The sequence below is a fragment of the Malaclemys terrapin genome, chromosome 2 (assembly GCF_027887155.1).
Source record: "Malaclemys terrapin pileata isolate rMalTer1 chromosome 2, rMalTer1.hap1, whole genome shotgun sequence".
NCBI classification, from domain to species: Eukaryota; Metazoa; Chordata; order Testudines; family Emydidae; genus Malaclemys; species Malaclemys terrapin.
In genome coordinates, this window is record NC_071506.1 from 170,517,172 (window position 1) to 170,764,154 (window position 246,983).

Genomic DNA, 246,983 nt, shown 5'->3' on the forward strand with positions numbered 1-246,983 from the left:
CTTGATTACAACGGAGGCTTGCACAGATGCTCCTGAAGCAGGAGAAGAAATTGGGAGAGAGGGCTGTTCTCTGAATCTATGAGTGTAGGTAAGAAAGTGTGATTGGTGGGGGAACAGTTGTTAGATTTTGATAACTGGCTTTCTGTTATTAAAATATGAAGTTCTCCTGGAGGAAAAAGATCTTATAGTAAATTGGTGGCAGTCAGCCACAAGTGTAATTTTAGGGGGATGTGGGGAGATTCCCCCAGCTTTCACGTGAGGGAGATCATCAGTGTGCTTCTCCTTCCTGCCCTTCACTCCTCCAACCAATCATCTATCCTCATCTGGAAGAAAGAGAGGTAGCAGAGAGAGAGTGCAGTCTGAGGTTGCTTAGTGCAGTAGCATTCAGCACTCCCTTTGCTTTCCACACTGATCAGCTGGGCAGGGAGGAGGCAGTTGCTGCCTCCTGGCATAAGGGGCCACTCTGTTCCTCTGTTGGGCAGACAAGAGGGCACTCTGTGGTGCCATCTTAGCTCCTTCCCTGTCTGGCCCCACAACAGGCTCTGAGTGCAGAGCAGGGAGGCGAGGCATGCAGATGGGGTGCTTAACCAGCTCTAGAGAAGAGCTGGCTGAGCCCTGTGCTTAGCAGCAGCTTCTTCACTTCAGAAGTTGGTTCTCTCTCGTATGAGAGAACTGGGGCGAGAGTAGAGTCCCAGATGAGGACAGCTGCAGGTGTCTCGCCACAGGGGTAGATTTTGTGTAGGAAGACTAGTCTTGTGGAACATCTGAGGATGGGGAACTGGGAGGTTGCACACTAATGAGGGACTCTTGGGGGGAGGGATCATGCTCACAGTCTCATGGTACTTTGAAGATCTGTATCCCTCCTCTCCTCCTCCCCTCCCCTGCCCAAAAAAACTGCTATCTAAATTCCTCCACTGAGGTCAAGAAAAGAATCCATGAGTCCTGATTCTTGTCACCCTAACTCCTAAATCTCTATATACATCCGAAGAAGTTGGCTGTAGCCCAAGAAAGCTTATGCTCTAATAAATTTGTTAGTCTCTAAGGTGCCACAAGTACTCCTGTTCTTTTTGCGGATACAGACTAACACGGCTGCTACTCTGAATCCTAAATCTCAATACCTCTCAACGAGGCGCTGCTGCTAATTAAGTGCTAGTGAGGCTAAACTTCACCAGTTACCTAGAAACTGTCCTGGCAATTGGGCAGCCTCCTTGCTTGGTGGATTGATAAGAGTGAGCAGCATTCAACATGGGCTGATGGGCTATCCCTCTCTGGAGTCCTTCACATGGGCAGCCAGAATGCTTTAGATCTCTATGTTGCTCATTTTAGATTAGTCCCTCCAGGGGTATGTCTTGACAGCAAAAGATGTGAGGGTCTTCATTTGTCTTAGTTCAACTGAGTTGGTTTAACATAATTGAAAGACGAACACATTTGTAAATCTTTTCAAGACAACTTCAAATATGTTAGCTTGGAGCTTAATTTTCAATTGTGTTAAGGTAACACAATGTACCACAATGTAAAAAATGTACTCTTCTCACCCAAGGTATGGCCCAGATATGGAGCCTGGAGCTTCCCTGGTTGGTATGTACCTAGATTAGGGAGGGATTCAGGAGAGCGACAGAGTATCTGCCTTAGCCAGACTTGCTGCTGGTGCTGTTCCAGGAAGGGGAAAATGAAAGCATTAAGAAAGAGTAGCTGTCTGTAATGTGGGTTTCTCTGTGCAAATAGAGGTTGAGAAGAACTTTCCTGCAACAACTCAGTAGGTAGTACGCTTCCCAACCCTGGTCTAAAATGACTTTAAAAAGTGCTCTTTCTACTAAATTCTTTTACACCAACAATTTAACTTGTTTTCCTTTTTCATCTCCAAAACTGAGCACAACACAAATAGGAAGGACCAAAATCCACTAACATCAGCTCTCTCTTGCAATTACAGGGACAGATCCTGAGGGATATGGCCACCTAATCCTAACAAATTATTCCTGTTTAATACTCCACAGGAAAGTGAATTTGTATATCCCTTATCTCACAGTCCTTCCCAATATGCTTTTGGGGAGAATGTCATCCTGTCTAATCTCAACATTTATCAATTCAAACCTGTGTATGTGAGTGTGACACTCTGTACCTCAAAGTAGCAGCCTGGAACTCCCATATTCACCACTGTCATGTAATTATGATATGGTTTGTACAAAGTATGCGTTGTGAGGTATCATTTTAAAAGTCTTTAGCTGTTGAACATTAATATCCTGTTGAATTGTATGTGAAGTTATGAATCATTGCTATGTTTTATTTAAATATGTTATGGGGTTGGGAATGCTCACAAGCCAGCCTTTCAGTTACAATAAAGGAAGGCCAGACAGCGTTGATGGCCCATCAAGGAAAGAATCCACTATCCCCGAGACTTCTTATAGAAGGCACATACGCAACGGAAACTGCTTGACCAATGGGACTGTCTGATCGCCATGTCACATCAAGGATCTTTCTAGCAGCTGGAAGAAAGTATAAAAAGGGAGAGTGACATCATCACAGGGCCTCTCCTTCTCCCCATCTAGAAGTACATCTGTAAGATAAAGACTTTGAACTGTGGAAGTTTGGTACCAGCCTGGAAGGTAGTCCCAGCCTGTGTAGTGAGGAACTGTAACCTGCTTGTACCATCTATCAGGGTGAGATACTGCTTGATTCAAATCCTGCTTAGATTGGTTATATGTTAATAGATGTTTGGCTGCGTGTGTGTTCCCTCTGTGTGCCGCCCCAGCCCTGTGCAGACAACTGGGACAGCTGACCTTGAGCAAACTGCCCAATGACCACAAGATCCATTAAGGGACGAAAGCACCCAGCCAGGTTTATTGCCGACAAAGCACGGTACTAGTATTCCATAGACTCTACCGGACCACTAATACATGTTTGCCTGTAACAATGGACCAGCTCAGTGAATGGTGGGACTTTCCATTCCTCCCTAGGCTAGACAAAAATACTCCCTCTGAGATAGTGTCATAGTGTCATAGATTCTAGGACTGGAAGGGACCTCGAGAGGTCATCGAGTCCAGTCCCCTGCCCGCATGGCAGGACCAAATACTGCCTAGACCATCCCTAGTAGACATTTATCTAACCTACCCTTAAATATCTCCAGAGACGGAGATTCCACAACCTCCCTAGGCAATTTGTTCCAGTGTTTAACCACCCTGACAGTTAGGAACTTTTTCCTAATGTCCAATCTAGACCTCCCTTGCTGCAGTTTAAACCCATTGTTTCTGGTTCTATCCTTAGAGGCTAAGGTGAACAAGTTCTCTCCCTCCTCCTTATGACACCCTTTTATATACCTGAAAACTGCTATCATGTCCCCTCTCAGTCTTCTCTTTTCCAAACTAAACAAACCCAATTCTTTCAGCCTTCCTTCATAGGTCATGTTCTCAAGACCTTTAATCATTCTTGTTGCTCTTCTTTGGACCCTTTCCAGTTTCTCCACATCTTTTTTAAAATGCGGCGCCCAGAACTGGACACAATACTCCAGCTGAGGCCTAACCAGAGCAGAGTAGAGCGGAAGAATGACTTCTCGTGTCTTGCTCACAACACACCTGTTAATGCATCCCAGAATCATGTTTGCTTTGTTTGCAACAGCATCACACTGTTGACTCATATTTAGCTTGTGGTCCACTATAACCCCTAGATCCCTTTCTGCCGTACTCCTTCCTAGACAGTCTTTTCCCATTCTGTATGTGTGAAATTGATTTTTCCTTCCTAAGTGGAGCACTTTGCATTTGTCTTTGTTAAACTTCATCCTGTTTAACTCAGACCATTTCTCCAATTTGTCCAGATCATTTTGAATTATGACCCTGTCCTCCAAAGTAGTTGCAATCCCTCCCAGTTTGGTATCATCCGCAAACTTAATAAGCGTACTTTCTATGCCAATATCTAAGTCGTTGATGAAGATATTGAACAGAGCCGGTCCCAAAACAGACCCCTGCGGTACCCCACTCGTTACGCCTTTCCAGCAGGATTGGGAACCATTAATAACAACTCTCTGAGTACGATTATCCAGCCAGTTATGCACCCACCTTATAGTAGCCCCATCTAATTTGTATTTGCCTAGTTTATCGATAAGAATATCATGCGAGACCGTATCAAATGCCTTACTAAAGTCTAGGTATACCACATCCACCGCTTCACCCTTATCCACAAGGCTCGTTATCCTATCAAAGAAAGCTATCAGATTGGTTTGACATGATTTGTTCTTCACAAATCCATGCTGGCTATTCCCTATCACCTTACCACCTTCCAAGTGTTGGCAGATGATTTCCTTAATTACTTGCTCCATTATCTTCCCTGGCACAGAAGTTAAACTAACTGGTCTGTAGTTACCTGGGTTGTTTTTAGTTCCCTTTTTATAGATGGGCACTATATTTGCCCTTTTCCAGTCTTCTGGAATCTCTCCCGTCTCCCATGACTTTCCAAAGATAATAGCTAGAGGCTCAGATACCTCCTCTATTAGCTCCTTGAGTATTCTAGGATGCATTTCATCAGGCCCGGGTGACTTGCAGGCATCTAACTTTTCTAAGTGATTTTTAACTTGTTCTTTTTTTATTTTATCCGCTAAACCTACCCCCTTCCCATTAGCATTCACTATGTTAGGCATTCCTTCAGACTTCTCGGTGAAGACCGAAACAAAGAAGTCATTAAGCATCTCTGCCATTTCCAAGTTTCCTGTTACTGTTTCTCCCTCTTCACTAAGCAGTGGGCCTACCCTGTCTTTGGTCTTCCTCTTGCTTCTAATGTATTGATAAAAAGTCTTCTTGTTTCCTTTTATTCCCGTAGCTAGTTTGAGCTCATTTTGTGCCTTTGCCTTTCTAATCTTGCCCCTGCATTCCTGTGTTGTTTGCCTATATTCATCCTTTGTAATCTGTCCTAGTTTCCATTTTTTATATGACTCCTTTTTATTTTTTAGATCGTGCAAGATCTCGTGGTTAAGCCAAGGTGGTCTTTTGCCACATTTTCTATCTTTCCTAACCAGCGGAATAGCTTGCTTTTGGGCCCTTAATAGTGTCCCTTTGAAAAACTGCCAACTCTCCTCAGTTGTTTTTCCCCTCAGTCTTGATTCCCATGGGACCTTACCTATCAGCTCTCTGAGCTTCCCAAAATCTGCCTTCCTGAAATCCATTGTCTCTATTTTGCTGTTCTCCCTTCTACCCTTCCTTAGAATTGCAAAGTCTATGATTTCATGATCACTTTCACCCAGGCTGCCTTCTACTTTCACATTCTCAACGAGTTCCTCCCTATTTGTTAAAATCAAGTCTAGAACAGCTTCCCCCCTAGTAGCTTTTTCAACCTTCTGAAATAAAAAGTTGTCTCCAATGCAGTCCAAGAATTTGTTGGATAGTCTGTTCCCCGCTGTGTTATTTTCCCAACATATATCCGGATAGTTGAAGTCCCCCATCACCACCAAGTCTTGGGCTTTGGATGATTTTGTTAGTTGCTTGAAAAAAGCCTCATCCACCTCTTCCACCTGGTTAGGTGGCCTGTAGTAGACGCCTAGCATGACATCTCCCTTGTTTTTTGCCCCTTTAAGCCTAACCCAGAGACTCTCAACACTTCCGTCTCCTATGTCCATCTCTACCTCTGTCCAAGTGTGTACATTTTTAATATATAAGGCAACACCTCCTCCCTTTTTCCCCTGTCTATCCTTCCTGAGCAAGCTGTACCCATCCACACCAACATTCCAATCATGTGTATTATCCCACCAAGTTTCAGTGATGCCAACAATGTCATAGTTGTATTTATTTATTAGCACTTCCAGTTCTTCCTGCTTATTCCCCATACTTCTCGCATTTGTATATAGGCATCTAAAATACTGGTTTGATCTTTCCTCCCAGTTTTTTCCTGACTCTCCTTTCTCTCTGCCAATATAGCCCACACTCCCTCTTGTTTCCGACTCATTTCCCCGGTCTCCATGTTCCCCACTTACCTGTGGGCTTTGCTCACCTGTCCCCGTCGAACCTAGTTTAAAGCCCTCCTCACTAGGTTAGCCAGTCTGTGTCCGAATAGGGTCTTCCCTCTCCTCGAAAGGTGAACGCCATCTCTGCCTAGCAGTCCTTCCTCGAATAGCATCCCGTGGTCTAGGAAGCCAAAGCCCTCCTGGCGACACCATCTTCGCAGCCAGGCATTCACCTCCATGATGCATCTGTCTCTGCCCGGGCCCCTACCTTTAACAGGAAGAATTGAAGAGAATACCACCTGTGCTCCAAACTCCTTCACCCGTGCTCCCAGAGCCCTGTAGTCACTCTTGATCCGCTCAGTGTCACACCGCGCAGTATCATTTGTGCCCACATGGATGAGTAGCATGGGGTAGTAGTCAGAGGGCCGGATAATCCTCGACAATGCCTCCGTAACGTCTCGGATACGGGCCCCCGGCAGGCAGCATACCTCTCGAGATGAAATGTCAGGGCGACAGATGGGCGCCTCCGTCCCCCTCAGCAGAGAGTCTCCGACCACCACTACCCTACGTTTCCTATTCGCAGTGGTGGCAGCAGACTCTCCAGCCTTAGGGGTACGAGGCTTCTCCTCCTTTACTGTAGGGAGTGATTCCTTCTTTCCTGTATCAAGAAGAGCATAACGGTTACCTATAACCACGGCAGGAGGGTTCGGAGCAAGGGTGGAGCACTGCCTGCTGCCAGAAGTAACCAGCTGCCAGCGTCCACCCTGAGCCATCTCCTCCTCCACCAGTGGTGTATCAGCAGTCCTGTGTACTGGGACAGCTACCTCAGCTGTCTCCACATGGACACTGTCGAGGAATTGCTCGTGGATACGGATGCTCCTCAACCTAGCCACCTCCTCCTGTAGCTCTCTCACCTGCTGCCTGAGAGATTCCACCAGCAGGCACCTTTCACATTGGATGGTCCCCCCAGCCTGGATATCCGTAAGTGGAAATTGCAAGTTACAGTCTTTGCAAAACCACACCAGGATCTGGGTAGAGGCATCCATGCTTAGGCACTCTGTCTGGCTACAGGCACAGGTGGAGGAGACAGTAGCAGTGCTGGCACAGGTGTTGCGGGTCTTCCTAACCATCGTAAGCCTCCCTCTGTCAAACTCCCGTCTGCAGCCCCCTGTCAGCTGAAAGGGTTGTTTAAGCAAACAGTTAGAATGTAGTTGCTTTATAGGTATTAAGGGGAATCAAGAGAAAACAGATGGAACCGGCAAGGGACCCTCGCCCCCTTCCTGCTCCCCTTCCAAACTCCCTTGCGAAACTCCCTGTTAGCAGCCCCTGGTCGCAAAGCTCCCTGGTCGCTTGTGCGCTGCTTTATAAAGCCCTGGCCTGTATGAATGCCCCGCCCACTGATTAAGGCTCAGCCACTTACCAGAGGCTTCTAGCTTTCAAACCTTCCTTTGAAGCTCACAGCTTCCAACTGCCAGCCACAGAGATACATATTTATACTGTGATACAAACAAGTTAATACTGCCCCTCTGATACAGTTACTGGGGTTACTGCCCTCTGACATGGCTAGTTATCACCCATCACCTTGTACATGTTGGTTTGATCAAAACATTGTTATTACGTATGTTATCCTGACCTTATCTTTAAGGAGGGGTCAGTGTGTTCCTGTTAACCTTGGGGAATGTTTTTGTACCATCCTTGATATTGGGATGTTCTGGTACCACTTGATATCGGGATATGTTTGTGTGAGTACTTTGTAACTAGCATTTCTTAGGAATGTGTATTTCTGCAATATCAGCCCTGTTCTTGCCAAATTCTGTGAGCAGGTCCTGTCTCATACCAGGCCTCTGATGTAAGGGCTTATGTTTCAGCCTTTCTTCCTACTACACTTAGGGTATGTCTACACTACAGGATGACTCCGAATTTACAGAATTTGATTTTTGGCAACCGATTGTATAAAGTCAAGTGCATGTGGCCACACTAAGCACATTAATTCAGCGGTGTGCGTCCATGTACTGAGGCTAGCGTCGACTTCCGGAGCGTTGTACTCAGGGTAGCTATCCCATAGCTATCCCATAGTTCCCGCAAACTCCCCCGCCCATTGGAATTCTGGGTTGAGATCCCAATGCCTGATGGGACAAAAAACATTGTCGCTGGTGGTTCTGGGTACAGCCTCACCCCTCCCTCCATGAAAGCAACAGCAGACAACCATTTCACACCTTTTTTCCTGGGTGAACACTGCAGACGCCATACCACGGCAAGCATGGAGCCTGCTCAGCTCAAGACAACAGTCATGAACATTGTAAACACCTCGCGCATTATTGTGCAGTTTATGCTGAACCAGAACCTGAAAAACCAGGCGAGGAGGAGGCTGCAACTGCAGCGCGGCGACGAGAGTGATGAGGACATGGACATGGCCCCGGCGCTATGGAGATTATGCTGTTAATGGGGCAGTTTATAGCCGTGGAGTGCCGATTCTGGGCCCGGGAAACAAGCACAGACTGGTGGGACCACATAGTGTTGCAGGTGTGGGACGATTCCCAGTGGCTGAGAAACTTTCACATGCGTAAGGGCACTTTCATGGAACTTTGTGACTTGCTTTCCCCTGCCCTGAAGTGCCAGAATACCAAGATGAGAGCAGCCCTCACAGTTGAGAAGCGAGTGGCGATAGCTCTGTGGAAGCTTGCAACGCCAGACAGCTACTGGTCAGTCGGGAATCAATTTGGAGTGGGCAAATCTACTGTGGGCTGCTGTGATGCAAGTACATCACAGCAGGGGGAGGGATAGCTCAGTGGTTTGAGCATTGGCCCGCTAAACCCAGGGTTGTGAATTCAATCCTTGAGGGGGCCATTTAGAAAACTGGGGTAAAAATCTGTCTGGGGATTGGTCCTGCTTTGAGCAGGAGGTTGGACTAGATGACCTCCTGAGGTCTCTTCCAACCCTGATATTCTATGATTCTAAGTAGCCAAAGCAATCACTGAGCTGCTGCTGCTACTGAAGGTAGTGACTCTGGGAAATGTGCAGGTCATAGTGGATGGCTTTGCTGCAATGGGATTCCCTAACTGTGGTGGGGCGATAGATGGAACCCATATCCCTATCTTGGCACCGGAGCACCAGGGCAGCCAGTACATAAACCGCAAGGGGTACTTTTAAATGGTGCTGCAAGCACTTGTGGATCACAAGGGACGTTTCTCCAACATCAACATGGGATGGCCGGAAGGGTTCATGATGGTCGCGACTTCAGGAACACTAATCTGTTTAAATGGCTGCATCAAGGGATTTACTTCCCAGACCAGAAAATAACCGTTGGGGATGTTGAAATGCCTATGGTTATCCTTGGGGACCCAGCCTACCCCTTAATGCCATGGCTCATGAAGCCATACACAGGCAGCTTGGACAGTAGTCAGGACCTGTTCAACTACAGGCTGAGCAAGTGCAGAATGGTGGTAGAATGTGCATTTGGACATTTAAAGGGTCGCTGGCGCACTTTACTGACTCTCTCAGACCTCAGCCAAACCAATATTCCCATTGTTATTGCTGCTTGCTGTGTGCTCCACAATCTCTGTGAGAGTAAGGGGAAGACCTTTATGGCAGGGTGGGAGAGTGAGGCAAATCGCCTGGCCGCTGATTACGCGCAGCCAGACACCAGGGTGATTAGAAGAGTACACCAGGAAGTGCTGCGCATCAGAGAAGCTTTGAAAACCAGTTTCATGACTGGCCAGGCTATGGTGTGAAAGTTCTGTTTGTTTCTCCTTGATGAAAACCCGCCACCTTGATTGACTCATTCTCTGTAAGCAACCTACCCTCCCCCTTCAATCACAGCTTGCTTTCAAAGGAAATAAAGTCACTATCGTTTAAAAATCATGTATTCTTTATTAATTGATTATAAAAAGAGGGAGAGAACTGACAAGGTAGCCCGGGTGGGGTTTGGGAGGAGGATAGGAGGGAAGGAGAAGGCCACTTCAAAAGTTCAAAATAATGACAGCCTTTTGCTTGGGCTGTCCACTGGGGTGGAGTGGGAGGGTGCACGGAGCCTCCCCCCTCCTCCCCCCGCGTTCTTACACGTCTGGGTGAGGAGACTATGGAACATGGTGAGGGGTGAGGGCGGTTATACAGGGGCTGCAGCGGCACTCTGTGATTCTGCTGCCATTCCTGAAGCTCCACCAGACGCCAGAGCATGTCCGTTTGCTCATGCAGCAGCCCCAGCGTTGAATCCCGCTACCTCTCATCTCAAGTGTCCCTCCTCTCTTCACGTTCGTCCCTTCTGTCCTCTCGTTCATCCCTCATGGTCTCACGTTCACTGGCAGCTTTCCTGTACTGGGATAGGGTGTCCTGCCACTCATTCAGATGAGCTCTTTCATCGCGGGTCGATTGCATGATTTCCGAGAACATTTCGTCTCGCATGCATTTTTTTGGCCGCCTTATCTGAGATAGCCTTCGGGACGGAGGAGGGAGGCTTGAAAAATTTGCAGCTGCGAGAGGGAAAAAAGGGAGAGAAGTATTTAAAAAGATACATTTTACAGAACAATGCTTATACTCTTTCACGGTGAACAACACTATTCACATTACATAGCACATGTGATTTCGGTACAAGGTTGCATTTTGCATCTTAATATTGAGTGCCTGTGGCTTTGGTGTTAGAGATCACAGATGCAGGTCCAGGCAACAGAATTCGGCTTGCATGCGGCCATGGTAAGCCATTGTCTTTCGGCTTCTGCAACCTTCCTAAAAGCAGCGCCCTCCTTTCCCACATACCAAGCAAAGCCCGTTGAGTGCTGCGGTTTTCCTGTTAACGTGCAGCAGCAGAAACCAAACTAACCCCCCTGATCCAATTCTCTGGGATGATCGCTTTATCCCTCCCCCCATCACATGGCTGGTATCAGGGAAGATCCCTGCTAGCCAAACGCAAAGAGCTCAGCGCCAATGGGCCCTCTTCCCTCCCCCCCCCACCCCCACCCTCCCGCTTGGCTAACTGCAGGGAAGAATTTCTTTTCAGCCACAGGCAAACAGCCCAGTAGGAATGGCCACCTCTGTCCCCTTAATTAAATTCCTGTATTTCAACCAAGTTACCATGAACGATATCACTCTCCTGAGGATAACACAGCGAGATAAAGAACGGATATTGCTTGAATGCCAGCAAACACCAGGACCATACGCTGCCAGGCTTTGTCATGCAATGATACCAGATTACTTGCTACTAGCATGGCGTAGTCAAGTGTCCTACCATGAGGACGGAATAAGGCTGCACTGCCCAGAAACCTTCTGCAACGGCTTTTGGAATACCTCCAGGAGAGCTTCATGGAGATTCCCTGGAGGATTTCTGCTCCATCCCCAGACACGTTAATAGACTTTTCCAGTAGCTGTACTGACCGCGAATGCATCCCAAGTCCTCAGGGCAAATTAATCATTAAAAACACTTGCTTTTAAACTATGTTTTATATTTACAAAGGTACACTCACCAGAGGCCCCTTCCATGGCTTCATGGTCTGGGGTACTGCCTTGAGAGAGTTGGGAGGGTACTTCAGTCAGGCTGAAAAAAAGATCCTGGCTGTTGGGGAGAACGGAGTGCTGTGTGCTCTCTGCAAGCTTGTCTTCATCCTCCTCCTCCTTATCTTCCCTGTCCGCAGAATCCTCAGGCATGGCTGAGATTACCCCCTACTTGGAATCATCGGTCAGGGGTGGGGTAGTGGTGGTGGCTCCCCCTAGAATTGCATGCAGCTCAGCATAGAAGTGGCATGTCTGCGGCTCTGCCCCGGACCTTCCATTTGCTTCTTTGGTTTTCTGGTAGGCTTGTCTGAGCTCCTTAACTTTCACGCGGCACTGATATGAGTCCCTATTGTGGCCTCTCTCCATCATGCCCTTGGAGATTTTTTTCAAATGTTTTGGCATTTCGTCTTTTGGAACGTAGTTCTGCTAGCAGAGAATCCTGTCCCCATATAGCAATCAGATCTAGTACCTCCTGTACGGTCCATGCTGGTGGTCTTTTTCGATTCTCGGACTGCATGGTTACCTGTGTTGATGAGCTCTGCGTGGTCACCTGTGCTCTCCAAGCTGGGCAAACAGGAAATGAAATTCAACAGTTCACGGGGCTTTTCCTGTCTACCTGGCCAGTGCATCCGAGTTCAGATTGCTGTCCAGAGCGATCACAGTGGTGCACTGTGGGATAGCTCCCGGATGCCAATACCGTCGAATTGCGGCCACACTAACCCTAATTCAAAATGGCAATGTCGATTTCGGCGCTACTCCCCTCGTCGGGGAGGAGTACAGAAATTGATTTTATGTAGAAGTAAATGACTTCGTTGTGTGGATGGGTGCAGGGTTAATTCGATTTAATGCTGCTAACTTTGACCTAAACTCATAGTGTAGACCAGGCCTTAGTTTGCAAAATTTAGATTGTGAATTTACTTTTATTTCTTAAGTAGCCAACTTTGATCTGTATGGCTGCTACTTATAATCACTTAAAATCTATCTTTCCATAGTTAATAAATCTGTTTTTATATTTCAGCTAAAACTGTGTGAATTTTTTTGGTTGAAGTGTTAAGGGCATCTCATCTCAGGTTACAAAGGCTGGTGCATGTCAATTTTCCTATGAAGAAGTAGTGAACTAGGTAATGAGCTTACACTGGCTAGGCTTCTGACCAATGCAAGACAGTACAGCTCTGGGGTGCAAGACTGGGGGAGGGGGAGGGGAATTGGCTGGAGCCTCTCTATTGATGGTTCATAAGTGGCTAGGAGATCATTCATGTAACTCAGTTGGGTGTGTGTCTGCCTGTGGATGGCTGTGTAAGTGGCAGAGGCTTGCGGATGGCAGTGCCTGTCAGACGCTTGTAGCTTGACATCAGTTTCACAGCGTGAGAGGCAGCCCATGTTGGTAGGTTTGGAAGGCACAGTGGTCCCAGTCCAGGTTACACCCCAGGGACCCCCTCACAGTGTGTGAGGATTGAATACCTTGTAACCAGCCAGACCAACCCTTGGTATCAAAAGCCCCAAATCATTTTTTTTGATTAGTGGAAAAATTGCTTGTATATTTGCTTCTGTTTCTGTGCCTTCATCTCTCATTCTTTCCCCTTGCAACACTGGATTGGTGCTTGTGGCGAGGAAGGGGCAGGAACACATTTTATAACATTAGTGGACCTGAATGAAACCCAGACCTGACATAATGGATTTCAGGAAAGCCCCATAAAGTGACTGCCATCTCTCCTAGCTCTGTGGCAGTTCTCCTAGTCTATAGCTTACATGCTCTTTCTTGTAGATCAGGAGTTAATGTTGCAATGAGCATCATTAACTCTTAACAATTTGCTGTGTATGGTAAGAGCAAGTACTGGAGGAGGATGTCATGTAAAGCTGCTGCTCCCTAGCACCTCTTCCTTTCTGACCATCTGTTTCTTCCCTTTCATGCATATTTTAACTCTCATTGTTTCCACAGAGATGTGGGTGGTGTCTGGTTAGCTGTGAGGCATAGCATGCTGTGTGTGTGTGTGTTCTAGTATTTATGTATTCCCAGCCTGAAGAATAGTAATTTTTGCTTCCTGAAAATCTGTGAGGAGAATTCTGCCAATATCTCCTGAGGCAGAGAATTCTAAATGTTTATATGTTTGGGGATAAAAGTGCTTACATGTACCTAATCTACACTTTAGGGGTTTTAATCTTCAGTAGGAATGCATGCTTTTTTTGGTGCTGCTTAGTTGAAACACATCCATCCCCAACTCCTTGGGAACTCTCTTACCATATTATATTTGAACACCCTCCAAAGCTCCTTTCCCCAAGTATCCTGTCTTTTCTGCAGATTGGTTAGATTTAAACTTTGCTGCCTCAAAGCAATGCCTCCGTCTAGCACAGGAGTTCTTAAACTGGGGGTTGGGACCCTTCACGGGATCGTGAGGTTATTATGTGAGGGAGCTGTCAGCCTCCACCCCCAACCCAGCTTTGCCTCCAGCATTTATAATGGTGTTGAATATATAAAAAAGAATTTTTAATTTATAAGGAGGGTTGCACTCAGAAGCTTGCTATGTGAAAGGGGTCACCAGTACAAAAGTTTGAGAATCATTGGTCTGGTATATATAATTTGTTGAAGAAGGGAAGCTACTTTAAGTGTATGTACAATAGTAATTGTCAATATGTATTTAGTTGTTTGTGTGTGTGTGTGTGGCATATCTAAAAATGGGTCATAGAGAATTTTTTTCAGGAGACATTTTTATTTAAAATTGACATTATGCTGTACTATTTCTCTTGTCTCATCTCAGAGCTGAACGTTTTACTTATCCTGTGTCTGATCTGGAAACTACATCCAACTTAGAAAAGGCTGAGCCTCAGTCTTTTTCAACACTGAAGAAATGGTGCAACAGCAGCTAACACTAACATACATTTTGGTGCGGCTAGACAAGTCTAAATTGGGTGTGTGTGCATTGTGCCATGTTAGATGTAAAATGTAGATTTGATGTGGTTTATATTATGGTAGTGCCTAGGAAATACATTCAAGCACCAGGACCTCACTATTTTAGGGACTGTACTGACAAGTAACAAAGAAGACTGGCTCTGCCCCAAAAAGCTTACAGTCTAGGATTAACAGAAAAATAGAAGTCTCAGCAGTATTTAGAGCTAGTTGCATAAACATGATTGACTTTTAATTTAAGAAGGTATAGCTCATTTAAACTTGTGCTATGAGATATTTCCACCTTCTGGACAAGCAAATATCTTCCTTGTAACACTTGATGTTGTACAATGGATGTCACTTTGGAAGATACAATATTGGATGGGGATGGAATCCAATTTCCTGAGTTAATAAGAATAGGGTCATGGCTTTATCTAGGGTTAGATCTGCAGCTCTAGCAATTTTCTCTTTTTATTAAAAATCTAAGTAGGCCAACTAAATCTTGACTCCCTTAGCAGTAAAATAACTCTCAGTATTGTGTAAATGACACTAAAAACATTTGTAAGTTGTTTGATTTCAAAGGCCAATGACAATGCAAAACCTTTACATATTAAAGTACAGATTGTTTTCCAGGATTTCTTAATGTGCTATAAACAACCATATTGGGTGAGCAAGTGAGGTTTTTTGGTTCGAATATTGTTTCTAGGATAGTTCCAGTAGATCATAATGCAATGTGATGAGGTGAGTCAAACTAAGCATGAAGCTCGTCTATTCTGCCACCAAAATAGGGAGTGTATAGGACATTTCCTCAAATTGTTGATTTGCAAATCAACAACATATGTTCTAGGTAGAGCAGTGGTTCTCAACCTATTTACCACTGTGTGCCACATATGCGGCCCAAAATGCATCATGTGGGTCACATCCAATACTACCTGTATGGCCTGGAGGTTATCACATGGGCCACAGCTCTGTGCTGACTGGGCCGCAGGTTGAGAACCACCGAGGTAGAGGAAGGAATCCCTGGAAAGGCAGGGGGGGAGCTTATCACTTCAAGGCAGTGCTGCTGTAAGGACAGAGACTGTGGGATGTTTCTCCCTTCAAGACATTAAACCTGCTCCAACTGGTCCTTGTTTTTTCCAGGGAGGTTGCGAAGCAGGATAAAACATGTGAATCCCAGACCCACCTGCCTTCAGTGGGGAACTAGCTTTGCGGCTAGCTCTCTGGCTCACACCTCACCAGCACCTCTGGATTTTTGGTTGACTACCAGAATCCCCCCCCCAAAAACAAACTTTGCAGCTTCCGGAGACCCAGCTGTTCACCCTCCCCTGGTGGTAAAATGAGGAGGCAGAGAGTCTCCTAAGTGGTTGACGGGGCAGCAAAGCTTGACCTCCAACAACCCCCCGCTTCCTGGGCAGCCAGCTTTGTAGCTGTGTGGAGATGGGCCTGGCTCGCTGAGGAGGAGAACGGGCACATGGCGCTGAACGGGAGCTCCGGCCCTGCCAAGAGAAGTTCAAGGCATGGCGGAAAACTGGGGTGTGGGAGACCGGCGCGGTACAAGGCGGGGAAAGAGCTGATTGGGAGCAGCTCGAGCGGAGAAGAGCCAGGATGGCATGTGTGCAGCACGTGGAGGGGACGGCGGCAGTGTCCTGTTCCCAAATTATTCCAGCGCTAGGAGCAGGAGCGCGGGGTGGGGGAGGACGGGCCGGTAGCTGTGAGTGGGTTTGTTTTCCAGGGGCCAATGTAGGGAAACGTGCGGAGGCTCTGGCTGGCAGCCGCGGCGCGCCTGGGTGGGGGCAGCTATAGCCGGGAGCGCGGGAGAGCCCGACAGGCCGCGGGGACTTGCCACTCACGGGGGGCTGCGTCCCGGGGCGAGGGCAGGTGTTCACGATCCGGCTCCGGCCCGACCCCGCTAGGGGGCGATGTGCGCAGCCGGCGCGGCTCCTGCCCGGCTCGGCCCCCGACTCGGGCTGGCTGCCGGGCCGGGGGGCGGGGCTCGGGGCGGGCTCCGGGGCCGCAGCGGTGTCGGTGGGAGACTAGCGCGCTGCGGGCCGGGGGAGGCGCCACGGAGCCGGGCCGGCTGCGGCTCCCGCTCCCGCCATGGCCACGTCCCCGTGCAGCAGCAGCGGCGTCTCCTCCGCGTCGTCGGCGGGGCTGGGCGCGGAGGCGGCGCTGGAGATCCGCACGCGCTCGGTGGAGCAGACGCTGGTCCCGCTGGTGTCGCAGGTAGAAATCCCGGCTCCGCGCGGGCCGGGCCGGGGTCGCGGCAACCGCGTGTGACGGGGCCGGGCGGGTTCCCCCGCGGCCCGGAGAAGTTTGTGCGAGCGGCCCCGCGGCTCGTGTGCCCGGGCGGGAGGGGACTGCGGTGCCCCCGGCTCGGGCTCCAGGAAAGCGGGGCCGGCCCGCGGCTGCCCGCCCCGCCCGGGCAACATCCCCGCGCTGCTTTGCCGCCGCGCCCTGGGCAGGGGGCGCAGGCTGCGGCCGGGCCGCTCTCCCCGGCCTGCGGGGTCCGTAACTTCCCCCGCTCGCCCTTGGCGGCGCCCGGGCCCCCACTGCGTGCCCGGGCTGGGCTCCGCCTGCCCCCCGCCACAAAGGGGAGCGGGCGAGGGGTTTCCAGTGCTCACGTGCAGTTGTAAACCTGAGCTTGTGCCCTGCGTGCGTGCGGTGTGGCGGGTTACATAAGGACTGCGCGAAGCCGCAGCGTTGCACATAGAGGTTCAATCCTGTCAGGCTGGAACCGTGAAGTTGTCAATGTAAAGTACAAAGTCAGGATGCGCGGGGAGCTCCATTGGCAACATCCATTTAGGCTGCATATGCAACGTGCATAATCAGTTAGACTGTGAAAGATGTAACATCATGCAACTACGTATATAGCGGAGCAATTAGTGTGGCTTTGGAAACAATACTGTTTCAACGAGCTGGTGTTCTTGTGTTCAAACGTCCAACCGTGGGACCTGAACATGCTGAACAAACATGCCGTTTGTAATGCTGCTGAGAGTTGGATTAACTTCAGTGGAATTCATGGTGGTAAGCACCAGGCTCAGTAGTAAGTGCTTGCCTGCTGTGACCTTTAATGTTGCCTAAATGTGTGTTCTCATCACATCCAAGATAGTACTTAGCAACTACGTTTTTAAAAGATACATGAAGTCAACATGCTCATTGTGTACAGTGCTATCTATGCGTTGAAAATAACTCTTGGCTTTCTAGAATTCTTGATTGGTGGATATGAAGTGAATTTGAGGGGCTTTTTATGCACTGTTTGTAGGTCCACAGTATGTGAAAATAACTTTCAAGAAAATCAGTAACTTGAACCAAGTATGGGTCTTAAGAGCTTTGATAACTTAGACAATTTACAATAGATTTATTGTGTACATCAAAATTATTTTGAAAAGTTGCATGGAATAGTGGACATGAGTGAGAACTGGCAAGGCTGTAGTTGTTGGGTCTTCATACTAAACTTTACTACTGTATCCAATGAACTTGCTTTTAAAATAGAATTTTTTAGTCAGAACATTTGCTTAACTCTAGTTTGGAAGTAGTAGTATTTTGAGGGAATATCTAATGCTTGAAAGGGAAAATGTCAATGAGAGAAATACATTGATTGCAAGTTATAACTTTCTAATCAGGTAATGCCAGCTGTAATTAATATTAAATGCTTGATTTAAAGTTATTTTTAGGAAAGATTTGGGGGTAGGGAGAGAAGACATCCCTTGAAACTGCTTACTTACTAAACAACTTACTAAAATCATGAAGCTTGGCACCTGTTACGGTATGGATGGGCTACACTAGCATAAAGTGGTGTTTAAACAAGTTTAGCTTAATATGGTAACATACTGAAGTAAACTAGTGTAAGCCCCCGTTTTGCATTCCTGTAGCCAACTTACACGGAGTTTGCACTGAGGTACCTACAGAGAAATATTTGCATCAGTGCGAAGGCCCTGTCTACGTTAACTGTGACTTGTTAGTTTAGCCTAATATCTTTAAATACCAAAGTGGGCTAGAAAGTAAAGTTCAGTGGAGTTTCTACTCCTGTGCGCTTTTACGGAAATGTAGGGTATGTTGACTATTTTGGGGGGGGTTGGGTGGAAGGGGGAGAGGGTAGCTAATAAAATCACTAGTTTGCCTACAAATTGTATTCTGCATTAAAAATTGACTTTTAAATTTGGAGTTGGTGTATGAATGCATGCAGAAATTCTTTTTCTTCTCTAATATACTTTAAGTTAGAAGAATTTGGCTTACTCTCAGAGCACTCAATACCGTGAAGATGCCACTACATCAAGGCAAGTAGAGATTTTTCCTTGGCAAGTGTGAGTGGCATTAACTTCTGTATAAATAGCATTGCATTTGTGCTTTATAGTTAAACTACACTTGGAAACTTTTGTGGCCAGATTTTCAGAAGTGTTCAGTGCATCCTCCCTGCTCTCCTCCCCCCAAAAATAATTCAATGTGAGTTGCTGAGTGATGGGCACTCATGGAAATCTAGCCGTTAATGTTTGCCTGATGTAAAATCTTTTAACTCTAAATTAGGTTGTTGCCATGAATGAGAATTCCATTCAGGTTCAGTCTCAGATAGCTCACTTGAGATCAGATTTGCTTATTAAACTTGCCTAGTAGAATTAAAAATCAGTGTTAAAGAAGGTACTCAGTCTACATATATTAAAAGAAAGTGTCAAGTACAGGTCTCACCAATTCACCATGTGTAAGTTTTCCATGTTAAGTAGTAGGTATTTACTCAAGGATTGTGACTATACTAGCGTAGAACATTTAATATTAACAGCAAATGTATGATTAGTTTTATAGTTCTCTCATTTGTACATTAAATGTGCAGTAGAGGCATCAACACTTTGAAGTTTGTTTTTCTACAGAAGTTTTTCTATATACAGAATACACTTGTAGAAACAAAGTGCATTTTCTTTCTAAAGTGTTCACTTTGTGGTACCCAGTTGGCATAAAATATTAGCCATTAATTTTTTTTGTCATATTTCAGTCTCTGTAAGGAAAAGAAAATCTTTTTTGGTAGCATTATTTTTTGGTTAATTTTGCACCAGTGAATATGGTAAAGAACTTAAGATTCATATATCATGGGAGTTTTGTCACTTCTTTATCAGTTTTTAAAAGAGTTTGGTCAGGTCAAATTATAGTTAAAAAAAAAAAAATCCTTACGAGCGGCACAAGCATCCTGTAAGCACAATTTTTCAGAATTGCTTTATGTATTATTGCAGCAGAGAGAAACAAAAAGGAAACAGACTATTGTCTGATCAGTTTAACTTTCAGATTTTCCTTCATTAAAGCCTTATTTAAACACAGGTTATACTGGTTTAACTAAATCAGTTTTTAAACCAGTGCAAAAGGCTGTGTAGACAATCTCTTGTTTTGTGTTAAACCTGTTCCTAATTGACTTGCGTTATAAAATCTGGCTAATATTAATTTAGTATTTTAAGAGTCCACATGACCTTTTGAACCTCTTTGACTAAAGTGATTTTTATTCATACCTTTATGTAATTGGTGGAATTTTGCATGAAGAGAATCCTAAGCGTTGAAATGTTGCCAACAGTGCAGAGGAATTCTTATTTGTTCAGATTAAACCAGTTGCCATTAGAATTAAAGAATTAATGGAAATATTTCTTGATGTCGTAATTAGTAAGCTTTTACAAAACTTACACACCTAACATCTTGCTTGACAGTGGCCCTTTAAAGTGTAGTAACTGGTTTTGTTTTATATTTTTTTGTTTATTTACTAATAAAAACCTGACAAAATAAATCTTCAGTTTTCACTGTAAATATCGTTTTAAGTATATCCCTCAGACTTTCCTCCCTGCTATTTAGACCTCCACACCCTAGGGAGTAAATTTCACATAATGGTATGGTGTACATCTTAGAGCAGACAATTTAGGAGTGATGCTTTTAAACAGGAATTGAAAAATGTACTACCTCAGGGCAAGTCGAAATTTTTCCTGGGCAAGTGTTAACTTCTGCAGAAAGAGAGCTACTTCTTTAAGTATGTGTCAGCATGGATCCCATTGTAGGTGCATGTGCACCTCATGCACGAGATTAGATTTTTTTTTTTCACTGGTAGTGTCTGTTGGAAGCATTTGTTCACCCTGTGCCTTATTGTGGTCTCTTGCAATGTGAGTTGCTGAGTGATGGGCACTCATGGAAATCTAGCCGTTAATGTTTGCCTGATGTAAAATCTTTTAACTCTAAATTAGGTTGTTGCCATGAATGAGAATTCCATTCAGGTTCAGTCTCAGATAGCTCACTTGAGATCAGATTTGCTTATTAAACTTGCCTAGTAGAATTAAAAATCAGCACAGCCGCGATCCTCCCTCAGTTCCCTTTTACCACCCATGGCAGTAAGACAGAATTCAGCTTATGTCCGACTCACTGCTCTCTTCAGAGACCCTAAACCAGGCTTTTACAACTTATTTGGTGTGAAATCTATCCTCCCTTTTTTCTCATAAGACATTAAAAAAATTGATTGTCTCCCCCCACTGTATGACCCCTCTGTACAACAGTGGAATGAGGTGTGGCAGTTCATCCTAACTGCCACACCTCATGGCAGAGTGCAGTTCTTCCTGCTCATCCTGTGATGGACTCATTCCCATCGAGGATACACACAGACGATGCCTCTTCTGCCTATGAGACAACCACATCCTTTCTAAGTCCTTGTGGTGTAAGCCCTTCTGCAGATCCAGGGACATGTGGCGCAAGATGCATTTACTTGAGCAGTCCGCGTGGGTTACTTCATAACAGTCACCTTTGGATCTGACTAAAGTGAGGCTGGATTAACCATTGTCGGCCAGCGCTCCCGCCGAGCACTCTTTACGCACTGGGATCTGGCAGGGGAAAGAAAGTGAAGAAGGCTCTGGCAGAATCAGCAATATTAATGCCAACCACTTCAGTATTGTCAAAGTCCCTAGTTCATGAGACCTCTGTGCCAATAGCCTTGACATTGACAGTCCCAGCACTTGTAGTCCCAGTGCTGATGACGCCTTATCCACTAATTGCACCAGTGCTGCAGGTAGCAAAGCCAGCAACCGCATCTGCATTTGCTCATAAACAGGACCCTGACTTGTGTAGTTAAAGCAAGCATAGAGAGAGAGAACTCCAGAGAGAGGATGTGGCAAATCTCTCCTCCAAGGGCTAAGTCCCTAAGCAGTTGGGCAGAATGAAAGACCCAGCACCGTAATGAAGTGCCTGTAATGGAGCCAAGCAAAAACTTCAGATATGTTGTAGAGGCATCCACATTTTTTCCAGAAATGTTCCCAGTGCTGGAGGCAGCTGGCATCAGATCCGATACTGGCCTCGTACATTCATCAGCACTGCCCTTCACTGCCCTGTTCCTCCTTATTAACATCAGGTAGAAATACCTGCCCCCCGCCATTGAGGAATGAACAGAGGCTCCCCAATACCCTCCTTGAGATCACATTGCTGTCCCAACTGGTGTGGGAGTGGCATTGGGCTGTCCCATCACAGCCAGGCCACTACTCTTTTGGTTTGCCACCATGACCTTACTGGGGACCCTCCTCCCATGTGTGTGGAGGAGCAGATCACCCTACTGCATGTCTTTTTTTTTTTTTTTAAATCTTGCACCCTGGCCAAGCCACTCAAACTGGAGCTGCAAATGAGCCCAAAGGAACAGGAGACAGTAAAGAGACAGCAGCAACCCTGGTCTCCTCCCAAAAAATCCTCTTCTTTGCCCGACAAAGCAGTAACACTAGCACCTGCCCTGGTGACAGATGATTTTAAAGCCTTCCAGGACTTCCTCTCTCAAAATGCAGGACATCTGGGCATTGAAGCTACAGGAGAAGTTTCATTAGCTCTTAGAATTAACCAGGTCATCAGGCGGATATCAAAGATTCCTTTGGCCAGAATCACTTTCTTTATTAACAAAGAGTTGCAAACCCTGGAAACCCTTCCTTCCACCTCCTAGCATGCGGTGAAGTTATCAGGTGCCACAAAAGTTTTTGAACACTTTTACGCCCATCTGAACCCAGAGTCCTTTGTTGTATCTGCAGCACAATAGACACTGAAGTCCACTAAAGGCACATCTATGGAGAAGGACCCCAAGAAGTTAGATCTATTTTGGCAAAAGGCATGTTCGTCAGCTTCACTGTGGCTTCGAATTGCAAATTGCCAACTACAGTTACCCTCTGAGGGAGAGTGTCACTCCCTTTCAGAAATCCTGCAGGATTGCAGGGTTGAAATGAAAGATCAGCAGGGAGGAGCAGACAGCCCTGGCCACCTATAGCAATATTCTCATGACTATCATCTGATACAGCTACAGGGTGGATGGTCATAGCCATCACTAAGTGATGAGCCTCCAGGCATCAGGTATACCACACAAAGTACAGGCCACTGTAGAGGACTTGCCTTTTTGGGGACTGGAACTCTTAACCAGAGGAAAGATGAAGCACTCCATTTCCACAAGGGCTACCTTAAGGTCCCTGAGGATTTACATACCGGCTCTCTACAGGAAGCTTTATAAGAATTGACCCCAACAAAGGCAGAGGATACCTTATTTCCATGGCTAACAGCAACAAACTAAACCTAGTTCGCAGGGATGCCCATCTTCCACTCCTTGACCAGCGTGGCACTTTCTGTGGCAGCAGATTTGATGGGTGTTTTGGGATCCACAACAGTGTCAGCCAGAAGCTGGGACCTGCCTTGCCCTGTTCCACAGGGTCTGGGTGACTGTCACAGCCAATTAATAGGCATTAGACATTGTTCTTCAAGCCTGTCCTGTACAGTTCTGTTCACTACTCCCTTCCCTGTCCCTTTTCAGGACCCCTCTCAACAGGACCCTCTTGCAATGATGCCACTTCTGTTTGTTTCACCTGAGACCTGTAAAAATGTTATCCCAGAGAATAGGTGAAGAGGCTTCTAATCCCCCTTATCTGAAGAATGAGGGTCTTTTGTCTTATCCTAGATCAGCGTTTCCCAAACTTGAGGCGCCGCTTGTGTAGGGAAAGCCCCTGGTGGGCCAGGCCGGTTTATTTACCTGCCGCGTCTATAGGTTTGGCCGATCCCAGCTCCCACTGGCCACGGTTCGCTGCTCCAGGCCAATGGGAGCTGCTGGAGCGGCGGCCAGTACGTCCCTCGGCCCGCGCCGCTTCCAGCAGCTCCCATTGGCCTGGAGCAGTGAACCGCGGCCAGTGGGAGCTGCGATCGGCCGGACCTGCGGACGCGGCAGGTAAATAAACTGGCCTGGCCCGCCAGGGGCTTTCCCTACACAAGCGGCGTCCCAAGTTTGGGAAACACTGTCCTAAATGGAAGGCTGAGTAAATACATGTCACCTCAGATTAAGGATAGTAACACTTAACCTCCATTGTTCTGTGTCTGCAGGCCAAAGACTGGTTTGTGGCTCTTGATTTACAGGATGTGTACTTCCACATACTGTCCACCTGGCCCAAAAGAAGTACCTAAACTTCACAGTGAGGCCCAACAACTCGCAATACAAAGTTCATGGAGGATAGGTCTATCAATGGCTATTAGCAAGGATGGTACCCCTAACCTCTGTTTGCCAGAAGCTGGGAATGGGCGATGGGGGGTGGATCACTTGATGATTACCTGTATTTTTCATTTCCTCTGGGGCACCTGGCATTGGCCACTGTCGGAAGACAGGATACTGGGCTAGATAGACCTTTGGTATGACCCAGTATTTCCTTTCTTAGGTTCTTATATTCTTTTTCTGGCATGAAGAGAGCCAAGGGAACAAAGCAGGGTGGATAAAAATCAGTTTTAAAAAATAAAAAAGATTTTTGAATTTAAATTATTTTTTTTATTCTTATAAATCTATTTGAAATAGACAACCTATGTTAAGGACTAGATTTACTGTAGTCTATTACAATTATTTAAATTAAAAATATTAAGCAGTACATGTTTGCTGCTGAAGTTTGAAAGTTGAACCACTGAATTGGTGGAAGTTACTAGCTAACCAGCTGAAGCCAGAGTTTAAGTTCTAAACCAGTTTTTGACTGAAGTAGTTTCTTCTGCAGATGCAGAGAGAATATTTTCTTCATTTCATTTTATTCAACTAGTTCATTCAAGGTTAAGAAACCAATTAAGAGTTGAACAAGCAGGAAAGCTTGTTTTCCTTTTCCAATGTATGAATAAAGACCAGGTATGAGAGGATGAGACCCACTAGTTCTAAAATCTTCAGGGACATGCTGACTAAAAACAATCATTAGTTTTAATTCGTTAGCTACAGCTAATCGTTCCTTTGTATAATCAGTTTTAAATGGAAAATGTTTTGATATACTTCTTATGTATTCAACTCACAAAGTAGGTTCAACTTAAAATAAAAACTGCTTTTTATATTTATGCATCTTTAACTCCAGTGCCCATCTATAGAGCTTGACACAAAGCATAAATACAAATTTGTTCATTTTCTAATATTAAAAAATAAAAATTAGTAGTCTAAATACATGGTAAGTTGTTTAGTTGATTAAATAAATGCATATTGATACAGCTCATTCTTCTGGTTATGAAAAAAAGTACCAAATTTAGTGTAAAGGCTATATTTAGTAGCAAATCAACATATTATAATGGTTACTATACAATAAGTATCAACCTTTCTTTAGGAAGATAACTGAAAAGTACAAATGCAAAACAAGAATAAAAGCAATTATTTAAATTGAGGTTTCCTGCTTGCTGATTTATATAATGACTAAATTGATGTGTGATGGGGGGCGCCTGCCCCGCACTGGGCTCTAGGGGGTTAATAGAGCCCTAGGGAGGCTGTGCAGAGGCAGCCAGTCAGGGTCCAGCAGGCCCATTTAAGAAGAGCTGCAGGGCAGAGCAGCTTCAGTAGCTGCCTGGAGCTCAAGGAGGGAAGATCAGGCTCTTAGCAGGAGGAAGGATTGCCAGCACCCTGGACAGAGCAGTGCTGCTAGCAGCGACTGGGGGGAGCTAAAGACTGCCCTTGGGTGGCTGCAGGGATTCACAGGCTGAGACTCTGAGGCAAGAGCGAAGAGGCTGCTGGGGAGCCTGGGGGACGTGGCCCAGGGAAATGAACTGAAGAGTCGGAAGGAACATAGCAAGTAGTGGCCATCTACAGGGTCCCTGGGCCAGGACCCGGAGTAGTGGGTGGGCTCGGTTCCTCCTCCACCCCGCCACTGATGAAGTGGCCAGACAATTGGCTGCAGTTACCACTGAGGGAAATGGCTGAACAGCGGACTGCAGTTCCCCCGGAAAGGGGGAGAACAGCGTGACACAGCCGGAAGGTCCTAGGAATCACGTGGGTCGTGGAGCAGAAGTGATGACAGCAAGACACCACCAGAAGAGAGTGCACTGGCTAGCAGAGCTAATTCCTGGGATAGCCAGTAGGAGGCACTGCAGTGGTGAGTGGCACCCTGTCACATGATGATTTACATTAATCTACTTTGGCACACAGCAACATCTTTAATGTTTTTGAAAGATGTGTTTTTTGCCTTCAACTCCTTTTTAAATTTTGCATGTGAAAAAAATGGATTGTCATGTTCCAGCATGTGACCCACCTGTTCATGTAGCAGTCAGTGAAAACTTTTAGTGGATTTTTCAGATATGAGGCCTAATCCAAAGCTTGCTGAAATAAGGCCATATCTACATTAGCAAGAATAGAGCGGCGCAGCTGTGCCACCGTTAGATCACTTGTGTAGCTGCTCCATGCCGACAGAAGAGAGCTCTCCCGTCGACATAATAACTAAACAATAAAACCACCTCCATGAGCAGCGGTAGCTATGTCAGCAGAGAAGAGCTCTCCTGCCGACATAGCGCTGTGCAAACTGCCACTTATGCCAGCAAAACTTACGTTGCTTGGGGGGGGTTGTTTTTTTTCACACCCTGAGTGACATAAGTTTTGCTGACATAAGTGTTGGTATAGACATGGCCTAAGATGGAGTCTTTCTATTAGTCAGCCTTTGGGTCAGGCCCACACTGAAGTTAGTTGGTGGGCTTGAGGTTGCCCATTATATAGAGCAGTGGTTCTTGACCCATGGGCTGCATGCGCCCCAAATAGCACACAGCTGTGGCCCAGCCATGTGTTAAAAACAAATCAAAATTTGCTCTCTGGTCTGGTAGGGGGCATGGGCTGGCTGAGGGGGAGACAGCATCAGGCAGCCTTGCTGGAGCACTCCTGCCAGCAGCAGGCCAGTGAGTGCCACAGGGCGGCAGGGTGTGGGAGAGTAAGTCTTTGGGGAGGTTTGTGGGGGAGGGAGGTCTGGGCAGAATAGGCACATGAACTAGTGATTTGCTGGGGTGTTGCAGCACCTCCAGTTTTTATGTGGGGCTCCGCTCCTGGCCCCGTGCCTGGGGTCAAGGCTGCTGGCCCTGTGCCCAGGGCTCTGCTCCTGGCCTTGTAGCAGGGGTCCTGGCCCAGGGCGGCCTGGCCTGGAGCTCTGCTCCTTGCCCCACTCTGTGGAGGGGTCTCTGGCCGAGGGGCGCTGGACATAGGGGTGTGTGTGTGGAGTTTTAGCAGGTGGTTCTCAACCTGCGGCCCACAATGATAAATAGGTTGAGGACCATGGATACAGAGAATTGGATGTGACAGTACAAACAGATCACACATTTCATTGTTCAAATTATCAGTGAAGACATTTTGGATGAAGCAAGTCAGAATTCATAAGCATCTTTGTGACTCAACAGATTACAGAACAAACAACCTGCTGATGTTTGGTGTACATCTGAAGGTAAACATTTAAGACATTTTGAGTAACATTGCATAAATAGAAATTAAATGTGTGTAGCTTGCTGTAGCAACATTTGGAAGAGCAATTTCACGGTTTGAGGAATTCCTGAGCAGCTTGAATTTTAACTAATTGCAAATTGTGGATTGCTGGTTTTAGAACTGGCTCATATCTCAGGGCTGACATCTCAAATGAAAGAGGTTTGCTGGTGATTGTGTTGTGTTGGCCTGTGGACTTATGTTTTGAATATGCTGCTCATCCTACAGATCAAGGTGTTTATCAAAGCTTGCTAAAACTCCTTACTCTGCAGGATTCAGAAAATCTGGATTCTCACATCCTGTCCCTGTAGCTAAAACCTTGTTCGCATTCTGGTCATCTTCCATCTTGGCAGCCATACCATCCCTTCTTCCTCAGCCTTGTTGATAGCTATTTCACTCCCTTCAAGTCTTTTCAAAGTGTAGCTGCTAAAATCTTCCTCTTGCATTTACCAAAAAGTGTCATTCACTTCTTGAGTACCTCCATTGGCTCCCTAACATGAAGTTTAAATTTCTCATTCTTGTGATCAGTGCCATGCTCAGTTCCACCCCTGCCTACATCTTGGACCTTGCTTCATATTGTATTTTCCCCAGCCCCACTTGCTCCAATAACAAAGAAAACCTTGATGACCCTTCTGTGTCTTTCCACTGTGCATAAGGTACAGGACGGAGAATATTACAAAAAATATTATGCCATTACATAAATCAGTGGTGGTCTCATCTGGAATATTTTTTGCAGTACTACTCACTCCATCTCAACTCACTCTAGTTCTGCAATATTTTTTAAGAGAGGGGATGACAAGAATAACTAGAGGCATGTAAAAGGTCCTATAAAAAGTAGGATTGTTTATTTTAAAAAGATGAATAAAGGGACACATGATAAAAGTATTTAAAATAAGAAATGTATACAGAAGCTAGATTAGGACCTTCAGTTTTTCTGGTTTCATAATGTACGTGGAAAGGGGATTTAAATTTAAAAGGTGGCAAATTCCAAATTGATAAAATCAAATACTTTGACACAGAACACGTATTTAGACAGTGGAACTCTTTGCCACAAGACTTCTTTGAGACTAAGAATTTAGCAAGTTTTTTTTAATTGTTACTTTATATGGAGAACTGACTTTGGAAAGCATATCAAACCTCATGCTTTAGGGCTTAAGCTGATCTCTATTAGAGATCTGGATGAGCTCTAATGTGGAAGGCATATTATCCCACATCCACCTAATAACATCTAGCTCTCGTAGGGTACTTTTCATCAGTAGATCTGAAAAGTGCTTTAAAAAAGAGGTTAGTCCTATTTTATAGATGAGGAAGCTAGGGCACAGAGCTGAAGTTGAGACAGCAGGCCAGTGCCAGATCCAGGAAGAGGGCACAGATCTCCTGAGTCCCAGTTCAGTACTCTAGCCACAACACTACATTGTCTTGCAAGGCTTCTTGCATCTTCCTCTTAAGCATCTGGAAATGGCCACAGTTGGAGACAAGATACTGGACCAAGTGGACTTGCAGGTCTGATCTTACGTTCCTGGTTTTTTTTGTAACCTTTCATGTTGCTGCCTTGAAGTGGAACTTGTTCGTAGTTCACCAAGCCGCCTCTGTCCTCATTTAGATTGTTTTGAAAGATATTCTTCTGAAAAGCCTACAATGAGCTATGATGGGAAAAAGAGTAGGTTTTTTTTTTTTTGAAAGGTGACTATAATAGGACCACAAAGTGTACATAATTGTAAATAGCTGAGTTAACTTATTCTCCCCCCCCCTTTGTTTTACTACCTTCCCCTCTCCGTTGTTGTACTTACTTGTCCTTTTGGACTATAATAAGATTGTAAACTCCTTGGTCAGAGTATGTCTTTAGTTTTATAAACCCACAAAAAGGCAGGCAGCAGGCTTGTATTTCGCATGTGTATTTGTAATCCACAGTTTAAAAACATGATAGTATCAATTTTCTTCTTGATGTGCAGTTTTTTTAATGCAATAGAAAATGTTCTCTTTGGTGGCTTTGAGCTATTAATTTAACTAGTCACAGTGAACTAACAAAAGGTGTCTGCAGTAAAATGTTTGCTATTTTAGAAGTGTAACTTCTCAGATTTAAAATGCGTGAACCAATTTAGAAATGAAGCATGTAGGGCTGAATTGTCATGGCTCTTATTCAGCTACACAATTGAAATAAGCTCAGCCAAGTAAAGGCTCAGATTAGCTCCTGATACTTTCTGCAATCAAGCAGCCTAGGGTTATGGAGGAGTCTTGACTCTAGCCATAACTATTTGTTGTTCACAGTAGCTGGCTGGATGCACTTGGGGGAATAAACTGCTCCATGAAAAGGGGTGAAGTTGTTTAATCCACCCAGACAGGAGGGATTCATTTAAATAACCAATTTTTATCATGATTTAAATCAGCAAGCAGGAAACCTTGATTTAAATAATCAATTTTAATCTTGTTTTGCATTTGTACTTTTCAGTTATTTTCCTAAAGAGAGATTGATTCTCATTGATAGGTATGATTTGGTACTACTTTTGACTCTCCGGGAGGGCACACAATAGCTATATACATTTATTTAAGCAGTTGTACAGCTTAACATACATTTACTGAGGTTCTTAACATCTGCTTTTTTATTATGTTAGAAAATGGTGAATGATTTATTTCTTGCTTGATTAATTTTTTTACTTGTTTGATTTCCATCCAGTTTGATACGGACTAGCTAAATTGCACAAGCAGCGTTGTAAAATGTTTTAGTTAAATAGACATCTCTTCAATGTGCTGGATACTCGTAAGTTTATCAGTCAGTTTGAAATGCAAAACATGTTCTTATTAAACAAGGAAATATTCTCTGTAGTGAGTTGAACTAATTTTTGGTCACCATGTCCTTGAAGATTTTTAAAACAGGTAAATCTAATGCTCTTGCACCTCATTTTTATTTGTGGATTGGAAGTGAGAAAACACACTTTTCTGCTTTTTCAGCTCCCCATCAGTCTCTTAGCTTTCAGTGAACTAGTCATTGAACTGAACTAGTTGAATAAACTGAAATGAAGAAAATACTCTCTCCTTACCTGCAGAAGAAACTATTGTCAAACACTGGTATTTTACTTCAGCAAAGTCTAGTTACACGTTTTTAACCAGGTCAGTGGTTTGACTTTCTTTAAAACTTCAGCCACAAACATGAACTGTTTGAATACTTATTTAATTTAAATAGGTTAAGGCCTAAGCTTTTAATTAAGCTGTCATGATTTCAAAATGATTTATTTTTAAACAGAAAAGTTTAATTTTAAGTGATTTTTAAAAAATAAATTGGTTTTTGTCCAGCAAAACAAGGGAGACTAGGGGAAGAATTGTGACTTGTTCTCCATTGTGTTTCTGGGTGGTGCATATGTGTCTCACCTGTTACTCAGGCCAGAATGTAATTTACAATATAGCCCTCAATGATTGAACAATTATATTAAAATATTGAGGGGAAAATGAATAAGGAATTTCTGTAAATGAAAACACGTTGAAATTAGAGGTCCTGAAGCACAATTTAGAAAGTTTAAGTGCAAGTTTTTTGTGTCTTATCAGTAGTGATATAGCAGCATGAAATGGGAATCAGATATCTAATAAAATTATTCCATTAGATCCAAAACACAGAACTATTACAACAGAACAGTTATAATTTTTGGAAACTTTATTTCAGTTAAGTTTTTGGTGATAATAGATTTGGTTTTGAGTGTTGTGCTTGACTTTACTAAATAGTGTACTGTGCTTTTCATACCATACTGCTAAAATTTATTTTCTAGTAGTCTTTTCTGTGACAAATGCATTGCAGTAAACAATATTATAAGTCACTGGAAGAAGACAAATTTAATTTATATTGATTTAGGTGAAACCAGTTGCCCTCTGCCAACAGAATCTAGTTATAAATATTTCAGATTAAATTCATTCCTCTGATCTGACTAATGGCTCAGTAGAGCTTGTTAAATTTAATATTTCCTATAGAAACATCATGTAGCAGGATGAGGGTCTTTTGATTGCATGCCCAGGGAAAATGGCTACTGTCTTTCTATTGAGTATCTGAAAAAATACATTTGACTGGGTGCATGTTTTCTCACTATGTTTAACGATATTAACAGATGGTTTTAGGCAGCTTAGGCGCACTGAGATCTCAAAAGATGGAATTATATGAATACGTTATTACAAACAGCATTAATGAGTTCATTAAAACTATGCTTCTGTAGGAAAAAATGAGCCTTTGCTTTTTTGCATACGTTTGTTTTGTTACTATTAATACTGTCAAGGCTAATTCCCCACTCTGGCATTTCGAGTGCAGAAGGTGGGGGCCCACAAGGATTCTAAAAATTAATACTGGTCACTCTAGGCTTGTATTAAACACCCAAGGTTATAGCTTTTCTCTAACTTTGGATTGGTAAATGCTGCCCCCACCCAAGTGCAGAACCCCTTTGAGAGCCCAGGAAGGTGCAGTTGGGAATTCCTTCCTGTGGGGTACCCTCAATCCCTTTCACCCCCCCCTCCTTCAGGGAAGAGCTGAGGGAGAAGGAGGGGAAAAAACCCAAAAGAAATCAACTGTTGCCACCAGCTAATTAAACAACATGTGCACAAACCTTTTAAGACACAAAAATCCAATTCTGTTCTTAAAAAAGGTACATTTTATTGAAAGAAAGAAAATATATCTGGGAACTCAGGGTATTGCTAGATTTTAAAAGAGCAACTAAAGAATTAAGCACCAAGAATAGCTTTCTTGAGGTCCAGCTTAAAGGTTACAAGCAAAACAAAAGCACCTGGGGTTAGCACAGCGGAATCCACAAGCCATAACGAAATAAAAGGAATAAAGCTAATCACGTCTTCCTACACATTTCTTGATCTACTTACGTATCTGGGGTTTTAAATGAGTAGTTTTTAGGTATGATATTGCTGATTTTTTCATACCTGGCCCAAGCTTCTTACAGCATAACTGCTGTCCTGTTTGCCTCTCCCAGGAGAACAACAGACAGACAGACAAAAGGGGAGTCTTTCAATTTTAAAAAGTTCTAGCCTTCCCACTGGCTCTTCTTTCCAGGTGCCCACTCACTTCCTTAGCACTACCTATGCATAGAATTGAGACTTTTTAACCGTTTGCAGGTAGAGCAGTTAGAGAACAGCTACTAACAGGGATTTTATAGCTACTGGCTGGCTGGGTGTCCATAAAAAGAAGCCCTCCTTCCTTCCCCCTCCTTCCCCATTTATCACAAATACACTGATGGTTTATTTTCTTATTCAGTAAGGGCTACGTTTTGTCACCCTTACTCATTATTAGGGCTGTGGATTTGTCTTGGCATTATTTTTATCAGTCATGGAGCAGTCACAGAAGTTTTGTGATTTTTGATTAAAAAAAATATGCTGAGATAAATGAGGAGGAGGAGGGGGCGCCAGAGAAATGCTGGAGAGTGAGTCTGTCCTGCACTCTACCCCGCAGCTGTTGCGTGTACAGTTTCTGCCCCATGAAGATGGATGTAGCTCCTTATTCTAGACATTGCAACTTGGTACATGTGGTTGCAGTGTTGCCAGGGTCGGTGCAAGGATATTTTGCGCCCTAGACGAAACTTCCATCTTGCGTCCCCCCTTGCACATCGGTTTATTGAGGGGCAAATCCCAACGAGCCTTTATAGACCCCAGGGGCCAGCCGTGCCCAGGGGCTGCTCCCCAGACCAGGTTCCCCCCTCCCCGCCCCCTGAACTCCCGCCTCGCCTAGGGTTACCATATTTCAACAATCAAAAAAGAGGATGGGGGGAGAGCCCCGCCCCATCCACTCCCTCCCACTTCCCACCGCCTGACTGTCCCCCTCAGAACCTCCAACCCCCCCCCCGCTCCTTGTCCCCTGACTGCCCCCTCCTGGGACCCCTGCCCCTAACTCCTCCCCAGAACCCCACCCCCTACCTAAGCCTCCCTGTTCCTTGTCCCCTGACTGCCCCAATCCTTATCCACACCCCTGCCCCCAGAGGAGACCCCCGGGACTCCCACGCCCCATCCAACCACTCTCCGCCCCCTGACAGGACCCCCAGAACTCCTGACCCATCCAACCCTCCCCCCTGCTCCCTGACTGCCCCCCAGGACTCCCCTTACTATGCCCATGCCGGTCAGACGCTGGCTCCACGTGGAGGCAAAACACACTGCTGGGCTGCCGCAGAACCTGAATGCGGTGAGGGGGGAGCCAGGGCTCGCCGCCCTTGCAAGCCGACGCTCTGGCTCTCCAGTGCCTCCACTTTTTGGCGCCCCCAGCCACTTGGCGCCCTAGGCTACCGCCTAGTTCGCCTAGTGGTTGCACCGGCCTGAGTGTTGCCCAGGTTTGGGCTGGCTGCCCCAATGAGGGCTGGATAGGCCAAACCTGAGCAGCACTGCAACCCCCATGCCCTATGTTGCAATTCTCAGAGTCAGTAGCTGGGCCCAGCCCCCTAGGACAAGTGTCGCTGCTGGGGTGAGTTTATTAAAATCATGGACACAAAGACGACATAGACACAGACAAGTCATGAACAAACAGGAAAATGACAGTCTCAATGACATTTCTCACTGACAAACCTACAGCCTTATTCATTGTCTGAGAAATACCTTACTCTCCAAATAGTCCTGTTGATTTAATGGGGCAACTTTCAGGTTAAGGTAGTACTCAGTGATAATAAGGATGGCAGAATCTGGCCTCAAATCTTTAGCTGTAGATCTGTTCCACCTCTATAAACTATAATGAGAATAAACAGCACTTTCTTGTTTTTGAATGTAGAATAAATGATCAAATACGCAGCTAATTAACATTTAACTTTTGTTAATATAAATTCTTTGAGGATTTCAGCAGCTGGTTATAGGGAGCAAATTTTGGTCTGTTTTTTTCATGCCAAAGACCAAGCTGTATTTAGTGATCAAAATAATTTTATGGTCAGTTTTCTCTCAAAGGATTATTAGACTTTTCTTTGTATAGCTGTGATAAATGAAGGGGGGTAGCTCCCTTTTAAGGACAGCCAGTTAGCTATAAAGTCCCTCTTGGTGGCTGTTCTCTGCTTGCTTTACCTGTAAAGGGTTAACAAAGTTCCCCAGGTAAAGGAAAAGGAGTGGGCACCTGACGAAAAGAGCCAAAGGGAAGCTAGAACTTTTTAAAATGGGGAAAAAACTTCCCCTTTGTCTGTCCTTCTCTGGAGAAGGAGACACTGAGCAGCAATGCTATAAGCAGGAATGCTGTGTAAGGCTTGAACCAGGTATAAAAATTCATCTTCCATACCTAGAAGAAATTATTGGACAGGAAATGTTTAAATAGACGCAATCAGGTTTATTTCTTTATTTTGGCTTGTGGATCTCCTCTGTGCTAACCCCAGATGCTTTTGTTTGCTTGTAACCTTTAAGCTGAACCCCCCCAATGGAAGTTATTTTGGGTGCTTAATTTTTTGGAATTGCAGCAAATCTTTTAAAATCTAGCAAAAGCCTACGTTCCAGATGTATCTTCTTCCTTTTTGTTGTTAATAAAATTTACCTTTTTTAAGAACAGGATTGGATTTTTGGTGCATATGCTGTTTGATTAGCTGGTGGCAACAGCTAATTTCCTTTGTTTTCTTTCTCAGCTTTTCCCCGGAAGAGGGTGAAAGGGTTGAGAGTACCCCACAGGGAGGAATTCCCAAGTGCTCCTTCCTGAGTCCAAGGGTTTTTTTGTTTTTGTTTTTGCATTTGGGTGGTGGCAGCATTTCCCAAACCAAGGTCAGAGAAAATCTGTAACCTTGGGAGTTTAATACAAGCCTTGAGAGTGGCAAGTATTAATTTTTAGAATCCTTGCGGGCCCCCACGTTCTGCACTTGAAAGTGTCAGAGCGGGGATTCAGCCTTGACAATAACGCAGAATGAATACAATATAACTTCTGTTTTGTAGCAGTGTAAAAACTGAATGCATGTAGTAAGTGAAACAGTAAATCCTCCTAATGAAAGATCTTGGTTAAAGAACGGGGGGATGTGAGTTTGTCATATATGTTAGTACTCTTCTGTGGATCCGCAGCTGCTTCACAAAGGTAAGTATTGCCCAAAGTTTGCAAATGTTTGAAATAGAGTAAATACAACACAGTGCATGGTTTCTCTCAGGATGCTCCTTTGTAAGCAAAGATTTGCATAATACTTCAGTATTGAATAGATGTCACATTGGAGAATTTTAAAAATACATTCTTTGCTTGAGATCAGACCCCATACAATTTTATTTTTAACTACCAATCTTTCATCAGCATGAGTCTATGAAAGTGGTCATTGGGTTGGGCTAGAGAGAGAGATTCTTTGGATTTGGAGAGGTGGTTAACAGGTGGTTGGTCATAGCCCTAGCCTGAGGGTTAGGTATATTTGTATTGTCACTTGTTTGTCAGGATCAGGATTGATGAAGTCAAGGGGAATTTAGGATGTTTTCTTACAGATAGTTGCTCTCTGGGACAATTAGATTCCTAGTGTGTGGTCACTTGCTTGACCTACGATCTTTATGCACCATAGGTTGCAAGGAATGAGTTGTTTAGCAACAAACATATTTAATTATCTGGACATGCGCATATGTGCAATAGGGAATTATTCTTGATTGACCTCTGCACATTCCCATTCTTGGAATGTGTTGATGGTGCAATTTGGACCAGTGTCACTTGCAAGTAGCACTTTCTATTGTAGCACACTCGTATCCTCTGCCCTGCCATCCACAGCTCTGACCATTCAGAGGGTGAGGGCATAATGTGTTTTTTGTTTTTTACAGGACTAATTCAGCTTCAGGGTGTGAAAATGCAGTTAACCATAGCCTACTGTATTATGTAAACTTCTGATCATTGCTTGTGTTAAATGTACAGATAAGTAGTGTTATTTTTATGGACCTTCAGATAAATGATATTGGATATCATATTCTTGCTACAGTGTATGCAGTAAAAGGTTTTTATAGACTTGAATGTCAAACATTGTGTGCTTTCTGGCTAAAGGAGTCCTCATTAGGAAAGATGAGTAAATGTTGGTCCTAGGTACTATCTGACATTTAGAGAGATATTATTTAAAGAGTGCAGTATTTGAAATTTGTTTTGTTTCTAAATGAATGAGCTAGTCTCTCTTTAGTTACTGAGAAGCTTGTCTCAAAAGCCCACATATTAAGTCCTCTGCAAGTGTCATCTAATGTGACAGAACAGTTGATTTTATAGTGCAAACTTATTTGCAGGATTTGTATTCCTTGAAATTTTTAATGAAAATGCCCTTTGTAAGCAACTTGATGTAGAAGGGGGGGAAATGCAAACCAGTATAAGAACTAGTGCTCCAGATGTACTGTGGAACTAAAATGAGTCCTTATTCCCTGTAGAAAATATCTTGAACATTTTGCTGTAGCAGGAATAAAAAAACTTAGAGAATTCATTGAATAAAAATTTGACACAATAAGCTATATGTATGTCATGATATGTGATAGCTATAAATATTTTCTAAAACCAGGTCATGTAATGATCACTTAATGCTGTCCATGCTCAATGGGGTCTCTTGCACTTCTTACAAAGAAGAATTAAAATATAAGTGCTAAGACCCTCATGTGAATGAGAAGATTATGGGCCGTATGACAGACTGAACATCTTTTTGTGGCTATAAAGCATCAAGATACTATTAGACAACTTGACCAAAGAAAGTCAGAAAAGAGCATTCTTCCACGGCTGCTCATAAGCAACAAGTCACATGACACCTAATTCCTGGCAAAATCCACGGAAAGGAGGCAGACTCCCCTTATTCTCAGACTGTTGGCTCTCCAGAGCCTCAGACAGGTGTCTCATGGGAATAGTGCAAGAGGGCTTCTCAACAGAACTCAAACACCACCTGAGGATCTGCTTCACCCAAGCTCCCTTAAATAGAGGGTTGTAGAAGAATTCATTACTTATCTCAGTGAGATTTTTCAGGGGAATATTCAAGCCTATTTTCTTTCGTCAGCAGAAAAAAAAAATCTGGTAGTACTAAGGCAATACTTAGCCTCAGGGCGTGTACTCTAGATATGTCAAATTCAAAACTGATAGTTTCTTTTAATCCCCAGGGATTTCTTCTCTTGACAAATCAGAAAGGGCACATTCATATTCTTGTAGAGAAAGCTGAGGGTTTCCTTTATGGATCATACCCTTCCATTTGGCCTTTTGTGTATTGCACACTTGTTCACAACGATCACTTGTAGCCTTGAGAGAAACGGCATTCACACTTTTTCTGAACAACATCTTCATCAAAGTGTCCCCACTAATGAAGGTGAACAAAGATACTTAGTGTACAGCGATCACCTTCTTCCAAGAATACTGCTTCTCCATAAACAGTATTCTTCTCCGAGATTATCAATAAGATTGTCTCCCCTCAAATCTGTGCTGTATATCAGAAAAGTCACAACAAATCCACTGGAAACAATTGTTGAATTGACTTTGACTACATAGAACCACAGAGGAAGCTCATTTCTTTTGTTCAGGCACAAGAACTTTGACCAGTCAGTTATTTCTATGGTCATATTAGGAGCTTACCTAGGTAGCCCTGCTTTGACCTTCTAGAGAAGCCCACAAACTTTAGGGGAGCTTTGGCAAATGTATTTCACTTCCCTTCCTTCCTTACTCCTCTTCCCTCCTCCCCAAGCAGTGCAGATCTCAGTGGAAGAGAACTTTGAAGCAGTTAGTTCTGCAGGTGAGTGATCAGCGAAGATTACTCATGTTGTGCATGGGTGGGCTTTTATTGGCATTTCTAAGGAGGGTGACCACTTCATTGAAAGTGAAGAAACTGGGCTTCCACAACCACTCAGCTGTCCCTAGAAAGGGAGGATCAGTGGTTATCAGAGCCATAGAAAAATGTAAGACTTATTGTTAAGCAGATAAGACCCTACCCAGTGTCTCAGGTGGGTTTCTATTGACAGTCTTGCCATGTAATATTAGCTATATAAGTATCCTCTGTCACTTGGTTATAATTTAGTTGTGTGTGTTCGTTACATTTCACTTTTTATTAGCACCTCTAACTGATGTCTCCATAAGTCTTGAGTTTAGTACACAGTAAAAATCCCTTACCCTACTTAATTAGAATTTCTTTAATTAAAAGTCTCCAGTTCTTGAAAACTTAAAAATTTTATTTGACCTTGATTTGGAGGATGGCACTTACCTTAGGGTTACTTTCTCCTAAATGGATTCTGCCTTCAATTTTATGTTTCTCTAAAACAAAAGGGAATGTATCTGACTTCAAGGTTTCAAGAAGGGAAAAAGATGCTTGACTAAAATACTTTCCTCGATCATTTGTTCTTTCCCATCACACAGCTGTGCTTTCTGAAGTAACAGGATATTGGGAGCAGATTTAATCTGTTCCTGCAGAACTTTTCTTCTTCTAATGATGCTATTCTACATATGGTATAATTGTGATTCTATTCATTATTTACTCTGGAAATTATACTTTTACTGCTTAGTAATATTTCAATGTCAGCCTTCTCCAGCTCTGTCCTTTTTCTGTCATGATTTTCATAACCAATCCAGGATTCAGTGGTACCCAGTATTCTTGCAAACAGTTCTTCTAGTTTTTATACCACAACAGAATTCACTGTATCTGATGCTAACATGTATTTAATTATATACATTACACCAACATAAAATATTTCCAACTTTAGTATTTTTTTTGTTTATTCTGTATTTTGATTTGTGGTTCAGTTTAACTGACCTTGAGATGTCTTAACATTGACAACTGCTGTGGTTTTTTGTTATTTCCCTTCAACACATACAGCCCCTCCCCCCCCACCAAACAAACTTCACCAAACATCCTTCCAACTTCAGTAAATTAGACCCATCATAGTAACTACCCCAGCCTGCCTTCAAACAAATTAGGATTGTGTATTCCTATCCCATTACTTTAATCCCCAACAGCTGGGGAGATGTTACTCCTCTGCATTGTAGAAAAAAATATCTCCTTCCCACCTTGAGTGCTGTTAAGCATTTTACAGTTGGAATGAGCTAGGAGGGATTTAACTCTGTTTTAGAGACATTCCTTCCTTTTTTTTCCTTCATACCAAAGAGCCTGTCCTCATGACAGAGCATCTCTTACAAGTAATAAACTACTTATTGTAATCCCATATTACAAATTTTTGTATTTAAAATGCTTCTTACCTTTCACACACGATTGCAGATGAACATTTTCCCCTGACTCATATTCCATGGCTAACTTCTAGAGTGTTGACGACACACTTCCACAACTAGGAAACCAGTCTTTATAGACTCTCGTTCTCTTCACAGCGTACATGGAGATCCATCAACACTGAATAAGAAACCCAATAGTGGTAACAAAATTGAAATTGTATCCCATACTATTGTGAACAACATTGCTGCCAACCCCAATAAAAGTGTTTTTCAAATAGTTTGAAAAACACAACTGTGACTTCTTCCTCTTCTCCTCCTCTCTCCCCCCCCCCCGTCTGCATGCATTTGTAGTAGCATTTAAGTTATTAGTGGAGATAGAATAATGTTAATATATAATTATTTGGAGTGAAATGTGGGATTCCTTTTATTCTGAGACTTGTAATTAATTCCGTATCCTATTCAGGGTTATACTGAATATAGTTATGTTTGTATTCATATGTGAAATGCCTTGGGATACAAAGTTAAAGCCAAGCGTATAAATCCAATTTGTACTGTATCTAGGAGAAGTCAGTAATGTCATCTCTCACATCTTTATATACGACTATTTGCTTCTCAAAATAGACATATGTTGGAAAATAGTGCCAAAACATATTTAGTTATCTAAGTAAATATATGCTGGCCTGTGCTTTAGGGTATGCAGATGACTCATAAGTCCTGCAATTTAATAGAGAAAAGTTTTCAGCATAGTTTTGAGTTCAGTTTATCTCAGACACTTTCAGCTCTGTATTAAGACATTGACTATAATCAAATCTCATGCTCCAGGGCTTCAGCTGGTCGCTTGTAGGCTGAAGGGTTAGTAAGGATCATCTCTCTCTCCTTTCTCCCCCCTCCCTCCCTCACCCCCCCAGGACGCGCAATTGGCCAGATACATTCTGAGGTATCTTTTCCCCTTCCTCTGAAGCATCAGAGATGGACCACTGGACAGGGTGGACCACTACACCTCTGGGGTGGTGTAGTGAATCCTCTTTCTCAGATAGGTGGGTGGCATGTCTTGCTTACATACTGGTTCCCAGATTTGGGGTCTTGAAAGAATTTCCTCCTCAGGTCAGATTGGCAGGGACCTTGTGTTTTTAAACTTCTTTTGCAGCCTAGGGTGTGGCTTGCCTGCTAGGATCATCTGGCCATATCCCACTGTAATGTGGTGCTCATCTCTTGAGCCCTTCCTAGCAGCTGGGTGTGGTACTGCAGTCCATTTCTTTCCCCTGGTGCCCCCTGTAGACTGCCAGGTGTTCAGTGACTTAGTCCTCCGGCCAAGTCTTAAAGTCCAAATGAACCCCTTCTGGGGGTAGGAAAGAGTCTAGCAAATAAAATTGTGTCTTTGCCTTCGCTAGGGTCTTCTGCCTTGGCTCTGGACCCTATAAATTCAGCCCTTTTTTTCAGGCTCCCAAACATGCAGTACCCCTCTTGGGATTTATGCCACTTTACCTGGGACCAGTACAGGAACCTGATCCCACCCAGGGACCCTATACATAGCAGCCACGTACTGCTTGCTTCAGTTCTCTGCTGCTATTTCCCTGGGCCTCTTCCTACTAGGCTCTTTTATCACTAGCCCCATCCCAGGGCCAGTGTCCCCTGGTTCTTCTCCCTCTGCAATCCCAGTGTGAGTTCTGCCAGCCTTAAACTCTAGCTACTTATCTGGCTTGTTTGGACAGGATGGAGTACCCTTCTTCTCTTCTCTGATCCCAGACAGGAACTGACCTGCTAAGACCCTGCAGTGCCTTTTATCTGAGCCTGCTGGACTCTTATGGGCTGTTGCTAGTTCTTCTAGCCCTTGAAGCACGAGGTCTCTCTAGCTTCCAAGATAGGGTTGCCACCTTTCTAATTCCAGAAAACCGAAAAACCTTGCTCTGCCTCCGCTCCCTCCTCTCTCCGTTGCTTGCTCTCTCCCACCCTCGCTCATGTGCTCCTTTTCACTGCAAGGCCCAAACAGGCATATTTATTGTTTTGACAGATGTATTATGCTAAGTTCACATTTTAGTTATTAAAGGACCCTAGAGCTGGCAGCAAAATAGTCAAAAAGGGTAATTTTTTAAAAAAATGAAATTTTATAAAGGTTTTCATGATTCTTTCCTTCCCCTCCTCCCATTTTTCGTAACCAGCTCCATGTTTTTTGTTCACTTAAGTTATTGTAATTTTATGTGTGGAATTAGGACCACATATTATCACAGCTGCAAATGGGTCCATTAATGGCCCACTCCTGAAGCCCAAATACAAGTCCAGAGAGCACAACCACAGAAATGCATAACTGTCCAAATACATATATAAATAAATCTGTAGAAACTAACTCCCACACCTGCATGCAGAAACACACGTGTATTCATGTGTACACATCTAGCATGCAGATACACATATACTTACACATTTTTTATTATTTCAGTTGTTGTTTAGTGCCTAGAGACCCCAACTAAGATCAGGGCTCCAGGGTGGTAGGTGCTGGACATAAACATAGAAAGAGAGAGTCTGCCACAAAGAGTTTATAATGTAGCTAGACAAAGGTGGGGAGAAATGTATAATACATTGGCTCTTCTGCAATTACTAGTCAACAACATTCACTTTTTAAGAAAGAATGCATTTCTTTTGGAGTTCCTTTCTCTTTTAAAAACTTGTTATGAAATGAATACACCTATATTTTATGTCATCAATTTTTTTGTGCGCAAGCCAGCAAAAGAAATAAGTCAGAATTAGGCTGCAAATTTTATTCACACAGGTATACACACATGTGGGAATACGTGCACCTCCCTACACACACTCTTACACACATACAGTGCATGCATGCACACAGTTGCCTACACAGAGACACTTTTTCAGACACTTTTCCAGGGGCTGCCTAAATCACCCAGCCAGGAAGGGAGGAGGGTGGGCTGGAGGGGATAAATGGGGGAAGGGGAAGGAGAGAGGATGGGGAGGGAAAGAGGCTAAGGACAAGAGCAGGGTGGGGGCGAGAGGGAGTAGTGAAGGAGAGAGGAGGAGGTGTGGGGGGGTATGTGGGGTGGATGGGGAAGCAGAAGGCTGCAGATGCATGAGGCTGTGGGAGCCACAGAGGTGTATAGGGATATAATGGGAGTGCAGCAGTGTATGGAGGTGAATGGGGTGTGTATGTGGGGGGGTTGGGATGGGGAGGGATGCAGGGATGGGGGGTGCGGGGGGCTGGAACGGGGAGGGATGCAATGTGGAGGGGGTTGGGATCGGGAGGGATGCAGGGATGGGGGTGCGGGGGGCTGGGACGGGGAGGGATGCAATGACGGGATGGGAATGTGGGGGGCTGGGATGGAGAGGGATGCAATGACGGGGGATGGGAGTGTGGGGGGTTGGGACTGGGGAGATGCAGTGACTGAGATGGGGGTGTGGGGGGTTGGGACTGGGAGGGATGCAATGACGGGGATGGGAGTGCGGGGGGCTAGGATGGGGAGGGATGGAATGACTGGGATGGGAGTGTAGGGGGTTGGGATGGGGGGGAGATGCAGTGACTGGGATGAGGGTGCAGGGGGTTGGGACGAAGGGATGCAATGACAGTGAGGTGGGACAGGAAGGAATGCAGTGAGGGTATGGGGGTGCAGCCCCATTCCCAGCACTCTGAGACGGGGATACACATACCTCCAACTCCTGGGTTCTGGCAATGGGGCAATAGACCATGGTTTGCTGCAGGGCATGTGCTGCAGCTCGAGCCCAGCCACGTGAGGAGAAGAGGGCCGGCCGGGCAACAGTGGGAGAGGCGTGTGCCATGTGACCCCTCTCAACAGCCGCCTGCTGAGGGCTCAAGTGGTGCTAGTTCCTCCCCTCCCCTGACCTAGCCAGTGGGAGCTGCACCTGAGGGTGGGGGGCGGGGCAGCACGCGGACCGCTCCCCTGGCAGCCCTAAGGATAGGAGCTGGACACACCGGCTGCTTCGTGACCCAGGAGCCACGTGGCTTGCGGTGCGGTGGCTAGCAGGGAGCCTGTCATCCCCACACGAACCGGACATTTAACAGTCCAGTCAGTGGTGCTGACTGGAGCTGCCAGGATCCCTTTTGGACCAAAACCGGACACCTGATCACCCTATTCCAAGATGGCTGCTCCAGCGAGGCCTCTCTAGGCAGGCCTGCAGGGCACAGTTTTGCTGCTTTTCTCCCACTTTGCTGCTTCCTTAGGCTGGTTGTAGTAGAGCAACAGGGCCTCCAGCAGGGGCCATGAAGGCCTGGTACACTCTGCCACACTCTCGGTATCAATTCCCTGCTGTTGCAAATACCTTGGGCATTTGGTGGCACCCTGGTCTTTCCTGTCATGTGCACATGGTACGCAACAGTTTAGTCTCTAGAGGACTGAAATACTTTAATCTAACTAAAGTCACTGGGTTCAATATAGGTGAAATTGAATGGCTTTTGATATACAAGAGGATAGACTAGATGAGCTCATGATCCACTTGGCTTTACCCCATGAAATGTATGAAAAAAATCTATATTTATTTTATTATTTGCCAATAAAATAGGGTGACAACACAGATAATTAAAGTGGAAAGTTTCTAGAATATGTTGTAATTTGCATCTGTCCAGTTTATCTTCTGAGACGGAATACCTTCTCCCTCCTCCCTGTTAACCATTGTCATGTATATCAAGTTGATTGTTGTTCACGAAATGTGAACCCCACCTTCCTTCAACAAAAATCAGTTTACCTCTAGTATATCTAACTTGCATTTTAGTCTGTGGTTCTGTTTTGAATTAACCAATTTGTCATCTGCTTAAAAAAAAAAAAAAAAAAAAAGTTGGTTTTAGATTTTAGAATCTGTATGCTTTTATTAGTGATTCTTATGATACAAAATCCAGTTGCTTCTGTAGGGACAAGGAGCACGACTCCCAGGATATAGTAGTTGTGTCCTTCAGGTGGGATTTCAGCCTGCTGTACCTGTTTCCATTGTGGCACTCCATAGGTGTTCCAGAAGAGAACTAGGTCCACAGGGAACTTGATTCTGATCACTCTGAGCTAGCCAAAATGTACAAGCCTGGTGAATCTGGTTGTGGAATTTCAGTTCTGGCTTCTTGTGACAAAAGATCTCCTGACACAGGTCCCTATCACCTGTGACAATATATCTAATTTCAGGTATAGGGCATGGCTATTTGGAGAGCAAACTTCAGAAATAAAGGCCTTTGCATAAGGTCACTTCAAGGTTGTTCTCTTGGAATCAGTCTACTTTGGTGCAGCATTCAAGGGTTTGGGAAAGTATCAGTTCTTGGTGTGATGTTCACTCTATAGTTTATACCCTTCCTGATATTCTCGAACTTTTTCGGGGTAGTCTGCCTCATAGGGATGAATGCCAGCTCACTGATTGTCCAATTACCAGTAACTGTGACCTCACAGGCCCACTTAGATAATGTGGCGTTGGGGGCATGTTCCGGTTAAATCTGGGTTCTGTGGGGAATCTGAGGCTGGTTTTCAGTTCACCTGCCCCCCCTATGAGAATTGAACTCAGCTCTGAATGCTGTCACCAAATCACTATTCAAGCCATTATGAAGAACTCTCTGGCTTTTATCACTTAAGGTCCTGTTATTACTCGCAGCATGTTCATCCAAGTGAACTGGTAAGTTTAAAGTAATTTTCTTGAAGGGATGGAAGTGATTCATTTGGATGGAAATTAGAATTAAAAATGCACAAAAACATAATTCTAATATTGTTCATTAATTAAAACTAAAGGTGCTGGATACATAAGAAGAAAGTGTATCAAATGTTTTTATTTAAAACTCATTTATTAAACAAAGGAAGTATTATCTTAGTGAATTGAACGTATTGTTTCTGGTCATGTCCTTCAAGATTTTACAGCAAGTAGAGCTCTTCCTCTCACACCTAGTGTTTATTCATAGAAAGAGGAAAAGAAGCTCTCCTGATTTTTTTGTCTAATTGATTTTTCAACATTGAACTAGTCATTGAATTGAACTAGTTGAATAAACTGAAATGAAGATATCCTCATCTGCAGGTGCAGAGAAGGATACTGCTGTCAAAAGTTGGTTTAGCACTTAGTCTTATTCCAGGTGTTTAGCCAGTGACTTGTACCAGTTCTATTTTTTGACTTTTTTAAAAAAGGCTTTAACATTGGTTGTCATAATTTCAAATTTAATTTTAAATTGATTTAGTTTTGAAAAGAAAAATATATTTCGTTTAAAAAAAACTTAATTTGATTTTTCTGTAATCAAGTCTATTTTTATCCATGCTAGTGCTCAAGACATTGCTGTGTTTTTTGCGAAAGGCTTCCTGTTTTGTTCCATTTGAACCAAAATATAATTGTCCCTCTTTGTCCTAATCCTAAGGAACAGTAAGGAATGTTTGAATGTGATCAGTCTTAAGAATTATCTCGGTCTCAGAAGCTCAGATGCTTTTCATTCTGCATCAAGGTTCTAAGAAAGAACAAACAGCACGCAAGTCTACCCGGTATAATTGGATAACACATCCTCTCATGGAGGCGTATTTCTGTAAGAAGTGTCAGAAGCATTCAAGTCTGTCTTTATGGAATTATTGGATTTATCATGGGAAGAGTGCATACGCAGCTCTGCTGGCAATTTGTAAAGCAACCATTGCATCACGTCACATTTTTCAAATACTGTATTAGAGTGGATGTATAGCTTCAGTAGATGCAGCATTCAGAGGGAGAATACTGCAGGCCACCGTGGGTTGCTGGTGCCTCCGTTAGGGGTCTGGAATATGCTTTGGAAGGTCCCAAGTGTCAGAATTAGCATAGACTATCAAAAAGAAAATGGGGAATTTTCCTTGTTTGATCACTTTCTTTCTTCAGGACATTCGTGTCAGTTCATACTCTACTCTCTTTAGGCTAACATCACTCCATATAGTTTGTCTAAGATTAATTATTTTTTTTTTTACTTTAAAAGTTAGCAATTTATCATAGAACTGTTCATAGAGGTGTTACCTGAGCTTATTGAGTGATGACCTCACCAAAAAGGTTTTATGTACTGTCTCCATCTGCTGCAAGTATCTGAACTTGGCAAAAGATCTTGAAAGAATATTATTCAGGCAAAGAAAATTTTCCATTAAGGTTCTTCTGTTCAGGTTCAGTGTAGTATTCTGACTGAAATTTCTGTGAAATGAATGGAGCTATGTAGGACTTCGACTGGAATATTGAAGTTGTTAATAAATATTTAATACAAACACGTGTTCACTTACTTTATTATGCTCCTGCAAAAGTTAGTTTGCTGCAGTGCAGTTAGTTCTGTTGTGTGGGGAAGTGGAGGGGGAAAGAAGGGGTTGATAGTGGGGAGAAGGTGAGAGAGCATAAGTCCTTCTGTTACTGGAGGGAAGGTTTGACAGCCAGAAGAATTTGTTTTTGCTAGACTGGAGTAGGATGGAAGCATCCCCTTGCACAGACCTCACACACCCAAAAGTATTTTCTTATAGCTGGGCAATGTTCTGCAGTTCGTTTTTTTTTTACAGTAAGTAGAGATGGTTTGTAGGTTTCTTAATCCCTCTTTCTTTTGTTTTCACTACTGTGGTGAAATAAGACCTATTTTGATGCAAGGCTAATGCGTCCAAAATTGAGCCTGATCTAAGAGTAGTTTTTAAAAAATGTGTATCAGGTCTTGTGAGAGGTGGGGAAAGTTCCTCAAAATGTAGTTTAGCTCCAGTCTTGATTACTTAAATATTTTTGCTGGGCAAATTGCCAACATCAAGATTTTGATTGAGTACATGCACATCTCTGCAAATGGCCTGTCAAGGCTATATCCCCACTTTGAACTTTAGGGTACAAATGAAGGGGCCTGCATGAAAACTTCTAAGCTTAACTATCAGCTTAGGTCTGGTCTGCTGCCACCATCCCAATGGATTCCCTCCCCTGGGAAGCCTTGAGAAACCTTTCACCAATTCCCTGGTGAATACAGATCCAACCCCCTTGGATCTTAAAACAAGGAGAAATTAACCATTCCCCTCCTTCCTCCCACCAACTCCTGGTGAATACAGTTCCAACCCCCCTGGGATCTTAAAACAAGGAGAAATTAACCATTCCCCTTCTTTCTCCCACCAACTCCTGGTGAATACAGATCCAACCCCCTTGGATCTAAAACAAGGAAAAAAATCAATCAGGTTCTTAAAAAGAAGGTTTTTAATTAAAGAAAAAGGTAAAAATCATGTCTGTAAAATCAGTATGGAAAATAACTTTACAGGGTAATCAAACTTAAAGAGCTCAGAGGACTCCCCTCTAGTCTTAGGTTCAAAGTACAGCAAACAAAGATAAACACTCTAGTAAAAGGTACATTTACAAGTTGAGAAAACAAAGTAAAACTAAGACACCTTGCCTGGCTATTTACTTACAAGTTTGAAATAGGAGAGACTTGTTTAGAAAGATGTGGAGAACCTGGATTGATGTCTGGTCCCTCTCAGTCCCAAGAGCGAACGAACAACCCAAACAAAGAGCACAAACAAAAGTCCCCCCCTCCCCCCCCCCGCCCCCGAAGATTTGAAAGTATCTTGTCCCCTTATTGGTCCTTTGGGTCAGATGCCAGCCAGGTTACCTGAGCTTCTTAACCCTTTACAGGGAAAAGGATTTTGGAGTCTCTGGCCAGGAGGGATTTTATAGTACTGTACACAGGACAGCTGTTACCCTTCCCTTTATAGTTATGACATGGCCTTTTTTCTATTCGTGAGATATAGTGGTTGATTAAAATACACAAGTTCTGAATAGACAGAATGGAAAGATGGCAGTACTTGTGAATGTGTTGGCAAACCAAAACAATGCAGATCAGTCTAGAATTATACAACAACTTTAACAGGGACACTGTAAGTATTATTGGCCTGTCAAGTGACTTTGAATGGTTTATTTTTAGTACACCAGCTCCCATTACTACATATGAAGTTTAAAAATAAGTCAATCTTTAATCTTTTATGAGAAGAGGGTGTGAGTTCAGAAGCGAAGAGGGAGCACCAAACTGCTTTTTTAATATTCAGTTTTGAATTTGTTTCCAGAAATATTTAACAAATGACTCCATGTGACTCAGTGCAATAGTGTGTTGGCTAATAAAATTGAAGGTCTAGCCCCAGGTGTATTTCAAAACTTGCTAGTAATTTTCAAGTTAAAATGTTGACTAACCTGCCATCCTAACAATTAATTTCTTTTTGTTATAGATAACTACTCTTATTAACCATAAGGATAAACCAAAGCGGTCAGACAAGACGCTGCAAGCAATTCAGCGGGTGGGCCAAGCGGTTAACCTAGCAGTTGGAAGATTTGTTACAGTAGGAGAAGCCATAGCCAATGAAAATCGAGAATTGAAAGAGGAAATGAGTATTGCTTGCATTGAGGCAAAGCGAGCAGGTATGTGATTGTTTAAGAAATCTGCCATTTATTTTGCTATGCTACACCTGACATTGAAAACAAATGGAATCTACTGCTTTCATCTATTGCAGCCATTAAACATGATTTTTGGAGTTGTTAAAGACTTTTTTAGTGATAACCCTTGCCTACATTCAATACCTGATTGGTACCAGTGCTCTCACACTCCACCTGCTGTCCAAACTTCCACCATTATGTCTAAAGTTGGCAGATGATGGCATTCTTGTGTCGTGCTTTATTGTGTGGATCACTTTGCCACAAGAAGTTTCACTTTTCCCTTTTTTAATTAAAAACAACAACCCAGCAACCCACCCGACAACAAACCCTAAAGTTGTTCTTACAAGTACTTTCAGGATGACCAATGGTGAAGCTACGTATTTTACCATTCCTTGCAGTAATTTTCCCTATTTCAAAATTGGAGCACCTGTATTTGTAGTTTTGATGAGGGAATCTTTAAATTTAAGGAAATATAAATCAGTGAATTAAATTACTGCTTATTTTAAAGAAACATAATTGATTTATATCTGGTTGAGTCTTCACAAAACTAACTTGAAAACGTGTGCTATTGCAATTTGTAATACATTTCAATGTAAAATCACACTGTAAATACTGTTTTTTAAATTCTTATTTTAAAGGCCCCATTTGTAGGGTATTTTTAGTTTAGTTTTACAAAGCCACTGTAAGCAAAGAACAAAACCACAAGAAAATATTAAATTTGTCTTTTTTTATAGCTTTTTTCATCCAACCAAAGGAGCAAAATTTGTCACTGTAAACTATTTCAATGTTAACACTGAAATGTTGTGTAGAGCTTCAAAACCTTAAGAAAATCCAAATATGTGAAAACCATTTAATGCAACATGAAGCATTACTCCAATCAATGATTTAAAACAAAAAATTGCAGGCAGTTACCACTGATTTGTCGTCATTGACGTTCACTTTCAAGACCTTCAGAATTAAAATACTTGAAGGCAAGTTAACTTGAAAGCACTGTTTATTTCCATTCCATATAGTCTTTGAGTAATTGTCCATATGGATTCCACTCCTTGTGCTCTTGCCCCTGATGTGCACATGATTACTGGCTAAAAGAATTGCCCATTGGGGCTACGAAGGACAGAGCAGGCCCAGCAGGCCATCAGTTCCTCCATACCACCTGGCAGTGAGATGGACCCCTGGCACATTGAGCGTTGTTAATTATTTTGGTTAAGTAGGTTAGTCACCCGCTGGTGCAAAAAAAAAAAAAAAGAAATTTTTTCTTAGATAAATGTTTAGGATAGAGCACCTACACTTTGTTACAGGTGGCTAGCATCATGGCACAAGCAAAAACAATAGATATAAGGCTTGTCTCTCATGGAGAGCTTTGATGCCTGTTAACAACAGGCACTCTGATGTCTTCTCTGCCTTGGAGAAGGATACATTCTGTAGCAATGTTCTATTTGTTGCTCTTTATCCAAGTTCACTCAGAGCAAGGAAAGCCTGCCTGAAACTGTTTCCCAAAAGATCGATGCAAGCTGCCTCAGACTACCGAGAGGAAGGCTATAGGCATGCCTCAGCCATTCAATCATTCCTTCTCTGTTAATGTCTTTGGGAAGCTGGATTCCACCCTGATATCCGAGCCATGTTTTATCGAAGGCCCCATTCATCTGCTATTGCATCAGCATTGGTATCTTCAGACAGAAAGGAGCACTTCTCCGGAGATGAGCCAAGGCTTGGGTCATCCGTGCCCAGCAAGTTGAGACACCAAATCATCAGACTCATGATTTGTCTTGAGAGCATTCTTCTGAGGGCCTGAAGCCTCATAAGGCTCCTTCCAGTTTTACAGCAAAAAAACTGGGTGATGGCTACCTTTACATCTGCTATTGTGTGGCCAGGGAGGTTGAAGTGTTCTCCTACAGGTTTTTGTATATTGCCATTCCTGATATCTGACTTGTGTCCATTTATCCTCTTGCCTAGTGACTGTCCAGTTTGGCCAATGTACCTAGCAGAGGGGCATTGGTGGCACATGATGGCATTTATAACATTGGTGGATATGCAGGTGAATGAGCCGGTGATGATGTAGCTGATCTGGTTAGGTCCTATGATGGTGTTGCTGGTGTAGATATGTGGGCAGAGTTGGCATCAAGGTTTGTTGCATCGGTTGGTTCCTGAGTTAGAGTTGTTATGGTGTGGTGCGTGGTTGCTGGTGAGAATATGCTTAAGGTTGGCGGGTTGTCTGTGGGCGAGGACTGGCCTGCCTCCCAAGGTCTGTGAAAGTGAGGGATCGTTGTCCAGGATGGGTTGTAGATCACTGATGATGCGTTGGAAAGGATTAAGCTGAGGACTGTAGGTGATGGCCAGTGGAGTTCTGTTGGTTTCTTTTATGGGCCTGTCTTGTAGCAGAAGGCTTCAGGGTACATGTCTGGCTCTGTTGATTTGTTTCTTTATTTCCTTGTGTGGGTATTGTAGTTTTGAGAACGCTTGGTGAAGATCTTGTAGATGTTGGCCTCTGTCTGAGGGGTTGGAGCAGATGCGGTTGTACCTCAGCGCTTGGCTGTAGACGATGGATCGTGTGGTGTGTCCGGGGTGGAAGCTGGAGGCATGAAGGTAGGCGTAGCGGTCGGTGGGTTTTCGGTATAGGGTGGTGTTAACTTGGCCATTGCTTATTTGTACTGTGGTGTCTAGGAAGTGGACCTCCCAGGTAGATTGGTCCAGGCTGAGGTTGATGGTGGGGGAGAAGCTGTTGAAATCATGGTGGAATTCTTCCAGGATCTCCTTCCCATGGGTCCAGATGATGAAGAGGTCATCAGTGTAGCGTAGGTAGAGAAGGGGCGTGAGTGGACGAGAGCTGAGGAAGCGTTGTTCCAGGTCAGCCATAAAAATGTTGGCATATTGTGGGGCCATGCGGCCCCACAATATGCCATCTTACAGCAAAAAAACTTCAGGACCAGACTCCAAAGAGAAACTGCTGAGCTCCAGTTCATTTGCAAATTTGACACCATCAGATCAGGATTAAACAAAGGGCTATCCAGCTACTGAAGCAGTTTCTCCTCCCTTGGTGTTCACACCTCAACTGCTAGCAGAGCACCCCACCCTCCCTGATTGAACTAACCTCGTTATCTCCATACTGATTTATACCTGCCTCTGGAAATTTCCATTACTTGCATCTGATGAAGTGGGCATTCACCCACGAAAGCTTATGCTCCAATACTTCTGTTACTCTTAAAGGTGCCACAGGACCCTCTGTTGCTTTCTGCTATACCTGTTACCGTGGAACCAACAATCTTGGCACCTGAACTATACGTCATGCTACGTGACTTATCAGTGATCTTAGTACCGGAGTGTCCTCTCTCTCTCTCTCTCTCTCTCTCTCTCTCTCTCTCTCTCTCTCTTTGAGAGATTGAGGGTGGTGATAGCCAAACCACCAACTTCAGAGTTACTGGTACATCAGATTGAGGAGGTATCCTTGGCACCCACCTCCCCCATACTGAGACAGACCCCTTTGGGGGAAGTATACCCTTCTGTTGGGCATAGCATGGATTCATCATCAACCTGTCCATTTTCCCTTTCCTGAGTAGCACATTGGAAGTCAGGTGGGGACTCTAAAGAGGAGTCCATGTAAGGTAGAAGAAAGAGACCTCGGGCACATAGGAATCCTCCTCCGTGGGTGCCCCCATGTGTCTCCCACTTCAATATCCCTACTCTTACCATCCATGGTCCTATTGAACAACCTGTGGTGTGCAGCCATATTTCAGAAAGCCTGCATCATCCACTTTCTCTAGAGCTAGATCAGCTGCTCCAAATAGGCAAATCAGATCATCTCCAACAAGTCTGCCGTGGGTGCATTTCGGATAATGGAGAATCAAGAGGAGTATAGTGAAGGAAGAGCATCAGCTGCAAAGTGAAGAACTGCTGCTTTCTCCTCATCTTCCCCAGATGAGGACATGAAACCACTTTTCCTGCCTCATTAGATGAATTCAAGGTATTCCAGGACTTCATGAAGCACATGGCAGAGACCTTGGATGTACTCCTGGAGGTAATTCAAGAGAAATGGGACAAACTCTAGGACATCCTACATGCCGGAGCTAATGGAACTTGCAAAAAAAAAAAAAAAATGCAATTAACTGACAGGTGGTACCAGGTATCTGAAAGGGGTCTAAATATTTTTGGTTACATATACCACCAGGTTCAGGAGAAGCCAAAACAGGGACCTCCTAATTCTACACCAGGAGAGAAGGACCTAAAGAAATTGGACATCTTCAGTCACAAGTTATGCCCATCAGTTGGCCACTCTCATCTGGAGCTAACTATCAGGCTCTCCTCTCCAAATATGGCTATTTAACATAGGACCAGTTGTCTCAGTTTATAGACAGACTCCCTGTAGGCTAATTCCCTAAGGAACACCAAGAACAGATGAAATCTGTCATGGATGAGGGCTGACTGCCTTCCTGCAATTGACAGCAGGATGGAATGAGCTGTGATCCATGACATTTGGGGCCTTCTTGTCTCTCTCCTATTGCTGCAGAGTGGCTATTTGATAGATGCCTTTCTTATCCCCTGGACACTGGGACTAATGTATGCTTTCCCACCAAGCCCCATGAGGAAACTGAGCAAGATGCAGGATGGATGATTGATAGCCCCTAGCTGAGCCAGGCAGTTCTGGTATTAAGTTCTGGTGAACCTTTCAACGTAGTATTCTGCCAGGCCTGACTGACAGTCTTGCAGAACAGCAGTCAGATCCTACACCTAGATACAGCTTTGTTGCATCTGACAGACTGGATGCTGGCTGGATGTCATCCACCAAAAGAAGCTGTTCAACTGAGTTTCCAGAATATTCTGCTCTCCGAAGCAGGATATCGTCAATGAGACTGACTTACTAAGCTTAATAGAAATGATTTTCTATTGGCGCATCTGAGCACAAAGAATCCGAACTCATGCCCATGGGGTACTTGCACACCAAGAATGGAATCTGTGTGGACAACACATCTCAAAGAACCACAGTTACTGTGAGGTAAGTAACCATTCTTTCACTGGGCCAAATGATGAAAATAGTCATTAAACTCAGCAGAAAAAGCCATTGCAGTTTACAGTTGACATACTGCTTTCCTGGTTGCATCTGTTTTCTCTTGGGATATTTACTTGAGACATTAACTAATGAACAGTAATCGTGTTTTTCAGTATTTAATTAGAGAGCATAACTTTCTGGAATGGAGAAATATTGTTGGCAGAAACACACTTCCAGCAGAAACTTGTATAATGCTTTCTCTGTGTGGATGCTGGTGATTGTGGAGATTAATCATCTGTTAGAAAATTACATGGTGTTGCAACCTGATCACACTGTTTTATGAACTCATATTTTTACATAACATAATTGCAATTCAGTAAAAAGATTTTTCAGGCTTCTCCCAGTCTTCAGTGGCTTTAGCGATTGAACATGAATTCTTCTGTACAAAATCAAGTACCACTGCAACTAGCATTAATATTCAGAGCAATTCCCTAGCACAACTCGTCATATTAATATTTGTTACTTTCTGGCAAAGTCAGTATTCTGCTGCACTCCTCACAGACTTTGTGAACTCAGATGTTTGTTTCAGTCTACTTGAGGCATGACAAATATACAGACATTTTCCTGTTAATATTTGGCAAACTACAAAGTAGTTGATGCAAAATAATTTAATTGGAAGTAGGATCTTTGATATTCTTTCCTTTCAAGCCATTTGACAGTAAATTTAGAATGTGTATAGAACTGTATGTAGCTATTACCGGCACTACCTTTTGCAAAGATGGCACCTATATTCCTTGCCACTTTTGACAGTATCCTGAGTGATTGTAATCAAATAGACCTGTAAATTGCTCCTCCTATAGCAGTTACTGTATTATACAGAATAGTTGGAGTGTTACTCCATATATCTGTACTCGTATATATGCAGTAACTGGATAGTTGGTGAAAATGCTTCTGTCCAGATCCTTCAAAAAGACTTCAGCACCTAAATAGTTCTGAGTTGAATGGGACTACTCACATTCTTAAAGTTAATTGGGTAAATTTCTGCAGGATTGGGCCGAAGTCTTCTTGGCTTCGAACACTTCATCCTTAAAGTACCCAGCCACTGTAAATCCGTATGGTGAAGTATAGCTGGATTGAAGCATTTCATTTTGCTTGAATAATGGATTTCAGTATATCTCAAGGTGGTGCTGGTTGCAAATAGAATATAGGCTATTGGTAGAGCCTTTCCCGGATACACAAGTATGACACTAGTATGTGCAAGGGACAGCTGCTGGTGAGCCTGGTGCCTGCCCCACTGGGTAAGGCTGGGGGTGGCACAGCAATACCGGAGGACAGGGCCGGCTCTGGCTTTTTTGCCACCCCAGGCAAAAAAGCCTCCCGCCGCGCTCCCCCAGCACGGCAGGGGAGGGCACCGAGCCCGGACGCGGGCCGCTCTCCCCGACCGGCCGGAGCGTCGGGGGGAGGGCGGAGAGCCTGGTTGCAGCCCCGCTCTCCCCAGCGGCGAGCCCACTGCGGATCCGCTCTCCCTGGCAGCCGGAGCGCCGCGCCGCCCCCCTCCAGGTGCCGCCCCAAGCACAAGGTTGGTGGGCTGGTGCCTGGAGCCGGCCCTGCCGGAAGAGCTGCCGGGGCTGGGCACTGGCTCCTGTGAGTGGCAGCCTGACATGCAGTGGCGAAAGCAGCTGCGTTTGCTGGCCCGGTTGCTGGCCATGGCCCTGCTGGTCTTGCTCATTGTCACCAGAGCCCTGCAGCTCTGTGGCTATCTGCTTTATATCTGCAGATATAAATTGTGTAGCCACACAGGGCTCTAACTATTTGCTTATCAGTTTTGTGTTTGAGTTTTGTTTTGAGAACAACACCAGGATGTCAACGAGGTCCTGGGACTTCTCTCTTTTGGCATAAATCAACATTTTAAGTGTGAAACTTCTTAGTAAAAAAAACCCTGTCAAATCTGAAGATTTTCTAACAATTAAACTAGTTTAAAAAAAAAAAAAAAGTACAAGCACCCACTGCAGCAATTTGACTGTAAATTGGAATAATGTAAAGAACTAAGACAATATAAATACAAAATCTTATTTAAATACAATTTAAAATATTTTTTCCATCCTGATCTTACTTTTTATTTTTGTTTTTATTCTCTTGCACTGTGCTTAAGGTGCTTTTGGTAAAATATTAAGGCTAAACTATATAAATAAAAAAAATTGGGAGTGAGTTATTCTTGATTGTTTGAATAAATTGATATGAAGTTGCATTTTTGTGTAGGTAAAAGCATGGCTGTAGAGTTGGTATGAGGGGGTTTGAAGACCTGGATAGCATTTTGGATGTTATTTTTTATTCTACTTGCATTTTTTGGTGTGTGTGGTTTTATTGTTTATTGTTCCAACATTAACATTAATTTGACTACAGGGTTTTGTAGCCAGTGACTTGATTTCTATGTACAACAAGCAAAAAAAATTTTTTTAACTTCTAGTGTACATAAATTAAAAAAGGGAGGAGAAGGGTGAAAACACTTTTGAATCATGATGGGATAGGTCTAACCAGCATGGCTTTTGCACTCTGTTAGAATTTTTTGTCAATAAACACCTGAAAAAGTTGGTACACAGTGAGGAGGTAAATTTGTAGGTAACATACAAGTCTGATTAGTCAAGACTAGGAAAAACTGACGAGCCTTAAGAACAACCTTACAAAACTACATGAATAGGCAGCATCATGGCAGATTAAATCCAATGTTGACCAATGTACGGTAATGCAGGTTGGAAAAAGTAATTTTAACTACTCATGCATACTTGGTTCACTCAGGAATGAGTACTTGGTGGTACTAAGAGAGGTCAATGAAAACCTCAAAGTAGTGCCATTCTATTTCATTCTTGATACACAATATTTTCAGTATTTTCTATCAGTCACAGGGTAAAAAGAACGAAACAGTCACCAAAATATATATAGCAGAAAAAGCGGAAAGTGGTTCAGAGGGAGATAGAGAATGATCAGTGGCATGGAGACACTGGAGCTGTTTAGGTTTGAAGAGCAAATGAATCGAATGGGACATGATGAATGATATAGAGAAGGTAGATGGAGATGTCCTCTCTTTTTTTTTTTTTTTTTTTTTTTTGCCTCTTCTCTTCCCCCACCCCCCCAACCCCTATAATACAAAGAGATAAATTAAAAAGGAATAACTTTACACTGAGAAATACTTTCACACAATGCGTAGTTAGTCTGTGGGACTCATTGCCTGAAAATACTGTTGAGGCTAAAAAATTAACAAGATTCAAAAAAGTTTGTATGTTTGAATGGATAACAAGAATAACTAGTTGTCAGTAAGGATTAAAATGAAAAACCCAAGAGTTTTGGAAGAGATATAAACACTCATGCTTCAAGACATAAGCAGGCCTAACAGATCACATTAGGAAAAAACTTACTCTACAGGTTCTTCTGTAACTGCTTACTGTAGGTTTCTTGCAACTTTTTTCTGAAGCATCTGGTATTGGCCACTGAGACACAAGATGTAGGACTAGATGGGCCACTTGTATGATCCACAATGACAATTGCTGTTACTATATTTTGTCATCGTTGTTAAAAGAAACTCAACAAGTGATGTTTTGAGTCAAAGCAGAGCTTGTTTTGCCTTTGAGTGAAAATTTAATATGAAAGGTAATGGGTTTTTTTTTATAACTATTTGCTTCGATGTTCAGTTTAAAAGGCTACCCATACCTTTTTCTAGAAAGTAGTAAAGTATTATTTACACATGTATACACAGTATATACAATTCTCTCTTACTTAAGGTAAGATGTCAGGTTATTTAAGCCAAGCAGTAGAGATGGGAGCAGGAGGGAAGCGGAGGGTAGAGGAATGGGTGTGGGCTGGGATCTGGCAACAAAGCAGTGAGTATGAGAGTACTTTTGAGCTCGGAACCAGGAGGTGAAGCTATTGGACTATGATCCAGCTAGCCATGCAATGCCCCTTTGGGGGCTGGGATAGTAGAAGGGCAGGAAGGAGGCTCCAGGTAGCAGAAGGGACCAAGGAGACTGCAGATAGCAACCTTGGGGAGATGCAGGGAGTCCATGATGTGGCAGAAGTAGGCAACTGGAGGCGGACTGGGGAGGGATAGAGGCCAGTTGGGGCTCTGGGGGAAGAGGGGGTTGGCCCCGAAGGACAGGGGGTCGGGAGGACATGAGGCTGGGGGGTTCCATGGAACACTTGGGGGCAGCAGCACAAGGCTGGGGTGGGGGGGTTCTGGAGGGGCTGTGCTGTGCTTGGTGCCCTGACACAAGCAGTTTCTGTAGGAACTGGTAGGGCACTTACCAGCTGAGTTGCTTGATAGGGCAGGGCCCATGAGTTGTGGCTCTATGGCCCGGCCGTCTCTGCCATCTCCACGAAAACTGGGTGATACACAAGACAAAGTGAAGAGTTTGAATTAGGGCCCCAACAGCACTGGCCTCTGGTTAGGCTGCGGAGTGAACATGTGCCACCCACTTGCTCCATGATTGGAGGGGCAGGGTGCAGAGGAGACACATCAGCCAGGCTCCCACAGGACTCCCAGCACAGCGCCTGTGCAGCTTCTGGGGTATGTGGAGACTCTCTCTCCCCCATCTCTCCGCCCCTCCCCCTGGAACATTGCTGCTCGCAGCCCTAAATGTTCCTTTGTGCCCCACAGTTTGAAAACTGGGCATTTGTCCTGTTTGCCCTTTCCAAGGGAGGATCAGTTGGCAAGAACAAACGTAACAAACAGGACAAATGCCCAGTTTTGCCAAAAAAGTTGGGACCTCTGGGACAGGGCTTAAAAAGGGGACTGTCCTGGCAAAATGGGACACATGGTCACCTAGAGATGGTGGATTTTGAGATTGGGTGTGACAGCAGTAGGTGTTTCATCTTTATGTTTTGTGCTTGGTATTGGGCTGTTACGTTTGCTCTTAAAGCACAGGAGTTACTCATTTAAAGCATGTGAGTAATGTAGTAAATGATTGATTGGTATTTAAAGCTGTTTTCTCAAGGTTAGTAAAAACTTGATCCAAATTTTTCCAAACATGTTCTAGGTAACTTCTGTTTTACTGATATAGACCGGGGCGGGCAAACTTTTTGGCCTGAGGGCCGCATCAGGTTTTGGAAATTGTATGGAGGTATGGTTAGGGGCAGGGGTTATGGCCCTCCCCCACCCCCTATCCGCCCCCCTCTCTCCCCAGGACTCCTGCCCCATCCAACTCCCCCCCCCCCCCGGTCCCCTGACCGCCCCTGGAACCCCTGCCCCTGACTGCCCCCTGCCACCCCATCCAACCCTCCCCCCCTTCCTGACTGCCCTCCTGGGACCCCGCCCCATCCAACCACCCCTTCTCCCTGTCCCCTGACTGCCTCCGGAACCCCTGCCCCTGACTGCCCCTCGCTGCCCCATCCAACCCCTCCTCTCATTCCTGACTGCCCCCCGGAACCCCTGCCCTCCCTGTTCCCCCCACCCTCTGACTGCCCCGCCCCCTGCCCGCCCGCCCCCCCGAACTCCTCTGCCCTCTATCCAATCCCCCTGCCCCCTTACTGCGCTGCTTGGAGCACTGGTGGCACTACAGCCGCACCACCCGGCTGGAGCCAGCCATGCCGTCGCCACCGCGCAATACGGAGCACTGGGTCAGGCCGGGCTCTGCAGCTGTGCTGGCCCAGAAGCTCGCAGCCCCGCCACCCAGAGCATTGTGCTGGTGGCGGAGCAAGCTGAGGCTGTGGGGGAGGGGGAACAGCAGGGGAGGGGCCGGGGGCGAGCCTCCTGGGCCAGGAGCTCAGGGGCGGCCCGTGGGCTGTAGTTTGCCCACCTCTGATATAGACACTTTAGATTTCATAATAGTATGGTTATTGTACATTATGGGAGCACTGGTGTTGTGTTACAGCGATAAAAACAAACCTTATTCTCTTAGCTCTTGGAGAAAGTTGCTGTAAATAAATAGACAGTGTTGTAATTGTGAAATTTTACATTATTCAGTTTTTAAAACATAATTTTCATCATTTATTTTCTCTGTTCTTCCTTTTTGTCTATGACTCTGCATCGTCTTTCTAAAACCTATACACAGTAGTGTCATTACAATGCTTCCCCAGTAGCCCAACAAATACAAAACTATTTTACTGGATATTTAAAATTCCTGTTGGGGGCTGTTTATTTTTTACACTTGAGAATTTTTAAAACAAAATGAAATCTACAAATCAGTTAGCTTGTGAGAGTACTAGCCAGGACTTGACAGAATAAATGCTGGTTGGGCTATGGGTTCTTCTGTTTTGTTCCAGTGCTTGCATGAACTTAATTTTTGCTATTAAAAAGAAAAAAAGTAGGAGAGCAATACTAACTTTCATTTTTTTCCAAAGCAAAATTAAACCTACAACTCTTGAGGGCAAAACCAAAATTTTGGTCATGTTTGAGGGAGAGAAGGAGCAAATATCAAGCAGCTGGGAGCTGAAGTGAGGAGGCAGAATCATCTATAGTTAGTAATAGGAAACAAGACAAAAGGGAGCAAGCAATATCTGCAAGGCAGGTGCCCCCTTATCCCTTTTAATTTAGGCATTTTTTATATTCTCAGCTTTTTTCTGTTTTAAAAGCACAAAAGTTATTTATTTATTTATTTTTGTTTTTTTAGGTGAGACAATTGCACAACTTACAGATGTAGCTAACTTGGATCATCCAGAATATGATGGCCGGATAACAATTTTTACAGACAAAACAGGAGTAGTAAAAGCTGCAAGATTGCTGCTTTCGTCAGTGACAAAGGTGCTGGTGCTGGCAGACAGAATAGTTATTAAACAAATTTTATCTTCCAGAAACAAGGTATTTGTGTCTCTTGTTATTCCTGAAACTATATGTGCTGGAGATGTGAGAGAATTTGGTACAAAATGAAGTAATACTTTGCATTACACTTAGTATTAAAGAACTATATTTTTTTCCTCCTTAGTTTAACTATATATATATTTTAAGAGAAGAAACTTGTAAGAAAAAAAAGTCTATTTAGATTCTTTATTTCAAGAAATACTGAATCAAGAGACTTTAGGTCACATTTGCAATTAACTTGTCTTATATACTTTGCTTTATATTCTCTTGTCTGTCAATATGGCTACATTTGTTTAATCTATTAGTGGCACTTCTTGGGGTTGGGGGGAACTAATACAAAATAGTTAAATATTGCCACAAGGTATCCTACCCAGTGTGAAGAGTGGTTATTGTTGGGCAAGTGTCTAAAGTTATTTTGGTGACTTTGAGCATTGTGTCAAAAGACTTGAGGTGCTATTTTGTGAGGAGAAAGATGAGGTGGTGTGTTAGTGTTCATTTACTTTGGCACGGAAAAAAATTGGCTTTTATATTTTCTGTTGGGTGCAAAGGATGGCTGTTGTAAAATGGCCAATGAAAATCTCTCTTCTGTTAGATCCAACAGGACATTTTTAAACATGTTTCCACCAACTGTCAGCAGCAAGGCAAAGAGCACATTCTCAACCGGTCAGAAGTAAAGAGCTGAGGAGGATCCAGAAGCTGAGGCTGGCTGGATGAATGGAGAGGAATGCTAATAAGCGAGTCCATGTCTGCTTTTTAGATTGAAATAAATATTTTGAGACACACAAGGTAGGTGAGGTGATATCTTTTTTATTGGAGCAATAGAAATTGGTCCAATAAAAGCTTTCAAGTTTCACAAAGCTCTTCCTCAGGTCTGAAAAAATGTAACCAGAATGTCTCCGCTAAATACAAGGTGGGTCAGATTGTTAAGCATAAGGGGTTCACATATGTTGTAGACCACCACTTCAAATAAAGTGGGCAGTTAAGCTCCCAGGCTTGTCTTTTGAAGGTGTTGTACAGGTTTCCTTTGAGGACAAGGACTGAGAGGTCAGCTATGGAGTGATCAAGTGTGAAAAGTGTTTGCCCATGGATGATAGGGTGTTCTTGTCTTGTTTTTCTGTGGTCTGTGTGTGTAGTGATTGTGTGGCTTCAACCACATAGTTGTTGTTTGGGGCCTTTAGTGCATTGGACGAAGTATACCACATGTTGTTACAGGCATGTGTAGGACCATTTAGTTGGTGTTGGTCCTGCTTTGAGCAGGGGGTTGGACTAGATGACCTCCTGAGGTCCCTTCCAACCTTGATATTCTATGATTCTATGACCAATGGCTCTTGAGGGTGTGTTGGGAATGGGGAGTATTGATCATTGTAGCAGTGGAGATATGACTCCAGATGCAGGTTTTGCATCCTTGTTTGTGCCAGAGTCTGATACTGCTTTGAGCTGTGATGCCTTAGTAGATGGGGAACTTGTTTCGGTTGAGGGTCACGAGGCTGGGGGGGTTGTTTGGCAGTCAAAAGAGGGAGTTTGGGAAACTTTTTTTGCAGGTTGTGGTTCCTGTGGGTTGTAATTGTTTGATACCTAAGCCCCTTAGTTTAACTTCAAATTGTTTTTTACCAAAAAATTCCCAGGTTTTACAAAAAGTATTCATTTTTTTTCTGATTTTTTTCACCCTACTTTTATATCATTCAAATATATTAAAAAATAACTTGTTTTATTAGGAAAATACAGTACATTGCATGAGATATATGTATTATGATAATACATTAGTCTGTGTGTGTATATGCAAAGCTGCCTGTTGAAGTAAGGCTATGTATTAATCTAGAAGATACACACAATAAACAAACAGGCACGCATGCAAGCTCTGAAGTGTGTGCACATTTGAATGTACTGATGAATCTCATGCCCACCACATACACATTTTGAACTGTTAGCAGATAATGGTTTAAAGATTTAACACACTAAAATGGGAAGAAAATGAAAATCTGTATGAGAATAAGTTTCAGAACACAAGGAAGTATTTGAAAGTTTTAAAAATTACAAAAACAGGAGAAAAGGATGAAGTTGAGTTTATGCGCTTCAAATGTGTGGCCCAATTATTAAATGTAAATATTTATAGGCTAATAGTTCTAAGTCTATAACAGTAAACTGTTTGTTCAAATGAAAAGTTTTATTTGGGGATTAGAGATGGCATTGTTTTAGTTCTGCAAGAAACCACATTGATGAATGGAATTCAAAGCATTAATCTACTGAATACTCTTTTTCCGTGTCTTTCCATCCACCAAAATAAACCTCAATATTTACCCAGAAAAATTAAGTTTTTTGCACTGATTTTCACTTGTTTTTGCTGCTGTGGTAATAAACTGATAAATTCCCAGGAAAAATTAAATAAAATAAAAACTGAAAACGAAAGGCCCTAATAATACCTCATTTGTGTTTTAGTGTGGGGTGGTAGGTCACAACTAGAGGTATGTGGTCAGTGATTTCCCCCTGTTCCCTGCCTTATTGAGGCTGGCTCTTCTGGAGTATTTGGATGGCATATTCCACAATGTGATCTACTTCCCTCATTGAGTGTCTTTGTTTGGTGAAGGCGGGTTTAAGTGTGTATCTCAGACTTTCTCTTCAGAGCAAAGTTCTGTGGTATGTGAGTGCCTGGCTATAAACAGATTTCTTGGTGTGTCTGGGGTGATTGCTGGACCTGTGGAGGTAACTGTGGTTATTCATGGGGTTTTTGTATATGGTTGTCCATAGGGTTCCATTGTAGAAGCTGATTGTGGTGTTCAGGAAGTTGATTCTGGTGTGAGTGTTCTTGAAAGAGTTTGGTGGATGTGGGTGGAGGTTGTGAAAGTTGTGGTGAAAATGTGAGGAAGGTTAGGTTATCTTTCCAGAGGATGAAAATATCAACAGTTTATCTCAGGTACATCGTTGGCTTTGGGGTGCATTTTTCTAGAAATTCTCCCTTGAGGTGGCCCATGAAGAGGCTGGCATATTGGGGAGCTATGCTAGTACCCATGGCTGTTTTCATGGTTTGGGATGTTTGGTGTATATCTCCATTTTGGCAAGGATGGTGTTCTGGGGGAGGTTGTTAGCATTGCAGAGTTTCGGAAGGAAGTTGCTAGTGTCTTGGTGGAAACTGCCCCTTTGTGTGGTGGGTGGTTTGAGGATGGCTTCTGGGTCCTGATATTCCTTTGTAAGAGTGCTGTGGCCAGATATGATGGATCTCCCTGGGTCTTCCCTTGTTTATATACCTTGGGAATCCTGTAGAAGGTTCATGGGGGATGAGGTGTAAAGTTTTTCTTGAAGTTGTTTGGGGAAGATTCGATGGTATCTTTAAATTCCTGTCTAAATAGTGGTGTGGGGTCATCTGAGTTCTCTGTACTTGGTGGTGTTGGAGAGTTGTCTGTTAGCCTCGTTAATGTAGACTTCACGATTAAGGACTATGATGGTGTCCTGTTTGTCATCTGTTCTTATCACTATATGGGACTGGATTTCAGGGACTTGTGTAGCTGTCCTCTTGGTGTTGGAGAGATTGTGGTGGATGTAATGTTTGTTGAGGGTTTTACAATTGATTTCCCCCCCCTCCCCCCCAAGCAATGTGTTTCTGTCTGCTGGCATGTGTCCAGTCAATGATTGTTTTTTCTTATGACTATGTTTGGGTATGTGGTAGTTGTAGGTGGTGTTGTCTTGTTGTGAAAGAATTCCTTGCAGTGGAGTCAGCATAAGAATTGTTCTAGCTCTCCACACGTTAGTATGGTATCAGGTTTTGTGCTGGGGCAGAAGTCTCTTGAAGTCTTCAGTCCCTTGAAGAGTCTGAACTCTGTATTTCAGTCTGGTTGGGGTAGTCATGTTAGGTTGATGATGATGGGGTATCATATCCATGTAGTTGGTCCTGGTGTCATGGTTTCTCCTGGAGGTGGTGGTCTGTTGGCTGTTGAGTTGTTGTAGTTGGTTCTACTATTTGATTGTGTTGAATGGCATTTTTTTGATAGCGGTGTAACTTATCCAGTGCATCAGATGCCCTAAGAACAACTATGTGGATGAAACCAGACAATCACTATGTTCTTGAATGAACACTCTCAGGAAAAATAACCCCAAATTCTATCACCAATGGGCGAACATTTTTCACAAACTGATCACTCCATATATGACCTCTCACTCCTCATCCTCAAAGGAAACCTGCACAACACCTTCAAAAGATGAGCCTGGGAGCTTAAATTCATAACTCTGCTGGAAACTAAAATTAATGGACTGAATAGAAACACTGATTTTTAAGGCTCATAACAATTTGTAACACACCCTACTGCCTTCTAATTCTTAATTGCCCATTTTATTTGACGTGGTCATCTTCTACATGTGTGAACCCCTTATGCTTAACAATCTGTCCCATCTTGTATTTCACTATGACACTCTGGTTACTTTTTTTTCAGACTTCAGAAAGAGCTCTGTGAAGCCTGAAAGCATGTCCCTTCAATCAAGAGAAGATGATGCAATAAAAAGTATTACCTCATCTACCCTGTGTGTCTCATATCCTGGGCCCAATATGACTACAACAACACTGCAAACACAAATGTTATGCGATTTAACTTTTTAAGTCTTAAATATCTTCAACTGGTGTAATAAAAAAAAATTTGGAAATATACCTTAATTTTAATGTTGATTGTTTCATGTATACAATTAAACTTAAGTGCAAGAAATAAAGCCAAATGGTAATACTAGGGCTGTCAAATGATTAAAAAAATTAATTGCAATTAATTGCGTGATTTAAACAATAGAACAGCATTTATTTTAAACATTTTTAGATGTTTACTACATTTTCGAATATATTAATTTCATTTACAACACAGAATACAAAGTGTACAGTGCTCACTTTATATTTGATTACAAATATTTGCACTGTAAAAAAACAAAAACAAAAATGATTTTTCAAGTTCACCTCATACAAGTACTGCAGTGCAATCTCTTTATCATGAAAGTTGAACTTACAAATGTAGACTTAGGTACCAAAAAAACTGCATTCAAAAATAAAACGTAAAACTTTAGAGCCTACGAGTTCACTCAGTCCTGCTTCTTGGTTAGCCAATGACTCAGACAAACAAGGTTGATTTACAATTTACAGGAGATAATGCTGTCTGCTTCTTGTCTACAATGTCACCTGAAAGTGAAAACAAGCGTTCACATGGCACTGTTGTAGCTGGCGTTTCAAGATATTTACATGCCAGATGCACTAAAGATTCATATGTCCCTTCATGCTTGAACCACCATTCCATAGGACATGCTTCCATACTGATGACGGGTTCTGCTTGATAATGATCCATAGCAGTGCGGACTGACGCATGTTCATTTTCATCATCTGAGTCAAATGCCATCAGCAGAAGATTGATTTTCATTTTTGGTGGTTTGGGTTCTGTTTCTGCATCAGAGTGTTGCGCTTTGAAGCATGCTTTTAGAAGTCTGAACACCTCGTCCGTCTCAGATTTTGGACGGCACTTCAGATTCTTAAACCTTGGGTTGAGTGCTGTAGCTATTTTTAGAAATCTCACATTGGTACATCTTTTCGCTTTGTCAAATCTGGAGTGGAAGTGTTTTTAAAACAAAGGTGCTGGGTAATCATCCGAGACTGCTATAACATGTGCAGAAATATATGCAGAATGCAAGTGGAACAGAGCAGGAGACATACAATTCTCCTCACAAGGAGTACAGTCAAAATTTAATCGACAAATTATTTTTTTAACAAGCATCATCAGCATGGAATCATGTTCTCTGGAATGTTGGCCGAAGCATGAAGGGGCATATGAATGTTTAGCATATCTGACATGTAAATATCTTGCAATGCCAGCTATAAAAATACCATGTGAATGCCTGTTCTCACTTTCAGGTGACATTGTAAATAAGAAGCAGGCAGCAGTATCTCCTGTCAATGTAAACAAACTTGTTTGTCTTAGCGATTGGTAGAATAAGAAGGACTGAGCGGACTTGTAGGCTCTAAAGTTTTACACTGTTTTGTTTTTCAGTGCAGTTATGTAACCAAAAAAAATCTGCATTTGTAAGTTACACTTTCACGATAAAGAGATTACACTTCAGTACTTGTATGCGGTGAATTGAAAAATACTATTTCTTTTGTTTATCATTTTTACGGTGCATGTATTTGTAATCAAAAATCATATAAAGTGAGCACTGTGCACTTTGTATTCTGTGTTGTAATTGAAATCAATATTGAAAATGTAGAAAAATATCAAAAATTATTAAATAAATTTCAATTGGTATTAAGTGTGATTAATCATGATTAATTTTTTAATCAATTTTTTTGAGTTAATCACGTGAGTTAAGTGCGATTGACAGCCCTAGTTAATACATTAAAATTAGTAAATTAGAAATGTTCTGCAAAGGTGAACAGTATGATGCCATTGCTGTGTTAGTGACAGTAACTTGAAGGATTCTTCTTTCTAAGTGTAGTCCTTAGCAGATTCAACTATGCCTGTTCTTACTTGGAATATTGATGGTCCTATTGTTGTCAACCATCTTTGGCAATCAAATATGTAAATAAATGAGAATGTGATCTGCATGGCACAAGACACCAAGATAAGTCTAAGCAAGAAGTATGGGAATTAAACAAGAAGAGCTGGAAGTATTCATACATAAGCAAACGCTATGTCTTAATTGGCAGCACAGGGACTTGGTGGGATAAATCTCATGTCTGGCAAATTGGTATAGAGGAGTATAAATTGTTCAGGAAGAACAGGCGCAATAAAAAGGGAGTAGGTGGTGTATATAGTCTTGATGTATAATGCACTTGATTTGAGGTCCAGAAGGAGGTGAGAGGCAGATCAGTTGAAAGTCTCTGTGAAAAGATATTAAAAAGGGTTTAAAAAAAGGGGTGGGGGGGTGACATCATGGCAGTGGTCTATTGTAGACCACCAAATTGGGAAGGGGAGGTGGATGAAGCATATCTAGAACAAATAACACAAATATTGAAAACACAAGACCTGGTTGTAATGGGGGACTTCAACTGCCCAGAGGTCTGTTGGAAAAGTAATATGGCAAAACACAGTATTTCCAGTAAGTTCTTGGAATGTATTGGGGACAACATTTTTGTTTCAGAATGTCAGGAAGTAACCAGAGGGACACCATTTTAGACTTAATTCTGAGCAACAGGGTGGAATTGGTGGCAACTGTGAAGGTGGAAGGCAATTCGGTTGAAAGTGATAATGAAATGATAGCTTTCATGATTCTAAGGAAAGGAAGGAGTTAGAGCAGCAGAATAAGGATAATGGACCTCAAAAAAGCAGAGTGCAGCAAACTCAGAGAACTGGTGGGAAGAAAATCTAAGGGAAAAAGTTGTTCAGGAGAGCTGACAGTTTTTCAAGGAGACTATATTAAAAGCAAAACTGCAAACTCTCCTGATGTATAGGAAAAATAGTAAGATGCCACTATGGCTCCATGAGGTGCTCTTTAATGACCTGGAAATCAAAAAGCAATTTTACAAAAAGTAGAAATTTGGATGAATTGCTTAGGAGGATTACAAAAGAATAGCACAAGCATGTAGGGATAAAATCAGAAAGACTACAGCACAAAATGAATTACACCAAGCAAGAGACATACAAGGAAACAGAAGAGGGTTAATACATTAGGAGCAAGAGAAAGATGAAGGAAAGTGTAGGTCTTCCCCTTAATGGGGAAGAAGAGCTAAAAATTGATGACATCTAGAAGCTGAGGTGTTTAATGCCTATTTTACTGAAGTCTTCACTAAAAACATTAATGGTGACCAGATACTCAGCATAATTACTAACAAATCAAGGGCAAAGGAACACAACCCAAAATAGGGAAAGAACGGATATCTAAAGGATATTTAGCAAAGTTAGATATATTCAAATTGGTAGGGCCTGATGAAATTCATCCTAGAGTCCTTAAGGAAATAGCTGAAGGAGTATCAGTACTGTTAGCAGTTATGTTTGAAAACTCATGGAGGACTGGGGAGGCCCAGAGGTCTGGAGAAGAGCAAACATAGTACCAATCTTTAAAAAGGGGAAGAAAGAGGACATGAGGCATTATAGACCAGTCAGCCTAAGTTTGATACCTGGAGAGATACTGGAACACATTATTAAAAAAACAATTTGTAAGCATCTAGAGGATAATAGGGTTATAAGGACTATTCAACATGGATTTTTTAAGAACAAATTATGTCAAAACAACCTCCTTTGGCAGGGTTTCTGGCCTAGTGGATAGGAGGGAAGTAGTACACTGGATATATCTTGATTTTCAGTAAAGCTTTTGACACAATCTCACATGACCTTGTCATAGACCATATTTCTCCAGTTTGCTTAAGTGAAATTACTATAAGGTAGATGCACAACTGCTTGAAAGACCATAAAACTGTAGTTACCAATGGTTTGCTTTCAAACTGGAAGGGCATATCTAGTGAAGTCCCATTGGGGCCAGTCTTGGGTCTGGTACTGGTCAATGTTTTCATTAATGGAAAGAAGTATTAAATTGGCAGATAACACTAAGATGGGAAGGGGATTATAAGCACTTTAGAGGGCAGGATTAAAATTCCAAATGACCTTGACAAGTTGGAGAATTGGTCTGAATTCAACAAGATTAAATTCAGTAAAGACAAGAGCAAAGTACTTCAAATGCTCAGCTACAAAATAGGGAATAACTGGCTAGACAATAGTACAGCTGAAAAAAAATCAAGGGCTTATAGTGAATCATGAGTATGAGTCATCAATGTGATGCAGCTGCAAAAAGGCTAATGTCACTCTGGGATGTATTAACAGGAGTTTTGTATGTGAGAGGTGGGAGATAATTGTTCTGCTCTACTCGGCATTGGTGAAGCTTCAGCTGAAGTACTGTATCTAGTTCTCGGTACAACACTTTAGGAAAGATCATAGAATAGAATCATAGAACATTAGGGTTGGAAGAGACCTCAGGAGGTCGTTTAGTCCAATCTCCTGCTCAAAGCAGGACCAACACCAGCTAAATCATCCTAGCTAGGGCTTAGAAACCTCTAAGGATGGAGATTCCACCACCTCCCTAGGTAAACTATTCCAGTGCTTCACCATCCCCCTAGTGAAATAATGTTTCCTAATATCCAACCTAGACCTCTCCCCCACTGCAACTTGAGACCATTGCTCCTTGTTCTGTCATCTGCCACCACTGAGAACAGTCTAGCTCCATCCCCTGGAACCCTCCTTCAGGTAGGTGAAGGCTGCTATCAAATCCCCCCTCACTCTTCTCTTTTGCAGATTAATTAACCCCAATTCCCTTAGCCTCTCCTCATAAGTGATGTGCCCCAGCCCCCTAATCATTTTCATTGCCCTCTACTTGACTCTCTCCAATTTGTCCACATCCCTTCTATAGTGGGGGGACCAAAACTGGACGCAATACTCCAGGTGTGGCCTCACTAGTGCCGAATAGAGGGGAATAATCACTTCCCTCGATCTGCTGGCAATGCTCCTACTAATACAGCCCAATATGCCGTTGACCTTCTTGGCAACAAGGGCACACTGTTGACTCGTATCCAGCTTCTTGTCCACTGTAATCCCCAGGTCCTTTTCTGCAGAACTGCTGCTTAGCATGTGGACAAGTCCAAGAAAGTCCAAACTGTTCCCTTTAAGGTGTGCGCCTGTGTGGCCGCCCAGGAGACCATCAAGGTCCACGCACCTGATTACTACAGCCGCACAGGTGTAGCCACAGTGGAGCGTAGGGTGAGGTGGGGGGCAGTGGGTGAGGTGGGGGATGGTGATGGGGGAGCATGAGGCATGCAGGTCTATGGTGGGGTGACACCTTGCCCAAGCCTTGGGGCTGTGGTGAGGAGAGACACCTGTCTCCCAGCTCCAGGGCTGCGGTGGGGACGAGAGAGGCCTCTCCCCTACAGAGTCCCTTCTGCCCTCTAAGGCTCCTGACTGCACCCATACAGGAGCTCACCCACACACAGCTCCACCAAGCTCGCTCTCAGAAAGTGCTAACACCTGCAGCAGAGACGCACACACAAAATCTCTGCTTTGCCTCTGCCCTGCAGCATCCTCCTTGACACCCGATCTCTCTGGATATCACAATAACAGATGTAAGATAAATCGTACAGGACCCCCCTCTGCTGGGCTTTCCTAATCCTGTGTCCAGGACCCTGCTGGGTTCCCTTATTACAGACAAACGGTCCATTCCTAGTCACTTGAGTTATCAAATCTCCCGGGCACTTTCTCCAGATGGAGAGTGCTTCACCTCTGAGAGATGTCCAAGTTTCCTTCTAAACACACACATGCCAACCTGTCACCACATAAACCCCCGCCAGCTCAGGCAGGCATTTTTCTCGCTTTCACTTTTCTGTAGTTCCCCAATAAATTATCCTGAGTAGCACTATTCCTTTGTATAGGCAGCCAGGCCTCCAGACGTTAAACATTTCAGATCTGGCAGCACCGACGTAGGAATATATCAATAATGTGCATTGCACGTGTGGTGTTTGTTAAATATTTCTACCACGCAATTTTGCGACTGACAGACTTTAGGGTGTTCAGTTGTGGATTACAGAACACATATATATTGTTTCAGTTAAGTTAAACACACACACTCACACACCTCCTCCGTGCTTTCTTTCATCTGAGCGGCGCCTACAGTAATCTAATAACCTGTTTTATAGGTCAGACAGGAACCATGAAGATAGGAATTGGGTAATTTACATGAAATCTTTTTTTTTCCCCTAAGGGAGATCCTGAATTACAGCAATTAAATGTTTCTGTTCTTTGTTCTGCGGTGCCTCTGTTTACACGTGATTTAAGGGGATAAGCAGTATTTTATCTGCCAAAAATGTATACCTTATTGAGTCTGAGCCACATCCTAAACCAAGATTTATACAAAACTGAAATACCACAAATTAACTACCTTTAGCCAAAGAAAAAATACCTTCCAGACACCATAGAGTTTTCATTTCCTTTGGGTGAGGAATCAGTTTAGGTTCAGCCACTAAATTAAATTAAACCCAGCCACTAAATTAAATTCTGAGCAAAGGGAACTGCAACCTGAAATATGGGTTGCACATTATAGAATTTTATTGTTTTCTGCCCTTCAGAAAAGCCTGTTATGTGCATAAGACTTCAGTCTATTCATTTGCAATAGTGATAAGGAAGCTGTTCTAATATGATACACTCGAAGGGCCAAATCCTCAGCTACTGTAAATCAAAGTAGTTCCAGTGACATCCTGGTGGCTGTACACCAGCAGAGGATTTGGCCCTAAATGTCAAATTCCAGGAAATCTTTACGATCCCCTTCACATGTACCATTGGTAACTTAAAAAAATATAGGTTTTTTGTGTCTAGTGCTGGTGCACATCTGCACATTACCTTGATATTGATGCTGCACATAACAAAATTCATTCTGCTAATGGATGGAAAAAATTAAAGGGAACACTGAGTCCAGAGGAGATCAACAAAAATGATAAAAGGTGTTCAGAAACCCTGACCTATGAGGAAAGGTTAAAAAACAAAACAAAACTGGGCATGTATACTCCTAATAAAAGAAGACTGAGGAGGGACCTGATAAGTCTTTGAATATGTTAAGGGCTGTTTTAAAAAGGACTGTGGTCAGTTGTTCTCCATGTCCACTAAAGGTAGGACAAGAAGATAGGGCTTAATCTGCAGCATGGGAGATATAGGTTTGATATATGTAGAAAGTTCTTCCTAATGAAAGTACTTAAGCTCTGTAATAAGCTTAGGGAGGTTTTGGAATCCCCATCATTGGAGGTTTTTAAGACTAGGTTGGAAAACTACCTGTAAGGGATGGTCTAAGGCAGTGGTCCCCAAATTGTGGGGTGCAGGGCCCCCTGCCCCAGGATGGTGCAGAGGAACGTTCAGGGGGTATGGAGGGGAAGGGGGGAGTATTGCCCAGCCCTGCTGTGCCTATGGTCCCAGCCCTGACCTGGGTTCCCGTCAGGTTCTGGGGGGGAGTATAAAAAGTTTGGGGACCACTGGGCTAGGGTTACTTGATCCTGCCTCAGTGCAGGGGCTGGACTTTGATTTCTCAAGGTCCCTTCCAACCCTACATTTCTATGATTCTTTAAAAATCTGCCCTGAAGTGTAGACCATTGGTTCTCAACAAGGGTGGGGGGTCGTGTGCTGCTTCAGGCGGGTCGCAGGGCCCCGTGAATGGTGCCCCAAGCCCCAGTGCTTCCTGTGAAGCTAAAGCCTGGAGCTGTTGGCTGAATCCTGGAGCCCCATGCCCAGGCACCCCCTGTGGAGCTAAAGCCAGGACCTGCGGGGCTAAAGCTCAGAGCCACAAGCCCCGATGCTCCCATAGGGCTGAAGCCTGCAGCCACGGGGCTGAAATAGGATGCTTGGACTTTGAAAATCCTTTTTTAAAGTAGGTAAACTGGATCTTCTAAAACTTATTTCTTCAGATACTGGGAGAAATGGTTTTGTTCTGAGAGGAAAGGGACTATAAAATGTTTATCCTTGTTGGCTTTCAGAACAAATGGGTCTCATATTTTGAGTGAAACAGAATGATTAAAATATTTTTCCATCTACAAGAAAAGAGTTTTTTACCGCCTCTTCCTTCATTTCTAACACCTCTTGAAATAATGGTCCTACATGACCCAATTTATCTGTGTAATCCAAGCACTCTGTCTCTCGACTAATAGCATTTGTTAATCAAATTTCCTTCTTCTCCATTTACTAAAGGAGCAGTTTTATTGCAATGCTTTGTTAAAGATGAAATTAAGAAAGTAAATAAATACTATTCATTAATAGATAAAATGTAGCTTAATATGTAAACGTACGAAAATCTGCTTTAGAAGCTTCTGCACAACACTTTCTACACTTTTAGGAATTTTATCTTACTCTACTGCAGTTTTACGGGTTACAAATAGCCATCATAACTATTTTCTTCAACATATTACAGGTTCTTGCAACAATGGAACAGCTAGAGAAAGTGAGTAGTTTTCAAGAGTTTGTGCAAATATTCAGTCAGTTTGGAAATGAAATGGTGGAGTTCGCCCATTTAACTGGAGACCGACAAAATGTAAGTACTGATGAAAAGCTTCAAGGTTTATTCCAAGTAACTGTGACTTTTGGCTCTATTCAACAGTGGAGTTGGGTTCTTTTTTAAAGAAAAATGATTGTGGTGTGGCTACAAAAAAACAATGCATACTTGTATGCTTATCCTGCAGATGTTTCCAAAACCCAGTTTTCTCTCCCCTCCTCTCACTGCGGAGGGCCATTCTTAGTGAATCACTTTCCAAAAGCAAGGGGAGGAGCTATGTAAATAGCCTGCTCTGGCATCTGATAACCAAATTGCCAGTATTTTATCATTTGAAAGCTGCCAAAACAGGTGCTTAACTCCATGTTCCTGTTACTTAATACCTTGTATGTAACACAGATGAGCACCTTCTCAGCAATCAAACGAAGACTGTGATCTGTTTGTGTATTTCTTGCTGAAGTTATTGCAAAATTTTGAGTCTCTTTGGAGAATGTGGCCTGATCACTGATGTTAATTGTGCTTTAATCCATCAGCAGCTGTTTTGAAGGAATATAAGGAAGCCAGGCCTCTTTTCTGAAATGGTCATTTTGTAGTTTGGGCTTCAATATGCTGCTGTCTAGTAGTTTTATTGGGGGGGAAAACATCACCGTCGGTGTTTTCATTATGTTTAATAACACTAGGCGTGTGTGCAAAACTTTAAGTATGTTCATTGTTCTCAAGGTGAAATGTCAACATCTCAGAGACACCAGGCACTATTCCCTTTAATGTACTTTAGAGGCTTGACCTTGTGGTCTACATTTGTTTAATGGTTTTTAAGATCAGAAGGGACCATTGTGATGATTTATTTGACTATCTGCCTAATTCAGACCAGTTAATTTCACTCAGTCATTCTTGCATCAAGCCCATAACTTCTGGCTGATGACATACAATCTTGTCATAAAGTACTCTTTTTCTTTTCTTTCTTTCTTTCCATTCCCCTCATCACTTGCTTAACTATTACCATGATCAAGGCTTATTATGATTAAATGTGAACACTTTTTTCCAGAAACTCAGTGAAAACTAGTTTGGGAATATTTACACTTTTGCTGTTCAGAAAACTATACAGTGATTGGATTATTGAACATTACTTGATTTGTGAAAATTATTGTAGAATTATGCTAAGCATAGTAGTAATTTGGTTTTTTTACAGCTAGATCTTGCAAAGGGATCTACTCTGGCAAACACTTATGCCAGTTAAAGGATTGGGGCCTTAGTCAGTAGCTTGACATTAGACATACAAATTTAACACATGTACTGTGTGCAGGGGTGTGGATGCAGAATTTCAAAAGTAATTCAGATTTTTTTAAAGCTGTGCTCTACTCCGCTGCTACTAAAGACAGGTCAAAACTGTTTACGTAACAATTATGAGCATGTTAAAGTCCTGATGGAACACTGCATCTCATTCTTTTTGTAAGGATGCTGAAAATGATTTTGTTTCAACTTTACTAGAAGCCAAATAATCTTAACACCTTTTGAGGAGAACCAGTTACTGATGAGCATTATCAGAAATGGGTCATTTTCCTAGTAGAGACTGTCCGTGCTCTAAAGAGCTTATAGTCTAAATGCACTTAAATACCAATAAATGTTGGGGTAAAGGAATGCAACATAAAAGCAAAGTGATTTCACAGATGTAAGTACCTTTTGGTTAGCATGACTACAGTTCTCTTTTAAAAAATTGTTTCCTGCCTTTTTAAGTGTTTTCTAAGTAATGTGGGAAAACTTAAATTTTTTTTTGAAGAAATTGCTTTCATATTTTTCATGTTGACAGGACAGTATTTACATAATGCTTACTAAATATTGGTAACTGAAAAAGTAGACACTTTTTTTTAAAAAAATGAAAGTTTAGAATTTGCGTAAATAAATGAGCCCTGAAAGCTAAAAACAGAGTGAATATAAATCCCTAAAGATACCATTATTGCAGGATTCTGACTGCTTTGTCTCCGCTCCCTGCGGTGAGACAGATAGAACTCTACACTCAGAGCAATAAAACTTTGAAGAGCTGTGGTAGCGACCACAGAGCTTGACTCTAGCAATTTTTGAAGCCTGCCAGTCAATTCTGTTACCTGGTCAGTGAAAGGGTTCCTTCTGTAGCTTGCTACCTCTTTCTTATTTCTGGTTTTCCTTCTGATTCAATCCTTAGTATATCACAGGAGCCTTCATTTCCTGCTAAATCAGGAATTATCTGGAAAGTTTCAAGGGTAGTGTTTAAGCTTTGTGTTGTATTACCATAAGCAGAGAATGATTGCCCTTATAAAGAGGGGATGGTGGCCCTTTTATGCTCACAAAAATCTTTCAGAGTTGGTAGAGTTCTGTTTGCCTCACACTAGGGGACTAAGACTAAATGTGAGAATCCTGCAAGATAACATCAGAGAGGCAGAATTATAAAGACAGTGACTTTCCTTTATATTCTATATGGATAAATTTTTCAGTAGAGCTAAGCTTCTAGCAATTGCCTAAAAAATGCCGAGTACATAATAGAATCAGGTTCCTGAGTTCTAAAGGGAAGGAGTCTTTGTTGCTGTCCTGCAGAATTCCTAAGACTTCCTTCTGTTCTTTAATGAAACTCAGCAGCTGGAGAGGTTACTTACCTATACCGTATCTTGAGTTCAAGGTGTTTTGTCCCGGTAGTGCTCCACCATAGGATGTGTGTGGACCTGTGCACCTTCCATTGGAGATTGTAAATAGCAGTGTCCACAGTGGATTGCCTTATGCTCCCAGGCGAAGTCATATGGGGAGGCTTGGACCCATGGCCTGTCCAGTTCCTTCTCAGCTATGGTGGCTGGAAGACTCCACAGCAGATGGGAAGGAGGACAGAAAGGTAGAGCACCCAGAGGGACAAAACACCTTGAGGAACTCAAGTTACTGTACAGGTAAGCAACCTCTCCTGGAGTGTATGTCCCTATGGGTGCTTCACCAAAGGAGCCTCCCACGCAGTATGTCAATGTGGAGGCAGGTGCCAAGGAGGCGAATTCAAGACAGTTCAGAGGACTGCATCACCAAAGATAGTGTCACCTCTGGATGCAGGTATGATCGTATAATGTTTGGCAAACGTGTGAACCGAGGACCAGGAGGCAGCCCTGCAGATTTCTGCTATGGCAGCATCCTAAAGGAGGGCTATAGAGAAGGACTGAGCCCTAGTGGAGTGGGCTGTCAATTTGAGGGTGATGTATCCTACCAGTTTCATAATAAGTTCAGATACCATGTGATACCCACTGTGACAGTCTGTACCCCTATATGCACCCCTTTTACAGGACTATGATAAATTTTGTACAAAGTATGCCTTATGAGGTATCATTTGAAAAACTCATAATTTTCTGATCATTATTGTCCTGGTTAAATGTGGAACAACATTGCACGTTAAAGTTATAGGATTCCTCTGTATGGTATTACTAATACATGTTCCAAGTCTGTGGGGAGCAGCTACAAACCAGTTCCCCAGCGGAAAAAATGCTAACCAACGCCTCAGCCAGGTGTCAACAAAATCAAATGGACCATCAACTGGTTAAATGGCCGTTCTTTGGCGGGAAAGAAGATGTGGGTGAAAATCTACATCTTGACAAAGAAACAGCTTGGGGTTCCCATCCACACAGACATGCTCTCTCCTGAACCTCTGCTGGTGGTGATTCTCGAAGAAGAGAAAGAACTATAAAAGGAGATGCCCCAAATTATTCCTCCCTTTCTCTCTATCCATGGCATCCACAGTACCTGAAGAACAAAGGAAACAGCTTTGGACTGGGGAGGGATCCTGTCTGAAAGAAATTCAGCCAGTAAGACTGTTGGAACATATGGTGAGAGAGACTTTGCTTTTAATTCACTTAGCTTGTCAAGTTGGGCATTAGTTGTGTTTTGCTTTTATTTTCTTGTAACCAATTCTGATTTTATGCCTCATTACTTGTAATCACTTAAAATCTATCCTTCTGTTGTTAATAAACGTGTTTTATTGTTATATCTAAACCAGTGTGTCTGGATTGAAGTGTTTGGGAAACTTTATCAGGTATAACAGGATTTGTGCGTATCATTTTCTATTAATAAAATGACAGATTTTATATGAACTTGTATTGTCCAGGAGAGGGCTGGGCAGTACAGGATGCACATTTCTGGGGAAAGTCTGGGACTGGGAATTTGCTTGTGTTGCTCTGCAGTGTAGTTCATTAGTGGCTGGCAATAGCACTCACACAATATAACTGGGAGTAACTTACATGCTGGGGGCTGTGTGCGCACAGACCAGGAATGGTAGCTCTCACAGCAAAACAGTGTAAAAGGCATCCCGTGTTGGAGAACTGAGGGGACGCAGCTATTCATCAGTCCAGATTGTACCCTGGGTAATGTCAGTTTGAGTGGAAATTGGCCATCCATTCATCTTTTGGCAAAGGATACAAAAAGTCTGGGAGAAGTCCTAAAGGTCTTAGTGCTGTCAAGGTAGATGGTGAGGGTGCTCACCATCTAATTTGTGGAGAATATCTTCCTCCCTTGAGGAATGGGGCTTAGGATAAAATACTGGTAAATGGATCTCTTGGTTGATACGAAATTTCACCCAGACTTTAGGAAGGAATCGAGGATGGGGGCGCTGCATGCCCTGGTCACAGTAGAAGAAGGTGTATGGTAGGTCTGCCATGAGTACCCTTAAATCGCCCATTCTTTTGGCCAAGTTGATGGCTATCAGGAATGAAGTCTTGAGGGAGAGATCAGAGAGTGAGCAGGTAGCCATTGGCACAAATGGGGCCATTCCTCAAGGCGTTGAGGACCAGTTTGAGGTCCCATAGAGGTGCAGAGTTCGGGATAAGAGGGAATACATTTTATAAACCCATAAGGAATATTGCCATGGTTAGACTGGCAAATACTGAAACCCCTTTGATAGGTGAGTGGAAGGCTGTAATGGTGGCCAGGTGTACTCTGACTGAATTCATTGACAGACCTTGTGCCTTTAGGTCCAACAGGTAATATAGGATCACTGAGAGTGACACTTCTGAGGCTTGCAAAGAGTGGTGACAGCACCAGGAATGAAAGTGTTTTCACTTTTGCAGATAAGTCTTTCAAGTAGTAGGTTTCCTGCTACACAGGAGGACTGGCAGAATATTAGCTGAGCGGTTCAACTCTATGCCCAAGAACCGCTGAGGAGCCATACTTTCAGGTTCAGAGATGAGAGGTTGGGATGGTTCTGGGTGCTGGAATTCTGTGACAGGAGATTCTCTGCCCCCCAGTCCCTCCAAAGGGAAGGCAGAGAGGCATCACCATAGAGAGATGAAGCAGATCCGAGTTCCACACTCATTTCAGCCATGAAGGGGCAATCAAGATAGCCTTTGCCCTTTCTTGCTTCAGTTTGATTGAGGTCCTCAGGATTGAAGGTATAGGTGTATGGGCATAGAGCAGGATGCAGGACCAAGGTACCAGCAGGGCATCTCCCATGGAGCTGTGGCTGCATCCTTCCTTGGATCAGAAAAGGCAACATTTCACATTTGAGGTTGCAAAGAGGTTTACATTTGGGAGGCCTCAGGTGTGACAGATTCTGTGGAAGTAGGAGCTGTTGAGCTCCCACTTGTGGTCCTGATGGGAGCTCCTGCTCATTGAATCTGCAACTGTGTTCTAAAGGCCCAGTAGATAAACTGCAGAGCTTTCTAAGTGATGGAAGAGACACCAGTTCCACAGCCTTGGTGGTTCTGCAAATAAGAATTGGGGAACTTTGAAAACTCATGGCGATCGGGGGGAGGTCCCAGATGATTGGAAAAAGGCTAATGTAGTGCCCATCTTTAAAAAAAGGAAAGGAGGAGGATCCGGGGAATTACAGACCAGTCAGCCTCACCTCAGTCCCTGGAAAAATCATGGAGCAGGTCTTCAAGGAATCAATTTTGAAGCACTTTGAGGGGAGAAAAATGATCAGGAACAGTCAGCATGGATTCACCAAGGGCAAGTCATGCCTGACTAACCTAATTGCCTTCTATGATGAGATAACTGGCTCTGTGGATGAGGGGAAAGCAGTGGATTGTTATTCCTTGACTTTAGTAAAGCTTTTGATGCAGTCTCCCACAGTATTCTTGTCAGCAAGTTAAAGAAGTATGGGCTGAATAAATGGACTATAAGGTGGATAGAAAGCTGGCTAGATCGTCGGGTTCAACGGGTAGTGATCAATGGCTCCATCTCTAGTTGGCAGCCAATATCAAGCGGAGTGCCCCAAGAGTCAGTCCTGGGGCCAGTTTTGTTCAGTATCTTCATTAATGATCTGCAGGATGGCGTGGATTGCATCCTCAGCAAGTTTGCAGATGACCCTAAAGTGGGAGGAGTGGTAGATACGCTGGAGGGTAGGGATAGGATACAGAGGGACCTAGACAAATTAGAGGATTGGACCAAAAGAAATCTGATGAGGTTCAACAAGGCCAAGTGCAGAGTCCTGCACTTAGGATGGAAGAATCCTATGCACTGTTACAGACTAGGGACCAAGTGGCTAGGCAGCAGTTCTGCAGAAAAGGACCTAGGGGTTACTGTGGATGAGAAGCTGGATATGAGTCAACAGTGTGCCCTCGTTGCCAAGAAGGCTAACGGCATTTTGGGCTGTATAAGTAGGAGCATTGCCAGCAGATCAAGGGATGTGATCATTCCCCTCTATTTGGCATTGATGAGGACTTATCTGGAGTACTGTGTCCAGTTTTGGGCCCCACACTACAACAAGGGTGTGGAAAAATTGGCCAGTGTCCAGCGGAGGGCAACAAAACTGATTAGGGGGCTGGAGCACATGACTTATGAGGAGAGGCTGAGGGAACTGGGATTATTTAGTCTGCAGAAGAAAAGAATGAGGGGGGATTTGATAGCTGCTTTCAACTACCTGAAAGGGGGTTCCAAAGAGGATGGAACTAGACTGTTCTCAGTGGTGGCAGATGACAGAACAAGGAGTAATGGTCTCAAGTTGCAGTGGGGGAGGTTTAGGTTGGATATTAGGAAAAACTTTTTCATTAGGAGGGTGGTGAAGCACTGGAATGGTTTACCTAGGGAGATGGTGGAATCCCCTTCTTCATTGGTTTTTAAGGCCCAGCTTGACAACGCCCTGGCTGGGATGATTTAGTTGGGGATTGGTCCTGCTTTGAGCAGGGGGTTGGACTAGATGACCTCCTGAGGTCCCTTCCAACTCTGATATTCTATGATCTTGCTCTCCTTCGTTGGTTTACGCAATACATAGCTGTCCTGTTGTCCTCAACATTACCCCGATAGAAGGGCCTGCAGTATCATGAAGGAAGTGCTAATATGCATAGCAGACTGCTCTTAGGTCCAGGATGTTGATGTGGAACGATATCTCTTATGGGGATCATTTGCCCTGTGCTCTGGCACCCCGTTCATGTGCCCCCACCCCAACCCAAGAGAGAAGTGTTTGTGATGAGAATTTTCAAAAGTGGTAGATGTGGAAATAGAATTCCCATTTAGGGGGTGTTTCCACTGCCTGAGAGTCTAGTACCTGTGGAGGCACAGTGATTCATTTGGAAAGATTGTGTCTGTCTGAGGTGTATGTAGGCCTTAGCCAGGGCTGAAGGCATCTGAGATGCAGTCTTGCATGTGGAATAATGAACATGGAGGCCGACATGTGACCTAGGATTGTAGACAGGCCTTTGTAGTTGTTTGGGGGTTGTGCGGTAGAGCAGAGCTCAGGGTGGATGTAGTGGAAAATCTGTCCTCGGGCTGGTAAACCCTGGTGGTTAGACTTCATCAGGGCTGCACTAGACTCCCTATCTGCTGGACAGTATTAACGTAGGCTTCTTTTAGATTGATGGAGAGACCCAGAAACTGAAATAGGGCTACGGCCTTGGATGTCGCTGACTGGGCCTCTTGGGTGGAGCGGCTTCTAAGGAGCCAGTCGTCCAGATATGGAAAAAATGTGATGCCCTACTAGCACAGGTGAGACGCTATTGCTGAGAGGACCTTCATAAAGACCTTAGGGCCATAGATATCCTAAGGGAAGGACACTGTATTGGTAATGTTCTGAGCCTATTGCAAAAAGCAAAGAATGCTTGAGGAAGGGATGAATAGCCTATTTTCATGCGTCATCTTGGAGGTGGAGGGCAACGAAACAGCCCCCTGCTTCTGTGGGTGGGTTTATGGTAACTAGCATCACCATCCTGAAGTACTGTAATAGGATGTAGGTGTTCCAATTCCTGAGATCTAATATCAGCCTCCAACCTTCACCTCTTTTGAGAACCAGGAAATATTTGGAATAGAACCCCTTTCCAACAAATTGAGAATGAATTGGCTTGATTGTCCCTAAGTGCGGGAGAGATTGGACTTCTTGCATTAGAAGATCCTTGTGAGAGAGATCCCTGAAGAGAAAGAAAGAAAGGGAGGGTGGGTGGGACAGAACGGCAATGAATGGAGTATCCTATAGTGACCACCCCTAGAATCCAGTTGTCTGTGGTGATAAGCTCCCAGGTTTGTAGGGAATGGAATAGGCAATCTCCAGAAGGAGGATAGAGGGCAGAATGGTGCAGTTGGTGGGTCTGGAGGAAAAGATTGTTTGAGGCCCTTGACCATATTGTCAAAATAATCACTTAGAAAGGTGCAGGCTGGGTGGTTGTAGAGGAGGGTAATCCTCTTCTGGGGGCTTTGTAGACCTGTTGCAGATGGTTCTAAAATGGTGGCTAAGGACTGTGAAGCCATGTCAGTGTCACTGAGAGTAGCCTACAGGGAAGCTTTAGCAGTCAACTGAGCCTCTGAAATGAGGGCTGGAAATTGTTCCTTTTGGTCTTGTGGCAGTTGTTCTAGAAAATGAGCAAACTTTGAATAGTTGTTAAAAATCATATTTTACCATCAAGGTCCTGTAGTTCGCGATTTGAAATTGATGAGCAGCTGACAAACAGCTTTTCCTACTCAGGAAATCTAGGTGTTTAAACACCTTCTCAGAAGGAGAGAATCTGGAGCGGGCTTGACAATCATTGACCATGTCTACAACCAAAGAGTTGGGGGGCAGTGAGTTAAGAAACACTCCATTCCCTTGACTGGAATGTAATATTTTTATCTGACTCTTTTAAGTAGATGGGGTAGTGTCATAGATTACATGCTGGTGATGACAGTGCTTCATTGATGGGTAGGGATATCCTACTCTGGGGGGATGATATGTAAAATGTCCACCTGGGAATGTTGAGGCTCTTGTACATCCTCTAATGGAATCTGGAGGGATTCTGCTAACCACTTCATTAAGTCCTGGAAGGCCCTAAAGTCATCTGCATAAGAAGGCGATGGCAGCAGGAGCATCGTTGCCTTGTCAGGGATAAGGAAGACTTGGATGAAAGGGGTAACCCTTCATTTGGTAGCTCTCGCTCCTCGCGAGTCTCCTCGGGTAGCAGGGAAACATTCAGTACTGGTGGGCTATTTTGCAGTGCCAGTGGCTGTTGCAGTACTGGCAGGCGTTCCTGCTGTTGTTTCTTGTAGGCTGGTACCCTGTAAGATTGGGTGCCATAACCTACCCAGGCGTTCCAGTAGTTCCACTGTGGAGGTGGATAGGGGAAGGATCCCCACAGGTATTTGTGCTCAGGGAACCTAGGGCATCTGCTGGGCTCTAGAAAGTCTTCCTCAGGGTATGTCTCTAGAGGCGTGGTGTGGTAAGTGTTGAGATAGAGCCCTGTATGAAAACCTCAGAGTCTGAGGATGTCATCTTCCGAGTTGAATAGTGAGTCTTTGGGCATCGGTGCTGGTACTGGAGGCAGTGAATCAGGTCTTGTTCTTGCGAGTAAGGGTTCAGTAACCAACTGTTGAAGTGGCAATGGGGAAGAGTCTCTTACAGTGCCCTTTAGGAGAGGGTACTGCAGTTCATCTGAGATGGGATCCTTGGGAGAAAGAAATCTGGAGGGCATTGGAGGGCTATGATAACAAGCAGTAGGAGCCTGATGCAGTACCAGGGCCTGAAAGGGAGATGGTTGCAGGGCTAGAGATGCATGTGGTAGGGGAGAGGTGGATGAGGTGATGTCTCAGCGCTTAGAGTGGTTATGTCAAGAGGAAGATGGTACTGAGAGATCCAGCAGTTGGTCTGAATGGTCTCTCTGGCTCCAAGAGGATGTCTGTACCAGTGCCCTTGAAGTGGTCTTCTTAAGAGTCTCTGGTCTTAGATGAATCTCACTGCCTAGAGGTGTCAGATGGTACAGAGGAAGGTGCCTCTTGGTGCTGCTTCGTTGATGATTTCTCCAATTGAGACGACATCTAGGCGGTACCAAAATCTTGGTACTAGAGTCAGCTGGAGCCTAGGCTGTACCCATTAGTCTGCTCTAAGAGGTGACTTACTCCTCTTTCGAGAGTCTTTGGTGGGGAAAAAGGAGTTTTCTTCTCTTAGTGGCCTTCATCTCTGAAACTGCCCCCGAGCACTGGAAGTCACTGGTACGGTCTGAGAGGTTGAGCCCGATGTACTGGGCAGGGAGAGGGAATCAGACCCGTGGGAGATGAGGAGCATTCCATTAGGAAGAGCTTGAATCTAGCCTCTCTATCCTTGTGGGACCTGCCCTTAAACTCTGAGTAGACTTTGCGTTTGGATGGGATATGAGATTCTCCAAGGCAGTGTAGACAGCTGGAGTGCTTGTTGCTATGAGGAAAAGATTTGTGGGCAGGTTTGATAGGGCTTGTACCTTGAGGCCTTAGGCATAGTCCAGGGAAGTGTCATAGACCACAAAGCCTGCAAGGTCAAGAAATTGTTACAACTAAGAAAAATTAACAGAACTAGAAAAAATAATAAAATAAATAGCGTTATTGAAGCAAATAAGTAAGAAAGGTGAAAAATCAGCTAGGAAGCAGCATTCTTCAGTTGCTCTATTTTGAGCCTCAGGTTGCTGAGAAGGAGTTGAAGCAGCGGTGATCTTCATAGAGATATCGTTATGATATGATTATGGCCTAACTATGAGGTATGTAAGATATCATTGAAAAGGTTATGATTCATTCAATATGATTGTCGTATTTGTATGCATGTATCATTTTGGTATCTGAAGTTAGGAATATTGTCTGTGCATCTGTTACAATTGTGTTTACTCCTGGAGAATGCCCACTAGGCAGAATGTAATCAGTCTAGATAGCTGGCTGGGAAGGGTCATTAGGGAGAACAATGGGTTTTTAGAAGAAACTAATCTCCCACTGGGGAGCCTTCCTGAGGATACTATAAACAGCCTCTGAGTTATGGCTGCTGTGACCCTACAGGGACATGTGACCAAGTCATGTGGCACTGGTCTCCATCTTGGAATACCAGTGTTTTTCCACTGAAAGGCGTGGGAACTAAGCTTGGAAACAATGGGTTTCCACCATATGCAAAAGCTATTTAAGGCAGGGGAGTGACATCATCGTGGTGGTTCACTGACTCCCTGCCCAAAGAGACTCCTGAAAACACCTGAGAAAGGAGGACTGAACTGGAGGGAAGGGCTGAACCGAGGCTAGAGGGATTTATGAAAGGAATACATGGGGTTTTAAACTGCAAGCAAGTGCAGCTTGCTCTTTAAGAATGTCAGCCACTGCCTTAAATCATCATTTAGAGTGAGAATTTGATGCTCTTATATTCAATCCCTTTAGTATATTAAGCTTAGACTGTGTTTTTGTTTATTTGCTAGGTAATCTGTTTTGACCTGTTTACTATCCCTTATAATCACTTAAAATCTATCTTTTGTAGTTAATAAACTTGTTTTTGTTTTGTCTAAAACCAGAGTGTGGAATTCATAACTTGGGGCAGAAAGCTGTGAATAGTCCTCTCAAGACTGGGGTGGGGGGTGAATTTCATGAGCTTACGCTGTACAGTTCTCTGTGCAGCACAAGACAGTATCATTTGTGGTTTACCTTCCAGCGGGGTGTGCACCTGAGAAGCTGGTAAGTGCCCTAGCTGTATAGCCTTCCCATGCAGGGGCTGGTCAGAAAGCCTGACTGCATGGTACTACAGCTGGGTGTGTCCCTATGTGTGTGCTGGTGAAAGTGTGAGACTGGGAGCGTGTCTGCAGCTTGTCACAGCATTATAGGGTGAGTGGGAGCCCAGTCTGGTGGGTTGGGGGGCTCAGTGGTACCCCAGTTCCAGGCGGCACCCCATGGGGAACCAGTCACCCCCCCAGCACAAAATTGTGCTACAACTAAGAAACATTAACAAAACTAGAAAAAATAATAAATAATCATTGAAGCAAATAAGTAAGAAAGGTGAAAAAGCATCTAGGAAGCGGCATTCTGCAGTTGCTCTATTTTGAGCCTCAAGTGGTTGAGAAGGAGGAGGAGTTGGAGTGGTGGTGAGTCTGCACCTAGCTATATGCCCTTACCTGGGAGCACTAGGTTCTGCACTGTGCAGGCATAGTCTTGTGGATGCTGCTATTTACAATTTCCATTGGAGAGGTCACAGGCAAGTGTACAGCCTACGGTTGAACACCCATATGATCATCTGCTCAAAGAAGAATTTAAGAGTATTTGAGCTGGAGTGATGAAAGGGCTCTCAGTTCTTTAAAGATTAAGACACTATGCAACTGAGTTCTGCTGGTGTGTGAAAGACTTTTATCTTTAACTCTTTGCTCTTGTAATGACTTTAATGTCTCTTGAGCATCTTTCCTCTCTCCAGCTCATAGCCCTCAAATTCTCTCCTCTTCCAGGGCTTACTTTCCATGGGCTAAGTGACACACATCCCTCTCCTGGGAAGTTCCTGACAAATTTCTGCTACTATTGAGTACCTCTCTGTACAAATAGATTGGTTTCTAGCTAAGTCAGTTAAGTATTTCATCAAGTAAAATTTTATGCACTTAATATTTTAATCACCAAGGTTGTAATTATATAATACTATTATTCTTTTTAAAAGAAGAATAATTTTATAGCATCTTTCTTTATGATTCTTTGGTTTGGCAAGTTTTTCAAAGGTGACCTAACAAAAAAGCGCTGGGTTTATGCTTTTTGTTTGCTTTATGATGTGTTGAGGGTCTGATTTCTCCCTCTGCCTTTCCCTCTCACTTCCCTGCACACCGTTTTATTTTGGGATGGATTTTTTTGCTTGGTTTTTACATTAGAAATGTCATGTCTTGCCTTCCTGTTTATTCAAGAGGACTCCTTTGGATTAGCAAATTAAAGGAGTGGGAGCTTTCTTAGGACATAGCTGTAGACTCTGGGATATTGAATATATCGGAGACCTTTTCTTCCAGGAGTTTGACTCAAATAGATGTTAACAGAAATAAAATATAGTTTTCAAATAGTCTGACATAAAATGTCTTCCCCCTTCAGTTGCTCAGGTTTCATTCTTTATTGTTTTGTGATGTCATAATTCTGTACGTACTCTAGATTTCCAAGAAGTTGTCTGTTGGGAATAGACTAATATTTCAAAAAGAAGAACAGGAGTACTTGTGGCACCTTAGAGACTAACAAATTTATTAGAGCATAAGCTTTCGTGGACTACAGCCCACTTCTAACACGGCTGTTACTCTGAAACTTAATATTTCAAGACTCTCACATCATAAAGCTGCTTAAAAAAAAAAGACAACTTTTTTCCTTTTGGTTGGTCCTTTTCTTTCTTTATAAGTAGCTAATTTCTTCAGCTATCATCCAAGAATACTCAGTGTTTTCATTTTCTTTACATAGGATTTAAAGGATGAAAAGAAAAAAGCTAGAATGGCAGCAGCTAGGGCTGTGCTTGAGAAATGCACCATGATGCTTCTCACTGCTTCAAAGGTAAGACTTCACCTACTTTACTCAGTATTGGTGAACCACAGATTATAGTAGCTGGCAGAATAAAGTAACCCTGTTTCCACAGCTATATTTATAAAGATTGCAACAAAAGAAATTTGAATGTAAAATGATGTTGGGGAGAGGCTTTTCCATGAGTAATGCTAAAAATGTTGCCATATGCAATAGTAAGTTAATTGAAGGAATTTGTAATAACATTACACATTTTTGCTTTAGGCTGGGTATAGAAATGAGTATTTATTTCATTATACCACACGTGGACTTTTGGGTAATATGTTAAATTCATTTTTAAAGACATGTCTGAGGCATCCTGACTGTGAATCTGCTTGTTTAAACAAAGAAGGAGTGTTTCACCGAATGAGATTAGCTTTGGAGCAGGTAATAGAGATCGTAACTGACTCTAAACCCAGTGGAGAGAATGAAATGGCCGCCATAAGTATATATACGAGCATCAAAGAATTCAAGGTAAGGATAAAGACAGTATTATTATTCTGTGGCTTAAAAGAATTTGATTACAACATAAATTTCAAAAATACATATGTATGGTAGGAAACTAATTTCTCTGCACCTTGAATGAGTGGCAGTTTCCAATATCTGGCTTTGCACAGAGCTCCCAGAAGTTCATTATAGTTTGAAAAAAGATGGTTATGGGTTGTCTGATGCTGCCACTGTACATCATCTGCTAATATTCCAACCACTTCTAACACTCAGGGGAGTAGATCAAAATGTATTCAGATCTATATGCTATGTTGAAGTGCTGTTCTCAACTCACATTCCTAGGCGGCCCAGATAGTAGGGTATGTCTACACTCACTAACCCTGGGCTCTGACACAGGTTTAAGGCCAAGCCCCGTTTCTGTCCACATTGAAATCATTCACTCAGACCCACAGACCCTACTGGCAGGGGGACGGTGTGTGTCAGAGCCTCAATCCCCCTTGAAATGATTCAAAGCCTCAGGCATTGCTATGTGGCTGCAAGGTCAAGTCAAGGTTGGCACATTCAGGTTTGGAGAGTCCAACAATGATATCCCCAAGTTCTCTGCAGCTGTGTTTCTTAGCCCTTCAATCCCAAAGCTTTCCACTCACTTCCCAGGAACTGAAAGCAACCTCCTGGTTCAAATGCAGCTGTTTGGCATTTAATCCTTCACTTCCACATGGACTGTTCCACTGGAAACACAATCAATGCCAGCATGTATTTGAATGGCCAGCAGTAAGATCAAGTCCTGCATCAAGCGCATTGCTAGCTGACCAGAGAAACAGAGCTGGATTCTAGTTAAACTCTGGTGCAAGGTGGGAAAAATGTTCAACTTCATCAAGAGCACAAGAAATGATCAGGTCTACAAAACTGTATCCAAGCGGATGGCAGTGTTGGAGATCAGTTGGACAACAAAACAGTGTAGAGAGTGAATAAAGCAGCAAGTCAACGATGTTCACGTCCCATTCCAGGACCTTCCTACAGCTACTGAGTGTATAGCTGAACCTTCTTTTGCTAGGTCCTTTGAAATGAGGATATGGTTTCAAAAGCCATGGCAACAGGTAAGTGGGATCTCCTAGAATAACAGTAGGGACAGTAACTCCATTTATCAGAATGTCATTCAATGGGAATAATGTTCCAGCTTCTCCATGATGGTAAAGTCTTGATCTCTGGAACACCCTGGCATCATGCACCCTGCCAGTGTATCTGACATTAATTCCATGAATCTGCCCCTGTGGTTGACCAGGGCCTGCATAACGATGGAGTAGTACCTTTGTGGCTTATGTACTCATGCTTCCAGTGTATAATTTATAGGCATGAGTCCCTGCATGGTCCCGGCGTAGATTGGAAAACTCATTCACTGAAAGCCAGCAGTTATTTCAGGAACATTTGTAATGCCCATCAACTTTGGGTACATCCTTTGCTCAGAAACCTCTGCCACAACAACCCTCACAATTGATTTGCCAGTTCCAAACTGTAGCAGTCTGGGGTAGCCAGCATACATCGCTATAGTGATCTCTGTTTGGACCAGCATGACCTCCGTTATATGGGTGTCCTGGTGCTGGAAGATAGGGAAGGCTGATCACAAACCTCCAGGAACATCTGCTTCTTCATGCGAAAGTTCAGGACCTACTGCTGTTCATTCCCGTGTCCACATGACAATGTGATCCAACCAATCTGTGCTTGTGGCCCTGCTCCAGAAGCACTGGTATACATAGGGGAAATCTGTGACTAAGGCAAAAGGCATGAGCAGCATCAACTGGGTTGCCGCTGGAATGACAGTACCCCTTTTGCTCTGGCTGCTGGGAGTATACAGACACAAAATGGGTTGGCAGGATGTGTTCATGGGGTAAAATCACCCAAAACAGTCTCAATTAACTCCCATGGGACAGACAGACAAGTTCTCCCACAACCCTCTGTGAACCAAGCCCCAGAGCAGGGGTCGGCAACCTATGGCATGCGTGCCGATTTTTAATGGCACGCTGCTGCCTGCCAGGGTCCCGCTCAGCCCGTTGGTGAACCCCGGCAGCAGGCTGAGCCAGACCCCGTCAGGCAGCAGCGTGCCATTAAAAATCCTGCCCAACCCAGCCTGTTCTTCTCCACCCCCCACCTACCGCTCTCTTTGGCAGGGGGCAGAAGCAAGCTTGGTCCTGCCAGCTGCTGCTGTAGGGCAGGCTCCACCGGCAGCCAAGCTTCCCCCTCCCCCGCCTCTTCCCCCAGCGTGCTGCGTCGAGCCCCGCCTCCTCTCCCTCCCTCCCTGCTGCCGTTGGCCCTTGCCAGTGAGGGGAGAAGAGTAGCCCCAGCGCCCTCACTGTTCAGACCGGTAAGGAGGCTGAGAAGAGGCAGGGGGAAGTGGGATAGGAGCGGGGTGTATCCCTCCAGCCCCCTGCTGTGAGCTGCTCAGGGGGCAGGGGGCTGGGAGCATCCCCTGATCCCAGCCCTCTGCCCTGACCCCTGCACCCCCCTTGCACCCCATCCCTGATTCCTGCACCCTCCACACATCCCCAGCCCCCCACCCCTCATGCCCTGACTCTTGCACCCCCCACATCCCCACCCCCCCACCCTGAGCACCAGGTTGGCAGCGGGCTGAGCAGGGCCGGTGGCTGGGACCCCAGCTGGCAAGGGACCGGCAGCCAGAACCCCAGACCGGCAGCGGGCTGAGTGGGGCCAGCAGCCGGGACCCAGGCTGGCAGGAGCCAGCGGATGGAATCCCAGACCAGCAGCGGGCTGAGCCGCTCGGCCCACTGCTGGTCTGGGCCCCCAGCCCCGCTCAGCCCACTGCCGGTCTGGGGTTCTGGCTGCCGGCCCGGGGTTCTGGCTGCCTGCCCCTTGCCAGCTGGGTTCCCAGCCGCAGGCCCTGCTCAGCCCACTGCTGGCCTAGGTGGACAGAACCCCAGACCAGCAGCGGGCTGAGCAGGCCGGCGGCTTAAGATCAGCATTTTAATTTAATTTTAAATGAAGCTTCTTAAACATTTTGAAAACCTTGTTTACTTTACATACAACAGTAGTTTAGTTATATATAGACTTATAGAGAGAGAGACCTTCTAAAAAAATGTTAAAATGTATTACCAGCATGCGAAACCTTAAATTAAAGTGAATAAATGAAGACTCGGCACACCGCTTCTGAAAGGTTGCCGACCCCTGCCCTAGAGCAACTACAGCTGACAAGAATGCAATAGCCCACAAACCCACAAAAGCTGAAGTTGAGACTTGGGTGTGCTTATTGTAGTATGGATGCGCCAGCATGGCTGTGAGGCCTGCGTTTCCAATGCATTGTGGATGTTCAAGGGCAGACATGGAAATGCCAAATCTGCAGGCATGGGTCACACCGGTCTGGGCTTAGTATGCTGTGTAGATGTACCCATAATGTCTCAGCCAGCGTTTCCCTGAAATAAGTCATTAAGGGGTGGACTAAGGAAGCTCCTAGTTGATAGTTGGTAATTAAACTTTTAACATTTTAAAATCTACACACTGAAAACATCACCCTTCTGTGAAAAGAGTGTAAAAGAGCAAACTGTCATTTTGAAGAAACCATTCTAATCCAAAATCATCTCTTCTGCTCATTTAATCTTGCTCTGCTAAAATCCCATTGGATATCACATCCCACCGAGAACATGTTTCTGATTAAACGGATGTCTTAGCTGAACACTTGACAGTCTGTCCTGCCCAAGATTTATTCCTCAGGATGGCAATCGGGGTAGAGCCTGGCCCTTTGCATCCTGACTTTGATCTTATCTGATATATCCATTCCCTGGAGGTTGTGCTACTCTTTTTTTCCATATCCCTGCACCTAAAATTTGGTCAAAATTCCCGTGATGCGGCTGCCCAAGAATATCCCCTTTACTATATGTAAAATTTTTATAAACATTTTGAATGCAGGAGGATGTGTAAAAGACCAAACAAAACGTGAATACCACATTGTTTAGCAACAGTCACTAGAGTGGGTTTATCTTCCTATTCACAGCAGAACTATTATAGTACAGATGTATTGAAATATGCTTAACTTTGCTGTTTGTTTCAGAGGTGAGACACAAATTACATTGCTAATGGTGCTAGTAGGTGAAGAAACAAAATGGATGGCTGCGGGTGGGTAAAATAATTTCTCATTGGCAGAAAGTGCTAACAATAGGCTAAAGAAAAGCTGAAGGGTGGGAAAAAATGCACGATACATCCGCTATCTGTATTTACATGAATGATTTACAGGGAACTGAATTTTATCCTTTACAGAATAAGGTGGAAGGTCTTCGGGAGAATCTTTATTTTCTCTCTAAAGAGAATCTTTCAACAATGCTGGAACTCATTCTGGAACACACAGAAGATTTTACTGATTCTGCCTACACCAGCCATGAGCACAGAGAACGCATCTTGGAACAGTCCAAGCAGGCTAAAATGGAACTAGAGCAGCTGGTTTCAGTGTGGATGCAAGCTGTAAGAGCTTTTTAGCAAAGTAAATCGTTTCATCTATACTTTGGAAAGAAAAAAAAATATGTTTTTTAGACTCTCGTTTTTGGTTTAAGAAAACAGAATGTATATAATATATCAAAAAGCAGTTCATTATAACGACCTCTCCCCCAGTCCTCTACATCGCTCTTGCAGACTTGAGGATATTTTAGTTTTCCATTGTTTTAGTCCTTCTCTGCCCCCATAATGCTCTGAATTCTGGCCACCATCCTTGTGGTGAACAATTGCATGGCATTCTTTTCAGAGCCAGTTGTTGCTCCTTACTTGATTAAAAGAATTACTGTTGAGTAATGAGATAATTATTTTCTCTCTTCCAAAAAAAGAGAGTATCAGCTTTTTAATTAAAAACAAAAGTAGTAGCCAGTGGAATATTTTAAATTAAAATATACTAATGGAACACTTAATCATGTGTCCTACTTTTTCCAATATTTTTAGTGTTCAAAAATAATTTGTTCCTTGTGGAGGTTTTAAATTGGTATAGGCGGTCAGTTTTATTTGTTTCACTGAAACTCAGTATACAGGCTAATCCAGAACATTCAAAACTTTTGAAAGCTAAATTCCCTTTCAGGAATATGAAAACAATTGTGCAGCCCTATCAGCTCCCTGATGTAATGTTGAAAGTCTACTCAGAATGAGTGTCCGCTCAAATGGGCAGACATCACACCCCTATTTGGGTCACATTTTCAAGGTTTTCTTCCTAATCTTAACAGTGGAAACTGATGTTTTTAATGGAAGCTGAAGCTCTGGAGAATAATTGAGAGGCCTGGGTTCTCCCCAGTTGACTCCTCTGTGCTTTCCCAGGCAGAGTGTCCCACACTTTGGAAAATATTGAGTTAAATCTGTAGTCCAGTTAGAAACCTTACTTACTGTTTACTTAAAAAAAAAAATTATGGACTGATATTTAAAGCTTTTGAACAAGGATCATATGTGACTCATGTTGAAGAATACACAAGCAACATTACAGAAAGAGAGTCACTAGTAACGTAACTGTCTATCAAGTCCTTTATCTTATACACAGAATTCTTGAGTCTGGAACTAACTGATGATTATCATGCCCACAAATGCACAAAAGTAGCTAATTGGCTAAACATATTGGTTCCTCCTAAACTCTTCCTATATAATCTGGTAACTGCAACACAGCCCCAGTGTTGCTGCTTCTGTGCCACGTGGACCAGCTCTTCACAGCAGCTTTGCTTTGAGCTTGAGGATATAATTTGTAGACTTGGGTTTTGATGACAAACCTGTCTTCCTTATTGTTCTTCTCTTTCTTACCTCCTCCCCAGTAGCAGTGTGTACTAGCTGTGGAATGCAAGCATAGTATATTTTCCAAAGATGGCTGTGACCATCCATTATTGGAGATGAGTGACCGTTTGGGTCCCTGCAGCAAGTGGAGCACTGTCCATTGCAAAGATGGACAAAGGTGCTTACTGTAGGGAATACAGCCTGACTCTGGCCAAAGGGAATCCTCTCTGTATTTGTGATCTTGCTAAGCCATCAAACCCAACACTCATAACCTCCACCCTGGTCCCGAGTCCGGTAGTTCTTCATTCTATACCGGAAACCCCAGCTCCCAGTACAGTCCTCTCTGGGTGCTTGTCTGCCCAAAGATGTTCATTTTTCTTAATGAGATGCTGCTCCCATGGCTATGTTGCAATCATTGACCCTCTCACTATTGTTTCTATGGGAACTGTGATTGGGAAGAGCCCTCATTGGTGACGTTTATTCCCTGCCTGCGGCCACCCTTTCTTGTGACTCCATAGGCTTCAGACAATAGGTCCCCACCTCCTCAAATGGGTGTAACCCATCTGAATGCACTCTGTCCTCTTCAGGATGTCCTCCCAGAAAAAGGGTCTTGAAAGAGATATGAGCCTCTGAAGGGGAATCTTAAAGGTCCCATATGCTGAGGAAGGAGAGGCCTCATTCCTCTGTCTCCTGTCTGGGTGATTCAGAGTCTGCAGCCCAGAGTTCTTAGTTGTTCCTATTCTTACTTCAATAGTAGTGGAGTTTAATGAGCTTATAAGTTACTTAATCACTTGCTGATAGTCAAGGAGTTTAATGGTCTCGTATGAATCAATTAGGTGTTGAGGAGACAGCCTGCTCCTGAGAAGACTTTCCTAATAAGGATGCTTTTAAAAGGAAAAATATGAAAAGGGATTTTACCATCTTCTGTCAATGTTATTAGGAAACATTATTAATTCTGAATGGTAGATCCCTGCTAAAATGGTATGTTAGCAATATCTGCCAGAGGCCATGCTTAATGACTGAAATGGATGCCACTGTTGGCTCTTTCCCTTTTAAGGCACAGTATGTGCAGCTCTGTGAGTAGCCATTTCCTGCTTTATTTCTCCTCCAGTTTCCCGCCTGAAGAGTTACTGCCCTGTACAGTCCTGTAGGGAGAACTCTAGGACACATGAAGAGGGTATATGTTTACTAAAAGTACTCTGCAGAACTGCTTGTGACATTAAAAGATTTTCATTTAACTCCCTCCTTTCTCATAGCTAAGAGACAGATCTGGCTGCTGTCCAGCATACCACACTGTCCCTTAAAACTAGCAGTCCCAGGTACTGTTTAATAGTAACTATATGTTCAACAAAGCCCTTGATACCAGAGGCTCTTAAGAGAGTCACAGACCTTTCAGGAATCTTTAACTGTTCTTCCTTCCTTAAACTCTGCATTAGATTTAAAAAAAATCCCCAAACCGTAATCTTTGATATTACTTGTGATTCAGCAAAGTTGTCATCTTGTTTCTTCTGCACTGTGGTAGCTAGGAGACGTATTAGGCTACTGTCCATTTCTAGAACCCACCTGATTCAGGAACCCAGGCACTGGAGCTAGGGCCATGGTGTAGATTATGTATACAGATTTATAATTCAGGTAATTGGGTTGTTTGAGGGCTTATGCTGTACCTCTAGTACTTTTCTTGTTCCAGGCAACAGCTGAGAGTTGGCAGTTCTTTTGCTGGCAGTAGTCAGTTGAGCCACAGATCTGGGTAAGCTCTCTGAGCCTCAGGAAAAGGCAGGTTTAAATACCTCTGTCCTGGGGCAACAGCATAAAAGATTTTTTCTTTCCCCTATTGCTTCATATTTAAAGTCATCTTGCAGGTGCTTCTGGGGAATCCTAAGCAAGATAAAGCTTTACTAGCACTCTACTAGTAGTCACTAAAGCCTGACAGCAATTTAGAAAGCTTCAGTTCCTAAGCTTTTATTTGTACAGGACAAAGATGTTTTGTATATCCTACAGAAGGGATATTTCTTAGACTTTCTCCCTCAGTCTCCATTCTTCCTCTTGACTCCAGTAAGGGATGGCTTTATGGGGTTCAGTTTAATGGATTTTGCATTTAGGATCCATTGTATATGTGGGCAGAAGGGACTCGGGTCCTGTGTCTGACAGTACTGATTTCCCATAAAATATGGGAGATATAGTACATTCCATCCTGTATTTGCCCCTTTCAGGGCTGGATTAAGGCATGTGCTTTCTAGGCCCTTACTCCAGATCACGGCATCACATGATGAGATCAGAATCTCTCCTCCTTTGGTTTTGTTTTAAAGTTCTTTGAGTACTTGCTCATGTCAATTCCATTTTAGGTGTGTGCGTGCACAGTTGCTGGAGATTTCTGCCTTAGCAGTATTCTTAGGGCCAGCTGTGGCGACCTCTGGAGTAGCGCTCCCATGCGGGGGTATATCAGGTGCCGCTGGCCCTGCGCCCTCTCAGTTTCTTCTTACTCCCATGGTGGTTAGTCCGAGTGCCTTTCCTTGCGTAGCAAAGGCTAGCGGTTTCTTCTTGTCCACAATGGACTTCGTGCCTTAGAGCGTTTTGTAAATAGTTTGTTGATAGTGTTGCCTAAGTAGCTGTTGAGTATAGTCGTTAGTTAGCAGTTAGAGTCCCGTCTGGGACTTCACCCTAGGCGGGGCATGCCCCACTCGCCCAGCTTTAAGTCGTGTTTGACATGCAGCAGACTGGTGTCCATCAATGATCCACACGACAGTTGTCTCAAGTATCTGGAAGAAAGCCCGAGGAAGGACAAGTGTCATATTTGTAAAAACTTTCACCCTCGTACCCAGAAGGAGCGGGATATCCACTTGAGGGCTCTCCTAATGAAATCGTCTCTTTGTCCTGCACCGGAGTCCACCACGGCTGACAGTGTGCTGAGTGGATCAGCTTTGGTGCGGAGCACGCCACTAGCACTGAACTCAGCCCAGCACCGCTCCCCTTCGCTGAGGAAGTGGAGCCCTTCAGTGCCGAAGGACCGAGGGCCTACAGGCTAAGGACCTATGTCAGGCCATGTGCCCGCTTTGGGGCTTCAAGGGGGTATTGCGGTGGTCAGGGACCCTCCCCCCACACCGGGCAGTGGCAGGAGCTCCCAGCCTAGAGTGGGGCCTTCAGGGCCTGAAGCGGTTCCGGCGGCTAAAAAGCAAAGCTGACTGGCTCCGCAGGTGCCACGCTAGGGGACTGAGGCAGCCCCGTCCCCAGCACCGAAAAGCAAGTCCACTGGAGTTCAGCAGCACAGACTCGTGGAACAGCCTCGGGCACCGGATCGCAATCGCAGGTCTCCTTTGCCACGACCTCAGTCCCTGCCTCGGCTCACCGGCCAGAGGGCCTACGTTCCAAATGAGATCCACGCTGACCAGGCTCTTGTAATGACTTTAATGTGTCTGGAGCATCTTTCCTCTCTCCAGCTCATAGCCCTCAAATTCTCTCCTCTTGCAGGGCTTACTTTCCCTGGGCTAAGTGACACACATCGCTCTCCTGGGAAGTTCCTGACAAATTTCTGCTACTCTTGAGTTCCTCTCTGGTCTCCAGATCCTTTCTATTGCCTATGATCTGAGACAGAGCCCTCCTATGTCCATAGCCCTCAAACATTAGCCCAAACTTTGACATGTAAATTAGTTTTTGTATTAGTTAGTTTAATCGTAGTTAGAAAGGATCACTTGCCATTTGCACTGGTCATACCATACTGCACTAAGGCCCCCATGGCCACGCTCGCACCAGCAGACCAACCTATTTGAAGACCCCAGCCAGTTCTCCCGCCAAACCTCATTACACCCTTCTCAAGGACCTGGTGCCTTACCCAGACCCTGAGTTGCTGATCCTGTTAAACCTGGTTCTGGCGAGAGGCATCATTACACCATCCACATGTCATTTCATGGTCCCAAACACTGGCTGGCCCATGTGTGCTTTGACAATGTCAGGCTGCTGATTGCTGAGATATGCCTTTGTGCTGCTACAAGACAGATGGTACCAATGGAGTTGGATGATTTACCCCATGGACGAACAGGTTTCCCTAATGATTCAGACCTGGGACAGCAGCCCAGATAGTGCGTCCAGAGGCCCCTACATCCCTGTGACCTATACTGTGGAGCTAGAGATAAGTGGTACCCCCCCCATCAAGCCCACCTCCATACCCATATGATCCCACCCACTGGCCGCACAGGAGCTCTTTGGATCCATGTCATTGAACTCCAGACTATGAGAACCCAGGACACAGCTTTTGGCAGACAGCGCCTCCAAGAAAGGCCTCCCAGAGCAAGTGGCGAAGCAAGAACAGCCAGAGCAGCCAGTGTGCCAGCAGGTGTGCTGACAGCATCATCTTCTCTGGATGAGGCAGTGGTGCTGGCCTCTCCCTCCCTTTCGGATGACAACAGACAGTGCTAGGAACTGCTGATGAGGATTGCTGGAAAAGGTTCAGGATCTCACCCATGGACATTCTTCAGTCTCCTTCAGGCTCCTTCCTAGGAGGCTCTCCCTAGGCCATTTTGGAGCCTCCTAAGGATATGTGGCACACAGCAGCCATCGAAGAGGGCTGAGGAAAAAATGTTTTGTTCCTTCAAAGGGGCGGGATATTTGTTTTAAACTGTAACCTGAACTTTCTTGTCGTCTAAGTGGTCATGGAGAAGAACAGACTTCAACCCAAGTCTGCCCCTTCGGACAAGGATGCCGAGAGACTAGATCTCTTCAGCATAAAGAACTTTTTGTCAGTCAGGCTATTATTCCGTATTGTGAGCTACCAAGCACTCGTGTCAAAATATGATTTTATTCGTTACATCACAGTCGGAGATCATCAGTTTATTACCACTGGAATGTAGACCCCAGTTTCAGGCTATCTTAGATGAAGGGAAGCTGGTATCCAGATTGTTACTTCAGGTGTCACTTGATGCACTGGACATGGCTTCATGCATCAGAGCAACCTCAGTGGTTATCTGGTAGGCCTCTTGGCTGCAGTCCTTTGGGTTCCTGATGGAGGTCCAGGCAACAACTGAAGATCTCCCCTTTGAGGGTAACAACCTTTTAAGTGAGAGAAACTATGTCACTTCCTTCCCTTAAGGATTAGTACACCATCCTCTGCTTCTTGCAATTACACATCCTGGCTCTTCATGTGAAATATTCTAAGTCACTGCCGCACAGATACTGGCCAGTCCCTCAGCTATGCTACTACTAGAAGACCTGTGAGCCACCAAGAAAACACCAGAGGGTGTAGCGTGGCAGACATATTGCACCACCAGCATACCCTCTCTGGACTCAGCTGCCTACCAAGAAGACATTTTGATGGAATGCTCGAGAGCTATCAACCAGTCTCCCTCAAACCTTTTGGTGGCCGCCTGGCTCATTTCCTTCTGACATAGCAGTGTATAATACCAGGCAAATGGGTCTTAGACATCATTGCAACTGGTGCATGATTGAATTCCTGCCCTCCCTCCTCAAAAACTCCTTCCCCATCCCTATTTGGGGACACTTCTCATGAGAGGATTCTCAGCAAGGAGCTGGACCCTTTAGTCCAGTTAGGGGCAATAGATCCTGTACCACCTTGTCACAGGAGGGGGTGGAAGAGCTTTTACTCCAAATACTTTCTAATGGCTGGAGACCCATCCTAGACCCCAGGCAGCTGAACATTTTCATCTGCCACTCAGGATTCAGGATGATTTTACCCAGGCCACTATAATCTCCTCCCTGAATGCAGGTGACTGGTATGTGGCTCTCAATTTGAAGTACGTCTATTTCCGTATAGATACTATCCAGCACCGAGGAAATTCCTGCGTTTCACTGTGGGCTTAAAGCATTGTCCAGTACAAGGTTTTACTCTGGCCATTTGAAGAATGTCTTTGTCATTGTGAATAACAGGAAATCCTCTACAAGGAAGTGTTGTGCCACCAAATGGAAGCAGTTCTCTCTATGGCGCGAGATGCATAATTTGCCTCTGGAGGAGTTTGGATTTCCTCTTGTCTTGGACAATGTTTTTTACAGCAGTCATGGCTGTGGTGGCAGCACACATGCACCATCAGTACAACCCTATATTTCCCTACCTACGTGACTGGCTGCTCATGGGATGATTGCTTCAGGAGGTACAGGCATCAGTCACCTTTTTATTCAGCCTGTCATTCCTTGGGATTTCAAGTAAATCCAGGAAAGTCCACTTTAACACCCACAAAAACTATAGAATGCATTGGCGCAAATCTAGATGCAGTTGGAGCCAGGGCCTACTTACCACAGGACAGATTCCTTGTGATGAGAGATCTCATTTAACTTCATTTCATCCCTCAGACAACAATCTGTCCCTGCTAGGTCACATGGCTGCATGCATCTATATGACCCCCATTGTGGTCTCTGGGTTTGAGTGAGGAAGGTTTGTGCTCCAAGCAGAGAACCCCATAGACAAAAGTGTCTCCATTTCCCCAGTCTCCTGACATCATTCCCCTAGTGAATCAAGAGGGACAATGTTTATATAGCAGTTTGTTTCCATCTGCCCCCTCTTCCTTCCTCCCCTCACCCCCCCCAGACACTTGTTACAGATGCCTCTGCTGGGCTGGGTAGCACACCTGGATGACCTCACAGTACCTGGACACCAAGAGTCTCACTCCACATCCACCTTCTTGAGCTTTGAGCAGTACACAAAGTGTGCAAAAAGTTCCTGCCCTTTATCCGGTCCAGTCACGTCCAGGTCAGGTTGGACAGCATAACCGCTGTTTACCATATAAACAAGGCAGGGGAGGGGGGGGGGGACACCAAGGTCCAGCCCACTCTGCAGGGAAACAGTCAAGCTCTGGAATTGGTGCATCCAGCATCAGATCATCCTCTCTGCAGTACACCTGCTGGGGTAATGAACTCCCTAGCAGACACTCTCGGCAAAGGTTTTCACAAGGATCGTAAGTGGGTGTTCCACTCATCAGTGGTCCAGCAGATTTTTCATCAGTTGGGATTCCCATCATGGGACCTCTTTGCAGCCCAGGAAAACCATTGCCCTGCCTATTGCTCTCAAGATGCTCTGGGGCACGACTCCAGACAGGATGCAATGATCAGGCCCACTGATGTATGCTTTCCCTCCCATTCCCCTCCTATCTTGCACCCTCTAAAAGATCAAGTGGGACAAGGCAACAGTGATTTTAATAGCGCCTTGGTGGCCATGACAGTTCTGGTTCACAATGGCTGTGCAGATAGCCTCCCACCCATGCGTTCACCTGCAGTCATTTCTGGACCTGCTGTCACAGAGCAAAGGGAGGACCGACCAACCATCCCTCCACCTGGCAGCCTGGTTTTTGGATGTGCAACAAGTTTAGAGATTCTTCTCAGAGTAGGTTCAATCCATCCTTCCCAATAGTAAGAAACCTTCTACAAGAAAGTGTTGTTACCAAATGCAAGCAGTTCTTCCTGTAGAGCCAGATGCATGTTTTGCCTCTGGAGGAGTCTGGATTTCCTCTTGTCCTGGACAATCTCCTCTCCTCTACTTGAAGTCATCAGGGCTGTCCATTAGTTCGCTATGAGTACATTTAGCCTTTCACCCTGTGGTGGTGAACTGCTTAATTTTCACCCACCCTATACCAGCAATGTTCTTAAGACATTGTCAGAACCTTCCCATCAGTATCAAGATTTGAACCTGATGCTTTTGCAGCATAGGAACCTGCCACTAGATCCCTTGGCTTCCTGTACCCTCTTACTTTTATCGATGAAAATGGCCTTCCTAACAGCTATCGCCCCCGCCAGGAGAGAGGGGGAACAATAATGTAGAGCTCTGGCCTTCTACCTGGACAGGGCAAGGCCCTTTAGAAGATCTCTGTGGTTATCCATTTCCATTGCTGAGAGGATGAAAAAAGAGGAGTATCTTCCCAAACTCACTGAATGGATTTCCACTGCATCTTCCTCTGCCATGAGCTTGCAGAAGCCCCTCCTTCTCAGTCTGTCAGGGCTCATTCCACCAGAACTTAAGCTCCCTTCATGGAATGAGATTCCCTGCAAGGAATCCCACTCCCTGAGACCTGTAGAGCAGGAGCCTAAGGATCCTTTCACACGTTTACCAGGCACAATGCCCTGATGGAAGCCTTAGCTGAGGATGCTTCCTTTGGTTCAGTGATCCTATGAACTGTGGTGCAGAGCAGTTCCTTGCACCTGCCTCCTCAATAAACACTGCTTGGGAGTCACCTACGGTGAATCTCCATAGGGACCAGTACTTGAAGAAGAAAGAGATTCGTGTTTGAGTAGTGTCCCTATGGGTGCTCCACTTGAGGCATGCATACACCTTGGATCAGAGATTTTTGGTAGCAGCACCTGCTCAGCCCCTTCACGCCTTCATGCCCTCTACTAAGGATATACAGGGCTTCATGGGTTCCTTCTCAACTACCTTGGCCTGATCTAGCATGCCGACTTTTATTATTGTTCAAGCTTAACTTTGCAATTCTTAATTGTAGTTTTAGTGTAGTTATCGGTGTTATGTTTTCTTTCATAATTTCTCAATTTTGTTTATTCCTTCTCCTGGTTCCCCATATGGAGGGGTTTCCCTCAATGTTGCATATGTTGCAGGAATATGCCAGGATCTCTAGGATTTAAGCATTGTCTCACCTGCTGAGATCTATCCCAGTCAGTGACAGACATTCCCAATGCAGTAGTTGTTTGGGGAACATGCACGTCCCACAGAAGTGCAATATTTGCTCAGACTTTAGGAGCAGAGCTGGACAAAAGTGGGAGATCCTTATGATTAAGGCTAAGATTTTGTCATGGTTATTTTTAGTAAAAGTTATGGACATGTCGCGGACACTAAACAAAAATTCGTGGAAGCCATGACCTGTCTGTGACTTCTGCTGCTGCAGCTTCATGGTTTCCCCCCGCTACCAGGGTGGTTGGGAACTGTGGGGTTCCCCTTCTGCCCGCAGCAGCTGGAAGCTGCAGGGTGACGATGTTTCCCAAAGAGAAAACGGAACACCCCCAGCCACTTGCCCAAGGCTTCCTGCTCCTCCCCCACGCCCTCAGCAGGGCTATTGCCAGTCACTGAAACCCTGAGGAGGGCCCCCTCAGGAGTCTGTCACCTGTTGCTGGAACCTTGCAGGGGACCGTCTGTCACTGCTGTTGCCTGTCGCTGGAACCTTGCCAGGGCCCCGCTGGCTGCCAGCTCCAGTGTCCCGCAGCCCCTGGGGCTGAAGCAGAGAATGTCATGGAGGTCCTCCGTGACATAAATGTAGCCTTACTTATGATGTAATGTTGTTTTTGCCTTGCTTCAGATCCAGGCCAGGATCCCTTTCCCCCCCTCCCCCAACCCTTGTACATCGGCCTCTGAGTGAGCATAGTGCCCCAAAGACCTCAGCACTATGTTTGCCCCAGCCTTTGCAGGAAAAGGCATCAGAAGGTTCAGGGAAGGCCACTAAAAAAGGAGTTTTAGTTCTCATAAAGAGTCCACTTTAGGAAAAAGTCTCAGTCTTTGCAAAAATCAACTGTCTGAGTTCTGAGATCCCATGCTGGATACTACTGAGGTTCCAGGCTCCTTTGGTTACTGGTAGTACTTCTAAGAGCCATGCTACCAAGTGTACTTCCATACCTAAAACATCCTCAGTACTATCTAAACATGATGGTGATAGCTGAGAGAAACATTCTGCTTCCAAGAAGCTCAAACCAACAGACTTTATTAGTATGTAACCTTCAGAACCTAGACATATGACTCCCTTGGTATCCCAGAAGTCTAAACTGCCATCTCATGCCATTTGGTTACCTCCAAAGCACTCAACATTATCGGTACTGACAACTTCTAATGAAAGTGACTTGTTGAAACAGACACCTCCCTCGGTACTGCAAATCCACCCAGTACCGTAGGAGTTTAGACATTCCCAAGACTTTCTTTTCAGTTGAGCCAAAGTGTCATATTCTGACAGACAAAAAATTGCCTTAAGCAGGAGCGATGTTGGAGAGAACATATCAGAACATAAGAGTAAAAGCATTACAAGAATATTGTAATTATCCCCAAAACAAGCATTACAAACTCCATTTTAATGTAATTTTTTGCCTGTTATTATGGCGTACATTTCTGGGGAAGGCAATTGAAAGAAAGTATAAAGCAATTCAAGAGACTCTGAACAATCAGGAATATTGATTTAAGATGTTGTATTTTAAAAGATACAATATCAGACTGGGCGGCTGTTCCTTTTTAAAAAAAATTATGCCACACACAATCCAGAATCTGTGTTATTCATCTGTTTGTTGCTGTTAAGAGAGAGTGAGTCAAGATAAGGTTTAAATCTGACCACATCCATCTTGTGTTGATGCTCTTAATTAAGATATCTCTCCTCCCCTCCCCCCAGTCAAGTTTTGGAGAAAGAGAAACTTTTTAGCCCCTACCTTTTTTCCAACATGCATCCTCCTTCACCTCTTTTGTGCAAGTTGTCTTGTTTTGCAAATACACACAAATTCCAAACATGAAAGCATTGTTTTTGTATAAATTGAATGAAAGATTCATAGCAACAGTTCTTATGTTACAGGAATAGTTGAAATTTGTAGGGCATAGAAAAAGATTTATTCTATTATTTATTAAGGAAACTTCTTGAATTTAAATGACAAACATTAATTTGATGAATTACTCTTTTTTAAAATAGTGAGATTTTTTATAAAATCTACTCGTGTGGGCTTTTAAAAACTGTAATAGCTTTAGCTAGCTTAACAGGATGGTTCAGGCATAAAGATTTGATAGCTGATACTAAATAAAAAAGCCCTCTTTTCTCAAAAAGGACACAATGTTCAAAACTGAAAAATCCTTGTTGAATAAAAATAAAGTTGATGGTCTGGCATCATTAATTGTTTTTTGTAGATTCTTGCTTCAGTGATGAATAAACAAATGCAGTAGTAATAATGAGTTCTTAATATAAAATAATTTGATTTTTGTGTGTGGTTTTTTTTTTTGTTTTTTTTTTTTTTTTTTAAAGAAAATGTACTTAAAACTGAATTACTGCATTAACACAGCCTGGGATAATTTGTACGTCAGTTGGAGTATTTTTTTTTAAATGTTTGGTTGTCTTTTCCTTGTAGCAAAGCCAGAAAACAAAGGATATCACAGAAGACTTGGAAGTAGCCATACTAAAAACATGCCAGTGTATGAATGAACTCAAAAGAGAAGTAAGTACAGCTTATATAAACACAGTCTGAAGAAGATTTTGAATCTCCTTTATTTTCACGTGTAATGCAAAATAAGGCTCTGACTCTGCAAAGACAAACATCACATTACATGCTATGAATAGTTCTGTTGACTCACTGAACACTTTGATAGTCTCAACTTTATGCCTGTAGGTAGTATCATAGAATCTTATCCTGCAACACTTACTCAAGTGAGCAGAAAACAGTGGGACACTTCTAGGAGTAAGGACTGTTTGTGTAAGTAAGTGTTACAGGATCTGATCTATAGTGAATTTCCCAATGGACCAGTGCTGCTGTAGAAGTCAATTAAAAACTTCTTCATAGGGAGCAGGAACAAGTAGTACATTTTCAAATGCATATATATAATCCACAGAGAGGCAAGGAAGATAAGGTAATATCTTTTAGTGGACCAGCTTCTGTCCCAATTTATGTTTATCTCAGACACTCTGCTTCCTTCCCCAAACCTGAAGAAGAGCTCCTTGTAGCTCGGAAGCTTGTACCTTCCACCAACAGAAGTTGGCCCAGTAAAAGATATTGCCTCATCTACCTTGTGTGTCTCATATCCTGGGTCCAATACAGCTACAACAACACTATATATAATCTTCCAATTTAGTGCCAGATTTTGCTCTTGGATGCATGCATAGCTCTGATTAAAGTTTACTCTATAAAAAGGTAGTACTTTCTTCACAGGATTTTTAAGAAACCAGGAGTTATGTTGACTGGTAATTGTTACAGTATCCACATGTAGTTGTGAAAAATTAATAAATGGCTTTTGCAATTTCTTTGCATTTCACCTATTGCAATTGAAAAGGAAACTTACTTATTTTCACTATGAAATATATTAAATATGTGCCTTACAAAAACTTTTTTTCAGCTATCTTGCGACAATAGATATTGTTAAAATGCAGCCTAAAAAAACTAGAAGTTAATTATTTACCAAGATTATTGTAGGAACTGCAATTATTCATAGTAGTATCTGACATCCTGCACATTTTTATCCTGAAGAATTCAAAAGCACTCTAAATATTACATACAAAAACTGCTTAAAATAGCTTTTTAGGTGCTAAGTCATGATCTTGAACGTTAGAAGTGTCAGAATGTAGGTTGATTTTGAAATCTCAATTCGATCTTTATGTGCATATGTATGATGATTCAGTCTTTAATTAATGATCATGTGCTGTTTTATTTTCCCCCACGGGAACTGTGCCTCGTTCAGTGCACAGGGTGGATGGTGCTCAGTGAATGAGGCAGCTATTTGGTATTCTGGTTTATCCTTATTCAGTGAATGGTCTTATGCCTTGTTTACTGCACACAACTCAAATTCTCCATTGAATACAGAATTAGTGATTTCCTTATGGTCTTTTTTCTGGTGTTCATCACTCTAGTATCTGAGTGCCTCACAACATATTCAGGAACTTATCTTCTCAACTTCCTGGGTGATAAGAGAATTATTGTTCCCATTTTACAGTTGGAGAAACAAAGTGATTTGCCTGAGGTTTACTCCTGGGGGAATTCTGCACCACTTCGCACATGCAGAATTCATGTCCCCTGCAGATTTTTTTTTCTCCGCAGAATATGGCCACACGAGGACAGGGACAGATATTCCTAACTGAATGGCAAAGGCTAGGAGTCTGTGTGGGGGAGGTTCCCCAGCTCCCTAACAATCCCCTCCCCCCCCAAAAATCCTGTTCCCTGTTTCTCCCACCCATAGCCAAGGACTTTCCAGGTTCATTCCCAGGCTCCTTTCCTCTCCCTCAGCTCCTCTGTTACCCCTAACTGAGGTAGGGGTGCAAGAAATAAGTTTCTGTATTGTAGTTTAAATGAATTACTCAAAGTTTAGTAAAGAATCTTATTTGTCAAAAAACATTTTCTGAATTTTTTGTGTGTGTCTGTATTGTTAGACATATTTGCGGACAGATATTTTAAAATAAATCACCAAAATAATTGAAACTGGCATGATTATATTGTGTTATTTTGACAAATAAAATATGCAGAATTTTGCTGCATTTTAAAATATTGTGCACAGAATTTTTAACTTTTTGGCACATAATTCCCCCCAGGAGTAGAGGTTGTTCTGCAAGTCATTAGCAGAATCCTAATTTGAACTCTGGACCGACTGACTCTCATCCCTTTCCTCATTCCTCCATACAGAGCTGTTGAGCATACACAGCTTCAGTTAGATTTCATTTGCAACAGACTGCTCAACACACCCCAGATGTGTCAAGTTTGGGCACCCAGAAAATGAGGAACACATAGTTAGTAGCCACCTGCCAACATTTTGATGTGACTTGCTCATCATAAGGAAGTCTGTGGCAGAGACAACAATAGAATTGAGTTCTCTTGTGCGACATTCACCTGTTTTAACCACAAGACACCTGTCTCATTCTGTACATACCTGCCTACTTCTAGAGCAAACGAGGTAGGGGCTTGTCCTGCACACAATTCTGACTTATTCCCTGACCGCCATCCATCCTGTGCACTGAAAATACTATGTGATCATGCAGTTAACACCATCTCATAATACATATGCGTAAAGGGGACGGATTTAATTTGCATAGGAAGTACTTGACTTTGCAACCTTAAATAACTTTCTTATAATGTCGTTTTTTAATATTTCCATTATTAGTCTTAAAACAAATTAAAAACAAATTCTGTTTTGTACAAATGTAATGTCAACAGTTTGAACCCTGAACCTCTCAACACTGACTTCTACTGCTTAAGTTTGAAGACTTACTAAATTAACTGGCAGCAGCAGAATAGTTATCCTCCGTAAACCAAACACTAGAAGAGGGTATATAATACACTTATCCAATGGGAGCATGAGAAGCCCTGCTTTATTGACAGTGTAGCCAAGGTCAAAGATATGGCAGATTATTTGAGAGGCAGTGGAGCTAATTGGGTGTCATTGGGTTTGACATATTAGAAATCTGCATTCTACATTCCCAGCTTTTGAGGCTCTCTGTGGGGAATGAAGCCTTCTTTAATGAAGAGTTTGTGAAGGTTAGAACTATTAACACCTCTTAGTAGATGTGAGTCTAACTCATGCTGTCTTGGTTCCCAGCTGTTTGTGCTCCAGGGCTTCTTATCCTGCACCGTGAAGGGGGTTGGTCCTCTGGGGCCAGGTTCTGGGTCCTGGGTGTGGCTGAGAAGTCTAACCTGCCACACTCTCCCACATCCCCTGCCTCTCTCAATTGATCCATCAGGAGCCAGGCTATTTCTGCTTCTGAGGGTTCCAAAATCTTGCAGCAACCCCTATATTTAGGTTGCCTTACTATTTTCATTATGAAAGATTCAATTTTCAGAAGCTATAATACCTCCATTGTTTAAAGACCACTTTATAAACTCAGTAGGGAGGTTGCTTTGGGGCAAAGGACATGCCTTTTATATAAAGTTAGCTGATTAGTACAGTAGTAGTGGGGGCCTACCCTTAGAATGTTTAGAGATTATGGCACGCTGCCAAAATTATGCTGCCAGTCCCTCCTGTGATACAAGCGATATATTTGCAAGAATCATTTTATTAATCACTGCAGTGAACCCTGCTCTGGGTTAAAACATGGCAATATTTAATAGCACAGGGCAACATTACCTAAGAGTTTACAGTGCGAAATGAAGAATACTACAGTTGATTGAAAACATAGCAGAAATTTAGGTAGGCAGAAGTACTGTAGTAAGTTTATGTGAAGGCACTAATAAAAAGGCAAAAATGAAAACCAGACTTATCCCTTCCCACCGTATCTGGGGAGGGCCAGGGGAGGATGTCTCTGGCCTGGCTGGAGCTGCTCCGGCAGGCTGGGCAGCACTGCTGCAGCCTGCTCTGGCGGGCCAGACTGGGCGGCATGGCTGCAGCGTGCTCCGGCAGCGCAGCCACAGCCTGCTCTGGAGGGGCGGGGCCGAGCGGCACGGCTGCAGCCTGCTAGCCCCAGAGCTGCAGCTGCTTCAGAGGCTGTGGGGAGAGCAGCGTGGCCAGAGGTGAAGAGACTCTGGCCCCGCCTCTTCCCTTCTGGCTGTGCTGCCTCTCCTTGCTCCCTCTGTTGGGGGGAGGGGCTGTGTCCCACCTCTCCCTCTCTATACCCGTTCATACGCCGACCCCCTTCCCTTTTTTACTAAAAAATTCAGCTTATGAACGAGTATATACGGTAGTTTGTCTTAGCGATTGGCTGAACAAGAAGTAGGACTGAGTGGACTTGTAGGCTCTGAAGTTTTACATTGTTTTGTTTTTGAGTGCATCTGTGTAACAAACAAACAAAATCTACATTTGTACGTTGTACTTTCATGACAGAGATTTCACTACAGTATTTGTATGAGTTGAATTGAAAAATAGTATTTCTTTTGTTTATCATTTTTACAGTGCAAATATTTGTAATCAAAAATAATATACACTTTGATTTCAGTTACAACACAGAATACAATATATATGAAAATGTAGAAGAACATCCAAAATATTTAATAAATTTCAATTGCTATCCTATTGTTTAACAGTGTGATTAAAACTGTGATTAATCGCGATTAATTTTTTTGAGTTAATTGCATGAGTTAACTGCAATTAATTGATAGCCCTATAAGTAATTGTTTTGTCTTTGACCATTGATTTCTGAGGCGCTAGGGTGCTCTTGTGCCAAGCTTCTCTCTCTAATAATGAGGACTAGAAACTTTTTTTTTTAATTGAGATTTTTATGAACTCCGCTGAGTCCAGCAACTGGAGCTTTAGGACTGTTGCAAGACTCACCGTATGAGAATGACAACACTGTAGCTATGGCCAGGAGTGTCCTTAGTATTATGACGCCAGGGGATTCCTGTTGCCAGGCAGCTGGAGAAGGAGGATTACTAGGGGCCACAGCTGGTGCGGAGCTGCAGGTCTTCTAGGTAGATGGCCTTGACTTCCCAGGGATCCCCTGGTATCTACCAGGTGGGCCCAATAACGTACTGGGGAGACCCGTCCCTGCTTCTGGGATTATATGGAGGAATTTTTGTGGGATTTCCTCCCCTGAGCCCCACTCCTGTGGCTTCCCCTCCCCCCCCCCACTGTAGAAGAGGGTGATGTGGGCTATTGTTTTACTCATTTGTGTCTTGTCTTAAGTTAGATCACAACCTGGTCACATTTTCAAGTTTTTCTTTGCAACATTAAGGGTGAGATTCTGATGTCCTGTGAGTCCAGGTGCTGGAATACTAGGAAGTGTCTCCAGTGTCTGTGCCTTAATCTGGCTCTGCCTATGTATATGCAGTACACAGTGGAAAAGGCCTTCCACTGTCAGTAGGTCATGTTGGGTTTGGGCAAGAAGAGGGATCACTGATCCTTGTTCACGCAGAGCTGGTGGCCTCAGTACCTTATGCAGCTGGTATAGAGGAGGGCTTATTCCAGTTGCAGTAATTGCCAGGGGGATGCAATGCAATACCTTATAACCTGGCCTGCCCCAACTGCTTTTCTGTCTTCCCCCAAAAGACTTGAATACTCAGCTTTTTTTGAGAGTGGAGTGGATTTTAGTCTACGTATCTGAGTAGAAGTTTCAGAATAAAGCCCCTGAGGTACAGACATTCTTTGCAGACTTCCTCTGAACTTAACTTAGTACCAGTAAGCTTTTTTTTTTTTTTTAATTCCTGCCTCTTGGTCATCTGCTGAATCCGCTATCGCTAAAGTATTTTTATTGTAGATTAGCTTCACATGTTATTTATCTTTCAGTGCTTATTTTTTCTTTTCCTTACTGCTACTGAAGCTTCACCATGCAGCCACATCACTGGCAGCAGACCTGCTAAGATACCATGCAGATCACATGGTTTTGAAGGCATTAAAAATCACAGGAGTAGAAGGAAATCTAGAAGCTGTAGCAGAATATACTTGTAAGCTATCAGAGCAGAAAGAGCAGCTTGTTGAGGTGAGTTAACAATTTTATTTTCAAATATATTTAATATAAAAAGTTCCAAAATCTATCTAAATGAACTGTTCTTCAGGGTGTCTTTCGTGTTTTAACCTGTAGAATGTACCTCTGGCGCTACTGGACTCTACGCTCTCCTAGAAGATAATGTCTGAGTGCAGCATGAGCTTCCTCACTGCACGAAACATTTGGGGTTCACTGTTATAGAATTGGACCCACTGCCCCACCTGCACAGTCCCAGGTGCTGCTTGCTGTGGGCACAGGAACCTCATTACCTGATTTTGGGGGGCCTCTGTGATTGCATATCGGGGCCAAGATTTTCATAAATAGGAGCGTAAAGTTAGGCTCTTAAATCCAGATTTAAACACTTGCCTACTTTCTCAAGAATACTAAACAACCAAAAGCTTCCGTTGATTTCAGTGGGAGATTTTAGGTGGTCATCATTCTTAAAATCAGGCAAATTCCTAAATATGAATTCAGGAGCTTAAAGTTATCCCCAGTGCTTCAGACATAGATACAGCAAAAGCAGATGTTAAAGTGGAAATAAAAATAGAGTACTTACTGTGTGTGTGTGTGTGTGTGTGTGTGTGTGTGTGTGTGTGTGTGAGAGAGAGAGAGAGAGAGTACTCTATTTTTATTTCCACTTTAACATCTGCTTTTGCTGTATCTATGTCTGAAGCACTGGGGATAACTTCCAAATGTGGCATTTAGATTAATCCTGCTTCTAATAAACATACCGAAAGGTAGAGAGCTCTGTGCATGTGAGAGTGCATAAGAGTAATTGTACTGGTAAATGGGGAACACTGTAGTTAAGATTACATATGGACTTCAATCACAAAGCAAGTTTGTAACTTTCTCAGAAGTTCTCCTTTTGGGCTGTCATTTTCTATGTTCCTTCTCAGCCCAAAAGTGAGTTGTTGCTTTTTAATGTTTGCTCAAAAACTAATACATTTTGCCCAGAATACAGCAGAAAAGTTCTTTTCTGCTTTAAAATCAATTTGACACTGTTTTGCTCAAAGATATGTCAAAATGAGATGAACTTTGAAATTGAAGTTTTCCATGTGACTAGTAATCACTGATCAAGTTTCTTGCTGAAAGACATTTGTTTTCTGAGTGTAGAGTTATGTTATTTACATGGCTACAGAGGACTATATACTTTGACTACTACTTGGATAAGTAACTTGCAATACTCTTGTGCAACAATTTCTCCTACAGAATTTCTTAGTTGCCAAGTTTCTGAATCTTTCATATTTATTCAACTGTGAATGTACACTATGATATCGGTGTAGAAATGAGTATTGTAGACTTTTTCCTTTCTTTTGGTTTTCTTTTAAGAACATAAGAAAAAATGCTGTCCTGGGATGCGCACTCTATGCTCCCATTGACTTCAGTGGGAATGTTGGCTCAGATAAATTAAATGCAAAAGCTCATGTAATACAGCAGTAAACTGTTGCATTTGAAATTTAAACAGCCATCAGGAAATATTACTATGAGGACCATATTTCAACTTGATGATATTGCATATCCTGTTAATTTTGTTTTTAAAAAACTTAACACAAATAGTATTATTACATAGGAAAAAACGCATATTGAAAGAATGTTTGTTACATAGTCAAGCATTTGAAAGTTAGGAAATGCCAGGGTTAAGGTTACACTTACAATCTTAATTCTTTCCCCTTGTGTATTTGCACTGATAGTATAGCTCATGTACTTAAAGACTATGTATTTTCCACCAATCCCCTGCCTCATTCAGGTCACCGGCCGAACAGTGTTCTGGGAATGAGACAGCTGTTCAATATTTTTATCCTTGTCATTCAGTGTATGGCATCTGCCATAATTACTGCACACTATCCAAAACCTGCAGTGAATACATAAGTATTAATTCCTTATAGTCTTTTTTAGGGTGCTCATCATTGCACTTTTTAAGTGCCTCATAAATATTAATGAATTTATTTACGCAATTCCTCTGAAGTAAGAGAGCATTATTAACACCATTTTACAGATGGGGAAAATTGATAGGGAGATTTGTGGAGGTCACACTGAATCAGGCAGAGATAGGATTAGAACTTGTGAGCCCCCTAATTCACAACATTTTTCTCATTCCTATAGACCACTCTTCCTACTGGCAGAGATGCAGAGTGGCCACCATAGCTTCAATTTAACTTCAGTTGCAGCTTAGTGCTCTGCACTTGTGCAAATCTGGCCCCAGGAATCTCAAGTTGGGCACACAGAAAATGAGGAATGCACAGTAGGGGCCACCTGCCAACATTTTGGTTTGTGACTTGCTCCTGATCATACAGAAAGTCTTTGGCATAGACAGGGATAGAGTTGAGTTCTCACATGTGATGTTCACCGGCCTTAACTGCAAGACCGTTTTTTCTCTTCTGCAGTCCCCTGTCTTTTTTCTCTATACACCTAACAACTTCTACAGAGAACAGCCTTATTCACTGTACAATCCTAGTTCATTCTCTGAATGCTCTCCATCCTGTGCAATGAATGAGGTGTGGTCCTGTGGGGGAAAAAATTTACTCAAGTAATTAAAGACTGTGTCGTAATGCATACCAACAAGGATGCAGAATTAAGGTTTCACAGCCAACATAAATTCTGGAATTTTTTTAACTTTCAAGTATTAGACTTTGTAACTAAATAAGGTTTTAATGTAGTGTGAGTAGGTTAAATATGGAAAAATGTAAATAAATAAATAAATATATATATTTTTACAACTGTAACAACGCCCTCCCATCATGCACCATCAGTAGAGTTAGCTGGAAGCAGAAGAAGGCTGTCCCAGCATGGGTAGGGGGGAAATGGGCTGCTGGAGCCATGTGCTAAATTTGGGCTGTTGTTGGAGGAATCACACCCCTCCTCCCAGCTCTCTGTCTGCTCCCCTTCTGGGGTGTGAGGGAACTCCTTCCCCATGTGATGCCCTTGGAGGAGGAGGCGGCGGCGGCATGTGCTGGCTCTGGGGGGGATTACTGTGTGGAGCCTGATGTGGCTTTCTCTTTCCCCTCCACTCTTAGGGTATGCCTAGACTGCAATAAAACACTCTGAGCTGGTCCAGGTCAGCTGACTCAGGTTCAATCTGTTGGGCTATAAAATCGCAGTGTGGATTTTCAAGCTCAGGCTGGAGCCTGGGCTCTCGGACCTTCCCCTCTTGAGGGGTCCCAGAGCCCAGGCTCCAGCCAAAATTTGAACATCTGCACCACAATTTTGTAGCCCCATGAGCCCCAGTCAGCTGATCCAGGACAGCTGGGGTGTTTTATTGTGGTGTATACATACCCTTTGAAAGGCTGTCTGCACCTGGGGATCACAATGCAGTGTAGTGGTGTTTAGTGGTGGCACAGGCCTGACCTTACATTAAAATGTTTATATTCAGTATTACTTGACTTTCTACCAACATTTTACTGACAAGGTAAGTCGCTGAATGGAAATAAAAAGTTTCTATCACAGCCAGTATTTCCCTGGACATAGAAAAGGCACTTCTCTGGCCTATGGGCTTTCTTCCTGTCAAAATCCATAAGCCTGCATCAAATTATAGAAGTTTTTAGACCTTCTCAAAAAAAGGTTGCCAGAATTTTTAATGTGGAAAGTGCTAAGCAACCTAGATGTTGGAGTTGCTGCCAGAAACACAAATGTATGTAAGCATGATCAGGTTAAGGTTACTGTGAGGCCTGGTAACTTTCATTACCTGACTTGAAGGTCAGTCATGTAAACACACTCTAATGTAACTTCTTTTCTTAAAATTTTCCTGAGGCTTAGGAGGACAAAGGGGAAGGAGAAGCAAAGGGGAAAATAGCTCGATCCTTGTTTTCATGGTTTGATCTCACTTGAACCCCTTGCTGGAATTATGACCCAATAATTCATACATGTTTGTTACTCCAGATGCAATTTCTGAAAAATGTACTGTACCTGATAGGTTTGCACCTTTTCTCAGCAATGAAAAGAAAATAAACTTTACTGCTGTGTACCCTTCTTTAATATATCTTATTTATAATATTATTTACTCTTCAAAATATATTAACTTTTTTCGTAGACATGTCGCTTGTTGAGGCATGTTTCTGGAACAGAGCCACTTGAAATTACTTGCATACATGCAGAAGACACCTTTCAGGTCACTGGCCCACAGGTATGCCTACCTTTCATTTGATCACATTTTAAGTAGAATTTTGTAAAATGGCTATACACTAAGATAAACATTCATCATATGATGTTGAAGGCATGCCAGTTCAGTTCCCAAAGAAACATAATGAAAATATTACAAGTAGGAGGCAGTGTAAATATTTCTAGACAGGTGTCCAAGCTAGATCTTCTGGTACATCTTGATTTGTGCTCTAGACATTTTGGAAGACTGTGCAAAGCTGGCATAAAGCTCCTACAAACCCTGTGTGCTTTCCCAGCATGTGCTGTAGCTTTGGGTCTGCTTTAAGTTATGCTGGCTTATACCAGCCACTTGGAGCTGAATATTAGCCCAGGACAGATGTAGAGTAGGGGTATCCTCACCATGACCTCCTTTTCAGTGACTATGCACCCCTCTTCCCACCATGCCAGCAGCAAGGAGATTGTGTGGTCTGAGCCCCTGTGCCACTGCAGGATCACTAGGGTTATCCACCATGGGCCATTTGCTTGAGTGTTGTGGCCAAAGTATGCTAGCAGTGCATTGCAAAGTGGCCACAACCCACCCAAAGATCTGACCAGTCAGTCTTATTTATGTAGGGCAATTTTCACCTCTGTGCAGAGGACCAATATAAAGCTTATGAATCATTTAATTCCTGTTTTGAACGTTTAAATAGGACTTCATTGGTACATAGGCCTTCACTGTCCCTTTGTACAGGGATGAATTTCACCCACTAAAAGCTTACACCTCCGTGCTTACCCAAGTATAAAATTATGCCACTACTACACATGTAAACACAGCCCACCAGCTTTTTCAGGGGTTTAACAATATTGTGCCCAATAATAGTAATTAGTATTTACATAGTGCTTTATATTTAAAATGTATTTTACAAACACTGACTAATCATTTGAAAGTACCTATGGATACATTTTCTTTGCAGTTGTCACACAAGTATATGCACAGGTAACTATATATTTTTTTGTAGAACAATACTGCATCAAATACTGCATCCTTACCTATGTACAGCAATGCTGTACCTAATATTTCATTCACTGTTGGTTTATCTATATGTCTGCCTGCAGATACCCCTGTAAAACACAAATAGCTTCTTTTAAAGTGCTAAGTATTTATTATTAGTCATTAATTATATTAGACACACAAGGTGGGTAAGGTAATATCTCTTATTGGGCCAACTTCTGTCAGTGAGAGAGAGAAACTTTCAAGCTTATGTGTTAACTACTTATGCTAAACAGACTGTTCTTCGAGTAGATGCAGCTGTGTATTCCACTTAGGTATGCGCACATGTAGCGCACCAAAGCCAGAGAATTTTGCCTAGCAGTACCTGTAGAGGGGCAGCACTCACACCTTGTGGCCATAGCCCCTCCCCTGGCTACATGATGCTGCGTTGCCCTGACCCCCCTTGCCCTGGCTGGAGTCGGCGCTCTGAGTAGTTCCTAAACTCACTATTTTTTAGTGACTTTTTTAGTTGTATATAGCTAATTAGTACTATTAGTATAGTGTTAGTTAGTTTAGTTTAATTATTTCCCTGGTGACACCCTCACCAGGGTTTAAACAGTGTCTGCTGTGTGGGGTAGTGATCCCCAACAACAATCCCCACACATGGTGTTTGCTGTGCCTAGGCGAAGCCCACATCAAGGAGCGGTGTTCGATTTGCAAATCATTCACAATACTGGGTGAGGGATCTTTTGTCAAAAGCAACACCTGCTTGAACAGGCCATTCAGCCTGCTTCAGCACTGCTGCCTAAGTTGGATCAGAGGTCGTTCTCGGGTTCTGATACTGCTGCTGTTTTGTGCTCTGAAGAAAGAGAGGAGTTATTCCTCATTGAGTGTGCTCATGAGAAGGTTGCATACGATGGATCCAGGTCGCTCCAGGTTTCATGGGGACTTGTCTGTCTCCTCCAGAAGGAGCACGTACTGGCACCATGTGAATACTGGGGTAAGGGATGGAGCAGGTCTTGTCAACTGCTTCCTGGTACCACACAAGGAGGTCTTGCAGTGATGGAAGCTTCCAGAGAATGTTTATCAGGGTGTTCTCTTCGTCTGGCCCTTTTCAACCAGGTCTGTTGTCACCGACCCCTCCCTGATGGGCTAGGGAGCACATCGGGTCACTGAAAGTTCAGAGTCTGGTCAGAGCAGGAGTTCTCACTGCACATCAATGTGCTGGAGCTTTGGGACATCTGCAATGCATCACCTGCTTTTCTGTACTGTATCCGGGACTCATGGTTCACATACTTACACACAATACCACTAGGATGTATCATGTGAACAGGCAAGGGGGAGCACACTCCAGGATGCTCTGCCAGTAGGCGATCAGATTGTGGTAGTTCTCGATCAAGCATCACTCAGCAAGAATTTTTCCCTGAGCCACATGTAGTCTCTGAAAACAATCATTCTCTGGGTCATCTTCGCAGCTTGGGGAATTCCGTTGATCAGCCTGGTTGCCACAAGGGACAACAGGAAATGTCATCTGTTCTGCTCTTGATGGGGGCCTCGGTCCAAACTCCCTGTCTGACACTTTCTACCTGCGCTTGCTGTCAGTTCTCCTTTATGCTTTTCTCCCGATCATTCCACAGGTCATCCTCAAGCTGACGGTGGATCAGGCCAATCTCATTCTCATTGTCCTGGCATGGCCAAGGTAGTCTTTGTTGTACAACCTTCTTGAGCTGTTAATTCAGTCTCCCATACCCCTTCCTCTCCATCCTGAGCTACTCACCCAGGATCATGGTTGCACCGTATATGCTGTGCTCAGCTCCCTGTATCTCCTGACATGGTTGGCTTCGTGGCTAAACGAGGAGAAAATGCAGTGTTCGGAGGCTGTTCAACGAGTCCTGTTCAACAGTACAAAGTCCTCTACCAGAATGGCCTGTTCAACTAAATGGAAGCAGTTTTCGGTGTGGTTGTTGGCCCATGGAGTTCAACTGACATTGGTTTCTATTGAGTACATCTTGGAGTACTTCTGTATCTTCAGTTGCTGGGCCTTTCACTTAGCTCATTGAGAGTGTATCTGGCAGCAATAGCAGTGTTTCATCCCCCCATTCTGGGAAGATCCGTCTTCTCCAATGCCATAGTAGCAGGATTCTTAAAAGAGCTTCTTCATCTCCATCCTCAGATCTGGGAGCCGATTCCTCTGTGGGACCTTAACATGGTCCAAGTGGCTTTAATAGGACCTCTATTCAAGCCCCTGGCATCTTGTCCCTTTCCATTTTTGTGTCAGAAAACTGCGTTCCTGGTAGCCTGAGCTGTCCTGGGTTACAATGAATTGGGGTGACTGCCCCGGGCCCCGCACTTTAGTGGGGAGGTGGGTAGGCGGGGGCTGGCGAGGAGGAGCCCCCTACCAACTTCCCTCTACCCCCAGCACCTCCTGCCCACCAGCGGCCCCGCCAATCAATGCCTCCCCCGCCCTCCCAGGACCTACTGCCAATCAGCTGTTTCGCAGTGTCAGGAGGCGCTGGGGGGTAGGGGAGAGGAGCAAGGACGCAGCGCGTTCGGGGATGTGGGCAGAATTGGGTGGAGAAGAGGCAGGATGGGGGCGGGGCAGACTGGGGGTGGGAAGAGGTGGGGTGGGGGCAGGGCCTGGGCGGAGCCAGGGGGAGCACCCCCCAGCAGATAGAAACCTCTATCATGGGCCCCCTAGCCCCCTAGAGACAGCCCTGCTGTTTGCAATAACATCCAGAAGGAGAGTCTGTGAGTTGCAGACTCTGATGGTAGAGCCTCCTTATACACAATTCACCAAGGACAAAGTGACTTTACGACCACATCCGAAATTTTTGTCTGAAATGGTTTCTCAGTTGCATTTGAAGCAGGAGGTATATTTACCTGTGTTCTTTCCTAAGAAAGAACACATTCTTTCTCCAGAAGAAAGCATTCATCTCCAGAAGAGCAGCATCTCTATATGTTAGCTGTTAGGCGATGTCTAGCCTTCTACCTGGACAGGACTAAACCATTTCATGCTTCGCCTTGTCTCTTTGTGTCATATGCAGATCTTATGAAAGGGAAAGCAGTCTCTTCACAGACTATCTCTAGATGGATAACATCTTGTATCAAGACTGCAGATGAAATAGCTTTGGCTGTGCCTCCTCAGTAGTTGTGAGCTTGTTCAATGAGAGCGCAAGGGATCTCGATAGCATTCCTCAGTGACATCTGAGCATTGGACATTTGCAGGGCTGCTATGTGGTCATCCATCCATACATTTACGCACCATTATGCCATTATTGCATCTTCCAGAGTGGATGAAAGTTTTGGTAGGGTGGTCCTGCAATCCTTGTTTAAGTAGACTTTGAGCCCTGCCTCCAGGGATGGGTGCTGCTTGTGAGTCACCTAAGTGGAATATATGGCTGCCTGTATATGAAGAAGTGGCTACTAACTGTAATTGTGGTTCTTCAAGACATGATGCAGGCGTGTATTCCACGACTCTTCCTCCATCTCCTCTGAATTTGAATTTTAGTCTCTGGGCATTCAGTGCAAAATAACTGAGGAGGGTTGGGGTGGTGCTGCCTCATATAGCCAGAGGAGGGGCTAAGGCCATGAGGCGAAAGTGCCGCAACTCTACGGGTACTACTATGCAAAATTCTCTGGCTCCAGCATGCTGGGCGCACACACACATAAGTGGAATACAAGTCTGCATCGCATCTTGAAGAAACGTAGTTAAAGGAAGTAACCATTTTTTCCACCTTGTATTTAGTTGTGTCACTTTTCCCAGACCTGAAGAAGAGCTCTGTGTAATCTCGAAAGCGTGTCTCTTTCAACAACAGAGATTGGTCCAATAAAAGATATATTACCTCACCTATGAAATACTTATATTCTTTTACTTCTCTTTCCTGTTGTCTAATATGCTAGAACTCTTTGTCCATGCTGATTTTAAAAAACTGTATATTCACAAATACATTTAATACCAGAATGTTCCAGCGAAAGGCCTTAGAAATGTAACCGGTCTTTGCTCAACAGATGTAATATTAACCCTTTCTTAATGTTGACATTGTTTCTTGTTTCGTGTGTGGAGGCATTTGCAAATTAGCCTGTAACATTACATGAGAAGATGGGTTTTTTAACATTTGTTGCTCTATTATTGCATTTTTTTTCCAGATAATTTCTGCTGCAGAAACACTGACATTACATCCATCTAGTAAGATTGCAAAAGAAAATCTTGATGTGTTCTGTGAGGCTTGGGAGTCCCAGCTGAGTGACATGTCCATGTTGTTAAGAGAAATCAATGATGTGTTTGAGGGAAGACGAGGTAAGAGTGCTGTTCATCATAACACAAGTGCAGCATTCCAGGTATTTTACCTGTTCTGTTAAGCTGCAGTCTAGCAAATATGCTGTTTTTTGCAGATGGATACAAAATAAACACTCCTTTTTTTTAATGACAACTTGGTATCTAGGTAATATTACATCAATTCAGTATATTAGTTTTATAGAAACAATGGATTGGAGTATAATTATCAGATCTGCTACATAAAATACAGAACACTTGATTTTAAAAACCTAAGGTTAAGACCTAGATCCTGTAAAAACATATACATGTGCTTAACTTCATGCACCACGTATAGTCCCACAGAAATCAAATGGAACTGCTCACAGTACATAAAGTTAAATACATGTTGTAAACCTTTGCAGGAATGGAGCCTAAAGGCTGAAGGAGTTGTATGGTTTTCATATCCATCTATTGTCATGACCTAATATGTCACTGAGTGATACCAATCAAAATTCTCACAAATTGTAAACAGAAAGTAAATTGAATTGTATGACAAGTGTAGTTTCATCATAGGGATTTCTATGATTAGTATTAGCATTTCAGTTTTATTTTTGAAGTGTAGTCTTTGAGTTTTCAAAATTTTTCCATTCTGCTAGGCTTTTCATTGTCCAGTATTCCTGGAAAATAAATATTTATTTTAATTCTGTACTATCAGATTGAATTTTATTCACTTCATAATGTAGTGAATGTAGCTATTTGATTTTTGAACTGCTGTCCTTTCTCCTGGATGGAATCTCTGACGACTCCACACAATCTTGGGATGTTTTCTCTGGTTGGTAAGTTAACTGGTATTTGTACAACATGTAGAATACAACCATGGAACTTTGAAGAACAAATCTGTGTTTATTCTCATTTTAGTGTCACCTCTATATGGTATTCTTTTTTGAAAATTTAAGAAAATATCCTGGTGTTTCTTTTTATGTACTTTAAATTTTCTTCAAAAAGTTTGTCTTCAGTGCAGCTTGGCATATCACCTTTGTGCAGTTAAATGTTTGTCATTCTTCGGGTTAATATAGAGGTTCAATGTAACATGCCATATATTTAGGCTTGGCAGAATTATGTTTATTTTTTAAAATAACTTTACTGGATAATGTTGCTGTTTATTTTTAAGCACTTTTTAAAAAAAAATGCTATAGATTTAAATGTTCACAGTTGCAGGAAATTATTGTGGGGAGGGGGTCAGACAATAATTATTTAATGATAGGAGACGTTGAGATTCAAAAAGTTAAAGCTTCAGAAGTGTTAAAACACAAATTGTCACATCACATGCCAGAATATACAAAGTAAATATCCATAAGTCAAACTCTAGCAAGTTCTCTAGCACCATTTTCTTGTAGTTTTCTAACTTCGCCTAGCTGTAAATTTCAGTCATCATCCATGGAAATACGTTGTGTGTGTGTGTGTGTGTGTGTGTATGGTGAAATCTACTTTTACTGATAAAAATGTGATCCTTCCAAGCCTAAATATGTTGAATCTGTTTTGTGTTTTAAGAAAAATTACTCAGGAAAATGCAATGATTTGGTTAAAAATTAGACAAACAGGGATTTAACACAAATTTTTCATATCTAAGCGATCACTGTATGTTCTGAATCAGGGTAGACAGATTGTCATTACATACAGTACTTCACTAGCTGACGACCTTTGAAAGAATCCTATTGTTAAAGTGTCAAACTAGTAAACCTTCATTTTTGTATTTTGATGAACTTCTTCTACAAGGAATTCACCTGAAAATTGTTGTCTTTCTTGGTGCAAAGTCATATATTATCTGTGATGTTTTATAAAGTATGAATTAAAATATACTAAAACTATGAACAGGGCTAAATAAGCAGCATGTGATTATAGCATAGTTAGGAATATGAAAACAATGGGAAACGTATGTGTTCATGTTCTACCTGTTCCTCATCTTATTCCGGAACTATTGGATATGAGATCCTGATTATGGGCCTGATCTTGCAAGAAAATGATAGCCCTCAGAGGGCACTATTACCTCACAGGATCAGTCGCTAAACTGGGATTATTAACTTTCTCTGAGTTAAGGGAATTTATATTTTTGGAATTTCAGCAAGAACTATGTAGGTAGGTTAATTCCAATTGGCAAATGCAGGTCAATTGTGCTCTTGAAAAATCAAGTAGAAAAATTATCTTTGTTATAATGTGACATCATGAAGAAGACGTTCAGATTTATGGTTGGGGTTATAACTGAAGACATCTTTGCATGTCTTGAACAAGTTCCAGTGCTTTTCAGACCATTTATCAAGGAAATCAAAATAGTTTGGGATTAGTTATGTCCGAATAACCCAACTTTCTTTCTTTAGTAGCAAAATGATGCTGTGTTTTAAATTACATTGTATCAAATGCTAACTATCTTTACTATAAGTTATGTAAAAATAGGAGGTTTTAAAACTGACTATGCAATTTGAAATCTATTGAATTCTTATATATTTAGGAAATAGTTTCATGTTACCTCATTGGGATGGAGGAAAAAACTTTTTGGGTGTTTGTTTTGTTATATTTTAAATGTTAGAGCAGAACAGTGCTGTTTTGCAGCAAAGTATTTACTCATCACCCACAAAAATTGAATCTTGGTTTTGAAGTAGGTTAGAGGACATTCCTAGCATATCCTGTTAGCGACAGTTACTTTTCCTATAGTCTTCCATAGGCCGTGACTACAAGCCATATGGGTTCTGTATAGCTGTACGGTTAATATGCACCATGGCATTTGGGGCCAAATTGTGGTTGCTGCCCTGGACATTCTGAAGAGGAGACTGTGTTGTCTCCCTGTTTCTTAGCGTACCTGTGCATAAGGTAGCCATTAAATGAATGCCAGACTTGGAAGTTGGGGTGAGGTGGTGGATAGCCAGCAAGGATAGAAACCTCATACCATGCATCAGCAGGGCTGCAGTAGATATTGGCTATTCCTGTTCTACAGGTGCAGCAAGGGACGTATTTCTACATGTTTATAGCACCCAAAAAGAGAGAGAGGGAAAAAAAAAAAAGCCGCGATCACGATCTGCGGTACTTCGGCGGCAGCCCTACTGCCGCCGCTTCAGTCTTTGGCGGCTGGTCCTTCACTCCAAGAGGGAGTAAGGGACTCGCCGCCGAAGAGCCGGACGTGCCACCCCTCTCCGTTGGCCACCCCAAGCACCTGCTTGCTGGGCTGGTGCCTGGAGCCGGCCCTGAGCATATGATCTTGTTTCCCATTGTAAATTATACTACTTATTCTAAAACTGAGATTGGTAAAGTCATCTTTATTTTACTTAGTACAAATGTGAGAAATACTTTGCTCTTATGAGGAATATGATTGAGTCTGTATAATAGAAGATAAAAATGTAGGAAGATAGTGCCTTTTCTCCTTAATTCTGAAATTCAGAGTTTTTAAAATACTGTAATTTTGTATTGTCCCTCTAAAACATTTGGATTTGATATGGAGAGTATGATAGAACTAGTATTTAAAAGCCTGAGAGAAAGAAACCTTTGCTGTTGACAAACACTGAAGGGCAACCGAATGTTCTTAGCACATCTAATAAAGTAAGCATTTTCTATGTTGTTGATTCAAAATGTGTTTGTCTCATCTGTTGTTTGGATAAGCAGGTATGCAATTGATTTTACATCAGTGTTTATTAAAAGTATTAGCAAGCTATGCACTTTGCAAACTAAGATTTGATAATTGACATAGATTAAATAGAAAGCCTTCAATAAAAGGGGCCAAATACACCCTGGAGGTAGGAAGATGCAACTCCATTTATTTCAGTGGAGTTATTCCAGTTTACACCTAGGTTAAATTTGGCTAATTGTTTTTATGATAAACAGTCTTTTGCAGGGCTGCATATACCTCATGAGAGAATTACTGCATCATTGGTCTGCAGGACTGTCCCTACCAAACAGTTGTTTTATGAGTAAGGGAGAGTTGAGCTCAATCTGCCCTAGAACAGAGTGCCTGATCCAACCATTGCAGTCAGTAGATGTCTTTCTCATTGAGGGAAAGGGAGCAAGTGAGCAAAGCATTTTCCCCTTCTTCAATCTCCCTCTGCTCTGTGGTGTGCAAAGAAGAATCCTTTGACAGTTCCCCATGCCTTGAGAAGTGTAAAAGAATATCTTTCCCTTTAGTGGTCCCCGCTCTGTCCTCCTTTCTCCATGTGATTTGAGAGAGTTGATTAGATGTTCGGATTTGTGGGGGAGGAGAGTGGTGAAGGCAAGCAAAGGTAGTAGTTTTGGAAGGAACAGAGACTGAAGGAGCAGGGAGAAACCTGGGGGGTAGTATTGAGATAGCATGTGGTGGGAAAGGAGGATGACACAAGGACAAAGTGAAAAGAAAGAGACTGGAAGAAACTGAGGGGAAAATAATGATAGAACTATTAGAAGGTGGAACAATAACAAGGAAGATGGAAGAAGAAAGGAAAGGTGAAATGATAAAAATTGAAAAAGACAAAGGGAAAAAAAATCAGTAGAGAGAGAGAGAATGGAATAAAGGAAGGTAAAGAGAAAGAAGAACCAAGGTATGGTGTATATTCATTTTGATAATTTTATTGACAGCTGGATCCCAAAATGATCGAATACATGTAAATATAAAATATTTTGTGTATACACAACTCATATTATAGATATAAAATCCATGAATAAATTCATGTGAGTGATCTCCTTGTCAAAGATGACTTATCTTGGGCTTGAATAATTTTGCCTTTGGAAGACATGATCTTGCATCTAGTGGCTTAAAAAAAAGTTTCTGAGAATAATCTCACCTGCACCTACCTTGGCAACAAAATGCACACAGAATTCTCACTCATAAGTTTTTATCTTCCACCACAAGACAGGCTGGAAACTCCTAGCTCGTAGCATTTTGCCCTTCTTAGGCACTGGTAGTTGAGTGCCTCACTTTTGTGCCTTTTTCAACTATCAATGCCCTTCTAGAGTCTTCATGCCGGTTTTTTGAGTACAGTCAGCAAAGACGCTCCTCACTTAAGCTGTATGTTGGTTTTGTTTCTTCTCTTCTGATGTTTGCCACTGTTTTCCTTATTTTTGTTTACACTCTTCTCCCACTCAGTTCCTTTGTTGATGGTTGTGTGTATGTAAGTGCGCATGCATGCAAAAGCTTCCATTTTGGGGTCTCAGTATACTTGTGGCTATGCTGAGACAGTCTCAATGTGCCCATGTTCCATTTTCCTCTGACATCAAGGGTTTTCAGCTTGTCACTTTGAGATTTCGTGCATAGCACCAAGGAGACCTCAGTATTTTACACGTTTGAACTGGGATTCTTGGTGCTACTATGATAGCTTCTTTGATGGTTTTCTTTCTTGGTGCTTTGTACCTGCTTTCCCCATCGTACTGTGGCCCTTTTAATCAGACAGCTTGGCATACCTGAGATGTCATCCAGAACATTTGCTAATTTATAACACTCTTCAGTGTAGAGATTGGTTCACTTGGACAGATGTTGGGGCAATGAAACACCTGAATGATTTTCTGTGTTCTTTTGATCTGTTTAGGAAGACAGTTAGTGCCCTGATGCCTACTTCACCTCTAGTGTGGGTAACTTGGCTTCTCCTTGATGGAAGTATGGTCCTGGAAAGAAAGCTGGCCGACTTGTAGTGCGATTACCGTGTTAATCAGCCACCACTTTTGGAAGGAATTTTGGTTGTAGGTGAAGGACCACTTTGTCATGCAGTGAAGATTGTAAAAGAAGGGTCAGCCATAAGACCTTGGAGCTTGCTCACCTTTTTCACATTTGTTAAGGCAGTAAGCTGTGGATCCAAAAAGGAGTTTCATTACCCCAGTGAGCACTAAGTTTAAGTCCAAGGTGGGTATTTGTCTTTCACCAGAGCGATTCTATTCACTTATAGTCCATTAATAAAGTATTTCTCTACAAGATGACCAAGCATGCTCTTGTTTTCTACTTCTGGATTGTGAGCTCAGATGGCTGTAAGGTGCATCTTTTATAGAAGATACGAACAGTCTCATGGATGAGAGGTATAATAAGTACTCCGAGATTGAGATATGGGGCTGTGGTTGGAGAGAGATTTTTGTCCACAGTTACTCACATAAATAGAAATCTTTTTAACAGACAGAACTAGATAGTGTTCTGTGATTTAGCAAGATGTCTTAAATTTGACCTGAGCAATTAAGTTTTGAAGCAGTTAGAGACCAACAAAGACTGTTTATCTTGAAGATTTTGCCTGAGCTGGTCCATGAGGATGTGTTTCCATGCCAGATGAACTATGGGATGTATCTGATGGTTTAGGCACCACTTCTACACAATGTAATGTCCTTTTGCAGAGCTACCTGGACTTGAGGGACGATCTGACTGCCTGCAGCTTTCAGATTGTATATTTTATCCTCCTGGGTATTCCAGTATCTGTGCTTCCTGAAGTCAGTTTTTCAGTGAGCAGCCCAGACTTGAGCATCTGAGACAATCGATCATTGTTAGTGGAGGTTGCGTTCTTCAGGATGTTGCTCCATTGATTCTCCCAGTGGAAAGAGTTGACACCTTTTGGAGTATCAGCAGCAGAAGAGATATGTTATCTACATTGGGGATGTATTATTGCACTAACCTATGCTTCAGGGCCTCATTCTTAATCAAGCATAAGGAGTTGCATAAGTGCTTTAAGTCTTGAGGCCTGTCAGTCCACGGAAAAACACCACTGGTTGACATGTTACCTGTCAGTGTTTCTAGCCTTACATATTTTGAAGTACCTCTGTCCTCTGGTAGGAGTGCCTGGCTTGTATCAAATCCAAAATTATCCGAGTGAAGATGATTCTCTGAGTTAGGGTAATGCAGGATTTTTTCCCTCAGTTAATCTCTTGGCCCAACTTTTTAAATAAATAGCAAGTTGTCCTCATGGAATGTTAGAACTACTTGGGATTGGCCAGTCATCTAGCTGTGGGTATACATATATGCCTTGCCTTCTGAGGTGGCCTTGTCATGGCATCAGTGTCCTTTTTGTTACTTTATACCCCATAGCTAGAACTATGTCTTAATAACCATACATGATGTAAGCATTCTGTTTTATTAACCATGTGTCACAAGGAAAACTTAACTTACAAAATCAGCTTTGTCTCTTGCGCTTCTCTTAAGTTCTTCTTTGAGTGCTTGCTCATGTCCATTACGTTGTAGGTGTGTGTGCTCCCCACATGCCCCAGTGCTGGAAGTTTTTCCCTTAGTGGTATCTGTAGGGGTTTGGCTCTGGTGCCCGCTGGAGTGGCACGCGTATGCACCAGTATAAGGGGTGCTGCCGGTTCCCCCTCCCTCACTTCCTTCTTACTGCCAGTGACGGTGCTGGAACATCTCCTTGCCCCGGCAAGCTTTCCTATTTCAGTTGTGCTTAGTAGCAAATTTGTTGTATATAGTTGTTAAAGTTGTATAGTTAATAGTTCCCTTAGTGTTAAGTTAGAATTAGTTAGTCCCATGCGGGACTTAGCCTAGAGACAGGGCATGCCGTGGTCCCCGTGCTTCAAGCCTTGTGACTGCTGCAAAAAAACTTGTGCCAGTCAGCGATCCCCCATAAAAGCTGCCTGAAGTGTTTAGGGGAAACCCACATGAGTGACAAGTGTCACATTGCAAGAGCTTCAGGCTGCAGAACAAAAAGGAGCAGGCCATTGGTCTCCGAGCACTCCTTATGGAGTCAGCCCTTGCACCAGCCTCGGAGCCAACAAGATCAGACTCTGATCCAAGCATTGTGGCCTCAGTGCAGAGCACACTGCCAGCACCGACCTCCAACCAGTGCTGATCCCCATCCCCGGTACAAGCTAAAAAGTAAAGAAAAGCTAGGAGAGGGCATTCTCCTACATCCCGGAAAAGGAAGGAGAGAGTGGGAGGAGAGCAAAGACCTGCGCGGGGCAGCTCTTCCCCTCCAGACGTTAGCCAGGCTCCAGCTCCCATTGAGCTGTCAAACCCACTTTCAAACCCCACCACCACCACGGAAACTGGCAGAGGCACTCAGCACCTGGCAGTGCCATCCATGCTGGAGGCCTTTCAGGCCACTAAGAACATACTGTCTCTTTCAGTGCTGCCCACATCGGTTAGTGAAGGTACCCCGTTCGAGAGGTGAACATGCCCTGGAACCCTTCCAGTGGTCTCCATCAGCGCGGCACCACTCTCCACTGCAGGGGATGCCCCATCAGCACTCTTCTGAACAGTGCCACCAGCCCCCAGATGCAGGTCAGTTTACCTGATAGAGTTCCCAGCGTTGGTCCCTGGACTTTAGGCAGCATTCCTCGGGGTCCCGGTATCGATCGCTGGCGGTCTGGCGCAGATCTGCAGAGGCATGTCACCAGTCCCCAGAGCCCCAGGTCGGGAGCGCCCGAGTCGGTCTCTCAGTCCTCGGCACCACTCCAGAGGGTCAAGGTGCCAGTCCCTGGAGCCTTGTCATCGGTCTCTGGATTGACAATACAGATCACTGCGAGCACATTGACATCTCCGAGACATCTATCCTCTTGCTCCCGCTCCCTGTGGAACGGCACCATTCTCAAAGCGTGATGCGTTGATCACCAGGGTACTGTCGCCAATCTGCCAGACGCCAACACTGGTCACTGGAGTCATGGCACCAAGAGCCTTCATGGCACCAAGAGCCTTCATGTCTATGCAGATCCCCAATGGAGGTCTGCGGAGAGAGCTGATAGGAATGGGATAGACAGGAGGCCTCAGTACTGTTCTGGGCCCCCAGACAAGTCTCTCCCTCCTCAGGCTATGACAGCGAGGAGGAAGACCTGCCTGCAGGCCAAGGTCACCCACTGGAGACGTCAGCATTCCCTTCTGGGCCACCAATAGCCGCATAACCCCAGGGCCAGTGGCCGGCCTCTTGGTTTCTCCATCCATCGCAAGGGCATCGGTTGGTTTTAGGGGCATTTGAAAGACGATTGGCGACAGTCTCCCACCCGCCCCCTGACGTGGACGCAGAGTTGGAGCAAGCTCCCCAGGAACAGCCAGCCTTGGCTGATGCTCCCCTGACAGAAGCGGTGGAGTTGGCTGCCCCACCTGTACCTGCCTCCTCATCATCTTCGCCCGATGAGGTGATAGCAGAACTTCCCCAGGGTGATACAAGAGCCCACCATGAGCTTTTGAAAAGTGTGACATCGAACCTGGGGAACATGAGCATGCTTGTTGCTCTGAGAAAGAGATTTAGGAGGAAAACCCTCAGATGTTTGTGGACCCTTCATAACTGATGGAAATGGAAGGGGAATAAAGCAATGATAGTGTGGACATACTTATCCTGTGTTCCAGCTGGCCTTTGGATCCACTGGTCAGATTCTTACTTGTTGAATCTGTCTTGCTTCCCGTTTCAGATGTCAGTGCCAATTTTAGATGCCTTGTCTTAAACCCTGGAGATGTGCTGGGAGCCAAAGAGGCTCTCATTGGTCCTGCACAGAACCTGTGGCGCTGAGAGCCTCTGAACTTGAGCTTTGCTGCCAAGGCAATAAGACTACCTGCAGGCATTTTCTGCCTCTTTCCTTGCCCTCCAGATGTAGCTCTTACCTATGAAATAGCATGAGGAGGACCACGCCTTTTCCAGAGAGTTGCATCTGAGACTCAAAAAACCGCTGGGCAAGAGGTATAACCTGTAGAGCTTGATCTCTCTTACTAGCAGGTGCACAAAAAAGCATCTTAAGGGCCTAAAATACTAGCTAAGTGTTTTCTCACTAAAACTTCCTAAAATTACTAAAACTATAAAAAACAAATACTAACTATTTACAAATGCAAAAAGATTTTTTTTTAGCTAGGTCTGGTGAAAGACCAGGCATGCTTTCCAGATCTGTACTCTACTGCAGTTGGAAGGAATTGAGACGGTTGTGTTGCCATTTCCCCATTTTTATACTTTGCTATCCTTATGGCTTCAAACATTCAAAAGACATGTGGGCTTCCCCAACTGGCACTGTTTCTAGAAGGTTCCACCAGTCTGCTGAACCATGGACACATCTCCTAATAGATGAAATGTACAGTGACTTCTTGGAGTGATTGGGGTTTAGGAACCCTTCCACAAGGTCTTCTAGTGTTTCCCACCTTCTAACCTTCACAAAATTATTTTTAACCAGAACTATGGCAAGTTTTGACACTTCTCCTGTTGTTGTCTTTGTTCTTTTCATCTCAGTCTCCATGTTTTTGGGCCATCTCTTAGTACTTGCACCTCAAGTGAGCAGAGCTCTTTACTTTCTTGAAATGGATTCAAATTTTTATTTTCCCCTGAAGACACAGACCTTTGCAGGACACCTAAGGCCATGTGTCGTGCAGAGGATCAGTACTTGAGGTGTCCTGTGAATATTCCTCTTCTCCCATTGTACTTTCTGTGAGCCAGAATGACATGGAAGTATATTATTGTAGCCACATACCCATAGAACTGAAGGAGTCTGTGCTGTCAGGGAGTAGCTTATTCGTCAATGTTTCTAGTTAAACAAGAGATACATCACAGCTCTTCTATCTTAGGATCAGAGTAAAAATTCAAGTTTAATGGAATTTTGAAAAATATAGGTCCGCAGTAGCTGAAGATGCTATGCAAGATTGTCAGCACATGGCACAGTCCCCCTTTTGTGACATGTTTATCTGTGGGAAAGCTCCTTAGCTCACTTTGATGTAGTTTAAATGTATTTTAATTTTTTTTTCTCTCCCTCTGACTCTTTTGTTCAGTTGTACTCAGAATGACCAAGGCACCTGACTTCTCAGGAAATGAAAGAAATAGTTCCAATAAAAAAATTCTAAAATTCTCTTAAACACGCGTCTAAAATAGTTTTTTCTACAAAATATGTGGCATATACAGATATACATTAGTGCAGTGTATCATAAAGGTTTTATTGGCACTTATTTGGGCCAACCTTCCATAGCTCACAGAGGGCTTCACTGCTGCTGAGTGATGCAGCCATTCCAGACTTATGTCAGTAAAACATATCACAATACCATATGTTCTGCATATGCCACATTTTAAGTGTGCCTGTGCACCCATATTTATTACTTATTTTTATATTAAGATTTCAGTTTCTTGATTGTCTTTTTATTATTTCCAGGAGTGGGTAACCTGTGATGATGGTACCTTTTAAAGAAAGGAATTAGTTACTCATAATTCTTCTTTGTAGATATCATCTCGCAGGATTCCCACTCATGCACCCACCTCAGTTTGGGGTTCTGTTTTTGAAGTGAGGTGTTGTTTTTATTAATTTTTTCCATTCTTTTGCCTGCCTTCTCCTTGGCTGAGGTGGAGATGCTGTTGGTTTTTTTTTTTTTTTTTTTTTCCAAGTAGTTCTGATTCCTGTATATTTCAGATTTGACTGGAAGGGTCTAGAGGCACTAGAAGTCAGAAAGGCATGAAAGGGAAGGGGCTTATGCTCAGCTATCAGTGACTGAGGGTTAAAAATCTTAAGAATAGGGGAATTCCTGGCTTGTCTGTCTCTGGAAGCACAAGATAAAGAGTGGAAATTCTGAGTGAACTTCAGAGAGGATTACAGATAAGTAAGTTTCTTTTATAATTTAAAGTGAAGGGAGAGTGAAACTAGAAGTATTATGGTATTCATTAAAATCTGCATACAAATATTCTTATATTGTTCGTAGGAGAGAAGCGTGCCTACCTATCACTTCCCAGGCCAGGGGTAAGTTTTGTGGATTGTTACTTTTTTGTTGTTGTGCATCTGTTGATAACTATATGACCCCTACAACTTGCATATTGCTCGTGTATTAACTGCTTTGTAAAGATACAGACAATAAAACCTTGTTAATGCACACCTTGATTGTATGGCCCTTTGTGAGTTACTGGATTTTGTGAATTAGTTAGTAAAAGAGTAAACATTTTAAAAAGCCAGGGTAATTCATCATAAAATATGCTTTTGTTATTTACTTTACAATTCTATCTTCATTTTAATTAATTATAGTTTGAAATGTACAGAATGTCTTTATTTTTACAAGATGTACCATAGTACATTTATTATTACAGTATCATGACTGCACTGTAATATATTGTAAAAATAGGTTTTGTAACCGGACACCTCCGTACACTATTGTCTGAGCTAGTAACTCTTTTATTGAAGGAGAGATTGACTTGTTTGTGCATACTAGGAGGTGTCCATGCTAGCAAGGCTCTACTGTCTGTAAATAAAATTGTTTTTTCATTCAGACTTTATTATGTCATTTTTTATGTGCTAAATCAGTTTATTACTAATGCTGCACAATAGGTCAACAGATCAATCTAGAGTATATAATACACTAGTTTCTGAAAATATCCATCTGCTGGTAAACCATCTAGTAAGTCCTGTTCGTATTACTGTTATATAGTCATAAAAATAACAAAATAACATATTACACATATTAGTCCTCTCATGGGGGAAGGGAAATGATAATATTATCTCCAACTTTATTTTCTCTTTCCCTGATCCCCTTTCTAAACCTGTAGCATTGAGGAGTTGGTGGTATGGCATAATCGCCTGTTCTTCTTCAGCCTTCTTTGAATGGTTCTGCAGCAGTTTCAGAAGCAGTACTTTAACTGTTGTTATACCTTTTCATTAAGGGTAAAGTACCTTAAAGATAAAATTGGTTCATTCTTGAGCCTACTTAAGGGCTTACTTGGGATTTAAGTGGTGCTATGCTGGGCCTTTTGCAAAGGAGTGAATGTCACCTTCTGGAAGAGTAGATAATAAGGGGAGAAGACTAGAATTTTTTTGGTTAACTGGTTCAGTGATTACTGATGTATAGTTTGTCCCCAGAAGAACTATCTATGTAGCCTTTGGTTTTGGGATATAAATCATACTGCTCGGCTGTCTTTGAAAGCTCTTGTTCATTTCCCTTTGATTCTCAGCTGGCATTATAGAGCAGAGCATTTCAGGAGGGAAAAAGAGTTGAGAGGTCAAGAAAGAGTAAGGAGGTTGCATTGTTGAGTATTGTGAAGATAAATTGACACTTTCCTGTTTATTTTTTATTAGCATGGCCGTCCTTAGGATTTATGGGGCACTACGCAGTATTATTAAGCTGGTGCCCATACCCGACAGCAGCCTGGGCTCGCAGCCCAGTGGGGGGGATGGGGGAGGCAGCAAAGGATACCGAGCTGCCCGGCCCACCTCACAGTGGCGGAGAGTCACAGTTCCCCGCAGAGACCCCCGTACCCTCTCCCTCACGCAGAATGCGCAGCACCAGCGCATTCGGCTCTCTAAATATGGCCCCTGCCTAAGGACACTGCAGTGCACGCTGGGTGTGCGGGAGCCGACTCACTCTTACCTGCTGTCATGGATGGTGGGTAAAGCTGCCGCTTGAGGCGGCTAGCTCCCCAGCCCACCTCTTCTGCCTGTGGCCCCACCCATACTCCACCCTTGCTCTGCCCCAGGCCCTGCCCCTGCCGCGGCAGCGCTGTGAATTCTGAAGTGTAGCCAAGGCCTAGATCTCCTCCGGAGTAAGAGTCACCAGGCTGGAGCAGCTAGCTGTGGGAGCCTGCAGGAAGGGTCAGAACAGGGATAGGAAGAGGCAGGAGGGTGGACACTAAGACCAGGGGTGCCCCAAATTTCCGGGTGCCCTATGCAGCCGCCTATGCCTAAGGATGGCCCTGTTTACTAGCCAAAATCCTAGTTCCCTCTGAGGCAGCTTCATGTGTAAAAAGCTTGATATAGAAAGAAATTGAATAATTCTGGTTGGTTCCCCATTGCCGGCTCTGCACCCACACTGCTCGAGAACAAACACCAACAGGCAAAAGTAGTATAAAGAATAGGGAAGAAAAATATGTGTGTGGTTGGGGGAGGGGAAAAAGCACTTAAAAAGGGGGATAAGCGGAGGCGGAGTATAGAAATGCTATAGAAAAGGAGGGAGATTGGGACAGATTCATAGCTGAAGTAGACCCGGTCAAACATTTTCCAACAGAACAGTTTCCTGTTGGAAAATGCTGATTTGACAAAAATAAAATATTTCACAGAAACACACTGAAACTGTCATGGGAAGTAGTCAGACATTTTGTTCTTCTTCAGGTGCTGGTCCCTATGTGTATTCCACACATGGGCACATGCACACCACCTGCCTGAGTCTGGAAATTCTAACCAGTATGCAGTAGTTCTGCTCATGCTTCAGACTGAGGACATAAGAGGCAATGTGGGCTAACGCCTCTCCAGTTCCTTCTGACCACTTCATGGCCTGAATTGGAATCCCTGTGTCCACAGATTTTTCTTGCTTTTATCCTTAGTAGTCTGCAAATAAATGTATAAATAATTTTTAAATTAGTAGAGTTAGTGTAAATAGTTATTTCCCTATACCAGGGACTTCCTCGTCCTGGTGTAGGACTATGCCGAGAGTCCCCGCATTCATGAACTGTGTCTCCTGTCCTTGCTCCTTCTCTGAGCGATGATCACCAAAGCTCTCTCTACAGCTTGGGTGAGATGCATATTGCTGCGAAGTGCAACATTTGTCACTCGTTTCCACCACAAACCTGCAAAGTTCATGAGCTTTGATTAAGGAAACACCTTAAGGAGAAGTCTGTGAGGCCTCACTCTGATCTGGGCCAGGGAGGCCACCTTGTACATCGGCCCCATTAGACGAGCAGCACTCCTTCAAGTACATACTTAGGAGTGGAGCCTACAACAGCGAAGCCTAAGGTCTCTTCTGCCTGGGCTTCCCATGAGTGTAGGGAGCCACTCACATGGTCGGAAGGACAGATCCTCATCCAAATCTGCCCATAAAAGAAGGGATTCCTCCCCAAACCCATTCAGGATGGGTGAGTCTTTGCGTATGGATCGTGTTGGTCCAGGACCGCAAAAGATCCCCAGGCTGGAGGGTAAAGCGCACAAGGAAAAGGATCTGTCAATACGTTGGTGGCACCAGCTCCAAAACACAAGGACTGATATCTGTTGGCTCCATCCAGAACTGCTGGACCTGGTTGTTCCTTGGTACCAGCCTGCCCTTCAAGGACTGCCCAACTTCCAGAATGTATTGGAATTATTGATCCTGACCATTAGAATGCCCTGAACAGCTGGTCATGTGGACACCTACGCTTTGCCTGGTCATCCTGAGACACACATGTCACTGATGCAGTTAAGTCCTCTGTTGTAGCAAAGAACAATCCCCTCTCCAGCCCCTGGGCAAGAGCATCCACCCTCTGTAACCATTGGCCCGAGCAGTGCAGACAGAGTTCTTAGATTCGGATGAGTTGGACACCCTAGCTGGTTCATCTCCTCATAGAGAGCTGAGTCCTGATAAACAGTCAAAGAGCTCTGAATGCCAACCTCCCAAATATGACTTCCCAGGGACCATTGCTACCCGATGCCATGGAGTCCCCCTCCTGCTCCCCCACATACACATGGTTGATCCTTCCATGGGCAGAGTTGGGGTGGGGATTTCGGGGAAGGGGTTGGAATGGGGGAAGAAAAGGGGTGGGAAGAGGCGGGACGGGGCGGGGCCTCATGGAAGGGGTGGGGCCTCATGGAAGGGGTGGAGTGGGGGCAGGGCCGAGGGTGGCGGGGGGGGAGGTGTCAGTAATGCGGCCTTCGGGCCAATGTACTAGTCCTCATGTGGCCCTCATGCTCATTTGAGTTTGAGACCCCTGCTGTAGAGTTTCCCTCCCTCCCTCCTCACAAAACCCTTCCTGGTCCCCCTTCAGGGACCATTCTCATGAGGTGTAGGAGGAGGGAGTCTACCTCCAAACAAGAGGTAATAGAACAAGTGCCACCTCAGTATCAAGGGAGAGGGTTCTATACCCCTTATTTTTAGTCCCCCAAAAGACGGAGGGTGGAGACACATTCTGGACCTTCAACAACTGAGCACCTTTATTCGAAAGCCAAATTTAAGATGGGTAGACTAGCATCAATAATCCCCTCTCTACAGGAGGAAATGTGGTTTGTGGCAAGCAACATGAAGGATGCCTATTTCCATGTAGATATTCATCTGTCCCACAGAAAGTTCCTTTTGGTTTCGAGTGGGTCAGGAACATTTGCAGTTCAGAGACCTTCCCTTTGGACTAGCAACAGCACCCAAAGTATTTACAAAGGTCTTCTTTATGGTGGCAGCCAAAATGAAATGTCAGGGTTACACAGTTTTCCCATATCTCAGCGATTGGCTCGTAGTAGGTCATTGCATCTATGAGTTCAGATCAGCATCTTTGTTCTTTCTACATCTCCTAGAAGCGTTGGGTGTCTGTTTAAACAAAGAAAAGTCTGCTTTAACACCCACACAGATGATAAACTTTATCAGAGTGACACTGGACTCCATTGCAACAAGAGCTTTCCTCCCCATAGAAAGATTTTAGTTAATGAGCAATCTGATAGCACTGATGACTTGCAGACCAAGGACTATGGTCAGGATGTCCCTTTCTCTTCTAGTTCATGTGGCCTCCTGTACTTATGACACACCGTTCAGCAGGCTTCATCTACACTGCCCACTGGCCTGGCTCTAGTCAATCTACTCACCAGACCAGAATCACATCAACACCAGAGTGACTTTTCCCACCATGGTCAGCATCTCTCTTACCAGGAGATTGAACCTGGCACTTGGATTATCTGGGAGGCCAGACTGCACGTTCATCTACTGGAACTGAGAGCAGTCCACCTGGCATGCAGGGCTTTTCTCCCGCTCATTCATTCGCTTCATGTCCAAGTAATGTCAGACAACATCACCATGGTCTTACATAAACAAACAGGGTAGAGCAAGATGTCTTCCCCTTTTTGTAGGAGTCAGGCTTTGGAACTGGTGCATCACAAACCACATCAGTACCAGCCACATACCTTCCAAATGCCCCAAACTCCCCAACAGATAACCTGAGCAGATACTTTTCTGCAAACCATGCATGGGAGATCTCAGCTCTATACTGAGCTAGATATTCACTCAGTGGGGAACAGCTCAATGGGATCTCTTCACGTCCCAAATGAACAGGAAGCTTCACTTGTACTTCTCCAGAGGAGCTATAGGTCACAGTCCCAGGGCAATGCTCTCCTGTTGTCATGGACAGACAATCTCAGATATGCCTTTCCTCCCATTCCCCTGTTACCACAGGTCTTAAGAAACATCCCTCAGGACAGGGCCAAAGTCATTCTTCTCATGCCCAGCTGGCCCAGATACTTTTGGTTCCTGTAGCTCCTGAGAATGTCAAGCCATCCTCCTGTCGGGATCTGCCCCTTCCTTATTCAGGAAGGGTGCAGAATCAGCCACCCCAATCCATACCCTCTCGACCTCATGGCCTAGTGTTTTGGATGGGCATCAGAACGAGAACACTGTTGCTCAGCACCAGGCCAAGCTATTCTTACTCAAAGTAAGAAAGACTTAGAACCTGCTACCTAGCTAAAAGGAGATGCTTGTCTACCTAGGCTCAGAATAAACCGCCGCTTCCAACTTCTGCAAATATCTTAGTTGTTTAAGATTATTTCCTGTTTTTAAAAAAACTCAAGTCCTTCCATTAGCTCACCATTGGTCCATCTTGCAGCAGTCAGTGCCTTCCTGGCAGTGAGGTTTATGAAAGGCCTAGTCAGGACCTTTCTGCCAGTTGTAAAACTTACACCTGAATGTGACCTCAACCTCATCCTATTAGCACTCACCAGGCCACCATTTGAACATGTGGTAACATGCTCCATGTCGCACCTGTCCATGAAAGTCATGTTTCTAGTTGCTATTTCCTCAACCAGAAGGGTGAGTGAGATGGGAGCCCTCCTGGCAGACCCACCGTATGCGGTTTTTCTCCCTTCACCTACATACTAAATTCTTCCTCAAGGTTATTTCTGAAATCCACATCAACCAAACTATCCGCTTACCCATTTTATTCCTGAAACCCCATGTTTCTGCTGAGGCTGGCCGACTTCATTCCCTCAACCTCAGACGCACCTTAGCATTCTACCTGCAGAGGACCACATTTGTCAGAAAATCATTTAGGCTATTTCTTGCTATAGTGGAATGGACTCGAGGACAAGCTATATCCTCTCAGAGAATCTCCTAATGGAGTTCTGGTTACATCATCATGTGCTATGAATTAGCACATTTCCCTCTGCCTGAGGTAAGAGCACATTCCACAAGAGCATAAGCTGTCTTTACAACATCCCGGCAGGAAGTACCCATACTGGACATATGCAGAGGCTCCATTTACAAAACATTATGCGCTAGTTCAGGCATCCTCTCACCCTTCACCTCTCCAGTCTCAACACTCCTTGTCAATCACCCACGTGTGGAATACACATAGGTGCCGGCACTCAAAGAAGAAATGGAGGTTGTTTATCTGTAACTGGAAGTTCTTCGAGATGTGTGGTCCCTATCTGTACTCCACTACCCGCCCTCTGTCCCCTCTGCTTCAGATCCTCCTCGTTTCACGATAGGAGGAGGAACTGGAGAGACTTCAGCCTGCGCTTCCTCTTACATGCTTGGTCTGGAGCATGAGGAGGACTACTGAGTATGCGTGGGCCAACGGACACTGCTTGTTAGACTTTCCGGACTGGGGTGTATGGCATGCATGCACACTCACATGTGGAATACACTTAGGGACCACACATCTTGAAGAACTTCCAGTTACAGGTAAGTAACCTCTATTTTTAACTTTTTTACTTTTTTTATCTTATTAATTGCAATATTAAAGTCAAAACATTTAAATTTTTAGATACGTGACAAATTATAATAAATCAGAATGATGAAGTTGAAAGAAAATACTTTTGGAGTATTTCATTTCATGAAGAATTCTGAGATTTTGATGTTTCTGCCCAATTAAGGATGAAACCAAATTTCAAAATCCCAGAATTCCCACACAGCAAACAGTTTTTTCAAGCAGCTGTAACCTGTACTAAGAGTATCACCACTACACACATGCTTCAGAAACCTGCCACCACCTATCCCTTTGCAATTGATTGTATCTGTGCTAATAGGAAGAAATTGTGATCAATAACAGCTAGGCAGATCTTTGTGAAACGTTAAGACTCCTACATAACTAAAACATATAGGAAGTGGTATTTACAGGCAATGGAAATCCTGCATGGGAGACTCACATCTGAGAAGACTGCATCCTCCTTTAAGTAGCATGCTTGACCTGCACGTAGAGCATATTACTTGTGGCTTGTCTACACAGGGACACTCAGAAAAGTTAACACTAATTAAACAAAGGAGTGAAATGAAAGTGCATTAAACAGCTGTGTGGATGTTCTCATTCAGAAGTAAAGAGGCCTTAGTTCACGTAAGCTAAAGCAAACTATGTTCACTTTATTTCTGAATGAGAAATAAGTTGTAACACATGTTGTACCTGAGGATGGGAGGCTGTCTGGGAAAGCAGTGACTCACAGAAGGACTTACAGTCATCACAGATAATCACCTCAACATTAGCAGTCAAAGCAATGCTGTGGCAAAAGGGGCTAATGCAATCCTTGGATGTATAAAAAGTGGGGAATATCCACTAGAAGCATGGAAGGGATATTTCCGCTGTATACAGCAAGACCACTACTAGAACACTGTGTCCAGTTCTGTTGTCCATGCTTCAAGGAGGATATGAAAATACTAGAGAGAGTTCAAAGGAGGGCCACACAATTGAACTAGGAGCTGGCAAACAGGATTTATGATGCTAGTCAAGGAGCTCAATTTATCAAAGAGAAAGTTGAGTGGTGACTCGATCGTTGTGTCTAGGTACGTACACGTGCAAAAGTTATCTGATATCAGGAGGACTTTTCAACCTGGCTTACAAAGGCTTCACAAGATCCAGTGGCTGGAGATTAAATAAAGTCGATTTTGAAATAAGACATAGTTTCCTGGTTATGAGGGTAATTAAAAATTGGAACAGTTTACTAGGGAGGTGGTAGATCCACTGTTGCTCAGTGCTTTTAAGACAAGATTAGATCTCTTTTAAAAAATATATGCTGTAATACATATATTTGGGAGATATTCTATGACCTTTATGTGCAGAGGGTCAAGCTGGATGGTTGTGGAGGTCCCTTCTGGCCTTGAAATCTGTGAATCTGAATCCCCTTGCTCCTCCCCTTCCTTCAGGGGCCATGGGCAGAACAGGATTGCTTGCATTGCACTCTGCATATTCATAACACTTTCAGTTCTGTTAAGATAAGATAATCAAATCAGTCATCTGCAGGTGTCAGGAAATAATTAGGGCTGTCAATTAATCGCAGTTAACTCACTCGATTAACTCAAAAAAATGAATCGCAATTTAAAAAATTAATCGTGATTAATCACACTGTTAAACAATCACTACCAATTGAAATTTATTAAATATTTTGGATGTTTTTCTACATTTTCAAATATATTGATTTCTATTACAACACAGAATACAAAGTGTACAGTGCTCACTTTATATTATTATTTTTTATTACAAATATTTGCACTGTTAAAAATCAACAAAAGGAATACTATTTTTCAATTAACTTCATACAAGTACACCTCTACCCCAGTATAACGCGACCCGATATAACACGAATTCGGATATAACGCGGTAAAGCAGTGCTCCGGGGGGGTGGGGCGGGGCTGCGCACTCTGGTGGATCAAAGCAAGTTCAATATAACGCAATTTCACCTATAACGCGGTAAGATTTTTTGGCTCCCGAGGACAGCATTATATCGAGGTAGAGGTGTACTGTAGTTCAATTTCTTTATTCTGAAAGCATAACTTACAAATGCAGATTTTTTGTTGTTACATAACTGCTCTCAAAAACAAAACAATATAAAACTTTAGAGCCTACAAGTCCACTCAGTCCTACTTCTTGTTCAGCCAATCACTAAGACAAACAAGTTTGTTTACATTTACAGGAGATGCTGCTGCCTGCCTCTTATTTACAATGTCACCTGAAAGTGAGAACAGGTGTTCTCATGGCACTGCTGTAGCCAGTGTTGTGAGGTATTTAAGTGCCAAATACGCTAAACATTCGTATGCCCCTTCATGCTTCGGCCACCATTCCAGAGGGACATGCTTCCATGCTGATGATGCTCGTGAAAAAAATTGTGACTGAACTCCTTGGGGGAGAACTGTACGTCTTCGGCTCAGTTTTACCCGCATTCTGCCATATATTTCATGTTAAAGCAGTCAGATGATGACCAATCACATGTTCATTTTAAGAGCACTTTCACAGCAGATTTAACAAAAGGCAAAGAACATACCAATGTGAGATTTCTAAAAATAGCTACAGCACTTGACCCAAGATTTAAGAATCTGAAGTTCCTTCCAAAATCTGAGACGAACGAGGTGTGGCGCATGCTTCCAGAAGTTTTAAAAGAGCAACACTCAGACGTGGAAACTATAGAACCCGAACCACCAAAAAAAAAAATCAACCTTCTGCTGGTGGCATCTGATTCAGATGATGAAAATGAACGTGCATCAGTCCATTCTCTGGATCGTTATCGAGCAGAACCCATCATCACCATGGACACATATCCTATGGAGTGGTGGTTAAAGATGAAGGGACATATGAATCTTTAGCACATCTGGCATGTAAATATCTTTCGACGCCGGCTACAACAGTGCCATGCGAACACCTGTTCTCACTTTCAGGTGACATTGTACACAAGAAGCGGGCAGCACTATCTCCTGTAAATTGTAACCAACTTTGGTTGTCGGAGCGATTGGTTGAACAAGAAGTAGGACTGAGTGGACTTGTAGGCTCTAAAGTTTTTTACATTGTTTTATTTTTCAATGCAGTTATTTTTTGTACATAATTCTGCAGTACTTGTATGAGGTGAATTGAAAAATACTATTTCTTTTGTTTTTTACAGTGCAAATGCTTGTAATCAAAAATAAATATAAAGTTAGCACTGTACACTTTGTATTCTGTGTTGTAATTTAAATCAATGTATTTGAAAATGTAGAAAACATCCAAAAATATTTTAATAAATGGTATTCCAATATTGTTTAACAATGCGATTAATTGAGATTCATTTATTTTTTTAATCGTTTGACAGCCCTAGAAGTAATGTTTTTCCCTGATGCACAATTGGTTAGGTGTATTCTGGGTTTTTTCACCTTTCTTAGAAGCATCAGAGATTGTCCATGGCTGGAAATGGGACACCAGATGGGTTGGATCAGTGGTACAGAGAATCCTCTTTCTAGATGCCTGACTGATGTGTCTAGCTCAAATGCTCAGGATCATACTTATTTGCCATAGTTGGAGTCAGGAAGGAATTTTTACCCAAGGTCAGATTGCCAGGGACACTGGGTTTTGGTTTGGGTTTTTTGCCTCCCTTTGCAGCATAGAGCATGGTTTGCTTGCTGGGATCATGTTGACATTTCTCACCTAATGAATTCCCTGCCTTTACAGGGGTCTCAAGCATTGGTGGCACATTGGTCTCTCCTGTTCTTTCTAAGGCACATAGGTTAGCCTCCTGAAGACTGAATGCTTTAATTAGACTAAAGTCTTTGGGCTTAATAAAGGGGTATCTGGGTGAAAATGAATGGGCTGTGATGTACAGAAGGTAAGACAAGAAGATCTAATGTTTCCTCTGGCCTTAAACTCTATGAAACAATGTAATTTAACTTCACACCTTTAAATTGTAATAACTTTCCTGAGTCTCAATGTGTAGATAAGCCCTTATAGATCAAACAGTGTCTGTAGAGCAGTAGTAGGCAACCTGTGGACCGTGGGCCGCACACTGCCCATCAGGGTAATCTGCTGGCGGGCCACGAGACAGTTTGTTTACATTGACTGTCCGCAGGCATGGGCGCCCGCAGCTTCCAGTGGCCGCAGTTTGCCATTCCCGGCCAATGGGAGCCACAGAAAGTGGCGTGAGCTGCAGGGACATGCTGGCTGCCACTTCCCACAGCTGCCATTGGCCGGGAAGGTGAACTGCGGCCACTGGGAGCTGCGGGCAGCCATGCCTGCGGACAGTCAATGTAAACAAACTGTCTCGCGGCCTGCCAGCGAATTACTCTCATGGGCTGCATGTGGCCTGCAGGCCACAGGTTTCCCACCACTGCTGTAAAGGGAGAAATCAGTGTTGAGCAACTTTCCTGGCACCAAAGCCACGCCGCTTTGCTATTATCTGATGAAGATACTTTTTCTTTTATGCACTTATGGATGGGATATTGGGACCCAAATCTACAAAAATGTATGAACGCTTTTGTGTGCGCTTGACATAGATATGCAGAGATCTCTGTGTGCTCAACCTTGGATGATGGGCTGTGTCCCCAAAGGTGGTACTTCAGCAAGGTTACTGAAGCCAGCAAAATCCTCAATGAGGAACAGTAACAGGAAATGAAAGTCATTCTTAATTGTTAGTATTGCTATTCAATGTAATATTCTCCTATTTGCACATTTGTGTCAATTGTCTTTAAGATAGAATAGGCTGCCTTCTCCCAATAAATATGTTATGTGGTGCCATAAATACCTCATACAGTAAGGGATCTCTATACTACCATAACCATGTCAGAGAAGAATTCAATTGCAGAACTATGGTCCCTTTTAGAGTTAAAACATGGTTCTGTCTTTAATATAGGTAATGCTTAACTGTGTGTGATCTGTGTTTTTGAACTGTGCTACAACCTAGGACACAGCAAAGCAGTAACATGGTTAAAAACTCCATGCATCTGAAGAAGTGGGGTTTTTACCCATGAAAGTTTATGCCCAAATAAATCTGTTAGTGTTTAAGGTGCCACCGGACTCCTCATTGTTTTTGTGGATACAGACTAACATGGCTACCCCTCTGATACATGGTTAAAGGGCACAGTTAAAATGTATTCCTTGGCTCCAGCCCCATAAGCCTGCCTGCTGCTTATTGGCAACTTCCAGATACTGGCAACTTTTTTCTGTGAACCAAGAGGTTGATAAGAAGCAGTATCCACTGTACATATAAAATATATTACACAAAACAAACTTAAATGACATTCGGTACTATAAATGTACCGGTGGATCATTTGGTGCCAGTGCAATTTTCCCCCTCCATTTCTAGTACATATGCAGAATTAGATCTTTATAACTGTATTTTGGATAGACATTCATAGTTTATAATAAGCCTTTGGGAACTTTGGCAGGAACTTCCATGAAAGTTAAATAACAGTGAGTGGCCAATTGTGGCAGGAGATCAGTAATAGTATTCCATTAGTGCCTAGAAACCACAAGCAGGATTGAGGCTGCATTGTGCCTAGGTGCTTTACAACAGTGGTTCTCAACTAGGGGTACACCTACCCCTGGGGGTACGCAGAGCTCTGCCAGGGGGTACGTCAACTCATCTAGATCAGTATTTCTCAACCTGGTAGATGCGGGAAGGGTTTAGGAGGGTCACAAGTGCAGGGCCAGTCTCAGGGGGTGGCAAACAGGACAATTGCCTGGGTCCCCATGCCACAGGAGGCCCCCTGAAGCTAAGTTACATGCCTCAGCCCCAGGTGATGGGGTTTGGGCTTGAGGCTCCTGAAAGAGGCACAGCAGTCTGGAAAGATTTAGAACCATTGCTTTACAAAACACAGACAGACAGATTCTGATATTACATTGAAGAGCAGCTTAATTCATGATTGCCTTGAAGTCGGTAGGACCAGCCATGGAGTCAGGTGTTACTCAACCTGAGCGAGGGTATCCTTGTCTGGCCCATAGTAAGACATTTATAAAAGAGAGCAAATCCATGGAATGAGAAAAGCAACAGCTCGAGCTCACTGAATGTTCCTGTGTTGGCCTCCAGCCATTACAGTCAATAAGGATCTGAGTGGCACAGGAGGAGGAGCAGCAGCCACTGGAAGCAGTGTGCCCCTCCTGGGTTTGTGTGGATTTCAGTTTGGAGACCTGCCAAAGAGCTGATGATGAGTCAACCAGTAGGTAGCTCTTTTCTATAGCTTCAAAATCACCCCTGAGAGGTGATATAAAAAGGATGCAGCTATCCGCAAGGACTACTTGGCTTGTGAGCGGGTCATGCTGCCATGCAGGAGGGGGGCTTTGGGGTCTGGGTGAAACTTTGGAAGTCTAAGGGGCAGAACCTCCTCGCTTTTCCTTGGATACAAATCTCACTCCACATTCCATAAGGAATGTTTCAGAAGAAACCCCAAGTAGGAAAGAGTTTCCCATTCCTTACACAGAAAAATCTCTCATATGGAACATGTAGGCCTCTGTCTTAGTTACTAAAATCTTATTCTGCAAAGTACTTATAAAGATGACCTTATATTTTACTCCGTGACTTGTTACTAAATTGACTGCCTATACCTTTTATAAATTTTTTTCTTCAAATTATTTTTTGTTTGAAACAGAAGCATAATGCAAATCTGAAAGCATTAAAGCCAGACAGACTTGATACTGAGGTAAGATGCTTCCCTCTATTTAGTATTGAACCTTTTAATTATTTGTTAATTTGTATAAAGAATGTAGTGAGTGGAAAAAAATGCAGTAAGTTTATCATGTACAGGAACAAGCAAAACTTGGAAAACTTGGATTAGAACTGCATTTGCTCACATCTGATGTAGACTCTGAGACTGAGAAATGGGAGGACCAGGAGAATGAGATTGTGCGCCATGGACAAAATATATCCAGCATGGCCCACTTCATGTACTTATTTACCAGGTAATTACTCTGAATACAGTTTAAAAAGAAAAAAAGTATTTGTAGAATTTAAGGAACCAGACAGTTTTTCGCTTTATCAAGAAAGCAGAACATTAGAGGGACCTATAATTGAGTTTCATCCATATGCCTCCTGATTTTATATTCTAGTGTATAATACTTCATCAATAAACAGCTTGGTAAGCTTTTCTAAGTGCTGGACATGATTTTGTTGGCAAGCAGCTGTTTTTAGGACCTTCTATGAAAGATTTATTTTTTTTAAAGAAACACACACTGAAATTTTCAAAGCTGACCAAGAGAGTTAGTCACACAACTCCCATTTGAAAGGCAAACAGTAATTGTGGGACTAACTCCCTTCGTCAGCTTTGAAAACTTCAATGCTTATGTTTAAAAAAAAAAAAAAAAAAAAAGACATTATTCAAATGTAATTTTAAAAAAACAAAAAAGTCGCATGTTAAGGTTAATCCTTCTTTAACTTATAAAAAAAAAGTAGCTACATTCTGTTTTTCAAAATTGTGAAAGCTGCAATTAAGGTTGCAGCAGGGCTTTCATAAGAGCTTCATGTTCCAATGTTTGTAACTGCCTGAAAAAATTTCATTTTGCACTGAGATGTCTCAGTCTAGATGTGATTTTTTTCATTTTGATTTTTAGTATGAGAAAAAACCCTTGCAGCTATTGAAATTATTGAAGAATGAAAAAACTACTACTTCAGCATCTAATGACATTTTGCTCATCAATAAACACAAATGACAGAAAAATTCCTTCAGGCTTTACATTTAAATATCACTTAATATGTAATCATCTCCCCCACTTGGGCGGGAGAAAAAGATTGGCGTTAGACTGAAAAAATTGGAAAGATCATAACTAACAGAAAATGACAACTTGTTAGGATATTGAAAATATACATTTTGTACAGTGTGGGCAAGTTAACATTTTGAGAACCTTTTAATATTTGCCTTCCCTGACTTTGGTTAAATGTGTAGCTTTAAAGTTAATTATTGGAGGTTTTATCTAAATAATAAAATATTTACTTGAAGCAAATCAAATTGAAACAAAGGAAATTAAAATAGTAAAAGATTAACTATATAAATAAATAGAGAACAAGAAAAGATGTAGAGCCGCCATGCTGTGAGGATGGGGTAGAGATCAGGGATAATGAAACTAAATGTATACTTTGCCTTAATTTTCAGTAAGGATTACAATGCAGATCTTGGGGGTTATTGCCCCTTTTCTATCTGAGGGTCTAATAAAATTTCAGGGATCTTGGAGATGTTCCAGTTGGCATTAAAAATTGATGGTCTGGTATTTTCTTTGATGAAAACTTGTTTATTTACAAGGAATGTACAAAGTCCTGCTTCTCTGAATGCAGGAGGCATTTCTTAGCTTACAGCCCCAAGCCTCTTTAGCCAACACCAGACCCAAAAGCGCTCTTGCTAGCTTTTTTCTCTGGTCACACTGTAATCTGCAACTGTTTGTCTTATCTTACTTTTTGCATCTGCCTCTCTCTGTGTTCTGTTTATTCTCAGTGTCTGTGTTCTGCCCAAACACACGCCCACACCTACATATCTCAGCAAAAACCTTCAGCCCACTTAGTGCAAACTCCTGCGTGGGTTCACAACCCCCTTTTGTTTTAGGTGGGAGCGGACTTCTGATTAACAGTGACATTACTTGAAAGGCATGTCCATACCCAGGGTATGTCTACACTGAACAGTTGTCGCCAAAACTTTTGTCTTTCGCGGGTACTTAAAAAAAAAAAAAAATGGCGAAAAACAAAAGTTTTGCCGACGCAAGCGGCAGTGTGAACGCGGCTTTGTCGGCAGGAGCACTCCCCTGCTGACAAAGCTTATGCTGCTCACGGGGCTGGAAGTATTTTGTCGGCAAAAGTGCCAACAAAATACTGCAAAAGAGCATTCACACTCGCTGACTTTTAGCAACAAGGCTGTGTCGACACAGCCTTGTCGCTAAAAGCTGCATAGTGTAGACAAGCCCCCAGTCTCAAAGAGGTTTGTGATTAGAGCAGTCACTGGTGCCTCTCACCATAACAGGGCAAAAGCATGACGGCTAATGGGAAGGAGTGTATAGAAATGGAAATGATTACATCCACAGTGAAAGCCAAACCCAAAGAGCTTAATGCATTCAGGGTAGCAGGACATAATTTCTATCCCAGAATACTAAAAGAACTGACACATGAAATTGCAAGTCCAGTAGCAAGGATTTTTAATCTGTCCAATCAGGGATGGTACCATATGACTGGAGAATAGCAGACATAGTACCTATATTTAAGAAAGAGAAAAAGTTATCCGGACAACTACAGACTCATTAATCTGACCCCAATAATATGTAAGACCTCAGAACAAGACACGGGGTAAATGGAAAATGGGTTTACCAAAGGTAAACTAATATAGTATGTTTTTTTTTTTATAAGAACTGATTGTTGGTGTTTTATTTTGGATTCTTTTTAGACCAGAGAAATGTTAGATCTAATCTATCTGGACCTCACTCAACCATTTGATACAGTACCACAGGGGAAATTATTAGTTAAACTGGAGAAGATAAGGATTAGTTTAAGAATGATGGGTGTGATTGACTGGCTGTAGTGGAAATGTCAATAGGTTGTGCTGAAATTGGAACTATCTGGCTGGCAAGGAGGTTACTAGTGGAGTTCGAGGTTTGCTCTGGGGACTTTGGCACAGAAAGGAGGGTGCTCAGAAAATTTGATGACACAAAGTTGGGAGGCATCAATCCAGAGGAGCATAGGAATATTACAGAGGAAGAAGAGGATGACCTTGAGGACTGGAGTAATAGAGATGAGATTTAATAGTGCAAAGTACAAGGTCAAGCACTTAGGGATTTATAACAAGAATTTCTGCTATATGCTTAGGGATATAGATCAGGGAGGTAAACACCAGGAAGGGTGAAGAACTTTTAAAGCTAAAGGACAATGTTGGCACAAGAAAAAATAGATATAAACTATCCGTGAATAAATTTGAGCTGGAATTTAGAAAGTTTCTGACCATTATAGAAGTGAGGTTCTGGAACAGCTTCACAATAGGAGTAGCGGAGGCAAACAACCTAATTGGTTTTAAGATGGAACTGGATCATTTGTGAAATGGATTAGATGATGGGGGGTTGCCTCTGATAGCAGGGGACTGAACTCTGTGACCTTGGATGTTCCTTCCAGTCCTCTGTTCAGATAAGCAGACTGGCTATATATAATGGCTACATTTGGCAAAGTTCTAGGAGGAGAAAAAGCATGTAAACCATATTATGTAAAAAACAAGGGAACAGACTAAGCGATCACCAGCTGTACATGATATTTATTGTCTCTTTCAGAGGAGAAGGGCTGTTGAAGACTACCCAGGATTTATTTCACCAAGCAGAGGTAATTTATATTGAGGAAACAGGGATTAGTAAACTATCTAAGATGCTGTTAATGGCCAGCTTGTGGTGTTCTTGTATTTGAATTACAGAGCAATTTAAAGTTCTGCAGTTGGGGTCTTTAGCATTAAAAATTCCCAGACATCCCATAACTAAGGTAGAATTTTCCCTGAAAGCCAGCATACCTGCATTTAAGGAATTCGTTTGAGGGGCTACTATTAAAATATTAAGACTGTGTTCATCAAGCTTTGACTTTCTATAATTTGGATGTTACTTTGAGAAAGGTGTAAAATTTCTGTACAAGTAAGTTTGTGAAGGGACTCTTGTTTATTGACTATTAATAGTCTGAGATACCAGATTAATCTCAAGGAGGCACGGGGGAGACTGTACTGCTCCTTAAAAGGCCCCTTCACTTTTCTGCAGGCTCAGGAACAGATTTCTCTGCTGTGTGACACTCAGCTCAGTTGTAACTGATGTTCCATCCTTCCCTGAGCAGCATGCAGCCTTCTTTGGAGCAGGAGGAAGGGGGAAAAGCAAAAGAATTTAAATAAGAGAAAAGACCAGAAGGAATGCAAGAGAATATAACATAAAAGGACACGGGATAGAAAATTAATTTTGGAGATGGGGGATGAGTGGGTAGTAGTGGCAACTCTCAGGGCAACACATGGGAACACAGGAGCACCAGGAGGTATCCATTTACCAAATCCTTGCAAGGGACTTCAACAAAGAAAATTTGGGAACCACTGAGTTAAAATGAAACCTCATCACTCTGCATCCATGTTCTGAATCTTTGCAGGGAAAGCAATTTTTTTTATCTGAGAAAATGTCATTTTGTCCTGTATTGTGTAATTTCAAAATTGCCTAAAAAATGCAGGCAGATGTATATAACTTTAAATGTTTCCAGAGCATGGCAAAGAAATATTTCCCTCTGCCTTTAACTTTCTAGCACATCACTTTGTTGTACTACTAAGTAGTAGTCTGTTGCAATGGTTCTCAACCAGGTGTATGTGTATCCCTGCGGGTACATCAGTTCATCTAGATATTTACCTAGTTTTACAACAGGCTGCATAAAAAGCACTAGCGAAGTCAGTACAGACTAAAATTTCACACAATGATTTGTGTATAGTACTCTATACTGTATCCTGAAATGTCAGTACAATATTTATATCCAATTGATTTATTTTATAATTATATAGTGAAAATAAGCAGTTTTTTCATTAATAGTGTGCTGTGATACTCTTGTATTTTTGTCTGATTTTGTAAGCAAGTACACCCCTACCTCAATATAACGCGACCCGCTATAATGCAGTAAAGCAGTGCTCCGGGGGGGGGGTGGGACTGCGCACTCCGGTGGATCAAAGCAAGTTCAATATAACGCAGTTTCACCTATAACAAGGTAAGATTTTTTGGCTCCCGAGGACAGCGTTATATTGTGGTAGAGGTGTAGTTTAAGTGAGGTGAAACTTGGAGGTATGCGAGACAAATCAGACTCCTGAAAGGGGTACAGAAGTCTGGAAAGGTTGAGAACCACTGGTCTATTGTTCTTGAACTATCCAATGTATTTGCAAAATAAACAAACTCCTCTGAATAACTTTTTTCTGTGTCAGGTTTTTGCTACAGAGGGCATAAAGCTTGCTTCAGTTCTCACTGCCTTTTCTAATCAGGTAATGTATGACTAATAAATGGTAAAAGTGATTATTTACTTCCCCACTTTATTACACTTACGTTTGCCTGGAAGCTTGGGGTCACTGGTTTTCCTTGTAACTTACATATATGTTCTGTGATTGTAACACTGAATGGTTTTAACGTCTTAAAATGTATTTCAGCTAGAAGACGATGACAAACCTTTGCTTTTGTTGGAGATTGACAAGCTGATCCCTGTGTGCCAGCAGCTTCAGATAACAGCTAAAACCACTGTTCAGGGGAAAAATGCTACTTTTGCAAAGGTAAGATTTAAAAAGAAAAACACAAATGTTCTAGGCCCGGGAGAAGCATCCAAGCCTTGTTTTGAAATCTTATTTATTTGCCTACTTCAGCTGTTCGCACAAAAACCAGAACTGCTGATTTAAATCTGATCCATTCTAGTAGGGTTTTTTTCTTTTATCACAAAACAGGCATGAGTGCTGATGAGAATGCAGAACTTTGTGATCCCCCACACAAGGATATGAGCTCTGTCCCACTAATTCCCCAGTTGTGCTGTCTTGCCCAGAATGAACAGTTCTTATATTCAGTTTTTCAACAACACGGTGGCCTTAAGGCCTCACCCTACGTTTTTGTCTGAAGTGGTGTCACAATTCCATCTTAAGTTTACTTATCTGTGTTTTTCTCCAACTCTCATTCAAATGCAGATTGCGTCTTCATTCATTGGATGTTTTATTCATTGGCATTTTACTTGGAAAGAATTAAGCCAGTTCTTTGAACTACTACTTGAAGAAAAGACTGTTACATACCTGTATGGTAACTGCTGCTGTTGGAGATGTAGGTGCAGACAGGTACTCCACCCCCTCTGTATTGGAGTCTCAATTCTGATGCTCAGTACAAAGGGTCCGAGGGGTGTTGGGGCAGTGCTGCTCTTAACTAGCCAGAGGAGGGACTAAGGGGCCAGAGGAGATGAGCACCACCCCCATGGGTACTGCTTGGCAAAGTTCTCTGGTTTGCTGCACCCACACCTCAAACAGTTATCATACTGCTAGGTAACAGTTTTTCAGACAAACCAGGATCTAAGTGTTCATAAATGCCCCCACCCACTTAAGGGTGAAGAGATGCAGAGTATCTTTCTCCACACTATACTGAAAAGTCTTTTGCTTTTGTTCATGGCGAGGGTGAACATCTGTCTTGTTGTAAAGTTTCTTTTTTTACCTTTAAGTGATTTTGACTGTCATTGCATCTGTTGGTTTCCCATTCAAAGTCTTATTATTGGGCAAGGCTAAAATCTTGGGCCTGCACTGCATCACTGGGCAGACAGGGAGGGGTAATAACACTCTCTTTGCCCAAATGGGCTCCCATTGAGACATCCTGGTGACTAAACTTTACTTTTCAGTCCAAGTCCTTGAAGCATACTTTCAATATAAATACAGTGTTCCTTAAATGTATACATCTCACAGTGACTGAGTTGACAAATTAGGAGCTTTCTGTAGACATCTCACATGATATCTTTTATGGATAAATACCCTGCAAGATGTGTATTTGGTGTAACATACATGGTCTTTCATGAGGACAGAGTCACTGTCAGCCAAGTTTCTGCCTAAGGTGGTTTCCAACTTTCACATTAGTCAATTAATCTCCCAGTTTTCTTCCCTAAACTACACTCTACCCTGGCTGAAATGAAGCTTCAAACATTAGAAGTTGTAAGAGCACTGGCTTCATCATATCTAAACAAAACAATGTGCAGGTGTATGACCAGAAGAGCTCTGTGCAGCTCAAAAGCTTCTCTCTCTGCCCAACAGAAGTTGGTCCAGTAAAAGATAATATGCACCTTGTCTCTGACACTTTTGGCATTTGCTGAAAAGGTTAAGGCACAATTCATGTCATTCCAGAGACAGTTTCTAAGTAGATCTCTGACTGTTAGGACTTTTTGTGATGTGGCTAAGATGTACCTGGACCTATTGGGGTTCATTCCACCAGGGCTCAAGCTGCCTGCTTAGGTAATACCTGGTTATCTGATATGCAAAGCAGCAATATGAAGCTCAATCCACACATTTTCCACTCATTGTTCCTGGTGAAAGCTTTCATGTTGGATGCTAGTTTTGGCAGGGCCGTCCTACAAACACTGTTCAAGTAAGCTTCTGCTCACCTACCTGCTGGATAACTGCCTGTTGATTACCAAGCATAGAATTTGTGTAGAAAATCATTTGCAGAAAGAATGGTTACTTACAATTCCTGTGCATCTTTGAGATGTGTTATCCACACAGATTCCATGTTCTGTCCACTTTTCCCCACTCTTTATGTCGTGGGCTATGGGAACCAAGAGGGCACAGGCATGGTCCAAATGGACACTGCTATTCAAAAGAATCCAATGTCAGGCATAAGTGTGCCAACAATGGAAATTGTGTGAACAACACATGTAGAAGTATCCACAGCTATGTACCTGTTCTTTCATGCTCTCAGAAAGAGAACATATAGTGACATAGAACTGCAGTCTTGGTGTTCAGTGCATACCCTTACCAGTTGTTAAAGACAGATGCTATCTGTAGGGTAATGTGGAATTACTGAAAACTGCTGTCATCTTAAATTCCATCCTTCAAGTGTTCAGAAAAATCCAGATGAGGAGTTCAAGAGAGCTAGGTATATCCTGGATGGTTCTGAATTCTGATTGGTCCTTTCTTGTTTTGTGAAAGGAGGTAAAACCTCTACCTCCATAGATTGGATTGTCAGATCCCTCTTACAAATAAATTATTCTTTCCGTAGGATGTAGAAGACAACTAACCCTTCATTTTCCAATACAGAACAGGGAAAATGTCAACGGACAAATACTGTTAATAATTCAAGCTGAGTCCGTGTGTGTCACACAGATACATTTCATAAGTGTGAAGAGACTGTTCTTCAATTTTAAAAAAGAAGAATCAGTTCATATTTTAAAGGGTCAGCATGTGAGATTCTCATCTGATTATGATTTTTACATTAATTCTGTTTTAGGTTGACACATGCATTCGGAAAACAAAAGGTGTGATGACCATTTTATCCCAAGTTCTCCCACTCAGCTACAAGCTACTGAAAAAGGTGAGTTAATGATCCATTTGCAGCAATGAGGACAAATAAAACCAATCCTGCTTCTCAGCTTTTGTTTTGTTTTTACAGTGTGGAACTGGAAATGGCTGGCTTAGATCACCTCATCCATGGAGAGAGAACAGATTACAAAGAAATACAAATGAAGACAGCATGGAAGGGAAAACTGATGCCTTTGGAATAAAATCCTTGGAACATCATGTAGCAAATCTGACATTTTTAGAGAGCAAATAATTGTAGTATTTAGGAATGGAAGAACTTCATGTGGAAATTACAGACTGGCTAAAGCTGCTTTCTTTTGTGAAAGATAAAAGCAGGGTATTTGAATTAAAGCTGTTGTTACCTCACATCTAATAGATGTCATGGTACTTAACAGTAACAATTGCAAAGTCGGTCAGTTTTTAACTGTTCTGTATTTTTATAATGTGAATGTGTCCCTTTGCTCAACATTAATGCTGTTATTTTTGTAACTAACACTTGTGAACATCTTAATGAGGGTTTCACCCAAAGATGCTGCTAATGGACATTTATGCAGAGAAACTGGATATTTTTTGAGGATATGTGCTGCATAGAATACTACTGTGGAAGTTTGTCCGTCTCATTGTTGGCCAGTATCAGGAAGGTAATCTGGAAGGCTCTGGCCTAAAGCACTGAATGTTGTTGCTGTCTTAACTATGAGGTATTTCTGCAATGACCAAGTCTACAGAAAACCTCCTGGTGTTTTGCAACACATGCCAATTTTTTTAAGGCTAATTTGATTTAAATAATTTAATTTTACTGCTGCCAATCTGAACTAATGATGTGTTCATCCTCCAAAAACATTTTATATTTCCAGTGACTACTTAAGAATTCTTTGTTTATAAGCTCTTTAGTGATAGATAGCTGATCTTACTGCTGCTTTTGATTTATTATCAAAACTTAGAGTAGGATTTGAAATGCATGTGAAACTACTGAAATCTTCATTTAGAATGTATGGCATATTTAAGTTTCATAAAGTAGATTTTTACAATGCAAGATTTAGAACTCTTAGAAAAGATATTTTGATAGCAGTTATGACCAATCATTGTACAAAGGGCATTATTTGATTCCAAGCCACTATACCAGAAGTTGGAGATGCCTGTTTGCTCTTCGTACAGATGCCATACCTTATTTTGTTGGCCTTGTATATCATTATTCTTTGTTTTATTATTTCTTTAACTTAGGTTATTTTTCTTGTTTTACTACTTTGAGAAGAGTAGAGTACTCTAAGGGCTTCAGGTGTTAAGGGTATTCAATTCTTGTGGGGCATCATCCTCTCACCAGTAGCTCTTTGTATGTCCTTTGCTGGTAATGGACATCACAATAGGGATGCTGGATTTGCAGCACCAAAGAGGTAACAGCTGAAATCCTCAACACTAGAGATTGGGGATTAATCTTGATCAGCCAGAAATGGTCTTCATTTAAGTACCTGTATAAGATGACCTGGGGTTCTAAAAATAGGTGAAACTAAGGTTTTTTGCTTATGACATTAAGCACTAGAAAGAGAGTTATTTTTCTATACTGCACCTGTCAAAAAATACAGAACACATTAAATGTTTAAACTGTTTATTTGTCTGAAATTAAATGACTGTTCACTCATTTAAAAAATTAAAGAACTAATTTCCAGTCCCCTATGTTAAGTGTGTACAATTTTAAAATCTTTCATGTTACAACTCTTGCACTATGGGATATACTGGAAGTAGATGATTACAAGTGTTATCTATGCAATACTTAATTCTGAAGCTATTCACAGTGTGGTTCAGACATTTATGTATTCAGTTAAAAATAGAGCTTCATGAAGTTGAATTAAAACGTTTCAACAAAACTTCTTCATATTCCTTCTGTGTCAGAAGTCCTTGAGTTATGGTCTTACTTTCTTCAAATTTGGGTAGTACAACTGCAATGTATCCCTCAGTAGATGGCTAGAAAATAAGACCATGATATAGCACAGGAATAAAAATGAGAAAAAGACTTAATGTAAGCCAAATTCTTACTTTTTCTTGCAGAATAGTTGGATTATCCAGAATGTTTTCATTAACTTCCATCAACCGCCCTCTTATACAACTGCAAAAAAGTTCTAGTGTTAGTTAGGGTTACCATATTCAAACATTTAAAAAAGAGGACATTCCACGGGGCCTCTGCCCCCTCCTCTGAGCACCCCGCATCCTCCCTCCTGCTCTGATCTTGGTTGGAGGTTGCTAAGTGCTTCCCTGCTCCCCACTTGCCCTACAGCCCCTGCACTGCCCTGCAGCCTCTGCCTGGCGGGGGCTTCAGACGCTCAGCAGCGACCGGGGCAGCGCAGGTCCCTGCAGCTCCAGCACATGCCACACTCCCCACCCCGCGCCACAGCCTCCTTCCTGCCGCGTGGGGTGACGGGGCTGCAGGAAGAGTCCCCCAGTGGCCAGGGGGTCCCCGCCCACGAGGGAAGCCCAAGCTGCTGGCTGGGCTCAGCCTCCCCATAGTCCTGCGGGCTCGGCAGGGGCGCGCGGTCCACCCGGCCTCCGGGGCAGCAGCGGCCCCTTAGCCGCCTTCTGCAGCTGCGCCCTTCCCCCGCCCGAGCTCGCTACAATGTAGCCGGGCGGCTGGGCTGCGCTGCGGACCCTGTGGGTTGTGCTGGGGCCGGGCGGACCCTGGCTTATGCTGCCTCCCTATTTCCCCGGACCCGTTCGGCTTTTTGGCAATTCCCCCCGACGGGGATTTGAGTACCAAAAAGCTGGACATGTCCAGGGAAATCCGGATGTATGGTAACCCTATGTTAGTAAAACCATGCTTTGTAATCAAAATACCAAAAAAAAAAAAAAAAAGTTTCTTACCTATATATAGTATATTCTTCTCCATCTGAACAAGATATCCTGCACAGAGGGGCAAGTTCTGTTAGAAACTGAGCACCCTGCATGTGAAACAAAAAATTCCTGTGAATTTAAAAGAAGTTTGGTTTTTGTTTTGTTTTTTAAGTGTGGCCTTCCTAGCATATTGAGAGAAAATTCTGTAACAAGGTTCAATCAGCAGTACAAAGTGGTCACATGTTCCGAGATTGTTTTAAAAGACTTTTCGGTCACAGTTTTATCTCTTTCTAAATTTTCAACATGACTAAAAGTGACAGTCTGAAGTCATTCTCCACAATGCAGGAACCAAATATCCCCCTAAGAATTTCTTTTTACCAGTGTAAATGAACTGAAGTAAGTGTGTGTGGACATTTACATGAAAATAAGACCGTCTTATACTAAAATAAAGATGTTTCTTTTGTTCTACTTTGGGTGTAGACCAGCCCTCAGGAGTTATCTACACACACCTCTAACAGCTTACTTAAACCAAAATTGGTTTAGCTCAAACTTGGTTCTAAATCAACATAAGCTAAATTGAAATGAGTATCCATGCTGCCTTATGTGCTAGTTTAACTAAACGTGTTTCAAATTACACCTTTAGTTAAACCAATGTGACTTTTTTTAGACAACCCATAAGCTTGCCATATACATATTTTCAACAAAAGGGCAGTTTTCATGTCCATTAAGTCCCTGACATCTCTGAAGAGGCTTTTAATGTTTGATATCTAGTTATTTAAAAATAAAAAATGTGACACCTTTAAGCCCTATATACAGTAAGGAAAGTTTCTTGACATTTTCCACCACTGTTAGCACCAGCATGGGCAATCTACTTCAGACAACCCTAGCACTAGTGTTGTAACAGCATTACATAATCCTGCTCAGAACAGATCTAAGGAATGGGGTGCTTAGTATACACACTGCTGCAGGTATTTGAAGAGCAGTCTAGGTTGGAGCTCTTGGGTTCAGCTTCTCCAAGATTACTAAATTAATGTTAACAACGGTAGACAATGTAAGACATTTCTTTCTGGGAAAGGAACTCCAGCCTCTGACACAGTGGATCCTTTTATGTTCCCATTAGAGGTAAACATTGCAGGGACTTAAATAAAATATGAACTGACAAGGTAGTTCAAAAAAAAAAAAAAAAAGAGCCATACCCGCTTTGACTTTCCAGAGACCTTATTTTGAAGTCTACTACAGTTGGCACTGATTTGGTAATTAATGCTCTTAATTGTTTTTCCATTTTGAAGAAGAGGATGAGCTTCTGCCAGCGTGATGACACAGATTCTGCAAGAAAAGTTACAGTTACCTACTGTACTTAGGCTTCATCCCTGGGATTGTTTAGCCTTCTAATAAGCAAATGATAACTGCCTCCTATAGTGGGTTAGTTCTAAGAAAGGCAATATTTTCTTCTTCAACTCAGCTGCTACCGCGAGCATGTGTCTTCACTACATTGTTCACTCAGGCTCCTCATGGGGTGTTTCCCCTCACCCACAAAACCCAACTTTAGTGGAGAGTTCAACACAGACTACCTGGCTCATCTGGGACTGCAGGCTAAAACCTCTGAGCCTTTCACTAGGGTTGCTCCCCTCCCCTCTTTGTAGTGAGCACTTAGGCTAAGCCACTCAAGTACTGACAGTCCTCCAATACTTTCCCACAATTCACTGGGAAAGAACAAGGAGGTAAACCTCCAGAAGTCTTAGCACCCACATGGTTAAGTGCAGCACCAGTGCAGAGATAGTAATTCAGGTGTGGCTGCTCACACCTGAGTGCAGCTGACCTGGGTGCCAATCATACAAGTTAACTTTGCAGTGAAGACACACCCTGTATGTCAAGTATACCTGATTGTTTCCGTGACAAGTTTTATATATCCATTGCCCCCCTCCTACATTTTTAAATTACAACTGCAGGGCCAGATTCAACCCTCACTTCCATGTGTGTAACTCACTTGAAAACTTTGGGGATTGCACAGTTGTATCACTAGCTAGCAATTGGCCTGCAGATCTGTCATCACTGATGCACAATCCATTAAGCATCCATGCCTTATTTTCAGATGGGAGATTGAAATTGCAAAGCAGGTAGTTAAAGCCATCTTTTTACTTGCAAACTGAACAAGTTTTATATAGATGTCATATAAGAACAACTGCAAATAGGAAATTTCACAGGTCGTTTACAAGTGAAATATATCAAACAGTGACAGCAGTAGCAAACTTACTCAACTGAGGGATCTATTCCGCCAGAGTCAAGGTATGCTGATTACATAAGTGTCACACATCTGCATTGCAATCTATGCTATCTTTAATCTTATATTTTAGTTTTAAATAATCTTTCCTCAACTGTAACACCATAGTTTCCTAGGTGACAGTATCACCTCTGTAAGGCATTTCCTTGTTTTATACATAACCATTGAATTTTAAGGTCAGCAACTTTGAGTTCTAGAAAACACTCATACGGTGAATACTAGAATAAGACAATTCAGTAAAAATTAAAGAGGCATCAAGGCTATGAAATGAGAGCACAGTTAGGTAAAGTTCTAGAAATGAGTTAACTAATTAAAGGGGATTAAGTGTTTTGGTACATTTTAAGAAGAAAGGGAGTTTCATGGAGCTGACTAAGCTTTATTATAAGAGGGGAAGTTTCTCAAATGAGAATCAAGTAGACTTTAAATTCACTCTATCAAGACTAGTAATGTTACAAAACAGAATTTTATATCAAAAATACATTGGAAACTGTAGGTCCTATGGACTATGATGTACAATTACTGATTTTTAAAGGCAGATTAAGTCAAAGTGTAGGCTAGGCATTATCATCTCGTAGTAAGATGCACATATTAAAAGTGAATTAGCTGTGTAACAGGCCGAAAGCTGAAAATCTCATTCTATCCCTCCTTCCCTATGAGAAATGGTGAATGCTAGGGTGGTACCCAATACAAAATATGCCATGGACGTGATACAGAATTATGCTCAGCTTTTGTTTTTAAAAAGTGTTTCTAGCCCTTATGATTAGGTCTGTCGATTAATCGCAGTTAACTCGCAATTAACTCAAAAAAATAATCATTAAAAAATTAATCACGATTAATTGCACTGTTAAACAATAGAATACCAATTGAAATTTATTAAATATTTTTGGATGTTTTTCTACATTTTCAAATATATTGATTTAAATTACAACAGAATACAAAATGTACAGTGTTCACTTTATATTTTATTACAAATATTTGCACTGTAAAAATGAGAAAAAAGAAATCGCATTTTTCAATTCACTACATACAAGTACTGTAGTGCAATCTCTATCATGAAAGTGCAACTTACAAATGTAGGGTTTTTTTGTTACATTGTTTTGTTTTTGAGTGCAGTAATATAAAATTTTAGAGCCTAAAAGTCCACTCAGTCCTATTTCTTGTTCAGCCATTCGCTAAGAGACACAAGTTTGTTTGCATTTACGGGAGATAATGCTGCCCGCTTCTTAATTACGTCACCTGAAAGTGAGAATAGACGTTTGTATGGCACTGTTGTAGCTGGCGTCGCAAGATATTTACGTACCAGATACACTAAAGATTCATATGCCTCTTCATGCTTTGGCCATCATTCCAAAGGACATGTTTCCATGCTGATGACACTTTAAAAAAAATAAGGCATTAATTAAATTTGACTCAATTCCTTGGGGAAAAATTTTATGTCTTCTGCTCTGTTTTACCTGCATTCTGCCATATATTTCATGTTATAGCAGTCTTGGATGATGACCCAGCACATGTTGTTTGTTTTAAGAACACTTTCACTGCAGATTTGACACCAATATAAAATTTCTTAAGATAGCTACAGCACTCAACCCAATATTTAAGTATTGGAAGTGTCTTCCAAAACCTGAGAGGGTCGAGATGTGGAGCATGCTTTGAGAAGTCTTAAAAGAACAACGCTGATGCAAAAACTGCAGAACCCAAACCACCAAAAATGAAAATCAATCTTCTGCTGGTGTCATCTGACTCAGATGATGAAAATGAACATGCATCAGTCTGCTCTTCTTTGGATAGTTATCAAGCAGAACCCGTCATCAGCATGGACGCATGTCCTCTGGAATGGTGGTTGAAGCATCAAGGGACATATGAATCTTTAGTACATCTGTCATGTAAATATCTTGCGATGGCTACAACAATGCTATGCAAAAGTCTATTCTTACTTTCAGGTGATATTGTAAACAAGAAGCGGGTAGCATTATCTTCTACAAATGTAAACAAACTTGTTTGAACGACTGGCTGAACAAGAAGTAGGACTGAGTGGGCTTGTAGGCTCTAAAGTTGTACATTGTTTTATTTTTGAATACAGGGTTTTTTTGTACATAATTCTACATTTGTAAGTTCAACTTTCATGATAAAGAGATCACACTACAGTACTTGTATGAGGTGAATTGAAAAATACTGTTTCTTGTTTTTTACAGTGCAAATATTTGTAATCAAAAATATAAAGTGAGAACTGTACACTTTGTATTCTGTGTTGTAATTGAAATCAATATATTTGAAAATGTAGGAAACATCCAAAAATATTTAAAATGTGAAATTAATCACACGATTAAAATAATTGTTTTTTTATTGCTTGACAGCCCTACTTATGATTTCAAAGACAACCTCAAAAATGAGCCAAATGTAAGCCAATATCGCATCACCTGCCTGACTGTGGAGAGAGCCTGAAACAATGGCTCTCAGAAGTTGTGTGTTTTTTTTTTTTTTTTTAACCAGATACCAGAGATTTCAACATTTCAGACATGCAATTTGTCATTTTGCTGCAGTCAGGCACATTGTTTTGGTTTTGGTCTCCCTACCGGAAGCCTGCCTGCAGCTGCCTCCTGCTCCTTCTCTTCTTCACAAGAGGACGAGATTATAGTGTATCCTTCCTGACTGTGCCAGAAAACAGGCAGAGTCAGCAGCACTGGCTGACAAGCTAAACTGCCTGGAGGAAAGCACAGCAGCTGAGGCCCAAGACACCAGTGAGATTAGATACTGAAGTCAGCAATACATGCCCCTTCCCAGGAGATTCTTAGCTGGGTCACCTGGACAACACTGGGAGCTGAGAGCCAGGAAGGGGAATGGGGGCTGCTCCCAGAGCACAACTAAAACCCCTCTTTAAAAATAATCACATTTTCTATCACTATTTTCAAATCTGACCTAGAGCTGTGTGCGCATGTATTATGGTGGGGAAATGGGAACCAAAAGGCATTTCATGGAATCTAAAGGTTGGTGCAAATATATATGCTGATGTTAGCAGTGCCCAGGGAAGAAACTGATAAATTTTATAATGATCTAGGAATTATTCAGAGGAAGTTCTATGGCCTGTTATACAGAAGGTCAGACCAGATGAGCACAGTGGTCCCTTCTGGCCTTTGAATCTATGAAAGCAATACAAAAAGTTTCAAGACAAGACATCTAACTGGTGATGGGAGATTTTAATGCAGAAATAGGATCAGACTGAAATTCCTGGGCTGGAGCAATAGGCAGATTTGGACTCTGAAGAAAACAAAAGAAGAAAGGCAGAAGTTTAAGAGCCTAAGGGTATGTCTACACTACGAAATTAGGTTGATTTTATAGAAGTCAATTTTTAGAAATCTATTTTATACAGTCGGTTTCATATGTCCACACTAAGCACATTAAGTTGGCAGAGTGCGTCCTCACTACCCTGGCTAGCATCAACTTACGGAGTGGTGTAGGTAGCTATTCCACAGTTCCCGTGGTCTCCGCCGCCCATTGGGATTCTGGGTTAAGCTCCCAATGCCTGATGGGGCAAAAACATTGTCGTGGGTGGTTTTGGGTACATGTCATCAGTCGCCCCTCCCTCCGTGAAAGCAACGGCAGACAATTGTTTCGCGCCTTTTTCCTGGGTTACCCGTGCAGACACCATATCACAGCAAGCATGGAGCCCACTCAGCTCATCGTCACTGCTGCTGTTGCATCAGAGAGGCTTTGAAAACCAGTTTCATGACTGGCCAGGCTTCGGTGTGACAGTTGTGTGTGTTTCTCCTTGATGCAAACCTGCCCCTTTGTTGATTTTAATTCCCTGTCAGCCAACCACCCTCCCCCCTTCGAAATAAAGGAACTATTGTTTTGAAACCATGCATTCATTCTTTATTAATTTTTAAAAAATGAGATAACAGAAAAGGTAGCCCGGGAGGGTTGGGGGAGGAGGGAAGGACAAGGCCACATTGATTTTTAGTGTGGCTATAAGCAAACTGTTTGAATGACAGCCTTCTGTTGCTTGGGCCATCCTCTGGAGTGGAGTGGCTGGGTGCCTGGAGCCTCCTCCCCCAGTGTTCTTGGGCGTCTGGGTGAGGAGGCTATGGAACATGGGGAGGAGGGCAGGCGGTTATACAGTGGATGCAGCAGGGGTCTGTGCTCTTGTTGGCTTTCCTGCAGCTCCAACAGACACTTCATGATGTCCGCTTGCTCCCCCATTAGCCTCAGCGTCGCGTCCTGCCTCCGCTCTTCGCGCTCACTTAATTCTTTCCTGGCCTCTGCCACTGAATTAAGCTGTGCCCTATCAGTGCAGAAGGACTGCATGAGCTTGGAAAACATATCATCGCGAGTGTTTTTTTCGCCTTCTAATCTGCAATAACCTCAGGGACAGAGATGATGGGGTAGCGTAGAAACATTCTACGCTCTACGATTCTGGGGGACTGCATGGTCACCTGTGCTGCTGAGTTCGCCACGCTGAACAAACAGGAAACAAAATTCAAAAGTTCCCGGGGCTTTTCCTGTGTACCTGGCTAGTACATTGGAGTTCAAAGCGCTGTCCAGAGCGGTCACAATGGAGCACTCTGGGATAGCTCCCAGACGCCAATACCCTCAATTTGCATCCGGACTACCCCAAATTTGACCCAGCAAAGTTGATTTTAGCGCTACTCCCCTCGCTGGGGAGGAGTACAGAAGTTGATTTTAAGAGCCCTTTAGGTCAACGGAGCAGGATTGGTTGTGTGGACGCATTCATTTTTATATGACCTAACGTGGCTAAATTTGACCTAACCCCGTAATGTAGACCAGGCCTAACCAAGAATCTCATAAACCCATGTATTTCAACAAAGAAAGATGCAGAAAAAATAGACTGGGATATTACCTGATTTTCAAATGAAGACTTCATATTTGTGAAGCCAGATGGAAATCAAGTGTTGTCATGGAGATCATCTGAAGACAGTATCAGATCAGATAATAAGTTAGTGCTGGCATAAAAGAGGTTGAGAGCAACCAAAAAAGTGCCAAGAACGAAGATCTAGGACACTGGCAAATTGAAAGAGCCAGCTATCAGGGAAAGAAAACAAAGAAGCTGTGCAGAAAAACATGTTTCTGGTGGGAAAAAAATGTTGAAGAGGCATGGAACAGTGTAAAAAATGGGATGATAATAGTGGCTGAACAAGGGTTAGGCTACAGCGCCAAAACTAAGAAACCAAGGTGGATAATAGAGGAAGTACTTCAGTTGAATGACAAGCATAGGAAACTGAAGGAAAATAAAAAGGAAGATGCAAATCTAAAAGCTAACCCTAATAGGTTGTAAATAGAAAGTGAAGAGAAACAGAAAAAAATGAATAAGCAAACAATTAGGGCTGTCGATTAATCGCAGTTAACTCACGCAATTAAAAAATGAATCGCGGTTAATCACACTATTAATCGCACTGTTAAACAATAGAATACAAATTGAAAATTATATTTTTGGATTTTTTCTACATTTTCAAATATGTTGATTTCAAATACAACACAGAATGCGAAGTGTACAGTGCTCACTTTATATTATTTTTATTACAAATATTTGCACTGTAAAATTGATATTTTTCAATTAACCTCATACAAGTACTGTAGTGCAATCTCTTAATCATAAAAGTACAACTTACAAATGTAGATTTTTTTTTGGTTACATAACTGTTTTTTGTTTTTTTTCTGAGTGCAATGTAGAACTTCAGAGGCTACAAGTCCACTCAGTACTACTACTTGTTCAGCCAATCGCTAAGACAAACAAGTTTGTTTACATTTATGGGAGATAATGCTGCCCGCTTCTTATTTACAATGTCACCTGAAAGTGAGAACAGGCATTCGCATGGCACTTTTGTAATCAGCATTGCGAGGTATTTATGTGCCAGATATGCTAAATATTATTATGCCCCTTTGGGCTTCGGCCATCATTCCAGAAGACATACTTCAATGCTGATGATGCTCATTAAAAAATAATGTGTTAATTAAATCTGTGGCTGAACTCCTTGGTGGAGAACTGTATGTCTTTGGCTCGGTTTTGCCCACATTCTGCCATATATTCCATGTTATAGCAGTCTCAGATGATGACCCAGCACATGTTCATTTTAAGAACATTTTCACAGCAGATTTGACAAAACACAAAGAAGGTACCAATGTGAGATTTCTAAAGATAGCTACAGAACTCAACCCAAGGTTTAAGAATCTGAAGTGCCTTCCGAAATCCGAGAGGGATGAGGTGCAAAGCATGCTTTCAGAAGCAACATTCCAATGCGGAAGCCTACAGAACCCAAACCACCAAAAAAGAAAATCAACCTTCTGCTTGTGGCATCTGACTCAGATGTTGAAAATGAACATTCGTTGGTCCGCACTGCTTTGGATGGTTATCGAGCAGAACCAGTTATCAGCATGGACGCATGACCTCAAGAATGGTGGTGGAAGCATGAAGGCACATATGAATCTTTAGCGCAGAGGTGGGCAAACTACAATCCACGGCCCACATACGGCCCGCAGGACCGTCCTGCCCGGTCCTTGCACTCCCGGCCAGGGAGGCTAGCCCCCGGCCCCTCCTCCACTGTCCCCCCTCTCCTGCAGCTATGCTGCCGCGTGGGCAGCACTCTGGGCGGCAGGGCTGCGAGCTCCTGCGGAGCAGAGCGGCAGTGTGTCTAGCTCCATCCAGGCAGCGCAGCCGCCAGACATGCTGCTCTGAGCGGCATGGTAAGGGGGTCAGGGCCAGGGGGGGCACTCAGGGGACAGGGGGCGGTTGGATTTGGGGGGGGTGTCCGGGGACAGGGAACAGGGTGGGTTGGATAAGCGTGGGAGTCCCGGGGGGCCTGACAGGGGTGTGGATAGGGATCAGGAGACGGGGAACGGGGTAGGGGGGTTGGATAAGCGTGGGAGTCCTGGGTGGCCTGTCAGGGGGCGGGGGTGTGAATAGGGATCGAGGCAGTCAGGGGACAGGGAGCAGGGGGGCATTGGATGGGGGTGGGGTCCCAAGAGGGAGCGGGGGCCAGGCTGTTTGAGGAGGCACAGCCTTCCCTACCTGGCCCTCCATACAGTTTTGCAACCCCAATGTGGCCCTCGGGCCAAAAAACTTTGCCCACCCCTGCTTTAGCGCATCTGGCACGTAAATATCTTGCAACACTGGCTACAACAATGCCATGCAAACACCTGTTGTCACTTTCAGGTGACATTGTAAACAAGAAGCGGGCAGCATTATCTCCTGCAAAATGTAAACAAACTTGTTTGTCTGTGCGATTGGCTGAACAAGAAGTAGGACTGAGTGAACTAGTAGGCTCTGAAGTTTTACAATGTTTTATTTTTGATTGTAGTTAATTTTTTTGTACATAATTCTATATTTGTAAGTTCAGCTTTCATGTTAAAGAGATTGCACTGCAGTACTTGTATTAGGAGAACTGAAAATACTATTTTATTTTACTGTGCGAATATTTGTAACAAAAAGATTAAGTGAGCAGTGTACACTTTGTATTCTGTGTGGTAACTGAAATCAATATATTTGAAAATATAGAAAACATCCAAAAAATTTAAATAAATGGTATTCTATTATTCTTTAACAGTGCAATTAATTTTTTAATCGCTTGACAGCTCTACAAACCTACAAGAAGCAGAAGAATACATGAAGAGGAACAAACGTGTTATATCACAAAATAAGAGAACTGAGCGGGACATAGGAGTTGAAGATATCAGCAGTGAAAGACAAGCACAGCCAAATAATTGAGGATGAACAAACAATGTAAAGAATATTTTGAAGAACTGTGCAACCTGCCGAATGTGGATGAAAGAGTCCTGGAGAAGCTCCCCAGTACAAACCAGCGAGACCAGGTGCCGAAATTTTTAGAAGAAATAGCAAAGATCTTGATAGAAAGTTTGAAAAAGAAAAAGGCTCTGGGAAACCGCAACATAACCACAGAGCTATTCCACAAGAGTTACAAACAAGAGAAAATGCTAAGCAAACAGAGGAAAAGTGATAATAATACCAATCTATAAAAAGAGATAAGACTGAATGCAAGAACTATAGGAATCAATTAATTGAGCATACCAGGAAAAGTATTCACCGAGATGCAGCAGAGGACAATGAAAAGGTATGTGGAAGCAGCGCTTGCAGAAGAACAAGCCAGACTTCAACCAAGGTGAACTATAAAAGATCAGCTAATTGTGATGAGGCAGATATCAGAGAAGTATACAAAACACAACTAAACCTGCTACAACAACTTTATCAAAAGCTTGTATGAAGTTTATAGTATTTGGCAGAAGGCGTCATGGCAAGTTTTGAGAACATATGTATCCCTAAGAAATCAAACTGATAGAAGATATCTACAGCAAGTCAATAAGTGTGGTAAGAATAGACAAGAAGTTGATGGAATAGTTCAGGATGACTGTAGGAGTGAGACAAGGATGCATGCTGTCACCAGATTTGTTCAGCATGGTACTAGAAGCAGTAATGGCTGTAGCACTGAGAGATTCAACAGAAAGAGTTATGTGGAACAACAGAAACTAACCTTCGATTGGCAGATGATACTAACCTCATACCATTGATCAAGGAGGATTTACAGAGAATCTGTAAAAGATAGACAAGGAAAGCAGAAAATCCAGATTGAAGATCAGTACAGATATTACAAAAATTATGGCAATTAGAAGAAAAGAGGAAGAGGTAAAGATCAAAGTCAGAGACAACGAACTAGAACAAGGGGAAAAATATGTATCTTGGATAACTACTATCAAAGAATGGTAATTATGAAGATGACATAAGAAGAATCAGACTGTACTCAGCTGCTACTGTACTCAGAAAAGCTGCAAGATCTGGAAGGCTAATGAGATTTCAATAAAAACAAAAACCAGTGTATATGAGACAGTGCCATGTCAATACCACTGGATGGGTTGGAATGTCTGGAGGATGACGTAAGCTCATGAATGAAAGATGTCGACTGCAGAAATGAACTGGCTGAGAGTTTCAAGACAGCGTAAAATAAAAATTTAAATTATAAGAAAACAGATAGGAAAAGAAATGACACAGTTACAAAAAGATTCAAGAAAGACAACTACAATGCTTTGGACATGTGTCAAGAACAGACCTGGAAAGTATACCATACCTGGTGATTCACACCCAGAGTGCAAGGAATTAGAAACAGAGGAAGACTGAGGATGTGCTGGTGTCACAGCCCCAAGGACCCATGGGGAGGGCAGATCAGCATTGTATGTGGCTAACACTATTGCAAGCATCGCAAAGCATGTTGGGAAGGTTAAAGGTGTGACTGGAGAGTGGAAGATTCCTTTGCAAGTTTAAGAGAGGCCGGGGAGGGGGAGGGGAAGGGGAAGAAGGAAGAAAGCAGAGAACGGTTAACTCAACACTACAGCTAGCAAGCTCAGTCCAAAGATAAGACCAGGGGTCTCAAACTCAAATGACCACGAGGGCCACATGAGGAGTAGTTCATTGACCCGAGGGCCACATCACTGACACGCCACCCCCCTCGCTGCCCCCACTCCACCCCTTCCATGAGGCCCCGCCCCTGCCCTGCCTCTTCCCACACCTTCCCTGCCCCCATTCCAACCCCTTCCCCGAAGTCCCCACTCCCAAAGGGGGCAGGAGGGATGTGTGGGGGGCTCAGGGCAGGGAGTTGGGGTGTAGGGTGCAGCAGGGGATCGGGGTGCAGGGTGCGGCAGGGGGTTGGGGTGCAGGGGGGTGAGGGGTGCAGCAGGGGGTCGGGGTGCAGCAGGGGGTTCAGGACAGGGAGTTGGGGTGCAGGGTGTGACAGAGGGTTGGGGTTCAGGCAGGGGGCTCGGCAGGGGGTTGGGATGCAGAAGGGTTGTGGGATGCAGCAGGGGGCTCAGGACAGGGAGTTGGGGTGCAGGGTGTGACAGAGGGTTGGGGTTCAGGCAGGGGGCTCGGCAGGGGGTTGGGATGCAGAAGGGTTGTGGGATGCAGCAGGGGGCTCAGGGTAGGGAGTTGGGGTGCAGGCAGGGGGCTCAGGGCAGGGAGTTGGGGTGAAGAAGGGGTGTGGGATGCGGTGGGGGCTCAGGGCAGGGGATTGGGGTGCAGGCAGGGGGCTCAGGGCAGGGAGTTCGGGGGGGGGTGCAAGAGGGCTTCGGGCTCTAGCCTGGAGCCGCTTACCTAAAGCGGCTCCGGGGTGGCAGCGGCACACACCGGGGCCAGGGCAGGCTGGCTGGCCCCGGCCGCTCCAGGAAGCAGCTGGAACCATGTCCCTGCGGCCCCTGGGGGTGGGTGGACACCGGGCTCCGTGCGCTGCTTGCCTCTCCTCCAGGTACCTCCCCCGAAGCTCCCATTGGCCATGGTTCCCGGCCAATGGGAGCTTGGGGGGGTGCCTGGAAACCAGGGCAACACACGGAGCCCTCTGCTCTCCCCCTCCTCCCCCCGGCCGCAGGGATGTGATGCCAGCCGCTTCAGGGAGCGGCGTGTGGCTCGAGGGGGGCAATCCCGCGGATGTAGTTTGCCCACCCCTGGCCTGGAGGTAGGCTGGGGGGGAGGTGGGGAAGGGGCGTGCGGGCTGCTTGGTGGGCTGCAGGAAATAGCCCTGGGGGCCGCATGCGACTCGCGTTTGAAACCCCTGGATAAGACACTAACTCCAGCCAGCTCAACGCCACAGCACACATCTGATTCTTGGCTGCCAGCCAAGAAAGAGGGGGGCCGGGAATCCACAGACCAACCATGAGAAAGGAAGATTCAACTGAATAGAAACAGACCTGCAAAGCCAGCCCATAACAAGTGAGGCAAGTGAAGGCCAGCACAGAGGAAAACAAAGAGGACAACAGAGTCTAGCTAGTGTGTTTTGGAGAAAGTCAAGGAGACCACAGAAAGCCGGTTTGGACTGGCACAAAGAGCACCAGGAACAGAGGTCGCAGAATGGAACACCCCCAAAGGAGCCCAGGACTAAAAACCCTCCTGAGAGCTGGAACAATTCGGAGAGCACAGCAGGTTCTTGGACAACGTGGGCCCAGGACAGCACTTCCGTCCACCTTTTCCCCCTCTTCTTCTGACATTACACCCAGACTTGGCCAGTGTGAGTATGAAAGTGGGTTAGGGCTTGGGGCATTAACACTTTCTTTCTTCCCCTGAGTGACGTGGGAGTGTTCCCAGCACACTCTGCTGTTATTTTATTACTTTATCAATAAAGCTTTAAAATTTAGACACTTGGTGTGCCTCGTCATTTCCTCCTCCCCTCCCCCCCACCCCCCAAAATAAAAAGATCCTGTGCCCCAGCCTGATTAACTGTGGCCCAGGCAGATTGGTAACGAAAATCTGTCATACTGGATGAACACAGAAGAAAAAGATTTAGAGACGAATTAACCTGTGAAGTGGGTACAAGACAAAAAATAGTGGAAAGATTGAATTCGATGCCATCATTACTTCTGAGCTGACGGACAGAATTGAACAAGAGAAATGGCTAGTGCCACAGAGTACATGGGGCCCTGCTATTAGGGAACCTCAAATACATAAGGGCATGTCTACACTACAAAATGTGATCAACATAAGTTAGGTTGATCTACAGCCTCCACAGCAATTAAATCAACTACCCTCCGTCTGCCAGTGGTGCGTGTCTTCACCAAGAGTGCTTGCACCGACTGAAGTGGGGCATCGTGAGGCACTGACAGCTGGAGTGTGGGGCACTGACAGCCACACGGGGCTCACAGCTGGAGCCCCTCAACCCCCCCAGAGCTCAATTTCACAGCAGAGAGCCTACCACCAGTGAAACTGACATGCATCCGAAGAAGTGGGCAGTAGCGCACGAAAGCTTATGCTCTAATAAATTTGTTAGTCTCTAAGGTGCCACAAGTACTCCTGTTCTTTTTGCAGATACAGACTAATACGGCTGCTACTCTGAAACAGTTGCTATTATTTCACATTTTGTCTTGGGCTCCTGCCCATCAGCCCCTCATCCTGGGGCTGACAGAGCTGGAGACAAAATGCAAAATAATAGCAGCAGTGAAACTGACAAGAAAGTCAATTTCACTGGTAGTAGGCTCCCTCCTGTGAAATTGAGCCCAAGGGGAGGGGGCGGCGCCTGCTGAGAGCCCCCTAGGCTGACAGCCAATAGACACTGCGTCACCCTAACTACATCGACCTAACCGCTATGCCTCTCGTGGCGGTGGAGTTATTATGTCGATGTACTGGGCGACTTACATCAGTGGGAGCACCATTGTAATGTAGACACTTAAGAGTTAGGTCCACATAAATAGCCCTACGTCAACCTAACTCTATAGTGTAAAAGCAGGCCTAAGCAATGCCACTGAATAACTGAGAACTAGAGTCTACAGAAGAGGCATCTTTGCTTAAGCAGCTATAAACAAAGTTGATTCTATTCCTTCACACATCAAGCATTGCAGGGAGATGAGCAGTGTACTTGAAGACACTCAGTAATGCAGATTTGTAAGTCCAGTGATTCAACTATAACAGAATTGATCTAATGTTTGTATGGATCCTGGAGAGATGACCATCAGGGCTTAAAGGGGTTGAGCTTAAAACCAAGCCCTTTGAGTGTCAAATTTAGACAAGAAAACCAGTGACAGAAAAAATAATCTATATAACAACAGCACCAAATCTAATAATTTTCAGTGGTTCTCAAACTTTTGTACTGGGGACCCCTTTCACAGAGCAAGCCTCTGAATCCGACCCCTCTTGAACATTAAAAACACTTCTTTTTATATTTAACACTATTATAAATGCTGGAGGTGAAGTGGGGTGGGGATGGAGGCTGACAACTTGCAACCCCCTGTGTAATAACCTCTCAACCCCCTGAGGGGTCACGACCCCCAGTTTGAGAATCCCTGATTTAGACGGAGAACATTGCATTCCAAGGAAAATAGTTAAGCACAGCACTGAGAAGGCAATGTTGCAAATGAAGCCATCAATGTGGATAAATGTCAGTTTCCTCGGATGTTAAAGTCAAAGACAACCCACACCAGGGTCACTGACACTTGAACCCTAGTGTTTAAAACACCCTCCCTCCTCATCAGAAAGAGGCTGTGACAACTCAAAAGCAACTTCAGCTACGCAGCTAGAAGGGTCTGAAAAAGGCAGTGTTGCAGGGAGCTACTTCAGTGCACCACGGAACTAGGGAAACCAGGAAAAGAATACAGAAGTACTGCCAAAGCCGCAGGGTCTGGAACCAGCCTGAGCAGCTGCAGTTCCAGTAGGAGCACCTTACCTGACTGCCATCAGAAATTAGGCGAAACAATGTTCTTGGGTACCCAACCCTGCATCTGGTCTCAGAATGAGGCCAGCCTGCTAGTATTTCAAAGGGTTAAAAATCTTTGAGGCCTAAGGGAGATCCAGCTTCTCAAATAGTATCTGGAAAATAATCATTTTCCCAAAAGTCTGCCTGTGGCAAGATAGATCAATAAGCAAGGCTAAAGTACACTCTCAGGGGAATTCTGTGCCACTGCATAACTGCAGAATTAATGTTTTGCACAGAATTTCATTTTTCCCCATAGAATTGGTGCTGCAGAGCTGCTGGCTGCCACTAGGGGCCATTGAACCCAGAAGAGCCCAGCTCTCCTGCTCACAAATACAGGACACTGCTGGGGGAGGGGACAGCTGTGGTTCCTGGCACATCCTGAAGGAAGAAGACACCATGCAGGAAACTCCATACAAGCCCAAGACTCTGCATCAGGATGGTTTATCCCTTGGATTCTTAGGCTCTGTGTGGTAGGGGCTGTGGGTGTCCGGGCTTGGGCCTGCCCCACAGCTGGGCTCTGGGGGGTAGGTGCCTGGTCTTGGGGGCACCCTGCAGCTGGGCTCTGGGGGTGCGGGTGTCTGGACTGAGGGCATCCCATGGCTGGGCTCTGGGGGGTAGAAGGTGTGGGTGTCTGGCCTGAGGGCATCCCATGGCTGGGCTCTGGGGGGTAGAAGGTGTGGGTGTCTGGCCTGAGGGCATCCCATGGCTGGGCTCTGGGGGGGTAGAGGGTGTGGGTATCTGGGCCGGGGCGTGCCCTGCAGCTGGGCTTGGGGTAGGGTGTGTAGGTATCTGGGCACCCTGCAGCTGAGCTCTGGGGGCAGTGGATGCAGGTGTGTGGGCCAGGGAGTGTCCTGCAGCTGGGCTCTGGGAGGGCAGGGTGTGTGTGTGTCTGAGACCAGAGGGGCAGAGTTTCCCCCCTAAGATATGCCCAGGTGGCACATGTGAAAACACCCAAACTGAGGCACCCAACAAAAGCATAACAGAGAAACAGGAACTGGATTGTCGTAGGGGCTTCTTTAACTCTCTACTCCTGGGGGAACTGGGTTGTCTCTATTGTTACAGACATACTTACTGACAGGTATTCGAAATAAATTACCAAAATAATTTAAAATGGTGTGATTATATGGTGTTATTTTGACAAAACGTACAGAATTTTCCAGAAATTTAAAATATTGTGCACAGAATTCCCCCAGGAGTAAAAATAGTCCTCAGTCAATAGGAAAGGTTCTTTGGCAGATATTTACATCCAGCATATAGGAGTGTTTTATGTAAGGTGAAAGGGTTCTATCTGCCTATGGCTTGAAACAGAGCGGTTGCATGTCTGTTGATTCTCAGTTTCCTGCCTTATTTTAGTCTTAGCTTTTTCAGTTTACTTTATTTAGAAGGGTCCCTCCCCCGCCACTTCTTTTATTGGTCCATTATCACCCGGGGTTATGCAAAAGGCCCCAGAGTTTAAGCCCTGGCACGGGTCTTTTCCTATTAGTGACTGGCATTCGCGCTGAGGCCAGCTACATTCAGGAACACTAGAGGCTTAAATGTCATCCTCTGTTGCTGGAAACCCTTCAGAAGAGGAGCAGCTCTAACTACCCACTACTACTTTGCTCCTGCTTGAGATGCAGTGTGTATACCATTAAGAACAGGAAAAATGTCTACATCCCATCTGGAGAAGACAGGAAGGGATAAGAGGGAAAACACAGAATGGCATTGGCCCTTCTGCAGAAGAAGAGAAAGAGAACAAGTTCTACCTCCCTCTCAGTAGCAAGGAGTGGTCATGGACACTTAGGCCTCCATACTAGGCCACAGCATTTAGACCTGGCTTTGGGAGTAGGGCGGGGGGTGGGGGGGCATTGATATTTTCATGGGGCTAGTCTTATTAGAGCAAACCTTATTAATATTATACTCATCTAAAAGGGTACAAAATAATAAGGCATTGAATGCAAAAGATGCTGACAATTTAAAATGTTACAAGTGACTAATTTCCCATTTCAGTTTATTTTTAGTGTTTATAACAAATGCAAGAAGAGCCAAATTATTTTTTCCACTTAATGTCATTAAAGCAACACTTTCATCTTGAATGTTAAGCTAAGTAGCCAAGTTGGATAGAAGGCCCTTTAATAGCATGCCTAGTGTTCTTTCTCTGAAGTTTATTTAAAAAAGTTATTTAAGGAGGAGAGACTGGGTGGGCCCAAGAATAGCAAAATGGGCTCCCCTCTCTATGCACATACATGTCTGCCTGCTCTTCAGCAGCAGCATAACTCCTCTCTGGGAACTGCAGAGGAGTCCCTGCAAGTAAAGAACTCCACACTCCTTTCCTCCTCCTGACCCCACCCCACTAATCCCTGCTTCCTATAAGGATCTGGAGGCCTCTCTGTGAACTCCCTGCGTCAGAGAGAAGAGGGCTCCCCCAGTCTTCATGGACATCTGTTACTCCTCAGCCCCATTCATGGGGATAGTGACTGAAGAAAGGGATTGTGTGAAACCCAATGTTTCAGTCCTGGAGCTCCCCATCCCCTTGTTCAGGGACTGGGAGAGGAAGAGGTTCTCCACTTTGGAGGAAGCCCCAAATACTAAAGAGTTTTAGAAGTAGGAATAAATAGCTCCTAATCTGATTTTAAAAGATTAGCTGAATCACTAGATTGTTAATGTACTCTGTACAAAGCTGAGTATGAACTAATATGACTGTTTTCTACTTTATTATCAGCCTTATAATTTCTAGCAGGACCAGAAGATCAGAGTTGCAAGCAGACAAAGAAACAGCAGGAGTCTTCAACAGCTGTTCAGCGTGACCGGTGAAGGATTTTAAAAGAGGATGCATGTCCCCTTTGCTTCTTTATGTTGTAAGAAACAAGACTGAAATGAGGTTTTCTGCTGTGTATTTTCTAAAATTATTGATTTGTACCCAAGAAAGCTCAGGAACATTAAGTCTATTCTTCCCTATTTTGCTGGAAGACTTCAGAAATGTCTATTGTCAGCTCCCACACCTTAACTGGGGGAGAAATCAACAAGCTGCATCTTTTTCTTCCAAATTTTTATTGATGTAACATGTATTAAACAAAACAAAGTTGGACCTCTTACCCTCAATTACTCAGCTTGCAGTGACTTATTAACCATTTAGATTGTGGCTGTGCCCAAGATGTGCTTGGTATTTTCCAACCGTGTCCTTTGTAATGTCTATTTTACAAGTTCAAGTAACTATAAAATTTTCCAGGGTAGACATGACCTGGTGCTCTAATGTTTGAAAAGAAGCAGAAAAAAACCCAAACAGCCTTTTTGAACAAAGTTGGGCATTTTTTATACTTGGAAGAAACAAAATAGGACCCAAGTCCAATATCCTCCCACCCTGGAAGGTCTAATTTTTTTCTCATTTAGTCCAACTACTTAATACTTACACTTTTTCTCAGATCCAGAGAATCAATCAAAATAGAAGAGCACAGACTGCTTCTAAAAACTAAGTGTTCCCTGCGTGTCTTCCCATAGTACTGATCTTCATGTCCTGATAGGGACCATCCAGATGCCTTCTTTATTGTGATTACTACAACTGTAACCTCAAGAGATTACATAGCTTCTCAATTCACATTAATCAAAGTTTTGAAATATATTCCAATCTTTTTAAATCTGCTTTAAAATTTTCTTTTTGATTTAAGCTAAAGTCAGTAAGTTTCCTTTAAAAAGCTGGCCACGTTGAGCCCCATGATGTCACTTTCCAATGTCATCTTAGTGATTTTTATACATATTTTTATACATATTTTATACATATTTTACAAGTTACAATAATTTTACAGCTACCCACCCTGCAAACCTTAACTTGACTTATAGAGCCCACGCATGTTCTGCCTTCTCATGCATAAATCACTAGTAGTAGAGGTTCTGCAGGCAAAGAGTAGCCCTATGGGTTAACAACTATAATTCTGTACTCAGTTCTGTTGAGAATGTAGAAGGAATTGAATTCAGCTTACACTCGGAGTTGTGCTGACTACAGGACTAACAGAAGTACAAACTTAGCAACTAATTTAAGCAGATGCAATTCCAAATACACAAAAAGAGAGCTGTTGAGTACCCTGACGCCATTCTTACCCAATGATTTTCATGGTAAAACTGCATTTTAAAAATGGGAGGTCATTTGTTCATATTTGCAACTTATAGAAGACGTACTCAGCAACGACTCAAAAATTTTAAAATGAGACTTGTATTACAAAATAATTCCTTAAACATTTTTGGCCCAATTGCTATCAACTGGCGTCAGGGTAGGTATATTATGACCACCAAATATAAAAACCATCATATCTTCTGATACTATAATATTTTGGATTTTTTTTAAATAAGACAAGATACTTTACATTTACATATTACAACCATCAGAAATTAAAATTAACAACTGATTTAGTAATTTGCATTTAACTAGACTGATGAATTTCAGTTTTAGGTTATCATACACTAGCAAAATATATACTCCAAATTTATACCATCAAATGGAAATGTTTCAATAAAAAGGCTTGTGGAAAAAAATTCAAAAATACTCATTCATATTAGCTTTTCCAATATTAAAACCTAACACTTGTGTCTAATTTACTTAGCTATGTACTTAGGGTAACTAAAGCATTAATAAAGAGGCTATCAAAGAACTGTGGTGCTTGCTCTGAAATAGAGAAAACCCAAATGTCCTTTCAGTGTTGAAAACATTAGCTCTCTATTAAAGATTTGTGTTTTCAAACTAATAGTGCAAAACAAATATCCTAAGGACTTAACCAGATTTTACTTACCTATTAGAATGCTGCAATATACAGTGGTCCTCACATAGATTACCCTTAACATCTGTAAAAAAGAACCAAAACCAATCACTACACTAAGCTAGAAACATACACGAACCAATACACTGAAATGTATTTTTGCATACTAAGAGGGACTTATAGTTCATGAAGAAGGTTCCTACACACTTCAGTGAGGATTGCGGTTGATGAAGAGCAATCTCTGTGCCTCAGTTCCCCCATCTGTAGAACAGGAGTCATATTTTCCTTCTTTGTAAACTGCTTTGAGATCACTGATGAAAAGCACTGTATGGAGGAATGGCATGATGGGACTGCCTACAATGGCATGTGGCCCATTGGTGACTGAGAGTAGCAAAAATCCCCAACAGCCAGAGATGGGACACTAGATGGGGAGAGCTCCAAGTTACTACAGAGAATTCTCTCTCAGGTATCTTCCTAGTGGATCTTGCTCACATGCTAAGGGTCTAACTGATCACCATATTTGGGGTCGGGAAGGAATTTTCCCACGGGTCAGAATGGCAGAGATTCTGAGGAGTTTCCCCTTCCTCTGCAGCATGGGGCATGGGTCACTTGCAGGTTTAAATGAGTATAAATGGTGAATTCACTGTAACTTGAAATCTTTAAACCACGATTTGAGGATTTCAGTAACTCAGCCAGAGATTAGGGGTCTATTTCAGGAGTGGGTGGCTGAGGTTCTATGGCCTGCAATGTGCAGGAGGCCAGACTAGATAAGCACGATGGTTCCTTCTGACCTTAAAGTCTATGAGCTAGATATTATCACTGTTGTTACTGATGCATTAGAGTGTAAGACTAACATTTAGCTATTGAGCATTTAAAAGATCAAGAAACTAAAAATAGCTAAACATATGCAAGCTGAACTGATCACATCAGGTATTGTTTGGCAAGACAAAGATGATTGAAATACTTTCAATAGTTTCAAAAGCAAGATATGCTAAAAGGAGCAGACTGACATACCCTACCCCAAGATCTTCATTCCATAGGGCTGGTCTACACATGAAAGTTATTCTGGAATACGTAAGTGTCAATTTAAAGCAAAAGAGCTATTCCAGAATAACTACATATTCTGGAATAAAGTTCCTTTTCTGGTTTAGCTTAATCCACTTCCAAAACTAATTTGGAAAAGGTCACTTATAGCTATTCCTAAATATCCGCATAAACAAGCAAAGATTGTGTGTGCATGCTTTACTTTAAGGTCTAGTTTTCTCCATCATGTACACAACGTTAATGTTAGTTACACATGCACCGAACAGAAAGCATGATTTTGAGAAACTAGTCCTACAATGCTTACATCAGCAAGATTCTCACTGAAGTCTGCACAATAACAAGAGTTACTCCTGGGGGAAATTATGTCCCCTGCAGATTCCCCCCCGCAGAAAACACATTCTGTCCAGAGGTGCTGCAATTACACCTTTCACAGACCAGGGGCTGCTGTGGTGCCAGAAGAGAGGGCAGTGGGTTCAGGGCCAAAGCAGCCAGCCATGGAGAGGGAGGGGGCAGTGGCTGTCTTCCTCACAATGCCTTACCCACAAGGCAAGCTGGGGGGCAGACGGAACAGGACACAGAGGGCTGCTGGGGGTCACAGACTGGGGTTCAGATGAGCTAGTGGGGGGGGGGGACGACAGACTGGGGCAGGAGCACAGGAGCTAATGAGGTAACAGCATTGAGCCAGTTGTTGAATGGGTGTGGGGTGTAGGGCCACATGTGGACGAGGGGTGGCTGAGTGGGACTGCCAGGACACATGAGGACAGGAGCAGATGTGCCTGGCTGAATAGGAGAGGCTGGGGTCAGCCAAGGTCTTCATGAGGGAGGCTCCCCAATTCCCTAACAATCCCCTCCCCCCCACGTACACACACAAAATACAGTTCCATACTTCTCCCACCCACACCAAACAACCCTCCAGGTTCACTCTCAGGCTCCTTCCCTCTCCATTACTTCCCTCTCCCGAGCTCCTCATTACCCCTGACTCCCCCAAACCTTCACACTGCTTCTGAGGGGTGCAAGAAATAGGTTTCTGTATTGTAGTTTAAATGAGTTACTCAAAGTTCTGAATTAATATGCCTAGTAAGGAATCTATTTGTCAAAAAAACATTTCCTGAATCTTTTTTGTTGTCTTTATTGTTACAGACATGCTTGCTAACAGGTATTTTGAAATAAGTTGCCAAAATAATTTAAAATGATGCAATTATACTGTGTTATTTGACAAATAAAATACAGGCAGGTTTTAACCCCTTTAACTTTTAGTTTTTACTACTTTACTCCAGGGGGAATTCTGCACCACTCCACGTAATTCATGTCCCCCACAGATTTCTTTGCTTTCCAGCAGAAAAATGACTTTCTGACAGGGAAGCAAAGGGAAGTTGCAAGAGCAGTCACGCACCACTCCCTAGCAGAGCAGGTACATCTTTTCAGGCACCCAGAGCAGCCGGCGAAGAGGTAAATCATAGCGGGGCTGGGGACACCCCAGCCAGTGGCTCCTACCCTGAGCCGGGATCAGCTGCTAATCCCGGCTGGGCTGAGGCAGGAGAGGACGGGACTTCCTCTTCCCCTGCAAGGAGGTCTGAGACAGCTCCAGACACCACCCCCAGAAACCTCCCCCAGATGCAAGAAGCTCAGCATCCTTCCCTGCTTTCTGCCCCCATCACTCCTCAATTGTGAGGAGAGGAGTCTCTGTACAGGGAGCTGCTCCCCCATCCACCCAACCCCCTTGCATCTGGACTTCCCATACCCAGACACCCCTGCCAAGCCTCAGCAGGTACATCCAGAACCCCCCCAGCCCTCCATACCCAAACTCCACCGCATTGAACCTCAACCCCTGCATCTGGAGCGCTCTGCAATCAGACCCCCTGCCTCCAAACCCCCATCCCTGCACCCAGAGCACCCCCCACTGAGCTCCTTGCACTCAAGCCCCAACTCTGATGTCCCTCCACCCTGAGCCTCCACATCACTGACCCCCAACTAGCTGTACCCAGACCCCCACCCCACCAAGCCCCACTCTCTCAGCACCCAGACCCCTCCACTGAGCCCCAACCAGCTTCACCTGGAAGCCCTTGCAGAGTCCCAGTGCCCCTGCACCTAGAACGTCCCCCCTCCCCTGTGCATCCATACCCAGACCCCCCACCTAGCTGCCTGCCCCCCAGATTGTCCCACACAGAATCCTCTCACCTCCACCTAGATCCCCCACTAAGCCCCTCCACACTTGGATCCTGCCTGATAGAGCCTGCCTGCCCCACACCTGCTGTGCCTGGAGCAAAGGGGCAGGGCCCCAGGGCTTTTCTAGGGCAGATCCAGGGCTTGTGCTGTGTCAGGGTCGGGTGCAGCCTCACCTTTGAGTCCATGTCCCGGGGGTGGGGGGGGCTGCTGGGTGATCTCCCACCTTCAGCAAGCCAGTGCCCTGTGCTCCCCACTGCCATGCCAGAGCCTCTGCATTTATTTATTAACAAATAAAACTTGCAGAATTTTAAAATATTGTGGGCAGGATTTTTAATTTTTGGCACAAAATTTCCCCAGGAGTCCTGCTTGTAGTCTCACAGCACCTCGCAGCTCCAATCACAGACCAACACCTCACTGCACTAACTGATGTGCAACACAGAACAAAGAGACAACCCTGCAGACCCAAGGAGTTTACAACCCAAGTATAAAACAAGAGACAACTGATGGATACAGGCAGACTTGCAAATGAGTCCAAGAAAACCACAAGACAATATTAGTCAGCATGACAGGCAGCTGGCTCAGCACATCAGCAGGGAGTGTTTTCCTACCCAAATAGTTAAATATGCAATCCTACTGCGGGCTCAGGTAGACTGGTACAAAGCTGCCTTATAATGCTGACGTTTATTCTCGTCAGTTTGCTGGCATAAGCTGTACTGGTATAAGGCACCTCTGTATCAGGATATCTGCACCTACACAAGGAAGGAAGTACACCGCTTCAACTGGATTGGTTTCACACTGATGCACCCAAAGTAACTGCATAGACCAGCCCTCGCGTGCCCCAGGAAAGTATGTACCACACACAGCCACGCACCACCCCGCCCCCGTCACACAGAACCCGCCCACCCGACCTGGCGCAGCCCGGGCTGCAGGCTAAAGCCTGAGCGAGGCTTTCACGCCAGCTCGGCCCCTTGGCAGGGAGGACACCGGCTAAGCGCTGGCAGCCCCGCCCCGCCGGACCAGGCCGGCCAGACGCGCGCAGACCGAGCGCAGCCGCAGCGCACACGCGGGCGATGGCGGGGCTCGGCACAGGGGCTGCTCGCGCCCGGGCCGCGCGCTCCCAGAGGGAGACGAACCACCAGTCCCCTCCCCCCGGGGGGGCGGAAGAGGAGACCCGCCCCCCCGTGACAGGGTTTGGCCCCGCGCGGGGGGAGGGGCGGGTACCTGGCTTGTACCAGCGCGTGAAGTACCGCTCCGTCACACCCGGCGCCGCGGCCATGCCCGCTCCCACCCGCCGGCAAGCGCGGCTCCCGCCAGTCACGGGGTTACCGCGAGCCAATCAGCGCGCGAGTCCCTTCCCGGCTTGCGTCCAGGCGGCGGTGGGAGGGGTCCCTGCCCCTCGGCGGGAAGAGCCGCCCCTCGCTCCGCGTCTCTGAGGCACGTGCGATGGGCGGTGCCCTGTCGGCACGTGGCTTCTCACAGATCCAAACTAACACAGCTACCCCTCTGATACTTGACACCTAGAGAGTATGGCAGGAATTTCTTCTGGCCCAGTGAGTGCTGGGACAAATCCTTTTGATGACCCTTTGATGAGCGATAGCAGAATTTGGGGTCTTGCACATCTGTTTCCTGTTTGGGCCAGAACTCAGTGATGCAGAGGCAGGTGAAGGTCAGTGCAATTTGCTTATACACAAACTAAGTTTCCTTGAACGGGGGTAATAAACAACTTACAAGCAACTCCTTCCTGCAGGGATCTCAGGGAAGCACCTCTGCCCTATCCCCTGAAGCAGCTGTCTTGTGTCTGGTCTCTTTCCAGGCCCTCATCCAAGCATCATCATAGCTTAACAAATTCTGTCTCTTTTCTTCCCACAGCCAGGGCCGGCTCCAGGGACCAGCTTAACAAGCAGGTGCTTGGGGCAGCCAAGGGAGAGGGGCGGCACCTGCGGCAATTCGGGGGCAGCAGGTCCCTCACTCCCTCTAGGAGCGAAGGACCTGCCGCTGAACTGCCGCCGCCGATCGCGGCTTTTTTTTTTTTTTTTTTTTTTGCTTGGGGTGGCAGAAATGCTGGAGCCGGCCCTGCCCACAGCCACTGTACATTTTACCTGGGAAACACCTAGTTCAGGCTGCACAGGCTGGCCAGGTGGGCATTTACTGTCCTGTTGACCCCTGACTAGGGTTGCCAGGCATCCAGTTTTCGACCAGAACGCCCAGTCAAAAAGGGATCCTGGCGGCTCTGGTTGGCACCACCGACCAGGCCATTAAAAGTCCAGTCAGCAGCGCAGCAGGGCCAGGGCTAAGGCAGATTCCCTGCCTGCCCTAGCTCCAAGTGGCAGAGGTGTAGGTGGCCAGGGAGGCTCCGTGTGCTGCCCCCGCCCCGAGTGCTGGCTCTGCAGCTCCTATTGGCTGGGAACTGCAACCAATAGGAGCTGCAGGGGCAGCACCTCTGGCTGCAAGGCCAGTGCACGGAACCTCCCTAGACACCCATGCACCTAGGGGCTGCAGGGACCTAGCGGCTGCTTCCTGGGAGCTGCGGTAAGCGCCGCTGGGACTACGCACACTGAACCCCCTCCAACACCCCAACCCCAGGCCCCAGCCCAGAGTTCCTTCCTGAACCCAAATTCCCTCCCAGAGCCCGCACCCCCCCCAATGCCCAGCCCCCCCACCCCAGCTCTGAGCCCCTCCTGCACCCCAAGCCCCTCATCCCCGGCCTCACCCCAGAGCCTGCACTCCCAGTTGGAGGCCTAAGCCCCCCCCACCCCAACCCTCTGCCCCATTCCGGAGCCCCTTCCTATACCCCAAACCCTTCATCCCAGGCCCCACCCAAGAGCCCACACCCCCAGCCAGAGCCCACATCCCCTTCCACACTCTGAACCCCTTGGCCCCAGCCTGGAGCCCTCTCCCAGACCCCAAATCCATCATCCTCAGCCCCACCCCAGAGCCCACACTCCCAGCTAGAGACCTCACCCCTCTGCACCCCAACTCCCTGCACCAGCCCAGTGAAAGTGAGTGAGGGTGGGGAAGAGCGAGCAACAGAGGGAGGAGGGATGGAGTGAGCAGGGGCAGGCAGGGCCTCGGAGAAGGGGCAGGAGTGGGGCCTCGAGGCAGGGGTGGGGCAGGTTGTTCAGTTTTGGCAACCCTACCCCTGACCTGGTCTTGGAGGATTTATAGTTTTGAGTAACATAGAATCCCATTGCTCAGCATGTTTAATGGAAGTTATGAAAGCTGTAATAGCAAGTAGGAGAACTAATAACTGGGTTATTAGGCTTGCTATGATTAAAAGACTGTTGTGATTAGTATGAGACCTTGTGGGAGTAGTAGTTAAAGGCTGGGATTTAGTTGAATAGCGTAAGTCTAAGGAGAATACCCCAGGGCAGATATTTTGCACACCCATTCTGAGAGACAAACAGGTAACCAGAAATGGGTATAGTATACCACAAAATTCTGCAAGAAGGGAAGTTTGGGGGGCTTTAGCAATTAAGATGCTATGCAGTATCTAAATCATTAGACTATATTTACATATAGGGATTATTAAGAAATAAGTGTTGTAAATAATGAATATTTATACTTAATACTTAATTATGGACACTCCAGTGGCTACATATGGAGGGGGTTAGAGATTGACCAAATTATAATCAGAGTAAAGGGTCAAATATGGTATATATCTGTACAGTTACCATAAAGAAGGGTGTAAAAGGCCATATGCAGTTCCCATTTCTTTGGGGTTTGTCAGGTCCCTGAGATGGTGTACACTGACTCAGGACCTCCCTTCTGATGGGCTCTATTTACTTTCGTTTCTATCTTTGCTTCCAATGGTCCACATAAGTTGCAAGTTTGTAAGTATGAACAATACAGGAAACCACTTTACCTCACTTATCCTATTCTTATATTTATTTTCTATTATTTCAATTATAGTTGTTTGTATTAAATTAAGTTTTTCTGGGTGTTTCACCAAATTCCATATTCTCAATTAACTCTATGTAACTGCCTAGGAAAAGAGCCTGTTATCTGTGACAAGTGCATGCTGCACTCTAATGCACACTATTATAAGTGTAACAATTGCTCAGGCTATGTTCTGTGCAGCTGCTCTGCAATGCAAAGGGATCTCAGCGCTTCACCTGCCAGACACAGGAGAATGCTTTAACCCACATCATGCCTTGACAACTTTCTGGGTGTAGTCACTGCATAGCAGCTTAATACTTTCTATGGGGAGTGACAGCCTGGGAGTTTATACAGCAGTGACCTCTAATGGGAAAGCTATAAAAGCCTTGATTGTGGGACAAAACCTAGAACAGTGTCTGCCTGCTCCCCCAAGATGGCCAACATCCTTTTAAGTATTTTAGGAGAGATTTATACTAGTCGGGTTTTAATCAGTAGATAAGGAGCTATATTGTATATGGGAAGGTGTAGTGAGGCAGCTGCCCCACTCCAAGGGGATAAAAGGAGTGAGCGCAGCTGAGGGGGTAGCTGACAACAGGTGTGGCCAGCTCAATTAGGGCCCAGCTGACCCTGATAAAAGGGCTGGGGGCCAGGAGCTGAAAGAGTCTCTCTCTAGCTTTGGAGAGAGATGGACCTAGCTGCCTGAAGGAGCAAATGGTACCTTGGACAGAGCAGTGCTGGGGAAAGGCAAGAGGAGCTGGGGAGCTCCAGCCTGGGCCAGGTACCGAGCCAGGAAATCTGGAAGTCCGCGACTTGGTCCTCGGTGCATACTTTCGCCTCGCACTACGCCACTGTCTGGCACACCAGAAATGACGTGGCTTTCAGTAGAGCGGTACTCCAGTCAACATTCCTTCACACAGACTCCACCGCCTAGGTAAGGCTTGGGAGTCACCTAATTGGAATCGATATGAGCAAGCACTCAAAGAAGAAAAATTGGTTACTCACCTGCATGGATGCTGGACATGATCCAGGAGGAAATTCTTTGAGAGAAGACCAGGAGGCCCTTCATCCGGTCCGCCACCGCAACGAAGAGCTGGGTCAATTTCCTGAACGGCTTAGTGCACTCGATGTAGAAAGCTAGGGCCCTGTGGACATCGAGGGAATACAGCTGCTGTTCCCAGGGACCAGCATGTGGTTTCGGGTAAAAAACGGGCAGGAAAATATCCTTGCTGGTATGAAAGGCTGACCCCACTTTGGGGGGAGAGGCCGGGTGTGGTCTGAGTTGTACCTTATCCTTGTGAAAAGAAGAACAGGAGTACTTGTGGCACCTTAGAGACTAACAAATTTATTAGAGCATAAGCTTTCGTGGACTACAGCCCACTTCTTCGGATGCTGTAGTCCACGAAAGCTTATGCTCTAATAAATTTGTTAGTCTCTAAGGTGCCACAAGTACTCCTGTTCTTCTTTTTGCGGATACAGACTAACACGGCTGCTACTCTGAAACTTATCCTTGTGGAAGACTGTGTAAGGCAGTTCCGAAGTGAGGGCCTTCAGCTCAGAGGCACGTCTCGCTGATGTAATGGTGACCAGGAAAGCTGTCTTCCAGGAAAGATGCAGGTGGGAGCACATTCCCAGCAGTTCGAATGGGGGCCCCTGAGTCGCGAAAGGACTAGGTTGAGGTCCCACGCAGGGACAGGCTGCCAGTCTGAGGAAAGAGACGGTCCAACCCTTTGAGAAAGCAACCAACCATGGGGTCGGCGAAGACAGAGCGGCCAGACGCACCTGGGTGGAAAGCCAAGATGGCAGCGAGGTGAACCGTCACAGAGGACGCCGCCAGGCCTTGCTGCTTCAGGTGCAAGAGGTACTCCAAAATGAAGGGCACCGGCGCCTGGAGGGGTGGTGTGCGGTGCTGGTCACAACAACACGAAAACCGTTTCCACTTCGTCAGATACATGGCTCTAGTAGAGGGCTTACTGCTGCCCAGCAGGACCTGCCTTATGGGGTCTGAACACAGAAGCTCTGTGGGGTTCAGCCATGCAGCATCCACATCGTCAGGTGGAGGAACCACAGGATTGGATGACAGAGGTGACTGTGGTCCTGAGTGAGCAGGTTGTGAAGGAGAGACAACGGGACCGGAACGTCCACCGATGGCTCTAGCAGTGTGGTGTACCAATGCTGGCGAGGCCCCACTGGAGCTACCAGAATCACTCTCGCCCCGTCCCTGTGGATCTTGAGCGGGACCTTGTGCATGGGGGGGAACAGAGGAAAGGTGACCTGTCCAGGGAAGGAGGAACGTGTCCGTGAGGGAGCCCGGGCTGTGACCTTGGAAGGAGCAGAATGCTGGGCACTTCTGTTGCTGTGGGTGGCAAACAGGTTGACCTGGGGAAACCCCCACCTTTGGAAGACAGGGTGGACGACATCCAGTCGGAGAGACCACTCATGCGAGTGGAAGGACCTGCTGAGATGGCTCGATCACCAGAGCCAACGGTGCTGACTGTCGGATCAACACCGGCTTGCCTTGAGATGGTGCCAGTCGCTGGGGCACTGGAAGCTTGCCGTGGAGCAGAGGGGACCCCGATGCCGTCATGGCAATGAGGACCCTCGCAGCAGCAAAGGTGTCCGGGGTGAAAGGCAGCTGGACATCCACAACACTGCGGGTTGGGGAATCCCGTGGAACCGGACTCAACAGTTTCCCCCAGTGGGGCCGAAGTCAACGGTGCCACATCCCTGACCTTCGCTCCCGGACGCTCCCCTCCAGGATGCATCACAGTGGCTGGCTCTAGGGGAGTGTATCTCTATGCAGGAGAGCCACCCATCTCTCTCTCGGGGCTGCTTTGGTGCTGGGGAGTGGGAGTGGTGCCGAGTCGCTGTGGCCAGCTTTGGTACCGGGGAGCAGTGGTGCTGCAGGTCTCGTCCAGAGTCCAACCGCAGTGCCACCTCCACTACTGCCGCCGGGGTCCTGTGCACCAAAGAACTCGGTGCCGGGTCCTGCTGCACCAAAGAGGCTGGGGACTAAGTGCCGCCTCCATAAGTAGCTGTTTCAGGCGAAAGTCCCGCTCCTTTTTAGTCTGAGGATGAAATCCCTTGCAGATCCTGCACTTCTCGGCTTGGTGAGCCTCCCCCAGACACTTCAGACAAGAGTCATGGGGGTTGCCCGTTGGCATGGGCTTGGAGCAAGACCTGCAGGGCTTAAATCCTGGGGACTTGGGCATGAAGCCCCGAAGAAGAACAGTCGGGGTGGAGGGTAACTCCCAACCCAACTGCCACTAACTAAAACAAAAACAAGAAACTACCAACAAAAACAAACAACTATCTACTAAAGCTAGGGAAAACATGGATAACTTGCAGAGCAAGATGCCACAGTTCCAATGACCGTCATGGGTCATATATTGAGCGCCATGCAGGTGTCACTCCAGGGGGCTCCACAGCCTACCCAAGGGATGCTGCTAGGGAAAAATCTTTCCAACAGCCGTGCATGCGGCGCACGCACACCTAATTGGAATCGATATGAGCAAGCACTCGAAGAAGAACTACCCACTTTGTGGAGGGTGGAGATGCTGAAAATAGGGAAGACCAGATTAACTGGCTCATAAGGAGAAGGAATTAATGGTGACATGCTCCAGACTTTCCTACTCTGTCCTCTTGTTAAAAAAATAAATACATTGAAAATGACTGAATCGGCTGTGGGGAATCCCAGGAGGAATCCTTGCTTTTTAAACAAACCTGCCTCTGGCAGGGACCACAGATCTTGAATCTTGGTCCCCAATAACTTGGGCAGGCTAACCTCCCACCCAATGAGCTTCTAACAGCTACTAGACTAGCAGTTGAATGCTAGAAGAGGACTGTAGAGCTGGGATTTGATTAGTGCAACTTCTGATTGGTCCCCAACCTCTGTGTAACCCAAGCACAGGAACCGGAAGTTGTCCATGCAGCTAGGATCTCCCTGATTTGGAGTGCTTTTGTCTGCTGCTGATCTCCTGGTAATCTGATCCTGCCTGCCTCCTGACACCTGACTGTTTGCCATCTGGCCTGTCTCAGGGCAGGTCTTCACTACAGGGAGGGGTCGATTTAAGATACGCAAATTCAGCTACGCGAATAGCGTAGCTGAATTTGACCTATCGGAGCCGACTTACCCCGCTGTGAGGACAGTGGCAAAATCGACCTCTGCGGCTCCCTGTCGACGGTGCTTACTCTGCTGGTGGAGTAAGAGCGTCGATTCGGGGATCGATTGTCGCGTCCCGAAGAGACGCAATAATTCGATCCCCGAGAGATGAATTTCTACCCGGTGATTCAGGCGGGTAGTGTAGACCTAGCCCTAGACTCTGACCTCCTGGTATTGCACCCAGCCTGACCCCCACCATTTGACTGCTCACGTCCTGGCTGTGACAGCCTCTGGTTGAATTACAGCTTCACACAGGTATGAGACCTGGCATGCCAGGCCAGTCTGACTCTGCTCTGACAGAGGCAGAGCACAGCTTGCCTTCTGAAGCTCCCGAAAAGCTGCCTTATAAATATAGCACAACTTGGGCTTGGCTCAATGCTTACAGGGCTTCTCTGCCATTGGACTGAGGAAAGAGGAAGCCAATTAAAGACGGTAACCCAAAGGATTAAAGCCCCAATACTGTGGTAGTTTCTCATCTGAGGAGAGAGAGAGAGAGCAGAGCTAAAAGTGAAATGAAGTCACTAATGCACAAAAATGAATAAGAATTAAAATTATAAACCAAAGTGGTGAGGAGAAAATGAGCCACCAACCCTGCTGCCAGAGGCAGAATTTCCAGAAGCCTGATCTGAGGGGCAGTGCTTAGTTTTGGAACTCCCAGTAATAATACTGAACCTCCACTATATTCCATAGGTGAGCGGCATTGCCATTCATAAAGAGTAAGGGGAGAAGCTGTGCATCAGAATATAGAGCTGTCCTAAGAAAAATGAAACAGCAGCTTTATGACAGATATGAAATTTCCCCATTTGTGGCAGTTATATGTCAACTCTGATACTTTCAAAGTAAGATTGTCAACTAAAGCATGTAATTGCTCATGGAAAAATACATGTCTCATTTAGCATACATAATTACTGCAGTGGTGCACTCAAATCAGGTAATTCCATATGTATGAATTTGGATCAAATAAGAAAAGGGTAGAATTAGCAGTAGTCCTAAAATGACCTTGCTTAATTTTCCACTTAGTAAGGCTGAATGTGAAGTAATTTTAACTAAAATTGTAATTATACTTGCTTTTTGTGCAAGCCACTCATCATCAGTGGGCAATCTGCTTGTATATGCCTCTGATTTAGTAGCCCCAGCTCACACCACATACGTAAAAATATAGTTAAGGACAGGGGCTGGAATGCTTTTGACATTGTTCCAGATCATAACCATGAACGGTGGAAAAAATTGCAGCCATCTGCATAAAGTTGCTCTTATGGTAACTTTTGTGTGTGTTTTTATTATATTTATATTATACTGCAGTCCAATGCTACAAAATATCTCAGCATGGAACACCTCATTATATACAATGATATACAAAAAAGCTAAACATAATTTAGGCTGCAAAAGCAAGCACTCAAAAGGTAGGAAAAGCCAGACTTATGGTTGCCCGTCCAACTTTAATTCTGCCTATTTGCAAGTCCATCATCTGCCCTGAATAAGGCAAGGGTCCTGTGGAATAAATAGTATATGATCATGTAATTAAAGACTGTATCATAATGCAAACACATAAAGAAGCTGAATGTGAACCAGTTACATTTATCAGTCATAGGAGTCGGTCAGAAAGACTTGGACAAAGAAACTGCTCTGGATGACTGGGTCTCTATAGGGAAAAGGGGAACAGAACCAACTCTCATTCTCCTGGCCAGCCTCAATTGTCCTGTGGTGTCCAGCAGACTCCCAAATCTGGTCCTCCCTCTCTCCTGAGGGGGTCTTGGCCCAATTACCATATTGCTCCATTGTTTCTAGTATGCAAAGCCTCTTGGTGCCTGAGACTATTATTCCCTGGCCCCAGGGAGCATGCAGTAGGGCCCATCCACGAGAATGCACCAGACATGGCTGCTCCGTTGTTTGGACAGTTAGACCTGTTCAGTCTCAGCATCAATATGTAGCCCTGGTGTTGCCCCTAACCCTCCTTTCTGTCCACACAGAAAAACCTCTAACTCAGGCTTGAGGACGCTTTAAACCAGAGCCAGGGCCGGCTCCAGGCACCAGCTTCTCAAGCAGGTGCTTGGGGCGGCCGCTCCAGAGAGGGGCGGCAGGTCCAGGTATTCGGCGGCAATTCGGCGGATGGTCCCTCACTCCGCCTGGGATCGCAGCTTTTTTTAGATCGTGATCACAGCTTTTTTTGTTTTGGTTTGGTTTTGGCTGCTTGGGACGGCCAAAACCCTGGATCCGGCCCTGACCAGAGCTGACAGGCATGGCTGATGGTATAGGCTTGCACTTAGGTTTTGGTTCAGCCCAGCCTGGCAACCCACTGATTTTGCAGTGAGAATGCAGGCTAATCAAGCACCTGTGCTCTTAGTCCTCCATTCCTATCTTATAATTACCCACCTAAACTGTACTCTGTTTAAAGCTTCCCTTGATCTGCATTGCATTTTAACCCCATATTTGCCTGCTCCATTTCTGCTGCACTTCCACAATATTTGGACAGAGATTCTATCCAAGAAATGCTTCTCCCATGCTTCAGTTGGCCAGAAGCTGACACCAGCTGGTAAAGCTATGGTGTGATAACAGCATGACCTATAATTTGAGGAAATGTACACAAAATAACATTTTTATGTGCAGTGGGCAGGAAGGAAAGAGAGGCAGAGATGTGGGTTGGGTACACTATGGCCTGGTCTACACTAGGCGTTTATGTCGAAGTTAGCGCCGTTACATCGAATTAACCCTGCACCCGTCCACACCGCGAAGGTATTTAGTTCGATATAGAGGTCTCTTTAATTCGACTTCTGTACTCCTCCCCGACGAGGGGAGTAGCACTAAATTCAACATGGCCATGTCGAATTAGGCTAGGTGTGGATGGAAATCGACGCTAATAGCTCCGGGAGCTATCCCACAGTGCACCACTCTGTTGACGCTCTGGACAGCAGTACGAGCTCGGATGCTCTGAACAGCCACACAGGAAAAGCCCCGGGAAAATTTGAATTTGAATTCCTTTTCCTGTCTGGCCAGTTTGAATCTCATTTCCTGTCTGGACATTGTGGCGAGCTCAGCAGCACTGGCAATGATGCAGAGCTCTCCAGCAGTGATGGCCGTGCAATCTCAGAATAGAAAGAGGGCCCCAGCATGGACTGATCGGGAAGTCTTGGATCTCATCGCTGTGTGGGGTGATGAGTCCGTGCTTTCCGAGCTGCGCTCCAAGAAACGGAATGCAAAGATCTACGAGAAGATCTCTAAAGACATGTCAGAGAGAGGATACAGCCGGGATGCAACGCAGTGCCGCGTGAAAATCAAGGAGCTGAGACAAGGCTACCAGAAGACCAAAGAGGCAAACGGACGCTCCGGATCCCATCCCCAGACATCCCGTTTCTACGAGGCACTGCATTCCATCCTAGGTGCGGCCGCCACCACTACCCCACCAGTGACCGTGGACTCTGAGGATGGGATATTGTCCACGGCCGGATCCTCGGACATGTTAGCGGACGGGGAAGATGAGGAAGGAGAAGAGGTGGACGAGGCAGTCGACAGCACTCACAACGCTGGTTTCCCCGACAGCCAGGATCTCTTCATCACCCTTACAGAGATCCCCTACCAACCGTCCCCAGCCGTTACCCCGGACACAGAATCTGGGGAAGGATCAGCCAGTAAGTGTTGTAAACATCTAAACATTTATTTTTAACAGAACAGGAATATTAACAATTAAAAAAATGGGTTTCTCATGATTAGTTTGCCCTAGGCGCTTAACGGTTCAGTCATGGGCAGTGCAACTATTGAAAAAAAAATCTAGCAATGTCCAGTTTTGCATGATTGTCCTGCCCAAGCCGCTCTACTGTTTAGTCACTGCTACAGCAGCTACAGTAAAATGCGGTCTATATGTCCGGGGATGGAGCAGAAATCCTCCTGTGACATCTCAAGGAAGCTCTCCTGGAGGTAATTGGAAATCCGTTGCATTAGGTTCCTGGGGAGAGCGGCCTTATTGGGTCCTCCGTAGTACGACACGTTGCCGCGCCACGAGACAAGCAAGTACTCGGGAATCATTGCTCTGCACAGCAGGGCGGCATACGGCCCTGGTCTTTGGAGGCTTTCCCGGAGCATTCTCTCTTTCTCGCTGTCAGAGATCCTCATGAGGGTGATGTCGCTCATGGTGACCTGCTTTGAATGAGGTAGGGGAATGTTAGTGTTGGGACTGCTTTACCGTTCCTTTACAGAACTGTAACCGCTGGTTTGCAGCCACGCGGTGGAGGCGGGAGAGGGGCAGCCGAAAGGGATCATTCCCGGGGACAGCCGCGAGGGTGTGGGACAGGAGCAGAGTTCCTGCTTGCCGGATTGCTGGCAGCAGGGACCGACATTGATTTCAATGTGAAATGAGGCCATTGCTAATATTAAAGTTTTAAGCTGCCACGAGTCTACGGCTTACCATGTCTGCCTGCAACAGAAATTCCGTTGTCCTGACACGGTTCTCAAATGTGCTGTGCAAGACCCCAGGCACTGAATGCGAAGGCCGAGAATTCGACCTTGTGCTGAGTGCGCATGTGATAGGTGCTGTGCATGGTCTTGTTCACAGAGAAAGACTATGTTCTTTGTTCACAACTACATTTATCTTTCTGAGGAATTCACTCCCTTTTTCCCATTCCCACAGCCCCATCTGCGACTGTCTCACAACCTAGCCTGGCATCACACTCCCAGAGGCTAGCGAGGATTAGGCATAGGAAGAAGAGGACACGGGAGGACATGTTCTCAGAGCTTATGGCCTGCTCCCGAGCCCAGGCAGCACAGCAGACCCAGTGGCGGGAGAACTTGTCCCAAATGCAGCAAGCAAACATGGATCGGGAGGAGAGGTGGCGGCAGGAAGACCAGCAGGCGACTCAAACCCTGCTTGGACTACTGAGGGAGCAAACGGACACGCTCCGGCGCCTTGTGGATGTTCTGCAGGAGGACAGAGCCCCACTGCAGTCCATCTCTAACCGCCCTCCCCCGCCACCAAGTCCCATATCCCCCTCACCCAAAGTGCACAGAAGGAGAGGCGGCAGAGTCCACGCCAACTCTCACTCCACCCCTGCAGAGAGCTCTAGTAGCAGAAGGCTCTCATTTCCCAAAATTTGACAAGTTCTTTCCTTCCCGCCTGACACAAGCCCCCGTCCAAGTTTCACCTCCCAGTTCCATGTGTAGTTGATAATAAAAAATATGTTTCTGTTAACTAATGTTTCCATCATGTTCTTTTGGAGGAGGGGGGGAAAGGGGGATGGTAATTGGACAGGACAGTCACCTTTGGCAGGGTACATAGGCGGGGGCAGGTACAGCAGCAGGGCACATACACAGTGCAGTGACTAGTTGCCCTGGTCAGTCTGGGAGGTGGTTTTCATGTTCTGTAGTGGGGGGTGGGTTGCTCTGTGACTTTGTGGCGGGGGAGGGCAGTTACAGATCTTAAGCGGCGGTCCTTATGCAGGATCACAGAGCCACACAGCAGGAGATCTGTAACCGTCCTCCCCCTGCCACAAAGTCACATAGCCCCCCCATACACACAGTCCCGATCAGGAGGGGTGACAGGCTCCGTTGAAAGAACCAGCCCACCACAGCGGAGCCTGTCAATCCTTGAGTTTAGAAGCTTTCTTTGCGTCACTACACTACACCCGCTCCGCACCACAATCCGCGTCCCAGTTTTAAAAAATTCCCGCGAAAACAGTAGTAAAGAAAACGGTGTTCATTAACAAAGTAGAACTGATTTTATTTCGAAACGTGTGTTGGAAGGGGGGGAGAAGGGGGTATGTAACTGGAGAGGATAGTCAACATAAACTGGGTAAAGAAACGGGGGCAGGTTCGGCTTCTCTGTACACAAACTTTACAGTCACAGGTTACCCTGCTCACTCAGGAACTTAGCTTTCAAAGCCTCCCGGATGCACAGCGCGTCCCGCTGGTCTCTTCTAATCGCCCGGCTGTCTGGCTGTGCGTAATCAGAAGCCAGGCTATTTTCCTCAATCTCCCACCCCGCCATAAAGGTCTCCCCCTTGCTCTCACAGAGATTGTGGAGCACACAGCAAGCTGCTATAACAATGGGGATATTGGTTTCGCTGAGATCACAGCGAGTCAGCAAGCTTCTCCATCTCCCCTTGAGACGGCCAAAAGCACACTCCACCACCATTCTGCACTTGCTCAGCCGGTAGTTGAAGAGTTCTTTTTCACTGTCCAGGGCGCCAGTATAGGGCTTCATGAGCCAGGGCATTAGCGGGTAGGCTGGGTCCCCGAGGATGACTATAGGCATCTCCACATCCCCAACAGTTATTTTGTGGTCCGGGAAGTAAATACCTTGCTGCAGCCGTCTAAACAGACCAGAGTTCCTGAAAACACGAGCGTCATGAACCTTGCCCGGCCATCCGACGTAGATGTTTGTAAAACGTCCCCTGTGGTCCACCAGTGCTTGCAGCACCATGGAAAAGTAGCCCTTTCTGTTAATGTACTGGCTGGCCTGGTGGTCCGGTGCCAGGATAGGGATGTGAGTTCCATCTATGGCCCCACCGCAGTTTGGGAATCCCATCGCTGCGAAGCCATCTATGATCGCCTCCACGTTTCCCAGGGTCACTACCTTTGGCAGCAGTACATCAACGATTGCCTTGGCTACTTGCATCACAACAACCCCCACAGTAGATTTGCCCACCCCAAACTGGTTCGCGACTGACCGGTAGCTGTCTGGCGTTGCAAGCTTCCAGAGGGCTATGGCCACTCGCTTCTGGACAGTCAGGGCTACTCGCATCCGGGTGTCATTGCGCTTCAGGGCAGGGGACAGCAACTCACAAAGTTCCAGGAAAGTTCCCTTCCGCATGCGAAAGTTTCGCAGCCACTGGGATTCATCCCAGACCTGCAGCACTATGCGGTCCCACCACTCAGTGCTTGTTTCCCGTGCCCAGAATCGCCGTTCCACGGCATCAACATGACCCATTGCGACCGTGATGTCCTCGGCGCTGGGTCCCCTGCTTTCTGAGAGGTCTGTGCTACTCTCGGACTTCAGGCCATCACCGCGGTGACGTAGCCTCCTCGCCTGACTTATCTGCATCTGCCTCAGGGAAAGGTGTATGATAAGCTGCGAGGCGTTGAGAGCGGCCACAACTGCAGCGATGGTCGCAGTGTGCTCCATGCTCGCAGTGCTGTCACTGACTAGAAAAGTGCGCAAACTGATTTCCCGCCGGCGCTTTCAGGGAGGGAGGGCGGGAGTGATGGACGGATGACGACAGTTACCCAAAAGCACCCTGGACACATTTTTTTTACCCAGAAGGCATTTGCGGCTCCACCCAGAATTCCAATGGGCAGCGGGGACTCCGGGAACTGTGGGATAGCTGCCCACAGTGCACAGCTTCCAATGTCGACGCTTTCCCCGTTAGTGTGGACTCACAAAGTCGAATTACTGTCCTTAGTGTGGACACACACGTTCGACTTTGCAATATCGATTCCAAAAATTCGATTTAAGTAAAATCGAACTACTCTCGTAGTGTAGACAAGGCCTATGACTCACAATGTGATTTGCAAACTGAATTCCTTAATGACATTTTCAGTAAAAGTTCTTGCTGTTTGCTTTCTTCTTCCAAACTGTCTACATTAATAAGCAACACCACTTGGAAGTTTAAATCAAGGATTGCTATGTCACTGTCACAGACAGCAGCTCCATACTAGCTGAAAGTGAGAGCACATTAAGAATGAATTCAGAGCAGGTCAGTTTAATGCACCGCTTAGAACCAGGGGATAGCTCACCAGAAAACCATCTCAAGACACAGGCTAGTACAGCAGCATTGTGGACCCAGTTACACAGGTTTGCCACAGGTAGTACTTTGCAGTAGGAATGTGCTGCCTGTCTTGGTTAGCCCAGGCTGGCTCTGCAGTGAACACATGCTCAATAATGAGTTGTAATCATGGTGGCTCTTTCTCCTCTGCAGGTGAGGGTGCTGAAAATTGTCTACTAAGTAGGTGGAGCCTCCTCAACCCTCTTTGCTGAAGTCAAGCACATAAACTACATTTTGGCTACAGATCAAAATATGGAATTAATAGCTTCTTACAGTTATGTTTTTATATTATTTTATCCCTTCCCCTTATCTTTGTATTGTTGATCCCTTTCTGCTCAGGACCCCTCCTTCCTTATGTTTTCCTCTCACGTTCCTCCCTTCCACCTTCCTCCTGGCATAAAGCTCCTTCCTTCCAAATAAGAGTAGGAATCCATCCTCTGGAGCTTCATAAATAGTTTCACACTGTATTATTCAACAGAAATTCTAGGTTTAGAACTTTGTATTTTTGTAGCATCTTCAATCCAAGTATCTCAAAGCACCATGAATGAATTAAATGTAACATCCTATACAGATGAGAAAATTAGGCAAAGCGAGAGTATGTGATCTCCCTAACTTCACTCAGGAAGTTTGTGGCACAGAGTGGATTAGAACCCCAATCTCTTGACTCTGACCTACTACGAAACAGGAAGTTGGTCAATGTGCACTAGGGAACTTTTAGTAAACTGTTCATCTAGATAAATCCTGAGACACATGGCACTCTCTGATTTTATTAGAATGAAATCACCCATGAACTTTAAATGGAACACTGAATTAAGCTTTGCAACAAAGTAGAATTTATTGATTCCATCAACTCCATGCAGAATGCAATTTTTGTTTTAAACAGAGGGCTACAGATAACTCAATCAATTGTTACAAAGAATACACAAGTTACAGAAATATTGCTGCATTTAATTAATCTAAAACAACCCCATCACCTACAGTAGTTTATTCTAATGAGGCCATTTCTGTTTAGTTACCCAAGCACTTTCAGAGGATCATAGGCAACACTTTTTGGATTTCTGAAGTAGCTACAAAATTTTATAGAAATTATAGTAAAATATCACCTCTTTATTGGATAACATTGTTGCCTAAATCTTCCTGTGAAACAGTCATGTAGACTGAAATCGAGCATTGGGCATGGAATCTAAGCTGTACCTCTTAGGATGTTCAGCTCCAGCGATGTGGGTGACATCTTTGTAGCTTCCTGGAGTCTGTAGGCAACTGCAAAGGACTAGAGTGGTCCCCAATCCAAGCTAGAGCAGCACAATAATCTATTTTGCTTTTTGCTTTTTCATGTGATTAGTTCTCCTCCACCTTCATATAACCAACATAACTTTTTGAGATCTCAGGTCTATAGAACAGATGGACCTCCTCAATACACTTAGGTTAAAAGAAAAGTCCCTCTCATCAGGAATAAAGGCTTCTTCTTCATACTCCAGGGGGCATTCTGTGCCAAAAAAAAAAAATCAAAATTCTGCAAAATTCTTCAAATTTTGTCAAAATAACACTACATAATCATGCCTGTTTCAATTATTTTGGTAATGTATTCAAAATACCTGTCAGCAAGTATGTCTGTAAACATACAGACAGACACACAAAATTTCCCCCAGGAGTAGAGAGTTAAAGAAACTCCTGTGACAACTTAGTTCCTGTTTCTCTACCTCCTTACCCCAGGGGCCAGACACTCACAACCCCTCCCCCTCAGAACCCTCTTGTGGCCCCCCAGCCAATACACCCAAACCCCCTCTTCCCCAGAGACCAACCTCAGGGGCTCCCCTTCCCAAGACACCCATCCTCCCTCCCTCCCCCCCAGCACAGGGATCCAGAGGGAGAAACAGCCTGATGCTGGGTCCCAGGCTTGCATGAAGTTTCCTGTGCACCGCCCTCTCCTTCCTTCAAGGCATTCTGGGAACTGCAGCTGCCAGAAATCCTCTAGCTCCCTCTCGCTCCCCCTCCGCTCCCCCTCCCCCCAGCAGTGTCTTCTATGTGCAAGCTGGGCTCTGCCGAGTCCAGTGGCCCACAGTGCTGGCTAACAACACTGCAGCCCATTTCTGTGGGGGGAAATAAATTCTGAATGTACGTTAATTTCTGCAAAATCCTGCATTGCGCAGTGGTGCAGAATTCCCCCAGGAGTATTCCTCATCAGCATATTAAGCCTAAAGTTAAAGAAAAGTAATTGGTTACAGTGGTCTGTCTTTCAAAGATGATGCATCACCAATAGACACTGCAGATATTTTTTCCCCTCTTAAGGTCCTCTGGTAGAATATTGATCATTTCAATGGCAACAATAGACTGAACTACTTCAGGTGCTCTGAGTTAAGTTATTTAGCAGGTCTAAATTATATTAGAATAATGGTCAATTTTCAGACTACTTTTAGAATGAAAATACTATATTGTTTATTATTTGACACTGAGTTAGGGGCAAGTTCACCAAAGGCCCTGCCTGCAGATGCTCTGTTAAGTTCTGCCACGTGGGGGGCGGGATAGCTCAGTGGTTTGAGCATTGGCCTGCTAAATCCAGGGTTGTGAGCTCAATCCTTGAGGGGGCCATTTAGGGAACTGGGGTTATAAAAAATATATAGGATTTGTCCTGCTTTGAGCAGGGGATTGGACTAGATCTCCTGAGGTCCCTTCCAACCCTGATATTCTATGATGATTCGGGGGGGGTAGGTCAATATTTGAGGAGTCAAGAGGGGATCCACACATCCTACAGAGCGCAGCTCTATAAATGTTCCCTGCCTGTGGCTGCTGAAGATGATTAGAGGGATTCACCAGCTGTACACCAAAGGTAGGCAGGGGCAGCACACAACCCTAGTAGAGGATACTTCAGCTCTCAGGCTGCTGTTTTTATTAAACATTGATATTGTGGTTGCACCTAACACCCATAAACTGATTTGTCCCCATTATGCTAGGTGCTGTACAAATATCAGTCCCTCCCCAAAGAGCTTACAGACTAAAATACGAGACAGAGGTAGAGAGGACATGCATGACCATGATGTGCAGAGGCATAGCTGGAAACCCCAGATGAGTGGCTCTTGACTGGCCATCAGGTGAAGTTTGTCTGTATATTGGGAGAAGTGAGCATAAGAGATTTGTTTAGCATATGTATTGTGTGTGTGTTGCTAATAAATAGATGTTTAGAGCACAGCTGTGTAAGGCTCTTTCCCTGGGAAAAGATGCTGCAGACCCAAAGAGCCCCATGAGACAGGGTGGGTGTTTTATACCCCGAGCCTTTGGTAGGGAAAGGGTGGGGGTGCCTAAATTAACCAGGTCATGCCTTGAGCCCTTGGTAGGGTATAGGCAGCATGTCCTAGATTTTTGTGGGTAATATTGAGCTCAAGCAACAGGGAGGGTAATGGCAATACTAGGTTGATTCTCTACTGTGAGAAAGGGGAGGGCTCTGTAGAGACGATTTAACAGTTTGGTGTTGGAGATGTTACGTTTCAGTTGATGGCTGAACGTCCACAAGATGGCAACAGGGATAGGCCACAGTTTTGAGTCTGGAGGGTGAGAGAACAGAGATGGGCAATTAAGGGATCAGATGTGTTAATGTAAAATTAAAGTCGCCAAGGATGCTTATGGGAGACTGTCAGGAAAGGAAGAGAGCAAGCCAGGAGTCAAAAAATCAGAGGAAAGTGAACATTGAAGGCATAGACAGCACCCTCACCATATTCCTTTTGGATAAGATTCAGGGTGGGGGTGTTAGGAGGACTTTATAAGAGAAAAGGACTGCTGCAACAGCACTGGATGGAAGATCTAGAGGTGGTAAAATATGAGAGAAGTCACAGATGGCTGTAGCACCTTGGAGCAGTTTTGCTACTGCCATGGAATCTAAGGGGAGAATTCCTCCCTCTACCTAAAACCGCTCAGGATCTTCTCTTGCAAACCTAGCTTGTTGGTTTTGGTGTAGGACAAGATTTCCCCCTTAAAAAGTGCAAAGATTTAATGAAATTGCGTAAGTGTAAAAAGAATCAAGGACATCATGCTCAATCCAAGAGGTTCAAATTAGGGCTGTCGATTAATTGCCGTTAACTCACGTGATTGTGATTAATTTTTTTGAGTTAATCAGTTTTAATCGCACTGTTAAAAGAATACCAGTTGAATTTATTAAATATTTTTGGATGTTTTCTACATTTTCTAATGTAGTGATTTAAATTTCAACACAGAATACAAAGTGTAGTGCTCACTTTATATTACAAATATTTGCACTGTAAAAAGGATAAACAAAAGAAATCATATTTTTAAGTTCACCTCATACAAGTACCATAATACAATCTCTTTATTGTGAAAGTGCAAATTACAAATGTAGATTTTTTTTGTTACATAATTACACTCAAAAGCAAAACCCTGTAAAACTTTAGAGCCCACAAATCCACTCAGTCCTACTTAGAAAGAACAGGAGTACTTGTGGCACCTTAGAGACTAACACATTTATTTGAGCATAAGCTTTCGTGGGCTACAGCCCACTTCATCGGATGTATAGAATGGAACACACAAAGAAGACATTTATACATACAGAGAACATGAAAAGGTGGAAGTAGCCATACCAACTGTAAGAGGCCAATCAATTGAGATGAGCTCTCATAAGCAGGAGGGAAAAAAAACTTTTGAAGTGACAATTTAGATGACCCATAGAAGTCAAGTCTGTCACTGAGTGGTTGAAGGTGGCAATTTTGCAACAAAAAAACTTCAAAAACAGACTCTGAAGAGAGACTGCTAAGCTTGAATTAATATGCAAATTAGATACAATTAACTTAGGTTTAAACAGAGACTGGGAATGGTTGGGTCATTACACTAATTGAATCTATTTCCCCATGTTAAGTTATCCTCACACCTTCTATGGGTCATCTCAATTATCACTTCAAAAGTTTTTTTTTTCCTCCTGCTGATGAGAGTGAATCTCAATTGATTGGCCTCTTACAGTTGGTATGGCTACTTCCACCTTTTCATGTTCTCTGTATGTATAAATATCTTCGTGTGTTCCATTCTATACATCCGATGAAGTGGGCTGTAGCCCACGAAAGCTTATACTCAAATAAATGTGTTAGTCTCTAAGGTGCCACAAGTACTCCTGTTCGTTTTGCAGATATAGGCCTGGTCCCCATTAAGCCCCCACTTCGGACTAAGGTACGCAAATTCAGCTACGTTAATAACATAGCTGAATTCGAAGTACCTTAGTCCGAACTTACCGCGGGTCCAGACGCTGCAGGAAGGCTCCCCCGTCGATGCCGCGTACTCCTCTCGCCGAACTGGAGTACCGGCGTCGACGGCGAGCACTTCCGGGATCGATTTATCGCGTCTTAACCAGACGCGATAAATCGATCCCAGAACATCGATTTCCTGCCGCCGGACCCTCCGGTAAGTGAAGACGTACCCATAGACTAACACGGCTGCTACTCTGAAATCAGTCCTACTTCTTGTTCAGCCAATCGCTAAGACAAATGGTACCTTCTTTGAGTTTTGTCAAATCTGCAGTGAAAGGGTTCTTAAAATGAACATGTGCTGGGTCATCATCCGAGACTGCTATAATATGAAATACATGGTAGAATGCGGGTAAAACAAAGCAGGAGACATACTATTCTCTCCCAAGGAGTTCAATCAAAATTTAATTAAAGTTTTTTTTTTTTTTTTTTTTTTTTAAACTGAGCGTCATCAGCATGGAAGCATGTCCTCTGGAATGGTGTCCGAAGCATGAAAGGGCATACGACTATTTAGCATATCTGGTACGTAAATACCTTGTATTGCCGGATACAAAAGTGCAATGTGAACACCTGTTCTCACTTTGAGGTGACATTGTAAATAAGAAGCAGGCAGCATCATCTCCTGCAAATGTAAACACACTTTATCTTAGCGATTAGCTGAACAAGAAGTAGGACGGAGTGGACTTGTAGGCTCTAAAGTTTTACATTGTTTTACTTTTGAATGCTGTTATTGTACATAAGTCTACATTTTTAAGTTCAACTTTCATGATAAAAATAGTGCACTACTGTACTTGGATGAGGTGAATTGAAAAATACTATTTTTTTTACAGCAAAAATTTGTAATAAAAAGTAAATATAAAGTGAGTACTGTACACTGTGTTGTATTTGAAATCAATATATTTTAATGCAAAAAATATCCAAAAATATTTAAATGGTATTCTATTATTGTTTAACATTGCAATTAACCGCATGATTAATTGCAATTAATTTTCTTTAATCACTTGACTCCCCTTGTTCAAACATGTGGAGCTGCCTCAAAATGCTCAGTCCAAGGAGTTCAAATAGATCAAGGGAGGATCTATTTTGGTGATTGTCGTCACTTTAATATTAATGAGAAGGGGCAGCATTGCATCAGCCTGTAGTGATGGAATGCAGCAAGGGGAAAAATAGGGAGGCAAAAGAAATGTTTTCCAAAGGAATTCTTTAACCCATAGAGGGCCATAGCCATCCATCCAATCAAATGCTACATGTATGCACATGCAGAGTGGGTTAGTTGGTTAGGGGCACATCACTGGTCTCCCCACCTATTTGTTTCAGGATGGAAACTGTGTGGTGATGTTAAACAAATAAAATAAAATATGGGAAGGGGCAGAGCTTGTCCCAGAAATTTCTAATACAGCATCCTGGATTGTAGAAGATTTAAATACATTTCATCAATAGACTACCTATGGAGCTGGAGAGAGTGCATCTCTCTCCTTTCCTCTCCTGGTAAAGGAAGGGAGACACTAGGGGGTGGTGGTAATCTCCTTGTGCCCGTTGGAGTGAAGAAGGGACCAATAACTGGGAGAGATTTTTCTTCAGAAGAAAGGAGAATAGAGATTCCCCAGCTGGGAATCTTCTTTCCTCTCAATTAGGTGCTGTTGCAAAAATTGCTTGTAGTGATGGGCTGCCTCAAAGTGGAAAAATGGGAACAAAAATGTTTCCATGTAATAGTTCCCAATCCAGGAACCAGTTCCTCCTGCTGCTCTCACTTCAGATTCCCCTTACTGGTTAATCTTAATTTCACCAGCACTTTGATCCAGGATGAGCCCACAAGGTGTGGTCCTCATTTTAAAACTCTGTTATTCCTGAGATGTCAATATTGATGTATAGTTGCATTATTGTTGTAGCAGTGTTGGTCCCAGGAAATTAGAGAGACTAGGTAGGTGAGGTAATATCTTTTATTGGTTCAATAAAAGGTGTTATTTCAGCCACCTTGTCTCTCTAATACTGATGTATGGCTCTTTGAGACTTCAAAATAGAGTGAGGAATGAATTGAATTTTAGATCAGTACTTATTTTACATGGTTTTGGAGTGTATAATTCATACAAAAGAAATCTAACCACCAGCAATTAGAATCTTCTCCTTTTATTCTCATTAATTCATGTTAAGTTGCATTACATAGCTTAGGTCCAAAAGGGCCATGGGAAAGACATTGAAACCTCTGAGTGTGGCAAGTTTTAGTTCCACATTTAAAACCCAGATTCTACCCAGCAACACTAAATAGACAATTTCAAATTAAATGAAGTAGTTAGCCACTTTATTACTTTGATAAACCTCAAAGCTGGCTTGGAGATCAAGGATAATGAGGTTCAGAATTTCCATTTCAAGGATATAACACAAATACCAGATGCATGCACAGACAATGGTAACAGAGAATACTAATGTTTTGTCAAGTGAACATATTTGGACTAAACCAATCATCTCTACTAAAGACTTTGCACTCAGTGAGCTTTCTCCATTATTCAGGTGTAATTATGATAGAATCTAAGACTGTACCAAACCTTCCTTTCTTCCACCACATGCTAGTGAGCATGTCCAGTAGTGAGATTTGAAGGTAGGGTTAATGTTCATCACACAACCGTTTAGTAAGAAAATTTGTCTAAAGTGTAAACATGATGAGCTAAAAGGAACTGGAACACACTGATCAAATGGAAAGCCCCAGAGCAATCTTCATCACCAGTGATCCCGCAGAGGGGTAAAGCTACTACAGAGGATGCCCTCCAGCTCCACAGAGCATCCCCTTTCCAATACACAAAATATCCACCACTAATGAGCAGCATAAACAAAGCAGGCAGGGCAGGAGCTGCACTAAGCAGCATGTGCTATGGAACGCTGCCCGTAGTGACATGGAGATCAGATTCAAGTTCTCCAACTCCCATATAACATAGAAAGGGAAAAAGAACAGCTACTGGTCTTGTAATAAGAAGAAAAAAAGCGGAAGAGAAATCTAGCAAAGTCCTTCTGCAGGGCTGGTATCCACAAATTATCACCCCCGTTCCGTGTACACACACCTCCCATATTTCCTGTGCACCCGTGAGAAGACTGCATGATTTCATGGTTTGGCTGAGCCAAAGTTTTTGAATTACTTTGTTCTTTCTAGATGCCTTTGCATATGAAAGTGTATGGGCTTAAATGCTGAGCTACATAATTTAAGAAAAATGCAGAGAGATTCTTAGTGCTATGTCAGAGAGTTCAGAATATTTAAGATAAACAAAATTACCGAGCAGTATACAAGATGCCCCAAAATGTTTACATATCTTCCCTGGGTACTACCATTTTCATAATTACAAAGGAGACATCCCGTTGACATGTACAAAGTCAAGATCAAACACTGTGGGCAGCAGAAGCAGCATTTTTCAGATAAGTTCTATGGGTGAAATCCTGGCCCCACTGAAGCCAATGAGGCCTTGCCATTGATTCAACAGAACCAAGATTTCACCCATTTTCTGTTTGGTTTTATATAGATGCAAATATTAAGATAGCACATCTCACCACATGAAATACATCATTTCTCTAAAAAGAGCTGTTCATGTTTCTTGTTGTTCCCTTTGCCTCAGCTTGTAGTTCTGGTCATTTTTCTTGTACATAGATTACACACACAATTTCTTCCAGCTTCATTATTGCAGCAAGCTTTGTCATGAAATTTCCATATTTTGACTCAACTTGGGTACACTTTGGATAAGCTGTGTCTGATTTGTAACTCCCATAATGGCCGATAGCTCTACCCCATTTATTACATTTCTCTCTTCCAATATTTTGTTTTACAATACTCACTATGCCCATATGTTAAGAGTATTCACTGTTTCATGAAATACAAAAAGTAGACAATTTTTGCATTTCATACTACAATAAGAACATGGCCATTTCACTTGTTTATACAAGCAAGCACCATTTAGGAAAAAGTACAAGATGCTAAAATCTCACAATTATTACATGCAGTAAATGAATTCACAAAACAATAATTTAAAATAAAAATTGTAAAAAAAGTGATACTCCTTTATGGATTTGGCACTTTTACCATGTGTAACAGTGCAGCACTCTGACTAGCGCAGTTATCTATAGTACCTCATACAATACTGAGCACTGTGTGTAAACAGTTCATACCATTCAGTTTTACTTCTGGAAAAAAAGATACATCAGTTAAAAAGAATGCCTAGTCTATAAAGCCTAGAGCTCATTTACAGTAGCTAATAGAAAAAGCAGAACCACATCTACTATAATCTTCAATTCAACATCAGGTAACCAAAATTATAGGTTTATGCTGAACACAATTTTATGTTCAAACACAGAAATAAGCAGCATAATCCCAAAACCTAACAGGATTCCAGCATTCTGTAACAGGAAATATCCCCAACGGCTACATCCATGATCACTAGCATCATTGTGCAGCATTTCAGGCACCTAAATAAAAAAAAATATATATATATTAACATCTTCAAAATAAATGACTGATACTATTCTGACTTGGTCATTAAGGGCCAGATTCTGTAACCCTCACTCATGTGGAGCAGTATCTTACTCCTGTCAGCTTCATTCATGTGGAATAGTATCTTACTCTTTGAGTAGTCCCACTGACTTCAGTGACACCACTTGTGGAGTAAATTGCTAGTCCTCATGGAGTAAGGATATCAGATCTGCCTCCAAACTGCTCATCATAACTTGGAAAGTGGTGATGTAGCACAGGTCTAATCAGCACCATTTATTTTCAGGAATTATACCAAATGAAATTCATGTCTTCTAATTATATTATTGGTGCATAGATGACTTATTTACAAATTATAAATAATATAATCTGATTTTCATAAGCAGTATAGTTCTAGAAACTGGAAACAAGAACAAGTTTGTACGTTATTTTTATCCATTAGAATAATTTCCTGTGCTGTAATACTGTATTGGTTTAATCCAGAGAAGTGCTGAAGATTTATTGCAAGTGTACAGCACGTCTCAGGATCATGCCAATGGTGTACAGCTAGGCCATTGCACCATTATCCAATACACCAGCCACAGCATTTTCATCACTAATAAACTGGTATTTAAAAGTAATTGAAAGAACAGGCTGACATAGGGGGAATGTCTCACTGAAAATAAACATCTCTGCCTCCCCTCACTGTTAATTTTTTTAAAATGTTTTTGCCTCAATACTTACTACCAGAGACCATCATCCTTAAATGTTCCATTCCACCAACTTCTTCTACAAATCCAGAACCTGAACAATTTTACTCAATAAAGCAACAACATCCAGGTGCCTAAAGATTGTTTACAATGTGTTTATGTGCATTCCCAGAGAATTTTGCTTTATGAAGCAGAAAAAAATTCTAGTAATATTCCGATTTGACATAAAATTTCAATTATTTGACGAAGAACTTCCAACACATTACACTACTCACAATAAAACTTAGTCTATTTACTTGTTTGTGTTCCATAATCATGTTGAAAAGCTTCCTTAAGAACAAATTAAATGGTGTCAGTCTTTAGGTTAAGAAATATGTAATACATGTGGTCAATATTTTCTTAAAGGAAAGAAACCCACTTCCTGTTTTATGACAAACCTATTCTGGTATTGTTCTGAATCTCAGTTATGTAAATAGCAAGTAGTTCTAGTCACATACTTACCATATCAACAAGAGCCACATACATGAACAAGCCAGCAGTAAGTGCAAATATCCACATTGAAACATTGTCAGCATAGTGACCAATAAGAATCCCAGTTGCCATTCCAAGATATGCTAGCATAGCTGACAGAGCATTATAAAGAACAGCTTGTTTGACAGTCATGCCAGCTTTTAGAAGTACAGCAAAATCTCCTATAGCAGAAAAAAATAAAGCATCTTTCACCCACTCACGTAACTATTATGACATGTGCAGTAACATTTATTTTCACCACTTAGAATGAATATATTTAACTATTTTAGTGCCCATTATTGGCTTTCTTCAAAAGTTTTCGTCCACAAAATAAGTTGTTCATTTATGGGGAAATAAGTCAGTCAATGAGTGAACACATGAAAACTGCTTCATAGCCACAATCTATAGTATGAAAATTTAGTCTTGCACAAGATCACATTTTTAGTTTATTTTTAGTATTCTGGAAAATGCATGCTGTCGGACTTATTTGATTTAATAATGTATATCATTTTAACCAAAGTATTCTGCAGTATTCAACATCAGTGAACACTGTATAAAAGTAGTTTTTCCACAAACTGGGTTTAATGAATTTTGAAAAAAAATTGCTATGTGAGGTGTTCTCATCATGGTTCTGCCACTTACCCAGTGACTTTTCTAAATACTTTATACTCTAGCCCAGTCATTGCTTAAGAATTTCTTTACTAATTTCTATAAAAGTGACCTTTATGTATCTCAGTTTCACTAGAATGATTAACAGCAGTGCTAATCTGAAATGGATAAGAGTAGGGAAATATCCCTATGCCACTCCAAACTAACAGTCAAGGAAATTGCCATGGTTTAAAGTGTTTACCTATTACACACATGTATGTTTGCAAACCATTTCTCTCTGGGGGCTGTGACTCCCCGGCTAATCTCTATGTAATCCCACCATTTTATACCACAACCTGTAAAATCCTATGTCAAGGCAAATTTCCAGCCAAGACAGACTTGATGAGATTTCTTTTTAAAATCATCCACAGAAACATTCTAAGCAATGGGCAGCCTCTATTAATTCAGTAAACAAGACAAGCTTCATTCTATTGAGATAAAAAAGATTAAGTGCCCAATCCAATTCCCAATGACTTCTCTGTGACAGATACCAGGCCCCAAACCTATAACCTAGTAATATGTAAATTCTTATGTGGAAGACATGCACAGATTAATCCAATCTGACTAGAAAGACTCAAGACGTAGATTTCCAAACAATATCCCCAAGTTAGACTTTGGATGGGAATCTTTGGCAAGATCTGAGCTAGAGCTGAATAATAGTGGAAAAAGCAATCCACCAATATTTGTTGTAACTTTGAAAGTGAATTTTGATTTAAAAAAATCAAGTTAAGCAGATATTTGACAGAAGCAAATTTCAAATTGCATATTCAGTTGAAAGATAGTCTTTAAGGTGCCACCAGACTCCTTGTTGTTTTTACAATTTACACATAAATCACACGAATTAAGGAACAGAAATAATACCACGTAATTAAACATAGCACATGTTGAATATCTGCAAACTGAGTGATCTGATCAACAAAACTTAACTTCTGACATTTGCAAATAATTCTAAATAGTAAATCCATTCATGAATTTTATAATCTGTTTACAAACAGCTATAAACTGAGTGAACACTTCTGATCCTGGTTAGAAATTTTATTTCCTCCTAAGACTTCAGAAAAATGTTTGCTATACAATAAAGCACTGGTAAAATAAAGCATTATCTTTTTATGTCTCCAAAATTCATAGCAAGCTATCATTTACTAAAATATTGTGCTGTCTTACCTAACTCATGGGGTAATTCATGACAAAATACAGCCACAGAAGTACTTAATCCACTAGATAAACCTTCAGTAAAGGCTGCACCTGTGAGAAGACAAAAAAAACCCAAAATGTTACAGTTTAAGAAATCAAGCTTGGAAACACTGCTGCATGTGTTCATATCTGATTAGGTCAGAAATGGCCGAACGGCCGAACTCCAAAGAAAAGTGAAACTGTGTGCGTGTCTGTGCATCAGATTTTAAAGCCAGAAGGGACAATCATCATCTAGTCAAACCTGTATAACAAAATAATTTAACCTTGTAATTTCTGTTTCAAGCCCATCTCCTATAGCACTTTTTCTTAAAAAGCAAAAAAACCTAACATTGGTCTTTCTCAAATACCAAAACAAGAAAAGCAGGGGATTGATGCTTCATCAACCAACTTCACCCTACACTTTACTCAAGCCACTGTAGATTAAAAGCACGATTTTTACTAGCCAGTTCTATATTTACTCCTGAGGGCATTCTCTGCCAAAAAAATTAAGAATTCTGCACCAAAAAAGTTAAAAATTCTACGCACAGTATTTTAAAATTCTGCAAGTTTTAGTTGTCAATCTGTAAATACAGAGGCTCCAGCAGCATGGTAGTGGGGAGCAAAGACCACTGGCTGCATGAAGGTGGGAGACCACCCTGCAGCCTCCCTGCCCCCCACCCCATACAGCACAAGGCCTGGGCCTGCCCCAGAAACCCCTGGGACCCTGCCCCTCTGCACCAAGTATGGGGCAGGCAGACTCAACCAGGCAGGATCCAAGTGTGGAGGGGCTCAGTGTGGGGGGATCCAGGTGTGGGGTGAGAGGATTCTGCGTGGGACAATCTGGGTGCAGGCAGCTCAGTGGGGGGGGAGGGGGGAAATCTGGATGCACAAAGTCTTGTTGGGAAGGGGAGGAGGGAGGTTCCAGGTGAAAGTGATTGGGGCTCAGGAGAGGAGTCTGGGTGTCAGGGTCTCATCGGGGGGTCTGAGTGCTGGGGGAGTGGGACTTGGTGAGGTGGGAGTCTGGGGTGCAGCTAACTGGGAGTCTGGATGTGGGAGCTCTGGGAGGTATGGGGGGGTTGAGTGCAAGGAGTTCAGTGGGGTGGAGGTCTGGGTGCAGCAGGCTCCAGATGCACTGGTTGAGGTTCAGTGGGGTGGGGTTTGGGTATGGAGGGCTAGGCGGGTTGTGGTTGTAGCAGGTGAGGCTTGGCAGGGGTGTCTGGGTATGGGAGGTCCAGATGCACACGGGTTGGGCAAAAGGGGGAGCAGCTCCCCTTACAGTGACTTCTCCCCCCACGGCTGAAGAGTGATGGGAGCAGGAAGCAGGGAAGGATGCTGAGCTTCCTCAATCTGGGGGAGGTTTCTGTAATAGGATGAAATTTAGTAGTGAGAAGTGTAAGGTGATGCATTTAGGGATAACTAACAAGTATTTTAGTTACAAACTGGGGACGCATCGGTTGGAAGTAACGGAAGAGGAGAAGGACCTCGGAGTCCTGGTTGATCGCAGGATGACTATGAGTCGGCAATGTGACATGGCCGTGAAAAAAGCTAATGCGGTCTTGGGATGCGTTAGGCGAGGTATTTCTAGTAGGGATAGGGAGGTGCTGGTTCCATTATACAAGGCACTGGTGAGACCTCATTTGGAGTACTGTGTGCAGTTCTGGTCTCCCACGTTTAAAAAGGATGAATTCAAACTGGAACGGGTACAGAGAAGGGCCACTAGGATGATCCGAGGAATGGAAAATCTGTCGTATGAAAGGAGACTCGAGGAGCTCGGTTTGTTTACCTTAACCAAAAGAAGGCTGAGGGGGGATATGATTGCTCTCTTTAAATATATCAGAGGGATAAATATCAGGGAGGGAGAGGAATTATTTCAGCTCAGTACTAATGTGGACACTAGAACGAATGGATATAAACTGGCCGTCGGGAAGTTTAGGCTTGAAATTAGACGAAGGTTTCTAACCATCAGAGGGGTGAAGTTTTGGAATAGCCTTCTGAGGGAAACAGTGGGAGCGAAAGACCTCTCTGGCTTTAAGATCAAGCTTGATAAGTTTATGGAGGGGATGGTTTGATGGGATACAGTGATTTTAGTCAATAGGTCGATAACAATGGTCAATGATGGGATATTAAAAGTTACTACAGAGAACTTTTCCAGAAGGTCTGGCTAGAGAATCTTGCCTGCAATGCTCGGGGATCAGCTGATTGCCATATTTGGGGTCGGAAAGGAATTTTCCTCCGGGGTAGATTGGCAGAGGCCCTGGAGGTTTTTCGCCTTCCTCGGCAGCATGGGGCAGGGGTCGCTTGCTGGAGGATTCTGAGCGACTAGAAGTCTTTAAATAATGATTTGGGAGTTCTACAGCTAAGTCAAGGGAGAGAATTCTTCCAGGAGTGGGTGGGTCAGGTTTTGTGGCCCACATCATGCGGGAGGTCAGACTAGATGATCATAATGGTCCCTTCTGACCTTAGAGTCTATGAGTGGGTCTGACATAGCCCCAGCCATTCCTGGAGTCCCATCCTCTCCTGCCTCCAACGCAGCCGGGACTAGCAGCTAATCCTGGCTCAGGATAGGGGCCACTGGCTGGAGTGTCCCCAGCCCTGCGGTGATTTACCATTTTTCTGCAGGGAGGCAAAGAAATCTCCAGGCGACATGATTTCTGCGCACATGTAGTGGCGCAGAATTCACCCGGGAGTATATATTGCTCAATTTCACAACATTTTGTCCTGAATAAATCTAGCACTGAAACAGGGTGAGAGGTTGTTCTTGTGGTTGGGTCAACCCTGCTGGATATCAAGAAATACTTGAAATATCACAAGAAACCTCTTTCCGGATCAAAGGCTCAAATAAATGTATCTAAGAATTCAAATTCTTTGGCACCTTAGCTTAACGTTTTGTGGTTCATCTACTGCTACTTTCAAGAAGTGGTTTATATAGAGTATTTTATCAATTTTTGAAGGAGAAGCCTGGGATGTATTCAAAACTCTATTTGCATAATGTCTTTTGTCAAGGCCTGTACCATGATTTATTAAAATCTTAAGTGAATGAAAAATAACACTAAGGTAATATTGACCAATAACTCTGTTATATAAAATTTATGAATGTACATATGAATGGAGCTGAAAAGGCAGATACCAGGTCCTAAAATCTGATTAGGTATTTTCAAGACTTCTGGTAAGGCTGTATAATTCTATTAACAACAAACAAAGACCTTTCCCAGACCTGAAGAGCAGCTCTGTGTAAGCTCGAAAGCTTGTCTCTCACCAGCAAAAGTTGGTCCAATAAAAGATATTACCTCACCTATCTTGTCCCTCTAACAAACCAAGATGTTAAGATGGGACAACGTGTTCATACATGGAACTGATGGAGATTAGTTTTTATTGCAGTGGTGACTGGTGCTGAAAATAAGCATTGGGGGGGTGGGGAGGGGTGGTGGTAGCAAATTGCCCACACTACCTTCTCCTCCCAGGGTGATCATGTTTTTCAAAGTGGAAAACTGGAAGAATTCAGGTTGTCACCTCAAGGAAGCATTTTGATAGGAGATATGGGGGAGAGTGGATGGCTAGTGGAGAAGTGAGCAGGACAAAAAAAAAAAAAGAGGGCACCCATTCCCTTTTCAGATTAGGACACTTTCTTGTCTAGAATAAGGAGGGGATTCCTCTGTCATCCCTTTACTATACTCCCTACCTTTAGGCTCTTCCCCTGCATTCTAGTTTTTAAATCTACTCTTTCCCAACTCTCTTTACAGCATTCACCCACACCCTCATTCATCAATTGATTCCCTCCCCACCCCACACTCAACCCTTCAAACCCAGCCCAATTCTTCTCCCTTCCCCCCCCCTCCCCTCCCCCCAGGACCTCCCCAGACCCTCACCAGTCCCCACACCTGAACTACCAACAACTCGGGAATATCCACATGCCACCTCACCTCTTCGCAGCTCAAAACCATCCCCTCAAGTCTGAACCCTCTCCCACATAGCACTACAGGCCCCTTCTGCCTCTGACCAGACACACATTACCAGGAGGCTCAAAAGCAACTCAAGCTCAGAAGCTTCCCTCGTTACTGGCCCTGGAGAAACAGGAGCAGAAATAGCTGTGTAGGAGTGTGAGAGCAGTTTCCGGACTTCACTGGCTCATTTACCATCTTGTTAAGTTGTTAAAAAGTGAACTGATGGAACATTAAGCTGACAGTTGTGAGCTACACTCTTCCTCTGTCAGACAAACTTGAGTTAGCTGCACAGAAGCCTGTATTTCCTGCTCTGTCTCCCCTCCTGCTGCCTGCAGTCTATGGAAGCATATGGCATTCTGCAGGGTGGGACTGGAGATGTTTCAACCAGAAATCCCACTGGCAGCAGAAGGCACTGCACCATACAGACCATCAGTCACACAGAAGAATCATAGAAGACAGGGTTGGAAGAGGGTCATCTAGTCCAACCCCCTGCTCAAAGCAGGACCAACCCCAACTAAATCATCTCAGCCAGGGCTTTGTCATGTGACGTCTATAGAGCAGCTGACAACTCAGGCATTATTGCTGGGGCGTAGCTACATAAACCCCTAATGAGTAGCCACCCTGCTTGACTGGTTGATTATGACATTCTAAAGTTATCACTCTGTAATGAGCTTAAACTTGCAGTGAGAGAGAATGTTGGACAATGAGTGTCCATGCGACAGGGAGAGCAACAAGCTTCACCTCATGGGTATTACCACACAATGGGAAAGAGTGATGATAAATTGGGCCTCTATTCCTAATCCTGAAAGATGTCCTGATTAGGAGACGAGAAGAGAGGTAGAAGATATCACTGTTGCCATGGTTGTGTCCTCAGCAACTCCTAGAACGTAAACTTAGGAGTCCTACTATTATAGCTTCCATAGGGTAAGTTTTCTTCCCTTTCCATCACCTCATTCCTCCAATTGTAGGCTTCTTTCTTTTGCCTTCTCTAGCCCAAATGACTTTGCCAGGTTCCTAATTGGCTAATAAGAATGTATACTATATGATGTGCCTGTGATTACCCAGCAACTAAAACTACAAGCTTTAGTGAGACAGAAGCAGCATTTTCCTATCTTTCACTGTTTTCTTCTTTGCCTTCATGTATGTTTTTGTTCAAGAAGCAAAAAGACAAAGATTAGACTTCAACTCAAGGAGCTACTACCTAAAATAGTCTCCCTAAAACAAGGATATTTAATATAGTCTGAAGGGATTTTCCTTTGAAAGACTAAAAAAAAAAAAAAAATAAGGGTGCTTGTTACAATAAAGGTTTATCTATAATTTTAAGATGTTCTACATTTTAACCATTTATTAAGAGCATATCACCATTAAAAAAAAAAACCCTCTTCTGTTTATGGTGGCAGGAACTTGTCCCTTTATTACGTTTAATGTTGTAACAATACTACCAGAATTCTAGTATACCTTAGTACCTTTGAGTCCTATCCTATTCCAATAAATAAAACAGGTCCAAGAAAACCAAATAAATACATGCAGGAATATAGTAAGGAATCATTATGAATCTGGGAAGAACTCATTTACTGCAAATTAGAAGGTTTATTTCAGCCTAATATTTTCCCGCAACCAAAAATAAATTAATTTTTTTTTCATTCATACCTGGAACCATTAGGAAAAAGATTCCTGGATTTTCCTTCCCCATAAGATTGGCAGGGTGGGCTGTCCCTTAATATGAAATTTTAGACAGATCAAATGGAAAAATCCATCTTTCTAGTAGTCTAGATGAATCAATTAAATTGGCTGGTCTCATTTATTACAGACTGTATTAGCCTTCCCTTGTATTTTACTTCATGTCCGTCAAATCCATCCTTTCCCAAATGTCTCACACATATACTTAGGATACTGATTCTTCTTGGCTTTTATTACATGCAAATCCTCTTATTTTTCCTACCACGTTTTCACTACTGACAAGCTGGAAAATTTAGATTCAACGGTCAAATTTTTATTTTAAAAAATGTTAAATCAGAAGCTCTCTGTCATATTATATTATGAATTGGATACAGAATGTGTGCTTGTCCACATCATTGAAAAATTATTCTGAAGTCCAAAGAAATATTTATACACTATCACTTATTGTAACCCTTCCTCAGGCAAACAAGAAAAAGGAATTCAGCTCTGCAATGTGATTTACAGTAAAGCTACTGCCCTTGAACTGACTACCCGGCATTGTTGCAAATGACCCAACATTAAAAATGAATCCAACATCTGTAGAGCAATAAACGCATCTAGAAAACTGTTAGTCTTCCATGATCTTGACTTGTTGGTGTTGATTACTCATTTAAAAAACATTTTTCCCCACCCTATCACCATCTTACTTTACATCCAAAATTCTCATTATCCATCTTGCTAGAGAAAGGTAGGCGACAGCCAACCTGACCTCACTTGTCTAATGTCCAAAATGCAGTGTTGCATATATGGTTTTTGTGAATAGCTCATTAAATCTTTCCAAGGAAGCTATAGCATTCCACTATGACAGAACTGAAGGAATAGAACATGCATGAGAGAAGGAATAGGGACATGAATAAACCATGCAGGAAGAGGAGATATTGTTATACTTTTAGACAAGCTATGGTTTTAAAAAAGTCACAGGATATACACTAAAACATTCATTCAAAAAGTTTAGGAACCCCTGCCTTAGGGACTCTGGACATTTAAAGTATGAATCCTGATCTTGGTGAATGTCAATGAAGCTTGAGGAAAAATATGAAAGCCGATGACCTGATTAAAATGAAAACTGGAGACTACTATAGACAGGCTATAGGAGTGAGGACATGGGATCACCTATCTTTATGAACACAGCATAAGGAGAATTAACATCAAGCCTGAAATCAATGGATGCTCAGCACTTTTGAAACATGAGGCCAACTACTTAAGTACCTAAAGCATGAATTTAGGTGCCTATCTTTAGGCTCCTAGTTTTGAAAATCTTGGTCTGATCTTTCGGGTGTAAAATAATTAAAGCAATATTTATAACTCCCCATTGTCTGTTTCTTTAAGAAATGTCTTTTCTATTATCTGGTCATTATCCTTATACCTTTCTCAGTTGCAGCAAATCAGTCATGGTTTACTGTTTGGCACTAGCTATCGAGGTTTCCAATCTGTAACCTTGACTGATCAATTCAAAACCCACTAGCAGATCACTGGCTAATTTATTAAGGCAAGGCTCTTATCCGATATCCTCTCACTAGAAGTTAAGTGGCAGCAGAGAAACAATTTTACCTTGCTGTTATTACATGAGAAGGCAAAAGAATTGTATAAACACTTACCAATTGCTAAGCCATCACTGAAGTTGTGTAGTCCATCACCCATAATCACCATCCAGGCTAGAGTAGCAATCCCAGCATCCTTCAGCTCTTCGCGAGAGTAGCGCTGACTGTGGCTGTGTGGATGATGGTTCTGGGTATGATGGTGATGCAGAATGTGATGGTAGTCATGATGATGGTGACTCAGATGATCTGACTGTCCAAGAGTGTCATGTAAATGTGAATGACATTTATTTCTACACCCCCTGGATACATATTCATTGTCAGCTTCCTCTTGATGGGAATGAGCTATCATGACTTCTTCTTCTTCCTGTACCACAGGTTGCTGAGAAATGAAGTGTGATGGATCTTGTGACTCAGACCCTAGGTAACCTTCAGGCCCTTGTAAATAAGAAAATAAATAAGACTACATAACTGTACATAAAAATAATCACATACAACGTTATGTTACAATAAGAGAAAAGCAAGGAAATTCAGAATTGAGGCTGACACCATCTTCTACTGTGACTAATACTTTCCTTTTAAATATCATCTCAAAATTTCCCTAAACTCACCATGAAATTCTATGGAAATGTTACAAAATTATAAAAAAAGTCTTAACTCCTAACTCATCTCTAAAGACTCATTTCCAAAAAACAAAATCCCCACAAGTTATACTGTGGTGATCTAACTTCTTTCAGCTGATAATATATATTATTTTCATAGCAACAATAGATTATACCATATTACATATTAAATAATTTGCTAGTTTTTAAAACTATTTTTCTTAAGCACAAATGTGTACAGTTTTTACTTTTTAAACTTGCACAATTTGACTTGTAGACCATTTGTTTTGAAAATTAAAAGTCTGCAATCACATTGTGTGTACTTTTCATGAATTTTAGGCTGAATTATAAGCCACCAAAATCAGAGAAGTTATATTATAAGAATCAATTCAGGCACTTTTTTTGTGATGATATAGATGTAATTGATCACTCATGCAAATCCATAAGTCTGAACTTCCAAAAAATAGTCAGACATATGCACAGAAGAAAAGTATGTAATACAGAAGGACATAGCAAGTTGTATTAAACATTTAATGTCAAGCTAGGTCAGTTAAATTAAGAATTGGCTCTAACTGGCACATCAGTTAAATTCTTTACCTGCAGTGAGTGACACTGAAAGAAGTGCACAATTCTTTTTTTTTTTCCAAAGACAGAAAAGTAATTTGCAATATAATCCTGAAACAAAACCCCATTGGCCTCAGCACCAATGGGAACTGGTTTCTGCAAAATAAGATATGATCCATACAGCTACATGAAAACTACAAATGGGGATCAGTAAAACTGAATTCCTCTGCAACATCTATGCAGATAATCTCAGATACAGAAGAGTTCTGGTTGAGGCTACAGGATCATGCAGGACATGCAACACTGAGCCAAAATATGAGCTTTTATGTATTCTCAGGAGAGTTTGGGGTACTGTCTAATCAAATAGATAATATTAGTATTCTGGTAGTTATGGTCAGTGTTAGATGCCTGAGATGCTTAAAAAACAAGAGAGAGAAAATCGGAGAAAAAAATGCAATTAAAAAAAAGCCAGAGATAATTTATCATGCCGGAAACACCATCTCCTGTAAGTTACAGATAAAAAGTGCTGTCTCCAGATAATATGATTGCAGGAGATACATCCATGTGACTTGGGGTCTCTACAAACTGAACAAAGTTTCTTTTTTAAACTATGACTATTTTGGTACTGTTCTACTCGGTGAAGCAGTTCATCTCAGAAGCATTTTTGGGAGTCAAAATGTATGGTGTTTCGCTCAAGAATCTGAAAAATGAGTTAAAGCGGTGTAGCGAGGCGGTGGGATATCCCACAGCCCCGCTGAGGGCCGAATCTCCCCTAATACCAATGTGGGCGGAGCCACCGGGTCCAACGGCCGCCCCTCCGAGGTCACGGCCCCGACCTGGAAGTATAAAAGCCCGCCTGCAGAGCTTAGCGGAGGCCAGGCCGGCGGAGAGAGCAGACGTCCGTGGCCGAGCTCCCGCTTCGGAAACAGCCGCAGGCCACGACCAGCCTGCTGACACACCGGGCCGGTCAAGCCTACCTCTCACCAGCTACCCCGAGGAGGACTGGCCGAGCCTGCCCCGTGCCAGCTACCCCGAGGAGGACTGGCCGAGCCTGCCCCGTGCCAGCTACCCCGAGAAGGACTGGCCGAGCCTGCCCCGTGCCAGCTACCCCGAGAAGGACTGGCCGAGCCTGCCCCGTGCCAGCTACCCCGAGAAGGACTGGCCGAGCCTGCCCTTCACCAGCATTGGCTCCTCTAGGTAGGTAGCGGAGAGCACTGACGACACTAAGACAGCCCAGGTACCATACGAGGGGGAGAGTGGAAGTAGCCCGGGGGCAGCCAACCCCAGTCTGGCTGCTGCACTGCCAGAGCCAAGGTCAGTGTGTTGTGGCCAGGATCCCCACTGACAGCAGCAAGTTTCCGCCGCTGCTAGGGCCCCGGGCTGGGACGCAGTGGAGTGGGAGGGCCTGCGTCCCCACTGCCACCCACTCCTTGGGTGGCAGATTCCCCCTGGCCTAGAGAGGCTGGGTACCTAGGTAACTATTTGCTTGCTGCCCCACCCTGACCTAGGGCCTGGGCTGCCACAAACTGACCCAGCCCCTGCTTACGGGTCTGAGCCCCTAACTGTGGGTCTGCGGTCCCTGACTGCCGCCGGACCAGAGCGAGGTGGTGGGATACCCCACAGCCCCACTGAGGGCCGAACCTCAGCCCAAACCTACTACAGCGGTAACAAAAGTGAAAGTAACCCTTCTAACCCTGAACATAGAAACAGAAATAAACCCAAATCCCCATTTATTTTTTTCAATTTTCTGCAGTTTGGTATATGACTCAGCCTTGCAATAGGATCAAGAGGAGAAAGTGGAAGTCTCTAATGGGGTAACAGGAGAACATGAAATCCAGGGTTTAAAGGAGCGAGGCACAGGTGCATAAGTCAACTTCATCTATGCTTTCAATCCACCAACTTCAGTGGGCTTTCACAAGCATGTGTATATTTGTTCTCAGACAGAACACTGCTGTACTTGGACAAATTTTTGACAAATATCACACTAATATGCAAGACATTTTGTAATGATATTTTCACCTCAGAATTGCTTTAATCTCACTCTTGCTGAGAGTGAGGTATTTTGATCACACTATAACATTAAGTAATCTCATTCTGGATTTTAAATTAATCACACACATGCCCTGTTTACTCCTACCTTACAATCCAAGAGCGTATCATAGTGGATATTTCAGTAGCCGAACACATAGTACTGAAAAGCAGCCTATAAAAATCAAAAAGCTCAATGTTTTATTGTAAACTTGTACCAAAAGATCTGGACATTTGGTGGCACTCTTGTTCCATGAAATTTTTAAGGTGTTTTCATTAATGGTCTGATTTTGAGAAATGCTGAATACCTACAGCTTTCCTCTCCCCAATTAACTTCACCTAGAATTGTGGGTGCTCAGCCCTTCTGAAAATCAGGTCTTCAGGCATTTGAAATATGTAAGCTTGAGACGCATAGACTCTTAAAAATCCTTCCTCCATAGAGTTACAGGTACTATTAGTCTAGAAATTGGTAGATGCATAAGCATCCTAAACTTCTGTAGACAGAAAGGCTTAAAAAGTAGTTTTGATTTCTGGTGCTCAATCCTGGATCACAAGGGTAGAAGCTTAAAAATTCAAAAAAACCACATGGACTACTTCAAACTCCTATCAACTTTAAAAAAAAAAAAAAAAAGTTAAAAATCAACTTACTTAAGGTCAATCCTCTGTATACCAATGTGTATCAAGTTTTTGTTTCAAGAAAGATGTAACTAACCTAGTTACATAGTGATCCAGCCAACAGTAAGTGAAAGGATCAATGAGCCTTCAATAGCATAGAAAAGATTCTTTACTCTTTTGATTGATACAGTTGTGCAATAGTATTACTGAGACTTACGATAATCTGCATCTAATTTTTCTTCATTTGTTGAAAACTTCTTAGTTTCTGCATCTTCATTTTTTTTCTGACTCCAAAAGAAAAATCGAAGTTATAAATATTTTACTTATTTTTCAGGATATACATGAGCAACACACAGTATATTCATAAACTTATGCAGCATGAAAATCAAGAGGACAGCATGGAGATATCCAAAGAATGCACAATCAGGAAGAGTACTAGAATGTCTGCAGAAGCAGAGTAAAAAGGCAAAGAATTAGTGAGGGTACAGAAGAAAAAAAAATGTCACAATGAGCAGGCATAAGTATTATTTATACAGAATTACACAGTAACTATAGTTCTACTTTATACTGGAAACACCTCTAAAGCCTAACAAAATGCCAATTTTTTACCTGTTGTAGTGTTTAATGCATACTCAAATTTTAAAGAAATGTCTCATTAAAACATGATGAAAACCAAGCATCTGCTCTGCCTGGGAACTACTTGCCCAGAGTTACCTTACAAAGAGCAAAGAAGTTTAGCTGTAGTCAGGGAGACTGATCCTGCCACCCTCATGAGTATTTCTCACCCATTTTTACACTAGGCAGCTTGCTACAGTGGACACCATTTTGTAAAATATCAACTTTTATGCCCACAGTAGTTAGAATAGGAATAACACCAATGACGTAAGCGTAAGGACTACCATAACAATCCCAGCGTAGTAACCGCTTGGGATTTTTGGAGGGAGGAGGAGGAGAATGGTGGGGTGGTTTGTTGTTGTTTTAAGATGGCACTCACTGTAGATCAGGTCTTTCACTGTAACTTCAAGATAAACAATTAAAAGATGCAAACTGAATTATCTGCTTGTGTAAGAAAATTAACAGAATTCTTCTTTGTAGGAATATAAATATAGGTCTACTCTGAAGGCATAAAGATGGTTAGGGTCACTCAAAAGTATACTACTATAGACTTATAAGCAAAAATTGAGTTGTGAGCACATTCCTCATTAGTTACCAAATCTAATCAACAAGCCGCTCTCTACAAAAGAGAATTTTCCACAGACACGAATATTACATAGTGCAATGAGGTTTCAAAATGTAAATTTCCCTACCTTTTTCTTCTTGTCTTTAAACTGCTTAATTAAAGTGATCAAATGCTCAGCTAGAAACATGAAATACAGGCCTCCAAGGGCTGTCAGTCCCTTCCATGTGGAATCCAAATAAGCAGTTTCTTCTACACTTTGAAAGACAAGATGCTTGAACAGGGCATCTTCATTTTGTTCAAGTAAAGGTTTCTCGTGGTGATGGTGATGATTTCCATGAGACTAAGGGGGATTCGAAAGAAAAACATTCAAGTTCCACTAATTCAGAACAAATTTCAATACAACAGAAGAAAAAAAAAAATGAAAGTGTGCTCTGCGGCTCATTTTCATTGACTCCTGAGACGAATCTCATTACTTTCTTAATGTCAGAAAGAAATGTAAATGAAAACAACTCAAAATTGATTAAATGGCCGTAATGTTTGTGGGTAAAGGGAAATATTTAAAGAGTACATGCAGACCCAGCCTTCACCCTCTACCAAGTATGTATATGCACCTTTCATTATAATGGTTTACAACATTAGGATGCTCTTGCTAAATCTTCAGCTAGTAGTGGTGGCCCAGACCACCATTTTTACTGCCTCGTCTTTAGCTGACAAAGAAGCTATGAACATTCCTTTCTAATATGGACCATGCAATAATGACCCAAGCCTTTGCCTACTCTCAACAGAGGACCCCATCTCTGGCAGTCTTCCCCATTGGAAGGCTACTAAAACCAGAGCTGTGCAGCTTTCAGGGCAGGAGAGAAGGACTTCTGCTGCCAATATATTTTTGAGGTGGCAACAGCAGTAATTTTGTTTAATATACACGTTGATTAAATGTATGTTTTGAAACAGAAAACCATGTTCACTTCCTATGACAATAAATAAATGGCTGGTTAAATAGAGCAGAAAGGGTTAAAACAACAATCTGCTAGCTAAAAAGGATCCCCCAACTGAGGCAGATTAGTGTTAAGGTGAATAATGAATAAACCAGCTGACAGAAGCACCATTATGGAGATTGAATTTTAATACCAGAGGAAACAAAAATCTAGGTATTACATTCAAAGTGCTCTAAAAAGACTATTGATTGGCACTAAAAAAATCAAACTACTCCCTTTCCCATTGTGTTGCAGGTATGCTGGATCTTGGGCAGCAGTTAAACAAGTCAACTCATATCAAGACTACTTTGGGAATAGTGTGTGGAAGTTATTTTGCATTATTTTGTTTGGGTTTTTTTGGAAGGGGGGGGTGGGGAGGACAGGCATCCAGAGAGAATAAAATAACACCTATTGAACAGGACAAAATCACAAGGGAAAATATTTGATAATGATAAATTTCCTAATTTTCACTCTCCGTAGTATAGTAGTAAATTTTAAAGATGGAGATAAAAATTCTAGATTATGTGTCTGACCAGATTTAATTCCTTAGGTCAAATTTTGAGATAGAGGTGTATTCCCCTAAAAAGCCCCAATGCATTCCTAAAGTAGAATTTCTTGTGCAGTATGAAAGAGGAAATCCCCTGGGGTCCAGATTCAGACCCGATATAAGCATGGTACAACTCCCATAAAACACTCTGGATCAAATGCAATAGTGACAAACAGTTTAAGTGGGTTGGAAAATGGTTGTAAACTAGAGCTGTCAAGGAATTTAAAAAATTGCACGATTAATCACACTGTTAAATAATATTAGAATACCATTTATTAAATAGTTTTGGATATTTTCTACATTTTCAAATATATTGATTTCAATTACAACACAGCATAGAGAATGTACAGTACTCACTTTATTTTTGATTACAAATATTTGCACTGTAAAAAACAAAATAGTATTTTCAATTCACCTAATACAAGTACTGTAGTATAATCTCTTTATTATGAAAGTTGAACTTACAAATGTAGAATTATGTACAAAAAATAACTGCATTCAAAGAAAAGAAACAATGTAAAACTTTAGAGCCTGCAAGTCCATTCAGTCCTACTTCTTGTCCAGCCAATAGCTCAGACAAACAAGTTGCCCCACAATAGGAGAGAACGCTGCCCACTTCCTGTTTACAGTATCACCTGAAAGTGAGAACAGTCATTTGCATAGCACTGTTGTAACCAGCGTTGCAAGATATTTATGTGCCAGATGCACTAAAAATTCGTATGTCCCTTCATGCTTCAACCACCGTTCCAGAGGTCATGCGTCCATGCTGATAACTGGTTCTGCTCGATAACCATCCAAAGCAGTGAGGACCGATGCATGTTCATTTTCAACATCTGAGTAAGATGCCACAAGCAGAAGGTTGATTTTCTTTTTTGGCGGTTCGGATTCTGTAGGTTTCCGCATCGGAGCGTTGCTTCTGAAAGTATGCTCTACACCTCGTCTCTCTACAGCTTTTGGAAGGCACTTCAGATTTTGCAGGGTTGACTGCTTTAGCTATCTTTAGAAATCTCACATTGGTACCTTCTTTGTGTTTCATCAAATCTGCAGCAAAAGTGTTCTTAAAATGAACATGTGCTGAGTCATCATCCAAAACTGCTGTAACATGAAATATATGGCAGAATGCGGGCAAAACAGAGCAGAAAACAGTCCTCCCCCAAGGAGTTCAGTCACAGATTTAATTAACGTATTATTTTTTGGAATGATGGCCGAAGCACCAAGGGACATACAAATGTTTAGCATATCTGGCACGTAAATACCTTGCAATGCTAGTTACAAAAGTGCCATGCTAACGTCTGTTCTCACATTCAGGTGACATTGTAAATAAGAAGCAGGTAGCATTATCTCGCGTAAATGTAAACAAACTTGTTTGTCTTAGTGATTGGCTGAACAAGAAGTAGGACTGAGTGGACTTATAGGCTCTAAAGTTTTACATTAAGTAACTGTACTCAAAAACAAAACAAAACAAAAATCTACATTTGTAAGTTGCACTTTCACGACAGAGTGCTCTACAGTACTTATCTGAAGTGAACTGAAAAATACTATTTCTTTTGTTTGCCATATTTACAGAGCAAATATATGTAATAAAAATAATAATATAAAGTGAGCATTGTCAACTTTTCATTCTGTGTTGTAACTGAAATCAATATATTTTCAAATGTAGGAAAACATCCAAAAATATGTAACAAGTTTCAACTGGTATTCTATTGTTTATCAGTTTGATTAAAACTGATTGTGATTTTTTTTTAATCCTTATTACTCTGAGTTAATCACGTGAGTTAACTGCGATTGACAGGCCCAGTGTAAACATTAAAGTAGTGTAGCTTATACTAAACTATCATTAAGTGTAAAAAATAAAATGTATCTTGAATATCAAAGGACACAGGAGCACAAAAAGCAACTTTCAGGAGGGTGCAAGATAAAGCAAATCAGCCTGATAAAAGGGTCAGAGCTGTTTTTAATCATGACCTGCTTTTCCTGCTCCAATCCCTGGTGTGAGAGAATTACCCTTATTTTACCCATCCACCTACCCACCCATTGAATGCCAAATCTGTGCAAGTTTTACTACCTTAATATATGCACCCAAGTTCCTGTCCCAGTTATAGCATTGCTGAATTTAGGCCTGAAGGCTAGTACTGAGTAGCACTTTGGTACACAAGAAGAGTGCTATTGGAGGTTCTTATGAAGAAGTGCATAGGAATTAGCAGCAGTGCTGCTTTTGTTGCTTCTTTTGAAAATTTTCAAATTAAGATACATTAGCAACCCCTTAATTGCAGCAAAAGTATGGTTCAAGCATCATTGAGAATACTGCTTTCACAAAGCCAGCCTTCCATGAGGTTTGTAAGTAAAGAACATGCAATAAAGCAAGCTGGATTTTTAGGATACTTGCACCCCAAGCGCAGAGGCCAAGAGACAAGTGCCTCCAGAATTTAAGAAACAGTTCAACAATAAAATTAACTGAAGGAAAAACCTACACATACAAAAAGTAAGGCTTTCAACTCACTGGATAACACTTAGTTTTACTGATGGCGTGTACCACAGGGTTGGACTGTCCCTGTACTATAAATCCGGTTCAGATTTCCCTAGAGGCAGAATTTTATAGTGATCTTAGTCCAGTTTCATTCAAAGTTGAGTCTCTTCAACCCCATCACATGGGGTAAGTGGCCTGGTACTAGTCCTCTCCAAGTGTTGCGTTCCCAGCATTTCTCAGATGCTCCATTCAGAGGATAAGCAGTGTCAGCATTTGAATGTTGCAATTATCTCTCTCCCCTGACACTGGAAAGAGATAATGGAGCTATTTCTATTTCTCAAAATAAATCAGGAGGTGGGGGAAGAAGATGAAAAGGAAAAAAAAAATACAGAAAGGATTCTAAATTACTGATCTACAAGAGCAACTTGTGTGTGAGGGACTGAGTAATGTACAAGAACACTGCAAACCAACGCATGATGGTGCAATTACATGCATTGAGGGAACCCTAGGTCAGATCAGAAACAGCAGCTAGTTTTACATAGATTATTCGAAGGTAGATCAGGGTCGGCAACCTGCGGCATGCGTGCCAAAGGCAGCACGCGAGCTGATTTTTAGTGGCACTCTGCTGCCAGCCAGGGTCCTGGCTGCCGACCCCACTCAGCCCGCTGCCTGCCTGGGTGAACGGAACCCCAGACCGGCAGCAGGCTGAGCGGGGCCGGGACCCCAGCTAGCATGAGCTGGTGGACGGAACCCCAGACTGGCAGCAGGCTGAGCCGCTCAGTCCGCTGATAGTCTGGGGTTCCGGCCGCCGGCCCCTTGCCAGCGGGGTCCCTGCCACTGGCCCCGCTCAGCTGCCGGCCTAGGCTACCAGCCGCCCGCGCCGCTCACCCCGCTGCCTGTCTGGGGTTCCAGTCGCCAGCCCCTTGCCAGCTGGGGTCCAGGCCTCCGGTCCTGCTCAGCCCGCTGCAAGCCTGGGGTACCAGCAGCTGGCCCAGGGCTTTGCTCCTGGCCTGGGGCTTTGCAGCCACCCCCAGCTGTGGCCCACTGGCCCCAGCCTGGGGCACTGAGGAGTGCAGCTCAGCACCTCCATCTTAAAAATGGTTCCAGGCTTGGATATTTTTAAGTCCTGGTTTGCTGCTTATATCAGACCATGTCTGTGTTTGACCTTGTGCGTGCCCCCTGTCACCATTTTTCCCCCACACTGAGAGTTGAGGGGAACATTTGACAAAATGGCAGCTCCTAAGAAAGCAAAGTTAGATGTCCGTTCATTTCAGCCTTCTTGGGCAGACATTTGGATTTATTGAAAAGAAGGACTGTGCTGTTTGTGCTTTCTGTTGTGAAAATGTTGTTTGTTGCATATCAAGCGTTCAATGACATTTTGAAACGAAGCATGAGAAAACCTTTCTTGATGAAGCAGACAAGACGGAATCAAAAAGGCAGTAGCAGGATATGAGAAGCAAAGAAGTGTTCTTAAAAACATAGAAGTGAGAGTAAAAATCAAGCTACAGAAGGAGGTTACAAGATTGCACAGTGCATTGCAAAAAAACAGAAAGTCATTTACAGATGGGGAATATATATAAAAAAAAAAGGTTTTCTTCAGCAGTTCAGAGATTTTGGTCAATGATTTGCCAAATAAAGATACGATCATATCTAGAATAAAAATTGCTTGTCTCAGAACAGTTGAGAGATGCATAACGAAATGGCAGAAAAATATTAAGGAAAAGCAGATGACTGCATTAAAAAAGACACAGCAGTGTTTAGCATTGCAGTTGATGAGTGTGGATAAAAACAACGTTCCACGTTTGGCAGTTGTTGCAAGATATTGTGCTTCTGATGAAATCCAAGAGGAATTTTGTTGCCTAAAACCCCTGCATGGCACAACAAAGGGGGAAGATATAGTGGAAAGTTTTGTAAACCATTTTGAAGAACGAGGAGTTGACATCAGAAAAATATTTTGTGTGACAACAGATGATGCTCCTGCCATGGTTGGAAAACAGAAAGGATTTGTTAAGTTACTTGAAGATCAAATTGGCCGCCTAACAGTCAAATTTCACTGCATCATCCACCAAGAAAACCTGTGTGCTAAAATTCCTAATTCAGAGCTTAATAATGTGATGAATACAGTGGTGCAAATTGTGAATTTCCTTGTTGCTCGATCTGCTTTGACTCACAGACAGTTTCAAGCACTGCTAGATGAGATGGATAATGCTTATAATGACATTCCACTTCACAGCAACATTTGGTGGCTAAGTCGTGGCAAGGTTTCGGTGCGCTTTGTAAACTGTTTTGATGCCCTTTTGTCGGAAAAAGGACAAAACTATTCCGAACTGGATGATAACAAATGGCTGCGTAAGCTCATGTTTCTAACAGACATCACCGCTCACCTAAACGAACTCAACCTCTGTCTCCAGGGTGCAGGGCAAACGGTTCTGGAACTTTATGAAGTTTGTTGTAAAACTAGCAGTTTTTTCTTGGGATATTCAAACTTCTACTTTCCGCTACTTCCAACAAACGAAAGAGCTACCAACACGTTGCACTGTCAGTGTCAATGAGATTGGAATGTACATGCAAGAACTGGAATCAGAATTTTCTGACAGATTTCAAGATTTCCAGCGATTTGGCCCAATGCTTTCTTTTCTAATTAAACCTGAAAAGTTCAACGAAAGCGACTTGGATTTGTCTGTATTTCAGTGGATGGGTGCTGAAGATTTCGAAATGCAGTTCATTCAGTTAAAAAGCTCAGAATTGTGGGCATCAAAGTTTGTAGATCGGTGGAGTGCACTTGAAGCTACTGAGAGAGATCACGGGGCCTCTATTCTGACCTGCTGGACGTCCCTGCCAGTGAAATTTAACTGAAAAAAAACTGCGTTTGCAATGCTTTCAGCATTTGGATCCACATACCTGTGTGTACAGGTATTTTCACACATGAAATCTGTCCTCTGACCCTCTCAGAGCCAGTTAACAACTGATCACTCAGAAGCCTGTGTGCAGCTTAAAGTATCCAAATACGGGCCAGACATTGGAAAACTCAGCAAGGAAAAGCAAGGGCAAGGATCACACTAAACTGATAAAATCTGCATTTTAATTTAATTTTAAATTAAGCTTCTTAAACATTTTAAAAACCTTATTTACTTTACATACAACAACAGTTTAGTTATACAATATAGACTTATAGAAAGACCTTCTAAAAACCTTCAAATGTATTACTGGCACACGAAACCTTAAATTACAGTGAATAAATGAAGACTTGGCACACCACTTCTGAAAGGTTGCCGACCCCTGAGGTAGATCACCTTTTCTTATTAGGTTAATACAAGTTTTCTTTAATGTCAATAAACCACTAGGTTTGGTAGACAGTCAAACCTAGTGTTAGTAGGCTTCCTAAAGCACTTAACATTGATAATGAAGTAATAAAGCCATATTTCACTATCATTTTTCAAGTTAAGATGAATGTCTTAATAGGAGTAAAAAAATACTTACATGTGGAAGGAGATGTAAAAAAGCATCTCCGCTCAGAGTCCCAACAGCCAGTGACACAAGGAAACTTAGAAGAAACTTGAAAAATACACGATTCATCAGAGGTATCAATATAACACCCAATAAAGAAAGAAAACTGATGATGGAGATTGATATAAAACCACCAATCCAAGCTGGTAAGAGAAATACAAAATATATCAGATGATGCTTGCTTTCTTCAAAACACGAATTTAGATGTTAATAACTTAGAAAATCCCGAGGATAAGGGTGTCTAGAAAGAACTCTTTGTACAGCACATAGAAAAGTCAAGTATTTAAGAAAAAAATAATAGTTTAGAATCTAAATATTTATATTAGCTATAAAAAAAGCAAATTTCAAATTTGAATGATTGTTGGTAAGATTTATTCTAAATTTAAAAAGAAATTAAAACCTACCTATTTGCAAAGAATTGTTTTTTGAAGGGCTTTCAGCCTTTTCACTAGCTGCATGCATTATGCAGAATTTGCCATCAATCTGGTTAATAATTGCTGGACAAAGATAGCTGAATTCTGTAGCAGTCAACAATACTTGTGTACTTATTCCATGAGACATCATCAGTTTTGATACATTCAAGCACTGCAGAAAGAAAAAACATGTTTACGATTAATAAGAACAGAAGTACTATCACATCCTAGAAAAACTGCAAGAGCAGTCCAATACCAGTTCAAAATACAGCAGCACCTCCCAAAAGTAGTGAAATCAATTTTAGCCAAGGTTGGTAACAAGGTGACTTCAGCTAAATAAACGTTTGCAAGTTTTATTCTGAAATAAGTGTCAATGCACACGCACCAAAATAATTAAACCCATCAGTTCACACCTTTTGTTGTTTCCGTTCAAATTTGTGCATAGATGGAAGCAGCCTCTATTCACTACACTCTAACCAAGACGACAGCCATCATTGAAGACTTTTAAATCCAATCTCCCTCAAGGTTCTATCCTTTCTTGTGTCTACAATACATGTTGCACACAGCCTGAGGGAGGTGGACAATGCATAGCAGTACAGGCGAGGGATGTGCTGGCCGCGGCTTCCCGCCGCCCCCATTGGCCCAGGACGGCAAACCGCGGCCAGTGGGGGCCGCGATCAGCCAAACCTGCTGCGTCAGCAGGTAAATAAACTGGCCCGGCCCGCCAGGGTGCTTACCCTGGCGAGCCGCGTGCCAAATGTTGCCGACCCCTGGGCTAGCCTCAGCCTCTGGACTGGATGCATGAGCTGTCTCATTCTTAACTGAAGGAAGACAGAAGTCATGCTGGGGGAAGAGGTCATTCTTCTGAGAGGCTCACAATAAATCTTTTCAATCACACCATTTCTATCGAAAGCCATGTTCTGAACACGTTTCTTCATGCAACTATCTTTGTACTGCACTACTTGCAGTCTTTAAAAGTCTAGTAATTCCTGTTTAGTAGGGCTGCCAGCCTTGTTTCTCCTCTGCTTGTGAAGAATGCAATATGCCTGAATACTGAATTCTGAATCTGTGATTATGTGCACACATACACACCCTGAATTATTTAGCTTAGCTACCTCCAGTGGGGTAAACAAACTTTAAAGAGGCCCTGCTGATTTTTAAGGCCCTTAATGGTGAAGGATTTGGCTGTAGGAAAAGCTCTCGTTACAGTGGTTTTATTTAGTGACACCAGCCAACAGGTCCATGAGCATTCCTTTCCCCTTTTAAAAAAGCAAGAGAAAAGACATTTTATTTTAATTTCGGTTTGTCTCTACAAAACCTCCCCAACCTCTTAAAGAAAAGAGGTAGAATCAAGCCCTCACTAAAAAAATAAAAAAGTATGTTTGTGATTGGGTTTTAATAATCTGTGCAACAGTTCCAGTGGAAGGTAGTAGTGGGGTGAATATTTACATACTACTTTAATAAAAAACAGATACTTCAAAATTAATTGGACTTATAATCAAAAACAGAAGTCTTCTTTTTGGGAAAAAAGCCTTACATTTTACAGAAGAGGACAATGAATGACAACTACCATGTCCTTACTAAGGGCAAGTTTACACTACAGTGCTACATTGGTACCGATGCAGCTGTGCCACTGTAGCGGGTCTGGTGAAGACGTGCTATGCCGATGGGAGAGCACTCTCCCATCAGCATAGTTACTCCACTTTAGCGAGAAGCAGAAGCTACGTCAGCGGGAGACATAGTGCCAGTATGGACAGCGCACAACTTGTGTCACTTTGGGGGGGTGGGGGGGGGTGCAGAGGAGGAGAAGAGGGCTTTTTCACACCCCTGAGCAACGTAAGTTATATTGACTTAGGTATTGCTTAGGTAATGTAGACCTGCCCTAAGAAGCAGGAGAAGTTAGGATAGGAAGAAACTTATGCTGCATTGAAATGCATGGGAAAAGCATTAAAGACACTGAAGGTTTTTTGTTTTGTTAAGTTTCATTACGCTTAAGGCTTCCAACTAAATTTTATTTTATTGTCAGAATGGTTTCAGGAATAACTCAGTGCCTGTATGTCCCTTCTAGGCTTCAAGCCCCTCCTAGACCTCATAATTCCCTCAGATCATCTGCTTGTCTTGACCTCAGGTCCATCCCACCTAAACCTCACTGTCTCAAAACCAAACTCCAACTTGAAAATACATGGTAGCAGCAAGGAAGTGGAAGTGAAATGAGAGGAGGATCATTTTTCAGGGACAAAGATGCAAGTATCTACAACAGCTCTAATTACCGAAGTAAAGAATGCTTAGACAGCAACTTTCACCAGAGAATGAGAATGTTTTACATAGGTGATTATTTCCCCCATTTTAAAAGGGAAAAGTTAGGTACAGCAAAACTTATTTGCCTGATCACAGAGCAGTAAGCCACTTGCAGAGTGGTGAACAGACTTTAGGGCTCCCAACCTCTAGAATACACGTTAATACTAGATTACATTTACCCAAAGATGATTAGTAAATATATATAATGAAACTTGCATAAAATCCATACTTAAGTTCCCAGGCCTCTCATTGATTTCTACGTAGGATGAATTACTTTCTGTCCTAGCCTTTTACTTCCAGCAGAAAAATGTAAGCCTACCTGGAATAAGTTCAGCAACATGCATGGTTATAGAAATGTTAAGCTTTCAAAAAGTATTAAGTATTTGTTTTTAATTTTTTTTTACTTATCTACTCTTTTCTACACCATAAAAAAACTTAATTGTGTCCTATAACAAGCATCAAAATCTTTCACATACTTGTGTCAGAAGTTAACTAGTCTTAAAATGTTCTCTTACAGAGAGAAACCAGAAGGAAAAAAATAATAAAAATCAAATATTACAACCCAGTATACAAACCAGAATGCACAACTATCCTCTTGTACCTGGGCATAACATGGATAATAATGTAACATTCCTACTGGAGTGTAAAATTATTACATAGCAAAATTATGTGTGCGTATATTTCAGATTTCACACACACACACACACACACTTACTTAAACACCAAAGCTTGCATCAAGATTCCTAGAAGTTAAATGAATGTCTCTGGAAGACAAACCATGCTAACACACGTCTAATGGGCATATGCCGCCAAGAAGAGTACAGAACATTAGTCTCACCTCTTGTGTATTTTGGTTTTTAAATTTAGAATACATGTAACTCCCTCTTTCAGATTCCCTTAGGGAAAGAAGTGATTCATTAGCTTTTCCATTAACAAGTAAACTCACACTGCTGCTTTCTGTAACATTCATGGCACTGGGGCTGGTTAGACTTGTATGAACAACAGGCTTCACTGCTCTGATTTCTGAATTCTGTAATACAGGATTGCCATCTGTAGCAGTGATGTTGCTAGATGCAGTTATTCCCATAACAGTGTTTTTGTTGCTTATCAAGTTCTGCTTGTGCTCAGCATTTTCTACTCTTTGTAATTCCTTTGCCTGACCATTACTAGGACCTTTATTTACACCACCAGATTCATGATTTGGGCAATCTGTTCTCTCAAAGTTTTTGCTTAGCATAACATGGTTATGATGAAGATGGTGATCATGATCGTGGCCAACAGTGACCCTTTTCACTTTATCTATTCCTATGTTTTGCAGCAACTTTCTAAATCCTTCAATAGTCAAAGTACTGTTCTCCCCATAACGATGGAAAAGTTCCTGAAGGTGATGCTTCTGCATAAGTGTTGCCAATTCAGTGTTGATACCAGCTGCCTTATCTAGAATGAATGTCTCAGAGGTCTGTGCAATAGTAGCTAGCTCTACTTCATGACGGTGACTTTCGCAGAACAATATGGAAAATGACAAAAGAAAGGCCATCAGCAGCTCATTCTCCATTGCAGCTTCCTGTAAAAAAGGAATGACAAAAGAAAGTTGAGACAGCACATATGTACTGTAGTGCAACTCATTGGCTAATTTAGCTGAACTGAATTATTACCTGAAAAGGTGCCATAGCAAGAGGAGTATTTTTAAGTTTGTGCTTGGACAGATCAAGTGTTGAAACCTGGCTTATATTGGTTTAGCTTGTTGGTAAATTTACAAGAGGCAAGCTAAACCAACATAAACCAGTGAGAGAGAATCATCACGCAAAAGTTCAAAATTGGTTTAAAGTTAAATTGGTGCAACTTGCGTTTAGAACAGCCCTGTAAGATAGCGTTTGACCAAACTCAGCATTGCAGTAGGGGGGAACTGTGCTGCTGAAGATTTTAGATCAGTGGTTTTCAACCTTTTTTTCTGGCGACCCAGTTGAAGAAAATTGTTGATGCCTGCGACCCAACGGAGCTGGGGATGAGGGGTTTGGGGTGTGGGAGGGGCTTGGGGTGTGGGAGGGGCTCAGGTCTGGGGGTGCAGGCTCTGGGGTGGGGCCAGAGATGAGGGGATTAGGGTGCAGGAAGGGGCTCTGGGTTTGGGGGGGAGGGGCTGGGGATTGGGGTGCAGGCTTACCTCAGATGGCTTCTGGTCAGCGGCACAGCAGGGGTGCAGAGGCAGGCTTCCTGCCTGTCCTGGCACCACGGACCATGCTGTGCCCCGGAAGCGGCCAGCAGCAGGTCCGACTCCTAGGCAGAGGTACCCAAGAGGCTCTGCGCAACTGTTTCCTGCAGGCACCGCCCCCTCCGCCCAGCTCACATTGGCCAGGAACTGGCCAATGCGATTGTGGAGCTGGTGCAGCACGCGGGGCCTCCCCCCGCCTAGGAGCCAGACCTGCTGCTGGCCACTTCTGGGGCACAGCATGGTGTCGGAACAGGTAGGGACTAGCCTGCCTTAGCCGGGCAGCACCACCGACAGGACTTTTAACGGCCCGGTTGGCGGTGCTGGCTAGAGCAGCTGTGGCCCAGTCCCTTCCATTTCGCAACCCAGTTCTGGGTCGCAACCCATGGTTTGAAAACCACTGTATTAGAGCAATGTAAAAGCAAGATCCTGAACTCCTCATCATTAAAACGTCATGACATACCTAATAAGAGTTAGAGTGTAAATTCATTTTCTACATAAATTAAGACTTATTCCTACAGTTGGCCTAATTTATACCTGTAGTTTCATTTTGATATAATAATCTCAATTTTTTGTAAATGATTGTGTAGTATTGCTGTGAGCTATTAAACATTACCACATTTCACTTCAAAGGTGCAGATAGAGATAAAATGATATAGAAACATGTACAAATGTAAGTTTGAAAGTGCCTTTGATCCTTTGACCAAAAAGTTGCTATAAATATTTGTAATGTTTTATGCAAAAGGGAACATTTAATTGTCAAATACAGTATTTAGATGCTGCCTAACATTTTAAATCAGTATTATGTTGCAGCAAAGACTACACATTTTTGAAGCCTGTTATTGCAAATAATTACACCTAAATGTACAGTTACTCCTGTGCTGATTCCCACTAACTATATTGAAATGCCATAAGGTAGGAACTACAGATTCAGGCCCTTGAATTCTGATTCTGCAAACACTTAAGCTTGTGCTTAATTTTACACATCATGGGACTACTCAGATGCTTTATTTGAAGCCCGTGCAGGAGCATTTGCAGTATTAGAATCTTAGTTTAAACGTAGACAAAGTGTTTACTTCATATTGTGGAGAAGTTGCCCCATATGCTCCATGGACACTGAACACAAAATACTCAATTAAGTTTCCCACTGAATATGGACAACAGTAAAACAGGTTAATTTTGAAGTACAAATCTTGTGTCCATTTCTTGTCAATCTAATGCAACTTTCCTCCAATTATCTCCAGTGCCCCGGACCAATCCCCTACTGCATCTGGTCCATTTCTAATATTAAACAAATTGCAAAGAGATGAAGCCAGCCCTAGAAAGCTGTGTGATTAAGACGACACATTAATTGCACACATGACAAACAACAGCGCCGGGGCTTGGGGCCTATCACCGAGTGAGTACACTAAGGCAGATGCGGCCCCGGGCTCGGCGAGTAGCTCAGGGGCGGCTCGGAGAACACTGCAGCTCTTTGTACAGCGGGAATGAGCGGGGCCGACACCCCCACGCGGGCAGCCGGGGGGGCTGGGGGCCGGGGCACATCCCCAGGCAGGAGAGCGGCCTCCGGGGGGCTTCGCTCCGCTCAGACATCGTCCGCCCGCATGCGGGGAGCGGCTGGGGCTCGGGGCCGAGGCTCGCGGACCGGCCGCAGTGGGAGCCGAAGAAGCCCGGCACAGGCGCGTCAGCCCCGCCTGCCCACGTGGCCTCCCCGGGGAGTCACGGCCACGCAGGCTCGGCCCGGTCCCGCCTCCCCTCACACCGCTCTGGCGGGGACAATTCACCTGGTCCTGCAGCGGCCCGTCCCTCAGCGCGGCCCCGTCACTCTTTCGTCTTCCGGCTTTGTTCACAATCACAGCGGGACCGGCGGAGTCCAGACCTGGCCGGCCGGCCAGCCAATCAGGATGTAGTGGAATGTCACAGGTTGACTCTGAGCCAATGGGCACAGGAGCCGCGAGCCCAGTCCCCTAGCGGCATACACAGGCCACGCGCCGGGTTGGGCGGCGGTTGAGTGAGCGGCTCAGGTTACGCGTACGCGCTGCCCTGTCTCGTTCCCCCTCGTGCCGCGCGCCGCGTCGGGTCCGTTCCCTGGCGCGGGGTTCGGCTGCTCGCGCGTCCCCCTCGGCAGGCGTGGGCGGGGCCGGAGACCCCCTGGGCGGCGGTTACTGCCCGGGCGACCCCGCGGAAGGCGGAACGGCCCCAGCGCCACTGGGCTGGGCCTGAAGGGCTGCCCGGTTACGTGCCGCGCTCCGGCGGGGCCGCTCGCCCCACAGTCCGGCCGGGCACGCAGGAGAAACCTGCCTGGGCCCGTGTCCGCTCGCTGGGGAGCTCCGCTCGCCGCCCGCCTGGCCAGACGCAGCACCGGGCGCTGGGGACCAGCTGGCGGCTGCCTCGCTGCTGCTCAGGGCGCGGGGGCAGGGACGTTATAAGGCGCGGGGTGACTCGCGGTGCCGTGGGAGCGGCCGGCGCCTGCTGATCTCACCCTCCCGGCAGCCAAAAGACCGGAGGGGGGAAGCCGAGCCCCGCCTCGGCGGCCCGCCAGCGCCGCAGTCCAGGCCTTGCCGCCCCCAGAGCCGTGGGGGGCAGCTCCGCTCTGCTGGTGGGCTGGTCCCTGCCAGGCTGGAGGCTGGCTGCGGTGTCGCTCAGGTCCCAGTTCCACATTTGCCTTTGTAACCGGCGGGTTGGACTGTGTTCAATTTAGGGTGACCCGATTTCATAAGGACAGACCCGTTATTTGGGGCTTTTTCTTATATAGGCTCCTATTACCCCCACTCCCTGTCCCAATTTTTCACACTTGCTATCTGGTCACCCTAGTTCAATTCAAGTTGAAGTTGTGCTTTCTCCACTTTAGATCCACATCTCCCTGAGACAGAACCAACTCAGCAAAGCCTGACTTCAATATTGTGATGTCTGCACAGCCTGTGTGGGGCATCTCAAGTGGGCTTGGAAGAGTTTCCCCTCCCCTCCGAGCCCTAGTCATGTTTTTAAAACATATCTGTAATTTATTTTCTAGAATTTATTTTGGTTGTTAGCTGATTATAACTAACACAGGTTGACCTAGCCACATCCATTGTGTTTTCTTTAGTTGTCTGAGCTGAGGAGAGGTTCCTTTTAATATTTTTGGGAGGGTGGGATGGTGGGGGTTGGGCGGGGAGATATTTGAGTGTATAGGGTGAGGGTTTTTGAGAAATGGCTTATAAATAATGTAACAGTTCAGGGCACCTGCACCTGTATTCTCTCTGATCTTTCGAGGGCACCCAGTCTAGGCTCCTGGACCCTCAACCATCTGCTCACCTAGGCAGAGACTGGCATCTCTCTCCCTCCTGACTAGATTTTTTCCCCAGGCTGCACAATGCCCTGCCTACGCTATGATATCACCAGCAAGCCAGACTGCCTGAACAAGTCAGCATCTGTGCTTTGCTTTCTCTTCAAAAGCTATTAATGTAATTGTTAGCAGTTACGAGTTACCACACATTTCTGCTAAGAAAGCACATTTTTCTTAAGGTGAAAGCATTACAGAGAAAACAACAAAAAATCTACCATCATGCTAATAAGCTTCGCAGAGATCACCGGCCCATTTCCAACAAAGGCTGTGGTAAAGGAGTTAATCCTTCAAAACACCTTGGAGTTTTTCTGTGCTTACAAATTCATAACTGCCTCAGCTCAGAATAAGCATACTGACAGAGCAGATCAGCCTGTTTCTTTATAAAGCTTTGGGGCCTTTGATCTTAAGATTCTGGGCACAGGTAATTAGTAGACAATGGTCCCTTCCTCAGGGCATAGCTTCAAAAGTCGGGTTTGTGCATAACTGGCAAAATATATTTGCGCTAACCTTCCCATAGCTACTTCCCAGGAACTCCACATGCAATGTCCCAAATTACCATTCTTGTCTGCCACATTTAATACAGTCTGTTGATCGTTAAAGTGCACAATAATACATAATATTTGCATTTAATACAATGGACTGCAAAGATACTTGAACTTAATTCAATAATGTTTTTCAAGTATATTGCAGGAAATTGCCATAGCTGTCACATTTCCACCCCTCCTCCCCCCAAAAAGACTTCAGTGTAACTAGTGTGCTTGAGCAGCATCCTGGTGAAACCTTGACTTATTTCCTGGATAGATTTATTTCCTGGGATGGTGTTTCTGACATGACCTTTATAATTTCACATTTCAGCTATTCAGATAAACATTCTGCTGGCAAGACAGGCTATATCCTTCAAAAAAATCTATGAAGTCATTTGATGTTTGACAAACATCCTGCATGATTTCTCTCCTTAGAACCTCTGAGCTCTTACATGCCCTTCTTAACCTTGTTTCCCCAAAATCTTTGGGTGTGAATTTGAGACCTGATCCTCAGATTCCCACATCCCATGCAGCTTTTAGGGTATGTGTGTGGTGTCCCTTTGTCCCTCAAGGGGTCAGCTGCCCCAGAATTAGCAATTCTTTGGACCAAAGGGAGTAAGGAACAGCTTCCTCCCTATGCAATGACTTTCAACCTTGCTTGCACTGCTTCTAATAACAGGGGGATTGGGCAAGATAGGTTTTTCAGACCTCCCCTACAGCCAAATTCATTTAACCCAACTCCCCAGAGGTCAGGGCCCAGGTACTCCAGTGACCTTACCTCAGCTTCTCTTGGGAGAGGGAAGGAGTATTGATCTCTTACCTCACTGGTCTTTTGATCCCCACGTGTAGAGTCAAGGTGAGCAGAATTTATTCTTCCATCCAGCTTAGTTCTTTTACATTTTCACAGACCATCAGGCAGTTGGAGGCTGTGGGAAGAACTCCCTACTCCAGGGATCTCAAAGTCCTGGCCCCCGGGCCATCTGCAGACCGAGAACCTCCCCAGTGCAGCCCACAGAAACTTTTTAAAAAGTTCTTTCATCCGGCCCTCATGGCTGCTGGCTGAGGCGGGAGGGGAGCGGGAAGGAGACACCCATGCAGCCACCCTGCTGGCTCTGTCTGCTGCAGGCGCCGCCCCCTGCTGCTCCCATTGTCTGGGAGAGAGGGATAGAGATACCATCACTAGTTGCCGGGCAGAGTCAGCCATGGAGGCAGCATCACTAATCACCAGGCAGAGTCAGCCAGGGCGGCATGAGTGACATAATTGGCCCGCTGGGAGGATTTGAGGACTGGCACTGGCCCTAAGGTAAACTGAGTTTGAGACCCTTGCCCTACTCCTTCCTGCTGGTAGTTACCTTTGTCGTCTCTCAAGTGGCTAATATAAGAACATAACGGCCATACTGGGTCAGACCAATGGTCCATCTAGCCCAGTATCCTGTCACTGACAGGACAAGTACTAAAGTTTCAGGGGGAGGGTACAGGACAGATGGAGTGATGCACCTGTTTTCCCCTTCTGGCTTCTGGTAGTCAGAGTTGCTCCAAGCACAAAATTAATAACCATTGATGGACCTATCGTCCATGAATTTATCCAGTGCTATTTTGAACCCAGTTATACTTTTGGCCAACACATCTCATGGCAAAGAGTTCCACAGGTTAATTGTGCATTGTTTGGAAAAATAAATCCTCTTGTTTGTATTAAAACTGCTGCCTGTTAATTTTATGGGGTGACCCCTCTTTTTTGTATTGTGGGAAAGGGAAATAACACTTTTCCCACAACATTCATTATTTTATAGACCTCTATTGTATCACCCTTTAATCATCTCTTTTCTAAGCTGAACAACCTTAATCTTTTTAGTCTCTTCTTGTATGGAAGCTGTTCCATACCATTGATCATCTTTGTTGCCCTTCTCTGAACCTTTTCCAGTTCCACTGTATCCTTTTTGAGATGGGGTGACTAGAACTACACTCAGTGTTCAGGATGTGGATGCACTATAACTTTATTTAGTGGCAGTATATTTTCTTATTATTTTCTATCTCTTTCCTGATAGTTCCTAACATTATTAGTCTTTTTGAGCACTACTGCGCATTGACCTGAAGTTTTCAAAGAACTATCCACATGAGAAGGGCAAACATAGTGTGGCACCCTGACACCCCAATATTCACCATTGTCATGTAATTAGGATATATTTTATACAAAGTATGCCTTGTGAGGTATCATTCTCAATGTCTTGATCTGCTAGACTGTAATATCTTGTTGGATTGTATGTGCTGTAGTCGAATGTGAAGTTATGCAGTTTGGCTCTGTATGTGTTACTGAAACATGTTGTGAGACTGAAAACACCCGCAAGCAGCCTTTTTGGTACAACAGTAAAAAGGCAAATCAGTGTTAATGGCTTATTGAGGAAATAAGCACAAGGATTACCCCAGGAACTGTGTACAATAGAAACCTCTCGGAGATAGCACTACACAATGGGAACTGTTTGACCCAGGTCACAGCAAATCAGCTTTCCAGCAAGTGAGAAGAAGATATAAAAGGGGGGAAATGACATCATGATGGTACCTCTCCCTACAACAATACACCTGGAAACACCTGAAGGGCAAGGACCGTACTGTGGGAAGTAATGGTCACAGGCAAGAGGGATTTTTAGCCTGTGTCTGAAAACGTGGGGAAGCCAAGGAAACTAGTGCCTTAAGAATCTGCCAGCCTGTTTATCACTCAGGGTGAGAATTTGCTAATTTATATCCTACCTATCTAGTGTGTTAAGCTCAGTTTGCGGTTATGTTTATTTACTAAGGTAATCTGCTTTGATCTGTTTGCTATCACTTATATTCACTTAAAATCTATCTTTTGTAGTTAATAAACTTGTTTTTGTTTTCTCTAAAACCAGTGTGTGGAAATTATAACTTGGGGCAAAAAGCTGTTGCGTAACTCTCTCCACATTGAGGGAGGGGGTGAATTTCAGTGAGTTTATGCTGTATAGTTCTCTGTGCAGCACAAGATGATACAATTTTGGGTTTACATTCCAGAGTGGATGTGCACTCGAGTGCTGAGCAATTCCTTAGCTGAACTTTCCCATGCAGAGCTGATCTCAGCATCTCTGTGAAACTGCAGCTGGGTGCGTCCTACCTGTATGTGTGCTGGAAGGAGGCTTGAGAGCCGGTCACAGCAGCACAGCGTAAAGGGAACCCAATCTGGTGGGTCAGGCAGGCTCAGTGGCACCCCAGTTTCAAGTGGCACCCCAGGGGGAACCTATCACAGGATACCTAAATTAACCAGGTCATGCCTCGAGCGCTTGGTCGGGTATAGGCAGCGTGTCCTAGATTTTTGTGGGTAATAATGAGCTCAAGCAACAGGGAGGTTAATGGTGATACTAGGTTGATTCTCTACTGTGAGAAAGGGGAGGGCTCTGCAGAGACGATTTAAGAGCTTGGTGTTGGCGATGTTACGTTTCAGTTGATGGCTGGACATCCACAAGACAGCAACAGGGATAGGTCACAGTTTGTGTCTGGAGGGTGAGAGAACAGAGATGGGCAATTAAGGGATCAGATGTGTTAATGTAACATTGAAGTCACCAAGGATGTGTATTGGAGACTGTCAGGAAAGGAAGAGAGCAAGTCAGGAGTCAAAAAATCAGAGAAAAGTGAACATTGAAGGCATAGACAGCACCCTTACCATACTTCTTTTGGATAAGATTCAGGGTGGGGGTATTAGGAGCAGGGGCGGCTCTAGCTTTTTCGCCACCCCAAGCACGGCAGGCAGGCTGCCTTCGGCGGCATGCCTGCGGGAGGTCCGCCGGTCCCGCGGCTTCGGCGTACGTGCCGCCGAATTGCTGCCGAATCCGCAGGACCGGCGGACCTCCTGCAGGCAAGCCGCCAAAGGCTGCCTGACTGCCACCCTCGCAGGGACCGGCAGGGTGCCCCCCTGCAGCTTGGAGCTCTGGTGCCTGGAGCCACCGCTGGTTAGGAGGATTTTATAAGAGAAAAGGACTGCTGCAACAGCACTGGATGGAAGATCTAGAGGTGGTAAAATATGAGAGAGGTCACAGTTGGCTATGGCACCATGGAGTAGTTTTGCTACTGCCATGCAGTCTAAGGGGAGAATTCCTCTCTCCACTTAAAACCCCTCAGGATCTTCTCTTGCAAACCTAGCTTGTTGGTTTTGGTGTAGGACAAGATTTCCCCCTTAAAAAGTGATTTAATAAAGTTGCGTAAGTGTAAAAAGAATCAAGGACATCATGTGGAGCTGCCTCAATGCTCAGTCCAAGGAGTTCAAATAGATCAAGGGAGGATCTATTTTGGTGATTGTCGTCACTTTAATATTAATGTGAAGGTGCAGCATTGCATCAGCTTGTAGTGATGGAATGCAGCAAGGGGAAAAATAGAGAGAGAAAAGAAATGTTTCCCAAAGAAGTTCTTTTACCCATAGAGGGCCATAGCCAGCCAGCCAATCAAATGCTACATGTATGCACATGCAGAGCAGGTTGAGTTGGTTAGGGGCACATCACTGCTCTCCCCAACTATTTGTTTCAGGATGGAAACTGTGTAGCGATTGTAAATAAAATATGGGGAGGTGCTCTTCCCAGAAATTTCTGAAATTCCCAATACAGCATCCTGGATTTTAGAAGATTTAAATACATTTAATCAATAGACATTTTTGGACACTACCTTTGGAGCTGGAGAGAGTGCATCTTTCGCCTATCCTCTCTTGGTAAAGGAAGGGAGACAGTAGGGGGAGGTGGTAATCTCCTTGTGCCCCTTGGAGTGCAGAAGGGGCCTACAACTGGGAGAGATTTTTTTTCAGAAGAATGGAGAATAAATAGAGATTCCCCAGCTGGGACTCTTCTTTCCTCTCAATTAGGTGCTGTTGCAGAAATTGCTTGTAGTGATGGGCTGCCTCAAGGTGGAAAAATGAGGACAAAAATGTTTCCATGTAATAGTTCCCAATCCAGGAACCAGTTCCTCCTGCTACTTTCACTTCAAAAACAGACTCCAATGAGAAACTGCAGAACTAGAATTAATTTGCAAACTGGACACCATTAAATTAGGCTTGAATAAAGACTGGGAGTGGATGAGTCATTACACAAACTAAAAACTATTTCCCCATGTTAATTTTCCCCTTACTGTTACTCACACCTTCTTGTCAACAGTTTGAAATGGGCCATCCCAATTATCACTACAAAAGTTTTTTTTCTCCTGCTGATAATAGCCCACCTTAATCAATTAGTCTCATTAGAGTTGGTATGGCAACACCCATTTTTCTCTGTGTATATATATCTTCCTACTGTATTTTCCACTGCATGCATCTGATGAAGTGGGCTTTAGCCCATGAAAGCTTATGCTCAAATAAATTTGTTAGTCTCTAAGGTGCCACAAGTACTCCTCGTTCTTTTTTTCTTTCTAGATGCCTTTGCATATGAAAGTGTATGGGCTTAAATGCTGAGCTACATAATTTAAGAAAAATGCAGAGAGATTCTTAGTGCTATGTCAGAGAGTTCAGAATATTTAAGATAAACAAAATTACCGAGCAGTATACAAGATGCCCCAAAATGTTTACATATCTTCCCTGGGTACTACCATTTTCATAATTACAAAGGAGACATCCCGTTGACATGTACCAAGTCAAGATCAAACCCTGTGGGCAGCAGAAGCAGCATTTTTCAGGTAAGTTCTATGGGTGAAATCCTGGACCCACTGAAGCCAATGAGGCCTTGCCATTGATTCAACAGAACCAAGATTTCACCCATTTTCTGTTTGGTTTTATATAGATGCAAATATTAAGATAGCACATCTCACCACATGAAATACACCATTTCTCTAAAAAGAGCTGTTCATGTTTCTTGTTGTTCCCTTTGCCTCAGCTTGTAGTTCTGGTCATTTTTCTTGTACATAGATTATACACACAATTTCTTCCAGCTTCATTATTGCAGCAAGCTTTGTTATGAAATTTCCATATTTTGACTCAACTTGGGTACACTTTGGATAAACTATGTGTCTGATTTGTAACTCCCATAATAGCCGATAGCTCTACCCCATTTATTACATTTCTCACTTCCAATATTTTGTTTTACAATACTCACTATGCCCATATGTTAAGAGTATTCACTGTTTCTTGAAATACAAAAAGTAGACAATTTTTGCATTTCATACTACAATAAGAACATGGCCATTTCACTTGTTTATACAAGCAAGCACCATTTAGGAAAAAGTACAAGATGCTAAAATCTCACAATTATTACATGCAATAAATGAATTCACAAAACAATAATTTAAAATAAAAATTGTAAAAAAAGTGATACTCCTTTATGGATTTGGCACTTTTACCATGAGTAACAGTGCAGCACTCTGACTAGCGCAGTTATCTATAGTACCTCATACAATACTGAGCACTGTGTGTAAACAGTTCATACCATTCAGTTTTACTTCTGGAAAAAAAGACATATCAGTTAAAAAGAATGCCTAGTCTATAAAACCTAGAGCTCATTTACAGTAGCTAATAGAAAAAGCAGAACCACGTCTACTATACTCTTCAATTCAACATCAGGTAACCAACATTATAGGTTTATGCTGAACACAATTTTATGTTCAAACACAGAAATAAGCAGCATAATCCCAAAACCTAACAGGATTCCAGCATTCTGTAACGGGAAATATCCCCAACAGCTACATCCATGATCACTAGCATCATTGTGCAGCATTTCAGGCACCTAAATAAAAATATATATATTAACATCTTCAAAATAAATGACTGATACTATTCTGACTTGTTCATTAAGGGCAAGATTCTGTAACCCTCACTCATGTGGAGCAGTATCTTACTCCTGTCAGCTTCATTCATGTGGAATAGTATCTTACTCTTTGAGTAGTCCCACTGACTTCAGTGACACCACTTGTGGAGTAAATTGCTAGTCCTCATGAGTAAGGATATCAGATCTGCCTCCAAACCGCTCATCATAACTTGGAAAGTGGTGATGTAGCACAGGTCTAATCAGCACCATTTATTTTCAGGAATTATACCAAATGAAATTCATGTCTTCCAATTATATTATTGGTGCATAGATGACTTATTTACAAATTATAAATAAGAATATAATCTGATTTTCATAAGCAGTATAGTTCTAGAAACAAGAACAAGTTTGTACATTATTTTTATCCGTTAGAATAATTTCCTGTGCTGTAATACTGTATTGGTTTAATCCAGAGAAGTGCTGAAGATTTATTGCAAGTGTACAGCACGTCTCAGGATCATGCCAATGGTGTACAACCAGGCCATTGCACCATTATCCAATATACCAGCCACAGCATTTTTATCACTAATAAACTGGTATTAAAAATAATTGAAAGAACAGGCTGACATAGGGGGAATGTCTCACTGAAAATAAACATCTCTGCCTCCCCCTCACTGTTAATTTTTTTTAAAATGTTTTTGCCTCAATACTTACTACCAGAGACCATCATCCTTAAATGTTCCATTCCACCAACTTCTTCTACAAATCCAGAACCTGAACAATTTTACTCAATAAAGCAACAACATCCAGGTGCCTAAAGATTGTTTACAATGTGTTTATGTGCATTCCCAGAGAATTTTGCTTTATTAAGCAGAAAAAAATTCTAGTAATATTCTGATTTGGTATAAAATTTCAATTATTTGAATAGGAACTTCCAACACATTACACTACTCACAATATGATACTTAATGTCTATTTACTTGTTTGTGTTCCATAATTGTGTTGAAAAGTTTCCTTAAGAACAAATTAAATGGTATCATTTTTTAGGTTAAGAAATGCATAATACATTTATAATTTATATCCTACCTATCTAGTGTGTTAAGATTAGTTTGCAGTTTTGTTTATTTACTAAGGTAAGCTGCTTTGATCTATGTGCTATCATTTATATTCACTTAAAATCCATCTTTTTTAGTTAATAAACTTGTTTTTGTTTTGTTTAAAACCAGTATGTGCAAATTATAACTTGTGGTAAAGAGTTGTTGCGTATCTCTCCCCACATTGAGGGAGGGGGTGAATTTTTTGAGCGTGCGTTGTACAGTTAGTTCCCTGTGCAGTACAAGACGGTCAGGGGTGCTGGAACAATTTGTATAGTGGGGGTGCTGAGAGCCATTGAACCAAAATGTAAACCCTGTATATAATGGAAACCACTTCAAGTCAGGGGATGCTGCAGTACCCCCTGCACCGCTAGTTCCAGCACGGTATAATTTTGAGTTTACACTCCAGAGGGCGGTATGTGCACTTGAGTACTGGGCAATTCCTTAGCTGAGCCTTCCCATGCAGAGCTGATCTCAGCATCTGTGTGTATAGCAGCAGCTGGGTGTGTACATGTGCTGGTAAAGTGCATTCTGAAGCCTGAGGGAGGGGTTGGCTGGCTTGCCTCAGCAATACAGTGTAAAGGAAGCCAGGCTGGTGAGTCAGGCAGGCTCAGTGGTACCCCAGTTCCAAGCAGCACCCCAGCAGGTGGGAGAGAGAACTCATCACACATAGTACCCATCTTTAAAAAGGGGAACAAGGAGGACCCAGGGAATTATAGACCAGTCAGCCTAACTTCAATACCTAGAAAGATACTGGATCAAATTATTAAACAATCAGTTTGTAAACACCTAGAAGATGATAGGGTTATAAGAAATAGTCAGCATGGATTTGTCAAGAACAAATTATGCCAAACCAATTTAATTTATTTCTTTGATAGCATTACTGTCTAATGGATGGGGGGGAAACAGTAGACATATTCTACCTTGATTTTCAGTAAGGCTTTTGACACAGTTCCACATGGCATTCTCTTAAGCAAATTAGGGAAATGTGGTCTAGATGAAATTGCTATAACATGCATGCACAACTGGTTAAAAGACTGTACTCAAAAAGTTGTTCTCAATGCTTTTCTCTCTGACTGGGAGGGTTTATCTAGTGGAGTTCCATAGGGGTCAGTCCTGGGTCCAGTACTATGTATTCATTATTTTAATTTATGACTTAGATAATGGAGTAAAGAGTGTGCTTATAAAATTTGCAGATGACATCAAGCTGGAGGGGTTGCAAGCACTTTGGAGGACAGGCTTAAAATTAAAAATGACATTGACAAATTGGAAAATTGATCTGAATTCAGCAAGATGAAATTCAATAAAGAGAAGTAAAAAGTATTTCACTTAGGAAGGAAAAATCAAATGTACAACTACAAAATGGAGAATAACTGTCTCAACCTTTCCAGACTACTGTATCCCTTTCAGGAATCTGATTTGTCTTGCATACCTCCAAGTTTCACCTCCCTTAAAAACGACTTGCTTATAAAATCAGACATAAAAATATAAAAGTGTCATAGCACACTTACTGAAAAAATGCTTACTTCTTCGAGTGATTGTTCATGTGCATTCCAAGCAGGTGTGTGCGCGCCGTGTGCACGCCAGCCGGAAGATTTTCCCATAGCAGCGTCCGTAGGGTCGGTTCCGGCACCCCCTGGAGTGGCACCTTTATGGCGCTGTATATAGGGGCCAGCCGACGCCCCACCGCCTCAGTTCCTTCTTACTGCCGGTGACGGCTAGCTGGAACTTCTCTTGCTCTTTAGCAATCGTGGCAGTGTTCTGTAGTTCTTGTACATAGTTTATTAGTTAGTAGTTAGTGTTATTGTTAGTTAGGTCAGTTGGGGGGGGGGTTTCCCCAACTTTGTCGCCCTGCTGGGGCATGCCCGGGTCCCCAGGGTTTAAACTCTGTCGGGACTGCGGGAAGTTTATGCCAAAAAGTGATCCGCACTCTTCCTGCTTGCGGTGCCTCGGGGAGACCCATCAAAGGGACATGTGTCCTATTTGCAGGGCTTTTCGCCCCAGGACTCTCAAGGATAGAGAGCAGAGACTTAAAGTCCTCCTAATGGAGGCGGCACTGCGGCCGCAATCGGATCCCGGACCTTCAGAGCCAGCACCCAGCACTTCATCCTCGGTGCGCAGTGCCACAGCACCGGAGATAGGTCGTGAGGCCAGGGCCCCAAGACCCCGGCACCGCAGAGAGTCAGCGCATAAGAAATCGTCTTCGACAAGACGCCGCTCTCCTTTGCCGGTGCCGGCTAAAAAGAACAGGCCACGGGGACTCTAAAGGTCAGGCGCAGTCCGCGATTGTTATGGGGCAACCCGCGCCGCAGACCCATCCGGCCATCCCGTTGACTCCCACCCTGGAGAGGGCAAGGTCGAGTCCGGAACGCCATAGATCCCCGGACATTATGGAGGAGGTCCGCCTCCCATCGACGCCCGAGGCGTTCGAGGCCGCCTCAGACCTCTTGAACCTTCCGGTGCCGGCGTCGCCGCACCGGTGCAGACAACCTCCGGCTGCCGCCGGGCTCCAGTATCACTCTAAGGGTAAACTGGCAATGCACTCACCGCACTCTCCACGCGGCGCCACAGTAGCAGCACTGGCGCGAGCACCCCAGCCAGCGATTGTGGGTACCGCTCCTCCGACGTCCTCCTATTCAGAGACTTCTGACTCGGAGGCGGACTCCTACCATTCTAACAGATCGAGGAGCAGATCGTCCTCGCGTAGGAGTGCCCAACCATACCCGCCACAGTGGCATCAGCAGCGAGAGTGGCAAACTCCTCCACAGTGGCCGTTCTGGACGCCATGGCCTACCATCAGTCGGTGGGTCAGGCATACGGGCCCCGCTCACAAACCGCTTCCGTCTCCTCAGTGTCTGGGGCACCGCCGCTAATGCCACCACCACCGGCACTGCCGTCTGACAGGAGTGTGCCACAAGGCATTACGGCACCCCCAGGTCAAACAGCGGCACCGACAGGGGCTTTGCTTCCTTCAGTGCAGGCACCACCCAGCACCCCTCGGCGTTCAGTGGCGACCCCGGTACCGGCCGCGGTGCTGCATCTTGAGCCCGCACCGGCTGCGCAGCCAGAGTACCGCGTGCCGCAGCCCCTTACACAGGGAGACGTGCTAGATGAAGGGCAGCTACGTGGAACATCTTCCTCTTCATCTCCGGATG

At 43.6% G+C, this 246,983-nt stretch overlaps 3 protein-coding genes across 6 annotated transcripts; 1 reads left to right on the forward strand and 2 right to left on the reverse strand.

Annotated features, from left to right (window-relative positions):
* Positions 1–16,320: 16,320 nt before the first annotated feature.
* Positions 16,321–154,491, forward strand: CTNNAL1 (catenin alpha like 1). Of its 2 annotated transcripts, XM_054018540.1 has the most exons (19): positions 16,321–16,514; positions 48,196–48,385; positions 59,981–60,168; positions 73,048–73,167; positions 86,704–86,793; positions 87,103–87,273; positions 91,510–91,710; positions 104,017–104,103; positions 109,833–109,991; positions 114,025–114,117; positions 119,209–119,359; positions 130,902–130,939; positions 144,435–144,485; positions 144,590–144,744; positions 148,075–148,123; positions 149,727–149,783; positions 149,946–150,065; positions 152,755–152,838; positions 152,917–154,491. In XM_054018540.1, the coding sequence occupies exons 1-19, from the start codon at positions 16,389–16,391 to the stop codon at positions 153,076–153,078; spliced, it is 2,292 nt and encodes a 763-aa protein (XP_053874515.1). In that variant the 5' UTR covers positions 16,321–16,388; the 3' UTR covers positions 153,079–154,491. The 2 variants fall into 2 exon arrangements, with proteins under 2 accessions (XP_053874515.1, XP_053874516.1); XM_054018541.1 differs by lacking the exon at positions 91,510–91,710.
* Positions 154,412–180,382, reverse strand: ABITRAM (actin binding transcription modulator). Of its 2 annotated transcripts, none has more exons than XM_054018542.1 (6): positions 180,275–180,382; positions 175,877–175,928; positions 156,842–156,971; positions 155,676–155,752; positions 154,857–154,926; positions 154,412–154,784 (listed from the first exon to the last, which is right to left on the reverse strand). In XM_054018542.1, exons 1-6 carry the CDS (start codon positions 180,327–180,329, stop codon positions 154,656–154,658), a joined length of 513 nt encoding a protein of 170 aa, XP_053874517.1. In that variant the 5' UTR covers positions 180,330–180,382; the 3' UTR covers positions 154,412–154,655. The 2 variants fall into 2 exon arrangements, with proteins under 2 accessions (XP_053874517.1, XP_053874518.1); XM_054018543.1 differs by having other exon boundaries at positions 155,676–155,774; positions 180,275–180,363.
* A 21,808-nt stretch (positions 180,383–202,190) lies between these two features.
* On the reverse strand, positions 202,191–234,566 carry SLC39A6 (solute carrier family 39 member 6). Of its 2 annotated transcripts, none has more exons than XM_054018550.1 (10): positions 233,948–234,566; positions 230,796–231,521; positions 227,651–227,831; positions 227,220–227,389; positions 219,879–220,091; positions 218,789–218,855; positions 214,823–215,200; positions 207,556–207,636; positions 205,735–205,925; positions 202,191–204,522 (listed from the first exon to the last, which is right to left on the reverse strand). In XM_054018550.1, the coding sequence occupies exons 2-10, from the start codon at positions 231,510–231,512 to the stop codon at positions 204,370–204,372; spliced, it is 2,151 nt and encodes a 716-aa protein (XP_053874525.1). In that variant the 5' UTR covers positions 231,513–231,521; positions 233,948–234,566; the 3' UTR covers positions 202,191–204,369. The 2 variants fall into 2 exon arrangements, with proteins under 2 accessions (XP_053874525.1, XP_053874526.1); XM_054018551.1 differs by having other exon boundaries at positions 230,904–231,521; positions 233,948–234,562.
* Between the last annotated feature and the right edge of the window lie 12,417 nt (positions 234,567–246,983).

Excerpts from the sequence above, each read along its gene's own strand:
- CTNNAL1 (XM_054018540.1), top strand. The coding sequence starts at position 16,389 with ATGGCCACGTCCCCGTGCAGCAGCAGCGGCGTCTCCTCCGCGTCGTCG. Across the intron at positions 91,711-104,016 it reads TTTCAGTGTGGATGCAAGCT|CAAAGCCAGAAAACAAAGGA; the intron begins GTAAGAGCTTTT and ends TTTTCCTTGTAG. Across the intron at positions 148,124-149,726 it reads ATTTATTTCACCAAGCAGAG|GTTTTTGCTACAGAGGGCAT; the intron begins GTAATTTATATT and ends TTTCTGTGTCAG.
- ABITRAM (XM_054018542.1), bottom strand. The coding sequence starts at position 180,329 with ATGGCCGCGGCGCCGGGTGTGACGGAGCGGTACTTCACGCGCTGGTAC. Across the intron at positions 175,929-180,274 it reads CACGCGCTGGTACAAGCCAG|ATGTTAAGGGTAATCTATGT; the intron begins GTACCCGCCCCT and ends TCTTTTTTACAG. Across the intron at positions 155,753-156,841 it reads TCTCTGGAAAGTCAAAGCGG|GGTGCTCAGTTTCTAACAGA; the intron begins GTATGGCTCTTT and ends TTTCACATGCAG.
- SLC39A6 (XM_054018550.1), bottom strand. The coding sequence starts at position 231,512 with ATGGAGAATGAGCTGCTGATGGCCTTTCTTTTGTCATTTTCCATATTG. Across the intron at positions 220,092-227,219 it reads TTTTACATCTCCTTCCACAT|TCTCATGGAAATCATCACCA; the intron begins GTAAGTATTTTT and ends AATCCCCCTTAG. Across the intron at positions 207,637-214,822 it reads CAGTGATGGCTTAGCAATTG|GTGCAGCCTTTACTGAAGGT; the intron begins GTAAGTGTTTAT and ends GTCTTCTCACAG.